Here is a 288,358-nt window from a genome sequence, read left to right as displayed (position 1 = left end):
CTCCCTTGCCCCCCTCTTTTTTCCCTTCCCCCCTCCCAAACGGAGAGCCATGCATCATTAACCGTCTAAGTGCTCAATGGGAAAGGACAAAATATTTGTCTTGTAATGAGGGTAACCTTCAGGATAACACTTAGAGCCGAATTCCATCCATCACCTCTGAAAAACGTGAAATCACGTGGCGCAAGGATCCGTTACTAAGTTTAAGGTTGGTTTTAATAACCTTATGAAGTGAGGAATCATTGTAAAATTGGTAGGATGGGGAGAGATCGAGATTCGAGAATATCCATGTGGACTTCCTGTGACTTTGGCTTCAAATCTCAGAGCCACCAATGTGGAGAGGTGGCCTGACTTCTTCAAAATCCCAGTAATTGACGAAATATTGCAGGAAAGAGAGTGGAAATGCCGACAGAATGTGGAAGGCCACGGAAATTGCTGGAGAGTCAGATGAGATCCTGGGTTAGAAGGAAACCAATCTAGTTCCTAGGTGAAAGATGGAATATTAATCCACTCTAGAGGAAAGGACATATGCCCATCAAGATGGACCCAAATCATTTCCCAGGGCTTTATGAGAGCCTGTGGGGCAAGCAGGGACCTTTAAAGGCCCAGGTGACTCTGAGGAGGGCAAGATAAGGACAGAACATAAAGGATCAACCAGAACTGTGTCCAAAAGCTCTCTGTTTTTATAAAGGTATTCAGTACAGTGACAACATTTTAGATTTGAGCCATGGAAAACTGGCATCAATACCAGTCAGTCCCTTTGGGCTCCTACAAGACTTGCTTTCCTCAGAGTAATATTATATATTACAGTCCTCTTCAAAGGAATCCTATCCTCCTACTACCTCTTTCAGGGCTGAAACAGAGTCTTATGGAAACTTTATTTCTCCTTGACATTCAGCCTAGTGCTTCATATATAATACAGAGCTTAATAAATAAATATAACAGTAGATTTGCTTAATAAATTACTATTGAAAGGCAGTTCCACAGATCTCTTATATTTGTACCAGATTTACAGTAAATTAATGAAGTAGAGTTTATCCTCTTCCTCTCTGCCTTTTCTATCTCTAATCTGTGCTCCTTCTCCACAAATACCCAGGATCCCCCACTGTTCTACTCTTCATTGACACCAAAGTCTGCTAACATATTCCTTTTCATTCATCAGTTATAGAGAGACAATTTTACCTCTCCCTTGACATTAGAAAGTATCCCATTTCCCAACAATTCATCCCTTGGGACCCCAAACATTTTCTGGGAAAGAGTTATTTGAACCATATGAGAGGAAAAGAGATCTTCCAATCAAGGGAGACCTAAACCGTTTCCCTGAGGTACCTGGAGCGTCATGGGAGGAGTAGAGATCTTAAGATTGAGATAACTCAGAGAAGGACAGAATAATGACAGGACAGAGGGGGTCACCCAGAACTATGTCCAAAAGCACTCTATCATTATTGGGTAAGTCTTCCTGGAAGCAGGATACAAGAGACCATTATACCAGAGAGACTTTCCTCTTCTCAGGGCTGGTGTTTCTCATCAGAGGCATAGTTTCTGAGAAATTGGAAACCTGACTTTAGTAGTTAGGGGCATGATGCTTTCAAGATAATGCATGCTGTTTATCTAGTCATTGATGCTCCAAGTGGCACAAGGAACCCCACGGTGCAGAACTATGTGCCTCACTGTTAGGGAGATTATATGATCCCATGTCCACATTAATAATACAATGTCAATTTTGTTTCCAAATTGGCAAGGGACTGACTCCTTAACCTATGCTGCTCTTATAAAATCTTCAACTTGGATGAAAGCAGCTGAATACAGGATCTATGAAATCTCTGATGAGTGCTGATATGCCCCACAAAAGATTGTATGCAGAAGGAAGCAGTGGCAAAATTTCTCCATTGGTCATAACCCCAAGGATTTCTTTACTGTCCAGTCCTGTTTGCTCTAGGCCCCAGGCCATTTGGCTAGACCCATGGCCACTGTCCAATAATCATGTAGACAAGGATCTTATCCACCCCATCCCTCAAAGCTCTCTTAGAAGGCTTGCCAGGATCTCTATCCCTTGTGTTATTCATCATTACCAAATTGACAAATATTGAAGTCCACTTTTACTTGCCTCTCTTTTTTTTTTAACCCTTACCTTCCATCTTAGAATCAATACTGTGTGTTGGTTCTAAGGCAAAAGAGTGGTAAGGGCTAGGCAATGGGGGTCAAGTGACTTGCCCAGGTCATCCAGCTGGGAAGTGTCTGAGGCCAGATTTGAACCTAGGACCTCCCATCTCTAGGCCTGGCTCTCAATCCACTGAGCTACCCAGCTGGCCCTTTTACTTGCCTCTCTTGCAGCAGTCAGAGGTGTTGGTTAAGTAGATGTAATAGCCATCCTCAGGAGCCAGGTCCATTCCTCATAGGCAGGAATTCATTGGAATAACAGAAGAAGGAGGGTATTAGAGTTGGAACTGGAAGCCTGAGATTCTAGCAGAGTCATAATCAATTCAAGATTGGCAGCAACCCAATTCACTGACAGTCCTCATGACACTGCCCAATCTGCTGGAGCTTGAACTGCTGCTATTGGTAGAGATACCTACTGCACTGGTGAGCAGTACTAGCTTGTTCTGAACAGCACTGGACATCATTTAATTTCTCACCATCTACTATATTCCCAAAACTTGACTGTATTTTCTTGGGAGTTAATCTCTCTTGCCTTATCCCTCATATGGACCTCTGCCTCTATGGCTATCTCTGGGCTGATCAATATTTTATCATCAATATAGCAAAGGACATCAATGTTCTCATGAAATGAAGACTCTTTGGGTATCTGCCCACTATACTGTAGCAGTTAGAGAGAGCGAGCTCATGTAGCCTTTGGGAAGGAAAGCAAAATATTCCTGACTAATCTCAATTACAGGAATAAAAGAAAAAGGTACTAGTGAAGGCAAGTACCTCATCCCACTCACTTAGAGTAGGTAGGCCACCATATTGAAGAAGTCATAGAGACAGCGTGGTGGATTAGAGAGCCAGGCCTAGAGATGGTATGTCCTGGGTTCAAATCTAGTTTCAGACACTTCCTAGCTTTGTGACCCTGGGCAAGTCACTTAAACCCAATTGCCTCACCTTTACCATTCTTCTGCCTTGGAACAGATATTTAGTTTTTATTCTAAAACAGAAGGTAAGTAATTTTTTTTTTAAGTAAAGAAAAATCTCCGTGATTAGTATAACAACTTTGTTCAACTCTCCATAGCTATCAGGTGCCATCTGCCTCCAGTCAAAGAGTTATTGTCAGGTGGATTGTTTATAACAAAGTAATCTAGTCTCTTTCATTGCCATTACTAGAGAGGAATCGACTTTCACAAAGCCTAAGTGTCAGTATTTTTTGGTATTAACTCCATAGGATGACTTGGGCAAGACCAAGGATTATCATTTGACCAACCTCACAATAACTGTCATAGATGTTGCTATAAGCACCCATACAGGTACCAAGTTCTAAAATGTCATGATGCTTTTCCCATGATTGTTTCCCTGAAACTGCCCTAAGGGAATTGGGATGTCACAAAAGACCCATTGAAAGTCTCCTGATATGATAGTGTCCTGGCTGCCAGTGTCTAGCATCTTCTTGTATCCAAGTGGGACAGAGGATTTAGGAAATTATTTAGGCTTGGATAGGGCTTAAGGGCCTTTACTGCCTTACTGGGAATGATATGATACAGTTTTATTAACACCCACATAGACCATCAATTACTTCCTTATCAATATCAAGTTTCAGCAACGATGTCCAAAGCTCCTTGTAGAAGAGGGTACCTTCTTCCCACCTAGCTTTCCACCTTCCCACCTCTTCCCACCCAACCCATGATGGATGCCATACTTCCTCTTAAAAAATTATGAGAAGGTTGGATTTGGAGAAACCTCAGAAGGCTAATATGAATGGAATGCAATGTGAAGTGACTAGAACCAGGAAAACAATTTATACAATAATAATAACATGGTAAAGACGAACTAATTTTTAAAGAATTAAGTACTCTGATCAATACAATGACCCACCATGATTCCTGAAAAACAAGAATGGAAAATGCTACCTAACTCCTGTCACAGAGATAATCAACTCAAGATGCTGAAAGAGACCTAGATTTTTACACAGCCAATGTAGGGGTTTGTTTTGCTTGACTATACCTTTATTCTATGCATTTACACTATATAGCATATTTTTATAAGGATTTTTGGTTTTCTTTTATTTTTAGGGCCAGGATGACAAAAGGAGATGAGATGAAGACAGAAAATAAATGTCTGTTCAATGAATTTAAAACTTTTATTGTAATTTTAAAATTTAATTTTTATAACTTTTAACATTTGATAATTTAATTTTTAAATTTTTAAAAAATTGCTGCTATTTTATTTATAAAAATGCTTTTGCTATTTTGCTGAAATCATAAAATTCTTACTTCATTTTGTTTTGCTTTATTTTAAGCGCAATAAAAAAAGATATCATCCTTTCTCCCTTTTCACACAGTGACCACCTTAGCTGAGGCCTTGATCATGTCTCATCTAGACTGTTGATCAGCCTCCTGATTGGTCTTCCTGCCTCAAAGCTCTTCCCATGGCTGTTCATTCTACCACTGCTGCCAAAACAATTTTCCTCAAGCGCAGGACTAAGTCAGTCCTCATTCAATTGTGGTGGATCCCTCTTGCCCCTAGAATCAAATATAAAGTTCCTCACAAGCTGGTTACAATCTATCTTTTCCCCCTCATTGGGCATTATACCACCTTCCATACTTCCTGATCCAGTCAAACTGTCTCTCACATAAAATACTCCCTATCTATCTCCACTTCTCAGCATTGACTATCCCTAGGTCTGGAATGCAGTCCACTTTATAGATTCCTCATCTTCCTTCAAGTCAGCATAGGCACCATCATCTAAATTAAGTCTTTTCCCTCTCCTGCTAATGCCTGCCCTCTCAAATTACTTTGCATTAAACTCTTTTGTATTTATTCACCTTGTATTTATCCTATATATACTTAATATATGTCCTTTTCTCTCCCATTAGAATACAATCTCCTTCTGAGTAGAAAGTGTTCCATCCATTTTATATCCTTGGGACTTGGCACTTAGTAGATACTTAATAAATACTAGTTTATTAATTGATTTATATTGGAATCACTGAAAGTAAATCTAAACTGGAGATTAAGATGATCAATTTGTTTCTTGACTTTGGGCAAGTCATCTCACCTCTGGACTTCCATTTTCTCATCTATGAGATGAGTAGAGTGAATTAGCTCATCTCTAAGATGCTTTTTAGCTCTAAATCCTACCGTTTTATGATCTTATGTCTTTGTTATTTGATAATGGAATATAAGTTGTGAATGTCTGATTTATGCTCAGAGATTTGGCTATTGTTGACAAATGTGCTTTTTGGTCTATTTCAGACTTGACTATTTCACCAAACTGTCCATAATGATTATTGGTACAAAAATACTCACAGTAAAAATAATTTTTAAAACATAGATAGAGATATTTTTATTTATTCCACTGAGGCAGACTGAAAGTCAATGGATTATATACTGTTAGGCTTAACCAATGACTGATTTTGGATCAATGAAAACTAGCTTTCCAGTTCCAAACTATTTCAATTGATTCATGGTATTTCTCATTTTAATTCAACATTATTAAGTTCCTGCTATATACAAGAATCTTGGCTAGGTACAGGGATATAACTCCTGCCACTCTAATGGTTGCTAACATTTTAATAGGATGGCTATGACATGTACATAAATAAATATGATATTAAGTGATGGGGGCAATAGAGAGGTCTAGACAAAAATACATTTGGAAAGGAAGACAGATATTGCTTTGAGCTGGGATGGAAAGAGAGGAGCAGTTGGGGAAGTGAAGATCGATCAAACAGGAATTTCTGAAGAGGTAGAATTAAGACTGATCCTTGATGCAAGAGAAGTTTTTCAGCAGGCAGAGATGAGGAGGAAGTATATTCCAGGACCAATGGATAGTGTACATGATTTCAGGGGCACAAGAGTCCAAGTTGATTTGGCTGGAATAATGTTGTTCATGTTTCATTCTGAAAAGGACCAGTGACCCCACAAAGGTGATGTCTTGACTCTTGAGAGAATTGGATTTAAATGAGGCAGAGTTGCACAAAGACATTAGCCTCACTCATTCTTCCTGGCGCTGAAGTCCAGTGGCAGACAAAAGTAAGGACAACTGGTGATGGCAAAGGATGCAATGGATGACCTCTGCATCTTCAATGTCTGACCAAACTCTAGCACTCCACAGTGCCTGCTTTAGCTGCCTTTATGGCCAATGGAGCAAGTTGTTCTCATCTGTCCATTGTATTGGGGAAAGTCTTTATATGTCTGAGGCAAACATTCCCCTAACACATCAACAGATTTGAAGCCTATTAGTTACCCTCAACTTGGTTTAGCCCATCTGCCAAGTCAGTTTTACTGGAGTGTGGCCTCTGCCATGGTACAGCTTCTTGGAGTCACAGAGGAGAGATGGGTGAAAGGTAGACACCAAAGGTTGATGAGTAGCACTGAAAATGGCTCAGCAAGCCCTCACACCAGAGGTACTGGTCCTCCCTGAACACCTCATACACATAAACAGAGAAATCCTTGGAATGGGGAGTCAAATGAGGGATTATTGCAATATCCTAGTCAAGAGAGACTGACTCCTGAATTAGGGTCATAATAGGGAGAACAGAAAAGAAAGAAGAGTTGTAAGAAATACTATAATAGGATCTGACAACTGTTTGGAAAGGATCGGGGAAAAGTTGACCTCTGAAATGATTAGGAGCGTTTAAGCCTGGGGGACAGAGTAGATAATAGTGTCATGAAAAGAGAAAGAAAGTTGTTTGGAAAGACACGTTTAATAGGGAAGACAAGTTCAATTTTTCACATCTTGAGTTTATGACTCTGGCAGAGCATTTGAGGTGAGGCATTGAAGAGGCAATTGAAGAGGCCAAAAGTGCCCATTGTTCCTGATTGATCACAGAGCATAATTTGGTTATTCCAAAAGAATGATCCTAATAGCTATCTTTAGGTATGGTGCTGAGCTGGCAAGGTACAAAAAGAGGAAGAAAAGCCTGCTGAATACTCCTCCATTATTGCCTTGAGTCAATATGGGTATTGTTGAGTGATGCCCTCTGAATCAGGAAGACCTAGTTTGGAATTCTGCCTCTGATAACCTATGAGTTGTGTGACCAATAAACAAATAATTTAACCTCTCCAAGTTTCCTTATCTGTTAAGTGGAGGTAATCATACCTATAATATCTACCTATAGCAGTGATGGCAGAATCTTTTAGAGACCAAGTACCCAAATTGCACCCTCATGTGGCATGTGAACCACCCCTTTACTCCAGATAGGGGAGGGAGAAGTACTCCCAGTGGACTGTTGGGCAGAGTAATGGGTTAGGGGAAAAATGTCTTCAAATGCAGTGGAAAGAGGGAACGGCATAGTCCCTCAGGCATGTGTGCCATAGGTTTGTGAACCAGACCTATAGTGTTGAGGCTCAAGTGATATAAGGTATATCAAGCTCTTTTTCAGCTGTTATTTTTAGGCACACACACACACGCACACACACACACACACAAAACCCCAGTATAAATATAAGTAATTATTATTGAAATGTCAGGTTCCTATGGAGAAATTAGAAATGTGAAAAAATCACCCTGTATAACTAATGCAGCCTCTTAGCCTTTTGAGGAGTGAAAATAGCTAAGAAGGAAATTCCCTGGATCTTGAATCTGAAGCAAAAAGCTACTTCTTTGCATGAAGAATAAATATCCCCTCTATGTCATGCAATTCACGCATAAAAGGAATATGTAATAGGATATGGAGAAAAGGTGTGTTCATAGCAATAGGACTAGGGGGCCTGTTAGAGGATAGTATGGAAAGATGAAAAAGAAAAGCATCCTGTGGTTGAGAAAAAGGGTAATCCATGATTTTTTTATTAAGTGCCCAGAGAATGTAATTTCTATGATAGACAAAAGTACCAGCCCTCTGGGAAAGGGCTACTGAGATTTCATGAAAGCTGATCTAGACCTAGGAGAAGCATCATCCAGAAAGAAGCTTATTATTTATTATTATTATTATTATTATTATAGCAGTATTATAGCCAAGACTGCCACCTTGGCCTGTCCATCTCTGCTATGAACTGAGATTAGCATAGCCTCTTAAGATTACAAAGCAGTCTCATTATCTCACTTTTTTTCCTAACAACCCAGTGAGTCTGACCCAAAAGGGATTATTATCCTCAATTAACTTATCAAGAAACTGAGACTCACTGAAGCTAGTGACTTGCCTAAAGGTCACATGGCTAGGGTACCAATTTCTCCATCTTCTAGCTCCAAGTTATTCCCATAACTAACCTCTTTTTTTTTTTTCCCACCAAATCCTTAGTGGCCAAAATGTGCTTTTAGCTCCAAGTTACAGATCTATTTTCTCCTGTGGAGTGGATTCTGGATAAGAAATATCATCAATGGAAAGAGCAGAAGAAAAGTAGACGAGAGACAAGGAAACGGCGTCTTCCAAATCACGCAGAAAACATTTCAATATCGAGACATGCCACGAGAAGGTTTTTCTATTGTTAACCATAAACATAGCATAACTCTCTTGTCTCTCTTCTCTCTTCTTTCCCCCTTCCCCCATCCCAAGCCCTGGATATGTTCAATACATGAGTGCCCTACCCAGAGCACGACTGAAGAACCATTCTCATTGTAATCATTGTGCACAGGAACAAAAGGACATATTGATCAAAGATTTGGGTCCTGCAGCCCAAATACTGTCACGTGACTCTGCGTCTCAATAGTTGCAACTGTTCTACTACAAGCTGGTCTGGTGCTCCAGCCCCATTCATGGGAAGCCCCCAGTTACCTAGTAACAGATGCCCGAAGTCATGTGCATTGTTTTACATTTCATGCCCACTGACATTCCTTTGGGACTTTTAGCTGTTTGCCTATCACAAGTTCTCTTCTCCACCGATGGATTCTGCAGCTTACATCTTTCTCTACCAACAGCCACTTGTTTGTTGTTGGGTTTTTTTCTTGCAAATGGTTTTTATTCTTCAAAAAGTGACCTCATCACCATCATTCATATGATGCCTATTATTAATAATGCAGAAACTTTGGTCTTTGGTCTGTTTTATGGCCACTTTTTAAATTGAAATGGGGAAGCATCTTTGAATGCTCCAAGCAGAGGTCAAAAGAGGGACAAAACTTTGGATGAGCTCACCAAAGCTCGGCAGCTGTAAGCCTGGGTCAAGAACTAAGAGGAGGTGTCCTTTGAAGTCTAAGGAAATCAGAGGATCTCAGAATTCCTGGCATTCACGTTCATCCTCTCCTCTCCTTGTTTCCAGCCCGAACCACATATAAACCATCCCAGGCAGGCGTTCTCTCCCCTGTTTAAAGGGTCTGCAGGGAAAGAGACTCCATGATTTCCTAGTCACATATGGCACTTCCTTATTAGGAAATGCTTTTCTGATATTCATCAAAACTACATCTCTGTATTCACCTATATCTCTTATACTATTTATTTATTTATTCATTCATTCAATAGCCATTTATTTATTTGTTTGTTTGTTTTTTTAAACCCTTACCTTCCATCTTGGAGTCAATGGTAAGGGCTAGGCAATGGGGGTCAAGTGGCTTGCCCAGGGTCACACAGCTGGGAAGTGTCTGAGGCCAGATTTGAACCTAGGACCTCCTGTCTTTAGGCCTGGCTCTCAATCCACTGAGCTAGCCAGATTCCCCCCCAGTAACCATTTATTGATTACCTCCTCTGTGCTAGGCACTGCTCTAGGTGGAGGGGAAAGTAAGGAGGAGAAGGCATGAAATCTAAACAACAAAAACAGTCCTTGTTCTCAAAAAGTTACAGCCTACTAAGAAGAGAAGGGAACAACATGTACATAGAAAAGCAAATCTGATATATATGCAAAGTAAGTACAATCCTCCATTAAGATAGAAGAACTTCTGATTTCCGTTCTGCTTCTTAATCTCTAAAATGTTTAACTTAAGCTACAGGAAATAAAATGAGCATTTTCATAAACAAAGAACAATAGGAAAAGATTATACACGAATGCATTTTAGGAGTACTATAAGGTTAATAGACAATTAGGTGGTGCCATGGATAGAATGCTGGGCCTGGAGTCAGTAAGACTCATCTTCCTGAGTTCAAATCTGACTTTAGATACTGGGTGGCCTTGAGCAAATCACATTACCCTATTTGCCTCAGTTTTCTCATCTGTAAAATCTGTAAAAAAATCTGTAAAATTAGAAGGAAAGAAGGAAATGGAAAACCCTTCCAGTATCTTTTCCAAGAAAACCTCAAATGGGGTCATGAGTGAAAAAGGATAATAAGACTAACGCTAAATTGTGCTCTAACTCAATTGTGTGATCTTATTCTTTTAGCGTTCTCATGTAGGTCTAGTTCTTGGTCATTGTGGCTCTCCTCTGGATCCTCTTCAAATTCTTGGACACTAATTCCTAGACCCCAAAATTTTTCATGGTAGTCTAGGTGAATTTGATCTACTGAATATAATAGATAAACTATTTAGATCCACCAGAACTGTTTACCTTTAAAATGACTCAGAGTCCTCACAGAAGTTCCCAATGACCTCCTGAAGCCTCAAGTAGTTCCTTCAGTGCATTTTTTTAGACAATCACAACATTTCAGTCTTTAGGGAAGACCTTGGCTCACCATACCTGGTGGGTCTGGAGATGACTCTCAACCTACCATACAAAAATTATGTAAATTCAACAAGTGACAGTTACAGTATTTTTCATCTTCAGGGCATGGTTCTTAAAGATTGTCCACATTGACTTCTGTCTCTTGTTCCTGGTTGTCTACATAGTTTATTCTCTACCTATCAGGAAAATAGAGACATCTCAATTTCTGGTGAGCACCACCAGAGGCCAAATGGGGTTAACTTTCCTCTTGTATTGTATTGTATTGTTGTAGGAACTGATTTGGACCCTGGTAACCTTTCAGGTTCAACACTGGAAAGGATACTCAGAAAAATATATAGCATTGATTTTAGTTGTGCATGAATTGTCCCCCACCCTATTGTCCATTCTGGAGTAGCAGTCAAGCCTGAGAGAGAACAACTTCTTTCTCCTCCTTGGCTGGCCTTTGTATGTAGGTCACCAGGAAGTTACGGGAATGACTTGAATCAATTAAATCCTAAAGACTGTCTCAATTCCTTTTAAATAAAATCTACCTACTTTTAAAGCTTTTAAATAAAACTTTAAAATAAAAACTCTACCTACAAGGCAGAATTCACTCAAGTTCATGTAAATAATAATAAGTGGCAGAGCTGGGACTAGAAGCTAGGTCTCATTGTTCTCAGTGCAGTAATTTTTCCACCACTGAAGGAAGGTATAGGGGAAGGGAAATATGGTGGGACAGGAACGATGGCCCCAAAGATAACATAAGATATGTGTTGAGTAGGCAGCTGGGTAAGCTCAGTGGATTGAGATAAGAGGTCCTGGGTTCAAATTTGATCTCTGACATTTCCCAGCTGTGTGACCCCCATCACCTAGCCCTTACCTCTCTGCTGTCTTGGAACCAACACAAGATATTGATTCCAAGGCAGAAGGTAAGGATCAAAAAAAAAAAAAAGATATGTGTTAAAAAGATCCGTATCAGTCACATAAGAACCAGAGATAGATGACAGAAGGAGGAAAGGTGGGATACTTTCAAGCAGCTAATTAGCAGTAGGAAACAATAGAGATGAGTTTGAGAACCAAGAAGTCTTAGAAAGATGGGGAGAATGCAAAAGAAGGATAGTCTATAATACAAAAACACATAGAACACAAAACTCCTTTTGTGGCTCGTATTTCCTTCCCCTCCTTGTTATGCTGGGGGGTGGGGGGAGAAAGCACACATCTATGAGAATTTCTGTACATGCATAGGTAACTTTTTAGAATCCCTGGGTTTTGTTCCATTTTCACACAAGGTTAATTTGTTACATAGCAAAGTTTCAGAAGAGAAAATCCAACAGGCAGTTCTCAGCCAAAGAAATCAAAACTATTAATAAACACATGAAAAAGTGCTCTACGTCTCTTATAATCAGAGAGATGCAAATCAAAACATCTCTGAGGTATCACCTCACACCTAGCAGATTGGCTAACATAACAGCAAAGGAAAGTAATGAATGCTGGAGGGGATGTGGCAAAGTAGGGACATTAATTCATTGCTGGTGGAGTTGTGAATTGATCCAACCATTCTGGAGGGCAATTTGGAACTATGCCCAAAGGGTGATAAAAGACTGTCTGCCCTTTGATCTAGCCATAGCACTGCTGGGTTTGTACCCCAAAGAGATAATAAGGAAAAAGACTTGTACAAGAATATTCATAGCTGCACTCTTTGTGGTGGCCAAAAATTGGAAAACGAGGGGATGCCCATCAATTGGGGAATGGCTGAACAAACTGTGGTATATGTTGGTGATGGAATACTATTGTGCTCAAAGGAATAATAAAGTGGAGGAATTCCATGGAGACTGGAACAACCTCCAGGAAGTGATGCAGAGCGAAAGGAGCAGAACCAGGAAAACATTGTACACAGAGACTAATACACTGTGGTACAATCGAAGGTAATGGACTTCTCCATTAGTGTCAATGCAATGTCCCTGAACAATCTGCAGGGATCTAAAAAATACTATCCACAAGCAGAGGATAAACTGTGGGAGTAAAAACACCGATGAAAAGCAACTGCTTGACTACAGGGGTGGAGGGGATATGACTGAGGAGAGACTCTAAATGAACACTCTAATGCAAATACCAACAACAAGGAAATGGGTTCAAGTCAAGAACACATGTGATACCCAGTGAAATTGTGTGTTGGCCAGGGGAGGGGGGGGAGGAAAAGAAAATGATCTTTGTTTCCAGTGAATAATGTTTGGAAATGACCAAATAAAATAATGTTTAAAATAAAAAAATAAAAAAAGGAGAGAAAATCCTCCCCAAGGACATGGCTTTGGCTGGAATGATAAATGTGTAAACACTAAGGAAAGTCTTGGAAACCTGGCATTGCTCATCAAAAATAGTAAGGGGAAAGGAAATGAGGAAGTTCTCTATGAAGGCCACTTACCATTTCAGTCTTGAATAAACCTGGGAAAATTAAAGCTAAAAAGTAAACTTAAATCCTTCCACTGTATGAATCTGCTTGTGTTGTGGAATTAAATCCTTGTGCTGTGGAATTAAATATATGCTCTGACTATTTTTTGGTGTTAATAAAAATTCTTGAGCTCATAATTAAATGTAGAAAGCTATAGAGGTTACACTTATGATGCTTCATTCATAAAAGCCCCTACTGACACAGGACCCAGCTTTCAAGTGATCTTCAAATACACACAATATCCTTGGGAGGTAAACCTGCAGATTTTGAAAACAGGTTATGTTGGGTTTTTTTAATCTAGTGTGGCCACCTTTCTAAGGCTTTTCCTGGCAAATTGTGATAGGCTCTCTGATTTAGCTTTAGAAAATACCAAGAATTATTAAAAATGTCCCTGAGAAATTGACTTTTTCTTTGGGAAAGAAAAATTCATCCACAATCAAATAACCCCAAAGGATATTTGAGAAAATGCCCAACAGGATGAAAGGAAGTCTTATTTTCCTAAAAAAAAAAAAAGGAAACAGAATCAGTAAGAGCCAAGTGTCAGAGATACTTCTAAGGGGTGCAGGAGTTCTTAAGGGATCAATCTGGCCAGCAACAGTCCCAAAACTCAGCAGAGGGCAATTGAGTGACTTGAGAAGTTCGAGGTATCCTCCAATGAACTGTCAGTGCACATCACCCAGGAAAGTCAAACTAACAACTAGGAAAAAGCTGTTCAAGGATTAATCAAATTCATTCATTGATGTTCTTATCCATAAGAAAGTCAGAGGAGGAGTGAATATGAGATCCCAAGGAAGACACAAGAACAAGTTAATAGGAGAACCTGATTATCCAGAGACAACTAAGCCAAGCAAGACTAAAGAAAGCAGAGTAACAAATGAGCCAGATGAGAATTCCACAGGTGGAACACTATTGAAACAGGATGACAAGCAAACAGTTTGAATGTTGCTCAGGATGTGTTTTGCCAAAGCAAATTAAACTAGCCATGGCTCCATAACCTGGGATCCTAATACCTGGTACCAACACCTAGTCAGTGCCACTACCGCCACTATCCAGAAAGCCTAACTCACCACTAATGATGGCTTCATTTTTGTTTTTTCAGTACAACTAAACCTAACTTCTGCACTCCCCAGAAGTTGTGATTAATATTCAGGCTCTCACAGCAACTACCATCTTAAACTTAAACCAGATTTTCTTGTATGATGAATTCCCAGCTTTGGAATTTTCTTTTTTTCCTTTAGTTTTTCCTTCCTTTCCCTTTTCTTCCCTTACCTTTTCCTTCTCATTTCATTTTCTTTCTCTTGCCCTTCTCTATCTTACTCTTGAAAATTTTCTTCTTGCTTTTCTTTCCTTTTCTGACAAGGAACTAAAACTTGAAGATTCAATTTCAATTTCTCCAACATTTATTGTCCTCTATGTAAAAGACACTGAGCTAAGTGCTGGGGCTACAAAGACAAAAAAAAAAAAGCCTTTGCCTTCAAGGGGGGATGCAAAATGGAAACTTCTAAGCAAAATCAAAATAATTTGATGAGAGTGAGAGCACTAACAGCTATGGGTAATCAGAGAAGGCTTTCACATTTATTCATACAAAGTAGAGATGAGAGCACTGAGGATAGAGCATAGACAAGAGACTGAATGCCATGTTTATGTAATAGTAAGTAGGCTTAATTGGTTAGAAGTTAAGAGTGCATGAAAGGGAATGGTGTGAAATAACTTTGGCAAGTCAAGTTGTGAATAATATTGAATGACAAACTCAAAAGTATATATTTTATCCTAGAGGTAATAGGGAGCCACATAAAATTATATATGTGTATGGATGTATGGATGGATGGATGGATGGATGAGTAGTTAGAGGTATCTTCTGTTTTTATGTCATCTTCATTTCCAAATATATTCCTGCCTCACTTCACCATCCCTCCCCAAGCTCCATCCCTCTGCCCCCCACCAGTCTTCTCTGAGGATAAAGATTTAAAGAGGAAAAAGGAAAAAAAAATCATTCAATAAGACCTACCAAAACATCTGACAGAATATGATATTATATACAATATTTCACACTCATAGTCATCCGCTTCTGTATTAAAAGGTACATTTTTTAACCCTTACCTGGGGTCAGGTACTGTCATTAAAATTACATAGCAGTCCATTTTATTTTGTTGTTCTATGCATGTCGTATGCATAATGTAATAGTTAATTTGTACATTGTGCTCTTGGCTCTGCTTACTTCCCTCTCCGTTAATTCATACATTTTCCTATGTTTCTCTGAGATGTTCATATTTCTCATTTTTTAAGGAATAATAATATTCTATTACATTACTGTCCCATAATTTTTGAAGTCATTTCCTAATTGATAGATACTTGTTTCCAGTTCTTTACTACCACAAAAAAGACCTAAATTTATATTTTGGTATTCATAGAACTTTTATCTGTCTTTTACCTCCTTAGGGTACTTGTACAGTAGTGGGATCTTTGGTTCAAAAGCTATGAACCATTTAGGCAATCTTTTATCAAAATTCCAAATCTAGATTCCAGAATGGTTGGACTAATTTGGAGCTTCACAACATAGTCTATTCCAATCTTTTGTTAAATTACTCAGTTTTCTTAGAGTAGGGTAAAACATCACAGTTGTTTTGATTGTGGGTTTTTTCTATTTTTTTCTTTTTAGGCAAATGGGGTTAAGTGACTTGTCCAAGGTCACACAGCTGGGCAATGTCTGAGGCTAGATTTTAATCCAGGTCCTCCCAGGTCTAGACCTAGTGCTCTATGCATTGTGCCACTTACCTGTCCCTTAATCCTTTTTTATTAGTGGAATGCCAGTCATTCCCCAGAAGAGATTTACTTTCCCCAGGGATTGGCTTCTATACTTGGGTTACAGAAGTTTTATCGATGACCACAGCTTTTAAATTTCATTTCTTTTATATTAGCAGTAATTTAAATCAACCTTTCACTTCACTTTAAAAAATTTTTAATTCTGATGAAAACTTTTTGTTCAAATCCTTGGATCATTAATCCATTAGGAAATAGCTGTTGATCATAAATATTTATGTTAATTCCTTATATAGCTTAGATATTAGATCCTTATTAATTATATTTTATCCCAATCAAGTTTTCTATTTTTCTTAGCAGTACTGTGTTCATTTAAAATTCTTGACACTTTAGACAATTGAAATCATCTATTTTGTCTTTTGTAATCCCTATGATCCCTTTTTTCAGTTTAGAATTTTCTTCTAATCACAACTGTAAAAGATACTGTTATTTATTTTTCTCCAAACAAGAGAGAAGGTGAGATGAAGCAAGGTAAAGTGAGAGAAGGGAAGAAGGGAAGGGAAGGGAAGGGAAGGGAAGGGAAGGGAAGGGAAGGGAAGGGAAGGGAAGGGAAGGGAAGGGAAGGGAAGGGAAGGGAAGGGAAAGGAAGGGAAGGGAAGGGAAGGGAAGGGAAGGGAAGGGAAGGGAAGAAATCTAATTTAATTAATGGGACTGTTAGGGAAGAGAACAGAACATCTAACAAGTACAGTACAACATATCATAACTTGAAGAAGTTCAAGGATTCTATATGAAGTACAGAAGAAGGTAATGCATACAGCAAGCCATACTCATACTGCCAGTGAAAGATGAGATCTAGGTTTGCTCTTCCACCTTGTAAAGAGGCTATGGTCCTTGTTATATCTTGGCCCCAGTTTTTGTGTGGTCCAGGCATTTCTCCATCCTTTCAATCATCTAGTTTTGAAGGCTCAAGGTCTTCCTATACTTCCAACTCTCCCTTAACCTACATATCCAATCTGATGCTATATTGTTAGTTCTGCCTTCACACTATCCTAGTGTTCATCCCTTTCTCTCTATTCACATAGTCTGAAGGGGGATGAAGGACTGTATTATCTTAACTCAGTTCCCCATCACATATTATTTGGATTATTCCAATAGTCTAATTAGGAAATTGATCTCTTACCTCAAATCTCTCCCCTCTGCCATCCATTTCTGTCTCTTAGTTTTCCAGCTTCCTTCAAGATTTAGCTCAGATCTCACCTTCTGCAGGTACTTTTCCTGGTTCCCCCACTTGCTATTATCTTCCTCTCTTATATTACCTTTCAACTACCCTGTGTATATCTTGTCTAAACCTAGCCATTTACATGTCATCTTCCCTTTAGAATATATATTCTCGAAAGTGGGGGCTATTTTGTCTTTCTCTGTCTCCTCAGATTTTAGCATAGCACTTGGTACACAGTAAATCTTTAATAGATGTTTGTTAACTGATTGAAATCAATTCATCATCTATATAACTGCCAACGTGATTTTCCTAAAGCAGAGGTCAGATCATATCACTCCCTCTATTAAATAAATTCTACTATTTTCCCATGAGCATTATGATCAGGTGCAAACTCCTTTTTTTGTCATGTAAACTTCCCTCACCTCTGCCTCTTAGAATCTCTTGTTTCCTTCAAAGCTCGTGTTACCTATTATATGGGACCTTTCCTGATATTCTCCAAATACTAGAACTTCTCCACTAATAATGATCTTGTATTTGTTTGTTTATTTGTATGTATCTTATGTATATGTGTATATGGTAAATATACATCACATATGTATATTATATATGCTGTTATCTCTAAACATCATCTCTCCCAATAGAATATAAGCTCCTTGAGGTCAGGGACCATTTCTATTTTGTTTTTGTTTGTATCTCCAGAACCTAACTGAGTACCAAGCCCTTGGTAGACATTTCAATTTTATTTTTGATCAATTTAAATTGGGTCCAGGAAATTTGGCCCTGTTCCTTGCCACTGGTCAAGCAATTCTTTTCTACCTCCCTACTGCTACTCCAATGCTACCAAATCCCCATTACTGCAGGTTCCAGATTGGCCCAGGGCTCTTTAGTGCTTTCTCCACTGCCATTTCTAGGGGCACAGAAGATCCCCATTAACCCATTTCCCTGGAAGTTCCCTCCTGGTTGCACAGGCTTCATTCTAGGAAATTGAGTCTATACAGGTCCAATCAGCTTTACCTTGTCAGACTTTCAAGCTCTGATTTTCTTGCCTCTGTTTCTTGCTCAGTTGCTTTTGGGCAACTCTTTCAAAAGACTAATCCAAGAATGGAGCCCAGGCAAATGAAATTATTTTAAATGAAATGGTCATTCTAGGGGCAGCTAGGTGGCTCAGTGGATAGAGAGCCAGCCCTGGATGGGAGGTCCTGAGTTCAAATCTAATCTCAGATACTTCCTAGCTGTGTGACTCTGGGCAAGTGATTTAGCCCCAATTATCTGGCCCTTACTATTCTTCTGCCTTGTAAACAATTCTTAGTATTGATTCTAAGACAAAAGGTAAGTTTTTTTTAAATAAAACAATCAAGGGACAATATGCAACAGGGTTAGGAAGTTACATCTTATCAAAAAGTTTATCTTGTCCTGAGAATTTCACATTTGTTTTGAGCAAATATCAGTAATATCTGACCAAAATCCTCATCAAGTGGGAAAGGGGGTAATAGGTGCAGGACCATGGCTGGGCACAACCATTGATTTACATTTAGGGGTGCTTTTAGAGTCTATGAGTAGGAAACAGTCAAATAAAACTGTTCCAAAGGTTTTTCTAATGAAGGATCATTAATTATTTCTTGAGGATAGAGACTGGATTTGTGATTTCATTGGTACAGAGAACTCCCAGGTATGGAACTCCCTTTACTGATATTGTCCCACACTCTCTATATAATCTGTAATCTTAGAGAATAACCAAGGGCACTAAAAGATTAAGTGATTTGCTGAGGGTCACATGTGGCAGATCTCAAAGTCAAATTCAAGTCTTTCTAACTCTGAAGCCTGCTCCCTGTTTATTTTTCCTTCTGGCTTTCCTTTTTTTCCCTCTTCTGTGTATTTAAAAATACCCAATTACTTCTTTCTTTATTTTTTCTTCTTTTCTTTCTCTCTTTCCTTTCCTCATTCTTTCTCTCTTTCTTTCTCCTTCTCTCTGTCTTTCTTTCTCATTCTTTCCTTCTTTCCTTCCTTGCTTCCTTCCTTTCTTTCCTTTTCTCTATCTGCCACTCTCTCTTTCACCTCCCCCACACACACACTGAACTCTTTACTGAACTACTGAGTAGCTCCACCATGTTATTATGGGGCACTAAATATGGTTCTCAACAGTTCCTATGGGAATTTTCAGTATTTGATTGTCAGACATTTTTTTCCAAAAGACTATGATGCAAAGAGAACATAGTATTCCGGTGACATCTCTGAATTTCAAGTGAGCTGGTAAAGGTTCCTTTAAATTGTGATTGAAATCTCTAAATGGGGGTCTTATTTCTCATACATTATAAGAAGAACATTGTTGATTGTTCATAACCACAGAAAAAAAATCATAATTTATACCTCTCATTAATTTTGTCATGTTAAAAATGTTGAGTTCAGGTAGCTTACTGAGGAGCCTGTACAAACAATCCCCTAGACCTGATGAATGCTCTATTTTGTCCTTGTAGGGCGTCTTTCTTCCTCAGTAAGCATGAAGTTAGCTAATCCTTCTGGATTTCTTTTCTGAAGGTACTATTCTACAAAGCTAGAGAAACTGGACCACAGAGACATTACTCCAACCTTCAAACTCTTACTGAAAAGGTCAGAGTTGTGAGGAGAAATGTAGTGTCCTCATCCCAGCCATTGATGCTAAACTGCAGTTGTTGATAGGATGTACAGTATCTGTCCTACCTAGCTCTGACCATCAATAGAGGCAGTCCCTCACCGAAGCACACCAACCTTAGAAAGGATCAGTAAATAGAACTGAGCTATTGCCTGAGCCTCTGTCACTAATAGGGTTTTTTGAGGAGCCCACAAGAAGTCACTCACTGGATCCCCATCCACCTTACACTCTTCCACTGAGCTCAAGGTCCATTGAGCTCAATGCTGAGGTTTTCAGGGTTCAAAGAGGTTCAGTGGACCTCAGGCTCCAGGGCCCACAGGAAGCTCTCTAGACTAGTCTAATTTACATTTATAACAGTGTATCTATGGGGAAACAATGTACTCCAAATTCCAAAAAATCGATTTACAACAAAACTTGGAAAGCAACCTTGTAGTAATATGGGAGCCACTTTATGAAGTGGTAGGTTGGGAATTAATTATCAGATAGGTTAGGGTTCTATCTATACTTGTCAATGCATTCTGGATCCCAAAGCAGGAAAGAACTTTAAAAATATATTTACAAAAGTTGCTTTTGAATTAATTTAATTCAGTTGAGCAAATATATGTTTAGAACAAATTACATATTTGAATAGAGGAACGGGAAAAGAATTTATATAGTACCTACTCTATGTCAATCACTTTGATAAGTACTTTTAAAAATATTATCTCATTTGTTCCTCATAACAACCCCTTTTGGGTAGAGGTCTTTATTATCTCTGTTTTGCTGTTGAGGAAACTGAGGCAACCAGATGTTAAGTGACTTGCCCTGGGTTACACAGCTAGTAAGTGTTTGAGTTCAGATTTTTTTTTAATTTTATTTAGTAAATTTAGAACATTATTCTTTGGTTACAAAAATAATATTCTTTCTCTCCCTCCCCTCCTCCCACCCCTTCCCATAGCTGACACGCAATTCCACTGGGTATTATATGTGTCCTTGATCAAAACCTATTTCCATGTTGTTGATGTTTGCATTGGGATGTTCATTTAGAGTCTACATCCCCAATCGTATCCCCCTCTACCCATATAATCAAGCAGTTGTTTTTCTTTGGTGTTTTTACTCCCACTGTGTTTCCTCTGGATGTGGATAGTGTTCTTTCTCATAGATCCCTCCGGGTTGTTCAGGATCACTGCATTGCCACTAATGGAGAAGTCCATTACATTTGATTGTGCCACGGTGTATCAGTCTCTGTGTACAATGTTTTCCTGGTTCTGCTCCTTTCGCTCTGCATCACTTCCTGGAGGTTGTTCCAGTCTCCATGGAATTCCTCTACTTTATTATTCCTTTTAGCACAATAGTATTCCATCACCAACATATACCACAATTTGTTCAGCCATTCCCCAATTGATGGGCATCCCCTCGTTTTCCAATTTTTTGCCACCACAAAGAGTGCAGCTATGAATATTCTTGTAAAAGTCTTTTTCCTTATTATCTCTTTGGGGTATAAACCCAGCAGTGCTATGGCTGGATTGAGTTCAGATTTTAAAAACCTTTTCCTTGCCTTAGAATCAATACTGAGCATCAGGTTCCAAGGCAGAAGAAGACTAAGCAACTGGAGTTAAGTGACTTGCCCAGGGTCACACTACCAGGAAGTATCTGAGGCCACATTTGAACCCAGGATCTCCCATCTCCAGGTCTGACTTTCAATCCACTGAGCCATCTAGCTGCCCTCCTGAGTTCAAATTTGAACTCATATCTTCCAGGTCCATCATTCTATTCACTGAAACCCTATCACAGGATTTCAGACTAATCTAATCAGCAAGTTGGATCAGACCTGGGAGGAAAACATCATTATACATACCTCTTAGCTTACTGGACAATATTATTTCTTTTAAAGTTTTATTAAGAGTTTTCATCCTGTGTATGTATATTGTATGCACATGTGGGTATATGCAATGGTGGAAATGGCATTGATGCATATTTAGTTATGGTATATGAATGTAATGGAATATTATCATTTACAAGAAATTGTGACTATGATGAATTTAGAGAAACATGAAAAGACTTTTACTAACTGATGCAGAGTAAAGTAAACAGAACCAGAAAGGTAATATGAACAATGATGATGATGTAAGAAAATGAATACTGTATAATTAAAATGACTAATATTGGTCCCACAAAAAGAGATGAGGAAATGCACCTTCCTCCTTTCACTGGAGAGGTGGGGAGAATATGGGATTTTGGAATATTACCTATGCTGTCATACGGAGTTAGTGTGTCATCTGGTTTTGTTTAACCATTGTATTTGGATTTTTTTTTAAAAACCTGTTCATTGGAGGATAGGAAAGGAGTATACCTGGAGATGACTATAAGCTTTAAAAATAAAAGCATTAAAAAAAAGTAGTGACTGGATGACCACTTGTCAGAGGAGTTGTGGAAGGGATTCTTGGTCAGGTGGAGTTGAATTAGATGACCCTTGAAGTGCCTTCCAATGGCAAGATTCTATGAATGCTTTTATTATCTGAGTCACAGCTTGTTGCATATACATAAAGCATTTTATAGGCCTGAAAGTGTTGTAAAACTGAGTTGTCATCATTATCCCCCACCATGAAATGACAGCAAGAGAAGTAAAGGACATAAATGATTTATCTTTGAAATGCCAAGAACAAATCTATAGCCAAATAACAGGAAGGATAAATGAATAATATTAAGCCTGAGTCATGAAAGCAGAAAATGGATGATTAGTATAACTTCAGATGTTACATATAGTACTGGAAAACAACCTGATCTTCCTATGCTAAAATCAATCAAGCTACAATTCAGAAGTCACAAATACAGTAGGAGGAATGGTAGGGCTTGGTCTGTAAAATTGTCCTTTTAAATTACAAAATAAGATCCTGGAGTAAAGGAGTTCCTGGTTCCAATCCTGCCCCCAACACATACTAGTTGTGTGATGTTTGGTAAGTCATTTAACTTCTCAATGCCTCCAAGCAACTAAACTTTTGTTACAGACAAAACCATTTTTTAAATAATCAACAGACAATAAGCACAGTTGGACCTTATATCTCTACATCTCTCAATTCATTGTTTAATAGTAAAGATGTGGAATATTACTTGTGAAAATCTACCTCCTCCTTCCTTCTAGTTTCCTTTTCTGAGATGCCCTATATCAGTGTAAAGAGGATTCTCATAAAAATTTTACATAGCTGAGGGAAATATATAAGCATATAAATCTGGTTGCTGTTTTCTTGGTTGTCTTGTTCCAATAATAATAAGGTCCAAGATTTTTCCCATGCTTTTATTAGCTTTTCCATTGAAACAGAGTCTTCAATACCCTCACAAGTGTGTTTCTTCCCCACATGACTCTTCTCTGTGTGTACCTTGTGTCTGCTATAGTGCTCTTTTTTTCTTTAGTGCCTTTCTAAATACTCCATAAGCACAACTGGGACAAAGATGTTAGACTACAACGGTTGTAAAGCTACTTACTATTTTTACTTATAAAAAGTTTGTTGTAATATTTTTGTTGGTCTTTTCCATTTTTCTTCCATTTATTGTCCTATAATTTTCCTTTTTAAATACCCCTAGGATGGCTTCATTTAGTTGGGTATCTCGTCATACTTTCTTTAAAGTAGTTTTAGCCTTCGTTGCTTTTCTCTGAATTATGAGGTGATACTAGTTACAATCTATATCATTTTTCTTTGTAAGATTTTACAAATGAACTTATATTCTAAAACAATATTGTGTTTGGCCAGCATCTCTCTGTATTTAATAAATGAATAAGTAAATGCTTGCAGCCTAAGGAATTTTTTAGACTTTTTTTGGTCTTCTTGTTATGATAATGAGTAGATTTGTATTGATTAAATATCTTTATAAACTTAGTATAATTAATGTCAATTAATTTCCTGCTGTCCTATATGTATAAAAGATAGAATTTTAAAGCTGGAGAGCTGATAGAATTCATTTAGTCCAAAATCCTCATTTTTACAGACAAGTATGATCTTGGGGACAAGTTAAACAATTTAACAAAGGCCATAGGATCATAAAATGTAGAATTATAGTTTATGTCTAGTCTAACCCCCTTATCTGATAGATGCTGAAGTTGAGGCTCAGAGAGGTTGGGTGATTTTTCCAGGTCACACAGGTATTAAGTAGCAGAGTAAAAATTCGAACTCCAAATCTGACCCTAAATCCAATGTTCACAGGGTCATATCTAGAAGTCAGATCCTTTGATTCCCATTATATTTTTCAGGATGCTACTATGCTTTCTTAGAAAATAAAAGCATTACACTAACTTACCTGAATACCTATAGGATTTATTAAACATTTGCTGTGAATCTAGATATATGTATGTATCTATATATGTGTGTGTATCAAGAAGTATGAATATAAATATGTAGTCTCTGTAGATATATCTATATAATCATGTACATATGTACATACATACAATATATGTGTGTATGTTTATATATAATGATAATATAATGATAGGACTTTTAAGTAAATAGAATCCTTCATATTTTTCCTTGAAATTTTATCCAGCAATTATTTGGTTGTGTGAGAAGTGTTTGTTGTTGGTTTTATTTGGGTTTTTTCTCTTTACTGCCATAGCAATAGTTTTAAAACACTCATGCAAGATTTGGGCAAATTGCTTCACGTTTAAAGTAGGACTCATGCAGTGCTGTGAATCAACACTTTTATAGGACATGTTGGTGAGAAGGGTTTATCCTGGAAAATACAGCCTTCTCAAAGGATGCAAATGACTCTGAGACACACACACAAATTTTAGTCAGTTCTTTAATAGGACCAAGTAAAAATGGAGAGGCTTGCAAGAAGTCACACCTATTATAACTGCTGGGATATCCAGTCTACAAATTAATCATGAATATAGAATATAAATTAAAAATGCTCCAGACCATAAAGCCATTTCTTAGTTTAGAGAAGGTAGTAAGACTGACAGTTTTGCTGCCTCCATCTTAAGCTCCTTAACTTCTAAGAGAGCTAATTCTGTACCATGACAAGAATATAAAAGCTCTGCTGCCTACACTAACAGCATAGTATGCTTACATATTTGATTGATGTTTCTGTTGCCCCCTTAGTTTTGAGGCAAGTGGCTCACTTACCTCACCCTTGTTATGCCACTGAGTTACACCTCTTAGAATTCTGGGGTACTGAGAAGCTCCTGCATTCAAACTTATTAAGAAAGAAAAAAGAGCCAATTCTGTTAGCTGATAGCTGTAAAGATATTTTGAATAATCCACTCTGGCCCGGGCCAGAAGCTGCTTTTGATGTGGTTTTAGTACAAATATGAGTTATAAAATATACATTTTGCCCCACCATCCTGCCACTTTTTATTCATATAGCCACTTGCTAACCTGTCTATCCCATCTCTCCCTCTAATCTATGCATTTCTGCATACTTATGGCATGTCCATTCCTGTACTTCCATTCTCTTTGCCCTCAATTCAAAATCTAGCTCATAGAAATGTCCCGCCCTCTCAAAGATTTTCTCCTCTTCTCGGTATCCACTTAGACCTGCTAACTTCTCCCCAAATCCAACACTGCAGGCCTACGTGTGTGTGTGTGTGTGTGTGTGTGTGTGTGTTTGTGTCCTAAAAGGTATTGTGATAGAATAGACAGGAGTCAGGAAGACCTGGCCTCAAGGTGTGTAACCACCAGCGAGCGAGTCATTTAACTTTTCACCCCCCTAGGCAACTCTCTCTATATTTCCATATCTATCCATCGAGATAAATCTCATGGAGATTATAAAGATACATTTTTCATTCTCCATTCCTCTATGGAGATATACATTTATGGAGACTATATAGAGGTTTATATATGTATATATATATTTGGTTTTGTTCTCGACACCATGTTGCTAGGGTCCCAAACCTTTACATCTTTAAATTCCCTAACAATAACTCCTTCCATCCCCTTCTCCCTCATCCCAAATTCCCCAGTCTAGAACCTGAGCTCCTCTGAGCTTATTCCCATTTTCCCGACTCATTCTTCTACAGTTGCCCAGGGGACTCCACCCTAATCGTCCCCACCCCTTCCCAACCACTCCCCTTAAGAGGCCCCCTTTTCCCCTTTGCCCCCAGCCCTAACCCCTATCCCCACTCCCATCCCCACCCCCAGCCGTATTTCGGTTCAGCCATTCCAGAAGTTGACGAAGAAATTGCACAACGAGTGCCACTTTTCCGCGCAGTAGGTTTCGGTCAACTCTTCGTTAAACTCTGGCGGTCCTCCCGGGGCTGGCCCAGAATCCATGGGTCGCTCCTCGTCCGACGGTGGGGTCTCTTTGCGCTTGCCTCCACTGCCCTTCTTCCCCAGGCCCTTCTCTTTGCCTGCGCCGCCCAGAGTCGGGATACCCGACGGCGGCGGAGCCCGTGGAAGTTTCGGTCCTTCCTCGGTTCCGGGGCCGGACTCCCGGACACGACTCTGGCCCCTGGAGCGGCTTTTGCCCTTGCCCTTGCCCTCGCCGAGGAGCGTAGTTGTAGCTGAGCTGGCTCCGGAGCTTGCGCCGTCGACTGGCCGGAGCACCAGGTGGAGCTCAGCCCCTTGTCCCTTCTTGCCGCCACAAAGCCGAGCTTTGAGTGGAGCTGGGTCGTGGCAGGGCTGTTTCTTCTTCCGTAGCTTCCCCACCACCTGCTTCCAATACTGGGGGCCACGAGCATTGTATGCGGCGCAGCGCTGTGGCTCCCCGCGGTAAGCACACTGGTACCGCGACCCGTCTGGACTCTGGCAGCTCACCGCAAGCTCGCTCCCCGTTCCGCCTCCCCCAGCACCCGCAGCGGACGAGTCTCCGGGGGCCGGCAGCAGGATCTGCCAGCTACACGCATGTTGGTCGGGATTGGAGAAGCGACCCGAGGAGCCCCCAGAGGGGCCGGAGACCGGCTCGGCCGCTCCCCGTGTGCTATCCTTGTTCTTCCTGGCTGCTGATGCCCCAAGAAGGCAGCAGCCAAGGAGCAGCAGGGGAAAAGACAGCCTGGGAAACCTCATTGCCTGGGGTCTCTGCCGCTGTGAGAGCCTCTGGTCATTCGGTGTCCTACAGCTTCAGCGAAGGAGGAGATGCGCAAAGAGCATCCCCAAGACCTGTGGGCCGAGACAGCAGGCGGCTTAACCAGGAGGATGCTAAACTTAACAGTTCTCTCTTCTCATCCCCTTCCCCGCCCCCAGTTTATTCCGTCCCATTAGGGGCCCACATCTGGGGGTACTGGGTAGCCTGAGAGCTCCGCCCCACTAATGCACCTATGACACTGGGGTAACTTAGAGGTCTAAGGTCCAGTTGAATCTCCCTCTACAGACAGCAACATCATCCCCCAAGGTCCGGCTCTCATCTCCTCAACTGATCTTCCTTACGAGAAAATTGCTGTATAACACTTTGAATCTTTTGTGTAGTGAGATTGCCAGGAGTCCCAGAAAGAGAAAAAGTACAGTACCTGGCCAATTAATTACAGCTTCCACCTCTCCCCTTCCCCTTCCCCAAAAAGCATTCGCAGAACTAGAGTTCCTCGCAAATACCCACGTTTTGTAGCACTTTGAACTTACCGAGTTCTGCTTGAGGTGAGGAGCCTTTTAGGGTAGTGTGAATGTCTGCCTGGGGGATTAGTCTGTATTAGGAGGGCTCACTGTGAATGAACGTGTTATCAATGGGACAGGAGGGGCCTCCGTAGATTATGCCCCTCCCCAGATTCTGCACACACACACACACACACACACACACACACACACACACACACACACACACACAGAGGCAGATCAGACGTTTTCTAGAAAGTGGCACTGAACTATGAAAATAAACCTTGCATTTCGCCTCCTTGTTCAAAGGGTTCAGAATAAAATGATTTAATATTTGAATACTTCGATTTTTTTTCCCTAGTAGTGTTTCCTAATTCTTGTTTTATTTCTTAAAGGCATTTGATATAAATCTACTAGGAAACAGTATAGGAAACCAATAGTACTATTTGATTAAAGCAAACCGGAAAATTACTTCATGAAGGCTCCACCACATTGGGGATAATTAGACATGATGACTTGGCAATCAATTGAAACTATGTATTTTATTAATATCACTGTTGTAATTACCTAATTTTTTTTAAAAATAATTTTAGACTTTTAAAGTATAATGATGTTTACCTCCCTGAAAATGCTAAGGATGCTAGTAATTCTAAACTTCTCCTTTTGTACAATATTTTCCATTCCACCATTCCCTTCTCTAAGTTTTTCTTTCAATAGTTCTAGTTTAGCTGTTGCCGTTTCCTTTCTTTGGGGAAGGTAGGGTATTATCATCCTCATTTATATTTTAGAGCAGGGTTCCAACCTTCAATCCCAATTAATTGTAGAAGGCTCAGTCACCATGACTGAATCACAAACTCGGCATGAATAAGTCCCTAATCATTTTGACAAGATTAAAATGTTTGGAGTCTTGGAGTCAGAAAGACCAAAGATCCCATCCCAACTGTTTGACTGGGCAAGTCAACTTAACATCTCTGCCTCAGTCCTATCTGGAAAATGAGGCTAATAATAGCACCAGTGAGGTGGTGGGGATCAAATAGTGTGTACATTGTTTTGAAAATCAAATTGCTATGCAAGTGTCAGTTATTATTATTGATCATTGGATGAAGACTAATGAAACATCTTTCTACACAAAATATCTTGTAAAAGAAAATCTCACTTCTTAGGTGTGAGCAGTGAGGCAAATATTGAAGTAGCCATAGGCAAATGACCTCCAGGGTCAGGCTCCTCAGAGGGCACTGCTCTTGGGAGAGTAGGAAAGAAGTTTTCTTTTTTACCCCCTACTCCCTCTCCATCAACCATATCATTGGAGAAACTGGACCAGTAGAAGATAGCAATATAACTGGGAGTATAGAGAGCCTGACCTAGTTTGCACTTTTTTGATTGATCTGATCAAATGGTTTAGACCTCCTATGATTAATTACAGAAGGATAGAGCCATATTTACATACACATGAGACAGATATTATTATCCTTAGTATATAGATGAGGTGAGGGCTATTTGTCAGTGGTAGAGCTGAACAGAGGACCCAGGGCTATACTTCCCTTTATCTTTCCACTACAATATACTACTAGTAGTCTAATATGTTTGCAAATGTAGTTCAATTTAAAATATTTTAAAATATAATTTAATTGAAATGCTAGCCCCTTAATTGATATCAAATTGTTTGCCTTCTCAAGGAAGGGAGAGAATTTTGGAACTCAACACTTTTTAATGAATGCTAAAGTTTTTGGTTTATTTTTTTTTATATTTAATTGGTAAATACTTAATAAGATACCATAAATTGAAAATACATTTTTAAAAAGAAAGAAATGCTAATCCTGTTAGACTACTTCTGATAGCACTTCATTCATAATGAATAGCTTGTTCTTATCTGTCTTCTTCATTTACAGGTTCTGTTTTGTAGTATAATTATCTGTCCCTAATTGTCTCTATTTTATTTTATTTTATTTTTTTAACCCTTACCTTCCATCTTGGAATCAGTACTGTGTATTGGTTCTAAGGCAGAATTGTTGTATGGTTAGGCAATGGGGGTTAAGTGACTTGCCCAAGATCACACAGGTAGGCAGTGCCTGAGATCACATTTGAACCCAGGACCTACCATCTCTGGACCTGGCTCTCAATCCACAGAGCCACCTTGCTGCTCTTTACTTGATTCAAAAATATTTTATTTATTTTTATCTCTCTCTCTCCTTATGCCTAGCCTAGTGCATTTCACATAATAGTCACTTAATACTTATTGAATGGATGAATCCCTAAGGCCCCTTCCAACCCTAGGATCCTATGATCCTATGAACTTGTGATCATATTAACTAAGGGACTCTGACTTGTTACTATGATGATTCCTATTAGTCGTTGCTGTTGTTCAGTTGCGTCTGACTCTTCATGACCCTGCAGTCTTTTCTGTCCTCCACTATCTCCAGAAGTCTGCCCAAGCTCATATTCATTGCTTTCACTATCTATCATGTCCTCTGCCATTCCCTTTGCCTTTTGCTTTACTCTTTCCCAACATCAGGGTCTTTTTTTCTGTCTTCTCATCATGTGGCCAAAGAATTTAAGCTTCTGCCTCAGTATTTGACTTTCCAGTGAATCATTTGAATTGATTTCTTTCAGTATTGACTGATATAGTCTCCTAGCTGTCTAAAGGACTCTCAAAAATCTCTAATTTGGAAGCATCAATTCTTCAGCACCAGTGCTTGGTTTTCCTTATAGTCTAACTCTCGCAGCCAGCCATACGTCGTTACTGGAAAAATTATGGCTTTGACAATATAGACCTTTATCAACAAGGTGATATTTCTGCTTTTTAGTATGCTGTCCAGATTTGCCAAAGCTTTCCTTCGAAGAAGCAAATGTGTTTTTACCAGTTATTATGGTTTTCAAAAATAAAAGAATAATTTCTCAGATCAAGTGTGACACCTTCTGGCAGACCATAATATTACAGAGAACAGGCTATATAGATTGGACTATAATAGATGATTATGTACAAATATATAGAATTTCGAGTTTAAAGGACATGAGGGTGAGGGTGTGGGAGACAAATATGTAGCTCAGTGGATTGAGAGCCAGGACTAGTGATGGGAGGTCCTGGGTTCAAATCTGTCCTCAGACACTTCCTAGCTGTGTGATCCTGGGCAAGTCACTTAAACCCCGTTGCCTAGCCTTTACTGCTCTTCTGCCTTGGAAACAAAATACAATAATGATGCTAAGATGGAAGGTAAGGGTTTTTTTTTAAGGACACTGGGAATTATCTAGTCGAGTGATCCTTGAACTTTTTGGTATTGGGACTTCTTTATCTTTTTTTTTTAATCCTTACTTTCCATCTTAGAATCATCACTGTGTATTACTTCCAACTGATTTTAATATTGAGAGTTTATTGTATGATATACTTAATTATTTCTTTTTCTTTTTTTTTAAACCCTTACCCTTCTACCTTGGAATCAATACTATGCATTGGTTCCAAGGCAGAAGAGTGGTAAAAGCTAGACGATGGGGGTTAAATGGCTTGTCCAGAATCACACATCTAGAAGTGTCTGAGGCCAGATTTGAACCCAGGACCTCTGATCTCTAGGACTGGCTCTCAATCCACTGAGCCACCTAACTGCCCCTCCTTCTTTACATTCTTTTTTTTTTTAATAATATTTTATTTGATCATTTCCAAGCATTATTCATTAAAGACAAAGATCATTTTCTTTTCCTACCCCCACCCCCCATAGCCGACGCGTGATTCCACTGGGTGTCACATGTGTTCTTGATTCGAATCCATTTCTATGTTATCAATATTTGCATTAGAGTTTCGTTTAGAGTCTCTCCTCTGTCATGTCCCCTCAACCGCTGTAGTCAGGCAGTTGCTTTTCCTCGGTGTTTCCACTCCCATAGTTTATCCTTTGCTTATGCATAGTGTTTTTTCTCCTAGATCCCTGCAGATTGTTCAGGGACATTACACCGCCACTAATGGAGAAGTCCATTACGTTCGATTATACCACAGTGTATTAGTCTCTGTGTACAATGTTCTCCTGGTTCTGCTCCTCTCGCTCTGCATCACTTCCCTTCTTTACATTCTTAAAAATTATTGAAAATAAAAAGAAACCAAAAAATTATTGAGTTTTTCCCAAAGGCTTTTTGTTAATGAGTTGTCTTTTATTGTTATTTATCCATTATAAATTAAAATGTCTTAGCATTATGTTTATGAAGTTAGTTTTGATCTCATAGACTCCCTACAAGTATCTTGATATCCCCATCCCAGACCACACTTTGATAACTATTGATCAAGTCCAATCTTCTTACTTTCTCTATTAAAAGTCATGTTTACCCTCTGAATCCTTATTATTAGAAATGGGAATAATGTGAAAGTCAAGTAATCAACAAGCATTTACTAAGCTTTAAGTATATGACAGACACTGCGCAGTGCTGGGGAAACAAATACAGTACAAACAGAAAGATAGTACTTATACTACTTACCCTTAAGGAGCTTTACATTCTAATGGAGGTAGACAACACTTAAAAGGAAGCTGAAAAGCAAATTTGAGGGGTTATAGACAGAGGAAAGGGATTCGTGTGAGCTGGAGCATGGTTGCAAAAATCTGGAAAGTTAAACATGTATGGACTATACCATTCCTCAAAATGGAGGGTCAAGAAAGAATTGATCAGTGGTGAAATAGAATAGCAGGGACAGAAAGAGAAGGCAGCAAAAATGACAACATTAAAAGAAAGAATAATCTCCCAAAATGTGTGAATCTTAAAAACTACTTTTGGGGAAATATGGGTTATTCAGGGAAGATTAGCACCTTTCATTCCCTTTTTAGGGCTGCTCATCTACCTTTGGCATCTACCTGCCAACCAACTCTCACCTGTGGCTCCAAGAAGCATACACAGCAGCCACTCTCAGGTAAAACTGTTTTGCAGGTGAGCTAAGTCAAATTGAGGGTAACCAATGAACTCAAACCTGTCGATTTCTACCCCAAGCATCTGAAGACTTCTCCTGGTGGGATGAGCAGAGGAGAACAATTTGATTCAAAGGCCATGAAGATGGTTTGGAGCACGCACCATGGAGTAATTAAAGCTTGGTCATAAAATATGTGGGTTAAAATAAGGGTTCAAACTACAAATATATATAAAAATAACAGGTTTATTAAACTAAGGGGAGAAGGGAAAGGGATTCAGGGAATAACTAACTTTAACCACAAATCATAACTTCCTATAACTATTCTAAACTAACCCCTTAAATTATTAATTAAGATTAGGGAGGGTTTGGTAGGAGCAAGAACAAGGCCAAAGTAGATCTCACACAACTGCAGTCCTTCTTCTGGTCAAGCAGAACTTTCAGTAAGAAGTCACCAGCAGCTCTGTTGAACATCTATTTCTCAGCAGCAGCAGCAGCAGCACAAGATTAAGCAGAGTCTCTAGAAAGCCCACAGGACAGGGAATCACTGGCTCTATGGGTCTACCCCAGAATAACCAGACTGAAAACCCTCTGGGCCCTCTCTTGACTATTAGGGAAAAGCAACAATCTCTCCTCCCCAAGGTTATGGAACCCTTTTTGCTCTCTAGGACTTCCTGTTTTTTTTGGCATGACTTCCTGGTTTTCAAGATTTCCAGTTCCTGGAAAAATCCCTTACAATAATACCCCCCCACCCCATGTGGAAATCACTTTAAAAGACTGATATATATATTAATTTAAGGTTGAATTCAAGGAATTCAGCTATATAATTCCTAAATGAAAACTCAAGTCAGCTGCCAACCTTTTTATGGTTTTTTAATTACAAACAGGAGGAAGAAAAGTATTGGAGAGAGAGAAAGAGGGAAAAGGGATAGAAGGAAATAGGACTTAAATACCCACTCTGCTTAGGCTGAGCCAAAGGCCCAAGGCCCTGGATAGCCGAGGCAAAGAAAAGAGATCAGTCCCTATCACTCACATGACCAAAATGGAGAAACAGTCTGTGGGCTCCTCTGACTCCAAACACCAGGCTCCAACCCCCTCTCTCCCTCCACACAGGAAGACCCGAGCACCCTGAGCTGTCCTCTACCTCACTTCCTGTCTCTCACATGTGCCAATGGTGGCTCTAGCTTGACCTAGGACTGCCCAGAGGTCTGTCCTTTTTGCACATGTCTGTTGAAGGCCATATTCTCAAATAATTAAATCTTGAGTTTTGCTGCAGCCCTTCCTAATCTTGTTACCCTGAGTAGGGTGAAGATTGTAGTTTCCAAGACCTGATTCTGTTATTCCAAGTATCTCTATTGTTATTGATCAGGAAATAGCTAAATCCCATCTTCTAAAGAATGGTCTGAATAGGGTTGAGTAGTTTTGAAATTCACACCCCTCTTTGCATGGAGCCAAAATCATGTTGAAAACACTATTTTGACATTTGTGCACTAACAACCTTATATTTCCCTTAAACTAAAATTTCTACCCAAAATAATAAATGACCTATACTCACCTATCTTATCCTATCTAATACTATCCTATTCTTGGGATTTTAATCAAGGAAAGGAAAAAGGGAAAGTATACAATGAACAAGTATAAAGTTCAAAATACAGATCAAATATATGCAAAAACAAAACAAACAAATAACATCAAAATCAAAAGATAAACACAAATTCATGCAAAACAATAAAATCATAAAATATCATTCTTAACTAATACAGAAAATTCTATTACTCTTGCAATGCATAAACAGCAGGCTTAGACAAAATTTTTTGAAAAATACAATAAACATAATATTGTGTAAGTTTTATAAAAAAAATCAAACCAAATCATCAAACTTACTTATGCAAAATACATTTAACAACAGATGAAATTAAGCATAGCCATAGTCTATGTTAAGAACTTAGCAAATATGATCTATGTACATAAGTTTCATGTGTATACACATAATATATACATGTATGTTATATATACTTCATATTTACACATGTGTTACACATATACATATACACAATGTAATACAATTGATTTTTAATCCTAACTATAATATACACTATTTACATATGTATTTACATTTTTGCATGATGTTTGATGTTATGTGTCATATGTACCATGTAATGTATGCATTATGTATGTTGCAATGTATTTTGTAGTGTAGTTCAGTATCTTACCTTATAAAAATTAAAATTAAATCTCAAATAATAAAATATTATATTATAGGAGGTTTATTAATGATCATTAGAAATCAAGGAATAAAGAGGATACAAAATAAAGACCACGTTCCCATGGCTGATTAGTTCATTTAAAATCCCTACACTTAGCTTACCATCACCACCATGCTGGCTGCAAGCCCAAGAAAGAGGCCCAAGAGGACTACCCTTTCACTAATATCCTCTGTCTACAGGAAGTATGTAATAACAGGAAGTCAGTGGACTCCCAGGAAATGTAGTTCTTTTTTGGGTAACAGATTTTCAATTATACATTATGTTATCAACCTTAAACTCTAATCTATCTAACTACAGCTCTATTTTAATAAATCTCCAAAAACTAATCTTATCGAACAATACTATTACTCTTCTAAACTAAGTAGCTAAATATTTTTGTTAGTAATTAACTACTTTAAAACTAATTATAACATTGTTAGTATCTAGCCATACATTGTTTTACTCATTCAACTAGTGAATCAATTTATCCTAACCATGCTTATGGTTTTGTGAACATGTTGTTTTATTAGTGTTAGTCCAGTGTTACTGTTGTGTTATTGTTGTGTTACTGTTACATGCAATAAATTTACCACAACTTCAGATTATTCCTTCTCTTCTCATCTTGTTTGAAGAATTCTTCCTTTTAAAAATTCATGGTAGTAAAATGTCTTGGTGAATGCTTATGAATATGTATTATGTTATGTTATATTACATTATCCAAATTCCTTAAAACCATTAGTCCATCAATCACTTGATCCTTTTCATTGAAAATTCTCTTCAAAGTCTTTATCTTCTTAATATTTATAACTCTTTCAGTATTTTACAATGTCCATCAATTTTCTGAATCCTCCTCTTCATCTGCAATGTCCTCTTCTATCAGAATGTCCTCTTTCACTGGAGTGGTCCTCTTCTTACTGATCTTTTTGACTATAGACTCTAATTGACTGATGAATCTCAGCTTTCCATGAATTCTTCTTCATTTTCTTCTCCAACAATTTGACTATTTTCATTATCAGTTCTGTAAAATTTAAATTATATTAATAACATATAATAAAATTAAAAATATTATGTTTTTGAGGTTTATTAAGACTCATTAGAAAATCAAGGAATAAAGAAGATACAAATAAAAACCACATACCCGTGGCTAATGTAAAGGTTAAATTTAGGTTGAGACTGAATGTAATAATTATTGGTTGCCAAGGATTTAATTTCTTAAATCCTAAATGAAACACTCAAGTAAGAATGGAATTTTATGGTGATTTAATTACAATAGGAGGAAGAAATTAAGAAATAGAGAGAGAGAAAGAGTTAACTCAAACTGCTCCGGCTCAGGTTGAGCCAGGCAGGAGTTCAAGGCCTTGGCCAAGGGCGACCTTGAAAGGGGAGTCAGTCTTTTCACTCATGTGATCGAATCAAGGAAGCTGTCTGAGGGAGCTCCTCCAGGCTCAAGTTCCAGGATCCAACTGGCACCTAGCCCTCTCCATAGGAAGTGATGAGAACTCCAGAGGTAGTTCTCTACATCACTTCCTGCATCTCCCATATGCCAATGGTGGCTCAAACTTGGCTTAGGACAGTCCAGGGGACAGTCAGTTGTTTCTGATTTGTCATTTGCTAGCACATGCCCATGTAGTGTGGGTGTTTACATTCCTGGGTGCTAGGCTAAGCAAGATTGAGAAAATCTAAAAATCACAATCCCCCCTGATGTCTCCCCAATTGATCACTAAATATAAGCATCCTGCACCCCCAAAATTTCTAACTGCAGATGTATACAAAATTTTACTTTCTAAGAGGAAAACTACAATATAGAGATAAGGGGGAAATAGAAGAGAGAGAGACAGCAAAACCAATGTTTTGCTGGATGCATTGATAAAAGCCAATTAGGGTGCAGTCCCCTTTGGCATAAGAGTGTACATTCAAAATAAATGTTCAATCAAACTTCAGTTCTGTCAACCACACCCCAAGGTTCATTCTGGATCTTCCTATAGTGTAAGGGTTTAGGTATCTTTCTGCAAACAGTTCATTCTCTGGATTTTAGGAGTTAGCAAGCTTCTTCCCTGAAGATCTTTCTTGAACAAAAATTTAAATCTTGGATTTTATGAAAACACAATCACCCCTGAAGAAGGTGTTGAAAAACATCCAGTTCAGCTCAGGATGCAAGGTTTAGTTATGGGGGTGTGTGAGTCAATTAAAAAAAAAAGACAAAAGACAAAAATAATGGAAGAAAAAGTAAAACCTTATATATATATATATATATATATATACATATATATATATATATATTGTTTTTAAAAGAATTCAAAATCAGTATCCAAAATATCAAAAATCTATGTATACAAAATTTTGAGTAAGCAAGAATAAATTTCTAACAAATCTTTGTATTAGGGTCCAATTAAAATAATTTCTAATCCCAGTAGTCTGTAGGACAGAATGCAGTAATATTTCACTTATCCATTTGCAGCCATGGCTACAGGAAGTTGCCATACTCTAGGAGCGAAAAAAAAAGGACCAGATTTTTATTTTTTTGATAGGGAAGTGTCATTCCCTGGTCTGATTTTACCTTCATTCTCAAGGATAGAGGGAGCCAGGATGATAGCCAAACTTTGGTACTTGTTTGTAAGTATTTTCACAAAGACTGTGGATACAAGGAAGGCCTATGTCTTAACGTATGTCAAGCATCATAACCTCGAGTCCCACACTAAGTTCAAGTTCTTTGTATTGGCTTAGACGTACATCAATCCTACCTGGATTGGTTTCTTCTTTTTTGACATGTGCTTTTTGACACTATTCAGGTTAAATCTGTGCTCCTTTTTGATCCCGTTTCCTAGAATCAGACACAAACATTAATCATAGTCCCACAACAATTATCAATAAATGGCAGGTTCTGTGGCATTTAAAAGAGTGGCTGTTCAAGCGAGGATTCAGGGGGACAGAGTCTCCCCAGAGGGAGTTCCAGCCAGAGTCAGCCTCCCTTGAAAGACCTTAGAGATTATCTCTCAAGAGCCTGTATATCTCAAGAGATTTTCTCAACAGTCTGTCCTTTTTCTTATATAGTGGGTTTTCTCCTATGTTACCTCCCCTAAGTTCTTCAATCTACCAATCACAGTAGACGTTTTCCAAAGGACAGCCCTTTCTGAATTCACACCTGAGTAGATTAATCCTTTTAGTAATCCATACCTGAGTAGGTTAAAATCTCTGTGTAAGTTTTTTCCTCTTTGTTCCTTTTAAGTTCACAAGTTGCCTGACCTTTATAGGTACTTAGCACCCCTTTGTAATTAATTCTAAAAATAGGCATGGCTTAAGTATGGGTGTAAGTATTTTTCATTGTTCAGCAAGGAGTTTTCTCCCCTAAAGCAGTCTTAAGTATGGGTGGAGTAGAGGTCTTCACATTTCTGATCTAAGTAGAGTTCTCACATTTTAGATGGGGAATGGTCCCTAATAGGGAATTGTCCCAATGGAGAATTCCCCAATGGGGAATTTTTTAACATTCACAAGTCTGAGAAATTTCAATATTCACAGTTCCCATAGTCTAAAGCTGTTTGTTATTATTATTATTTTATTATATTATATATATTATTATAGCAAGTATATATAATTAAACTTATATTATTGTAGAATGTATGTAGAATGTATTGGAGAATGTATTATATTATTGAGAATTATGGTTGAGACTGAAAAAAATCTAAATTTAAGTTGTTGCCAAGGAAAATCCCAAATAATAAAATACCCAATTCAGCTGCCAAATTTTATGGTGATTTAATTGATAGTGGAGAAGATTAAGAAGAAGGAAGAAGAAGGAGTAGGTTTTTTCTCTCCCTCTCCCCCCCACCCCCCGCCTGATTAGTATCGGGCAGGAAATCAGGAGATAAGGGAGTAAGGGTTTGGAGTATGAAGGAGGAAGGAATCAGCCTGACCTCCAATGGGGCTCAGCAAGATGCCCGAACCTGAAATCAGCTCCAGGGCAAAACTCACCACCCAATACTCCAAGATGTTGGAATGCTTAGCACGCTGCCAGCTGGAGTCATCTCTCCAGGGAAAGAGAAAAAGACAGGAAGTGACGTGCCTTATATGAACGTTTTTACATGACTTTTCTGCATCTCATCTGTACCAATGAGGACTTAGCTTGACTTAGGACAGCCCAGAGGTCTGTCCTTTTTTTGCAGATGTCTGTTGAAGGCCATCCCCTCAGATAATTAAATCTTGAGTTTGATACAGACCTTCAAAATCTTGTTAAACTGAATAGGGTGGAGAATGTGGTTTCCAAGACCTGATTCTGTTATCCAAGTATCTCCATTGTTATTGATCAGGAAATAGCTAAATCAAATCTTCTAAAGAATCATCCAATTAGGGTGGAATAGTTTTAAAATTCACAAGAATAAAAATTAATATTGATTATATGTACCTTAAATAAGAAATGAGAAAAGGGAAAAAGAAAATATTTTAATAAAAAGAAAAGAAAAGCAATAATAAAAATAAGGAAAAAGAGAAAAGAAAAAATATTCAGGAATTCAATGTGTTAGGGGAAAAAATCATCCACTTGTCAATGGATTATTATCTCCAATGCATGTGATAGGATACAGTCAATCAGTTTCAGTAGAAGATGCTCTCTTTACATGTGAGCAATGAGTCCAAGAGTCCTTCTCTCCAATTTTTATAGATGTTGGAATAGTTAACAACATTTGGAATGGCTCTTCCCAGGAAGGTTGAGTTGCTGCTCCAGTAAGCTGGAGGTTCTTTATATACACCTTGTCTCCTGGGTTCAGGTCATGAAGTAAAAAGTCTAGTGGTCCAGCTTGTACTGCAGCTCTGGATTCGTGGAGTTCATGCAGTTTGCGCTGTAATTCCTGCATATAGGAAGCAATAGTAGTATCTCCCCCTATAGTGATGTATATGCCAGGAAGAAAGGCTTAGCCTATATAGGTGGATGTCCAAAAAGCATCTCAAATGGTGAGATGTGTAGGTCTCCCCTGGACCTGCTTCTAAGATAAAATAGTGTCAGAGGGAGAATTTCAGGCCATTTTAAATGTGTCTCAGTGCATAATTTGCCAATCATACTTTTAAGTTCTTTGTTCATTCTTTCCACTTGGCCTGAGCTCTGGGGATGATATGGAACATGGAATTTGGGAGTTATTCCCAAGCAAGACTATCTCTGATTTAGGACAGAATCAGTAAAATGAATTCTTCTATCTGAATCAATACGTGCTCGCAGGCCAAAGTGAGGAATAATCTCTTTTAAAAGCACCTTAGCAACAAAAACCTCTGTGGCTCAGGTTGTAGGAAATGCTTCTGGCCATCTGATCAGTTGGTCTAATATGACTAGACAAAATTTATATTGTCCAGCCATTGGCATTGTTATAAAATCTATCTGCAGGTGCTCAAAAGGTGTGTAAGCCAGAGGATGTCCACCAAAGGCTTTGCCATGATGGGTGTGTTGATTATATGCTTGGCAGGTAGAGTAAGCTGAACACACTTTAGAGGCTATGGTAGTTATATTAGGGACTATCCATACTCTCTAAAGAGAGTCCATGATGCCCTGGGTACCAAAGTGACCATTTTTATGAACAGTTTGGCAAATTTGGTGATAGAAACTTCTAGGGAGCAGGGGTTTTCCTTCAGATGACACCCAATCTGTTTTGCTTTGAATTTTTGTTTCCATTTTCCACTTCCTTTTCATTATAGGAAGGTGATAAATTTAAATCATCAGTGGTTGTTAATGTTAAAATTAATTCAGGCCCTTCTATGGCTGCTAGCTTTGCAGCAGTATCTGCCTGGTCATTTCCTCAGGAGACAGGGTCAGTGGATCTATACGGGCAGAGCAATGGACTACAGCCAGGGCTTCAGACAGCTGGAGAGCATAAAGTACTTCATTAATAATGAAGAACTTCATTAATAATTTCTGCATTAGCTATGGATTTTCCAGCTGACGTTAAAAATGCTCTTTGGAGCCATAGCATCCCGACTAAGTGACAAATGACAAAAGCATATCTAGAATCTGTATAAATTGTTGTCTTTTTACCCTTGGCAATTATACAGGCATGTTTCAAAGCTATTAGTTCTGCCCCTTGAGCGCTAATATTAGAGGGCAGTGAAGCTGACCACTCAGTGGCAAATTCTGTGACTACAGCAGCTCCAGTATAGCATATGCCATCCTTCATAAAAGAAGAATCATCAGTAAATAAGACCAGATCTGAGGTGTTTAAGGGAGTGTCCAAGAGATTATCTCGAGGCTTTTCTGCCATGGACACTAGTGGTTTCACAACTGTGTAATGGTTCTCCTGAAGTTGGTAAATCTGGAAGCAAGGTGGCAGGGTTAAGAATTGTACAGCATTTTGGAATAATATTTTCATTGTTTAACAAGGTTATTTCATACTTTGTAATTCACTGATCAGAAAATGCCTGTGTTCTATGTCTTAGCAACAATGCTTCTACCTCATGTGGGCACATAATTGTTAATGGGCATCCTAATACTAGATCAACAGTTTTTGTCACTAGTAAAGCTGTAGGGGGCAGCTGGGTAGCTCAGTGGCTTGAGGGCCAAGCCTAGAGATGGGAGGTCCTAGGTTCAAATCTGGCCTCAGACACTTCCCAGCTGTGTGACCCTGGGCAAATCACTTGACCCCCATTGCCTAGCCCTTACCACTCTTCTGCCTTGCAGCCAATACACAGTATTGATTCCAAGATGGAAGGTAAGGGTTTAAAAAAAATCTGTAGCAGCCATACCTCTAAGACATGGTGGTGCTCCTGAAGCTACTGGATCCAGCTGGGAGGAATAATAAGCAACTGGGTGCTGAGAAGGTCCCAAAGTCTGAGTTAAAACACCTGAAGCTACCCCTACTTGCTCATGTACATTCAAAGTAAATGGCTTACTGTAATCTGGGATGCCTAGAGCAGGAACAGACAGGAGAACCTGTTTTAGATCTGATAGAGCTGATAGGTATTCTGGCTCTAATTTAAGTGGTTCAGGGACTGAATCTCTTGTTAGTGCTATCAGGGGCTTGGTAATTTCCCCATAGCAAGGGATCCATTGTCTGCAAAACCCTGTTGCTCCCAGAATTGCTCTTAACTGTTTCTTGGTGGTAGGAGCACTCAATTTTTGAATATTTGCAATTCGCTTGGGAGAAACAGAATGGGCACCAGCTGTCAGAATGAACCCCAAATATTCTACTTTGGGGAGACACCACTGAACCTTATCCTTTAAGATCTTATGCCCTTTTTGATGCAATTCCAAAAGAAGGTGTTTACTATCTTCCTGATATGCTGCTGCATCTGTTGAAGTCAAGAGTAGATCATTGATGTATTTGATTAATTTGCTGTTTTAAATTTTATATTATCTGTATCTTGGCTCAAAATTTGCTCAAATAAGCTCGGGCTGTCTATGAAACCTTGTGGCAAATAGCTCCATATATCTGAGAGCCCTCCCAGGTGAAAGCAAAGATATGCCTGGAGTTCTCATGTATGGGTATGGAAAAGAAGGCTGAGCACAAGTCCACTACTGTAAAGTATGTAGCTATGCTAGGAATAGAGGAAATAATAGTATTGATGTTAGAAACTACAGAGAGTCTCTTTATAATGTAATTGTTCAAAGCCCTGAAATCCTGTACAAATCTATAGAGGTGTTTGCCATCTGGACCCCTTTTTGGTTTTTTAACGGGTAGGATGGGCATGTTGTATTCATATTTACAGGAAATTATGATGCCCTGGTCAATTAATGAGTTTATTACTGGGGTAATGCCCTCTATTGCCTCCTTTGAGAGAGGATACTAAGGAATGGAAGGAGGTGGGCTGGATTTAGTTTTAATTTGCATAGGAATACCTGATTTAAGTAAGCCTACATCAGAAGATGTGACCCAAAGAGACTCCAGTATATCTGTAGGTATTTCAAAGGTGGGAGGCTCTTTTGCCTCCTGGCTCTCTGAGAGAAGTACAGGGAGTAAATTTAAAGATTCCTCAGGCACTTCCAAAGACATAGAGCCATCTGGGATGCACATTATTGTGGCTTGTAATTTGCATAGTAAATCCCTCCCCAGCAAGTTTGTTTAAAAGAAAAGGCATTAAGAGAAAAGAATGTTCAACAGTTAGGGTTCCCACACATATCATGCAAGGAGAAAGTTTTGGGACCTTTAACGGTGTTCCTGATATACCTACTACATTTAGAGAGCAAATAGAGTCACAGTTTGTATCTGGTTTGCTTACCAAAACTGACCTAGATGTCCCAGTGTCCAAAAGACAATCATAGTATGAATTTTCCACCTTTAAAGTGACATGAGGTTCCTTACTATGTGGGGGTGGAGTGTATAGGGATTATTGTCATTAAAATATCAGGGTCTGGAAAATCAAACGTTTCACTCTTTGATTCCAAGGCCCTCACTGCTCCCTTCACACCTTCATAAAGATGTTTGGGTGGTTTTTTGGGATCCCCCACACTGTTGGGGGTTTTCACCCGGAGTATAGTGTGGACGAGCTCCATTTTTTATATACTGTTGTTGGGCATTGTGTTGGGTATCATCATTTTCATTTGGAGCACTGTCATTATTTTGATTGGCATTACAGTTCCTATGGTTATTATTTCTAAAGTTGTTATTATTTCTTTTTTCCCATAGGCAGCTCCTACAGACCATCATTGCATGGCCTCTCTTCCCACAGAAAAGGCACGTTAATGATTTATCTGTGGATTCCTGTAAAGGGGCTATGGTCTTTCCCTTATTTTTCAGTTGTCCATTATAACCTTTCAATTTCTTTCATTAAGTCTTCCACTGACTTATTGTGTGCCTCAGGTCTTTTTGTAAGACCCTTATAAACATAGGCTGCTCCTCTCCTCAATTCTTCGAGGTTGTGAATGTTAAAAGTCTCCATCTTGGTCTAGCACCCAAAAATTGTGCACACCCACACTACATGGGCATGTGCTAGTCAATGACAAATCAGAAATAACTAACTGCCCACCTGGGCTGTCCTAAGCCAAGCTAGAGCCACCATTGGCACTTGTGAGGCACAGGAAGTGAGGTAGGGAACAGCCTCTGGAATTCACTGACTTCCTGTGGAGAGAGCTAGATGCCAGTTTGTGTGAGGAGCTTGGACAGGGAGGAGGCCCGTAGAAAGCTTCCCTTCAGATCGGTCATGTGAGTCAAGGACTGATTCCTTCCACCTTGGCCCTTTGGCCAATTAACAAATTAAGGAACAAAACACTTTTATTGATCAACAAACTAAGGAACAAAATACTGTTACTGATCAACGAATTAAGAAACAAAATGCTTTTATTGATCAACGAATTAAGGAACAAAATACTTTTATTGAACAACAAATTATGGAAAAAAATACTTTTCTTAATCAACAATTGGTGGAACAGGATGAAGTTAGGGAGGAAAAATGGGGAGAGATAAAAACTTTCCTGGATGAAATTATGGAGGAAAAATGGGGAGAGATAAAAACCTTCCTGCAAAATATTGAAAGGGAGTTAAAAACATCCCACAATAGGAGTGATTTATCTCTCCATTCCCCATCATTATCAGATTCCCTGCCCCACCCTGCCCAAAACGATTTGGCTCAAATAGCAGCCCCTTCACATCAACCAGCTCCTCCCCATCCTGACCACCCAGCCCCTCCCCCTGCCATTCTTGCCCCTCCCACCCCGATTCCTCCCTCTATTCATGCCTCTTACCCTGCCCCCTCAGCCCCGCCCCCTGTTCCTATCCCAGCCCTTCCCCCAGCCCTTCCCCCTGCCCTCCCCCCCACTCATGCTCTAATCCCCAACCCCCATGCCCCAACAGCCAATAATCCTAACCTTTCCCCTTCTCTTACCTACCCCATAGAAAATGGAGCAAGTAGCCTAGAAACAGTAACACCAGATAATTTAAACAGAAGGTTATTTCCATTGAGGAAGTACCCACCTTTAATAAAGAAGGGAACTTGGTGTCTGTAAGACACTATTCACCTTTTAAACCTGATGATTTAGAAAAATTTAAACACAATGTTCCATCATTTGAGGCAGAACCAATATTGGTTATAGAAAAAAATAGAAAATATATTCAGAAACTTTGACCCTTCTTGGTTGGATGTGGAAAATTTGTTAGATGCATTTCTGACAAAGAGAGAGAAAAATAATGTCATCTCTCTAGCTAATAAGAAAAGCGGTAGAGGAGCTCACCACTGGCCAACTGTAGGTCCACACTGAAACCCCAATATTACACAGGATCACACAAAACTAGTCCTGGCCAGAGAAGCCATGAGAGACTGCTCTGATAGCCCTGATGCATGGGAAAAATTTGAACAGCCCCAACAGGAAACTGATAAGACCCCCTCCCACTTTATGGACAGACTTATTGATGTACGAAGTACATATATGGACCTTGATTTGACCAGAGAAAAGGACATTAAACATTTACGCAGACAATTCGTTAGGAATTGTTGTTCAGCGGTAAAAGACTACTTTGAAACTAGCTGTCCCAACTGGGAGTCTATGGACCTCGAAGAACTGAGGAAAGTAGCAGCATATGCCTATAAGAATCGTACAAAGACCTTGAGACACACAATACATCAGTGGCAGACTTAAAAAAGAACTTGAAAGTATGATACAGGAACAATTGAAAAGTAAGGGAGAGACCATGGCCCCTTTGCAGGAATCCACAGATAGATCATAACAAACCCCTTAATATGCCTCTTCTGTGGGAAGAGAGGTCATGCAATGATAGTCTGTAGGAGCAGGCTACGGGAAACAAGAAATAATAACACCTTTAGGAATAATAACTATAGGAATCACAATGCCAATCAAAATGACAGTGCTCAAAATACAGAAAATGCTCAACAACAATATATAAGAAATGGAGCTCGACCAAGCTATACTCAGGGTGAACACCCCCAACAATGTGGAGGGTCCCAAAGAACTGCTCAAGCATCTTTATGAAGGTGTGAAGGGGGGGTGAGGGCCTTGGAATCAAAGAATGAAACCTTTGATTTTGCAGACCCTGATATTTTAATGCCAATAATCCCTATATATTCCCCCCCAAACAGTAAGGAACCTCATGTCACTTTAAAGGTAGGAAATTCATACTATGACTGTCTTTTAGACACTGGAGCATCAAGGTCAGTTCTAGTAAGCAAACCGGATGAGAAATGTGATTCTATTGGCTCTTTAAATGTAGTAGGTGTTTCAGGAAAACCGTTAAAGGTCCCAAAACTTTCTCCTCGCATGGTATGCATGGGACCCCTAACTGTTGAACATTCTTTTCTTTTAATGCCTGGATCCCCCACAAATTTTCTGGGGAGAGACTTACTATGCAAATTACAAGCCACAATAATGTGTGCCCCAGATGGCTCACTCTCCTTAAAAGTGCCCGAGGAAACCTTAAATTTACTCCCTGTATTTCTCTCAGAGAGCCAGGAGGCAAAGGAGCCTCCCACCTTTGAAATACCTACAGATATACCAGAGTCTCTTTGGGCCACATCTTCTACTGATGTAGGCTTACTTAAATCAGCTGCTCCTGTGCAAATAAAAACTAAATCCAGCCCACCTCCTTGCATTCCTCAGTATTCTCTCTCCAAGGAGGCAACAGAGGGCATTACCCCAATAATAAACTCTTTAATTGACCAAGGAATAATTTTCCCTTGTAAATCTGGATACAACACGCCCATCCTCCCAATTAAAAAACCAAAAAGGGGGCCCGATGGCAAACACCTCTATAGATTCGTACAGGATTTGAGGGCTGTGAACAATCATGTTATAAAGAGACACTCCGTAGTTCCCAATATCAATACTATTATTTCTTCTATTCCTAGCATAGTTACATACTTTACAGTAGTAGACTTGTGCTCAGCCTTCTTTTCCATACCCATACATGAGAACTGGAGGCATATTTTTGCTTTCACCTGGAATGGCACCCAATATTCCTGGAGTCATTTGCCCCAGGGTTATGTAGAAAGTATGACCTTATTTGCACAAATTTTGGGACAAGATACAGATAATATAAAATTTAAAAACAGCAAATTAATGAAATATGTAGATGACCTACTCTTGGCTTCTGCAGATGCAGAAGCGTGTCAGGAAGATAGTAAACACCTTCTTTTGGATTTGCACAAAAGAGGTCATAAGATCTCGAAGGATAAAGTTCAGTGGTGTCTCCCCAAAGTAGAATATTTGGGGTTCATTCTGACAGCTGGTGCCCATTCTGTTTCTCCCAAGCAAATTGCAAATATTCAAAAATTGAGTGCTCCTACCACTAAAAAACAGTTAAGAGCAATTCTGGGAGCAACAGGGTTTTGCAGACAATGGATTCCTTGCTATGGGGAAATTACTAAACCCCTTATAGCACTAACAAGGGATTCGGTCCCTGAACCACTCAAATGAGAGCCTGAACACCTGTCAGCTCTATCAGATCTAAAAAATGCTATCCTATCTGCCCCTGCTCTAGGCATCCCAGATTACAGTAAGCCATTTATTTTGTATGTACATGAGTGAAGAGGAGTAGCCTCAGGAGTTTTAACTCAGACTCTGGGGCCTTCTCAGTGTCCAGTTGCTTATTATTTAGCCCAACTGGACCCAATAGCTTCAGGAGCACCACCATGCCTTAGAGGCATGGCTGCTACTGCTTTACTAGTGACAGAAACCATTGATCTAGTATTGGGATGCCCACTAACAATTATGTGTCCACATGAGGTAGAAGCATTATTGCTAAGACAGAGAACACAGGCATTTTCTGATCAGCGAATTACAAGGTATGAAATAACCTTGCTAAATAATGAAAACATTACTTTAAAACACTGTACAACCCTTAATCCTGCCACCTTGCTTCCAGACTTACCAACTTCAGGAGAACCATTACACAGTTGTGAAACCACTAGTGTCCATGGCAGAAAAGCCTCGAGATGATCTCCTGGACACTCCCTTAAACACCTCAGATCCGGTCTTATTTACTGATGGTTCTTCTTTCATGAGGGATGGCATACGCTACACTGGAGCTGCTGTAGTCACAGAATTTGCCACTGAGTGGTCAGCTTCACTGTCCTCTAACATTAGCGCTCAAGGGGCAGAACTCATAGCTCTAAAACATGCCTGTATAATTGCCAAGGATAAAAGGGCAACAATTTATACGGATTCTAGATATGCTTTTGGCATTTGTCACTCAGTTAGGATGCTATGGCTCCAGAGAGGATTTTTAACCTCAGCTGGAAAATCCATAGCTAATGCAGAAATTATTAATGAAGTACTTTCTGCTCTTCAGCTGCCTGAAGCCCTAGCTGTAGTTCATTGCTCAGCCCATACAGGTGGCACCGACCCTGTCTCTAGGGGAAATGACCGAGCAGATGCTGCTGCAAAGCTAGCAGCCATAGAAGGGCCTGAATTACTTTTACCTTTAACAACTACTGATGACTCAAATTTATCACTTTCCTATGATGAGAAGGAAGTGGAAAAATGGAAACAAAAATTCAAAGCAAAACAGATCAATGGAGTCTGGGTATCATCTGAAGGAAAACCCCTGCTCCCTAGAAGTTTCTATCACCAAATTTGCCAATCTGTTCATAATAATGGCCACTTTGGTACCCAGGGCATCGTGGACTCTGTTAAGAGAGTATGGATAGCCCCTGGTATAACTACCATAGCCTCTAAAGTGTGTTCAGCCTGCTCTACCTGCCAGGCATATAACCAACATGCCTTTCGTGACAAAGCCTTTGGTGGGCGTCCTCTGGCTTACACACCTTTTGAGCACCTGCAGATAGATTTCATAACAATGCCAAAGGCTGGACAATATAAATTTTGTTTGGTCATAGTAGACCAACTGGTCAGATGGCCAGAAGCATTTCCTACAGCCCGAGCCACAGCAGCTTTTGTTGCTAAGGTGCTTTTAAAAGAAATTATTCCTCACTTTGGCCTGCCAGCACATATTGATTCCAATAGGGGGAGTCATTTTACTGATTCTATTCTAAACCAGATATATTCTTGCTTGGGGATAACTCCCAAATTCCATGTTCCATATCATCCCCAGAGTTTAGGCCAAGTGGAAAGAATGAACAAAGAACTTAAAACTATGATTGGCAAATTATGCACTGAGACCCATTTAAAATGGCCTGAAATTCTCCCTTTGGCCCTATTTTATCTTAGAAGCAGGCCTAGAGGAGACTTACACATCTCACCATTTGAGATGCTTTTTGGACATCCGCCTATACAGGCTAAGCCTTTCTCCCCGGCTTATACATCGCTATTAGGGGGAGATACTACTATTGCTTCCTATATACAGGAATTACAGCACAAACTGCATGAACTACATGAATCTGGAGCTGCAGTACAAGCTGGACCACTAGACTTCTCACTTCACGACCTGAACCCAGGAGACAACATGTATATAAAGAACTTCCAGCGTACGGGAGCAACCCAGCCTTCCTGGGAAGGACCATTCCAAATATTGTTAACTATTCCAACATGTATAAAGGTTGGAGAAAAGGACTCTTGGATTCACTGCTCTCATGTAAAGAGAGCATCTTCTGTTGAGACTGATTGACTGTATCCTATACATGCATTGGAGATAACTACCCCTTGACAAGTGGAACTGTTTTATTCTGCTTTTGACACATTTCCTAATTCCTAATTTAATTCCTAAATTAAATTTTTTTTCTTTTTTCCTTTTTTCTCTTTTCCTTATTTTATTATTATCCTTTTTTACAATATTTTAATTTTCCCCCTTTTTCTCATTTCTATGTACTTAAGGTATATACAATCAATATTAATTTTATTCTACAGTAATATTAGTTGAAGTATATATACTTTCTACTATTATTAATACGCACCCAAACAGCTTTAGACTATGGGAACCTGCCATTTATTGATAATTGTTGTGGGACTATGATTAATGTTTGTGTCTGATTCTAGGAGTGGGATCAAAAAGGAGCACAGAGATGACCTGGATAATGCCAAAAGAGCTCACAGGTCTAAAAATCAAAGACCAATCCAGGTAGCATTGATGCACTTCTAAGCCAATACTAAGGACTTGAACCTAGTGTGAGACTCGGGGTTGCGACACTTGACAGATGTTAAGATGTAGGCCTTCCCTGTATCCACACTCTTCGTGAAAGTACCTACAGACAAGTACCTAAGGTTGGCTACCATCCTGGCTCCCTCCATCCCCGAGTATAAAGGTAAAATCAGACGAGGAAATGACACTTCCCTAGATATAAAATAAAAATCCGGTCCTTTTTCTCTCCTATAGTATGGCAACTTCCTGTAGCCTTGGCTGCAAATGGGTAAATGAAATTTGCTGCATTCTGTCCTACAGACTTTTGGGATTAGAAATTACTTAACTGGACCCTAATATAGGGGCCTGTGAGAAAATTTTATTCTTGCTTTCTCAAATTTTTATACACATAGATTTTTTGATATTTTGATACTGATTTTGAATTCTTTTTTAATATAAATATATGTATATATAAAGGGTCTATATTTTTCCCTTAATTTTTTCCCTATTTCTTCTTTTGATTTTGTTTTTTTATTTTATTTTCATTTTGTTTTGTTTTCCTTTTGGATTAATTCGCACACCCCCACAACTAAAACTTGCATCCTCAGCTGAACTCAGTGTTTTTTCAATACTTTCTTCAGGGGGGATTGTATTTCATCAAATCCAAGATTTAAATTTTGTTCGAGATAAATCTTCAGAGAAGAAGCTTGCTAACTAACTGAATCCAGAGAATGAACTGTTTGCAGAAAGATATCTAAACCTTTTCACTACAGGAATATCCAGAATGAACCTTGGGGTGTGGTTGATTGAACATTTTTTGAATGTACACTCTTATGCCAAAGGGGACTGCACCCTAATTGGCTTTTGTCAATGAGCCCAGCAAAACATTGGTTTGCTGTCTTTCTCTCTCCTCTATTTCCCCATATCTACAACTATTATAGTTTTCCTCTTAGTGGGTAAAATTTTTGTATACACTTACAGTTAGAATTTTTGGGGGTGCAGTATGCTTATGTTTAGTGATCAATTGGGGAGACTAGTTCCCCAATCATCATCAGGGAGGATTGTGAATTTTAAAAGTCTCCATCTTGGTCTAGCACCCAAAAATTGTGCACACCCACACTACATGGGCATGTGCTAGTCAATGACAAATCAGAAATAACTAACTGCCCACCTGGGCTGTCCTAAGCCAAGCTAGAGCCACCATTGGCACTTGTGAGGCACAGGAAGTGAGGTAGGGAACAGCCTCTGGAATTCGCTGACTTCCTGTGGAGAGAGCTAGACGCTAGTTCGTGTGAGGAGCTTGGACAGGGAGGAGGCCCGCAGACAGCTTCCCTTCAGATTGGTCACGTGAGTCAAGGACTGATTCCTTCCACCTTGGCCCTTTGGGCCTAAACCCCCTCTGCCTTGGTCAGAGGTTGAGTAGCCCCTTTCCCTTTTCTTCTCTCTCCTTCTCTCCCTCTCCTTTTCCCTACTCCCATTGTGATTAAACCTCCATAAACTCCATTCTGACTTGAGTGTTTCATTTTAGGAATTTCATAGGTAAATTCCTTGGCGGCCATTGTTCAATATTATAACAATCTTAAAAGGTGAAATTTTCACCACAAAAGAGGTCCATAGAGTCCCAATCAGGACAGCTAGTTTTAAAGTAGTCTTTTACCATGGAACAACAATTCTCAATGAATTGCTTGCGTATTTCTCTAATGTCCCTTTCTCTGGTCAAATCAAGGTCCATATATGTATTTCCTACATCAATAAGTCTGTCCATAAACTGGGAGGGGGTCTCATCAATTTCTTGTCAGGTCTTTTCAAATTTTGATCATTTATCAGGTCTATCAGAGCAAGCTCTCATGGCTTTCAACAATGCTTCTCTGGCCTGGTTTAGTTTTGTGTGATCTAGTGCAACGTTGGGGTTCCAGTGTGGATTTTCAGTTGGCTAATGGTGTGCTCCTTTACCTCGCTTCTGATTAGCCAGAGAGATGACATTATTTTTCTCTCTTTGTCAGAAATTTTTCAAACAAATTTTTAACATCCATCCAAGTGGGGTCAAAAGTTCGGAATATGTTCTCCAATTTTTTTATAATTAATATTGGTTCGTCCTCAAATGATAAAAGATCTTCCTTAAATTTATCTAAATCATCAGGGTTAAAAGGTGTATGATGTCTTATAGATACCAAGTTTCCATCTTTATTAAAGGTGGGTACTTCTCTTAACAGAAATAAAATTCTATCTGAATCATCTAGTGTTCCTGTTTCTAGGCTTATTGCTCCATTTTCAATGGGGTACGTAAGAGAAGAGGAAGGGGTGGGATGGTTAAAAGGGGGGGGGTTAAGGTAGTGTGGGCAAGGCAGGTAGCATGGGTGGGTGGGATAGCCAGGGCAAGGGGGTTGGGGACAAAAGCATCATGGGCGAGGGTAGGGGCTAGGGCTGAGAGGGTGGGGCATGAGGCATGGGCATGGGGAGGGGCTAGGGCTGAGGGGTCAAGGCAGGAGGCATGGGCAGGGGGAGGAGTAGGTTGGTCAGGAGTGGGGGGGTCTAGGGCTGAGGGGTCAAGGCAGGAGGCATGGGCATGGGGAGGGACTAGGGCTGAGGGGGTGGGACAAGGGACATGGGCAGGGGGAGGAGTGGGTTGGTTAGGAGTGGGGAGGGATAGGGTCGAGGGGGCAGGGCAGGAGGAATGGGCAGGGGGAGGAGTGGGTTCGGTATGGGAAGGGGTGGTTTGAGAACTAGGAGCCAAATTGTGTAGAGCAGGGTGAGACAGGGATTCTGATAAAGATGAAGTATGGAGAGATAAATTACTCCTATTATGGGATGTCCTAAATTTTAATGCTTTGTGTAGATGTCCTAAATTTTAATGCTTTGTATAGAATCTATGATCTTCCCCAAACTTTCCTCCATAAGCTCAAACCGAGTATTTTGTTCTGCAAGTTGTTAAATAATAGAAGGAGCAATTGTTTGGTTTGGTTGGGAAACATGTTTTTCAGGAGAGACTGACATAATCCTCCTATTTGATTCTCTTTCTTATGCATGGTATTTTCCAGGGCTCTCTTAGAGAAAATTAGATACAATATTATAGCTCCAACAATTACAATCCCAAGGAGGAGAAGTGCAGCGATCAGATATAGCCATAAGTTCTCTGGGATAAGCCATTTCAGAGAGACAAGGAATAATACATTTACAAATTTGGTCATGGAGCTGATACCAATTCCTAAGTAAGTCATGAACCAGCTGTAGCCACATTTTCCTAAAGTCAATCACTAAGTTGCCTGTAACTTTTTCCCATTGTCAGTAGATGGCTCTACTGCCAAGGGTCTCATCTTGTTGTAAATTTTCCTTTTCTTTCTTTTGGTTAGGCTTTTGGGTGTGAATCTATTCAGTTCTTCAGTGTGTAAAGGAAGACAAAATGAAGCCTTTTACCTAAGGCTGAGGCTCCCTTTAAAAGTTCGGGAGAGATCACAAGTGAAAAGGCGGACAAAGCAAAGCCTTTTGCCTAAGACTGAAGCTCCTTTTAAAACTAAGTTTGGGAGAGGTCACAAGTGATCTTCCCTTAGCCCTTGGGTGTAACATTTAAAAGGTGAAGGCCATAAACTGTATAAACTGTGGCATTTAAAAGATTGGGAACCAAAAACTATAATAATTAAAATGGTTGAGGGTATAAACTGTAGTGATTAAATAGTGGAAGACTTAAATTGTAGTAGATAAAGAGTGGATGAGTAAATTGTGACTGCAAAAAATATGTTTTCACTACAGTGTCTTGTTTTAAAATAAAATATAAGGTGGTCGCCAGGTAAATATTCCCAATTATGAATATACCCAAGTCAACTGGGTTTTATAGAGATTTAATTAATAATACAATGAGGAATCAAAGAAAGAGAGAGAGAATAAGAAAGGAATAAGTATGAAGGGCCTTAAGCCAACATGGCCTAGACCTGAGTCTTAAGAGAGAGATGAGTCAGTCCTTAATCACTCAAACAAGATCTGTCCAAGCAAGAATATAGGCACTAGTTCAGCCAGCCATCCTTCTCCAGAGAGAGATTCTTCTGGCTGTCCTCAAGAGCCTCTCCCAAGAGATTCCTTAGAGACTCTTTTTCTAACAGCCTCTTTTAGAAACTGTTTTCAAGAGACTGTGTTTTGAGAGCTCCAGAGATCCTGTTTTTTCAGCTTTTCCTTTCCTTATAAAGGGAAATTTTCCTTTGTCACCTCCCCTAAATTCTTATATCTACAATCACAATAGACGTTTTTCAAAGGACAGACCATTCTTAGTCCACACCTAAGAAGGTGTGGATTTTTGAGTAATTCACACCAGGAAAGCTCTGAGTAAGTTTTTTCCTCTTTGCTCCTTGTAAGTTCACAAGTTGCCTGACCTTTATAGGTACTTAGCATCCCTTTGTATTAATTCTAAAAATAGGCATGGCTTAAGTATGGGTTTAAGTACTTTTCATTGTTCAGCAAGGAGTTTTTTCCCCTAAAGCAGGCTTAAGTATGGGTGGAGTAGAGGTCTTCACATTTCTGATCTAAGTAGAGTTCTCACTGTCCAAATGGAGAATGTTCCCAATAGGGAATTGTCCCAATGGAGAATTCCCCAATGGGGAATTTTTTTAACATTCACAAATCTGAGAAATTTCAAGATTCACATGGGCTAAAATTGTTAGAACCATGTACTATACTCTTTGAGCAAAGCCCACTTAAATTTTTAAAACTACAGAGGCTGAAAAGCAGGAAAATGGGCTCTAAGCTGGCTCACTACCTTTACTCTGGTGATCTAGTTGTTTTTGTTGCAAGAGATCAAAGCAAGGGCTCCTTTTCCCAGAGTTTCCCCACTGCTAATTAGCAAGGGTCAGCTAATTAGATTATTTCTTCCCTATTTATAAACAGGTTCCCCAGCTAAGGCCTCAGGGCCCTGCCAGTTAAGGTTAACAAGAAAAATGGCTGTTTTCAATTCAACTTAAGGAGAAAAGAGAAGGAAAAAATTGTTTTATACTCACCTGCTCTAGCAGCTGTGTTTTGAAGCCAAGTTAGCTGTTAAAAAGACTGACTAAGTGAGGAGGAAGTAGAGTAAGAGGAAAAAAAATTCAGGAAATTTTTAAGAGCACTCGTCACAATCTTCATGGATTAGCCAGACTGTAAAGGTTAAATTTAGGTTGAGACTGAATGTAATAATTATTGGTTGCCAAGGATTTAATTTCTTAATTCCTAAATGAAACACTCAAGTCAGAATGGAATTTTATGGTGATTTAGTTACAATAGGAGGAAGAAATTAAGAAAGAGAGAGAGAGAGAGAGAGAGAGAGAGAGAGAGAGAGAGAGAGAGAGAGAGAGAGAGAGAGAGAGAGAGAGAGTTAACTCAAACTGCTCCGGCTCAGACCGAGCCAGGTAGGAGTTCAAGGCCTTGGCCAAGGGCAGCCTTCCTCTGAGAGCCAAGGGAAAGGGGAGTCAGTATTTTCACTCATGTGACCAATTCAAGGAAGCTGTCTGAGGGAGCTCTTCCAGGCTCAAGTTCCAAGATCCAATTGGCACCTGGCCCTCTCCACAGGAAGTGACGAGAACTCCAGAGGTAGTTCTCTACATCACTTCCTGCATCTCACATGTGTGGTGGCTCAAGCTTGGCTTAGGACAGCCCAGGGGACAGTCAATTGTTTCTGATTTGTCATTTGCTAGCACATGCCAGTGTAGTGTGGGTGTGTAATTCCTGGGTGCTAGGCTAAGCAAGATTGAGAAAATCTAAAAATCACACTGATTAGCCCATTCAAAATCCCCACGTTTAGCTTACCACTATACTTGCTACAACATTGCAATGAAAGAGAGAAGAGCACATGGGAGGTGTTACTGCCAGTTAAATACAAATTCTGATCTCTCCTACGTGGAGACTCAAGTGAGATTACAGGGAAGTAGGAAGTCACCAGCAGCTCTGTTGAACATCCACTTCTCAGAAGCAGCAGCAGCAGAAGCAGCAGCACAAGGATAAGCAGAGTCTCCAGAAAGCCCACAGGACAGGGAATCACTGGCTCTCTGGGTCCACCCCAGAATAACCAGTCTGAAAACCCTCTGGACTCTCTCTTGACTGTTAGGGAAAATCAACAGTTTCTCCTTCCCAACGTTCTGGAATCCTTGCTCTCTAGGACTTCCTGGTTTTGTTTTGTTTTTTTTTGTATGACTTCCTGGTTTTCAGGGTTTCCCATTCCTGGTAAAATCCCTTACAAAAGTCAGACATCGAAGACACCAAGTTCATCCACTACAATTTTTTTGGCAGGCAAAAAAAAAATTTTTAATCACACAGAACTTTATACAGATATTATAATAGAGCATTCATGTCTCCACATGAACAATGAATGCACTTTGAAGCTTGACCCTACTAGTCAATCCTGGGCCATTCACAGTAGGCCTGGTTTTTGCCTTGCCTCTGGACTTTGATGTCTCTGGAAGAAAGAGGGAGACTTTGACTTTGCAAAACTCTGCCTCGATTAAATCCAATTCACAGGGAAGTCTAGACATCATCGTTGTGACATTATTAGTCCTCTGAATGCTGCTCACCAACATAGAAGGAACTGATGGAGTCTGAATGCAGATCAAAACATATCATTTTTTACTTTTGTTCCTTCAAGAGTTTTTTTCTCACATGAGTGATGTATGTCTTCTTTTACAACATGATGAATATGGAAATATGTATTGCATGATAGCACATACATAACCTAAGTCATATTATTTGCCTTTTGGGGGAAGAGAGGGAGAGAGAAAGAATTTGAGACACAAAATGTCAGAAAATAAATGTTAAAAATTGTCTCTATTTGTAATTGGGGAAAATACAATAAAACATTACTGGAGAATAAAAAATAAAGCATATGCCAAAAAATTAACTTTCTCATTCTACTTTGTCTGAATCTTTCTCTCTATCCCATGACACCTCACAATTTATTTGTGCACACATTTTATCCCATACTGTTGTCATTTTTCATCTTTGTATTCCTAATATCTAGCACAGAGTGGTAAGGGCTAGGCAATGGGGGTCAAGTGACTTGCCCAGGGTCACACAGCTGGGAAGTGTCTAAGGTCAGATTTGAACCTAGGACCTCCTGTCTCTAGGCCTGGCTCTCCATCCACTGAACCACCCAGTTGCCCCCCCCCTTTTTTTTTAACCCTTACCTTCCATCTTGGAGTCAATACTGTATATTAGCTCCAAGGCAGAAGAGTGGTAAAGGCTAGGCAAAGGGGGTCAAGTGACTTGCCCAGGGTCACACAGCTGGGAAGTGTCTGAGGTCAGATTTGAACCTAGGACCTCCCATCTCTAGGCCTGACTCTCAATCAACAGAGCCACCCAGCTGCCTAATATTCCTAATATCTAGCACAGTGGGTTGTATGGGGTGCTCAGGGAGGAGTAATATCTCTGGTATGGAGGGCTTGTCATGCCCTCCTAGGGCAGCTCTCCAGCCTCTGACCCTCACCTGACACCCAGCTCTCACTTGTGGCTCCCAGTAGCTGCTAGCATGCGGCAGCGGCCACACCCTGGGCAATGGCTTCGACAGGCCGGCCAAACCTTGTGAGGTCATCGGGTCATTGACCCCTGGTGAACCAGGGCTTTGCTCACCCAGCATGTGAAGACTGCTTCGGCTGAACAGACAAAAGAAACCAACAAGAAGGTTCAACGGCTGAGAGGGCGACGCAGCAAAGCACTGTGGAGTGCTTAGGGCATGTTGGAGCACAAAAGACAACACGGCCATCCAATGCAGCTGAGGAAGTCTCCAGGTGTAACGACTTTTCATGCCACTGGACCCAGGCTTCCAACGCCGAGAGAGTGGGACTGTCTCTGTGCATCGGCTTTTCCACTTAAATCTCCTTCACGCACAAGTGTCTTTGTGCACACTCATCTATACACCATAGATGAAAACGCACAAAGATAATCGTCATCCTCGGTGACCGAGAGACTACTATTACGACTATCTAGCACAGTACTAAGTGCTCCATTGTTGTGCAATGTTAAGTATAAGATGTGTATCTGTAGCCCTTCTGTTAAGGCCAAGTAGGCGGCACAGTGAATAGAATGCCAGTCCTGCAGTCAAGAAGACTCATCTTCCTGAATTAAAATCTGGCTTCAGCTACTCAATAGCTGCGTGACCCTGGGCAAGTCACTTAACCCTGTTTACCTTAGTTCCTCATGTGAAAAATGAGTAGGAGAAGAAAATGGCAAACCATTCTAGTAGCTTTGCCAAGAAAATCTCAAATGGAGTCACAAAGAGTTGAAAATGACTGAACAACAACAACAAAACCCTTTCTGTCAAAGACTTTCCTTTGATAAAGGACTAGAGGACACTGTAGATGGCAGCTGAACTCCCTGAGGATGTCTTATTTCTGGGTTCCAAAAAGCTCTTGAAAACTGAGCCCCTTTGTTGCCACTAAACTCCCTTACAAATTACAAATGTTAAAGGAAGGCTTCATAGACAATTTCATAACAAGATAGAAATTACAAAGGGATTCAATGAAAAAAGAAATATATATGTAAAAAATATATAAATATTCTTACATATATATATATATGTAAATCTCTGTTCACAGACTAAGATCTTGCTTCAAGCACCTGCAGTCCTACACTGAAATGGACTCTCAGTAGGCATTGCCTTTTGGGGTCAATCCTTGGAGAATTCCTCCTGTTGTTTTCCACCATTTCCAGCTGGTGACTCTGTCATCACTTTCCAACAATCCCCTTGGCCATTATTCTAGTCTGTGCTGCAAAGCTTTAGAGGCACCCTCAGCCTTCTGGCCAAACAAAAACCTTCTCAGGATATTTTTTACAGTTTGGTTAAAAACATGAATATAATTTGAAGCAGGATAATATCAAAATTGTCCTCGTGAGTTCTGTGAATTTGTGACTTAGAACTCTGCCCTCTGCCCCTGGGACTGAGCTTGATTGGCCAATGGGTGAATACTAGCTGTATCTAGACTGTGTTTAGGGTTCAGGCGCCCCAATCCTATGATCCCTATCCCATCCAGAATAGTATCTTGGGGGCCAGATCATGCCTCCCTGCCTTCCTCCGAGAATACCTCGTTCCTTTCAAAATTCAAAATTCACCACTGTCTACAAGAAGTCTTTTTTCAACTACTTGTGTCTCCCTCTCCAAATTACCTTGTATTTAAAATATATTTATAGTGCAGAAGAAAATGTGATTCATCATTTGTTTAAATAGGTATGGGATTTGGGGTTTTGGTTTTAAAAGATTATCCTATTAGAAAAATGAATAATATGGAAAGAGGTTTTGAGTGATAAAACACATATAATCTAGTGGAATAGTTTGTCAGCTCTGGGAGAGGAGAGGGAAAAGGGGAGGGAAACAACATAAATCATGTAACCATGGAAAAATTAAAAATATATATTTATAGGTACTTGAAGTACCTATGAATAATGCATATATATCATATGCATATTATATAAATATATAATGATGAGGATGATAAACTGAGAAGCCCTGCTCTGCTCATGGAAGTGGGGATATTGGGAAAGTGCTTTCAGAGTCCTTTGGGAGGCCTTTCTCCTGGATAAATTTAGGACCCTTTGCATTTGTTAGGACCCAGGAGAAAATTTCTACCAGGAGCTTTTGTTACTGGGTTTATCCTATAATTATAGAATCAATTTGGGGGTGAGGGACAGGGATTTCCTTTAGTCAGTTCTATTCTTTTGAGATAGCTTTTGCTTGCTTGAATGATTATGCATTGATAGGTATTTTATGACTATTCCCAGCATGTGTAATGCAGATAATAGAAGAATGGAATTTGCATCCTTCAACTACTAGTACCTAAATGCTTGCCTATAGCATATAATAATAGTTTGTAGAAGGTCACAGTTTTCTTTTGTCCTTTCTTTTATTTTTTTTTTAACCTTTACCTTCTGTATTGGAATCAATACTGTGTATTGGTTCTAAGACAAAAAAGTGATAAGGGCTAGGCAAGGGGGGTTCAGTGACTAGCCCAGGGCCACACATTTGAACCCAGGACCTCCTATTTCTGGACTTGGCACTCAATCCATTGAGCCACCTAGCTACCCTGTTTTTTGCCTGTTTTTTTCTTTTAACCACTCTTCAATAACTTGCCTTATTTCTGATATAATTGCAGACAGATTGTCTGAGATCATTATGCACTGCCAATGCATAGCATAAGGTTTGCCTAGTGGCCTAAAAATCTTGAATAATCTACCCTGTGCTTAATCCTTTTTTGGCAGCCCCATATATATTGGAGAGCTTTCTGAGTATACTTTAAGTTAACCAACTTGCCACAGTGAGGGATGAATTAGAAAGTCCATCTATTTTGCCTTTAGAGCGACAGGGATACATTGGGGGGAAATTTGGGGTGCTCTTTGGTATAGGGACCCAGAGGAAATATTCATGGACCTCCAAAGGGATTGCTAATGGTACAGACACCAATGGAGAAATTTTGGTGTGCAAAAGGGAAACAGAGATTTTTTCTGAACACATTGTCAGATGACTTTCATGGAAGAATATTTGGTTCCTTACCTGAAAAGTAGTAAGGGAGGGAGGAGAGCAGACTTCCTTTAAATCCTATATCCCTAATTCCTGCAAACCATTCCATATGTTCTGAGATCTCTATAGGGGCTATAGTTTCTTTTTGAAGTAGGAAGTTTTATTTTTTTTCCCCCTTAAAGCTGATTATAATTAAATTTGAGCTAGGAAGTGTAACAGTTAAAATTTAGGGGAGACTGAGGGAGGTAGAAATTAGTTTCTCTCTGCAAGGAGTATTATATTTTTTAGAGGTTTATTAAAGGTTAAAGATTAAAGAATATACAAGTACGAAACATGTGCCTAGGCCAGAGGCCTAGACAAAATAACCTCACATCATGGAAGAGACGCGTTGTAAAAAATAGACTCGAATACAGGACTACAATCCCCATGAGCCTTTGCTCCACTTCCCCAGGATGCCTTGTAATCTCACCTGGGCCGAGATCGAGAAGGCATTTAAGCTGATTCAAAGGCTTTTGAGGGGTTTTGGCTCTTTTTGGACTTCCGTTTTTGAGCAGACACGGCTCTTTCCATAATGTAGGTGAGGTCTAGGCCTCTGGCCTAGACACGTGTTTTTTCTTATCCTGTATTTTCTTTTAATCCTTAACTTTAATAAACCTCTAAAAAATATAATACTCCTTGCAGAGAGAAACTAATTTCTACCTGCCTCAGTCTCCCCATCTCCCCTAAATTTTAACTGTTACAGCGTCTGCTCCAAAACGGAAGTCCAAAAGAGAGACGAGAGAGACCCCCCAAAACCTTTTGCCACCAGCTTAAATCCTTCCTCGATCTCGGCCCACCTCAGAATTCCCGTGAGATTACAAAGCATTTTGGGGAAGTGGAGCAAAGGCTTGTGGGGATTGTAGTCCTGTATTCGAGTCTATTTTTTACAGAAGTAGGGTACAGAGTAGAGGGTCCCTCCATGGAAAATGAGGAGGAAATACCTCAGTTCTCCTTAGAACTAGTATTGGTTCTGTTATAACACTTGCTACCTAAATAAGCCCAATTAGGGGGAAGGGGAAGAGGTGGAAGGTCTCAGGGCCCTGAAGCCAATGGAACAATATTGATACAGAAGCACTAAGCTAAATGAGCTTAGTTTCTCATCTAAAGGGTGAGGGAGAGTGTCTTCTAGTCAACCCTAGGCTGCCTAATCTCTGTGTGAGAGAGACCCACATGTTCAAGGAATGCTGTAAAAGATTAACTTTACCTCTGAGAAGGAAGATTGATTTTCCTTTCTTTTTGGGTTGGGAAAGACCTTTTTGCAAGCAACAAAATAAACACAGACCTATTAGAATGTTGTAAAATGATATTTTTTAATTGTGTGGAAGTATATTTAAAGTTTTTTTGGTTCAACTGAAAGAATTAAATATTTTCTCTACTCTAAAATCCATTTTAGACTTTTCCCTTCAGGAAAGGAAATGGAAAAAACTAAGGCCTTTCTTTGGGAAATGAATTTAGCTTCCTGCTCTGCCTCTTACCATTTTGTTAGTTGAATAGATGTGGTTAGGGTAGATTAGGACAATCAGAATTATCTGAGCTTCCACATATTAGAGCTACTCCTTTTCCCCTGAATGTGATCTATCTCACTGAGCCCTAGTTACATGACCTTGACTTAATTAATACTTAGATACTTATACAGTGTTTTACCCTTTTTCCATATGTAGTGTGTGTGCTCTGACTCTTTCTCCTACAGCCAGCCTACTATGTTTTCTCATCAGGGTTCTAAAATAACCTGAAGAGTTTGGGAGTTCTCTTTTATCTACTACCATCAGCTCAAGCCCCCACTTACTGCCTCTAGCATAATATAAATGTCTATTCATAGCATAATAGCTTGAAAAAGTTCATAGTTTTCTTTTAATCAGTCCTTCTCAGTGACTTGTCTTTTCTGAGAGTCTGTTTGAGATCATTATGGACTGTCAGTTTATAGCATAAGGTTTGCCTACCAGCCTAAAAATCTTGAGTAATCTACCCTCTCCTCTCCTGTTAGGGGCGGGTGACTAGGTTCCTAGAACTATTTAGCCACTGAACATTAATTGGCTTTTACAAAGGATATTTACCTAAATGTTTTAAGAATAAATATACAAATATACAACTATTTTCTCCAATATCTCAGTTCATACTTTTCCCTAGATCACCTTGGTCTCTTGAAAAAAGAAGGCTCAACATAGCTCAGTTTTTATACGACAACATTGACCCCTCAAAGTTCATGTCCTGAAATGGTGCCACTCCTGGATGAGTCCTTGTTTTAGCTGGTAAGGGGTCCTGAAGATCACTCCTTGTTTCTTGGAGCATCAATATTTCACTAATGTCAGACATGGACTCTGGAATGCCAGAATGCCAAAGCATCCTCTGTAGTGTTCAAATTCACAGGCTCATAGGTTCTGATCTCTTCGTTGGATGCTGTGAACAAAGGCGTCCCCAAGCTCCTCGAAGAGTACTTAGGCAAAGAGGAGGTCGCTGGATCTGACAGACCCTTTTGAATGCCTCTGCCGGGGGGGTTGAAGAATCTTCTCTTCACCAAGTGATTAGCTGACTAGAATCAGGCACTTAATATCCTCACAGGCTCCAGACTCTCCAAAGCACTTCCATTTCATGTTGTAACAAATGTCCTAGAAGCAAGTTGCCTAGCATCCTTCAGGAGCTGAAGGACTTGGAAATTCTGGATCATTCAGCTTCTCTTTGTAGAGCCGAGTCATGAACTCAGTTATATTGTGGCCAATTCTTTTGTGTTGGGGGTCCAGTTTCTTGTCCAAAACTACTTTTCATCACAATTAAGTTCACTCTAGTAGTGTGGTTGTATAGAATCAAAAGTAAGCCAGATCCAAAGTAAGACTCTCTCTGCCCGCCTTCACCATCCTGACTCTTAGAAGCAATCTATATTTCCCTTCAAAACTTAGCTTAGGCATCACCTTCTTCATGAAACCTCTCATGATTCCCTAGCTACTGTCTCTTTTTTTGGTGTGTGGGGGGGGTCTACATACATATTTACATATTATTTCCTTAAATAGCACAGAAGCTCCTTGAGGGCAGGAGCTGATTCTTTTTGTCTTTGTATTCACAGTTCTTGATGTTAGGAGGTGCTTGATCAATACTTGTTCATTTATTGATCACTACATCTACCCTTTAATGTTCCTAACTTTGTCTGGGGTACCCTTCTCTTGACCACCTCTTCATTTTCTCCCTGAATCACTGTTTGTCTTCTTCATCATGCTTCTACTTTATAGGGACACTTATTTTCAGTCTTCATGTGTGAGGAGGATAGAATTGGTAAAGGGAACCTCTATTATAAACTTTAATAGCTTAAAATTTACAGCAACACATTGAGGAAATTGTGTATCATTACATCCATTCTACAGTAGATGGAACTGAGATTTCAAGAGGTTAAGTGTCGAAGGTCACACACAGAATAAGTAACTGAGCTTGGTTTCCAACCCATATCTTCTGATACTATCTCTCTAAATTTAGACAAGAGTTGTAAACATCTCCTAATTATTTTCCTTGACTGTTTTTTCCCCCTTCTCCAACCCATCCTGTATACTGCTGCCAGATTACTCTTGCTAAGACATGTAGGATGTTACCATCCTGCTTCTATGGGAGTTCTTCATTCTGGGAATCCTTCTTCATAGCATGCTTGTTGGGGCGGGAAAATAAATCCAGAGTCAGAATTACTAATGGGGCACAAAAGCCATAAATGTTTCTCTTTTCCCAACCATCTCATCACATCAGATTGCCTATTTTCTAGAAAATAGACTTGATACCACTTGCACACAACTCATCACTGTTATCCCAGAGCTGACTGGTATCCCCCATTCCTCTTTATCATATTTTTGTTCTTTGGACTTTATGATGTTTCATGCTTTGCAGTCATATTGAAGCATGAAGAAAAAAGCACAGTTGAAAAAAGAGGTGGTGTTTGGGGCCAGATAGTAATTTGAAATCATTGAAAGAACCCTACAATTTCCAAAATGAAATTCAGTCCATTCTAGTCCTTTTACCCAGTTCTGGCTCCAACATGCTCATTATCCATTTACAGTACTGGCCCAAAAAAGATGGACTGGTAGACTGACTCAATGAGCTACTCATCCAATCCTTATAATAGTGCAAAGTCCCTGATCACCTGGATTCCCCATTTTGGACTTTAAGTATTACCCTTTGTAGGACATAAGGGGTAGGTAATATAGTTGTGGTATACTTCTTTCAAACTTTTGACTGTCCATATTTTTCATTTGTAAAGGAGTGGGGCAAAAAGCCCTGGCAATATTTGCATATGAAAAGACCAAGAAAAAAGCTGGGCAAGTAGCATGGCCTTGCCATAGGTCAAGCATTGCCTTTGTGTTTTTTCTCTGTTTACTTAATTATACTGGCTAATGAGAGAGTCTGAACTGGGGAACTAAGCTTGGTTGAATAAGTCATGAAGACAGCAACTCTTTCAGAGTACAGCAAGGGGAGGGGTTTGGGAAAGGGATTTCTTTTTCCTCCTCTCTCCTCCATCAGCAATGATATGTTGGGGCAAAAAAGGACATGACTATAGGAGCTTGTACATAGCCTGGGAAAGGATATTGATTCCTGGACCACAATTTTCTGGGTAGAGAGGTTCAAAGAAAGAGAGCTTGGTACCTGAAGCAGTGATCCAGATGTTTAGGAGATGGAGCATCAAAGCCAAGACTTTCGTGGCCATAGAAATGAGAAGGCATCCTGTTAATCCTGCGTAAGCATTATCATTCTTTCTGAAAGACATACTAGCACTAGAATTTCAATTTAGCCAGAAACTAGAATGGCAGTGCCAGAAGACATCAGGAAGTGTCCAGGGTATTAATGCAACCTGTCTCAAAGAAGCCTATAGGAACCCTGAGGGAAATGTTTCTCTCTTTCTCTCTCTATCTGTCTTTCTTCCCTCCTTTCTTCCTCCACCTGTCTTTCTGTATGTATTATGACAGAGATGCCCTATAATTGTTGCAGTCTGGGAGATGGGCTATGCTTTCAAAAGTGATGTATGGTGAGTTCTTATTGACCTTTCAAAATTAACTCTGGGAATTCAGTATCAGAGATCAGTCCATACTCAGATTTTGCCAATGTTGGCCCTGTCATTGACTATTGTAGACAACTCCTAACATAACTCCATAATCTGCTAAGAAAGTGACTAAAGTGTCCATACTTTTTGATTCAGAGAGCTTTTGACTTAGAGGTATCTATACTGAGGAATTTAAAGATGGAGAGTTAGCATTTTCCCTGAAATAAGTATAACATGTTTTGGGGTTTTGTTTTTTTTGGTAGTATCAAACTCAAAACAAAATAGATGCTTATCAATTAGAGAATAGCTAAACAAAATGTGGCACATGAATGTAATGGAATATTATTCCTCTGTAAGAAATGATGAATATGGAGAATACAATGGAAGCATAGGAAGACATATAAAATTGGTCAAAGTGAAGTTAAGAAGGCCAGGAAAGTGATGTATACAATTACTGAAATAATGTAAATAAAAAGAACCATAACAGAAAAGAAACTAAATGCTGGAAAATTAGAATGATCAAGCTTGGCTCTAAAGAAGAGATAAAAAATGTGCTTCTCTGATTTTTTTTTCTGTGTGTGTGTGTGGATGTAGGGGACTATGGGTATGAAATATTGCATGTACTATAAGATTTGGTAGGTGATATTTGCTAGTTTTGGTCTTTTTTTCTTTTATTATTTTTATTGTTTGTTGTTAGGAATGGCTCTCTGGTATAAGGAATGGAAGGAAGGGACAAGGATATAGTGAGGGTGATATAATAAACAAAAGAATCAATAAACATTTTTAAAAGAATTTAAGACAAAAGAGAATAAAAACCCCAACATGTTTGTGAAGTCTTTTCTTGTACTCTGGTTCCCACAGACTTTGCTCTAATATAAGAGTTCTCCTTAATGTCAGGAGCTCCTTGCTCCTCACAATTCCTACCAAATCTATTTCCCCAAAATTATGTTGGCTCAGGGTGTTTGAAAGTATGATGTCCTCTCCTACCAACCTCAAACCCTTCCAAGCATCCCAAGAGATTCAAGAGAGTGTATTTAGTCACTCTCCATATTATCTTTCAGTTTCCCATGATTTCCACTAGGACAGCAGGTAGGATAATTAAAATCACTGCTGGATAAATACTGAGGCAATCAGATATAAATTGGGTTGTCACATAGCCCAGGGAAGAAAATATTTGTTGTCTCTCATATGTAGGGGAAATACCTTGTTGGGAAAATAAAAGGCTTTAAAGCTACATTTTTCTCCGCTTTTTTATAATCAACAAAAGCAAGTAACTTACTCCTCACAGTGCACTGAAAAAAAAGATTTATTTACTTTATAAGCTGTATAAACCTGAGTAAGTCACTGTTTGCCTCAGTTCCCTTGACTAAAAATTGGGGATAATAATACCTACTTTGAAGGACTGTTGTGAGGATCAAATGAGATATTATTTATAAGGTGCTTAGCATAATGCCTGGCAAATAGTGGATGCTATTTAAATGTTTTTGTCCCTTACCAGCTTTACTAATTCTGTGATGCTGGTTAAGTCACTTAAATGTCTTTGCCTCAGTTATCTCATCTGTAAAATTGGTATTATAATAATAGCACTGACTTTGAGGGTTGTTGTGAGGATAAAGTGAGATAACATTAAAAAAAAACATTTAGCATGGTACCTCCCACATAGCAGGTGCTATATAAATATTACTATTATTATGTTATCATTACTACCAATATAGCTTTATTATGTATTATATTTCATATATTTTTCTACTTCATATTTTTATACAGCTCTACTTTGTCTCTCTTCTATAAACATTATTGATAACTTCAATTTCTTCCTATTTAAAAAAGAAAAAAGAAAACTTCTTGCTTTCTCCCATCTAGAAAAACAAAAACAAAAATCTGTCCCACTATTTTCTCTGAATTTCAACTAGTTGCCATTGCTTTCATCTTTGTTAGAGGTGGAGAGGGAAGACCTACTTTATAAATCTCTGAAAACATCTGGCCTGTGTAAAAGGATAATATACCCTCCCCTGTTGCAACCCTCTAAGTAAAATTCAACAAAAAACTTTAATCTCTTGAGGAGAATTTTTTTCAAATTTTCAAACCTTTTTCTTCCCCAAATCATAATCCACATGGGAAATTGAGAAAATAGCTTTTAGACAGTTTACTTCCTCCCTTTGAAAAAAATCTTTATTTGGAATTCATAATTTCATCTCACTTTTTCTCTCTGAATAAATCAGAGGGGAAGCATGCTATAGCAGAAAGAACACAGAATTTGAAGTGAGAAGACCTAGATCAGCGGTTCTCAACCTCTCAATTTGTAGCAATGAGAATACATAATGCATATCAGGTATTTACATTCCAAATCATAACTGTAGCAAAATTACAGTTTTGAAGTAGCCACCAAAATAATTTTTTGGTTTGGGGTCACTGCAAAAGGTTGAGAACCACTGACCTAAATTCTAGTTTCTGCTATGTGATCTGGGCAATCACTTAACTTCGGTGAGCCTCAGTTTTCTCACTTTTAAAATTATTTTACTTCACATAATTAAGAGGCTGAAACTTTTAATATATTCTGATAGGGGCAAAACTAGGCAGAGGAATTCAGGCAAGGTGGTATGGTTTGGGTAGGGTAATTGTCAACTATAGTAGTTCTAGTATCAAGAAGTCAGGAGAGTTGGGTTATTCCAGACAATCCTAGGTCATTTTTCATAAAGCAATCATGGGGGGGGGGGGGGGGGGGGGAGGAAGGAGAAGGAAGCCTGATCAAGACAAGAGAGTAGAAACTGACAATACAGACCCACCAGGATCCAAGGCATAAAAGAGGCAAGTATATTCTAACATCTGGCAAAAGTTCAAGAAATGCAACAGAAACAAAGTAAAGGATTTGAAACAGAATTGGGTTCATACATCAGTATGTTTCCACTTGGTTTCATTCATCTCAGTTACTGTACTAAAATTCTTTTGAATCTGAGCACTTTGAGCTTTCTACCTTTGGTCTTTCTTCCGGCTGATCTTGAGTGGTGAACGGTTCCCTGCCACTGCATACATTTCCCAGCAGTTGAGTTTGTGCTAATGTGGACAATCTGGAAAGCTATTTATAACCATAAAGTGCAATACGTACATAAGCTTTTAATAAGTAGCAATTTACAAGTCAATCTAAGTAAACATTTACTGAATGCCTATCAAACTCAATGCCATCTTTAAAATAATATGCAGGGAGAACTTTTGCTTATATTTTTCATTGAAAATATTAGATTCTTTGGTAGTCAATTATATCTAAAAATGCATCTGCCCATATGCATTAAAAAAAACTATTGCATAAGTTTTCATGGAATTTAAAGTTATGGTGGTACAATGGAAATAATTCAGGACTCCATTTCTCCCTCCAGTTCCAATACAATGACAAATCACATCAAGGTTCGGTTTCCTAATGCACAAAATAGGGATAATAATTCCACTTTTACCTCACAAATTGTTGTGAAGTAAGGGCTTTATACATTGACAAGTACTATGTAAACATCAGCACCTAACTGTCATATGTTCATCAGAATTATTTATGTAGTTAGTTGGGTGGCACAATGGTTCTTTCTTAAAGCAATTTTATGAGTTAGAACAGTTTCATAAGAATAATCCAGAAACCTCACAGTGAATTATTATATTATATAATCTTAAAGGAAATTAATGAATAGTTTAATGAGTTTTGAACCTGCTTCCCATTCCTACCTTTTGCTGATCATCATGCTAACTCCCAAGCACTGTTTTTCAAACACTCTCTCGGGGAATTACAAATATTTCTAAATCATCACCCTTCATTTTGAGCCTAATTCCCTTATGCTACCTTGATAACTCCGAGAGGCTAGTGAAGTTTTTGGAAATAACTGAAGTATCTTCCCTTTACATGACTATTACTCTTTTGGGAAGAGTCTCACTGTATGATAAAATGAGTCTTTTATTAAGTGGTACAATCCAGCTATGATGGAACTGAGCTTGAAATCATTTTCCCTATGTAAAACAGACCAAGAGAACATCAGATGAAATTAACTAAAAATATATCCTTACAAAATATGAACATAAATAAGCCATGCTATAGAGATATAAATTAGTTACCATGGCCACTGGCCAGGATTTGCTATAATTGTCTCCTGGCATTGACATTTTCCTACAGGAACCCTGGTTTGTGACATATGTATTTTAGCCCTCATCTAAAATTTCAATAAAACAACATTCATGCAGTTTTCTCTTTTAAAAAATCTTTATTTGGTATTCACAGTTTGCCCTGAACATACCAATTAATTGATAACTCACCTTATATTAATGAAATATCTCTGTACATTTATATAAGTCAATTTAGAATAATGGAATTTTGGAATTAGATGAGACCTCCTAGATAGTGAACTGAAGATCAAAGGCCAAGGAGATGTTTAGCTAGTGGCAAAACTAAGTCTCTAGTCTCTTAATTTCTAGTATCATACCAAACTATTTCTCATTCTCTCAAACATCTTCCCTATAAAATGCCTGTATCTCCTTCACCAGAATCCCACACCTTGTGACCTCATCAGTTCCTATGATTTCAATTATAATTTTTATTCTCATGACTTTTAGATATACTTATCTACCTTCATCTCTCTCACCAATCCCCTAAAGTCTCAAAACTCCAACTGACTATCAGACATTTCAAATTGGATGTCCCATATATATCTTTTTTTTTTAAAAGTATTTATCTATGTATTTGTTCCAAGGGAGAAGAGTAGTGAAGTCTAGGCAATGGGAGTTAAATATCTCACCCAGGTTCACACAGATAGTAAGTGTCTGAGGCCAGAAACCAAGACCTCCCATCTCTAGGCTGGACTTTCAATCCACTGAGCCACTTAATTGTACCCCATCCCATATATATCTTAAATTCAATATGTCCAAAATTGAAATCATTATTATTACACACACATATACACACACACACACACTCACTTTGTCCTTCTTCCTGAGTTCCCTATTATTGTCACCATTCTCCAACTTACCTTTTTCTCTTTGAATAAACCAGAGGAATCATGGTAGAGTGAACCATGCTTCACAGGCTTATAATCTAGATAACATTCTTTAGTACTCCTTTTTTTTAATCTCCTATATCCAATCAATGGTACAGTTCTATCATTTTAACCTTCTTAATATCACTTGTATATGCCCTTTCTCTCCTCCAATACTGCCACCATAATTGTATAGGCTCTCATCATTTTTTTAATTTTCATACAAAACATACTTTCATATTGGTCCTTGTTGTAAGAACTCATACATAACTACAACCCCAAAATAAAACCATAAATACACTAATGTGAAAGACAACTCCAACAGTTCTTTCTCTGGAGGTGGATTGCATTTCCTGTCATAAGCCCTTCAGGATTGTGCCAGATCATTACATTATTAAGAGTAGCCAAATTTTCACAGATAATCATCATATAATATGGCTGCTATTGTGTACAATGTTCTCCTAATTCTGCTTATTTTGCTCTACATCAATTCCTGCAGATATTTCCAGCTTTTTTCCCCCAAATCATCTTGGTTATCATTTCTTACAGCAACATAGTATTCCATCACCAACATGCATCACAATTTGTTCAGCCATTCTTTGCTACTAAAAAAGAGCTACTATAAATATTTTTGTACAATTGGGTTTTTTCCCCTTTTTTATTACCTCTTTGGAATAGATACAGTAGTGGAATTACTGGATCAAAGGGTATGCAGAGTTTTATAGCCCTTTGGCATGGTTCCAAATTGCCCTCCAGAATGGTGGGATCAGTTCATAACTCTACAATGCATTAGTGTCCACATTTTACCACAACCCTTCCAACATTTACCACTTTCCTTTCCTGCTGTCAAAGTAGGAATCTAGAAGTCCCCAGTTTATTTAGTTAGGAAGTAGAAACCCCAGGTTTTGACCTTGTCACAGGAAAGTTTCCCCCATGAGGAAAGGCCCTACTTCACCAGACAATAGACATCCTGGTAGAAGATTGGAAGAAATATGCAGTTTAATATTAGCTTTAGAAATAATAACTATAGAAATGATGATAATGATCATAGAAACCAGAATTTTAGAAACTTTAGAAATTATAATAATGATTATGGAAATAACTATAATGAATATAGAAATAAGAACTTTAGAAATCAGAATTATAGAAATAGGAATTGGGAAAATAATGACAATGATCAAAATGAAGAAAATTATAATGACCAACAACAAAATATGAGAAATGGAGCTCGTCCAAAAAATATTCGAGGTGCTAATGACCCTCAGAGAGGTGCCCTTCAGGAGGGTGCCCAAGGAACTTCCCAAATATAATGAAGGTGATTCTTCTTAGATTCTATTGATTTTGTTGATATTAATTAACCTTTTTCAGTTTTGTCTCCACTCCAAATAGTGGAAAGGATGAACAAAGAACTTAATACTATGATTGGAAAATTATGCACTGAGACACATTTAAAAATGGCCTGAAATCCTGCCTCTGGCCCTATTTTATCTCAGAAGCAGGCCTAGAGGAGAACTACACATCTCACCATTTGAGATACTTTTTGGACATCTGCCTATACAGGCTAAACCTTTTTCCCCTGCATATTGTAAATCTTGAAATTTCTCAGACTTGTAAATGTTAAAAATTTCCCCATTGTTCTCAATTGGAACAATTCCCTACTGGGAACATTCTCCATTTTGACTGGGAGAACTCGCCAGGATCAGAAATGGGAGGACCTCTACTCCACCCATACTTAGGACTGCTTTAGGGGAGAAAACTCCTTGCTAAACAATGAAAGTACTTAGACCCATACTTATAATGAGGCAAGGAGTTCTTTGAGCCATGCCTGTTTTTAGAATTGATACAATGGGATGCTAAGTACCTATAAAGGTCGGGCAACTTGTAAACTTGCCAGGAGCAAAGAGGTGAAAATTTATTCAGAGGTTTTCTCTTGAGGGGATTAGTCGACCCAGCTGTGTTTTCTCTGGTTCAGACTTACTGAGGGGATTAGTCGACTTAGCTGGGAATTCAGAATGGGCTGTCCTTTAGAAAACGTCTACGGTGATTGGTAGATGGAAGAACTTAGGGGAGGTGACATAGGAGAAAACCCTCTATATAAGAAAGAGATTCTCTTGAGAAGGGAGCTCAGATGAGAATCCTTTTGGAAGAAGGCTCTTATGAGGATCTCTTGAGGAAGATCTCTTGAGAGAGGCTCTGGAAAAAGGAAGCTCTTGGAGGACAATCTCTAAGAAGGTCTTGCTGGAGCTCCTCTGAGGGGACTCTGTCCCTCTGGAGGCTCTTGAGAGAGGCCCTTTGAAACAGTCTCTGGCTGGAAGGCTCTTTGAGGACTCTGGCTGGAACTCTCTCTGGTGAAGTCAGCTGAGATGGAGCTGGCCTGGTGTCACTAGAATCCTTGCTTAGACAGACCTTGTGGTGAGTGATAAAAGACTGACTGACTGATCTCTCTCTCTTAAGACTCAGGTCTAGGCCATGTTGGCTTAAGGCCCTTCATACTTATACTTTTTTTTTCTCTCTCTTTCTTTGATTACTCATTGTATTATTAATTAAATTCTCTATAAAACCCAGTTGACTTGGGCATATTCATGATTGGGAATATATTCCCTGGCGACCACCTTATATTTGATAAAAAACCAAGATACTGTAGTGAAACATATTTCCTGCGGTCACAATTTACTCACCCACTCTTATATCTAGCATAATTTATATCTTCCACCATTTAAACTGCTTACAGTTTAAGGCATTAACTCTTTTAACAGCCACAATATACCTCACTATTTGGGGGAGATACTACTATTCATGAATCCGGAGCTGCAGTACAAGCCAGACCACTAGATTTTTCTCTGCATGACCTGAACCCAGGAGACAAAGTTTATATTAAGAATTTCAAGCGAACTGGAGCACCTCAACCTTCGTGGGAAGGACCATTCCAAATATTGTTAACTACTCCAACATCTATAAAGGTTAGAGAAAAGGAATCTTGGATTCATTGCTCACATGTGAAGAAAGCATCTTCTACTGAGACTGATTGACTGTACCCTATTATATGCATTGGAAATAATAATCCATAGACAAATGGATGCTGTTTTTTAAGAACACATTGAATTACTGATTTTTTCCTTATTTTTATTATTGCTTTTCTTTATTTTGATTAGAATATTTGACTTTTTTCTCATTTCTTGTACTAAAGGTACACATAATTAATTTTTTTCCCTGCAGTAATAGAAGTTTAATACATATATATTCTTGCTATAATGTCAATGCATACCACAAAAGCTTTAAACTATGGGAACCTGCCATTTATTGATAAAATATTATAGGACTGTGATTAATGTTTATGTATCTGATTCCAGAAAATGGGATAAAAACAAGGAGCACAGACATAACCTGAATAGTGCCAAAAAGAGCACACAAGAAATACTAATGTGAGACTTGAGGTTGCAATGCTTGACATATGTTAAGTCGTAGGACTTCCTTGTATCTACACTCTTTGCGAAATACTCATACAAGTACAAAGTTTGACTATTATGCTGGCTCCCTATGACCTTGAGAATGACAAATTCAGACATTTCCTCATCAAAATGGAATTCTAATTTTTTTTCCTTCTTATATTATGGCAACTTCCTGTAGTTTTGGCTACAAATGGCTAAATGAAATATTACTGCATTCTGTTCTACAGACTTGTGGGCTAGAAATTACTTTAAATTGGATCTATACAAAGGCCTATTTTGAATTTTTTCTTATGTTTTTGATTGTGCTTTTCTCTTCTTTTGATAATTGACTCATACACCCCCATAACTCAACATTGCATTCTGAGTTGAACTGAATGTTTTTTAACACTTACTTCAGGGGGGATTGTATTTTAATCTAAAATCCAGGAATTTTTGAATTTTTTTGTTTAAGATTTTATTGTTATAAAAATCCAAGACTTTGAATTTTGTTCGAGAAAATATTTTCAAGAAAGAAGCTTGAAATTCCTAAATCCAGAGAATGAATTGTTGCAGAAAGATACTGAAAAACTTACACTACAATAAGAAGATCAAGAATGAACTTTGGATATGGTTGATTGAACTGAACTTTGATTGAACATTTATTGTAAATGTACACATTTATGCCAAAAGGGACTGCCCCTAATTTGGCTTTCTGTCAATGCGCCCAGCAAAACATTGGTTTTGCTTTCTTTTCTCTTCTATTTCCTCCCTCACTATTCTAATTCCTCTTAGAAAATTGGATATTGTGTATATCTATAGTTAGAAGTGCATTTAGAACTACAAAATGATTATGTTAAATGATCAATGGGGAAACTAGTCTCCCAATGATAATCAGGGGGGATTGTGAATCTTGAAATTTCTCAGACTCTACCTTAGAACATTTGGTTAAGACCATTCCCCATTTTAAACAGTGAAGCTACTTAGATCTAAAATGTGAGATCTCTACTTGGATCACAAATGGGAGGACCTCTACTCCACCCGTACTTAGGACTGCTTTAGGGGAGAAAACTCCTTGCTGAACAATGGGAATTGCTTACACCCATACTTAAGCCATGTCTATTTTTAGAATTAATACAATAGGGTGGTAAGTACCTATAAAGGTCAGGCAACTTGTAAACTTGCCAGGAGCAAAGAGGTGAAAACTTATTCATAAGTTTTTTCTGGTTCAACCTTACTAAAAGGATTAGTCGACTCAGCTGTGATTTCAGAATGGGCTGTCCTTTGGAAAACGTCTACTGTGATTGGTAGATGGAAGAACTTAGGGGAGGTGACATAGGAGAAAACCCCCTATATAAGAAAAAAGGATCTCTTGAGAGACAGGCTCTAAGGAGGGTCTCTTGAGAAGAATCTCTTGAAGGACAATCTCTAAGGAGGTCTCTCAAGGGAGGCTGACTCTGGCTGGAACTCCCTCTGGGGAGACTCTGTCCCCCAGAATCCTCACTTGAACAGATCGTATGGTGAGTGATAACTGACTGACTGATCTTTTCTTTTAGGACTTAGGCCTGGGTTGGCCAGGGCTACCCTGGGCCGGTCTATCCTTTTCAAACAAAAGCTGCCCAAAACCTCTGCCAGAAAACAATTAATTGTCTAGGAAAGATCTTAAATAGAAATCTACTTCTAGTCACTTCTTACCACTTTCTACTCATACTCATTTAATACTTAGCACAGAGTCTGGCACATAATAGGTATTTAATAAATGTTTATTGATCAATTTAATACTAATGATAGTATTTATACAGTGTTTTAAGATTTACAAAACATTGTATGAATAGTACTTCATTTTATCATCACAACAACCCTGGGAGGCAGGTACTATTATTATCCCCATTCTACAAAAAAGGGAACTGAGGCCGATAAAAGTTAAATGACTTTTCTTTGGTCACATAAGTGTCTGAAACCAAATTTGGACTTAAGTCTTCCTACTTTATCCACTGTGCCTCCTAGCTACCAATTAACATCACAGATATCTCTTCTCATATCTGGTTTCAAAATCTTTTATCCCCACTGATGCCTGACGTAAGCTTTATTATTATAGGGGGCCTCCTCAACCAATATACCAAGACATCACATTTCCCTTTTTTACATGGGGATAGAGAACTTGGCAGTCTGCTTTTCCCTATCCACTTGCCACTATTCCAAGGTATCTTGATTATTTTCTTTTCTTCCATTGACTATTATGTATAGATTCATTAGGTTATCATGGCTATTTTGAGATTATACCTTCCCCAAATCCTACTCTATTACTTCAAGGAGGTATGGAGGTGACATTGGATTCTTGAAGGTAAGTCAGTGCAGATCAAGCTCAAATAGTAGGTCATACCAAGCTACAAGGGTCCTGAGAATAATCTGTAACAGATATTGTATATCCTATTTAAGTATGGAAAGTTTTATTACCTGAAGACTAACCCTAGGTGTGGGCAGTTAAGTGCCAGGTCTAGACTTAGGAAGATCTGTGTGACCCTGGGCAAATCACTTAACCCTGTTTGCTTCAGTTTCCTCATCTATAAAATGAACTGGAGAAGGAAATGGAAAACCACTGTGGTACTTTACCAAGAAAACCCCAGAAGGGGTCAAGAAGAATTTGAAATGACTGAAAATGACTCAACAACAACAAAAAAGAACCTTAGGTAATATAGGTTTTGTAATACTTATAGGGAAAATGTGTTGGGGATTGAAGAAGAGGGAATGGAGGAGTTGAAAGGAGAGAGGGAATATGGCTGCTTGGGAGGCAAAAGGAGAGAGATGCCCCCTGCCAAGAGGCTATATTTTGAAAAATGGGGTTCCCAAGAAATGGGCCAACTAAGATAGCCTGAGGGGATGTCTTCTCTATGGATTGATGTTCAAGATATCCCAGAGCAAGTAAGGAAGGACCCTCCTGAGGGACAAATCTCCTCCCAGACCAAGGTCTCCCAGCAGGGGTCAAATAAGAACTGTCTGTGGTTGAATGGCTGTCCTGAGGTTCAGCTCCCTCTATGTCCCCTGGAATGATAGTCCTCTTATCAGACTGCAGTTATTTAAATAAATATGAATTTTAATAACAAGTTTGGATTGGGGAGATATCAGGGAAGAGGGAATTGGGATTTCCCTAGATTGGGTTTTAGTCTCTCTCAGCTTTTGAGCTGAGGCCAGGCCTCACAGGCTGGTTGAGGGTTTATTTTATTCCTGTATATGCTAATCTATGCTAATTTTATTAAGTTCAAACAGTAACAGTAAACAGAAAAAGGAATAAAAGTTCTGATCTTCAGAGCTGGTTGGGCCTGTCTCTTTGGGCTAATGTCCCTAACTACCAGCCTTACAGCTCAAACTGCTTTCCCTTAAGTCCTTTTGGCTGATGACACGATCACAAGAATACAGGTAGAGCACACAGTTGGAAAATTCAGGAATAGAGGCACTTCTATCCAGAGACAGGGAGAGAGGCTCCTTCCAGTTTGAGGGCCAGGAAGAGAGAGCCTCGGGAGACCAACTGCCACTCCCAGTTGCCCCTCCCCCCACCAACTGTCATTCTTGTCAATATCTTTTCTCTAACATTCCAACTGCTGTTTGTTCCACCTGATTGGCAGAAAGTTTAAAACTTGCTTCAGTTTTCCTTTGTGAACTTTAGATTTACTCCACCCTGCTTAGTCTAACAAAACAGGAATGTCTACACTCTTACTTAAGGATTAAGTATTGAGAAGGATGGCCTATGACAGATGTGCTAGCAAATGACAAATCAGAAACAACTGACAGACCCCTGGGCTGTCCTAAGTCAAGCTTAAGCTACCATTGGTACATGTGAGATGCAGGAAAGTGATGTAAAAATGGTCTATATATTTTGCGTCACTTCCTCTATCAGCCTCTTTTCACAGAGAGGTGGCTCTGATGGCAGTGTGCTGAGCATCTTGGCATCTTGGTGTAGCGGCAGCTATTGTCCTGGCTTGGCAGTGAAAGTCCTTGATACACTACTAGGGGAAGCTTAGTAATCTAGTTCAGGTGAAGCATCTTCTCTGAGCTCTCTCAGAGTTTAGGCTGATTCTTTTCTCCTTTACCTTCCAAAACACTATCCTCTTAGTAAAGTCTCTAATCTTCTGAAAAGACCTCGTGGCAGAGGTCTTTGAACTCCCCAAGGCACAGGCCAGGCAGGAGAAATCCTATACCCTTTCCCTCTCTCTTCTCCTTAAATTCCTTCCCTCTATATTAATTAAACCACCATAAAATTTCCAAACTAACTTGGGCATTTTATTTAGGATATTCCCTGGTGACCAATTAAATTTAGATTAAGCCACAACCCTAAAATTTCCCCTTACACCTTTCCACAATTGTCCCCCTTTTTTGTTGTGACCTTCCCAAGATCACTTATTTTTAATTATATTTTCCAAGCTACTAAATCTAATTTCTAACTACTCCCCCCCAAAATAATAAACTTACCTCAATTACTCTATCACTATTCTATGATAACTTTATATACTCTAAGGAATTCTATGCAGGAAAGTTTGGGTAAAGGTAGTTTTAGGGTTTTACAATAAATTCAGTACAATTTTTTAACAAAATCATTACAAAGAAATTTTAATCTTAGTGCTAATACTACTTACTCTTGCTAAATTAAACTAATATAAACATTTTCCCTATTTTATATATCTATAATTATTTGCAAACTATTTTATATATATATTTCCATTAAACACAATTTCAGCATCAACTTTACAATAAACAATTAAAACACTATCTCCAAATGCAGCTTAAGTCTATTTCTAAGTATAATTATCTATGCTATGTTTAATTTAACTTACTCCTAATCTATTCCCTGTTTATTATAGCTAATCTCTAAATTCCTAGTCTAATCTATAACCTAATTTTATATACAACATATATACATGCTATGCTAAATATTTACCAACTCAATCACTGCTACTAACCTAATTATAGTATATACATTATTTATAGAGATTATTTACATATAATACAATAATATACATAGTTCCCTAATCTTGATGTCAGTCAAATAGAAATATCTATTGATCTTTCTATTTGCCTAAGACCTTATGGAACTAACTATATACATATTTAAATTTTGTATAAATACAATTTCAGATACTTGTTTATTTAAACAAGGTCTCCCAATATGTCAGTTTGTGATTTTGTGTCTTGTATCTAATAGTGTTGTGTTGAATTAATACTTATCAAGTTTCTTCAGATTTCCACTTCTTATGCTGACTGATGGATCTCTTCTTTCTTCCAAGTTATGTAATGTTGCATGATATTTCCCTAATATGTAAAATTAATTTTGTTTTATGATTTCAACACACTCAGTCTTACATATAAGTCTCGTTTTCCATCTGTCCTCTTCTTGTATAAACAAATTTACAAAGTTCAAAGTCTTAGCTGCCCATTTCAGCTTTTTCTCTTTGTTTCTTCTTACTACTAGCTTTTCTTGATGCTTTTCCTCTGGGGTGCTTTAAAATCTTTTCCTCAGGGATGCTTTTCCTCTGGGATGCTTTTTCCTCTGGACTAGAAAGTTGTCTTCTCACTGTGGGATGCTTGACTGCTGGGATCTCATTGTCTCAAACATTATGTGTCACTATTATTTCTTTGTGGCGTACTTTTTGATGTTAATCAAGTCTTTTTTTTCATTTCTCAGCACTATCTTTTGTCTAATTATCTTCTATGTATGTTACAGTGATGTTGAATTTTTCTAGTTTTACATGGTGTGATATGGAAATCAATTTAAAAGACTGATATATATTAATTTAAGGCTGCCAAGGAATTCAGATATGTAATTCCTAAATGAAAACTCAAGTCAGCAGTCAACCTCTTTATGGTGTTTTAATTACAAACAGGAGGAAGAAAAGTATTAGAGGGAGAGAGAGAGAGGGGGGGGGGGGAAAGGGGAGAGAAGGAAATAGGGCTTAAATACCCACTCTGCTTAGGCTGATCCAAAGGCCCAAGGCCTTGGATAGCCGAGGCAAAGAAAAGAGATCAGTCCCTATCACTCATGTGACCAAAATGGAGAAACAGTCTGTGGGCTCCTCCACTCCAAGCACCAGGCTCCCACCATCTTTTCCCCTCCACACAGGAAGTCCCCAGAACTCCTGAGCTGTCCTCTACCTCACTTCCTGTCTCTCATATGTGCCAATGGTGGCTCTAGCTTGATCTATGACCGCCTAGAGGTCTGTCCTTTTTGCATATGTCTGTTGAAGGCCATATTTTCAAATAATTAAATCTTGAGTTTTGCTGCAGCCCTTCCTAATCTTGTTATCCTAAGTAGGGTGGAGATTTTAGTTTCCAAGACCTGATTCTGTTATTCCAAGTATCTCTATTGTTATTGATCAGGAAATAGCTAAATCCCATCTTCTAAAGAATGGTCTGAATAGGGTTGAATAGTTTTGAAATTCACAATCCCCCCTGAGGCCCAAGGAAGGCTAATCTCTCCGATGGGTCTTGTAAACATACTAGCTATGAAATCACAATAGTTAGAGATAAGGGAAAAATAGGAGAGATAGCAAGAGACAGGAAAACCAATGTTTTGCTGGGCATATTGACAAAAGCCAATTAGGGGGCAGTCCCTTTGTCAGAAGAGTGTACATTCAAAATAAATTCAATCAACCTTCAGTTCAAGCAACCACAACCCATGGTTCATTCTTGATCTTGATGTAATGTAGGTTTTCTGGCATCTTTCTGCAACAGTTCATTCTCTGGATTTAGGAGTTAGCAAGCTTCTTCCTTGGCGATGTTTCTCAAACAAACAAAAAAAAAAACTTTTCAAAATCTTGGATTTTTATTAAAATACAATCCCCCCTGAAGTGGGTATGAAAAAAATCCAGTCCAGGATGCATTGTTGAGTTATGGGGGTGTATGAGTCAGTTATTAAAAGAATTCAAAAACAATATAAAAACAAAACAAATAAAAAAGAAAAATACATAAAGGGAAAAATATGGAAGAAAGTTAAACTTTTGGGAGAAAGGGAAGAAAAAAAATTTCAAAATCAGAATCAAAATAACAAAACCTATGTATAAAATGTTGAGTAAACAAGAATAACTTCATAATGGGCCCTTGTAAAGGACCAAATTAAAGTAATTTCTATCCCACAAGTCTGTAGGACAGAATGCAGTAATATTTCACTCACCCATTTGCAGCCAAGACTATAGGAAGTTGTCATATTACAAGAAAGAAAGGAACTAGAATTCTATTTTGATAAGGAAGAGTCATTCCCTGGTCTGACTTTTTTCATTCTCAAGGTTATAGGGAGCCAGCATGATAGTCAAATTTTTGTACTTGTATAAAGAGTGTAGATAAAAGGAAGTCCTATGACTTAACGTTTGTCAAGCACTGCAACCTCGAGTCCACATTAGTATTTCCTGTGTGCTCTTTTGGCACTATTCAGTTAAAGTTTGTGCTCCTTGTTTTTATCCCATTTCCTGGAACCAGACACAAACATTAATCATAGTCCCATAACATTTTATCAATAAATGGCAGGTTCCCACAGTCTAAAGCTGTTTGGGTGTGTATATTTAAACTTATATAACTACAGAGAGAGAGAGAAAAAAAATTTAATTGTATGTACCTTTTGTACAAGAAATGAGGAAAGGGGAAAAATTCAAATATTCAAAAGAAAAGCAATAATAAAAAAATAAGGGAAAGAGAAGAAAAAAAATCAGGAATTCAATGTGTTTTTGAAAAAACAGCATCCACTTGTCAATGGATTATTATCTTCAATGCATGTAATAGGATACAGTCAATCAGTTTCAGCAGAAAATGCTCTCTTTACATGTGAGCAATGAATCCTAGAGTCCTTTTCTCCAACCTTTATAGATGTTGGAATAGTTAACAATATTTGGAACGGTCCTTCCCACGAAGGCTGAGTTGCTCCAGGATGCTGGAAATTCTTAATATACATCTTGTCTCCTGGGTTCTGGTCGTGAGGTGAAAAGTCTAGTGGTCCAGCTTGAACTGCAGCTCTAGATTCATGAAGTTCACACAGTTTATGCTGTAATTCCTGTATATAGGAAGCAATAGTAGTATCTCCCCCTAATAGTGATGTATATGCCAGGGAGAAAGGCTTAGCCTGTATAGGCTGATGTCCAAAAAGCATCTCAAATGGTGATATGTGTAAGTCTCCTCTAGGCCTGCTTCTAAGATAAAATAGGGCCAGAGGGAGAATTTCAGGCCATTTTAAATGGGTCTCAGTGCATAATTTTCCAATCATAGTCTTAAGTTCTTTATTCATCCTCTCCACTTGGCCTGAGCTCTGGGGGTGATATGGAACATGAAATTTGGGAGTTATCCCCAAGAAAGAATATATTTGGTTTAAGACAGAATCGGTAAAATGACTTCCTCGATCAGAATCAATATGTGCTGGCTGGCCAAAAAGAGTAAAATCCGCTGTGACTCGGGTCGCAGGAAATGCTTCCGGCCATCTGGTCAGTTGATCTACTATGACTAGACAAAATTTATAATGTCTGGCTTTTGGCATTGTTATGAAATCTATCTGTAGGTGCTCAAAAGGTGTGTAAGCCAGAGGATGCCCACCGAAAGCTTTGCCACGAAAGGCGTGTTGGTTATATGCCTGGCAGGTAGAGCAGGCTGAACACACTTTAGAGGCTATGGTAGTTATACCAGGGGCTATCCATACTCTCTTAACAGAGTCCATGATGCCCTGGGTAGCAAAGTGACCATTTTTATGAACAAATTGGCAAATTTGGTGATAGAAACTTCTAGGGACCATGGGTTTCCCTTCAGACGATACCCACACTCCATTAATCTGTTTTGCTTTAAATTTTTGTTTCCATTTTTCCACTTCCTTTTCATTATAGGAAAGTGATAAATTTAAATCATAAGTGGTTGTTAATGTTAAAATTAATCCAGGTCCTTCTATGGCTGCTAGCTTTGCAGCGGCATCTGCTTGGTCATTTCCTCTAGAGACAAGTTCAGAGCCACCTGTATGGGCAGGGCAATGAACTACAGCTAGGGCTTCATGTAGTTTGAGAGCAGAAAGTACTTCATTAATAATTTCTGCATTAGCTATGGATTTTCCAGCTGAGGTTAAAAATCCTCCCTGGAGCCATAGCATCCCGACTGAGTGACAAATGCCAAAGCATATCTAGAATCCGTATAAACTGTTGCCTTTTTACCCTTGGCAATTATACAGGCATATTTCAGAGCTATGAGTTCTTCCCCTTGAGTGCTAATATTAGAGGGCTGTGAAGCTGACCACTCAGTGACAAATTCTGTGACCACAGTAGCTCCAGTGTAGCATATGCCATCTCTCATAAAAGAAGAACCATCAGTAAATAAGACCAGATCTGAGGTGTTTAAGGGAGTGTCCAAGAGATCATCTCGAGGCTTTTCTGTCATGGACACTAGTGTTTCACAACTATGTAATGGTTCTCATGAAGTTGGTAAATCTGGAAGCAAGGTGGCAGGGTTAAGAGTTGAACAGCACTTCAAGGTAATGTTTTCATTGTTTAACAAGGTTATTTCATACCTTGTAATTCACTGATCAGAAAATGCCTGTGTTCTATGTCTTAACAACAATGCTTGTACCTCATGTGGGCACATAATTGTTAATGGGTATCCCAATACTAGATCAACAGTTTTTGTCACAAGTAAGGCTTAGGAGCTACTCCTCTAAGACATGTCAGTGCTCCTGATGCTACTGGGTCCAGTTGGGCAGAATAATAGGCAATTGGGCGCTGAGAAGGTCCCAAAGTCTGAGTTAAAACACCTGAAGCTACCTCTTCGCTCATGTACCTACAAAGTAAATGGCTTGTAATCTGGGATGCCTAGAGAGGGGGCAGACAGGATAGCCTTTTTAAGATCTGATAGAGCTGACAGGTGTTCTGGTTCTAATTTGAGTGGTTCAGGGACCGAATCCCTTGTTAGTGCTATAAGGGGTTTAGTAATTTCCCCATAGCAAGGAATCCATTGTCTAAAAAGCCCTGTTGCTCCCAAAATTGCTCTCAATTGTTTCTTAGTGGTAGGAGCACTTAAATTTTGAATATTCTCAATTTGTTTGGGAGAAAGGGCCCCTGCAGTCAGGATGAACCCCAAATATTCTACACATGAACATGAACCATGGAACCATGAGATTTTCCCTGCAATTTTTATAGATGTTGGGGTAAGTAAGCAATACTTCATGTGGTCCAGTCCATTTTATGTCTGCAGCCAATTTTATATTGAAAAATTTTAAGTATACTTTGTCTCCTGGTTTGATATTGTGCAAATTGTAATCCAGGGGTACTCTTTGTTGTATCAAGCCCATTTTGTGCAACTCTGGTATTCTTGTTTGTAAAGATTGTATATATTTTTTTAATTGACAGTCTGGTTTGTGAGAAGTTCTAAGTCAGAGAAAGGAAGGTGTTTTTTTGTTTGCTTCTTCTGTTTGTTTTCTATCAGGTATATAATTTTGTTCTACTTCTAATTCAGTGTCGTCTCCAGGAAGTCTGCTAATGTGAATGTTATTGCATTTTCCTCACCATTGGACCATTCTGTTGTTTGCTCATGCACTTCGATTAATTCATTTGTAGTTTGTTTAGAATCTTTAGAACCCTCTAATATTTGTGTCTTGTATGGTTCTGTTTTTTGTCCTATACTTTCTCTTTCTAAAGTATATTCTTTCCTTTCTGCTAAGTTACTTTTGTCTTGTGCTGAGACATGTTGCAATTCACTATTGCTTGGATCTAATTTTTCATGTTCTTTGCTTTTTAAGTTATAATGCCATAATAAGTTTAAGGTTTGTGTATTACAGACTGTTGACAGTTCTGTTCCTTTCCCTTTCTTTGTATCTTGTTCCATTGTTCCAAAAAATTTCTCTTTAATCTCTGTTACATCATTATCTAATTGGATTTCTTCTTCTATCTGCTCTTTAGTTTTATTGTGTGCTTTTGGATCCCCAAATTCTATTTGCATGAAGTCTCCTTCCTTTCATTTTCCCCATTTCCTTTCCCATTTTTCCTTTTTGATGTAACCCCATGCACCTGGCTTCATAACTAATTTTGTTTGGTAGCACCTGAGACTACTTGTGAATATTGTGGTTTTGCTCCTTGTTGGATGTATCTCTCTTTGGTTTCTAAATTGGTGCTTGCAATGAATTCTTGCAATTACAATGACAACATTTTGTATTTGGTTGTGCATTGTTGCTGCTATACTTTATGTTGCTTTTCCAGGATCTCTGTTGTTAGCTTGGACTAATTGTGCCTTTAAATAACAGTCTTGAACCAGGTCTTTTCCATTTTTCCACATAGGAAACATCTGGGTACGTTTCTCCTTTGATTATTTTGTGTGTAATTTCTTGTGGGTTTGTATGATTGCAGAGCATCTAGATTTTTTATTTCTTCAATTTCTTTATGCTTAATTGTGCTATTTGCCTTGAGCTTGGTTTTAAGCTCTTTTATTATTTCATCCTTTTCCTCTAGGATTTCTTTATGACCTGTGAATATGTAAGTTGCAGTTTTTCTTAAATCTTCCAGACTTAGTGTTTCCCAGTCTGGGCATTGAAGTTTAAAATATGATCTAATAGGTATGTTACTGTCTTTCACAAATTGTCTCCTTATGTGTTGGAGATTTTGTTTATTTAAATTTTCAAATCCAAGCACATCCTCTGCTACTTCAATCACTCTATCAAGGAACTTTGATGGATGTTTCCAACTTTCCTGTCTCAATTTCTCAAATTGTCCCCACGTATCTGGTCTTTTTGAAAAACTTTTCATTGCCTCTAATAGATCTTCTCTGGCCCTTTTTTAGATAAAGTACATTTGTATTATTAGATTAAGTCTGTTCCTTCCTCTGGCCATGATGTTAAATTTTGATTCTTTCTAGTTTCATCAATGAATTGTTGTTTTTCCTTTTTTGAAAATAATTGAGACAAGAATTTCAGTGTCCTGGAAATCTGGATTATAAAGCCTAATTGCTCTTTTAAATTCTTTCAAACATCTCACAGGATCTGAAAACCAGGAAGGCATCCATTTTTTCAGACTTTCAAGGTCTGCTGCTGTAAATGGCTTATGTGTTTAATATTAATTTATATGAATTAATTTATATGAATTATATTAATGAATTTATATGAATTAAATGAATTTATAAATTCATTTAATATAAATTATGCCACTGTCTGGTTGTAGGCTACACCAAAAAAGAACTTTAGGTAATATAGATTTTCACTGTGTAGACCATCTGTTTCCCTCAAATTTCTCCCTCATCTCCACTGGTCCAGGTATAATAATTTTTGCTCTTCCCTTGCAGGCTACATATCTATGCTCCCATCACACGGAAGCCTTATTTGTTTTTGGGATTCACCACATCCAGATCCTCCTCAGAGTTATCTATTATCCTTCAGGCCATTTTTCCTCTGGTTTCAAATTTAGTGCTTTTCTTTCAGTCTTAACTTTCTACTACAACTCTCATACTCAGAGGACTTCATTGCATATTTCTCAGTGTCAAATATCCTGGCCACCTCATTTATCAACCTCCTTATCAACCTCCTCAACCCATTCCCCCTCCAAAAATCCTGGTATCTGTTAAGGGCATTTCTATCTTTCCTATAGGACATTTAAGGAACTCTTCTGTAAAGTTCTTACTCCACACTACTATACTCCACGAGGCATTCAATTGCCAAGTCCTATTCATCCTCTACAACAACTCTTAAATGTGTTTCCTGTTTCTCCACTTGAATGCTATTACACTAGTTCAGGTCCTCATTCCTGCTTGCCTAGACTAGTTATATAATAGTAATAATAATATTTGTATTACCAGTAATAGGTAGTTTTTATGTTACAAAGAGCTATGACTTTAAGGTTTGCAAAGTGCTTTATATACTTTATTTAATTTGATTTTGCCTCCAGTTTTCTCCCCAATCTAACATGCAAAATTAACCTTCTTAAGGCAACACCTGGCCAGCTACTTTATCAGTATCTTCCTCAAAAATCTTTCTTTTCCTATGGCCTCTAAGATAATAATGGCTAACATTTAAATCATGCTTTAAGGTCAAAATGAACTTTAGCTAGATTACCTCATTTGATCTAAAAACTTCTATAGGCTCTAACTCCAACTCCAATCTTTCTATTCTAATTTCACTCTTCATACAAGGAATATTTTCCAGCTAACTGGACTACAGTTTATTTCATTTCAGTTGCCTTACCATTTTCTATATCTACATCTTTGCACAAGTTATTACTAGAATGCACTCCCTCTCCTTATCTCTTGATTTTCAGTATCTATTTAAGTTCCTTCAGGGCACAGCTCAGCTCCCACCTCTGATTAATCAATCTATCAACATTTATTTAGCACCTGTGGGGAACTGTGCCAAGCACTTTAGAAACATCTTATTTGACCCTCACAACAACCCTGGTACTATTACTAGACCCACTTTACAGTCCAGGAAACTGAGCCAAACAGAAGTGACTTTCCAAAAGGTTACACAGCTATTAAGTGTCTGAGGCTAATTTTGAACTTAAGGTTTATAAATCCATTGATATATATCATCATATATATTCTCACAACACTGTAAATCCTGGAACTAGGGATATTATTATACCATTTTATACCTGAGGAAACTAAGAGGGTAAATGACTTGCCCTAGGTCACCAAACCTAGGTAATAGCAGAGTTGGAATTCAAACCAAATCCCTCTTAACTAGAAGTCTAAAATTTTCTATTACACAGTGCTGATTGAAAGCAGGAATTTTTATTTTTGGTCTTGGTGCTTTGCATATAATAGGCAATAAATGATTGATGTATTTTTCTTTTTTTGGGCCTCAGATTCACCTTTAAACTGAGTGAATTAGTTTGAATTACAAAGTCCTCTTTAACCCTAACAATCTGTGACTAGGGTTATTAGATTATTAGATTGTAAATTCCTCAAGGGCAAGCAAGGTCTGTCTTTTCCCTTTTTTTAGTATCCCCAGGTTAGCACAGTACTTGGCATATTGTTAGCACTTAGATAAATATTATCTATCGAATGCTCGAAATGTTAAAGAGACTTAAGCATCCACTGAAATAGAACTGAATATATAATTATCCCCTGAATACTACACACTACCTGAGGAGTTTTTTTTTATCCCTCAGAGCAGGGAAGACCACTGAGGCCATCAGCTACGACCAGAAATTCCACATGGACTTTGATGCTGTAGCGAGGACTTTGGATCCGCAGAGTTCCAGGGCTCAAAAGTAGCTCTGCCGCTTCACACGTGAAGTGTCGGAAAAAACAATTAATTACCTATTCTGGGATTTTTTTCTCCAGTCAATAAACACTCAAGCGCCTACCTACCACACTCGGCTTAAGCGTCCGGGCATACAAAAGACAGTCCCAGCTCCCTAAGGGGCGTGGCCTGCTCGAGCTCGAAGGCCATTTTCCGAGCTGAGTTTAGGATCAAAATCTATAAGAAGCCCATGACTTAAAGGTAAAATAGTTCACTTTTGAGAAACTCTAATTTGGGGGGGACGTACTTCCCCTCACCTAAAGGTTATACTTTCGCCACAAAGAAATGGAAGGAAAAAGAACTTCCTCTAACACCCTCAAACTGCGTTCTTAAGCACACACCCACGCGCGCGCGCGCGCGCACTCTCGCTGCTTTTTATACTCGAGCGTGCGTTCTGACGCTACCCGTGGCGCCCTGACGTCACCACGCCGACGGCAGCTCCTGCGTACCCTCGCACATTCGCCGGTGGCGGCGTGGTGACGCTTGCGTCAGCAAGGAGCGGGGCTGGGGGCTCCCGTTTTGAAGTCGACTGCTGGCCGGCGGCTGCTGTTTGCTTTTGCATCTGCTGCTACTGCGGCTGCCGCTGCCGCTGCCGCCGCCGCCACCGCCACCGCTACCTCCACCACCACCACCGCCGCCGCTGTCGAATCCCTTCCAACTCCCTTTCTTCCGCGAGGACTACCTCGGAGAGGCCGCTGGGCAGATGCGCGAGAGGCCGCCCCGGAGTTCACTCGGTGTTTAGGCTCCCGGCCCCGAGGCCTTGGGCCTTACTACCTGCCTCGGGGGCCCCGAACTAGTGCCTCAGCCGGCACCCCTTTTACCCCCCTTGCGTAGTGCCCCGGGAGCCCCGAACCGCCGCACCCAACGCGGCGCCGGGTCGGCCGGCCATGGCCGTCTCCAGGTAAGTATCGTGCACTCGCTAGGGGCTGGGCAGGGATTCACTGCCCCTCTCCCATCTTGCTGGGGATCAGTGCCCACTCCCCCGGGGTATTAGAGGGGACCTAGCATCACGGGCAAAAGCTTCCATTGTCATGGGATGGAAGCCCCACTGGCGCCGGGGCTTTTGCCCCACAGTCTTCAGGGGTTGGATCTCACTTGGCTTGGTTCCGGGAGCTCTTTTCCTTGTTGGGGAATCGGTTCCTGAGCATGTCAAGAGTTCCACCAGCCTCTCCTTTCTTTCCGGGTTTCCTTTCTTGGTTTTCACTGTCCTCCTGCCAAACTCTAGCGCTAACTCCCCCCCACCCCCTTACCTATCTGGATATTTAAGTATCTTTACTTATTCCCAACTCCTGCTATGTCAGACGTTTTGGGTGTATACAATAGAAGTATGAAGAGAGTTCATTCATTCAAGATGCGTTAACACCCCGGTTCCCATCACTTTCTGGAGAACTTCTTCCTTGAGGGATTTTTCTTTTCTCTTCCTCCTTTTATTAGTGTTAATTCAGTTTCCTCTTCTTTTAGCAGAAGGAAAGAGGCAATTCTTACACATAACTTACCCCAAACTCCAGGGCACTTTTCTTCGTTAGGGCTTAAAGCTGACATGACATAACTTGAATGTTTAAGAAATGTTACCAGTTCGAAAGGGTCGGGCAATAAAAAGGAAAGTAATAAAGCAATTACAGAAGTAAAAAGTAGGGATGTATCCCCTCCTCTTATCCTTTCGACTTCACTCTCCCTGGATGAGGCAGTCTTTCTCCTATTCCCTTTTCCCCCTCTTCCTCTCCTCCAAGTAGCAGTGGCTGCTATTTACGTTATTATCTTGGTGTCATACATATACATGGATTTGGATTGAAGCTTTATGAGATGATAGGATCAGAGTAATTAGTATTAAGAAACACATTTCAGAGAAGCAGTAGTTGGGAATAACCCTATTCACCAGAAACTTCTTACAACTCAGAACTTGTCTTGCTTGGATTTCCTTAAAATTAAAACCACATATTTATTGAGTGTCCATTATGTGCAATTGATAGTGCTAATAATCTGTTGGACCATCTCTATATATTTCACAGAAATCTTTGGAGACTGATATTGTGGGATATTGATCAGATACAGATAAAGCTGCCCATCATTGATAATGGTGAAAAAGATGTTGCTAGGCATCTTTTAGAGTAGTCAGTTAGTTAGAGAAGTAAGCCCTTACCTGCTTTCTTTCAGAGTAATATCTGATAAACAGTTGTCCAGAAAAATATTCTCTAGTTACAATTGGCATTTTTTTTTCAAAACAGTCCAAGTTTAGTAATTAGAACATTTAAATAACAATATTTTCAATTTTTTGCAGTTGCAGAGGACAAGTTTTAATAAACTTTCAGAACTTAGTTTAAATATTTTTCTTCTTAAGCATACTTTGACCCAACTCTTACTACTTCATTTTCTTGAATTTGTTACCTACCACATTTGTTGAAATACAAATTTAGTCTGTCATCTGTTTGGCAAGATCCATAATGTTTAAAGGGAAAAGTGCTTGAGTTGAATTAATTCCTTAGCAGAAGCTGGGAAAAGTTTCATACTATGAGATGATGTTTCTTCTAGGCAATATGGATTCGAGTAATGAATTGACCCAGTTGTACTTTTTTTTTCTTTTTAAGCCGATACCTTTTGTCTTAGAGTCACTACTGTGTATTGGTTTCAAGGCAGAAGAGCAGTAAGGGCTAGGCAATGGGGGCTAAGTGACTTGTTCAGGGTCATAGATCTAGGAAGTATTTGAGCCCAGATTTGAATCTAGGCCTGACTCTCAATTCACTGAGCCACGCAACTGCCCTTTAGTTTGTTGTCCCCAGTTACACTTTAGAAGATTTGAACGGGCTTTGTTCATTTAGTTAGCCTGGCACCTACTATGTGCCAGACACCTTAAAAGTTCTGAATCTACAAATTTAAAAATGAGCATACTTGAAAGGATATAACATTCTCACAGATAAGCAAATACAACATATTTTTTAAATGAATACATTTTTTTTTTCCCAGAGGGGCATTAACAACTGGGGGAGGGAATAGAAAGGCAGTGAACTACAGATTATAAGAGATAGAGATAGGAGAAAGAGCATTCCAGGTAAGGAGACAACCTGTAGAAAGATATATTGGCCATCCAGCAATTCTTCAGACCAATATGGCAGGAGTGTAGAGTATGGAGGGAATGTAAGGTCAGTCTGAAAAGATAGACTTGGGGTACATTATTAAGCACTATCCAATAGAGGAACTGTCATTCTGTCCCAGAGGTAATGGGGAAGCTACTGAAGCTTCATGAATAGGGCAGCCAGCACCTCTACATTTGATCCATTTCCATCTACTCCAGTAGGTTCCCCCTTCAAACATCCTTTTTCTCTTTCTAATCTTCAGACTCTTATCTATTAGTTCTTCTTTGTTCCTTTCAAACATGACTGCCTTGTCCTCTAGCTGTCATCTTTTCTCCTTTCCCTTTTTCATACAGGCTCCAAGAAAAGCAAACAATAAACTATACTTATTATCTCCATTAATTCTCTCTTTTCTTCTCCACTTATTCTCTCATTTCCCCCACTTCTATCATCATCACTCAACTGAAACTACTTTTTCCTTTAAAGAGAGGGTTTTCCTGACATTGTTCCTTCCTTGTTCTCTTACCTCTCTAACCATTCCTTCCCAGTCTTTTTTACTGGATATTCATCAAAATCTTGCCTTCTAGATGTAGAGGTACCCTTGTGTCTCTGTCCTGATCGGTCTTCCTCTCTGTTCTATTTTATTAGCTCACATGGAATTAATTATTATCTAGATGACAGAGGTATTATATATAAGGCAGCTGGCTTATATATAATATCAAGGTTAGAGTGTAGAACCTGAAGTCAGGAAGATCCGAGTTCAAATTTGGCTTTAGATACTAGCTGTGTAACCTTGGGCAAATCATGTAATCTGTCTTAGCTTCTCACTCTGTAATATAAGTATAACAATAGCACCTTCCTCCTAGGGTTGTTGTGAGGATAGAATTAAATAATATTTGTATTTTGCAAATCTTAAAGCACTTTATAAATGCTAACTATTATTCTTATATACGTCCAACTCCAGTCTCCCTACTGAACTCCAGTCCGGCATCACCAACTGCTTGGTTTTTTGTTTTTTTTTTTTTACATGTTCCATACACATCTTAAACTCATATGTCCAAAACAGAATTCCTTTATCTTTCTTCTGAATCCCACTAGTTGGATGAACTTCTCTATTTCTTTTAAGGGTATTATTATTCTTCCAGGGACATAACCTCAGTTATCTTGAACTCTTCATTTTCCTTCACCCCCACCTATCTAAGCAATTGCCAAGTATTCACTTTCCTGTACCTGTGACATCTCTCTCATGTAGCCACTGCTGATTACTCTCCTCAGTTCAGATACTCATCATCTCTTAGCTGAGTTATTCTCTGACCTAGACTATTGCTGTGACCTTCTAATTGGTCTCCCTGCCTTAAATCTCTTTCCACTCCTGGCCATTCCATTGTCTGCCAATCTGTCAGAAAGATTTTTCTTAGATGAGATCTGATCATGGGAATCCTTTTCAATAAAACTTCAGTGGTTCTGTATTGCCTTCAAGATCAAATAGAAAAATCTCTAGTTAACTTCTGAAGCCCTTCACAACATGACCTCAAACCTACTTTTCCAACCTCATTACATATTATTTCTTTTTGTACATGCTTCAGCTTGCTCAAATGAACCTTCTTGCTACTCCTCAGACATGGCACTCCATCTCTCTGTGCTTACATTCTGGTTATACCCTATGCCTTATCAAAAGAGACAATACTTGAAAAGAGTGCTTAGGGGACAGTACCTAGTACATACTAGGCACTATATAAATGGTTAATTCCTTCTTCCTTTCTCTGCTCCCTCTCCTCTAATCCTCTTCTGGAATATACTCAGGCTTCTTTCTTCTTTTATAGAATCCCTCACTTCATAAAAGATTCAATTCAAGCACCACCTTTTGCATAGTCTTCCCAGATCCTCTCACAGCCTTCCCTCTTTCCTTATCTTGTATTTCTTTTGTATATATTTATTATTCACAGACTTATATAGATGTACATTGAGTTTGCTTCCCCTATCATGCTATTTTCCTCCACCATACAGTAGGACGCAAAATAAATGCTTTTTTTATTGTTGTATGCTTTACAGCCTATCAATTTAGCAGCCATGTAGAGGATAAAATGGAAAGGATAAAGCCCTTCGTTCAGGACACCTAACAACAAGTGTTTTCTGAATGACTACCTAAAAATTTTAAGGGTTATTGTTCCTCCAACCAAGATCTTTTTTTACTTACTTTATCAACTCTCAAGATGTTTATTAAGAAAGGTTTTACAAAGAATCTTTATGTCACTTTTTAAAAAAGATACAGGCCTTTCTGGGTTCAAATGAAATACTATTCTAATGTCAAATTGTAGAATTACCCATGTGATTGGATGGAGGGAAAAGCTGGGTGTGGTGACATAAGTCTCCAAAACCTACTGCAGAGGAGACTGAGGCTGAGGCCTGAACTGGTAGATTGCTGGAATCCAGGAGTTTTGAACCAAGGTAGGATTAAAACTGATTTGGTGTCCACACCAACTTTGGCCTCAATATGGTAAGCCCCTAGAGTGGAAGATGTGGGGGGAATGAGATACTTTCAGCCCGCCTAAGCAGGGGCAAACTGTTCTAGGTTCTAGGTTGGAAAGGAAAATAAGCAGGTCCAAATTTTCTGAGCTGATTGGCAGAAGGATTTGCCCTGTGATTGGCTGCTGCAATTATGGCCCAAGTGAGATAGGCAGACTCAGTTGACTTCTCTCTTCTTCTTCCTCCTTACCACTAATAAAATAAAAAGGTTATCCATGTGTAGATGCACTTTATGAATTATCCATTGCAAAATTTTAATCCCTGACCTTTTCTCTACTACTCAGCATGTTTTCTGAGCTGCCTTCCTTCATCCTTTAGTTGGTGTTGTATGCTTAGGGAACACAGCCTAATTTTAATATTAACTTGAGCAAACTGAAGAAGGTAATACTGTTTATGAAAAGGGCAATGTAATATTTGCCATGGTCAAATAAAAATTATTTTGGTATTTAGTGTTCCTAATTGAAAGGAAACTGCATAGTATTTTTATTTATTTAAAGTAAATATTAAATTGTTTGTTTCCCAAGGATTCTTCTTGCTTTAATGACATTGATGATTTCGCCATAAATTAGACAGTGAAAAATTTTCTAGTATTTTTCTTTTATATTATATTTTATTTTTTCCCAATTACATGTGATAACAATTTTTAATATTCCTTTTCTAAAACTTTGAATTACATATTCCCTTTCTCTCCTCCCGGATTTGGTAAGCAATTTTGTATAGATTATACATACATGAGCATGTAAAACATATTTCCATATTGGTAGTATTAGGGAAGAAGATATATGTAAAACTTAAAAACAACTCAGAGGATGAAGGGAAAATATATAATGCTTTCATCTATATTTATACTCCATCAGTTCTTTCTCTGAAGGTGGATAGCATTTTTCATCACAAATTTTTTGAGATTGTCTTGGATCCTTGTATTAAGAATATCCAAGTCCTCGACAGTTGTTCATTAGATCATATTTGCTGTTATTTGTATAATTTCTCCTGGTTCTGAACACTTCATTTTTAATCAGTTCATGTAAGTCTTTTTAGGTTTTTCTGAAAGCTTTCTGCTCATTTCTTATGATGCAATAATATGCCGTTACAATCATATACTATAACTTGTTCTGCCATTCCATTGCTTTTGGGCATAGTTCCAAATTGCTCTCCAGAATGGTTGCATCAGTTCACAACTCCAACAGTGCATTTCCTACATCCTCTCCAACATTTATCATTTTCTTTTTGGGTCATATTAGCTAATCTGATAGGTGTCAGGTAGAACCTCAGAATAATTTTAATTTGCATTTTCCTAATCAGTAGTGATTTAGAGCATTTTTATCATGTGATCATATTGATTTCTTCTTCTGGAAACTGCCTCTTCATATCTTTTAACCATTTGTCAATTGGAGAATGACCTTTTTTCTTTTCTTTTCTTTTCTTTTCTTTTCTTTTCTTTTCTTTTCTTTTCTTTTCTTTTCTTTTCTTTTCTTTTCTTTTCTTTTCTTTTCTTTTCTTTTCTTTTCTTTTCTTTTCCCTTACCTTCCATCTTGGAGTCAATACTGTGTATTGGCTCCAAGGCAGAAGAGCAGTAAGGGCTAGGCAATGGGGGTCAAGTGACTTGCCCAGGGTCACACAGCTGGGAAGTATCTGAGGCCAGATTTGAACCTAGGACCTCCTGTCTCTAAGCCTGGCTCTCAATCCACTGAGCTACCCAGTTGCCCCCATGACTTGTTTTCTTACAAATTTGACTCCATTTTTTCAATTATATATTTGAGAAATGAGACTTTTATCAGAGATATTTGCTCTAAATTTTCCCTCAGCTTTCTGCTTTCCTTCTAATCTTGGTTGCACTGGTTTTGTTTGTTCAAAGACTTTTAGATTTAATGTAATCAAAACTACCCATTTTATATCTCATAATGTTCTTTATCTGGTTATAAATTCTTCCCCTCTCCATAGATCTGACAGGTAAACTGTTCTATGCTCCTTGAATTTGCTTTCACTATCTTTTATGTTTAAATCATGTACGTATGTTTACTGTATTCTTGGAATATGATGTGAGATGCTGGGTCTTCTAGTAGACTTCAGTAAAGTTTTGAGCCTGACTAGTAATTCCTTGGAAGCAAAATTTTTCACATAAAAACCAAGTAAATATTGTCATTGTCTTTGCTAAAAATTTTGCAGTATTTTAAAGTATCAAAGTAATGCAATAGACAGTTATGGACTTTATTCAGTTACATTTCATTTATCTACAGATTAATATGACACTTTGTTATCCTCCAGATCTTCTATACTAAAGCTATGTCCTGTATTTAGTGAGATAGAAGCAAACTCAGAGGCCAGTGCCAATTTAGGAAAGTGATGAGTTTACATCTAGGCATGAGTATCTTTTTGATTCTGTTCTCAAACCAAATGAGTGATTTTAGATTGTTCTATGTTACTTTTACCTGCTTTTTATATGAGAGTTGGCTATAGTTACATAGTTTTTTATATTCTGTTTAATATGTACCAATTTGTTTTCTTCTTATCAGTGTCCTAGTTTTCTCTTTCAGGTAGGGATCATGTCAGTTTTTTGCTTCTTCTAAGAAGAATCAGTCTTTGACATCTTTATTACTGTATTCATTTTTTTTTGTACCTAATTCTTCTTTGTGCAGTCACAAAGCTATAGTGGATATGTTAGAATTCTTGTAATTATAAGTTTCTTTATATCTAGATACCTACTATGTCAAATACGAATATAGTTTATAACATTTTTTTTAAATGATGAATGTGAGTTTTGTGATTTTTTTTTTTAAGTTTGCCCAAGTGGTAAAAATTCGTGTGTCCCTAAGAACATTTATAAAATATCCTGATTCAATTTATGGTAATTTGTTTGTTTTAGAAACCATTTTCTGGGCTTATGAAATAGTCATGTATTTGCTGAAATTTTGGAAGTGATGTAATTAACTAGAAGAAATTTCAGTGACAACTGAGTGCTTGGACTTTACCTCCAGGAGAGTGGTAGAAAGTTCTTATATATGCCCATGGGCTTTCTTAGGAGGACTAATTAGACTACTTTGGTGGTATTTCAGAAAATTGTTAGATTAAACTGGGAGATTTTTTCCAATAGAGATTTCCAGATGTGAAGTTTCCTAGCTGATTGTCCTGGGAAACTTAGCAAAGAAACTCATAATTTTGACTAGAAGCAAAGGTTGCTTGTGGTTACTGAATATACTTTCTAGTAGGAAGGAAAGAAAGACAGAAAGAAACAAGCATTTGCTAAGCACCTACTATATTCCAGATACTGTGCTACTTCATAAATATCTCATTTGATCCTCATAAAGATCCTGGGAAATATGTGCTTACTCCATATCTAGAGCTCTCCTCATTGTACCACTAATCTATCATAGAACCCAAAAGGAAGAGAATGAATTTTTTAAGGGTTTAAAACTGAAAAGATTTGCCTGTAGAGAGAGATAAGGAAAGGTCTCTGAGGCATTGTAGAAAAGATTCACCCATGTAAATTGAACTTTCCCTAGGTTCCTTTGTCTCTTTTGAGTTTTAATCCCAGTGGGTAGCCTCTTTGTATCTTTAGCTTTCCTGTTTCCTCATTCTGCAGTATTTTCTCTTGCAATTGAAAAAGCTTTTCACTTTAAATCACAGGCTCAAAGTTTGGCTGTGCTAGAACAAGATATAAACCCATGGAACCAGGCTTTGTGTTGGATATATTGTTATTTGTTACTCTGACAGTTTTCCAGAGAAATACATTATTCTGAGAATGTCAATTAGTTTATAAACTGTGAAATCATGTCTTACCTATTCTATTTAATATAGTCATAGGATGTTTATGGCCCACAAAGTAGAATGTGGACCTGGAGTCAGGGAGACTTGAGTGCAAATTCAGCCTTACTAGCCATGAGACCCTGGATAAGTCATTTGACTTGTCCCTGTCTCAGTTTCCTCAGTGGTAAAATGGGAGTGATAATAGCACTTATCTCTAGGGGTATTTTGAGGATCAAATGAGAGAATACTTGTAAAAGTGCTTACCACAATGCCTGGTACAGTGTAGGCACCATGTAAATGCTTATTCCCTTCCCTCATTTTTTCCTTTTGTCACTTTGTAAAATGCTTGGTGAGTTCTTGTTGCTTGCTAAATAGCAATCTAGAACATTTCTTACCTAGTTATATAAGTGGGTGAGATTTCTCTCAGTCTTATCTTTTTTTTTGAATAATCATGAATTTATACTTATGACTTAAGTGATGCCTATTTGATGTGAAGTAGACCAGATAATATTAGCACAATAGAAATTCATAACTAGTGAATATTGACAAAATACAATTGACTGTTTTCTTATTGAGTTGTACAAATCTTTCCTTCTCTAATTTTAGTACCTTTTATTTAATTTTGCATCTTTTACCTCCCCCCCCCCCCATATGTCCATCATTCCTAGAAATGGCTTTCCAGCTAGTTTTGTTAAAGAGAAGATTTAGTCAGAAGGAGCCTTCTTGATAAGTACTATGTTCCCACAATCAGCTTGCCTTCCTTTAATTTTTCCTTTATTGTCTGACCTTTCATACATCCACCAGGGTCCTTTTCTGACCACAGTCAAACTTAACACTGACTCTGTCCCATTGCCACATGTCCTTTTTCCTTCCTTTCCATTTCTCTGGAAACTCTTATGCTGGAACCTAGTCTTGCTGCTAAACCTGCTTGCCACACTGAACCTCATTGCCTGACAGTTTGTCCTTTGTGCAGCAGGTCAGAGTACTTGTTTAGCCCTAGATCTCATGTTTTTTCTATTATCTTCCATTTCTTTGGTAACCTTATCGGTTTTTTGTTTTGGAGAAAGTAATGATAGACCACCAAATAGGACTTTGAGCCAGAAGGTCTGGAAAAAGTTCCTCAAAAATGTCCTCACTTCTCTCCATTGTGACAAATAAGACCACCACATAGGTGGAACATACAGAGAAGAAAGCAGGCCTGTACTAAGAGAGCTAGTTAGTTGGTGGAGGGAGCAAGGGTAACAGAAATTTGTATTGGGATGCAAGGCTGTGTAGAGATGTGAGGCAGGGAGGGACTGTGTGGTCATGGGCCTGAATCAGAAGGAAGTCCATTGTTGGAACACAGTGTCTAAAGGAAACTGTTTAAGACAATAAAAAGGGAAGGTCAACCTAAAGGAAAGGAACATTGAAGGGATACAGTGCTTTACCCTATATAGACCAAGCAAGTTAATTCTTTTGGTGTGTGTAATACTAAAGTACTGCCACAAATTGATCAGTTTGCCTTCTGCAACACTTAGCAAAAGTTCTTTTACCTTACTGACTTCTTTTGTTCTAGCTGGTATAGATATAAGATGATTTTGTTTCTCAGAGGAAGCAGAAATTTGTTAACTATCCCATAACATGCCATTTTTTAATTCCTTATATTTGTTTTTATCATATCAGTCCCTTGATAATTGAATCCTTATCTGCAATTTAGATTACATACCATGCTTTTTACATGTCAAATGCTAATTCAGTCAGCATTGTGTATACCTTTGAGGCACTGTTCTATAGGCTGGAGGGAGATACAGAGGAGCGGAAGACTGTAATTGAGAATATATATATATATGAATACATGGAAAGGTAAATAAAAATTCAATAGGAGATGATTCTATTATTAGGAATCAGGAGAACTGTGTGGTTCAGCCTGTCCTCTGATTCCTCCCCCCAATCGAAAGGAAGGTGAGAAGTGAGCGAGTAGTTAGAAAGGTTACATTATTATTCTTAAGATTAGGGAAATTTGCTTTACATTGTTGGAGACAGAGGGGTAAGAGCCAATTTAGCTAGTCAGTTAATTAGCATTTAAGAATTTGTCATGGACCAGATTGTGCATTAAGTCCTGGGGATACAGAAAGAAGCAAAAGACAATCACTACCCTCAAAGAACTCACAATTTAATGGAAGAGACAAGAGTAGACAAATATCTACAAATGAACCACATATAGGATAAATAGGAAGTAATTAAAAGAGGGGAAGGCACTAGAATTAAGAGGTTTCCTGTAGATGGTATTTTAATTGTGACCTGAATGAAACCAAGACAAAGATGAGGAGGGAAGGTATTCCAGGTTTGAGGAATAGCCAAGGAAAACACCCAGAATTGATGGAAGGGGTTTTGAACAACCAGGAGACCAGTGCCATTGGATTGAAGAGCATTTGAAAGGAATAAGTTGTAAGAAGACTAGAAAGATGTATATGGTGGGGCTAATTTATGACGGGCTTTGAATACCAAATAGAGGATTTGTCATTTGATCCTTGGGGTGTTAGGGAATCACTGGAGTTTACTGAATAGAAGGGGTGACATGGTTAGACCTGTGATTTAGGGAAATCACTTTGTTGCTAAATGGAGATTAGAGACTTCAGTTATTCTTTTTTTTAATTCTTTTTCATCTTTATTTTATTCCAATAGTAAATTTACACATAAATTTTCCAAAGCTACACGTTTCATGTTGTTTCCTCCCCTCTTCCCTTGTTCCAGAGTTGACATGCAATTCCACTGGTTTATAAATTTATTATCACTCAAAACATTTCCATGTTATTCATTTTTGTAAGCAAATAATCTTACAAAACCAAAACCCCAAATCCTATACTCAAATAAACAAGTGATAAGTCATGTTTTCATCTGCATTTCTACTTAGGAAGAGACTTGAGATAGGCAGAATCACCAGTAGGTGATTGCATTAGTCCAGGTATCAGCAGGGTAGTGGTATCAGAAAGAAGGGGGTATTGTTCAGAGAAAAGATGTTGGAAAGTGAGTAATTGAGAATGACACTAGTTTTCAAGTCTGGAGAACTAGAAGGATGGTTTTGCTCTCAATAGGGATGTTTAGGATGGGAGGGCATTTCTTGAGACTGGTGAATTTAATTTTGGATGTATTGAGGGGAGGGAGGATAACATCTTAAAAAGTGAAAAGTAATTGATGGACTAAGGAAGGTGCAGGAATAGGTTAAATGCAGGAAGGAAGAGAAAATGAATATGGAGATGTACTAATTTAAAGATGGAGAATTTATGTTTGAAAGTCCTGATTTGAGGAAAAAAGGTTAGGTTCTTTTTTGAAGGTGGGAGTTCCGTGGGATTGGGTGTTCAAAGATTGAGAAGATTTAGACTAACCAATATGGGAACTTTTCTAACTTATTTACAGCTGTAATTGTAAATAGATTAACATCTCTTTTCGAGAGTTTTCATTTTAAAAGTAGCCTCTGATTTTTATTACCAATTATGGAAATTAGCAAGGTAAAGGAATTATGGACTGTTTTATACAAGTAAAGATAACTATAAATTTTTATAACAATCTAAAATAAAAAGTCATATCATAAATGATAAAACTTTAGAGATAGAAGGGAGCTTGGAAATTAGCTAACCTTCCAGATATTCCAGGTGGTTCATTAAGAACGTTGTACACAGAAATGTATTTTTTTCTTTATTCAAAGATACTTTATTTTCCAAATTATATGTAATAACAACTTTCAGTATACATTTTCTGAAAACATAAGATACAAATTGTCTTCCTTTCTCCTTCCTCCCCCCCCTCTTGGAGATGGTAAGAAATTTGATCTGGGTTATACATGTATTATCATGTAATACATGCTTCCATATTGGCCATTGCTATAAGGAAATACTTATGTAAAACAAAACCTCTCAAATAAAACCATAAATAAATCAATGTGGAAAATAGTATGCTTTGATCTGCACCTGACTCCAACAGTTCTTTCTCTGAGGTAGATAACATTCTTTGTCATAAGTCCTTCAGAATTGTATTGCTGAGAGTAGCAAAGTCTTTCATGGTTAATCACTGTACAGTATTGTCACTGTACAGCAGTTTCCCGGTTCTGTTTATTTTGCTCTTCATCAGTTTATATGGATCTTTCCAGCTTTTTCTGAAATCATCTTGCTCATTGTTTCTCATAGAATAATAGTATTCCATCACCAACACATACTACAAGTTATTCAGCCTTTCCCCAGTTGATGGACACTCCCTCAATTTGTAATTCTTTGCCACCATAAAAAGAGCTGCTATAAATATTTTTGAACATGCAGGTCTTTCCCCTTTTTTTATAATCTTGTTATTCAGACCTAGTAGTGGTATTATAGAATTAAAGGGTATATACATAGTTTTTGGGCTATAAAATTGCCCTCCAGAATGATCGGATCAGTTCCAATTCCTCCAGCAATGCATTACTGTTCCAATTTTGCCAAATCTCCAACATTTATCACTTTGTTTTACTGTCATATTGACCAATCTGACAGATGTGAGTTGGTACCACAGAGTTGTTTTAATTTGCATTTCCCTAATAAAGACTTATTTAGAACATTTTTATATGATTATTGATTTGATTTCGTCATCTGAAAATTGCTTCTTTGTATCCTTTGATCATTTGTCAGTTGTGCACCCAGAAATGTTGTGGGCCTAGGTCACATAGCTAGTTATGCCTGGTACCCAAGTATCTTGGCTCTTGATCCAGTGCTATTTCTAGTTTACTGTCCTGGGTTGATAATAATAACTGACACCTATAGTAGTACTTTAATGTTTGCCAAGCATTTTGCATATATTATCTTTTTTGACTAGTGGTTAAAAGGTATAATAAAATGAGTATTAATTGCCACATCAACTTGTGAAAGTTATATTTTTTAATTAAAACATTTTATTTTATGATTATTTTTTATTTTAATAATATCCATATGTTTTCTGAAGTCATATCTGCAAAGTATATTATAAAGCATACATATATTTACTATGGATACGTTCAATCCTAGACTTAAGATTTTACTTATTTATTTAGCTCTTGATACCTTTATATTCATTTATTAAGTGATGAAAGTGTGTTAACTTGGCATAAATATTTGCCCATATTTCTCCCTCTCCATTGTTCAGTACAGGAGCATTATTACAAAATGTGTCTGCTTTCATGGGCTGTAAGGAAAAACAAAGCACCTCTTTAAATAGTTCTTTATGAAATGGGCTAGCATGTTTGGTATGTGCAGAAATAAAATAACTCCAGGGTTTTGAGAGATAGGAAGCACAGAATAAAACATTATCAATATTAGTCAGCCATTTTAAGTACCTTGCTTCCATTCATTTTTAGCTTCTCTTGTGAACCAAGTGCACTCTGCCTGTGTCTGTACTGCCCTGTCTCCCCTTTCTAGCTCTGTAGAGGAGCATATGTGTTTCAAATGTATTTAAACATGATGCCTATGGCATAAAGATGGCATTATGTTTATTGATGTATTTTCAGGGACTAATTGTTTGTAAATACTGCCTTTTTCACATACTCTTCCTTTAAGAATCTTTCACTTAGAAACCTTTTATTGCACTTGAGTATGTAACACCTTACTGTAATTAGTAGTAGGTGATCAAATTTATTGGAATATATGTTTACTGTTTAACATTTTTAATTCTGCAAAAGAAACTGAAAAATTTAAGACTAACTTTTGGCCAAGGTTCAAATCTGGGAATTTGCTTACCTTCTCTTTCTTATAAAGTGTTTGAAAAGGTATATTCAACTATTCATTAAATCTTACTTAATATGGGTCAGACCCACCACTTGCCTTATGTACTTAAGCACAAATGCTTCCAACTACTCATTGCCCATACAACTTTTTTCACTCAACCAACAGTATATTACTGTGTACAAAGTGCTATCCCTGGTGCTCTGGGACAGAGGGACAAAGATAATTAAGATATGGTGCAACCTTCATGTAGTTTACTGTTGGAGGAGGAGGGAATAGGATAGGACATTTAGACATAGAAATTTACAAATACAATTATAAATATATGCCATAGATGTGTACTATAGCTGTATAATACTGTACAACAAAAACATTATAAGGTACAGAGTCAAACATAGAGGTATAATAGAGATACAAAGTACTTGGAAAGGTCACAGGAAGGAAAGATAGTTTTCATTGGGGGATTTGGAGGATTTGTAGAGGAAATAGCATTTGATTTAGGTCTTGCAGTTGGTAGGATTTCAAAAGTCAGGGTATTGTAGTGAATAGTTATTGATGTAGGAGGAATGTTCAGATGTACACTGGATTTATACAAGGGATATTGAACACACATAGTCTAATTTGGCTAAACTTGGGGTAGCATCTTAGTATTATAGTAGTGTAAAAGTAGAGATGTGCTAAATTGGAGTGGGCTGTAAATACCTGCCCAAGGAGTTTATTTGGCAGGAAAAAGACTGGATGATTTTGAGCACTGGGCTATGTATGAGGGGAAGACTAATCAGTCAGTGTGGATTCAAGCTGGAGAAACTGGAGGTAGAACTTAAAAATCCATTGTAGTCCAAGATCTAGAGCTTGTAAGCCAGGTTTCACCTGGGGCTATATCTACATAAAGGTGATGGTTGAAGTCATGGTAGTAGATGAAATTGCTAAAATAGAAAACAGCTGAGAAGTGTGAGAAAGACCAAAGACAGAACCTTGGAGAAGACTATTTTAAGAGTATCACCATCCTCTTGGCCAATCAAGATTGCAGTGTATAGGTGTCCTTCCTAACTCCAATAAATGGTCAAGTCCTATCATTTCTACCTTTATATCATCTTAAATACACTTCTTCCTTCTCTCCTCTGACACTGCCACCTCTTCTATTCAGGCCTTCATCAATTCCTGCCTAGACTATTGTAGTTGCTTCCTGGTTGGTCTCTGTACATCACATTTTTCCCCACCCTAATCCAGCATTCTTTCAGCTATCAAATTAATATTCACAAAGTGCAGGTCTGACCATGACGCTGAGTTGTTTTCAGTCACATCTGACTTTGTGACCCCACATAAGGAGATTTCTTGGCAAAGATATAGAAGTGGTTCACCTTTTCCTTCTCTAACTTATTTTACAAATGAAAAACTGAGACAAACAGGGATATATGATTTTACCCAGGGTCACACAACTATTAAGTATCTGAGGCAGATTTGAACCCACAAAAATGATTCTTCCTGATCCAGGCCCTCTAAACCAGCATTCTGCCTAGCCGCCCAGGTCTGGCCATATAAACCCTCATTTAGTCAACTCCCTATTACCTCTGGACCAAATATGAAATCCTCTGTTGAACTTTTAAAGTTTTTCATAATCTGACCCTTTTTTGCCTTTCCTCTCTTTAAAAAACTTTCCTCTCCTTAGTCTTTGGTCCAGAGACCCTGATTTTGCTCTTTCTCACAAAGAGAATTTCTTAAGTCAGTGCCATTTTCACTGGCTGGCCTCCATTGGCATAATCTCCCATCTCATCTCTGCTTCCTAGCTTCTCTGGCTTCCTTTGAGTCTCAGCTTAAGTTCCACATTCTCTAAAAACCTTTTTCCATTCCTCAGTCTTTTATTTCCTAACCTGAGATTATCTTCTATCTACTCTGTATAGATCTTGCATGTACTTACTTGTTTTCATATTGTCTCCTTTAGAATATGTGCTCCTTAATGCAAATAATTGTTTTTGCCTTTCTTCCTATTCCCAGTGCTCAGCAGAGTACTTACCACATAGCAGATACTTAATAAATGCCAGTTGACTGACTGGAGAAAAAAAAGAATCATATTATCAAAGGATTTATAAATCTTTGAGAAAGAGATCTTGGAGATATAGCTCATTAGTTGAATAGCAAAATGTAACCTCTAGATTTCATCTGTAAAATGAATGGTTTGAAGTGGACCAGAGGTATCAAAGACAGCATGATGGAATCAATAATTGGAAAATATTTTAACAAAATAAATAAAAATACATTAAAACATATACTATGAATATGTGATTTTCCAAGTCAACATGTAGCTCTTTCTATTTAACACTGGACTAGATGATCCTTAAAGTTCCTTAAAGCTCTGAGTCCTAAATTATGTGATATTAGAAGCAGTGAAGTACTATGAGGAAAACCAGGAGAGTGTGACTTTAAAATTAGAGAGAGAGGGCAACTGGGTGGCACAGTGGATTGAGAGTCAGGCCTAGGTTCAAATACAGCCTCAGGCACTTCCTAGCTATGTGACCCTGGGCAAGTCACTTAACCCCCATTGTCTAGCCCTTATTTTTGTTCTGTCTTGGAACCAATATGCAGTACTGATTCTAAGACAGAAGATAGGGGCTTAAAAAAAACTAGAGAGAAACGAGTTTCAAGGAGGATGCAATAAGCACTGTCAGGTATTAGAAACGATATGTCTGAAACAGTGGATTTGGCTTTGACCATAGGGATATCATTGGTGACTTTTTTTCCTCTTTAGTAATTTTAACTTTTTTCAATTACATGTGAGAACAAATTTGGTATTTGTTTTCTAGCATTTTGAGTTCTAAATTCCCTTCCTTCTCATTCCTCCCTGAAACTGTAAGCAGTTGATACTGGTTATGCATGTGGTGTCATGCAAAACACATTTCCATATTTGTCATGTTGTTGAAGACACTTTAAAAAAAACATGAATGCACATATTAACAACATGGCAATGGGTTAGAATCAAGAACACATGTGATATCCAGTGGAATCACGCGTCGGCTATGGGGGACGAGGGGGGGAGGAAAAGAAAATGATCTTTGTCTTTAATGAATAATGCTTGGAAATGATCAAATAAAATATTATAAAATTAAAAAAAATAAAATAAAATAAAAAAATATGAAAATAAAGTTTAAAAATCTACATTCAATCTACTTTCAGAATTCAGAAGTTCTTTCTCTGAAAGTGGATTGCATTTTTTATCATGAGTTCTTTGGGCTTGTCTTTGCTCATTCTGTTCTTCAATTGTTCACAGTATATAGTATTGCTGTGAATGTTTACAATGTTCTGGTTCTGTACATTTCACAATGCATACGTTAACTTTTCAGAAATCCTGCTCATCATTTCTTATGGTGCATTAGCATTCCATTACAATTATATACCACAGTTTGTTCATCCATTCCCACTTTGTGGGCATCCCCTCAATTTCATTGGTGACTTAAAAATAAAGATTTATGAAAAATGATGTGACTTTCATCTAGATTGCAAATGAATAAAGAAGTAAAGTTGAGGTGTCTGCAGTAGTAATTTTTTTGTTTTTGTTTTTTGAGAGAAGGATTCTTATTTTAGTCATTATTTATCTTGTTTTCCTGTTCTGCTTACTTCACTTAGTATTATTTCCTATTAATCTTGCTATGCTTTCTATAGTCTTCATATTCATTGCTTCTTAGTTCTTTGTTCTATTCCTCAATTGATGAACATTTACTTTGTATCAAGTTTATTGTTACTGGGGGGGGGGGACCCAAAGAAGTTTCTATAAATACTTTGGTTTGTCTATTAACTTCCTTGTGGATTTTTGCTTGGCAATAGGATCCCCGGTTTATAGGTTGCGGACATTTTTGGTCACTTTCTTAATTTAGTTCCATATTGCTTCCCAGAATGGTTGGACCAATGGACAGTTCTACCAACAGTATATATTTTTCCACAGACCCTGAAGCATTGGCTATTACTGACTTTTTCATCTGTGAATTTACTGGGTGTGTGTGAGGTGAAACCTCAGAGTTGTTTTGTCTTGAATTTTTCTTCTTAATGATTTGGGACTGTTTTTCATCTGGTTGTAAAGAGTTTTGAGAACTTTTCATAGCCTTTTAATCTAAGCAGTATCAAAGAGCTTGATTTTTGAAAGGAAGGAGAAATGAAACTAGTTCATTGAGGTAAAAAGGCCAAGAGATAGATTTCTGTTAGCTTTAAATCTTGAGACCTGAGTATATTTGTAGGCAGGTGAAAGGTACTAGTGAGAAAGGAAGTGTACCTGGCAGATGGGAAAAAGTGGAGTAGGCAACTTGCTGATAAAGTGTGTATTGAAGACTGGTCCTGGAGCTTGAGGTCATATTCCACCCCAGACACTGCTAGTTGTATGACTTTGGGCAAGTCACGTAACTTCTCTTTGATCAATTTCAAATTGAGTAAAGTGATCCCTCACCTATCCCTGGAGTTGCATTCTAGAGACCTCTGCGATAGGTGAAAATTCATGAATTTGAGGCATTATATTTATTATTATATGTATTTTAAGGCTTTATAAAGCTTTCCCACTCTCCTGTAAACCTTTTCCACACTCTTATTACTCTACAATCACTGAGCCAATCAGCACCCAGAATACAGAACACAGTACTGCTGTTGGTTGCCTTTCATTCCATCAGCCAATAGTGTGCTGAGATAAGTGTAACTCCAGGATACAGAATTAGATTTAAAAAAAAACAAAAAACAAGAAACCCCAAAACTGTGATACAGCGAGGCCGTGATGGTATAGCAAGGAAGGACTGTATAATAATAGCATCTATCTTCTAGGGTTGTTGTGAGGATCAAATGAGATAATATCTGTCAAACCACTTAGCACAATTCTTGGCATGTTATAGATGCTATAGAAATGTTATTTTCATTACTATTATTATTAGGGATTTGAGGCTTAAGATATGGGATCAAGGTTGGTGTGTTTGAGAAAGCATCTGCATGTATATTGAAGTAATAATATACTAGGTCCATATTATAGGAAAAGCCCTAGTGATAATTTGTTTTTAAATACATTATGTGTGGTTGGATACCTTTACTTATGTAGTATTATTAGTTTTCATGCCATTTGTTAGTGTAGACACCAGCCTTCAGTTTTTCTTATATTTTTCTCTTGTCATCATCAAAGTTAGGCATTTGAGTCCAGGGCTAGGTCTGGGCCCTCTTATTTTCCCTCTGTACACTCTTATTTCAATCCCATAGGCCTTTGTGGGTTCTGTATATTTCTGTACTCACCCCTTACCCTTCTCCTGAGATTTGTTCCCAAGTCTTCAGTTACCTTTTAATCATCTCAAACTCCCAATGCCCACAGCAGATCTTATAGCTCCTGTTTCTGTCATGGGCACCAATCATTCTTCCATTCATTCAGGTTCACCCATGGACCTAGGAGTCAGCCTCAATCTTTCAGTCTTTCTCACCTATCATAAATAATCAGTGACTAAGTCTTACTAACTGTACCTGTTGAGGCAGCTCTCTCATTTGTGCCCTCTTCTCAACAGCTTCTCATCACCACTGGTCTTATCAAAACTATTACAATAGCCTCCTACTTGTTTCCCCTACACCTAACCTTTCCCCTTACTAATACATCCTTTACAGAGCTGCCAAATTGGTAGTCCTAAAACATAGGTGTGACCAGATTACTCCATTGCTCAAGAAGTTTCAGGGAATGTCTAGATTGGCTTCTAAGATAAAATACAAACTCTTCTGTTTGTCATTTAAAGCTCTTTATAATCTGGCTCTAACCTATCTTTCTAAGCTAATTACACATCACTCTTGTTCATTAATGTTCTAGCTACACTGATAGACTGGCTGGTCCCTGAATAGAACATTCTGCCTTCCCTCTTCATGTCTTGGTGCAGACTAGTTAGTATTTAAACCTAGAATGTTCTCCCTCCTCACCTGTCCCTCTCAGAACCTCTACCTGCCTTTAAGTTTGAACTTAAAGTACCACCTGCAATAAGAGGATTTCCTTAATTGCTTTCCAGCAGTAGCCTGCTAAGCCTCACCCACTCTAGTGCATCCTCATTCAGCTGCCAAAGTGACTTTTCTGGAGCTAGGTCTGATAATTGCCAGCCTCTTCCTCCCTCATTCCTTATCACCTCTGACTCCTTCTCACCTCTAGGATCACAATCTCAGATGTTCAAAGCTCTTCATAATTTAGCCCTCACCTCCTTTTCTAGTCTTTTTATACTTTGCCCACCCCCACCCCATCCACTCTTCAGGCCAGAGAAATTGACCTTCTGGCTGCTTCTTACACAAGACACTATTTTGTCTTTCTGATAAGTTTGTGAACTCTTTGAGAGCAGGGGCTGTTTTTTGCCTTTCTTTGAATCTGCAGAGTTTAGTACAGTGTCTAGCACATAGTAGGTCCTTGATAATAAATGCTCATTGATTGACTAATTCTTAGGAACTTGTGTTCCTTTCCCCCAACCCCCATTACTTTGTATTTATTTTACATTTGCTTATTTGTGTATGCCACTCTAACAGTCTTCTACAACCTGTTCAGTAGAAGTTTCTTGAGCACAGAGTATATTCATTTTTATCTTTGTATCCTAAGGGCTTTTATATAGTAAATGTTGAATAAATACTTGTTGAATTGAATTGAATTTTCCATTTTGGTTTGAAAAAGGTCCCAAAGTGGTAAAGCTGTGGTAGAGAATAGAAGTAGTTGTATTTACTCTCTTATGTTTTCTCTTATACTTTGATTTTTCCCTTTCTTTTCCCATTATATCTATTTTTTTCTCAAACTTAAAAGGTGCCATGCCATTTCTCAAAATTAAATTAATTTTAATTCTTTTTCATAGATATGAAAGAATATGGGGAGGGGGTCAAGGCAAGAAGCATCTATTAAGCATCCATTATGTACCAGGCATTGTGGTAAGAACTGTGAATATGAAACCAAAACAAATTAAAATAAACAAGCAAACAGTCTCTGCTTTCAAGAGTAGAGAGACCAAATGCAAACAACCTTGTATAAAGAAAGATATATGCTGGATAAACTGGAGATAATCACATGGTTAAGGTACTTCTGTTGGGAACCACTTCCAATAGAAGGTAGGATTTTAGCTAGTGCTTAAAAGAAAGCAGAAATGAGGTAGGAGAAGATTCCAGACATGTGGGAGAACCAGTGAAAATCTACTTAGTCAGGAGATGGAGTGTTTTGTTGAGGAATAGCAAAGTATAAAGGAGTATAAAGAAAAGTGGGGCATAGGGTAGGAAGGGGAGTATGGCATAAGAAGACTGGAAAGGTAGAAAGGGGTTAGGTTAGGAAGGGTTTTATATTTGATCCTAGAGTTAATAGGGAGCCACTGGAGTTTATTAAGTAGAGGAGAGACATGGTCAGATATGAAGACTGCTTTGACAGCATAAGGAAGAAAAAGAACAAGAGCAGAAAAAGATTTGAACTAGTAGAGAAACCAAGCAGGCTGTTATAGTAGTCCAAATTAGAGATGACAAGGTCCTGCACCATGATGGTGGCAGTACCAGAGTAGAGAAGGGGACATATACAAGATGTATACAAGAGGAGAAGAGCCACAAAATCAGATGACAATAGTTGTAACAGAAATGCTGGGAATCTTCTCTTAATCTATCAACCCCCTTTCCCGTATTTTAAAAATTCTTTTTATCTAAAACTATACATTATTTTTTCTCAATGTACCTTTGGATCTTAGAGGAGCAAAATGACCTTTAGATTAGTTAAACCCACTCCCACCCCCCAAAAAAAACAAAACACCACATGATTTGGCTTAAATTTAGCTAAAGAAGCAGACTAGTGATCCAGGGAGTGATGGTGGCCTTTGTAACTTGAAACTGTGAAACTCATACCTTCAAACACAAAATATTTGAGAGAGAGAGAGAGAGAATGTGTGTGTGTGTGTGTGTGTGTGTGTGTGTGTGTGTGTGTGTGTGTGTGTGTGTAAATTGAGGTCAGCCAATCCAAAGAACATTAATAGGACAATTAATATACCGATTATATATTTTTAAATATTAAAGCCATCAAGTACACTCAAAATAGGAATAAAGAAGAAAATCTTGAAAATGAGAGGAAAAGTAGATAAATTGGAAACCAAAAATACAAAAGCTTTGATTAAAAACTAAAATTTGGTTCTTTGAAAAAAACTGAAAAATATTTGATAAACCTTTAGTCAATGTGATTAAAAAGGAAGAAAATAATAAATGAACAAAATGAAATGGTAACAAGAAATTTGAAAAATTATCAGAATTTAGACATAAACCAACAAAAAAAATCAGAGATTATCTACAAAAAAATTAAATACTCATAGTTCTGTTTCATTAAATAAAATTGAAGTAGTTGTAAAAGAACTATAAAAGGAAAAATACTTCTGGTTCAGTAGAATACATAAAAGTTCTGTTGCTCCTTCCCAATTGCTTATCAGATTCCTCAGGAAATCTGTTCCACACCCTTTCTCTCTTCAAGCCACTTATATCACTCTTTAACTCCTTTCTTGTTCTAGTCTCAGAAATCTGGTTAAATCCAATCCCCTCTAATTTTCTCTACTCTCCAGCCATTTTTCAGCTCTATATATCCACTCTCTCCTTTGTTGTTGCCTACAAACATGCTTACATGCCACCTGTCCTTATTATTATTATTTTAAAATCCATATCCTTTGTCTTCAAATAATACTGTGCATTTTTTCCCAAGAGATAACAGCGGTAAGGGCTAAGCAGTGGAGGTTAAGTGCTAGGAAATTTAGGTAAAATTTAAATCCAGGACCATTTCTAGGCCTAACTCTCAATCCACTGAGCTAACTAGCTGCTTCATGTCCTCTAAACTTCAAAAAAAAAAATTTAAACTTTTATTTAATACTTTCATTCCCCTCAAGCCATCAACCTAGCTATATCTTTTACCATTTCACAACAAAATTCCCAGAAAAAGCTATCTTCTTTTATTGCCCTTTCTTACCTCCCACTCATTTCTCATTTTCATTCTGGCTTCTGACTCCATTTACTACTCAACTAAAACTGCTACTACGGTTACCACCAAGTTTTTAACTGCCAAATTGAATGATCTTTTCTCAGTCCTTAACTTTCTTTTTTTTTTTTTAACCCTTACCTTCCATCTTGGAGTCAATACTGTGTATTGGCTCCAAGGCAGAAGAGTGGTAAGGGCTAGGCAATGGGGGTCAAGTGACTTGCCTAGGGTCACACAGCTGGGATGTGTCTGAGGCCAGATTTGAACCTAGGACCTCCCATCTCTAGGCCTCGCTCTCAATCCACTGAGCTACCCAGCTGCCCCTCCCCCCCGACCCCCCAGTCCTTAACTTTCATACATAACCTCACTATACCATTTGATGCTATTGACTACTTTTTCCTTCTAGATGCTCTCTCCTCTTGGGAGTTTTTGGACACTGCTCTATCCATTTTTTGACTGTTCTGTCTCTGTTCTATACCTGGTTCATCATCCTTATGCAGCTTCCTAAATGTGGATGTGTCCCGAGGCTATATTCTGGACTCTTCTCTTTTCTCCATTCTCATCTGAGGACTTCATTAGTTCCCTTGAGTCTTGCCATTTTTTATGTTAATGATTTCCAGACCTCTATATCCAGCACTAGTCTCTTTCCTGAAACTCTAGTTCCACATCACATCATCTAGTGAATATTTCAAACTAAATGTCCTGTAAGCATCTCATTCAGTATGTCCAAAACACAATTTATGTCCTTTCCCCCAGAACTAGCCATTTTTCTAACTTTCCTCTTTGTAGTAATAGTAACACCATCCTTCTAGTCATTCAGGTGTGCAGCCTAAGTATCATCTTCTACGCTTCACTCTCACTCATCTCATATATATGAATCATTGAAAGATCTTCTATTTTCACAATGTCACTCATATGTGTTCTTTTCCTTGTAGAGCTATCATCCCCATACATGCATCCATTGTTACTTAAACCCCAAGTTATTGCCTTTAAAAAAAAACAACTCTTGTCTTAGAATTGATACTAAGTATCAGTTCTAAGGCAGAAGAGAGGTAAGGGCTAGGTATTTGGGGGTTAGATGTCTTGCCCAGGGCCATTTAGCTGGGAAGTAGCTGAGATCAGATTTTAACCCAGGACCTCCTGTCTCTAGGCCTTTCTCTCAATCCACTGAGCCACCTAGCTGCCCCAGTCTTTTTTTTTTTAATGTTTTTAACTATAAAATATATGACAGAGGGCACCAGTTAAATTAAAACGCAGTTTTATATATACATATATATTTGGTCGCATGCAGTTCATAGACCCCCAGGTTAAGAACTTATGCTCTAGGATCAAATAAAAACATATTTATTATATAAAGCCTTGACAATCTGCCTATTTTCTACTTTTCCAGTGTTTTATATTCTCTTCATGTATGCTATGGTCCAGCTCCACCGGTCTTCTTTACTCATGCACAGCACTGCATTTGCAGCCTTTGTGACTTTGTGCTATCTTGGAATGTGCTTTCTTCTCATCTCCCCTCATATAATCCCTATTCCCTTCAAACTTCAGCCCAGTGGCCACTATGAAGCCTTTCTTGATCCCCATCCATCCTCTCATTTCTCCCTAGTAGTCTTGTATCCATTTTTATCCATTTTTGAATACTTATTCTGTATTAGATGTACATATTATCTCTCCTGAAAGCATGTAAGCTCCTCGAGTAACTATTTCACTTTTGTCATTTCTACATCATCTAGCTCAATTCCTAGCACTTAATAAGTATTTATTGATTGACAGTCGGCAGACAAGCATTGTTTACAGATCACTTACGAAGCTGTTAAGATATATTCTGCTACAGAATATTGTTTTCATTTATTGGTAGGGATTTCAAATACTATGTGTTAAGGTAATAATAATTGTTACTATTTTTAATCATTTTAGGCTTGATCGTCTTTTTATTTTATTGGATACTGGCACCACCCCAGTAACAAGAAAAGCAGCTGCTCAGCAACTTGGGGAAGTGGTGAAACTCCATCCACATGAACTAAATAATCTTTTATCTAAAGTAAGAATCTTTTTTCTTAACATGTTTTCAGATACTTGCTCATGTTTAGGAAAGTGAAATGAATCTTAAGTTAAATTTGATCTATCCTGTGCCATCTGCCATCATTTAGTCCAGTTCCTAACATACGGAATGTTTTTAAATGTTTCTCTGAATATTTTTATAACCAGTTCCTCTCTCTTTAAGGTTATGTTAACTCCACTGTGTATATCAACAAGACTCAAAACACCATACTCTATTGGTAGAGATATGTTGTAGGATTTAATCAGTTAGAGAGATTGGCTGTAAGATGGCTAACCCCTTCATTTGTGGCCATTAATTGGAATCTGACCCAGTTTGTTAATGAACTGAGTAGTTACTCTGGTTTTCAATAGTCTGACTGGTTGGTAGTAGTAGATAGTAATTATATCATGGTTCTCTAAAATGACTGAATACTCCTAAGCAGTGATTGAAAAATTGATTTTCTTACTAGTAAACTTTGTGAAATACATGAGGTCCTTCATTTTTGCTTTATTTCTAATATTTGGTAACTTGTGCCTTCACTCCAAGTGATCAGACCTTGTTTTTACAGAACCTTCCTGTGGGAAGAGCTTTAGATGAAGTAGAAGATAGGACTGCAATGTTGATTCCCCATTATATTTTTACTTGGGAAACAAGGAAAATTAGACAAGGAACACGGGAAAGAAAAGAATCTATAAGTTAAAAAATGTCTTCACCCAAGTGTTTCAACAAAAAGATACTCATTTAAAGATTAACCATTTACACTTTTTAAATGGAAATAACCCCTAGAAAGGAGTTAGTTCAGGTGTTAGTCTAAAGGTGGTAGATGTTATCTTGGCACCTTCTGATTCATGTGTAGTCTTTTTTCCCTCCCTTTTTCTCCCTTTCTCCCTTTCCCTCCCAATTTCTCCCTTGCCTTCCTTCTTTTGCCCTAATAAAAAGTAGTCTATCACAGGGTTGTCCCACATTTTTTGCAGTAGCATAATACATTAATTATAAGTAAATCCCACCACAAATTTAAAAAATCCAACCAGAATGTTGATATTTCTCTAGAACTAACTTTCCCCCAAGCCAATTAAATGTTGATGCTGTTGGTAATGCTTATATTTTAATCTGATAATAAGACTGAAATTTGTAGCACTTAAGGAATAAATATTTTGATTAGCAGGGAAAGTAGGATGGGAAATTTTGAAAGTGGGAATATAGGTTTAGGTGTGGTGGGAGTACACAGGTCAGTCAACTATTAAAGACCAATTAGCAGGGGGAAAAAAGCAAAAGATTAGGATAGCAAAGTCAAAGTCTCTTCATTTATTTTTCTGGTTACAACCCTATATGACCTTGTTCAATCTAAGATATAAGATAGAACTAAATTTAGAAGACTGCAGACCTCATTGATCCTCCTATCACATTTCTACAATCACCTCAGCCTCTAGTTCACCAACTGAGCTATTCTCTTCTTCACTGAGTTGAAGAAGCACAAAAAGAGAATAAAGTGAAGCAAATGTTTTCTTGCTCTCCCTTTATTATCGGTCTAATTCAGTATTTAAGAGATAGGCTTCCAGGTATTTTGTGCCAAGAACTATGTTATGTGCTAGAGATACAAAAATTGAGATAATATCTGCTTCCAGGGAGTTGGTATGCTAGTTGGGGGAGATAAAACCTATAGGCACCTTCATCTGGGGGTAGAGCATCAACATCTCCCAGCATTAGGAAAAGTCTGCAGCTAAGAATTTTAAGAGGCAAGGTAAGAAGGGAAACCATTTCTAATGACCTGGACAAAGAAAGGTATAGTGTTGGAAATGGAATTTCACATACAGAAAATAACAAATGGACCAGTTTGCAATATGCTTGGAGAAGGAATAAGAGGAAATCAGTCTGCAGAAATAAGTATTAAAGGATAAAAGAATGGTGTTAGGGATGACAGCTAATGCCGTATACACTAATTTGGAGACATCAACATAACATTTAGGTCTTATAAGGAACAAAAAGGGAGAGATTGTATTTCTTGCTTATTTATTACACATCTCCAGAATCTGCTTATTGTGGAAAGAAGCAATCATCAAAAAAGAGCTAAATAAAAAAATGGAATCAAGTTAAATTTCTTTGTATTTTCTGACTAAATGTTGTATTTTAGACTTCGGGACTATTGTTTAATCTCCAACCATCCTGTGGCAATCATTGGATATATATAGAGTATCTACTCTTTTCCTCTCATTCTTCTCCTTACCAACATTTTGTAAAAAAAGTCAAGATTTCCTTTGTCCTCTCTGTTACCCCACAAAACAAAGCAAAAGAAAATCCTTTTCTCTTTCATTTTGCTTTGAAATAGCCATTGCTGCCAGCAGAGGCTTTTCCTAATGGAAAGGTACTTTTCCCCTCCCCCCAAGAGCAAAGCAGTAGTGAAAAGTACAGTTGCTGCTGGCATGTGGTATAAAACTGGCTATGTACTTTTATTACTTGGCTTTAAAGAAAAACCTTACATCTATAATTTAATTACCTTTGCCACTAATTTGTGGTAACTTAGATAATTAGATTTGGAATAATCAGGACAATATTCTATGTACTAATGTTTTCCTTGATTGTCTATGCAGGGAAAAACTGAACTTTATTAATGATTGGAATCCCACTTTTTATGATCACTTTAACTATGAGGTCGAATAGATATGTACTTTTTTTTTTTTAATGATAGTGCCCACTTGTTCCATTGGAAGAGAATAGTGATGTGGAGCATGAGAGATTAACCTTGTAGTTAAGTGACCTTAATGTTTTGCTAGTATTACTTGTGCTGCCAAATTATGGTAGCAAATCTAAACAAATGTAAATTCTTCCATGTTCTATCAAAAAAAGGTTATATTTGCTATAACTACTTTATTTTATACTTTTTTAAAGGTACTGATATATTTAAGGAGTACAAATTGGGATACCCGAATTGCAGCTGGACAAGCTGTGGAAGCCATAGTGAAAAATGTACCTGAATGGAATCCAGTGCCAAGATTGAAGCAAGGTGCTTTTAAAGGAACTAGTTGGAATTTGCGTTTGTAGTTTTTGAATTCCTTCTTTGAAAACTTAATTGTAGATTTTATACAATTATAGATTTAGAAATGGAAGCCTAGTGAGCTCCTCCATTTTTTAGAAGAAGAAATTAGGATCCAAAGAGAAGAAATGATTTTAGAGCCCAGGATTTGAACCCAGGCCATCAAACTCTAAATATGAGTTTTTTTAATCACATTCTTCCCCAAGAAGAGGTATACAACTTGGGGCATTTAAAAAAATAATTTCAAATTAGAAAGCTTACATACCTTTTTAAATATGCAAACATATTAGGAAGTGACTAATGGCTGCTAAGTAAACCCTGTTTGGGATATGTATTTTATTTAAATTATGAAGTAGATGTTTATATGCAGTTTATGCAGAAAATTCCAGCCAACTTGGTCAACAAGCACTTTTAAGTTACCTGCTGTGTGACATGACAGAATACGGTGACATGCTTGTTTTGAGGGTGTGTTGTCCTTTTAAAAAAGATAGGTCTATTGTCAGTCTAAATCTGTAAAGAGACACACACTTGCCCAGATTTCTTTTTGTTTTATTTGCTTAGGCAGTGGCAGTAATCTTATGAGTAGATTTAATTATATGAATGTGTGGTGAGGAAAATCTTGATTCTTATTAGTATTCTTATGAAAGTGGATTGAAAATGCATTTTTATGTTCTGACGGGTTGAATTATTTCAAAAAAATTTTATTGATAGTTTTGTCTTTATTTTACCTTCATTTGATCTATTGGCATGTCTGGAGTCAGGAAGACCCAAGTTCAAATTGGCTTAGACACTGTGTGACCCTAGGCAAATCGTTGAACCTTTGTTTGCCTCAGTTTCCTCATCTATAAAAAAGGGATAGTAATAGCATCTGCCTTCCATGGTTTTGTGAGGATTAAATGAGATAATAATTGTAAAGTGCTTAGCATAGTGCCTGGCACAAAGTAAGCAGCATATAAAATTTAGTTGACTATTATTGTCAACATTATTATCATTATATCATATATCAATCATTATATCATCATCATAGTTTTCAAAGCCATAAGCTTTTGTAAGCCTGAAAAGTATACATTTTGTTACATGTGAATTTTTTTTGCATTTTTCCAGTCAAGCCCTAATACATAGTATAGTACAACTGCTATAGTTCTATTTTCACTGTTATCTAGATAATGGCTATTTGATTAGTCTTGGCTTGCCTGAGATTTTTACTTTTGCTTCCTGGCACATATTGTATTGAATAATGATATTAATTTGTTTTGTGTCATAGAGTTAAAATTTGTCATTTTTTTAAAGCTTATGTAACTTGTTGCAAGGAGATTTTTTTCCCATGCAGTCATTTCTATTTGCCATTGTAGGAAACAGCTAAAATGTAATCTACTTTTTTTAGGGGATGGGGGGGGGATTCATTTTATTGATGCATTTTGTCCTAGGATCAGTTATTTCTCATTTATCTTGCCCTAGGTTGAAAACTTCCTTGTTAAACAATTAAAAAATATTCAGAATACCAGATATAAAAATTTGGCTACCAGTATATATCTAGTAATCTCTCCTAGGATCCTCCCCACCTTTGCCGTGAAGGAAGTTTATTTCATTATTTTGTCCCCCAGACCTTCATTAGTTTTTTCTATATCTAGAATTCAACTTCCTTTTAATAATTTTTTTCAATTTTGTAACTTAGTCTACTACTTGTAGTTATTTTTGCTAGTGCAAAGATAGATTTGCTCTCTCATGATCGGTTAAGTTAAGTTAGGTATACTTGTTAAGCCCTCCCATAATTAAGTAGTTTTAAGATAGTATTTTTAAATTTGGGTATAAACAGATGTATTACAACTAAAGAAATTGATGGGGCCTCTCCTAATTTACCCTTTTAATGGTATATTTTTAGGTAGCATATTACTACAGTCCAAAATATTTTAGTCTTAGCCCTTCAAAGTTCAACCTTCACATAAAAACGAAGATGAAATGGAGAGTCCATAGTAAAGAAGGTTAACTAACTGTGTGAAGGACCCAAAATTTATTTGCATTTGTAGTCTGAAGCCTTTTGTGGATCAAGGCAAATGCTAGAGGTCTGAAGCATCCAAAGATGGTTGACTTTCTGGGACTTCCTATTGGTTTTTTAATTACATCTTTTTTAATTTTTGTAATTTTGTAATTTTTAATTACATTTAGGTTAGGTAAGAGGTAGGTAAAAGGTATCAAGGGGTCCTTGGTTTGAACTTAGTTATTAGCATCTTCATCTTGCCAAGATGCAGTAGGAAGAGGAATTACAATGTGTTTTAACTATTGCAGAAAATTGATAGCTTACTTGTCATTTCCTATATCAAGAAGAGATGTGGGCTGTTTGTGCTGGTTTCTCTCATTTTACTTCTAGATAATTTAACTTAAAATGATTTAGCAAATTCAGTATGAATTTACTTTTTCGGCCCTTCTCCATCCGTTAGATACTTTCTGAAGTCAATTCTCTCATTTTTTTTATAATTGTTTAGAGATAATATAAGTGTAGTATTCTCCAATAATATCAAGAAAGGATAAATATAATCCCGGAGTAGTTGTATAATACTAAAGTGTAAAGCCAAAGGAAGCACAATCAATTCTTTGTAATCTCTGTTAGCAGGGAGAAGAAAAGCCATGAATAATTTTCTGCCCAGTTTAAATGTTTATTCTTTAAAAAAGTATTTCTTAAAGTTATGCTGTGAATCAGAAGTGAATTTAATACCCTTCTGTCTTGGCCCTTTTGTAGGTAGAAAGTTTGTTTGAGAGTATAGTGATCTTAACCTTAAAACAAATAATCAGTGCACAAATAGCTGAAAATTGACTGTAAAGTAAATCCAGGTAGTAGTTCTTCTTAACCCATCTCTTAATTATCATTCCTCATGAAATAGGGTACTCTTATCTCACCATTCCTCATACTTTGGTTTTCCATACAGTCAAATAAAATATGTTTAAACTTCATTTAGAACCTACTTCAGAAAGTTCTATGGAAGATTCATCTGCCTCAGATCGATTGAGTTTTGACAGATTTGACATCTGCAGATTGCTACAACATGGAGCATCACTTCTTGGGTCTGCTGGTGCAGAATTTGAAGTCCAAGATGACAAATCAGGTGGGTATTGGTATAATAGGAGAATATGTCATTTCTGTCTTTTTGATAATTTGTTACTATATGTATTTCATGTGTCACGAATGATCTAATGTTTCTTATTTATGTTGTCAGAAGTTTATCAAAAAGTAGCCAGAAATGTTTGATGTAAAGCAACTTTTGCATTTTTTTTCTTGATTATATCAATGTGTTCTACATAGCTCTAGAGGACAACTGTTGCTATTTCAGCATTGCTTTGTTTTTTGACTGGCATAAATTCAGTAACAGTCATCTGGAAATTCTCTTGTCATTAGTTTCTTACTTTTAAAATATAAATTTTTGTTTTCTTTGATACCCAGTTTTACAACCATGTTACTTCACAGCCCATATTACCAAGTATTTGTAATTTCATAGTTTTTAAAAGGCAATATTGTGATTTATCATAAAATTTCATAGATGAAAGGTGCTTTAGAGAAGTCATTTTGGCTAACTTGTAATATCTGTGAAATAGTTAGAAACTGTGGGCTAGTTAATTTTCTGTCACAGGTGTCCTAGATATCATTGAATATTTATGTTGATTACCAAAGCAAAAAAAAACTGCATGGGTAGGTAATTTTCCCATTATCTTTAAACTTACAGAATCCATCTGGATATAAAATAAATGTTTTGGCCATTCAAGATTGATGCCTTGAGTGGAAAAAACCTTGATGTTTTTTAATGGATTCCTGTAAGTAAAATAAAATGCCCTTTACATGAAAATTAGTGTTTTGTTTGGTTGCTAAGTTTATGTCTAAATTAACCTTTAAGTATAATGTCATGATTTTATAAATTTGATTAATACTTAGTTGAGAAGTTAATCTTCAGTTATCCAACTAAATGGAATTTTTAAATACATCTCCCTATTTTGAAATCAGTTGAATACCAGGAAATATACTTGAATGTAGGAACGACATTAATTTGTAATTATGCCAAAATATCAAATTATGGAAATTAGGAGGAGGAAGTTTTATTTTTTAAAATGTCAAATTTTTGTAAAAAACTTAAAGATTTTCCCAAGAATTGACCAACTTTTAAAAATGATCTCTTAAGCTTTAATGAGTTTTCTAAACTCAGCTACCTTCTTATTGATGAACCATGCACAAGAGAATCTGATTTTCCTTTGCCAAGCATGATTAACGTGATATTACTGCTATTATCTCTTTTCCTGGAAATTGATTCTTTGGGGTTAGAGAAATCACTTAATGGTGTTTGGCATTTATTTAGAACCCATAACATTTGAAAATTTAGAAAATAATTTTTAGAACAATAAAATGACTAAGGATTTTTTCATCTTTATTACATGGATTTAAAAATAAAACTAACATTTCCCCACTTCTAAGACTAGCACTTTAAATAATTTATCAGATATTGTTGCTGTTCTGTAAGTTTGAAACTTGAATTAGAATGTATAACTGTCAGTTTGTGTTGGATCATGCTGTTCTTTGGGAATGGTTCCTCAATTCCAAGGTCTAGCATTAAAAGTTAGTTCTACTGAGTGGACCAAAGGATGCAAGAATAATCAGTGTTCTTCTGATTCCTAAGATAAGAATTGATAAACTGAAATGCTAGTTTCTAAATTTGTAGTTGGGGCTATATTTGTCCATATTTCACACAAAGTATAGCAGGCCAATACCCTGCTTCTAAGTCAGAAATTTTCGTAGGCAATAGAATTAGTATTAGAAGATGTATTTGACTATGGGATCAGAGAAGAGCAATTGAGGTGATCTACAATATTTGTCCAGATTATAGTGTATACTTGAGGGATAGCTCTTTTATTCTATGGCATTGGTGTCACGTTCAAATAGAAACATCCATGTGGTAGCATGCTTCAAATTAACATTGTTCTATGCTGTATTCTCTTTTTTTATTTATCAGAAGTTTGATACCTCTGCTCTCTACAGGAACCATACTGATCATACAGAAGAGATTCAGGGCTAAGACATAAATTACGTTGTTTTTCTCTTTTCTTCTATTAGGTTGGCCTTTGGATTCTGACTCTTTTATGACATCCTTTTCTTTCCTTTTTTCATTTTCCTATGTCTTCTAATTTATATGATATCTAAGTAATATTTTAAATATTAAGTTCAGTAATTGTAGACATTCAGAATTTTCAACTTCTTTTGCTTACATTGTCACTTGGAGAGTACATTTAAGTACAATAAAAGTCTTTGTTTTACCACTGCCTTTCCCTAACTAAGGCAGAATGAGGATAGAAGGGACTAGATGGCTTAGAGAGAGGTGAAGATGACTTATATTTTTTCTGTTTCCCAGATAACCAATTTCTTTACTCACACTCTCTCTCAATGTCCGGAGAGGTAACAGTACTAGTACCATTCAATTAGGCTATGGCTCACAATGCTAGGTCATTATAGTTTGACAGTAATAGTTGTATGACCCACTGTATTGCTGCCAGGAGGCAATGTGAACTAAAGTTCATACATTCCTTCTGCTTTTTTCTATTTCTAAACAGAGCAGTACTAGTAGGAACAGATGCCATAATTGCCAAGTTCTCTGTATAAGCATTTTACTGTTAGAGGAAGTAACAACTGCCCACCACATAGCTAGCGTGTCTTGATAACACTTCAAAGTTGTATGATTCATCATTTGGGAAGTAGTAGACTGAAGTTTCTCTTAATATCCCTTCTACTTCCTCTAGTCTATATAACCAGTAAAGCTCTTGTTTGTGCCTTTTTATTTGCTTTGAATGAGACTCTTTTGTCCAAAAGTAACAAGGGACAAAATAAGTAGTACTTGGAAACCAATTGATCTCATTTATAAATATTTAAAATGGAGGAATAATAATTAAAGAAGCTTGCTCCTTGTCTTTATAGGGTTATATAAAATTAGTGTGAGGAGGGACTTTAGAGTTAGTCTAGTCTAGCCTCTTTTTTTTTTTTTAAACGGGAGGAAGTAGACTGAAAGAGACTACAAAGGTAAATCACATACCAGTTTTAAACCCAGTTGCTCTGGGTTTGCTCAAATCTATTATTTGCAGAATCAAAAACTTGGGTGAGTGTATAGAGGCCTATTTATAGTCCAACCCACATCTGTCAAGTAGTCATCTAGCCTTTGTCTGAAAATTTCAAGTAAAGGGAAATCCATTGCCCCCCTAAGATATCCCACTCTACCTTTTGGTATTAGGAAATTTTCCTTATGTCAAGCTTCATTTTGCCTCTTTGCAGTTTCCATTCATTGCTCCATGTTTTGCTCTCTGGGGTCATGCAAAATATGTTTAATCCCTCTTTCAACTCTTTTATAGCCTTTGGAATACCTTATGGTAATTATATCATTCCTGAATCTTCTTTTCTTCAGATTCAGCATTTCCACTTCCTTCAGTCCTCATATAGCAGCAATAGTGAACCTATGGCATTATGTGCCAAAGATGGCATGCAAAAGCACTCTCTGTAGGCACAGTTGTTTCTTTCCCCCTCCACAGGTCCCCTCTTTCCCCATTTCTAGAAAGGCAGAGGGACTCCGGTGGAGCTGCTCCCCTCCCCTTCTCCATTGTGCCTGAGGACATTTTTTGACTTCTCCTGCCCGTCTGCTCAGCAGCCCAAATGGGAGTGCTTTCTCCCTCCCCTGTGTGGATTGGGGGAGGTGGGCACAGCATGCAGTCTCTAGAAGGTCCACCATCAGTCACATAGCATGAATTTGAGGCCCTTCACTGTCCTGATTTCTGTCCTCTGGACCCTCTTAAACTTATCAAAGTTCTTATTAATATATAGTTTCCAGAACAGAACACACTACTCCAGATACAATCTGATCTAATAGCATATAACAAGACTATCACCTCCCTAGTCCTGAACATTGTATCTCTCTCCTTTTTTTTTTTAACCCTTTCCTTCTATCTTAGAATGAACACTTTGTATTGGTCCCAAGGCAGAAAAGCAGTAAGGGCTAAGCAGTGGAGGTTAAGTGACTTGCCTAAGAAAGTTTGCTAGGAAACTTGCCAAGAAGGGTCTGTGTCTGGGGTCAAATTAGAACCCAGGACCTACTGCCTTTAGGTCTGGTTCTCAATCCACCAAGCCACCTAGCTGCCCCCCCAACATCATTTCCCTTAAGCCTAACATAGTTTCTTTGACTATTGTTTGATTGTGTTGTCACATTGAACTTAAATGAAAGCCCCCAGAACTTTGTAAACAAATTATTGTCTAGCCATACCTGGCCTTCCCCTTTCTCCTCCAGATATTGATTAAGCTGTGTCCCTGTCTGTCTTCCTCAAAAGACCAAGTTCTGAAAGTTTAGATTATAGGATGGCTATTAGAACCCAGAGATTTCCTAAAATAAAGGAATATGGCAAATGAGGATAGGAAGATGACCAGAAGTACCTCTGGATAGACTGGAGAGAGGAGGTAGCACAGTTTAAGGGTTCTCTTAAATTAGCTTAGACCCCCCCTGCACCTCATTGTCCTGGATTCTTCTCATCACACAGATAAACTCAGTTTTGTCACCAGCCTAGTTACGGATACTAGACAGATGACTAGCAGGGTTCCTGTGACTCCCTAAAAGTAAAGGCCAGTTAACTGGTGCTTTATCTCTAACCTACATTCACCCACTGTAGCAATTACCCCATTGCTTTAGATCTTCAGAGATCTCCTGGGTTTGAATTAGAAAGGAGGAAGATCAGATTACCTAGTCCTATTCAGGTCCTTAAAAGAAACCAAAGAAGAGTGGTAGATCCTGGTTATCTTTATTTTGCCTGACTCCAGAGGAGAAACCTCATAAGCTTTTTATAGATTTAAAAAAAAACAGACTTGGGTTCTTTGTATGATTTCAGGCCTTCTACTGCCAACATGCTTTAGAGCTAAAACTGAATTTCTTTATTAAATGTGAATTACTGTAAAAGAGCTCCTTGGACCAGCCAATGTGTATTTATAAAAGTTTATTTCAGAGTAACAATATGGTAAATTTTCATTTTATTTTAAAAAATCCTATTTTTTGTGCTATTTGGAAAAAGGTACTCAAGGGTAACTCAGAAATATTTTTTTAATGAATCAGTCAATAAGCCCTTCTTATGTGGGTTTAAGAAAACAAAAATGAAACAGACCCTACCCACAAGAATCTTTCATTCTTTTGAGAGAAACAACATGTTTATATATAAGTAGATAACAAAAAAGAAAGTAATTTCAAGGCTATATCAGAGGTGATGAAAGCACAACTAGAGCTATCAGGAAGGATTTCATGTAGACAGTGGCACTTGACGTAAGCTTTGAAAGAAGCTAGCAATTCTAAGAGGCCTAAGACAGAAATAAAAGAATTTGGGAGGGAGGGTGGAAAGGGAAAGATCAAAGATTTATGCTGCCTTCATCATTAAGGATGCTGATCAGAACATTTCCTATAAACTACAAAGCACTAACTTATATAAGCCATAAAATAAAACTCAAATATATTTGTAACACAAATATATATATTTAAAATAAAAATGTACTAATTTCTCTTACCCAGCACAGTTCTTTACCCATAGTAGATGCTAATTAGATATTTGTTGTGATGACTTCCTTAAATCTCTTATCATGATCAGTTAAGAGGGAAGACATGAATGAATGAGAGAAGAAAAAAAAATCAGAGGAAAGATGGATAACCTTTGTATAGTATTTTAAGATTCACATAGCACTTTACATTTATTCCATTTGATCCTCAGAATTAGAAGAGGTAGAAATTGTTCCCCAAATTAAAATTTTTCCTGTGTTCCTGATTATGTAGCTCATTACTACCTTTTGCCCTTCTTGTGATCATCTCTTGAGTTCATGCCTTCCTATTCATCTGAATGTCAATTGTTCCAAGGAGTTCTGATTCTCCTTTTCATAAGGTAGGATAAAATGGTTTTTCTAAGCACCAAGTCTTTACAGAATATCCTCATTTTAAGGTCTACATCTCTTATTAGAGAATATTTTTCTTTTTCCCATGGTAGTATTCTTCAGTGAGTTCCCCTTTCACTAGTGAAAAGAGATTTCCTCCCCCCCCCCCTTTTTAATTCCTTCTAAATTCCTTTTATTAACTTTTGACTTGTTTAGCATAGGTCACATTCCCCATTACCATCTTCCTCCCTTTTTATGTGTTGTTTTCCCATTATTCAATTTAGTCTCACAAAAAATTGATAAATGTTTGATGGGGTATTAGTTCTGTTCCTTCATCATTTCTATTTGTTTGACTTCAATTTTCATCCATGTTGCTTTATGTACTTTTAGAAAGAAATCTCTTAATGGGCTCTTTGTAGTTTTTGTTATTAGCTTCATAGATTTCTTTTCCTTTTTGTTCTAGGGTAGCTTATTTCATTATCTATGCCTTCCTTGGTTGCTATATTTGTTTTCCTTTCTTGTATTTCTTTTGTTTGGGGTGTTTTAAACAAATACTTTGTTCAGTTCTCATTTTCTTTGTAGGACTACTTCAAACTATTCTTTATTTAATGTCCCTTTTTTCATGAGTAATTAGACTTTAGTTTACAGGTTATATCACCTTGGATTGCATCTTAATAATTCTTATAAGGGCTTAAAGGGGTTATTTTTTTTTTTGAAGGGTTGGATTGGATTATTTAAGAATAATTAATTCCAAAGAGATTTATTTACAAATTATAGAAAGAGTGAAGTAAGAAATCAGAGAGAGAATATGGTAAGATATCTATCCTAAACACGAAGTAATTTATCTCTGGCCTATTGGCTCAACCCAGGCAGAGGAATTTAGACCTTAGCCTTTGTAGCCCAGGCCCTGGAGAAGTCTCTTCAGAAAAATCCAGCAGTTATGAGTTAGCTTTTCACTCACCACCTGTCAGTCCAGTCAGCAGATCCTTCTGCCCCTCTTCACCAGCCTCAACTTGAAAGCATGAAGAATTTCATTCCTTCAGGAAGTTGTTACTCCCCTTTAAAGACATTTCCTCTTGTGTCACTTCCTGTGTCTTCCCCTAATTTTATGTCTACAAATCACAGTTGGCACTACTCTAGGACTGCCCAGAAGGCAGTCAGGTAATTCTGATTTGTCACCCACTATCTCTCAAGTGGGTCACAGACCTTCCTCTCAATGATTAAGTGGGATGTTTACACTTTTGGTGATTAGATCTAAAAATGGGCAAATCTCCAAACTCAACTTTAAGAAGGGTATTCTAAAAATAGCCAGGGGTTACAATTTAATCTTCACATTCTTCACTTTCTGTCATTGGAGTATATCATCTACATCTCTGAGATTTGTTGATATTTCTCCTGGAAACCTTGATTCCAACTTTTGATTCAAATAGCTTGGCATTTTGCATGATGTATACTGCATATAAGTTAAATAAATAAGGTGACAATATACAGCCTTATTGTACTCCTTTTCCAGTCTTAAACCAATCAGTTGTTCCATGTTTGGTTTTAACTGTTGCTTCTTGTTCGGTATATAAGTTCCTCAGGAGACAAGTAAGGTGATCCAGTAATTCCATTTCTTTGACTACTTGCCATATTTTGTTGTGATCTACACAATTACAGGCTTTAGTGTAGTAAACAAGGCAGAAGTAAATGGTCTGGATTTCCTTTGCTTTCTCCATAACCCAGAGAATGTTAGTCTCTAGTTTTTCTGCTTCTTTGAAAACGAGTCTGCTCTTCTGGTAATTAATTCTCAGTTCACATATTGCTGGAGCCTTGCATGCAGAATCTTAAGCTTACCCTTGTTTGTGTGTGAAATGAGTACAATTTGGTAATTTGAACATTCATTGGCATTGCCTTTCTTTAGAATTGGGATGTAAGCTGATATTTTCCAATCCAGTGGCCACTGTCGTTTTCTGTCATATTGCGCAGCACATTAGTAACATCTTTTAGGATTTTAAACAGCTCAGCTGGAATTCTGTCACTTCCACCAGTGTTATTCTTAGCAATGCTTCCTAAAGCCCACTTGACTTCTTCACTCTTCAGGATATCTGGCTCTAGATAAGTAAGCACACTATCCTGGTTATTAGTGATGTTAAGTTCTTTCTTATATATTTTTTCCCTTTTACCATGTTAATTTTTGCATGGAATGTTCCCTTGAGATCTCTAATTTATTGTTTTCTTCTATTTCTTTGCATTATTCATTTCAGAGAACCTTTTTTTCTTGCTATTCTCTGGAATTCTTTATTTAATTTATTCAATCTTTTCCTTTACCTTTCACTTTCTTTCCACAGCTACTTGTAAAAACTTCATCTGACAGTCATTTTGCTTTCTTGCTATTTTTCTTTGGGATGTTTTTGGTGTTGTCTCCTAATCAATATTGTAAACCTCTATCCATAGTTCTTCAGGCACTCTATTTGCTATATCTAATACCTTACATCTATTCATCACTTCTACTTTGTATACATAAGGGATATTATTTGGGTTATACCCATACAATCTGATGATTTTTCCTACTTTCTTCAATTTAAGTTTGAATTTGGCAATAAGAAGCTCATGATCTGAGCCATAGTCAACTCTTGTTTTAACTGACTGTATAAAACTTTCTCACCTTTGGCTGAAAAGTATAGAATCAATCTGGTTTTTAGATTGACCATCTGGTGATGATTTGTTGAAAAAGTATTCACTCTGACCAGCAAGTTTTCTTCGCCAAAAAATATGTCTCTGCTTTGCTTCAATTGTTCTTCAAAGCCAAATTTGCTTATTATTCCAATTATCTTATAATTTTCCTACTTTACCATTCTAATCTCCTATGATGAATGCAACATCCTTTTTTTTGGTATTGTTTCTAGAAGATGTTGTAGGTCTTCATAGAACTAGTCAACAGTTAAACAAATTTGATTCAAACAAATATCATTCTGTAATTTTTGAGATTATGCCCTAGAACTGCTTTTCTGTCCTTTTTTTCCCTTTACTATGAAGACTTACTTCATTTCTTCTATAAGATACTGGCCCACAGCAGTATATGTAACACCAGATTTAAATTCATCCTTTTATGTTCATCTTAAGTTCACTGTATAGAAATTATTTTTCTTTTGTTATTGCTTTTTGTTTCTTTTCCTACAGATTGTTCTTCTGTATATTTGAATTCTCAATCTCTTTTGTTCTTTGATGACTTTTGCCAACAGAGATTAAAGTTTTGCTGAATTATTCTATTGACTATTTCTGCCTTGTAGGCCATCAGTTCTGCATTAGCAATTCTTATTTCTCTTTTAAACCATTCAGGAACATCCCACTGAGATTCATGCTGTTTTAAGAATTAACTGGGTCCTCTGCTTCATCAACTATTGATTTATTTTCTTTTGTCTCATAGTATTCATAGATACATTGACTCATTCACTTGATCTGGAGGGCCATATTTCCTTCTTTTGTCAATATTTTCTCTCTTGGTTTAATCTGCTTGTGTTCAAGGTCTTCTGGTGAGTTTTATTCCTCTTGAAACCTTTAGCAATTTTAATCTTTTCCTGTTATATTCCCCTGTTTCTCACTTTCTGACTCCTACTTTGATGACATGACCCCCTGGTGTTGGTCCTCGAAGCTGTCCTCACCTTTTTCCATGGCGGGCAGTTCATAGTTCTCTGACCCAGGAGACTTTTGAGAGAATAATTTTGACTACAGCTGTTTACTAGTTCCCTTTATTTCAGGTCTGGTGGAACCAAACACAATCTTGTGCCCTGCCTTAGTTCTCTGGCTAAATACTGTTCTGGCACAAAGTGCTACCACCATGCTGTTATTCTGTCCAGAACACATTTCTAGCTTTTGATTTTCCACTCATGGTGGGGTAATGTTGGAGGGAGTAGGTTGGAAATGAGAGTTAAGTTCTGTTGGAAGCTTGTGTATCTGTTTGTGTTCCCCTACCCAATCATGATAGCCTTTGGGGGAAGGGATGCTGAGTAAGCAAGTTAGGGAATAATCTTTCTTCTCAGCTATTAGTTTATTTTTATTTTTAAATTTTTATTTTAAAATATTTTTCCATGTTTACATGATTCATTTTCTTTCCCTCCTTATAGGTATTGGTTTATTGCATTTTTACCTTGTTAATTTTCTTGATGTCTTAAATCAGAGAAGCAGCTGATACTCCATTATTAGGAGGTATTGTTACAGTCAGTAGAGCACTGAGCCTAGAATGAGGATGACCTAAATTCAAATCTGGTCTCAGACGAATACTTTACTAGTTTTGTTATCAGTTAAATCACAACCTCTGTTTGCCTCAGCATTATTTTATTTATGTATTCATTCCCAATTAAATGTAATAACAATTTTTAACATTCATTTTCTAAAGTTTTGAGATCTAAAGTCTTATTCCCACCGTCCTCAAATGGTAAACAGTTTAATATAGGTTATACAGGTGTGATCATCAAGACAAATCTATATTAGTCATATTGTAGTTTCCTCAACTTTAAAATGGGTATAGTAGCACCTACCAACCAAACAAGGGTTGTTGTAAAGATCAAATGAGGTAATTTTTTTTTTTTGAAAAGCTTTTAGTATAGTACTTTGCACATTTATTGTTTTTCAGTCACATCTGACTCTTTGGGCTCCCATTTGGGGCTTTCTTGGCAAAAGTAATAGAGTGGTTTGTCATTTTCTTCTCCAGCTCATCTTACAGCTGAGGATATGGAGGCAAACAGGTTAAAATGACTTGGGCAGGGTCACAGAACAAGCAATCATTTGAGGCCGGATTTGAACTCATGAAGATGTCTTCCATGACATCAAGCCTGGCACACTATCTACTGCACCTCCTAACTGATAACATTTTTTAAAAGCTCTAATGCATGGTACATAATAGGTGTTATATCAATTCTTATCTAAGGGTTATATCAACCTGAATGTGAAAAAAAAATACTTTATTTTCATTGACTTTGGTGAAATTTAACATTTTTTCCCCATTATGAATATAGGCAAAAAATGTGGTATTATTAGGTTTCATCAGATTTCCAAAAGAGAGGATCCATAATGAAATAAAATAGAAGAAAGTTAACACTAGAAAACCAGAATTATGATATCTCAAATGAAAAACTTTGTTAGTTAAGTAAATTTTATTTATAAGGCAAAGGAAATAGAAAAAGAAGGATGATTTTTTTATTTTAAAGAAAATTGTAAAATTGTAATATTTTTGTGTAAATTGAGATGCCTTATTTCCTTAGTGTTAGTCCCTTTGCTAGAAATCTGTACCCTGCAGCGATGTGTAGCAGTTTTTACTATTTCTTTACATAACTCACATTGATCATTAAGTCTCGGCTCCTTTCAGGATAACCTATTTATAATTTCTGGTCAGTATGATCTTTGGTCTGGAATGGTATCATAAATCTATCTGTTTCCACACAAACAAATTTAGATGGCTCAGGAATTTGTCTAACAAATTGTTGGCTGAATTCATGTTGATGTCACCCACAGAGGGCCATTTGATTCCATTCTTAGACAGTTATTTCATAGGCTCCAGAGATGTACCACATTTAGATTCATTTTTAAAAAAATCCAATGGCATATCTATTATCAGCTTTTACTGTTGCTTGGTAAAGTGGTTTTATTCATTCCAAAAATATTTCTGTAGGGTTGTTTTTTGTTTTTCAATTCATTTATCATATCTATATCAATCCTTTTCCTCTTTTTTTTTTGTGAAGCATTCAACTTTCTTTAGCTTTTTTTGAGTAATTGGCTCTGTGTTTCTTTGATTTTAGATAGATTTTTGTGAGAATAGTTTCCAATTCTAATATCCATTTTAAAATTCCAAAAGTATAATTTATGATAATGCATAGGATTTTAAAAATTATTTTTTAAAGTTAGTCTTGTTTTTATCTTTTTCAATGAGAAAAAACTTTTCTTAAGAGTATTTTCATCAGAAAAATATGGAAATACTTTAGTAGCAAATAGTTCAGAGTATTAAGCTTAATAATATTATTCAATCACTGTGACAGAATTTATTTTATAAAAAGATGTTCACTATAACAGTATTTGTTGTTATAACTTGTATAAATTCAGCACTTTTATTAGAATACTTTTTAACCAATTGAAACAAATTATTTTGCCATTTAAAGGGGAAGTGGACCCTAAAGAGAGAATAGCTCGCCAGCGCAAACTGTTACAGAAGAAACTTGGCCTTGATATGGGAGCAGCAATTGGAATGAATACTGAAGAACTCTTCAATGATGAAGATCTGGACTACAGCCCTGCTTCAGCCTCCCTTGTAAACAAACAACCTGTAGGTAAAACCTCGGGCTGTTTGATTACAAGGAATATTACAGTGGGTTTGCTTCATTTGTGATTCTGCCATTGAAAATCATAGTATTTTGTTATAATACTGTACTCAATTCATAATTGTTGCCATCATAATTTGTCTTCATAAATTAGATTTTACCAAACTCCTAGGCTTGTTGACCTGGGCTAGTTATTTTTTTCCCCCTATTGATGGTGCTTAATGGGAACCTGTTTGTGATAGGAGGCTTTATTCTCTATCCTTTGCTATCCTGTTAAAATATATTTTCCAGGTAGGTGGAAGACAAAGTTTCTCGATAGGGAGATGTGAGGAATCAGGATAGTTCTTCATGTTTAATGATGCTTTGTTTTAGCAATAAATTTGGAATCCATACACCTAGGTTTGAATCTAGAGTTTTGTCACTGACTAGCTGTGTGACCTTCAGCACATTTCTCCTCTTTTGGCTTATTTATTTATCAGTAAAATAAGAGAGGGTAAACTAATTAATTTCAAAGGTCTTTTCCAGTTCTAACATTCTGTGAATTTATGACAGTATTTATAAACTTTGGAATCATTGCAAATTCTAAATTATATATTACTTTTGGCTTGAAAAAAGAGAAATTTCAGTAGATTTGGATCAAGGCTTCTTTCAACTTGGGGTATCTCAGAAAAAAAGGAATAATGAGACTGAATAAGTAGAGAAAATTATAGGATGAGAAAAAGTAAAAACAAAAACCAAAAAGCAAGAATATTAGGGAAAGAAAAAGAAACAGAAAATTAAAAGATCAGTGGTAAGGAGGTAAAAAAGGTATCAGAAAGTAGAAAATAATTCAAGGATAAAGAGTACCAAGATAAAGAAGGATATGAAAGAAAGAAATAAAGAGAGAGAAGAAATATAAGAAATTATGAAAACAGAAGCTTTGTAATATGATTGTAGTGTTGATAAATGAGAGGAAAAAGTGACCAACCTGAGGGAAATTAATAAGGAGCCACACTGGAAAAGTTTGATATGTGACAGAGATTGCCTTATGGGAGCAGAGGGGAGCCTATGCATAGAATACAACTCCTCTTTTCCAGAATAGACAATCTCTCTGAATCTGATTCATTGGAACTTGTCTTTTGCAATTGGATGCTCCTGACATCAGCCTTCTTGGGTAAACCTAATGAGAGTTTCAGACTATTTCTAAAATTATTTGTGGAGATAGCATTTTCTTTCTGAGGAGAACTTCCTTTCTGAAATATTAACACATAGCATGGCTAGAGAACATCAGGCTCAGTAGAATGCTGTTGGGAAGCTAGTAGAAATATAATACTTTCCTAAAACCATACCTTGGAGCTTTTCTGACTTTGAGAACTTATGGAGGGAAAAATATGTAAGTGACTCACTTAGATTCATAGAACTTAACAAATCCTTTATTCTAAATTCACTTTATAAGTCAGGGAACTAAAAGTTCAGAGATGCTAAGTGACTTTCCAGATAGTAACAAGTAACAGAGTTGGGGTTAGATTTTTTTTTATTATACATTGAAAACATTGGCTATATTAACAGTGGGAAGAGGGAGAGCTAAGAAGCCAGTGGAGGCCAATACCTAGACAATTAATTGCTAAAATAATTCTATTATATTTCTAGTGATATTTCTCCTGATTGCATCATGATGGATTAGGAAAAATAGTTAGCTCCTTGTCATCATCATTGCTTATTCACTTCATTATTATTATATCTATTTTGTTTTTCAAAAGTTAAGCCATTTATTTTCATAGTATAAATTTTGGGGGATGATATGTCTTATTTTGAAGGCTCACTTCCCAGAAACTTTCCAAACAGCTGTACTTTATGAAATATGCCAGACCTGTTCCAAAAGAAGGAATTCTCTGATTCTGAGAAGCTGAGAATTTCTGTTAATTACACAAGAAATTGACACTCAACAATTTTTAAATCTTTCAGGCTCTTCAAGCTGCTGAGTTGATTGACTCAGAATTTCGGGCCGGGATGAGCAACAGGCAAAAGAATAAAGCTAAAAGAATGGCAAAATTATTTGCAAAGCAGAGGTCCAAAGATGCAGTGGAAAGCAATGAAAAGAGGTAACAATCTGTTTATTCATTTATAATTACAGAGGTAGCTTGTTAAAATGTGGGCCAGTATGTTTTACAATAAGTATAATTGATAAAACACTTTTAATTATGCTAAGTGCTTTATATACATCCTCATTTGATCCTCATCACTTTGGGATGAGGTTGGTATTGTAGGATTAGGGTGATTTTACAGATCAGGACACTGAAACTTTAGAGTTTAGAGAACTGGATTTTTTTCTCCCAGTAGAAGGTAAGGTGTAGGCTTTTGGTCTACTCTGGGCCTGGCACACAATAAATGCTGATTGACTAATTGTCCATTGTCACATAGGCAACAAATGTAAGGACATAGGAGTTGAACCCAGTCTTCGTGATGCCATCTCAATGTTTCTTCCTCTGACCTACATTGCACTGTTGTGAAAACTTGCCATTAGCTGTGAAAGAAGTCAATGGGTTCCATTAAGAAAAGGAAATTTCTCTGACTTCTACCACCAAGGGTTTATAGAAGAAAGCAAATATTTAATTAATTCCATTATGCTCATTATGGCAAATAGTACTTCATAAAATTTCATAGGCAAGCAATTTAAATTTTTGATCCCCAGGATCCTAATGGCAGCAAACTTTATTTTAGTAATTTCTTTCTACTTTTTGAATAAAATTGACTAAATATTTCATTTTTTAAACTAAAAAGGTTGCATGCCAAAGACTAGTAATCTGGCCAAGGAGAATTTTACTTTGGGTTTCTGTAAGGTTTTTTGTTTCAAGCAGTGAGAGTATAATATTATGCATATTTTCTAGGGTTATCAGATATCTTTTGGAGACCTCTGCAATAGTTTTTTCCCCAAAATGGGAGTTAGAAGTATATTATTAACATTACCATCATCTTCTGGGTATTGTGGTGCTGCATACTTTTAATTCTTGCCATTGGGGGAGACTGAGTATATTACTTGAATTTAGGAGTTCTGAGCTGCAGGAGGGCTAAAGCCGGTGAGTTGTCCAGATGGAGTCTGGCACTACAAATACATGAACTCCTGGTAGCAGAGCTTCCAGCCTCCTTAATGAGGGGAGAATTGGCCAACATCAGAACATTGGAGCATTAGGTTTGAACCTGTTATTGGCTGATGTCAGCATAGATGGACCCCATCTCAAACAAATAAGCAAATAACTCTACCTTCCTCATGTACCTCTCTCCTCAAAGCTTTACCATCATCTGTTTTAAGATTTTTCATTTTAAAAAAGGGGGTCTTATCCACCCCATCCCTCCCTTAGTCATTTCCAGATATCAGAACCTGTTCTACCACACACACACACTTTTTGAAACTTCCATTATAACAGAAGAGCAGTTAAACAAAAACAGCTGATACTGTGACCCCCACCCTTCTGCTAGTAAGCTGATAGAGAGATACATTTTATTTATGTTCTTTTGACTAAGTTGACTCATTCAGTTACTTAGTTTGGCTTCCTTTATATGTTCTTTTCATTTATAATATTATAGTTATTGTGTATATTATTGCCCTGCCTCTTATTTTATTCTACATTAATTCGTTACAAGTTTTCAATGTTTTTCTGAATTTTCTTATTTATAATTTCTTACTAAACAGTCATATCCTTTACAGTTGTTAGCATTTATTTAATGCCCCACCCCATATAGGAGGAAATACCTCCCCTTGTTTTAGTTTCTTTGTGTAACACCTCTTCAGCCTTTTTTTAACTTTAGGACAAAAAGAGTGCCAGTTTTGAAATGGATATTAGGACGTGTGTAACTGGATTGTCTTTAGCATTCAGCCTTGATTGATTTCACACACTAACTTGAGGCTAGTGTCATTAGTTCAACAATTCCATTTCAGTTAACCCTTTGCCTCCTCCAGTCCAGTGGGACCATGTATGAAATGCTTTTGATACACTTACTTATCTGGTGTTCATATTTCTGGGACACTACTAGAGCAAGGATCATCATCCCCACTTGATTGGAAAACTGAATTGTAAAGAAGTTAAATAACCCACCATAGGTCACATAATGAAAGAGTGCCAAAACCTGAACCTGCCTTCATGGTTTCTCACTAAAATCCAGGAATTACCTCCCTCCTTAAACAGAGTTGCATCATCATCAGCTTTAACATCTGAGTGCTGTCTTCATATGTCAAGAGCTGGGCTGGGCACCATCTAGTATTTGAAATCTAGAAATTGAAATTTGAAATCCTAACTTAAACTCTGTTTCTTCTTGTGTGGGAAAAATGATAGGCAAAAGTTAGTCCCACTTTGCTTTCCTTATCTGAATGAGAATGATGGTAATTTTATGTGTGATTTATTAAAATTGAACATTGTTTAAACATTTATGGGAAAATCAACAGGGATCTAAGGTAGGTTTTTTAAAGGTGCCATAGGATCACTCCTTTGCATTATTTTATTATTAGCCTAGTTTTGTTTGTAGTACATATTTAAGAGCAGTAATGGAAGATTTTCTTAAAATAATTTTATCTTTAAAGTCATATATTAAAAATAAGTATCTTTATTCTGAATTGAGTTTTTATTTTATATTTTATATTCTTATTAGCAGCTACAGTTAAATATGCATTTGGGTGCTATATTCAAAACTCTTTAAATCTTGTCTTGCTCATTAGGATTTGACAGCCCAAAATAATGAGTTATATATTGACCTAGACCAGTGATGACAAACCTTTTAGAGACTGAGTGCCCCAACTGCAAGCCTCATGCCACATGAGCTGCCCCCTTAGTCCAGATGGGAGGGAGTGAAGGAGGGAGTGGGCTGCTGGGCAGAGGGGTAGGTCATGTGAGAAATACCCTCAGGTGTGCATGGAGAGCAGGAATAGAATGTCCGGCCCTGTGTCCCTTTGGCTTTCTTGTAATTAACGCTGTGCTACGGTGACATTGCATGTACCCACAGAGAGGCCTCTGAGTGCTCCCTCTGGCACGTGTCATTGGTTTGCCAGCTCAAAGCTACGTTATCAGATTAGTTATTAAAGGGAATTGAGAATTTCAAAAATCCTCTCTCTTTTAAGGAAATATCTTGTCCCTATTTTAGTTACTATAATCTTTTTAGGAAAATAAAAACTTACAACATGGTCTCAATCCAGAAGAGTTCTTAGGAATAAGAGACATTTTTAGTTATCCATTATATGATAATTTATTAAATTTTTGTGAAATGAAATTTTGCTCTTAGCAGTATTTAAATTGCAAGACATTGAGTATAATATTTTTTGGAAGGTTTGATCAAATCATGACTTTTTATCTATCCTTATATTTCATCATTTTTAAATGGTGAATTTTATTTTTAGCAATGATAGCACAGATGGGGAACCAGAAGAAAAAAGACGGAAGATAGCCAATGTTATTATTAACCAACCTTCAACTGAGTCCAAGGTCTTGATTGATAATGTACCGGACAGTTCTTTCTTATTTGAAGAGGTATGATTTTCCATGCCTTAAGCAACTATTTTCTAAGTTGTTTCTTACCTCAAATATTGTAACGTTTCTAGTAATATGCCAAAATCTAGAGAAGTGGTAGTTATCAAATCCTTTAAATTTGCGTTTTAAAAATCCCCGGTAATCATTTTTTCTAAAACACATATTATTATTGTCCTATTCCATGCTTTCTTCTCTAGCAGACGGTCCCCTCTGTTATCCCTAGTCTCTCAGATAACTTGTCTTTCCCTGTGTTCTGGTTCCTGTTGACTACAAAAATGCCTATGTTTCCTTCATGCTCAGAAAAACCTTAATTGATGTTTCCATAACTGTTAATTGTAGTCTCATTTTTTTTTGCCCTTTGTGGCTAAACTCCTTGAGAAAGGTCATATAAAATAAGTACCTCCATGTTTTTCTCTTCTTAACTCTTAAAATCTGGTTTCCAACCATATCATTCCTCTAAAACTTTCACCAAACTTACCTGTGGTCTCTTAATGCCAAATGGACTTTTCTCAGTCTTTATTCTTATTGTCCTCTCTGCAGCCTTTAACACTATTGAGCACCCTTTTTAGTATGCTACTCTCCTGGTTGTTTTCTTCCTATTAGATTGTTTCTTCTCAGTCTTCTTTTCTGGGTCCTCATTCAAGCCATGCCTATTAACTATGAGTGTCCTCAAGATTCTGTCGGGGGCTCTTTTCTCCCTCTCTACTATTTCACTTGTTGATCTCACTTGCTCTCATTGATCTAATAATTTCCATGACGATGATCCTCAAATCTGCCTACCAAACTTTAATGTCTCTGTTGACCCCCAATGTCACACCTCCAGTTGCCTTGCAGACATCTCCAACTGGATATTTAATAGTTATCTCAAACTCAACATGTTCAAAACTGAATTCATCATCTTTCCTCCTAAAGTTTCCTCCTTTCTTCCTTCCTCGTTACTAATTGTCAAGGGTATCACCATTTTCCCACTCCCCAGGCTCACAAATTATATGAGAATTAGTATGTCATCCTTACCTCCTCATTTTCTCTCTCCCTGCACCTCTATCCACTCTGTTACCAAGGCCTGTGGATTTCATTGTTGCAACATCTCTCTAATCTCTCTCCCACCCTTCTCTGACACTAACATCTCTTTAGTATAGGTCCTCATCACTTAAGATCTGGACTATTGAAGTAACCTGCTGGTGGGTCTGCCTGCCTCAAATTTCTCTTTATTCCAATCCTTCTGGCTTTCAGCCACCAAAATGTTTTTCCTAAAGCACAGGTCTGACTATGTCACCCTTCATTCTCCCCACCATCACCAATAAATTCCAATGACCTCTGTTACCTCTAGAATCAATTACAGAATACCCTGTTTGGCATTCAAAGCCTTTCATAAAATAGGACTGTCCTTAACTTTCCAATTTTCTTGCAGCCTCCCTCCCCCTATCTCCCAAACTCTTGAATCCATTGACATTAACTTCCTTGCCTTTTCTTGAATGAGCCAATCCATCTCTTGATTCTGGGCATTTTCAGTGGCTGTCTCATGTCTGGAATGCTCTATACCTCTTGGCTTCCTTCAAGTCACAGCTAAAATCTTAACCTTTTACAGGAAGCCTTTCTCAATCCCCTTTAATGCTAATACTTTCCCTTTATTGATTATTTCTAATTTATTGTATAGTTTATACATAGTTATTTGTATATTATCTTCCCAATCAGACTGTTAGTTCTTTGAGGACAGGGACTGTCTTTTGTCTCATTTTCATATCTCCATTCCTTAGGATGGCCCTGGCATATAATATGCATTTAATAAACGTTTATTGTACATATGAAAAAAAATTTTAAATAATTTTATTCAAGGATACTTTATTTCCTCAGTTACCTGTAATAATAATTTTCTATATATATTCCCCAAAATTATAAGATCCAAATTGTTTTCCTCCTCTTCCTCCCCACTCTCGGATATGGTAAGCAATTTGAACTGTATTATCATGCAAAGCATGCTTCCATTTTGGTCATTTTAAGAGAATACTCATAAAACGAAGCCCCCCGAATAAAATCATAAATAAACAAATGTGAAAGATAGTATACTTTGTTCTGTAATTTGACTCCAACTGTTCTTTCTGTGGAGGTGGATAGCATTCTTTGTCATAAGCTCTTCAGAATTATCCCAGATCATTGTATTGCTGAAAGTAGCTAAGTCTTTCACAGTTGATCATAATATGATATTACTGTTACTATGTACAATGTTCTCCTGGTTCTGCTTATTTTGTTCTGCATCAATTCATGTAGATCTTTCTAACTTTTTCTGAAATCATCTGCTTATCATTTCTTCTAGTGCTGTAGTATTCTGTCACTACCATATACCATAAACCACAGTTTGTTCAGCTATTCTCTAATTGATGGACATCCTCTCAATTTCCAATTCTTTGCTACCACAAAAAGAGCTGCTATAAATATTTTTGTACAAGTAGGTCCTTTCCCCATACGAAAAAATTTTAAAGGTACATTTGTATTATTGGCATAAAAGACTTGTTCTGGAATATTTATTTTGTTATTTATTTATTTTTTGTTTTTCTCTACCCTTATTTAGACAAATGAATGGCCTTTGGAAAGCTTTTGTGAAGAATTGTGTAATGATCTTTTTAATCCGTCCTGGGAGGTAAGATTTCTTCTTAGCACTATCACAATATTCTGCTAATGATGCAGTGATATAAACCAAAGCATCAGCTACTTGTTTTCTCCTTGTGGGAAAAAATTCCCCATCCTCAGTAGTCGATTGTTTACAGTACTATCCTTGAGTTCCTTTTCAACTTTTTGTTGTTCTTTGTTCTCCTGGTTTAATCCATTGCCATAAGCTTCACTTCCCTCATGTGCTCTTTCTTTTTTTTGAGCAGATTTTTTAAAAAATGGGTTTATTGTGAACTTTCAGCTAAAAAAAAAAAGACTTTTAACATGCAAAGATCAAAGGGAAAGAGGATTCTATAAAAATATGAACTTGCATTACATGTAGTTTTAAGTAACAGGGTAACAACAAAATTAACCTCTTTTGTGTTTCACGTACACTTTTGTGAACTAAAAAAAATGTTTTATTGATGCTTTTTTCATTTTTGTTACTACTACTAACCACTCTTCTCTTCCTTACCACCCAAGTAGAATGTCCTCCCTTAAAATAAGTTGCAGAGAAAAAAACAAAAAACACAACAATGACCATTTCTGATCATATGTATCTCATTCTGTACTTCTAATCCATCCCATCTCTGTGATGAGTTAGGTAGCATGTTTCATAATTAATCTTTTAAAATCATGATTGTTATTTCTTTGGTCAGTGCTATGGTCTTTTAGAGTGTTTAATTTTGGGTTTTTTTGGTGGGGGGGTGATAAATTTTTATTGAAAAAAAAATATTTTTTTTTGCATCATCTACATTTCCCACCAAAACTTCTCTCCCACATACCTTTTAGAGAGCTATGGAAACTAAAAAAGGAGAAAAAAGAATTCAGCAAAAATAATACAATGAAAAAAATCTGAAATTAAAAGTAGTCTCCCACATTCATAGTTCCAGACCTCTGCAAAGAAGGTGGAGATTTGGAGCCAAGTTTGGTCACTAGAACTTTGATGTATTCAGTTCCAATTGTTCTTTCCACTTAAGTTATCATCATTGTGTATGTTGTTTTCTTTGTTCTGCTAACTCCAATTTGCATCAGTTTGTGTAAGTCTACCTATACTTCTCTGTATTTGTCATATTCATTTTTGTTTCTACCAGTATATGAATGTTTTCTTATGGTCATTTCCCACAGCTTATTTTATTTACCATTCCCCAATTAATATCTATCCATTTCTGTTCCTTCAACAACAATCTTCTGAGTTCTGGTCATTTCTCTCCTAAACTATAACATCTTCATTTCTTTTCCATTAGAGAGTCATTTTTGGCTTCTGTTCTAGAAACACACTGATCTAGGCTGCAGCTATCTCACTGCTTTGTTAAGGATTTCTATTTAAAGATGTTCCGATCTTAAATTTATAAGGTATGCTAATAAGTGGGTGATAGGTCAATATCCTATTTATCATTCCTATGATAACTTCATGATTTAAAGCAGCTATCCAGGGCCCAAGTATGGTTAGTATCCTTTTTCCATAAAGCCTTTAATATGGCAGTTTATCCTGAAGCTTCAGTGAAGCAGTGACAATAAGACTTTGAGGATAGTTTGCTCTGGCACCTTTTAACTGACTAAATTTTGGGATCTTCTTTGGTTGCCTGCAATTTAAAAATTATTGGGCATTATAGAAATATTGTTACCTTTTTCTTCAACAGCTCTCTTCCTTGCCCTTCTTCCGCTAGCAATGAGCTACTTCTTTTTCTTCTTCTTCTTCTTTTTTTTAAAGGAGGAATGGACAAGTGGAATTTATCTCAGAAGTATTACAGATTTGAGAGATGGAAAGACCTTTAGGGTTTATCAAGTCCAAGTCCCTTATTTTATAGGTGAGGAAACTGAGGCCCAGAAGAATGGCATAATTTTTCCAAGGTCACATTAACAGCAAGGTTTTAAGCTGTAATCCAGATGCATGTAACTTGGAGTTCAGCATTGTTTCCTCTGTAACATGTTGTCAAGACATGTTATCTAGAATTTTATCCCAAAAAGGCACATTATTTTTAAAATGTCATGGCAAACTTTAAGTTTCTTGGATAGAAAAATAATTTTTATTATTGAAAAAAAGTTAAACAAAACAACTTAAATATTAAAACTAACAGCATCTAACATTAATACTTTTAGGTTCGACATGGTGCAGGTACTGGACTTAGGGAAATTCTCAAAGCTCATGGGAAAAATGGTGGTAAAATAGGAGATAGCACTTTAGAGGAGGTAAGTATATTAGAATGATAATATTTAACAAATCTTCATTAATCAACCTGTCCTACTAAGGAAGATAAATGCCTAAAATGAGAACCAAAGGGAAAGGAATGAGAGAGAAGAGTGAAATATGCAGGAAGGAAGGGACAGCATGAAAAGCAAAAATAAGAAGGGTAAAGTGTGATGACAGACAAAGGGAAAGAAGACCAATAAATGAGACATTAAATGCTCATGAGACATGCTGTGAATATTAGTAGGCTGAGGAGTGACTTGAAAAGATGGTGACTAGGAGAACGATGATTGGTGGGGAGAGAGTTTGTAAATAGAACAGAATATGGATTGGTGACATATAATTAATCCTCAAACTGACCTTATGAAGCTAATTTCTTAGTGTGTGCAAATGATTTAATTGGATTTCATGTCCTATTGGAGCTTTGGTACAGTTTTATTTGACTCAAACTAATCTACAAATAGGCTATGATTTATGATGGCAAAGAGATTTAATTCATGTCATTATTTTTGGCTAATGTTTATATAGTTAAAATGACCTCTTTTGTCTGGATTTTTCTCTTTTATTTGTGTGACATTTGGTTGTTAATTTTAGTTAATTTTTCCCCCATAAAAAGAATACTTAAAATGGTATTTGTTGGTGATATTTAATAGTGATTTTTTTTCCAGATGATCCAACAGCATCAAGATTGGCTGGAAGATTTGGCTATTAGACTCCTTTGTGTTTTTGCACTAGATAGATTTGGTGACTTTGTTTCAGATGAAGTAAGTTTCTTACTTAAGGGAGCATTTGTTAAATTAAATTCTAATTTTTTTGCATAATGTATCTGGTGCCAATCTTGAACTTTTTTTCCTTTCTACTTCTAGGTTGTAGCACCAGTTCGTGAAACTTGCGCTCAAACTTTAGGTGTTGTTTTAAAACACATGAATGAAACAGGAGTTCATAAGACTGTGGATGTACTCCTTAAATTGCTTACACAAGAACAGTGGGAAGTGAGACATGGTGGCCTATTAGGAATAAAATATGTTTTAGCAGTTCGTCAGGTAAACACTTCAGAATCTGTATCTTGCGTATTAATGAAGATATTTCTCTATTTCAAATATTTTAGTATACCTTTGAATTAATAGGTTATAGGCAAACTGATCAGTCAGTCCAGAATTGGGTAAATATAATAATCAGAATTTGGAGGACTCGTATTTGACACCCTGAGCAGAGGTTGCAAATACACACTTAAGATAAGGATTTCAGCCAGATATCAAAAGGAACTATTTTTTTCTAAAGTATACATTTTAATTATGTTTTAAAATCACCTTTATTTCCCAATGTTTTCTCTTCTACTCCTTGTCACTGCTAGTCTTTATAATAAAAAAGAGAAAAAACCCAGCTCAGCAAAACTAATCAATGTCACAAATCTGACATAAGCAGTATGTTCCACAAAGTCTCCAGCCTTTGCAAGCAGTTTTTATATATCCTTTTATAATATAATAATTTCCAGATATGTTATACAATCCTCACAAATCTGTGATATCATTGGGGCATATAGTATTATTTGCATTTTATAGATGGTGAAACTGAGGTTTAAAAAGTTGAAGTACCCATAGTCACAAAACAATTTAGTATCAGAGTTTAGAATTAGAAATATGGTCTTTTGACTCCTTTTTGTTTATTCAAACTTGTTTAAAGATGATGATTATATTGATGATGTTGGCATTAACTTCAAATCATGTGAATTGATAAATTTATGAACTATTCACTTATAGACATTTCTCAACTTACAAATGAATGGGTTATGCTATGAAATCAGAACACATTTTTGCATTGGAAAATAGCCATCATAGGTTCCCAGACCAACTTCAAAGAGTTCATTTAAGTCATAATGTAGTTGAAATGCAACACTAATAGTCAAAATGGGTACTCCTCATGCTCTGTAACGTGGGTCAGTTCCCATCTTGGAAGGGAGAAGACAGTGAAGAGTGAGAACTAAAAATTAGACAATGGAATTAGAATTGGCATTAAGGCCTAGATGAACAAGGAGGAACGGGGGAAAGAACAAGGTTGATTTGTGATTTAGTACATGACCCTGCTATATTAGTGAGGAACATTGTTACCATTGATTTGCGTATCATTACTCCTTCCTTCCTTTTTCCCTACTCCCCTCACTGCTTGAAATAGAATTATGTTAAAGCATTAAAGAAATATGGCCCTTTGATGCTACCAAATGTTGCGACTCAAATATAGCTTGATAAATTTAGTCTCATGTTACTCTGATTGTAGGTAGTTATGACTAAGGAGAATTTTAAACAAACAAATACTGCTCCGTGTGTGGGTGTGTGTGGATGTGTGTGTGTGTGTGGGTGGGTGTGTGTGTATTTGTGAATGATTTACTCAAATATAATTCTGGGAAGTAAGGTAAATGATGAAAGCATAAGCTTATATCTTGTGGAACCTAATGTTAAGAGTCATTAAAACAAATTTTGGTTTTGGTTAAATCATATTTTATGCCACTACTTTCCATCTAATCAGTATATGAATTAAATGGCCCAGAAACTTATTTATGGATATTTCAGTGAATAAAGACTGATTGTTTTTGAGCCCCTATTGGGTTCTCAATATTAATTAGTATTTTAAGTTACATTATAATACTATGTAATTCTCAGTTTTTACATTCATCTTTCAATTTGAATCAGCTAATTATATTCTTGTTTTAGAAACTTAACAATTTTTCTTCTTGGCTACCTTTATGTATTCTCGTCTTATGTATTTATTTTAATGTAAATAGCACAACTCCAAAGAATGGAGAAAGTGATGCAAAAGAAATCAAGTATAATAAAGTATAGTAGGAGCCTAATTATTCTCAGACATAATGTAAATACTCTCTCCTTGGAACTCCTACTACACTTTCATGTTTCTCATGTTTGTTCAATCTGTATTATACTTAACCACATAGCCCTCCAGTCATGGACTACACCTACACCCTGAAATGAGATCTCTTTCCAGGGGAAAAAAAAATAGACATTGAAAGATAATTACACAAGATTTGGCTCTTATACATATGTGCATGTATATATTCATATGTGTGTATATATCCATATAGACACATAAATTTATATTTCTTTCAGTATAGTTGCTTTATTAATTTTTATCACAATTGTTCAACTTTTTCACATGCATTGCCAATCTTTGCCTGCAACTTAATAAAGTTTTTCATTTTTAAAAAATACTGTTTCAAAAAGCATTCAAAGATCTTACATAATCCCCTTCCTGGATACAATTTCCTTGAGGGCTGGATCCTTGTATTATTAATCTTGATGTATCTCTTAGTGTTTTACATAGCAGATATTCAATAAATGTTACTGAATAAATTACTTCAAGAATAAAATGCTCCCTTTTGTTACAAATTTTGCAGGATGTAATTAAAACTTTATTGCCTAAAGTTTTAACTAAAATAATTGAAGGGCTCCAAGACCTAGATGATGATGTCAGGGCTGTTGCCGCAGCATCATTAGTACCCGTGGTGGATAGTCTTGTCCATCTTCAATCGCAAAAGGTAAATTATAGTATTTCTGCATTTTCTCTCTGAAGAGTTTAATTTAGAGCAATGATAGCAAACCTTTTAGAGATAGTGCCAAGTCCCATCCCCATCTCACCCCTCCAAATCAAGTGCTGTGCCACTCTTCCCCCTCCCCCCCATTCCCATTGAATGTCAGGTGCACCCTATGTCTCCCCCCCGCTTACCTCACACAGAGGAGGAAGGAAGTACTTTCAGTAGGCTGCTGGGCAGAGGGGCGGGTGAAGTGTGGAATGTCCTCAGTGAGTGTAGAGAGGGGGAAGGGAGCAACTCTGTCAGAATCCCTCTGCCTTTCTAGTAATGAATTTGAGGGTTGGGGGGATACATATTTGACACCCATGCCATAGGTTCACCATCACTGATTTAGATTATCAATTATTAATCAATGCTGATTTCTACCCTTTTTTCAAACTCTATTCAGCTCATCTAAGTTCTATATTTTTAGTTAAGGTATTCCATACTCAGTGTCTCTAAGTCAAATTTTATTCAATTAAACAAGGAGAAAACCTGTATATTTATTCATACCATTTAGGAATATTATATATGAAATTCCTAAGAAACTTTTTCTGAGAAAGATTTAAATATCATATGCATTAGCTTTTAATTATGAGGACAAGGATATTTGGTATCTACCATGATTTTAGGGTTAGATGATAGAAACAGGGCAAGACCTAGATAATAGTGCAGACATGGAAATTATTCAGAAATTGCCCCAGGGAGGGCAGTAGCACTAATGAGTTTGAACTGTTCTTGGTGTATTACTGGTTTTAATGACCTTTGGGAAAAGAGGTTAGTTAAAGATCTACCTTCTAGGGATTTTGTTGCATGAATACATTTACCTTGCCATCCAAAAGTACCTTTGCCTTTATTCCAATGTTCACCATTGACAACCTTTCAGAGAGAATTTTTATAGGGCATTTTAACAAAGGTAGCTATATGGATAAAAGTACAAAGTGTCACTTATTCTTTCTTGTCCTGTTTTCCTCATCAGTAAAATAGGCACAACAGTACCACTTAGCAAGAATATGAGAATTAAATGTAATAAAATATAAAGCATTTTGTAAACCTGAAAATTCTGTATCGGTTACTGTCATCATCATTATTATCACCATGATCAGATTAGAACATATCTTGAGAAGAGCTGCACATTAGCAAGGGTTAATTTAGCTGATTACTTTATTACCACCTAGTAAAAAATAAAGGAAGGCCACAAAGAATGAGGCATGAAAATGAATGAATGCATTTGATAGGAGGAAAATAAAAAAACTTGCCATCCAAGCTGTAGGATACTATGCAGAATTAGGGGTGCCTCCTATGAGGAATGAGAACAAAAAGAGATTTCTAAAGTAGGAATGAAGAATTGATAAATAAAAATACCTCCTATTTTGCAATTTTGTCTACTCAGTGCCATTAATGGATTGTGGCGAGGGATTTACAGAACCTATAGCAATTTTACATTATATAATAAGTGCATAGAATTATCACGAAGTCCTTTGTGATATCCAAGGAGGATGGAGAAGGCCTCTTAAAGCAAATGGCATTTGAATATATACTTGCTGGTTGGTTGATTGATTGAATTAGTTGTAAAAAGACAAGATTTTCCTAAATGAAGAAAAAGAGGGAAGTTTTGAGGCATAGTAAACAGCAGAGCTATTGATTTTGTCTGGAGTAGGGAATGATGTAGGGAAACAAAGGTAGAAGAGAGTGGTGCCTGAGTCATTGTGAGGCCCGTGTCAAAGGCTGGGTTCCTCCCAGAAATCCTAAGTTTAGCAGACACTGAGCTGCAGATTTGGATCCTGGATTGGAAGGCAGAAGGGACCAATTCATCCGACTCCTTCATTTTGCAGTCTAGATGACATGCCCAAAGTTCACACAGGTCCACTGATTGATTCTAAATTCTAGCATTATACTGAAGAATTGCTAGTTATCTGTTTGCTGGGCTTCTTTCCTAGAGGTGTAAGTTAGCAGGGGCAAAAAGTGTTGGACTGCTATACTTAATATGTATAAAATATGCAAAACATGACTGGCAAGCATTTCTTTTTAATTCATTTTATAGGTACCTTTTATTATAAATACATTATGGGATGCTCTTCTAGAACTAGATGATCTCACCGCTTCAACAAATAGTATCATGACCCTTCTTTCATCCCTTCTGACTTATTCTCAGGTTCAACAATGCAGGTAATTGTTCTTGATAGATGCATTCTAAGATTTTAACTGCATTTTCAATGAGCTTTTCAGTTATTTTAACCTTCTAAGAATTAAGGAAATATTTTGTAGCCAGAATAGAATCTTGTTTTCTTAAGAGGCAGTGCCAACAAATACAATGCAGCCATTAGAGTGATTGGGGTGGGAGTGTCAAGGAGAAGAGTACTCACCCTTTTAGGGATGTTTTAGTTGTATAATTCCCTATTTGTCTATACTGTTATATTCTTCTTCAGTGCAGTTATTTTGGTTTATTCATTAATGTAACTGATGTATAATCAATGTATAATTATATATTAATGCAGTTTTAGAAATAATTTATCATTGAATAGCAATGATTTGGCAATTTGTATCATCAATTAGCTTTTCCTTGGTATCACCAGTTTCAATTGCCTTTTCATCTTTTATTTCAGTGACCAGTTCTTGTTAGAATAGTAGAAATATTTATTTTACTTTCATGTTCCAAGTCCTCCAAATTGTACTAAAGCCAGAAGCATGCCAGAATTGTAAAGCTTCACTGGTATGCTGCATTTGAACATGAAAATAAGGCCCCATTGGGCAGCTGTTTACTATCTTTTAACCTAGTTTCCTACATATCAGCTGAAAGCTTAATCTACTCTGTTAATAGGACCAAGTAATGGGGGGAGGGAGGGAAGAGAAGAAAAAATGAGAGATTTTTTTGACTATAGTATTTTGCTTAGAGGTCATAAAATGCCCTTTTGTTGGCTACCAACCAATCCATAATTATTTTTGAGGTACTCCAAATAATACTAAACTATTTTAATAGAAAATTAGAAATCTATAAAAAATAGTCAAATGGTATAGGAATTTCGGTCAATTAGCAATGTCCTACAAATAAGTCCATAATATTGGCATCAAATGAGAAGGACAGTATAACTGTTGCTATCACAAAGTAAGTGCTATAGAAGCACTCAAGAAAAGGGAAGTTACAGTGTATGTGCAGGTTCTTAATCATCAGGTATTAAAGTCAGACACTACACATATTTTGTTCTGGCCTTACTACTAATTAATTGTGTGTCCTCAGAGAAGCTCCTCAAGCTTTGTGGATCTCAGTTTCTTCATATAAAAAGAGAAAGTTGTACTAGATGACCCATAAGTACCCTTCCATCAATGGCATTCTATATATCCCTTAAGAACCTAAAGTAAGGGATTTTATCCTTATTATCAGACAACTACATTACAAAAAAGACAGGTTAGGTAATGTGAGGAAATGGATCTAATGAATGAAAATTTTGTTAAGTTAAAAAACTTGCTAGCTTTTCATTTTTTCAAGTTAATATTTTATTAACATATATTCTCTTTCTATAAAGTGAAATGTTTTAGTTGGTAGATAACTATGAACCTACATAAGGAGAAATACCGCATGCTTTAAAAATTGTATCCAGCATGACCAGTTGCACCGTTAACAAAAACTGCTGTTTTTGTGTTCTTAGTATGTTTTGTGTCTGCATGTTTATTTGTATGTGTTTGAATTAAATTTTGTATATAAATTATACTGACGTGTAAAAAGCATAGGAAACACTGATTTTGCAAAAAAAGATGGGCCAGCCAGTAAAAAATAGCAATCAAAGTTGAACCCACTAAATCAGAGAACCAAAAAGGATGAAGTTGGTATTAGTTTGCCCCCATTTACTTAAAACTCTGTAAAAAGGGTATACACTTCATATAGTAAATTCATGGACCCAGTGATTTACTGAAATTGATTATTAAATTTTCAACAAGATCATTTATGCCTCAGAAATTGGCATATGCTCTTGATTTTTTTATTGTCTAGACTTAAGAAAGAAAATGTTAATAATGTAGATTAAAATTAAAACTATGCCATGTATATTAGTTTTTCCTTCTACTTTTTCCCTTGGGTAGACATTCGTTAAAGAATTACCTTGTGTGGATTTCCTAAATCCAGTCAACTTTAAATCACTCTGAGGTGTAAAAGACTTTTCTTTCTGTATACTTGTCACAGACTGATTTAGGAGAACCCATGATTCCAGGTAGCCTTGGCTTTATTTCCCTATTTAACCAGTGATTGACAAGGAGGAGACATTATTTAAGATTCCCTAATTCAAGAACTCTTACCCTGGTGATATAGTGAAGAAGTACAGCATTTCACATATACCCTCTGCCTTTCTGATGATAGAGTAATGCCTCATCCAGAGAGAATATACAACACCCAAATATGTTGGAGTTGCCCACAGGAATAGCAGGTGGGGAATGGATAATTGCCAACTGATGCTGTTGATTAATCCCATTATTGTTAAATGCCTAGTTTTTCAGAATGGGAAAAGAATATAATGAGAAAGGAACTTTAAAAAATCATCTTACTAGCATCAGTGCCACAGAAGAGCTGAATGCTATTTGAACCCATCTCTATGACCTCATTTTTTAAAAATGCTTATTATGATACTGCAGCGGAATAGTATTGAGTGAGTTGTGAATATGAAAACTTGATCTTTTAAAAAATGATTCAGGTTTATGAGAAAAAAATGTTATTATGAAGTCCATATATAAATGAAACTTAAATGGATTCTTATTTATCAAAAATGAGTAAGATTAATTTACATCTTCTTTATCAGTATCCAACAGTCACTTACAGTTTTAGTACCACGTGTATGGCCATTTTTGCATCACACTATATCATCAGTTCGAAGAGCAGCATTGGAAACGCTATTTACATTATTGTCAACACAGGACCAGGTAAGAACTAATCATTGTATAAAACAGCTTTGATAGTTTAAAAGAATCCTGACTCGACTTACCTGGCTATCAGCTGCTCACTTTTGCTACATGCTCCTATAGTAAGTAGAATGCAAATGTCTGACGGCAGTAGGATGGATTTTATAGACAGGTTTTGTTAAATAACTCTTGGCTATCATACCCATTGTTTGGTTTGTCCTCTTTAAGGAGCTAACTCTAGTTGGAGGGATTGGAAGGGTGTCAGAGTGGGAAATAGAACTTATCCTGTCTGAGACCACAACATAAGTTCTGAATGATATAGAAGAGGTGATGAGGTTTCCAGAAGCTGATCTGTTATTAAAGCTTATGAATTCATAAAAAAGAAGGGAAGTATTTTCAAGACCAGCATTCATTAGGAATATAATTTTTTGGGTTTTTTCTCCTAAGGGCTAAAATTTGGAAGAACTTCAACTAGTTTAGAGGCTATATATTTGTACAGTTAAGAGGCTATATGTGTGTGCTATTACTTGGATTCATCTTCTTTAAAAAATTAGTAAACATTGTAACCAAAAGACTTGGCATATAGAAGAAACTCCATTTTGTTTCCTGACCATACATTGCATTGCTAATTAAGGAATGTTTAACTACAATTTGAACAACACTTTTTATTGTATTCATTTCCATGAATAGGCATCTGACTGATGCAAATTCTATTTCTCATCATCCTTGTGCTACTATTTCCATAAGTCTTAGAGGTTTTCTGTCTCTTTCTTCTTCCACCGTCACTTTTCATTGTTCTCAATGCTGCTCTTAAATTGATTTTCTTGGATTATGCCCAATTGCCATAAGCTTTGTGACAACTGTGTGCTTCAGTACACAGGAACCCTTTTCATTCTTAGGTTTCTAATAATAGTTCAGGTAGGGCCTAGCACATAGTAAGCATTTGATAGTTGGGTTTTCAGTAGTTTGATAAGTAAGGTGTGATTATATGTAGTCGAGTATAAATTCATTGGCTTTATAAGCATCTAGTTCTTTAATATACATTGATAAAAATCCTTTGACTTTGGGACTGTGGCCTTGTCTTCTCAAATCACGTTAAAAATTAGAACTTTATTTTTTGTTGTAGTTGATTCCCTAGCATTCAGAAACTCATATCGCTATGCTATGCTTTCAAATTTCCAACTTCTTAATTTTCCCAGGTAAAAGAAATACCATGATTTATATTTGGACAAACTTAGTTTGTTGTTTAGTGAATTAGATCTATTTGGGATGTATCTTCATCATTTCTCTTTATACTTCTGGTTATCTCAGTCTTTTTACTTTTGGCTTTTTAAATGAGGGATCTTTATTTTACAAGAGATATAGGTCCTATGGGGGGAGGTGTTTGCACATATGTGCATGCATAAAGCACTCACTGTTTTTTATAATGTACCAAAAGAGGAACAAAAAATTAATAAGGTATAATTTCTTTATTTTAATAGGATGTTACTTTTATGAATCTGTTGGTAGTTGGCTTCCTGGTGATTATAGAATTTAAATGCTTGTTAAATCTAAAATGGCCTCTAATCAAAGTAGAATTTCTACTTTGTAAAAGTAAAATTAGCTACCACTTATGACTCTTTGCGAAGCATTTCAAATATTTTCTCATATAAAATAAAATACCTGTTATATTATTGGTTCTTCTCTTATCTGTCTGACTGTTCTTCTCATTTTACTTTGCTGTATCTTCATATACGTCATGCCCACTAATCATGGTTGTCCCTGAAGAATTTGTCCTAGGCCCTTTTCTTCCTCTCTGCTCTCCTGGTTGATGATCTCATCAATTTCCATGGGTTTAATTATCATCTCTTTGCAGATAATTCGAGCCCATGTCTTTCTACTGAGCCATAGTCACACATCTCCACCAGTTTTGGGGCATCTCAAACTGAATGTCCTTTTGGAAAATGAAACTCAGCATGCCACAAACAGATCTCATTATATACCCTACCCTACCCCCCTGTCTTCCAAACTTGCCTTTCACTATAGAGGCTACCACCATCCACCCAGTTGCCCAGATTCTCAACCTCAGTGTCATCTTCAACTTTTCACTTTTCCACTTTCCTATCCAGTCAGTTGCCACATCATTTTCTCCACTGGCACAGCTACCATCCTAGTTCATTTCTTCATTAGCATCCCTACCTCAAGTCTCCCAATTCCAATCACTCTTCCACATAACAATCAAAGTGATTTTCTAAAAGCATCATATCATGTTCATGATGTCTTTTTCACCACCACCACCTACCTTGCATCAGTAATCTCCTATGGTTTCTCTGTTGACTCTGTAGTCCAATATAAATTCCTCTATTTGGTATTTAAATTTCTTTATCATGTGCCCCCTTCCCATCTTTCTAGTCTTGTTCCATATTCTTCATACACAAAAGACCATCCCTTTTGGCTCTATGTCTTTGCCCTGACTTGCCCCCATTCTTCAGTTTTCCTTAAGACTCAGTTCAAGACCTTCTACTGGTAGTCTTTTCCTTTAAGATTACCTTTCATCTAGACTATATATATATTGGGTATATATGCCCATTGGAGAAAAATGGCAAACCATTACAGTATCCTTGCCAAGAAAACCCCATGGAGACCTCTGGTTCATGATGTCATGAAGAGTTGGGCACAACTGAAGAATAAGAAAATATACCTGTGTGTGTGTGTGTGTGTGTGTGTGTGTGTGTGTGTGTGTGTGTGTGTGTATTTACTGTCTCCCCATTAGAATGAGGGCAGGGACCAGTTTTTTTTTCTTTGTAGTCTTGGTGTTCTTATAGTGCCTTATAATTAGTAAGCACTCGGCATTGTCTGTTGATAGACTCAAGACCTAGCCTTATATTCTAAATCCTTTATGAAGCCTTCCCTGGTTTTCCACCACTGTCTTTCCACCCCTCCTAGGTATAATCTCTCAAACCTGCAATTAATCTTTTCTTTGCCCTTATTTTCAAATCTGAATTATAGTCTTGAATGTGTCATTTAGAATGTGAGATCCTTGAAATCATACTATTATTTTTCATCTTTGTCTTCTCAGCATCTAACATATAATAAATAATAAACATTTGATAAATGAATGAATGAATGATCAGTGTTGATAATAACCAAGTATTCTGAAAAGACCCTGAAACTTGGATCCAAAAAGAAGTTGCTTTGAACATTGGTTTGCCATTGCTATCATCCTCAGATTTAACTGGCCAGATTTTCCATGTCATTTGTTACATAGTCACTTAGCTTTTTTCATGATAGGAACATTGAAATTTCCTTTAAAAGCATGTTCAGTTTTCATCAGCATGCAAACATACCTGGTGTCCCGTGGGAATGCATGGCATGCTTAATATATGGTGTAAAAGAATTAACATGCATGTTTAACTACACTGATTACGTGTAGTGAGTTTAATTAAGATTTTTCTTTTGGCCACAAAAGGAAATACTTTCCTGAATACCATGTCAAAAAAATCATACTGAATATGCATCATATTTGTCTATTTAAACCCCTTCAGTTCTCTCCGTAGTATATATGGAATGAGTGGAGGGGATAGAAAGTGAAGTTTTAGGTATTTGTTAATAAATATAGAATCAGAGCAATAAATTGTGTAGTCATGAAAAGTGGGTGCTTCCTATATTCAAGAATGAGATGGAATAGATGCCCTATTTGATCACTTACCCATGAGTATTTTGAAATGTTAGTCTAAAGTATCCATTGATCTTACAGAAGGGAGTAAAGCCTTTGGCCTCGCAGTATTTAAACTGTCCATAGACTAGATGAAGGGAACATGGTGAGAAGCTGTTGGCTTTTGCTTCTTTTATTAGCCCAGTGCATTTCAGGCAGGGTATGGAGTCTTGGCTAGAAATCTTTACATTTAGAATGCTGGCATATTATTTAGTAGTTAATTACAAGCCAGAGGCCTTTAAGGAGACAGAGATTAGGAAAGGTTGGTTTTTGAAGGAAGAAAGGTGAGGGGGTAGTGCATTAAAAGTATGGGGACAGCCAGGATAAAGGTTCTGAGACAAAATGAAGTGTTGTTTGTAAAGAACAGAGAGAAGGCCATTTTGACTGAATCATAGAGCAAGGGAAGGGATGTAATGTATGGGGTTGGTGGAAAGATAGGTTGGGGTCACGTTGTAAAGGATTTTAAAAGCCAGAAAGCTGAGTTTATGTTGAATCCTGAACCAAATATAATCACTAGAGAATCCCTGGAATTTATTAAGTAGGGAGAGTGACATGGTCAGATCCATACTTAAACAGAATTACTTTTGCAGCTATGGATCATATATTGGAGTGTAGTCCAGGGGAGAGGTGATAAGGATATGAATTAAGGTGGTAGAATTATGTGAAGAGAGAGGGGTCATATATGTGACGTGTTCTACAGGAAGATATCGCAAGATTTGTCAACTGATTGGATATGTGGCATGAGAAAAAGTGAAGATTCAAGAATAATACCAACTTTCTAGATCCAGAGACTAGAAGAATTAGAATCTCACAGTTTACCAGAGAAGCATCTCTGCTGTTGAGAACTTGAAAACTATTTAGAATTAGATTATTTTCCAACTAAAATGTGGTATCCAGAATAGAACACAATGCTGTGAATATGACCTGAGCAATAAAGAATACATTATTACTTCCTCCTTTATATACTCTATATTATATGTAGCCTTAAGAAGTACAAATTTATAGCAAATTGATTATAATATGAAAACCTTTCTTTTTAGTAATGAGCTTAATAGTGTCTGTTACGGAAGAGAAATAGGGCTGAACATGAGATTGTAAGCCTATTATTAAATTACAATCAATAAGTATATTTAAGTTATTTGCCTACATGTTTCTTTTGTTAAAATCTTTTCAGTTCTGTTTTGCTCACTAGTGGGGAAAAAAGAAAACTTTTCCTCCATCTTATATGTTGGATTGATGTACAATTCTAAGTCATTGTTCTCAGTAATCTTTTCTCCAATAATTGTCAGTTATGTGGGTTTTCCTTGGCCATTATGGATTCATTCATCCTTTATTACTGCCTGACCAGAATTAATATAACTCGTGCCTTGTTGTGAAATGATATATATCTTCATGTCAAATTCATTTTGTACTTAATGAAGCCTGTTAAAATAAAGCTGTTTAACCTTGCATAGTAAGCTAATTCTTTCAAGTGACAGGTACAGTTCCAAACCTTTCATACTCATCTGTGTGCACATGTTGCACGTATGCACTCACATACACACACATACACTTTACCACTAACATTTCATCTTTCAAGAAGTTTGCCACACTAGAAAAATTTAAAATACAAATATTTATGCCAAAACTTTAATTTTTCATTTTCAGAGCTCTTCATCCTGGTTAACACCTATTCTTCAGGATATGCTGCGACACATTTTTCAGTTTTGTATTTTAGAAAGCAGCCAAGAAATTCTGGACCTTATTCACAAGGTATTTAATAAATCTGTTTCTTTTCTCAGTATTTTTCAAACAAAAGTTTTTATAATTGTTATACTGATATAGATGTTTTATAAAACATAGAAACCACTAGAATGTATTCAGGCACCTCACAGCCAGAACAATTAATGAGCTTCATAGATCTGCAAGCCAAGATGGTCAAAAAAGCTTCAATATCTCCATCACCATGAAGATTATCTCCATGTCATTGTCATCATCCTCTTTATATTTGAAGAGACCTTTCTCCAGGCACTTTCACACTTAATGACTTACCTGATTTGATAATCCAGGAAGTGAATGTTATGCAATACTAATAATCACTTCACAATTCCACTTGACAATCATAGAAATTAGGTTTCCCAGAGGTTGTAACTTACTGAAGGCCCCAGAGTGGTGGAGCTTGAGCCAGAACCCTGGTCTTCTAATTCTATGTCTGGTGATTCAATCTGTACTTTGCATACTACAATATGAACTAATAAAGGAGCATTTTTTTTTTGAGTATAGCAAATAAAATGAACTGCTGTGGACTGAAAAAGCAAGGTCTTCCAATGTGTTTCTGTTGGTGCTTGAAAGCATTTGCTTAATCCCCTTCTGATCTTCCCCACTACCCCATTCTACATCCATTCATAAATTAATATAATATTGCATATACATGTATTCATATGCTGTATATCTAATACTCTACATCTACAGAATTGATGACTTTTCCTTTTGCATTGTAAAAAACCCATTATTTAGTGGATAATTTATTTTCCATTCTGCTGCAATGAATTGACTCTTAAAGTTTAGTTCTCATTCTTATTAAAAACCTAAAAAAGTTGTTTTGGTGTGGTGAGAATCTAACTTATAGTTTCTGGACAGTGAATGAAAAAAGTAGTGTCCCATTCTGACAAAGTAAACAGAACAATTATTGCTGCCTTCAGAATTGTTGGTGAAATGACACTTTCCCCTTAGCAAGGATAGTACATTATATACACTTGAACTTGGTTTCACCTGCATTTAACAAGAGAATAGAATATACATTTCATTACTGGTTGATTCTGATGAGAGGGAGAGATGGCTAACTTTGGTCCCCTTGATGCTAAATTTTTGTCTTCAAATGGGTACAGCTCTAGAATTTTTTTTAAGAGTTGGAAGAGACTTTAATTCTAGAATTTGTTCTTGCCACATGATGCATTCCTGTATAGCGACAATATGATCTAATTTTCAGTCTCTGTCCTTTTTAAATATTCTTTTTGGAGAGGTTACTAGTTTCATTACCCAATCTTAAGTCTCTGCTTTGGATTTTTTTTTTTTTGATGTTTTAATTGGTGGGTGTCTTGATTCTGCACTTTTGATTTTCACTTTAGAATTTTTTTTTCATCTTATGATTGGCCTTGGCATTGCTTGTGGGATAATCTCTTTACATAGAACTTAGGCCTACATAAATTACCTTATTTTTATTAATTCCCATTTTTTTCTACTTCACATTCATTTCTGGTTTACATTTCTGCCATCCCATATAGCAAAGATTTAAAAAATGAAAGAAAAGAGATGATTTAGCAAAACTAACCAACCCATTGATCATATCTGATAGTATATGAATCTATGAAATATCATAGGCATATTTTTATCATATATATATGATACACACATACACACACACACATACGCGCCCCTTTTTAAATTAAGGGTGGGGAATAGAAAATATGTTCCATGAATGGGTTTTGTTTTCCCAGTTGCACTTTTCCAGAGCTTTCCTAGATTGTAGAATAGGGTAGAATGTTCATACATATGTATGTTTGTAGGGATTTTCAAAGGTGAACTATTCTTTCTCATAGAAATAACATTTGCTCCATTCAAATATTGCCATTATGTGGATGGCCTCAAAATCTGTCCCTCTAACCTGAGCCCCTGTAAGACAGTTTAACTCAGCCAATCCAAAAGCATTTCTGAAAAGCCTCTCTGCCAGGTTCTTTGCTAGGTAATGTATGATGCCACCTCAAAATCAGTTTAAACTGGGTTTATTATTGTTCTCCCAAAACTTCCTCTTCCTTCTAATATATTCTATCAGGCTAATTGTCCTTATGTAGAATTCTGATCATATCACTTCTCTGCTCAAAACTTTGCAGTGGTTTAATAAAGTTGAATTAGTTCTCTACTTTTCCATTTCTAAGCCTTCTCTGATCTCATACTGTTCTTCTCAACATACTTTGGACACTAGCTGAATTTGCTTATATTTTCTCTCTAACCCCTTATTGCCCAATTTAAATTTTCTACCTCCAAGGACTTAGAATGTCCACCATTTCTCTCTCTCTCTCTCTCTCTCACTCTCTCTCTCTGTCTCTCATGCACGCACGCACGCACACAGACAAATGCATATTTTGAATTCTTATTCTTCCTTCAAAGCCCAACTCAGATCATCTATTTTTCCACAAAACCTTTCTGAATCCCACTTCATTAGTGCTGATCTTTCTTAGTCTTTTCTTAATGTTTTATTTGTCCTCTCATGCATTTATCACATATCATTTTCATTAGTTATTTCTTTTGCCATGAATGAAGACTAGAGCTAAATATTATTGAAACCTTGCATTAAAGCTAACAGTATGTTCTGTATATTTTGGAGACTAAACAGTTAGATTTCCTTGCTCATAAATACATTCATTCCATTCTGACAATTAGGGTCTGAACTTCTTTTTAAGCACCTTATGTCACATATTATTTTTCAAAGGAAGAACAAAGTAAATTATTAAGTAGTATTTACAAGCAATATACTGGTCACAATTCCAGAATCTGTTTTATGGATATAACATTCTGGAGTAAGATTAACACTGTTGTTTTTCTTATGCAAGTTTGAATCGAGAAATGTCTTATGGACTTCATAACTTTAGGCTTCAACATAATGCTGAGTGCATGAGATAAGTTAAAGATTTATACTTTAGCCATTTATAATAGAATATTACAGCATCAAAATGTAACAGAAAACAATTGACTAGAGTGTCTTTAATATAAAATTGTAGCACCAAATTTTATTTTATAAGCAAAGTTTTTTCAGAACTAAATGTTTAAAATTTTTGTACTTAAATTACTTAGTTATGTTTTTTTCCCCCGAATATTTACATGAAGCCATTCTGGAAAGACCCATCATAAGATCATAAATTTAGAAGTTTATAAACTCATAATTTTATAGATGAGGAAATAGAGCCAAAAGGTGAAGTGATTTGCTGGGTTTAAATTAGCACTCTCTTATTCTAAGTCCAAGACTCTTATTCACTCTGTTTAAGTTCTTTGTTCTTTTCATCTTTATTTGATGTTTTCACTAGGCAAATACTTTTGCATTTTGAAAATTAGGATTTTAAGTTTATATCCTCTGTGGAGTTTTAAAATTCATATATCATTATCGGTAGGAGATGAGCATTAAAACTTTTAGCCCTAAGTGTTGCATTTGACTTGTAAAATTTTCCCCTCGTTTCACTCTTTAGGTGTGGATGGAATTGTTAAGCAAGGCTTCAGTGCAATATGTAGTGGCAGCAGCTTGCCCATGGATGGGTGCCTGGCTTTGCCTAATGATGCAGCCATCTCACTTACCTATTGATTTAAATATGCTGCTGGAGGTAAAATCCAGATCTAAGGTAAGAATGAGATGATCTAAAAATATGTGTTTAATCTTATATTTAAGTTTTCCTAATTATGTGAAAGCAATAAATATCTTATTAGAAGTGATTTCTGTTATTTAGTTTTAAGGAGAAATTACTATTTTACTCTTATTTTTTAGAATATGCAAGAAAATAGGTGGGAAGGAGTAGAAATGGAACATTGTTGACCAGAAGATACTGAACAGTTTGTTATTTTTTAAATTGGTTGAATGGTCTGACTCAATGAGTAGTCACTTAATGATTCAATGTTACATTGAAAGGAAGTCTCCAGTGGATTGCCCCAGGGATTTGTGTTTGGTTTCATTCTATTTAATATTTTTATTTTTGACTTGTATAAATGCATAAATGATATCTTTATTAAATTTGCAGATGGCACAAAGCTAAAGAGAATGGTTAAGAAACTGAATGAGAACATTAAGATTTTTAAAAGATCTTGACAGACTAGAACATTGGTCCATAGCTAATAAGATATTTTATTAGGAATAAATCTAAAATATTATCCTTGGGTTCAAAATATACAAGATATTGGAGATGTGATAAGATAGTATTTTGTCTGAAAAGGTTCAGGTTTTTTTAGCAGCCTGAAAACCCATAGGAATCAGCAGTGTGACTACCAAAAAATCTGTTGTCTTCTTAGTCAGCATTTCCACTGTTCTTTGGTCTAGTTTTGATAATATCAAGAATGCTGTGTTTATTCTGAGGATCACACTGGAGAAAGGACTTGAGGAGCCTGGGGAGTGTCCATAGGAGGCAGCTAGGATGGTGAAAGACACTGAGCCCCTGCTAAAGGAAAACCTGGAAAAGAAAAGATTCAGAATAGAGATCATAGCTGTCTTCAAGTATTTTAAGAGCTAATACTTCGAAGGGGCAAATTAAATGTGCGAAGGACACTTATTTTATTTATTACCAAGGGGGAAGAAGTAAGAGCAGTAGGTAGAAGTTTGCAATGAGAGAAATCCAAGCTTGGTGTAAAGAAACTTTTAGCATTCAGAGCTATCCCAAAGTCTATGAGACTATCTTGAAAGGCAGTGTGGCTCCTCCCTCCTTCCCAGTTAAGGGGAGTTTTAAGCAAAGGCTACATGACCACTGCTCAGAGAGGAGATTCTTTCTCAGGTATGAGTTGGACAAGGTGGCTTCTGAGGACTCCACAATTCTTTGACTTTGTGAAAGCTGCCTATTCCTATAATTTATTGTTTGTATTTTCTATTTCCTTAGGAAAAAACAGGTGGTAAGATGCGACAGGGTCAAAACCAAAGTAAAGAAGTATTGCAGGAATATATTGCAGGTGCAGACAGCATTATGGAAGACCCTGCAATGAGAGATTTTGTTGTTATGCGGGCCAGAGTGATGGCAGCCAAGTAAGTGTATAGTGAGGAACAAGCTATATTTTTTAAGTGACATTAAGGTTTAAAATGGGTTAGTATTGTAAATCTTTAAATTTCTCAGACTTGTGAATGTTAAAAATTTTCCCCAATGTGGAATTCTCAATTGGAACAATTCCCTACTGGGAACATTCCCCATTTTAACTGTGAGAACTCACCAGGATCAGAAATGGGAGGACCTCTACCACACCCGTACTTAAGATTGCTTTAGGGGAGAAAACTCCTTGCTAAACAGTGAAAGTACTTGGACCCATGCTTATGATGAGGCAGGGAGTTCTTTGAGCCATGCCTGTTTTTAGAATTGATACAATGGAATGCTAGGTACCTATAAAGGTTGGGCAACTTGTAAACTTGCCAGGAGCAAAGAGGTGAAAACTTACTTAGAGGTTTTCTCTTGAGGGGATTTTCTCTGTTTTCTCTGGTTCAGACTTCCTGAGGGGATTAGTCGACACAGCAGTGTTTTTAGAATGGGTTGTCCTTTGGAAAATGTCTACTGTGATTGGTAGATGTAAGGACTTAGGGGAGGTGAGGCACAATTTAAGTCTTCCACTATTTTACTCACTACAGTATCTTTTTAGGAATTAATACCACCTTATTTTTCTGTAGCACTTCTAATATTTCTAAGAGCTCATTTGAGGAAACTTATAGACATCTTATACCAACACACAGAGAACAATTACTAGATTTGTATCTTCTGACTCCTACTCTGGTATTCTATCACATTAGCCTTTAGGGAGAGACTAGCTTCACTAAGGGAAGTTTATTTTCTGAGTAAAAATTAGGTTAATTTTTTTTTCTTCCCCAAGGTTATTAGGAGCACTCTGTTGCAATATTTGTGATCCAAGTGTAAACATAGCTTCTCAAGACATTAAACCTGCAGAATCTCTCGGCCAGTTGCTACTTTTCCACCTGAACTCAAAATCTGCTTTGCAAAGAATTAGTGTTTCTTTAGTAATCTGTGAATGGGCTGCTTTACAGAAGGTAAGATGTTACTTTGTCTTTGAGTTGAAGTAACAAGTTTCTACTGAATTTACATTGCCTTTACAATTAAAAAATAATTTATGTATGGTTCTATGACCCTTTATCTATGGAATCTACAAAAATGCATAGTAAATTAAACTTTGTTTTCCCCTAAATGGTTGCCTCATTCCTAAACTTTCTACAGGACCCTCAGTCTTGTAATTGAGTAATCAGTTCATATTCATATTTATATTTAACTTCATCCTTCAGATTATCATAAAATGATCCCTTTAAAATCTCATTTAACTCCATTGATGTTGATAATTCTTTCTCTCATGTCCATCTCAGGTATAATTAAAAGCTAGAAAATGTTTATGTATGGTAACCCATTTGTTTGGTCATGAGGAGAAATAAAATTTCTCCTTTTGATCCCAGGTATTCATATTTTCAAGCATTCTCTTTTCCAGTCATTTCAGGTATAGCTTCAGTACATCAGAAGTGTTATTTTATTACATTTATATTTTAAAATTGATATCTATTAGTTTAGTTTATTCCTTTAGCTATATTTGAGAAATTAAACGTTTAAGCACTTGCTATGTGAGTCACATACTATTCCTTTACTTGGTTGTCAGGGCTGAGTATAAACAAAACCATCCTGCTCCTCAAAGGCCCAGGTTCTAGTTCAGCCTCTGGAAGAATCTAGGCTCCTTCCTCCTTTTTTATTTAGGACATAGAGAAGTGTACCTGTTTGTTGATCCTTCTCACACTGAGCAGCAAGTATGAGTTTGGGCTTCTAGACCCTAGCATAAGGGTACCTATATTGCACTTAATTTCATGATCACCATGGAGACCATCTTGACTCTGTGACTGAGAGAGGTAGAGAGAAGGAAGGTACAATTAAAATTTGGAAACCAATTTTTTTCAATAGTTAACTAGTTTTACATATATATATATATATTCCTCATAGAAATGAGCTTAAGCCATATTTTTCCTATTTTTAAAATGGGTGGTCACTTAAGAAAATTGCTCTTTAAAGTAATTTACATAACTTCCATTCCAGAATCTTTTCAGATGCCAATTAAACAGTCTTTTATCTGAACTATTCTCTAATAGGGTCCTTAGGGGTGGGGGACGAAGCTCATAATATCTATTACTAGATCTAATGCAGTACTGATCTTTGAATCCTCTTATGTAAAATTTTATTTTAGGAATGTAAAGCTGTTGCCTTAGCTGTACAGCCACGTTTACTTGGTATCCTGTCAGAACATCTGTATTATGATGAGATTGCTGTTCCATTTACACGAATGCAGAATGAATGTAAACAACTTATTACGTCATTAGCTGATGCACATGTTGAAGTTAATAGCAGAATAAATTACAGTGTGTTTACTATAGATCAAGCTAATGACCTGGTGAGTTAATAGAATTTTTCTATTCTTTAATTTTAGAGATGACATGAAATAAAGAATATTAGAAACAATTCAAGACATTTATTTTATTATTATTTTTTAAATCCATATCTTCCGTCTTGGAGTCTGACCAGGGTCACATAGCTGGGAAGTGTCTGAGGTCAGATTTGAACCTAGGACCTCCCGTCTCTAGGCCTGGCTCTCAATCCACTGAGCCACTCAGCTGCCCCCTCAAGACATTTATTTTTAAAAAGCAAATTAATTTGTTTCAATACTTGTTTTAGGGGCAGACCATATTTTATGACAAGGCCACTTTTAGTCAGATAGTATCCTCCTTTAAAAATTAGTAAATTGCTTTTTTATTTTCCTTTAAACCCTTACCTTCTAAGCTTAAATTTGATACAAATATAAATTCTAAAGCAGAAGAGTGGCAAGGGCTAGGCAACCAGTAAGTGACTTGCTCAGAGTCACCTAGCTAGGAAGTATCTCAAGGCTAGATTTGAACCCAATTCTTTCTGATGCCAGACCTGGGACTATCCACTGTATTGTTTATTCTTAAAATCAGAACTACAGCTTAAGAAGGAATGTTCCTTTCCATTTTTATCAAAATTATTGGTGGGGAAAGTCATGGCTACTCAGTGTCCTCTTTTCCTGGTATTATATTTTCCTTTCCTATAATTTTTTTTCCAAATTCTGAAGAATAGATTTAGATATATGCTATATCTGTTTCACTTAATATTTGTCTATTCTACTTAATCTAATCTCATCAAACCAAAAGAGGGGGTGGGGGATTAATTCCTCCTCCTCTATACTATTTTCCTTTTCACATTTCTAAGACTTGGGAGATATAATTACTTTATATCCTTGGGTTCTGAAATTAGGAATGAAGCAAGCAACATTCTTCTCAGTGATGTTAGGGATATTTGTGCTTTGCTTACCTAGCTTAAGCAGAGTCTAGTGGATGGAAATACTGACATATATAACTGTGAGAAGTACTGTTACAGCTATTGTCCTTCCAGGCTTCCTTTCCTGTCTTTTAGATTTGATCGTTTGGATTAGAGAATTTCTCTAAATTTGTCAAAGACTATTTGAATTAAAACTTGATTTTTTTTCTGCTCATGAAAGTAATTCACCAAAAATGACGATTTCATTTTTTATTTTGCTACACAATAAATTTTAGTTTTTGCATTCAATTTATCTCTTTTAATTCTCTACTAGATTTCTCTCTTAGGTGCTCTAACCTTTAAGAGGCATTTTTGATTGCTCTCAAAAAAACTGAGCTAAAAATGTGCCCACTTACATATATTGACTCAATGCAGAAAGACCATTAGACTGCACATTTCTGTCTAAATCAATGAATAGACACATTGGTTAAAAAAAAATTAGTCATTAATGACTGTGGTGTAATGAGAAAAGTTTTCTTTTTATGCCAGACTTGGTTGCATATCCTGACTCTTCCACTTATTGCTACTTTGAGATTTGGGCAAATTATTTAACCCATGCCTTATTTTCATTTATAAAATGGAGAAGAAGGAGAAAGAGACATATGCTAGATAATTTCTTCAGCTTTTTCAACTTTAAATCCAGTGAACCCATTGAAATTAGGCAGCTGTTTAGGAGCTGTTGAATTCTTTAAATGTTTCTTTCTTCTCCACTGGCTGCCCCTTATCCATTTTCTTGCTCTTTAGATACTATGGTTGATACCAGAGAAGGAGACATTCTTTAACTACTCTCTCTCTCTCTCTCTCTCTCTCTCTCTCTCTCTCTCTCTCTCTCTCTCTCTCTCTCTCTCTGTATGTTTTTAATAGGTAACTACTGTTTTTAATGAAGTTACGTCATCTTTCAATTTAAATCCAAAAGTATTACAGCATTTAGATAGTAAGCGGCAACAAGTTCAGATGACTGTTACAGAAACAAATCAGGAATGGCAAGTGCTACAACTGAGAGTCCATACGTTTGCTGCTTGTGCAGTTGTGAGTTTACAACAGCTTCCAGAGAAATTAAACCCTGTCATAAAACCATTAATGGAGACTATTAAGAAAGAAGAGAATACACTGGTACAAAATTATGCTGCTGTGTGCATAGCGAAATTACTTCAACAGTGTACATCAAGAACTCCTTGTCCTAATTCAAAGATTATTAAAAACCTCTGTAGTTCACTCTGTGTGGATCCACATCTTACGCCTTGTGTCACGTGTCCAGCACCACCCCAAAGCAGCCATGAAAATTCCAAAGGTATCTGTTTGGAAACTTCCATTGGGGTGGGAGGGAAAATTAACTCTTAAAGTATGTTCATTCATTTGTTTCTAAGTAGAATATAAATGAATATCTATAACTTATTACAGGATTTTTTCTAAACACAATAAAATACTGTTATAACTAAGATACTTTGATTGCTTAGATTTGTGGTCGATCAAATAATATCCTCCCAGTAATTGTACATGTTTGGAAGAAGTCGGATATAAGAAAGCTCTTAAGAAATTAGCTTTCTGTGCTAACATTAGCATTATGAAATAATTATGCAACAATTGGTAGGACAAGTTTGGAAAGAGTGAGAAAAGAGGATTAAATTTTTTCAAATGTGATTTAACAAAATTACTTTTTTTTCTTTTAAACCCTTACATTCTGTCTTAGAATTGATACTAAATCTTGATTTCAAGGCAGAAGAATGTAATGGGCTAGACTTAAGTGACTTGCCCAGGGTCACAAAGCTAGGAAGTGTTGGAAGCCTAATTTGAACTCAGGACCTCTCATCTCCAGGTCTGGCTCTCTATGAACTGAGACATTTAGTTGCCCCTAACAATAACTTAGACTGATAATTATCTCATTTCCTGAAATAAGTAAACCATACCAATATCTGAAAAACCAGATATTTTGGCTTTTCTGTAACTGAATAGTCTTTAGGCTTAAATGTGAAAATGAGAACTGCTTCATGCAGTTTAGTCCCTTAGGTACACAGTCAACATATAGAAGCATATAATACAATTTCTTTTATGATCTTAAAGGATATATTAACGGTTCTGTTCATAAGATTTTGGGAAAGCAAATTGTCACAAACATATACTAATATCTTAACAAAAAAAAAAAACCCAAGCCATATGAAATATATCTAACAAGAACACTGCACACCTCAATAGAATGATTCAGTAAGTTCTGGTCATTTTCCTCTCCCTACACTCCCTCTTTGTTATCTGCTAAAAATAATATTTTAGAAAGGGTATTTTTCTGAAGTTTATGTTGACTATAGACTTTCACCAGACTTGACAACTCTTAATTTTTTTCTCTCCATTATGCAGAAGGGATGTTGAAAAGTTTTTTTTGTTGTTCTTGTGATATATGCTTTTACATTTTGTTTCTGTTAACATAACCATATATTTGAAGAAAGGGTAATCAATCCTTCAGTTTTTTAATGAGCTTTTATACTTTTAAATGAATCTGGTTCTTTAGACATGAAGATATCAAAGAAGCCAAGACTATATAAATAAATAAAACCCTTACCTTCCATCTTGGAGTCAGTACTGTGCATTGGCTCCACGGCATGAGTGGTAAAGGCTAGGCAATGTGGGGTTAAGTGACTTGCTCAGGATCACACAGCAAGGAAGTGTCCAGGATCAGATTTGAACCCAGGACCTGCCATCTCTAGGCCTGACTCTTAATCTTCTGAGCCACCCAGCTGCCCCCCAAAATATTTTTAACTTGAAAAAACAACAGATCAAAATGTCATCACTCAAATGCCAAAACAAAGTATACTTGGTGGAATAAAGTTTATAGATCACAACATGAAGACTATTTTAGACACTGAATAACTTCATCATTATTGGCTTTCTTTTTGTATTGAGAAATATTTTGTCACTGTTAATTAATTTTTTACAATATGACTTTTTTTCTTAATAGGACAAAACACAGATAAAGATGGAATGCACCACACTGTCACCAAGCACAGGGGTATAATCACACTCTACAGGCACCAAAAAGCTGCTTTTGCCATCACAAGCAGGCGAGGTCCTACTCCTAAAGCAGCAAAAGCCCAACTTGCAGATTTCCCCACAGGAAGCAGTGGAAACATACCTGCTGAATTTGATGAGGTAAATATTTTCAGTCTTGAATTCTTTTGGTTTTTACATATAAGCAAACCATACAAAGTAGGTCAGAGTTGAATTTTATCACCATTTCTTTGTTTCAAAATAAAAGGCCTTCAATTGTCACGAAATAAATCTACCATTTAGTGTTTGTAGCAGTCTAGCTACTAGGGTAAGAAAATCTTATGGGTTTACTCAAATTTTTTTCTGTCATACTGGAATTTTTATCAGTTATCCTGCATAATTTTTTTTTAATGCTTATCTTCTGTCTGATTGATATTAAGTATCGGTTCCAAGCCAGAAGAGCAATAACGGTTAGGCAGTTGAGGTAAAGTGCCCAGGGTCACACAGGTAGGAAGTATCGGAGGCCTCATAAATTTTCTCAGAGAAGTAAATTTTAGTTGTACTCTGTAAAATAGTTAACACACACAGCTCCCCTCTCTCTCTCTCTCTCTCTCTCTCTCTCTCTCTCTCTCTCTCTCTCTCTCTCTCTCTCTCTCTCTCTCTCTCTCTCTCGCTCTCACACACACACACACACACACACACACACACACACACACACACACACACACACACACACCTTGGAAGTTATTTTATCCAAAAAGTTGTCGTGGGTCCATCATCATACAGCTAATCAGTGGTAGAGTTAGGACTAGATCTGGGTCTCCCAGATATGACAAATAGGTTCATTAATCCTTTTTATCAGAAATAACATTTTTTGAACAATCTTTGGTCACTTTTTATAAATCCATTGTTTGTAATAATTGAATGTTTTGATAGCAGCCTACTTCTCAAGAAAAATCTTTAATTTTTGCTAATCAGTTAATGCTTAATTGTAGGCACAGAAACCATACTTAGTGCAACGGAGAGGAGCTGAATTTGCCTTGTCAACTATAGTGAAGCATTTCGGTCATGAAATGGCTGCAAAGCTACCACATCTCTGGGATGCTATGGTTGGCCCCCTGAGGAATACAATTAACATAAAAAGTTTTGGTATGTATAAATCTTTGTGGATTTTGGTTTTTAAAGGTCTCACCCTTGGGGTGATAAACACACAATTAGAAGATTCTCATTCATTTACACCAGATTAGGTTGGTAAGTTATTAATAAAATGGTGGACTAGGATATAGTTTCATTTTAACTTGCCTCCACTCCATCCTGTATGTGATTGTGATGGTCCTGATAGTTATTTCCAAAAGAATATTATCAACAGATCATTGTGTTCTGCATCATTGATTATGTGCTGGGCACAGTGCTGGGTTTTGCTTTAAAGCAAAATAAACTCCATGCTAGCTGTGGGGTTGCTGAAATTTTATGTCGGCTATTAGACTGAAAAATTAATTGCAAGGGTGAAATTGACCTAAAACAGAATATATTTTAATAGATGGAAAATCCCTACTGGAAAGGGGAGATGGCCCTGCCCAAGAATTGGTGAATTCTCTGCAAGTTTTTGAAACAGCAGCAGCTGCAATGGATACTGAGCTTCATCCTTTGGTAATTAATTAATTCAAGTGTAGTTTTTTTTTTTAATAGAACAGATAATAGTATTACATTCCTCTATAAAGAATAAATCCTATATTCCTCTGTTATTAGGGCTCAAAAAGTGAAGTTTTAGTGTCCCTAGAAATTGCATTTTTCTGCTACATAATTTAGCTAAGCACTTACACTCTTGATAGTACAATTCCTGTGGAGCAGAATGAATTACAACAATTAGAGCCCTTTTAACAATTTCAGGGCAACATTGGCACGTGATACAAGAGATACTTATGAAGGGAAGATCCCCAGTGCACAACTGAAGAGAACATATAGTTCCTCTAGAGAATATACACTTGGAGTAGTTTTTCCAGTAGTGCCAATTAGTTTATTTGGCTCTAGCTTCATTCTCTTGTCTGATCCTGTTAGAATGAATTGTTCATATTTAACTCTGCATATCTTACGTATTCTGAACTTTAGATTATGTCATATGTGACCTCATGCATTTTCACAATAGTTCTCAGAAAATGGTGTGTGTGTGTGCATGCATGCGTGTGCGTGTATGCGCCAATGTATTACTAAAATATTACACCTAATTTTCAAGGTGAGGGATAAAGGTAGAATTTACTTGCCCAATACGTATGTATGTATGTATGTATGTATGTATGTATGTATGTATGTATGTATGTGTATATATGCACAAGACTCAATTCCTTTGTGGGGGGGGGGGGGAGTTCTGCGAGGTCTGTGTTAGGTTTGCATCATGCAGCTTATTGGCTTAAAATGTACTCTCCTTCGGTGTGGTCTATTTGGGAGCCTATCTGGGAAAAGGGGAACCAATAGTACAAATGTTTTGATACTGAAAATGGACAATGCCTTTTGAAATAAAGAACCATTCTCTCTACCCTTAAAAAAAAATTTAGACCTTGGATCTTCTGACATGAGAGACACTAGACATATTATCTGGAGATACAAATTCCAAGACCAACTCTTCTACTGTCTAGTAACCAGGCAAATCACTACCACTCTGGGATTCAGGTTGCTTATATTTAAGGTGGACTGTATTATCTCCATAGTACCCTTGAGTTGGGGTGTTAGAAAAAAGAAATACTTCACAAATTTTCTTCTAGTGATAGATTGTCTGGTAGTCTTGGTAGAACTTTGGTTTATAGTTGTTGTTGTTTTTTTTAACCCTTACCTTCCGTCTTGGAGTCAATACTGTGTATTGGCTCCAAGGCAGAAGAGTGGTAAGGGCTAGGCAATGGGGGTCAAGTGACTTGCCCAGGGTCACACAGCTGGGATGTGTCTGAGGCCAGATTTGAACCTAGGACCTCCCGTCTCTAGGCCTGGCTCTCAATCCAGTGAGCTACCCAGCTGCCCCCTGGTTTATAGTTTTAAAGATTCTAAAAAGCACAAAAGCAATATCACTCTTTTTAAAAGTTTTTAAAGACTTTCTATATTGGGCTACTATAGTGTAGTATCATGTAATGTAGTATAGTATAGTTAGATATGAAAGGACAGATTATTTTTAAAGTTATCTATCAGAAAGATGCTCCCATTAAATGATATTAAAACAATTTGGACTATATATTGAGTGAATATAATTACTAGATTCTCAGATTAGTTCCAGGATTACATCAGAGGTAAATTTCTTCCCCCCCCCCCCCCCAAAAAAAAAAAGAGTCCTATTCATGTCTAGGAACAAAGATGGGATTGTCATAAACCTTCAGAAGCAAGAATTTATATTACAATGGAGGTTTCTAACCACAAAAAACCCCAAAACAGTTCTCTTCCTCAATTTTTTGTAAGCAAAGTAGAACAATCCAGGAGAGAATGGAAAGGAGAAGTTTATTTTCTTTACTTAAAACAATGTATTTTTGTAACATGTGAGGGTGATTTTGCCAATTTACCCCATGTAAAATAGGTACTTTTTATTTTTATTATAAAGATGATAAATTTGCACAGGTTTATTAATACATTCACCCTCAGGGACAACAGCACCTATTTGGCTGAGACTGGGAGCAAAGTCTATGACCGTGGAATTGAGTGAAGTTAACTAGATCAAACTTGGATGAAACCTGTAATAAAGTCATGTTATTATTAGCCCAACATGAACACTTTATATTTTTGGCTAAAGCTTCAAGTTATTTTAAGAGACAGTATGGTATGGTATATAGAGAGCCAGTCTTGAAATAAAAGAATATGTAGGCTCAGTTTCTATTTCTGAAACATACTGGTTGTATGACCCTTAGCAAGTCACTCTTTTTCTTTATGCTCTAAGTACAGGTCTGTAAGTTACAGAGAAGGTTCTAACTTTATTGGGAGAAGTTTCCTCATTTGGGAGTTCCTTACTCTCCTTATACTAGAGGTTCAGTTTCTATCCCTGTTTCTGGTTATATTCCTTACACTAGTTACAGGTTTGGTTTCTGTCTCTACTTCTGTTGCTTGGATCACACGACACATTATACATTGCTGGTGCAGACTGGAGAAATCAATATAGTCATTATTTTCTGAAACATTCAAAAAATATCAGCCTGAGTGATAAAAGGTGTAATGAAGCCCTCACTGCCCTATAGCCTCCTGAGAAAATTTTCCTTCCCGGGCACAGAAATGAGGTTCTTAAATCTTTTTCTTGACTAAAGATTCAGGAATAAGCAAACCTTTCCCCTGCATCCTTACCCCCCAACTTTCCCTATTTTCTTTTCTTTTTATTCTGAACTTAAACACAAAATAAAATGTGTATTTACATATTTATTGTGGTGCAGAAGGAAAGGATTATTCACAAAACTGAATATCTTAGGTGAATTCTCTTTTCTTTATTAGTATATAATTTAATATGTAACTTCCAAAGTTGTTCTGATTGTCTTTGGTTCCTTTTATTCTCATCTCATTTTGGAACAAGGGATATAACCATATCCCTAATCTCCCCCTACTTCTCATGTACTTTCCCCCTGAAATTAAACAAAAACAAAAACCTTGTAACAAATAAGCACAATCAAGCAAAACTCTGATTCTGAACCTTGAGTTTTGGGGGGGAATTTTTATTTATATTCCCCCACACACACCCCAATTTTATTTTGTAATTGGAAGATATTAAAGAGAATTAGAGGATTCTGGGCGTAGTGGAGAAAGGAGATATTGAATGCCCAAGAGAGGTGGTTGCAGAACTAGTGACTGTTTTCTCTTTAAGAATAGAACTATTCTTTCATTGTTTGTGATAGATTGTTATTCAACACATTGTGCTTAAAATTGAAGTTTAGAGGTTTCAAAGAATGGTGACCAGTGGGCTAGCATTAGAGCCAAGATCAGGGTTCATGTCCTTTCTGTGTCTCACACAACTGCTGGGTGATCATGGACAAGTCACCTAACCTGTTGGTGCTTGTTCTCACGTGGCCTCTTTAGACTCTAAACTGCCACTCTGTGTTGTTGGAAGAATTTGCCCCCTTAGGAGCTCCTCATACTCAGTGTCTGTACCAACAAATACTCTGAGCAAAATTTCTCTTGAGAATTTCATGATATCTGTAATATCCTTGGGGTTTCCTGGGGAAGAGGTGATAATTAAACCAGTGTTCAGAATTAATTTATATTATTAACCACCCACTTGAATATGGGACTATCTGAGGTACATTTGTTATATAACTCATGTTCTAATTGAATTTTTCTTTCCAGTTGGTACAGCATTTGCCCCATCTATACATGTGCCTTCAGTACCCCAACACTGCAGTGAGGCACATGGCTGCTCGTTGTGTAGGAGTCATGAGCAAAATAGCTACCATGGAAACAATGAATATTTTTTTAGAGAAGGTTCTTCCATGGATAGGAGCAATTGATGATAGTACCAAACAAGAAGGTGCAATTGAAGCACTTGCCTGTATCCTTTAAAAAAAAAAAGCCTTTGAGAAGCTGTTAAAACTCTACTGATTTTGAGTTAATCAGAATTTTGAATTATAAGATCTTGAGAGCAAAAATGATTTATGTACATATGTTCGTGATTAAAAAACCTGTTTTGTAGATGTGATGTTTAGGATTCTCTGTCAGTGTTTCACAACATGGAGTTTTCTATATTCATGATGTAACAAGTCTGGACCCTTTTCCCAAATCTCCTGATAATGAAGCCATCAGACATTCCTCAAGACTACAAAAATTTTGATTGAAAAATTCATTCTAATCACAATTCAATAGCATTTGTTAGAAACTTGCCAAATAAGGCTCTGCTTAGGTGCTAAGAAATTTATAAAGTGTTTAGATCTTAGACCTCATTTTATCATAGAGATAATTTTATAGATGGTGATTAGGTTCTTAGATCAAAGAACAAAAGCACATTTATCCTATAATGTTACCACAATTTAATATTAATAGTATTATTTCAACTACTTTCCATCTTATTCAAGGCAGAGATTTTTGAGGTAAGACTGATCTCTATACAATAAATAAATTGCTAATTCTTCACAATTCCACCTTTGAATGACAGTAGATATTTTTCTTGACCTATAACTCCTGATATTCTGAATTGAAAAAAGAAGTTGAACACATCCAAGGGGACCAAAGGCATAGCCTCTGTATTTGAGATTTCCCCATACCCATTTCTAAACACGTGAATAACTAAATTGGGCATTTATTTACAAACCTTGATTTTAACCTAGAGTTTTAAAGCTATTCCATTTTAACCACTATTAAAAGGAAGCAGACAAATCTTGAGAGTTTATTTTTGCCTCTTAAAAAACCATTTGAGTTTAGGTTATATATTTTAAATTTCTACAGAGGAAAATATTCCAGCAATGTCAGATACTATCACAAAATTGTTTCTGTTCTATATGAATTAAAAAAAAATTTTTTAACTGATAATATTAATGTTATTTGATTTTTATGTGAGGGTATGATGTGAAAAGAAACATGTATATATAAGTAGAATTTTATGTCTCAGTTCACTAGTTTAAAAATATATCCTGTAATGAAAATTATTTTTAGGTTCATACAGAAGTATTAATTGTAAAATTCAATTGTGAAAATAATGACTTCAGTGTTTCTAATTATAATGCCTCACGTGAGAAGACTCAACTGACAATTTCCTTAATCACTTATTCAAGCTGTAATGGAACAACTAGATGTTGGTATCGTTCCATATATTGTTCTTTTAGTTGTACCTGTATTGGGAAGAATGAGTGATCAGACAGATAGTGTACGGTTCATGGCTACACAGTGCTTTGCAACATTAATTAGATTAATGCCACTTGAGGTAAGTTGAAAAGGGGGTATCTTTTGTATATTTTATTGTATCAGATATCTTATAATTCTCCCCGTGTTGCTTGAAAAATAATTTTTAAAAGAATTTCTGTTTTTAAGTAACTTTTGCAGCTATGGCTAGGGTGAGAATTCTTAACAACAACAAAAAAGGATGGAGACCATCTCCAAATGTAAAATCTTTTCCCTTATGAAATTAAAAAAAAAAAACACTTGTATAAAGTCATTGCAACTAGGATAAAAAGGAAAGTTATCAGTTGGGTTAAAAAAAGTCTTTGTATCAAATATCTGAGACTAAAATCTGCTATCCCAAGATTGAAATTGACATGCTTGGATTAAAAAAATTCAGACCTGGAGGTATTAGACTTACCTTACCTAGCAGCACTGCTTCTTCTCCCCACCCCTTCAACCCCCCCATAAGCCATGCTCCCTCTGATCTGCTTTCTCACATTACTTTCTCTCCACCTGGAACAACTTGCTCTTTTCTCGCTATCTGCCAGAATTCTAACTATTTCACAATTTATCTCAAATCCTATTTCTTTCCATTAGTTTTCTTTTAAAATGACAATATTTCTTGACACCTTTTTTATGTGCTCTTGGCACTGTCCAAACAATATATCAGAACTAAAATGTCTATACCTTTTGAACTAGAGACCCCATTACTAGACATATGTCCCAAGAAAGTCAAAGACTAAATATTGAATCCAGGTGGGGGGTAAATGTTAACATTTTAAAGATGTTTTGGGATGTGCTTACATATATTTCTAGCTCACTTCTGAAGTAGTACTTTGTACTTAAAAATGTTATTCTAATTTTGACATATGTTATCTTTGAATGACTTTATGGATGCCCTAGATTCTACTTGTGCCTTTTTTTTCCCAGATCATCAAAATTGTAGTGAAAATTTCAATTTAGCTTAATGTGGTATAGATATGATGATACAACTTGTGATTAATAAGTTTTGATTGACAGTTTTATAGATATGAGTTATGACTTAATTATAAATAAACTTTTATCTATAGTTTTCATTTCAAAAACTAAAAAATCGTTTTAGGCAGGCATTCCTGATCCTCCAAATATGTCAGAAGAATTAATCCAGTTGAAAGCTAAAGAAAGGCACTTCTTGGAACAGTTACTGGATGGGAAAAAATTAGAAAATTATAAAATTCCAGTTCCAATTAAAGCTGAACTCAGAAAATATCAGCAGGTAATCTTCTAAAAAGGATTTCTTCTATGTTGCCAAAAGGGACTCTATTTTTTAAGATAAAAATTCTAATCTGTTCATTAATTTTCTCTCCCTTCCATTTTCCACAAACCTTATAGGATGGTGTGAATTGGTTGGCATTTCTTAATAAATACAAGCTTCATGGAATTCTGTGTGATGATATGGGTTTAGGAAAAACATTACAGTCTATTTGCATTCTTGCAGGAGACCACTGTTTCAGGTAATTCAAAGATTCATTTTGCAAGACTTGAAGATTCTGATAAAAATTTTTTTAATTGTAATTTTGGTATGTTTTGATGTTGTAAAGAGCCCAGGAATACGCAAGATCTAAATTAGCAGAATGCATGCCGCTTCCATCGTTGGTGGTTTGTCCTCCCACTCTTACAGGTCACTGGGTTGATGAAGTAGGTAAATTTTGCTCCAAAGAGTATCTCAATCCTTTGCACTACACTGGACCTCCAACTGAAAGAATAAGGTAAGAACTTTGAAACAAATTTTTCAACAATTATTTAATTGAAATACTTTTTTTATTACTGAAATGTATAATAAATTTGATGCTTTACAAACTTATACTTATCCTGTCTTTTTTCTTTATTTGTTTATAAAGGTTACAGCACCAAGTCAAAAAACATAATCTGATAGTGGCTTCTTATGACGTTGTACGGAATGACATAGACTTTTTTAAGTAAGAATTAAAAATTTTTTATTTAAAAAATTCTAAGAATATTTCATTTTGGGGTTCTGATAAAGATTAAACTGTAAATGGATTATTTTCTAAAAGTTCCTTTAAGAGAAACTTTTTTTTAAACTCTTGCCTTCCATCATAGAATCAATACTGTATATTGGTTCCAAGGTTTAAGGGCTAGGTTGTGGGCATTAAGTGGCTTGCCCAGGGTCACCTAGCCTGGAAGTATCTGAAGTCACATTTGAACCCAGGACCTCTTGTCCCTAAGCCTGGCTCTCAAAAGAGAAATTTTAAAATTACTACCCAGACTTATCATAACAAGATCATGAGATTTTAGAACTAAAATTGAATGTATAGATTATAAAACCAGATCCCTCCATTTTATATCAGAAAACTGAGACTTACTTTGAGGGAATGAAATATCAAAAATTAAATGTGAGTTAGCAGATTCAAACTTAGGTCATTTAACTCTGATTCCAGTTTTCTTTCCCGCTATACTGTACTTTTTTCTTAAGTTCCATAGCCAACACATAAAAGTATTTAACCCCTAGAGAATTTTTTCAGTTCCATATTTTCTCCAGCCCCTCTCACTCATTGTGAAAGCAAGAAGTAGTAAACGCCAAAACTATAAAGGCCTTGGCCAAAACTGTAAGCAATAATTTTAGTGTTTTGACTTAAAATCTAAATAAGTGGTCGCCATGGGAAATTTCCAAATATGAAAATACCCAAGTCAGCTAGGGATTTATGGAGATTTTATTTAATAAAGAAATAAGGAATTAAGGGAGGGAGAGGGGGAGGGGAGAAGGGGAGAAGGAGAGAATTAATCTAAACTGCTCTGGCTCAGGCTGAGCCAAGCAGTAGGAAAAGGCCTAAGGGAGAGCAAGTCAGTCTTTATCACTCACCACAAGACTGTCTCTGAGCTGGGTTCTTCCACTCCAAACTGAAATTCCTCTCCAAACTGAATTCAATTGTCCTTGAACTGTTCCTTCGCCTCCTTTTAAAGAGATTTTTCTCTTATGTCACCTCCCCTAAATTTTCACATCTACCAATCACAGTAGACACTTTTTTCCAGGACTGCCCATTCTTAGTTTTCACCTTCTCTGGTTAGATTAAATCTTCTGAGTACTTCACACCTCTTTGTTAAACTTGCCTTTTGCAAGTTACTTGACCTTTTTGTGATTAGTTTAACCTTTACAGGTACTTAACAGCCTTTTGTATTAGATCTAAAAATAGACCTAGCTTAAGGTTCTTCTAGTTTTGCTATAAGGTATGGGACTTTCATTGTTCAATCAGGAGTTTACAACTTTATCTTCCCCTAAGGCACTGTCTGAGTAGGGTAGAATAACTTTAACTTTAAAAGTTCCCAATGCATTCTTGATTCTTGTTAGACCAAGTATCTCCATTGTTACAATAAGAAAATATCTAGATCAAATCTTCTAAAGTAGAGTCTGAGTAGTTTTAAGATTTACAATGTACAATACTCCTTATACATTTTGAAGTTATACAAAACATTTCCACAATAGCCATGCTGCAAAAGAGAGAGAAAAAAAATTTTTAATGGGGGAAACATTTGCTTCAATCTGCATTCAGAATGTATCAGTTCTCTCTGTGGTGGATAGTGTTTTTTTGTTTGTATGTTTTGTTTTGTTTTATCAGGGGTCTTTTGGAATTGTCTTGGATCATTATCTTGATAAGAGAGGCTAAATCTTTCACAGTTTTGATCATTGTTATAATATTACTGTTTCTGCATACAGTGCTCTCCTGACTGCTCCCTTCACTTTGCATTAGTTCATATAAGTCTTTACAAGTTTTTCTGAAATAATTCCCTTCCTCATTTCTTATGGCATAATAATATTCCATCACAATCACATATCACAGCTACTCCTAATAAATTTAAAGAAAGAAAGTTGGCCTTAGTTTCAAGAAGACCTGCCATAATAACAAATAAAAAGAAAGAAAGATAGATAGATTACAAATTTTTTAAAATTACAGAAAGAAGACCTTCAGTTCCTGCCTCTCAGACATACTAAATCTGCTTCCTGAAACAAGTCATTTAACCTTACAGTGCCTCTAGTCTGCTCTCTGTTACAGCCAAGTTACTGATCTATAAGGGTAGAGGAAGTTTATATACCACCAATAAAATCACAAGTGTGACCCAAACACTTTTAATGTCTGTGGTATATAGTATTCTAGTAACTCCTGTTCATTAAAATGACTATTTCCCCATAGAACAGAGTTCTCATTTGGAATGCTAGGAGCAAATCTCCTTATGCTGTGACCTTTGAAATGGAAGTAGAAACTTCCCCAGGTGCTACCATCCTGTTGGATGGCACTTACCATTGCCTGGGGCAAAGCCTAGTGGGGGGTGGGTGAGGAATAGAGTTGAGAGATAAGTAGAATTTGATCTAGGTAAAAAGAATCTAAAGGGATGAGGACAGATGGTGTGGAATAGGGTGCCAGAGCTAGGAAGATGAGATAGTGGGTGAGGGACAATCAATAATAAGGTATAAAGAGCTAGTTCTTCCATTCTTCCTTTTCCCTTTGTTGAAATAGATAATGGAGCTGGAAAGGCAGAGGAATTGTTGAAGTTGCCTTCATCTTTTTACCCTGTAGTACAGTTAGTAGTTTGTGTTGGAAAAGGAGAGGAACAGAGGCAGGCAACTTTAATTTCTTTTTGTACAGAAGTTTAGCATGTCTGTTGTAGATTGTATTCATTCATGATTGCTTAATACAGTGTTATATGCACTCTAAGTGATCAATAAAAGTTGACTGATATAGAAATTTTCTGTTTACTCCTCCAGAAATATCAAATTTAACTACTGTATTCTTGATGAAGGCCATGTCATCAAAAATGGAAAAACAAAATTATCAAAAGCTGTAAAACAGTTGACTGCCAATTATAGGATAATTCTTTCTGGAACACCAATCCAGGTAATTATTTGCTCTTATATAGTTTTTAAAGTATGTGACATATTGCAGTGGTATAAATTTTATTATTTTTAATCATTTCATTTCAAAAATTTCATAATTTTATTTTTAAAAATATCAGTAAACTTTTGATTTAACATAATGAACTACTAATTTATTAACTGAACAGATTTTGTTGCTGTTTATACAAGTATATCTTATATACCTTTATAAATCAGGTTTTTTAATTGATGTTATAAAACAAATTTAAATAACTTGAAGTTTCTTATAATCTATATTCAATTTTGTATTCAACTATATTAAAGAACTTCTTGGTTAATTTATCAAGAGAGTTTCCTCTAAAACCTTCCTGCCTCTGAACCTGATGATGTACCCAGCAATTATGTGGGGCAGGAGAGAGGGTTTGAAGGCTATTACAGTAGTACTTCTTTACTAGCAAAGGCAGCATTGACCCTGAAAAGTTAATAGCAATGGGCAGGTGTAGAAGAGTGGTCAAGATTGTTAAATTGTAAGGAACAGATGCTGATGGATTCTATGAAGAGTTTTCAAGAAGTTGCCTTCATATCTAATGCTATACTATGTATAAAGTTTGCCTGACTTTACCTTAGATAATAGGATGTATGAATTTGGTAATTTGGAGAAGCAATGTCATTCATTCATCATACTAGAGTCCTTATCATCTTTTCCCTTCCCACTCCTTCCATTTTCTGGTTTTCACTGAGACCTGTCTCCTTTCTGATCTCAGTCTTCCTGACTGCCCTTTCTGCCCCCTGGCTGTATTTTTATTCTTTTCTTCATCTTTATTACCCATCCCCAATCACTGGTTTAGGTAGGCAAGTTGGAATAATCCTTGTTCTCTACCTACTGTAATTATTTAATATCCTCTTCTCATCTACTCAATCCCATATCTATTATCCAGTCACAATTCAAAGTCTCTCTCTCTCTTTTTTTTTTTAAACCCTTACCTTCTGTCTTGGAGTCAATACTGTGTATTGGTTCCAAGGCAGAAGAATGGTAAGGGCTAGGCAATGGGGGCTAAGTGACTTGCCCAGGGTCACATAGCTGGGAAGTGTCTGAGGCCAGATTTGAACCTAGGACCTCCCATCTCTAGGTCTGACTCAATCCACTGAACCACCCAGCTGCCCCCTCGGAGTCTCTTTAGTGAGTTCAGTACCTAGCTCACAAAGTTTGGATAAAATTGAATTCTTGACTCAGTCTCAGAGGATGATACTTAAAAATAACTAGAGTACATTTATTTGCATTATTTTATGTCATAGAGTTTTAAAAAAAATTGCTCTGTGAGATCTGAGGTATGGGTTTTTTAATTAATAATCAATAACTAAATATTTTATAAAGTTTTATTAATAATAACTAAAGCAAAAGAACTGCCTGACTTCAGCCTAGTCGCAGGTCCAAAAAAAGGTGAGAGGGAGGAGGTACAGCCACTTAAATATGATCACACAAAATATGAGGTCGCAGGAAAATGGAATTTTGGGAAATTCAAAGGACTTCTACGGGATGAAGTCCAAAGGCTCAAAATCTCCATTTATACATACCCTCCTATGATCCTATTGGGAAACCAGTTTCCCTAAAAGGATCATGGAAACATAATCAGCTTAAAGATTTCAATAATTTGTGGATAAAAGGAAAAGAGAACAAAACCAGTGATTACTAGATTGACAAAAAACCAATTTGGGGGCAGTACCCTTTGGCATAAGAGTATATATTCAAAACAAAAGCATTTCAACCCCCCATAATTCACATCCCAAAGTTCACTCTGGATTTTCTGGTGAAGCATGTGGTCTCTGCAAGCATCTTTCTTCATGGCACATTCTGGATTCTGGGAAGTAGCAAGTTTATTTTCCTAAAATTGCTCAAATTTAAGTCAAAGTTCACAACAATAACTTGGCCTCCCTGAAGTGAATAATAACAAATACAGGATCACTCAGGGATGCATGACTGTGTTATGAGGTATATGAATCGATTTGCAAAAGAAAATAAAAAACATGAAAAATCCAAATAAAAGAGAAAAATAACTTGTGGATATAATACAAAATGTAAAAGTTTTATGTCTAAAAAAATCTAATTAAAGGAAAAACAAACCTATAACAGATCCTTGAATCTGAGCCTAATTAAAATGATTTAAGAAATTATGCACTACCCAGTCGTCCAGCCAGAACTACAGAAAGTTTGCCATACCATGAAAGACAGAAAAGGGGCTAGATTATAGGAGCCAGGTAGGAGCCAAATTTGAGATACTTGGTAGAATGTGGGACAAGAAAGACCTGCCTTTAACACATGTTAAACAGCCGCAACCTCGAACCCCAAACAAGTTCAAGTTCTCTTGTCTTGGCTCAAAATTTTCATCCATCCCATTGGGATTGGTTGGTCTCTTTGACTTTGTGCTCAATTGGCACTATGTAGTTTAGCTGTGTGCTTCTTTGGCACTGTGCAATGGTTCTTTTTGTATTCTCTTGTCCTGGAATCAGACAATCATTAAGCAAACTCCCATAAATTTTTTTTTAAACAATCAATGGCATTTTTATAGTCTAAAGCTTTTTGGGCATGCATTAATATTAGAAGAAATGTATTTAAAACTTATATTACTGCAAAATAAAAAAAAAATAAAGGAAAATCTCAATATATGTTGCCATGTGCTTCAAATACAAAGAGGAGGAAAAAAAAGGAAAAACAATAATAAAAAGTTTCAAAAAACAAAAATATATAGCTTGAAATCAGTGGCACACTGTCTCATTCATGTGAGTACAAAATGATTTACAGAATAAAAGAGTAACACAATAGACAATGCACATTTAAAGAAGTACCAAAGTCCCCAAAATTCACACTAGCCATGTTAATTACAATAGCAAACAAACCCACTATCATATTTCAAATAAGTTGCTGTATGACATCAAAAAACCTATGAACTGATGGATATTTGTCACAATTTTTACAGATGTAGCAAATCTTTCAACCTTGGTAAATATAATTTTAAACAAAGTAAAACTTATCTGGGTCTAGAACATCATCAAGAAATCTAGATTGTTCTGCTGGAAGTAAATTAAAATGAAGAGTTTTGCAGGAGCTCTTTTTTTCTGGCTTCCTGATACATAAACACCTTGGAAGGAACATTTCTTTGTTTCTCTACCTTTAATACAACATTCTTTATTTTATATATATATAAATAAAATATCATCTATTCAGAAACTACTAGTTATGTAAAATTAGTTCTGAAGACCCCTTAAAATTACAATTAAATTCTTAGCTTATTAAATTCTCTCAAGGTTGTATGTAATGTAACCAGTTTTGTTGAAATCCATCCATCATCATCCATGTCAGCGGTTCTCAACCTCTCAATTTGTAGCAATGAGAATACATAATGCATATCAGGTGTTTACATTCTGAATCATAACTGTAGCAAAATTACAGTTTTGAAGTAGCCACCAAAATAATTTTTTGGTTTGGAGTCACTGCAACATGAGGAATTGTATTGCAGGGCCACGGCATTAGAAGGGTTGAGAACCATTGATCTATGTGAAAATTAACAAAGGCAATGTGATTTTCAATGGATCTAGTAATAAGGGTTTTAAGCAGGATGTTCATGGGCTTATATAGTGTTATTTTGTTCTTCAACAGAGGTAAAGGTACAAATTAAAGATCAATATAGTCAAAACATAGTAGCTTAAAATGATTCAGTATTATAGAAAGGTATTGATTAGATTAAAACAGATAAACTTAAAAAAATTTAAACCTTAAAGCAATCAGTAAATACAATAATATAAACCAGCGAGAAGGTACAGACAGTGCAGTGAAAATCCTTTTCACCAATCCCAATAGACTTATTCACTATTATAGAAGAATAAACTCAAAATAGCAAGAAACTTCCAGATCCCTTTTAAAGTTTCCTTCCCTTCCGCCAGTATTTATTATCCATTTAGATTTCATTTGTCAGAGGTCTGAATTTCCTCATAGAAGCACAAGGCAGAACCTCCACTCTGCATGTTGAGAGCAGTTAGGACCTTTAGAACTTTGTCAAAATATTTCAGGTTGGTTTGTAGCATAAGCAGGCTAGCTTGTGGCATATTCTTGAGGAGAGGGGAATAAAGTGGGAAATCTCCAATGAAAAAAAAAAGTCCAAGGATAAGAATTAAGCAAATCCAAACTGCACTTTTTTAAAGCTCTACCAACTCAGTTGTTTCAGGGTTTCAAGCATGCTTTGCAATAGCATTTTTCCAGAAAGAGGCTGAATGGGGTTTATTTAAAGAGTAAACATAAAGAAGCAAAACTTTGAGGGAAAACAATGGCTTATTTGCATATGAGAGAAAAAATACTTCTCCCTGGTGTTTTGGGCAAAGAGAAAGAGGGGAAAAAATCAGGCTTATTCCCCAAAACTGATTTTAAATCTACAGATTTGGAATTAACTGCCCTCCCTGTGAAAAATCTTTAGTAATAGCCTTCTAGTCCAGGATCAGCTTTAAAAAAAATCTTCTTGAAAATTAGAAGGTGTGGGGTTCTTTTTTCCACGCTGAAAAATGGCTATGGCAGGTTAGAAACACACATGTGGAGTGTGGAAAGGGATTGGGGTGGAAGGATTTTTATACCTCACCCTCTGGAAAAAAGAATGGCTAGGCTCTTGTAGTGGGTCTGGTCTCAGCAAGAGGAGGCTCCAACCTGGGTGAAGATTGGTGAGGAATGCTGGCTGAGCAAGCAACCACAGGCGGCAGGGTGGGGCAGGAGTACAGGCCACACCCTGCCATCAGCCACAGCCGCCACTGCTTCATGTGGTGGGCAGCAACTGAACAAACTTACTATCTTTACTATAGGGCTGTCTGCTAAAAAATTATTGAGAATTTGTAATTGCTTCATAGTAAGTCAAAATGTGGGTTTTAAAATTAATAATCAATAACTAAATATTATATTTTATAAAGTTTTATTATTAATAACTAAAGCAAAAGAACTGCCTGACTTCAGCCTGGTCAGGTCCAAAAAAAAGGAGAGAGGGAGGAGGTACAGCCACTTAAATACAATCACACAAAACGTGGGGATGCAGGAAAATGGAATTTAGGAACTACAAAGGACTTCTGGGGGATGAAGTCCAAAGGCTCAAAATCTCCATTTATACAGAGGAGAGGGGGTCATGACTAATGGATTGGGTTAGGCAAAGTTTCATGTTGGAGATAGCATTTGAGTCTTTTTCTTAAAGGATAGTTAGGGACTTGGTAATCAAAGATGAGATCTAGGGACAAGGAAAGAGAGTGAGCAAAGAGAAGGCATGAAAAAGCTTAACATGTATTCAGTTTGGCTTATGCATTCTCAGAGAAGAAAATAATGAGAAGTTTAAAAAAATTGGATAGAATGGGATGATGCATCACAGATTTTTTTTTTTTAAAGAAAAAATATTTCTAATATAAGATTTAACTGGTATTTTTCCCTTCTCCCCCCCCCCCTTTTTTCCCCCCCTTAATTTAGAACAACGTGTTGGAGCTTTGGTCACTTTTTGATTTCCTCATGCCAGGATTTTTGGGTACTGAACGTCAGTTTGCAGCTCGTTACGGTAAACCTATATTAGCAAGTAGGGATGCTCGAAGCTCCAGTCGAGAACAAGAAGCAGGTAAAAAAGAATTTTTCCTTCAACTCAGTTAATCAAATTTGCCTGTAGATAAATGAATCATTTCCTATGAATTGTTTCACTTTTTCACCCCTACAAATAATAGGCGTTCTTGCAATGGAAGCACTACATCGCCAGGTCCTGCCATTTCTCTTGAGAAGAATGAAAGAGGATGTTTTGCAGGATCTTCCACCCAAAATTATTCAAGATTATTATTGCACTCTAAGCCCTCTACAGGTAAGAGTAGGAACAAGTATTCAAAAAGCTGTAATCCTTCATGGAAACCATATATTCACTTGAATATATGCCTTTTTAAAAGAAGTGAATCAATAAATCAGCAGGCATTGATTAGCTGTTAGTTAGGCATTTTGCTAGGAGCTAGGAATACAAAACCCAGAAATGAAGCAGTCTCTGGCCCCAGAGAGTTTACCTTCTTTCTAGTGAAACAACATGTAGGGAAGGCTTCTGGAGCTTAATTTTGAAGGATACAAGGGATTCTAAGAACCACATGTGAGGAAGAAGTGTGTTCTGGGCATGGGGGTAGGGGCACAGACACCGAAAGCAATGTGCCAGGTATAAGAAACATCAAGAGCACCTATTTGACTAGACTGTACAGGTTGGGAAGGGGTTGCTGACTGTGTTCAGAGAGCTTACTGCCCACTCTTACTGAGGCAGGACCTCTCTCAGTACCAGTTTCCTGCCCAGTTCCCTCCAGCTGCACTGCTTTTGGATTTCTCTGAACTCTTTGTCCATCATCTCTCCACTCCTCTATTTCTCTCCCGCCCCCCACCTCCTCATTAGATTGTAAGTTCTCTGAGGCTTGCAGGGACTCTTTATTATTATTTATATCCTTAGTGCTTAGCACAGTGCCTGGCACTTGTTCTTATTGAGTCATTCAGTTGTGTCTGACTCTTTGTTCCCCCATGGCTATATGCTTTCTTGCGTTTTTTTTGGCCAGTTCCTTCTCCAGTGAATTAGACAAACAGAAGTTAAGTGACTTGTCTGAAATCACACAGGTAGTCGGTATCTGAGATCAGATTTGAACTTGGGTCTTTTTGACTCCAGGTTCAGTGCTTTATCCACTGAGCCACCTAATTGCTCCACATATGTGCTTGGCACATAGTAGGCACCTAATAAATGTTTAGTAACTAAGGCTTAAAGATCTTAAATGACTCAGCCATGGTCAGTCACCTAGTATAAGGAGGATCAGAGCACGTACAGACTGTTTTGTTTTTGTGTGGCCATGGTACTTCCCCAACCCCTTCTTCAGTGCTTTTTAACATAACAAACATGGTAAATGCTTGTTGATTTGAATTCAGCTCTATATCCGGAATCTAGAATTAATTTAAGTAAAATATAACATAGTTACTGAATAATCGAAGTAATCTTAAAATAATTTTACATTAATATTCTTAATGTGAAAGTAATCTTAAATTATGAACTTATTGATCTTTGGTAATTATATGATTTGAGGAACTTGTAACATTTAGTACTTTTGATTTCTACAGGTTCAGCTGTATGAAGATTTTGCTAAGTCCCGTGCCAAATGTGATGTTGATGAAACTGTTTCTACAGCTGCACTTGCTGAAGAAACTGAAAAGCCAAAGCTAAAGGCTACTGGCCATGTGTTCCAGGTACCAATTTTTCTTTTCCACTACAGTTAACATTAAATGCAATTGCCAGTATGCATGCATTAGAATCCTTGTATTAGGTGAATTTTACATTAACATTGATTTCAGATCCTTAATTAAATCCTTTATTAAACATCATATATATGCCCTTGTTAGAGGTTAAGGATACATGAAGGAAAATAGGAATCATAAACCTTAATCTCAAGGTGGTTAGGGACCATTTAAAAAACAAGTTAGCCTGCAGGTAGCATATAGCACAATAATGTTAATAAAGTTGTCATTTGACTCTAGATTTGAGCCAATGGTTTCTTTTTATCAGAAATACGTTTTTACAGAAGAGATGTTTTATTTCACATTTCCTCTTTTCCCTTCTTTAAGTATTCTATCATCTCTGACAGAAAACTTGAACGAATTCTCAAGCCACATACTGAAACACACCATTTATAAAGATTCTAGCACATGGATCTGGGGAGGAAAGGGTTTGTACATCGATCTCTCTTTCTCCTGTTGAATAGAGCAAAGCCCTTTTAATATTTCCTGAATGCTCTAGGCAGGCCTGAATTATAGACAGGAGAGATGAAGGATGGAAATGAAAAGGTCCTGTGGAGGGAAGTTGGAGCTCAGCAATCTGGGATAGATAAAATATAAGGCATAATTAATATAAATGGAAACAGTGGACTTAGAGTCAGGACCTTGGTTCGAACCCCAGCTCCATGACTTCCTACTACTACTTCTATAATTCCAGGCAGGCCATTTAACTTCTCAGACCTTGATTACCACTAAGGTCCCTTCCAATATGATCCTTGTTGCCTTTTCCTTTATTGTTCTCACTAGAGTCTTCTTCAGGATATAATAACTAATTAATCAGCCCTGGGCCCACATGCATTTCTTCCCTTTTTTTAGGATAGGATGTTTAGGGAGAGGAAGATTATGGGAAAAGGGAAGACAAAAAAGAGCTGGAAAGAGGAGACTGGGGGTTAAGAGGAGCCTGCCTTTGACAACAGGCAAAGGGATTGGCTGAGACTTAAAGAACTCAGTGGTTCCACAAAATTCAGCCTATACCTTGTCCCCTTCCTATTCCTTTCTCTCCCTACCAGAGAAGACCTGGGATTATCTTTTTTTTCCATCACCATTTTTTTTAATTTCGTCAATTTAGAACATTATTCCTTGGTTACAAGAATCATATTCTTTCCCTCCCTCCCCTCTCCCCACCCTTCCTGTAGCCAATGTGGAATTTCATTGGGTATTACATGTGTCCTTGATCAAAAACTATTTCCATGTTGTTGATGTTTGCACTAGGATGTTCATTTAGAGTCTACATCCCCGATCATATCCCCCTCCACCCATGTAATCAAGCAGTTGTTTTTCTTCTGTGTTTCTACTCCCACAGTGTTTCCTATGAATGTGGATAGTGTTCTTTCTCATAGATACCTTCAGGTTGTTCAGGATCACTGCATTGCCACTAATGGAGAAGTCTATTACATTCGATTGTACCACAGTGTATCAGTCTCTGTACAGTGTTCTCCTGGTTCTGCTCCTTTTTGCTCTGAATCAATTCCTGGAGGTTGTTCCAGCCCCCATGGAATTCCTCCACTCTATTATTCCTTTGAGCACAATAGTATTCCATAACCAACATATACCACAATTTGTTCAGCCATTCCCCATTGAAGGGCATCCCCTCATTTTCCAATTTTTGGCCACCACAAAGAGCTCAGCTATGAATATTCTTGTACATGTCTTTTTCCTTATTATCTCTTTGGGGTATAAACCCAGCAGTGCTTTGGCTGGATCAAAGGGCAGACAGTCTTTTAGCACCCTTTGGGCATGGTTCCAAATTGCCCTCCAGAATGGTTGGATTAATTTACCACTCCATGAACAATTCATTAATGTCCCAACTCTGCCACATCCCCTCTAGCATTCATTACTTTCCGTTGCTGTCATGTTAGCCAATCTGCTAGGTGTGAGGTGATATCTCAAAGTTGTTTTGATTTGCATTTCTCTGATTATAAGAGATTTAGAACACTTTTTCATGTGCTTATTAATGGTTTGGTTTCTTTAACTTAAAATTACCTATTCATGTCCCTTGCCCATTTATCAATTGGAGAATGGCTTGATTTTTTTTGTACAATTGATTTAGTTCTTTATAAATTTGAGTAATTAGACTTTGTCAGAGGTTTTTGTTATCAAGATTGTTTTCCAATTTGTTACTTCCCTTCTCATTTTGTTTGCATTGGTTTTGTTTGTACAAAATCTTTTTAATTTGATGTAATCAAAATTATTGATTTTATATTTTGTGATTTTTTTCTAACTCTTGCTTGGTTTTAAAATCTTTCCTTTCCCAAAGATCTGACATGTATACTATTCTGTGTTTACCTAATTTACCTTCTTTATATTCAAGTCATTCACCCATTCTGAGTTTATCTTGATGTAGCGTGTGAGATGTTGATCCAAACCTAATCTCTCCTATACTGTCTTCCAATTTTCCCAGCAGTTTTTATCAAATAGTGGATTTTGGTCCCCAAAACTGGAATCTTTGGGCTTATCATAGACTATCTGGCTGAGGTCACTTACCACAGGTCTATTCTACTTATCCTCCTTTCTGTCTCTTAGCCAGTACCATATTGTTTTGATGACCACTGCTTTATAGAATAGTTTGAGATCTGGGACTGCAAGGCTCCCTTCCTTTGCTTTTTTTTTCTCATTATTTCCCTGGACATCCTTGATCTTTTGTTCTTCCAAATGAACTTTGTTATGGTTTTTTCTAATTCAGTAAAAAAGTTTTTTGGTAGTTCAATGGGTATGGCACTAAATAAGTAAATTAATTTGGGTAGGATTGTCATTTTTATTATGTTAGCTCATCCCAATCAATGTTTTTTCAATTGTTTAGATCTAGTTTTAATTGTGTGGAGAGCATTTTGTAGTTGTGTTCATATAGTTTCTGTGTTTGTCTTGGCAGATAGATTCCTAAGTATTTTATATTCTCTAGGGTAATTTTAAAGGGAATTTCTCTTTCTAATTCTTGCTGATGAAATGTGTTGGAGATATATAGAAATGCTGATGATTTATGTGGGTTTATTTTGTATACTGCAACTTTGCTAAAATTGTTAATTATATCAACTAGCTTTTTGGTTGATTCTCTAGGATTCTTTAAGTAAACCATCATATCATCTGCATAGAGTGATAGCTTGGTCTCCTCATTGCCCATTCAATTTCTTTTTCTTCTCTAATTGCTACTGCTAGTGTTTTTGGTACAAAGTTAATAGAGGTGATAATGGGCATCCTTGTTTCACTCCTAATCTGATTGGGAATGCTTCTAATTTATCCCCATTGCAGATGATATTGGCTGATGGTTTTAGATATATACGGTTTATTATTTTTAGGAAAGGCCCTTCTATTCCTACACTTTCTTGTGTTTTCGATAGGAATGAGTGTTATATTTTGTCAAAGGCTTTTTCTTCATCTATTGAGATAATCATGTCATTTTTGTCTGTTTGCTTGTTAATATGGTCAGTTATGTGGATGGTTTTCCTAATATTAAACCATCCTTGCTTTCCTGATATAAATCCTACCTGGTCATAATGAATAACTCTCATGATCACTTGCTGGAGTCTTTTTGCTAGTATCCTATGTAAGATTTTTGCATCTATGATCATTAAGGAGATTGGTCTGTAGTTTTCTTTCTCTGTTTTTGACCTGCCTGGCTTTGGAACCAGTACCATGTTTGTGTTGTAAAAGGAATTTGGTAGAACTCCTTCTTTGCTTATTCTTTCAAATAGTTTGTATAATACTGAGAATAGTTGTTCTTTGAATGTTTGATAGAATTCATTTGTGAATCCATTTGGTTCTGGGGGTTTTTTCTTAGGGAGTTCTTTGATAACTTGTTCAATTTCTTTTTCTGATATGGGGTTGTTTAGGTAATCTATCGCTTCCTCTTTTAGTCTAGGCAATTTATATTTTTGTAAGTATTCACCCATACCACCTAGATTGCCATATTTATTGCCATATAATTGGGCATAATAATTTTTAATGATTGCCTTAATTTCCTCTTCATTAGAGGTGAGGTCTCCCTTTTCATCTTGGATACTGTCAGTTTGGTTTTCTTCTTTCCTTTTTTAAATTAGATTGACCGGTACTTTGATTTTTTTTTTAAGTACCAGCTTCTAGTCTTGTTTATTAAGTCAATACTTTTCACTTTCATTTTTATTAATTTCCCCTTTGATTTTTAGAATCTCTAATTTAGTCTTCATCTGAGGATTTTTAATTTGTTCACTTTTCTAATTTTTTTAATTTGCATGCCCAATTCATTGACCTCTGCCCTTCTTAATTTGTTAACATATAAACTCAAGGATATAAATTTCCCCCTGAGTACTGTTTTGACTGCATCCCATAGATTTTGAAAGGATGTCTCATCATTGTAATTTTCTTCAATGAAGTTATTAACTGTTTCTATGATTTGTTCTTTAACCGATTTTCGAGAGTCATATTGTTTAATTTCCAATTAATTTTTGATTCATGCTAATCTTCTCTGTATCATTCCAATTTTAGTGTATGTGCTGCTGAAGCAAGCACCTGGGATTATCTTTTAAGATTTCTTCCCTTTCAAGACTTGGGGTTTATGCATTTAGAGCTAAAGGGTAATAGAGGCCTTGATATGGAAGGTCCTCCCTCAAGTACTGCTTGGTGCCATCTGTCCTGGCTATAGATTTCAGTTGTGTTAGAGATTCTTGTTTTCTCCACATCATCCCCCACCCTTTTAAATTTGTGGGTGATTTCCAGCAGCATAATTAAAATGACCAAATCTCCCATAATTTATAGTTTGTGTATTCTTTAGAGCCACTATTTTAGCATCAGCTGTTTTTTTTCCCCTTTTTTGTTGTTTTTGTTATAAAGGCATTACAGTATTTACGTAAACTATGCAACCATCCAGCATTAGTCTTAACAACCCAGCACCCTGAATTTAAGAATACTACTGAACAACTGGCAGCTCAGAACTCTTCTCTTCGAGATATTCAACATGCTCCTAAACTCTCTGCTTTGAAACAAGTAAGTAATTAGATGGGTGAAAAGGATAGGACTTGACCTGTGATATGTTTATATGTATATGTGAGTTTTCTTCTCCAAAAATGTTATCTTTGGTTTTTTCAACATATTTTTCTTGCCTAGAAATATCTCTTTTCTATTTTTATTCATTGCATTTTAATATTAATTTTAAATGGAATATATTTGTATTAACTGCTGAGACTTATGTAGATTAAGTAGAGGGAAAACATCGTTTTGAGTTCAAAAGATTGCTGACTAATAAATTTTCTAATTTATCCTATAGGTTGACAGAAAAGTAGTAGTTTATGGCTATACAATTGTTATCATTTCTTTCTGTCTGTTGTGTGGCCTCTTAATTTATACTTTATTCATTGTCATTTGTTAAAGTTCAGAGAATCTTTTCATTTAATTTCACTAGGAATATAATATCTATTGAACTTAAAATTTTTTATTATAGGAAATATTGTAAAATAAATCTTTTTATTATATGTAGAGAATTTGACTATCAATTACTGATGGCATTGTACATAAAAGAAATGGTTATGTGATCTTCTTTAAGAAGATCTAGATTTTTTTATCTTTAAGAAGAACTATAGATATTTCTCAAATGCACCTAGGTTTCTATGAGTCAACTCTTTTCATAATTCATTAATAGGTATTAGAATTAGATTAAAGAGGGAATCAGGGAGACAATGACTATAGTAATATAAATTTTTTAAAACTCCAAAAGTCAAACATAAATAATGCTAATGACTAACCTTTATCCTGAAAAACAAATAATAAAATATATATTTCCTTCTCAGTAGAGAAGTGGGGGACTAAGAGCATGGAATGTTCAGATATGTATTGTTTTGCTTAATTGTTTTGTAGGGGAGTTTTGTATGTGGAATGAGGGGAAATTGTCTCTTATAAAATATCTGGAATTGACTTGTAAAAAAAAATAAATCAAAACCTTTTTGTTTATGAATCAAATCTAAATACAACGGAATTGATAGTTGAAGCTTATAAACTCAGTTTCTACTTAACAGATACATCATGTATGTGATATTGGGGTAGATTTTAAGCCAAATCAAGAAGTCAAGTATAATCACTTTTACTTTAAAAACCAGCCCAAAGGTGGAAGAGAAAATAAGGAGGGGGCATTTTATTTTCAAAATTATCTAGAGGAAAATTTGCTTCACTACAACATTTAAAAAAAACATACTGACAAGTGAAATAAAGTTATTTCAAAATACCAGAAATTTTAAAGATTTTTAAGTGTTGAACTTTTAATTATCTTTTTTTTACTATTAACACACTATTAAAGAATTATTTATAATTTTTAAAGTTTCTTTTTATATAAAAATTATTCCTTTTTCCAAAGGTAATTTACCCATGCTGGATTATCATTTTAGGGGGCTCTTTCCTACCCTGGAGTATCTGGAATTCTGAAGTTTAGAACTGTTCAGCTTAGAAAGATCAAGAACACTCCCAGTCATTCTCTCTGGAGGGTTTCCCAATAATTACTTTAAACACCCTCTCCTCCCCCTCCTCCCCTTCCTCAGTTCCTTTCAGCTGTTAAGAGTGAAACTTCTGGCCCAAGACAGAAATAGCACCTTTCTTAAATCTTTTTTTTCTAGTCTTTTTTTTTCCCCCAGAAAATGGGGTTAAAGATTAGGATGAGAATCTTTGATAATATTTTTCCTGAGGTCAGTTAGTGGATGTGATTTGGAGTAAGACATAGAAGGCATTTCTGTCCAATTTAATGGTAATACAAGCTTAGAGGATTAGCAAATACATCAGGTAACAGAATCAGGATGTAAAGTAACTGAAATAAACCTGGACAATACACCCAAAACACTAAAATGAAATTTCAAATCCAAATAAAAGAGTTATTAGGAACTGCTATGTGTAGAGCATTTTGCTGGTCATAGGGAGAAGTGCCAGGTGTAGGTAAGACAGATACCCAATGGTCTTTAATCTAGGGCTGTGGTGTGATACACATAGTGTTACAGAACAAGTGCTTTAGAGAGTCACAAAACAAAGTTTGGTTTAGGGGGAAAAAAAAGCTAGCATTTATATAGTACCTTAAGGTTTGCACATTGACTACTTTTATTATCTCTTGATTTTTACAACCCTGGGAGGAAAAAAGAGAAGCTCTTATTACCTCCATTTTATAATAAAGATTTTTAAAAAGAGAAGATCCAGAGAGGCTACATGATTTATCACATAGGACAGGATTTGAACCAAAGTCTTCCTGACTTCAGGTGCAGCACTATCCAGTATATCATGTTCATGCTTCATTGAGGAGGATGGGGAGTGATTTCCTGGAGGACTTGCATCCATTTTGGGCAGGAGTTCATTAGGCAAAGGTAGCAGAACATTCTAAGCATAGAAAATAATGTAAGCAAAAACAAAGGAGGTGTAATGTTAAAATAAGGGGAACTGAGGCACAAATTCTGAGCAAGGTCAGTTTATTAATAAGTTGAGAATTTACCCAATAAATGGGATCTCAGCTTTCTCAGCAAAGCTAAGTAAGACTCAAATGAGGAGGACAGCTCTTCCTTATAGTTTTGGGAGTACAGAACAAAGAACAGGACTTCATAGGAACAACACAAATTCTGATTGGTTAAAAGAGCTTGACATAATTAATAGAGATGCCATGTAATCAGTTATAGAACTGAGGCATGGGGGAATAATATGATTGGTTAGAAATTAAGAATGAAGGTCTAGCTGCAACCCCCTCCTTCCCTCTTGTGACTAAGAAAGATTGTTTGTTTGAGTCTACCTGCAAGGTCCCAGATAGTGAATCAGACTTCTTTGAAGAGCAAATGATACTCTTGATTGAGGTCCACCCACATACCTCAAGGATAATGGATTTCCCCGAGGCAGGAACAGAACAGTCAATGGCAGGATTTCTGAACTTAACTTATTATATAGGCCAACCGAATTCTGAACTAAGTTCAGAGACAGAGCACCATGACTTAGTTATAGGACAAAATCAATTGACTAGTAATAGGATCAATTTTTTAAAAAAGAAGAATTGGTGATCTTTCGGGCATGTGAGCACAAAATGACATATTCATTAGGGAGGAAACTAAAATCTTGCCCTTACAGTCAAAAACTGTTGTAGAATTCCAGGATAGAGGTAATTGTTAACATGGAATCTAGAGGTCCCTGCACTTGCAGCTTGGAGGAATTTGGTGATCCCCAGTTTATTTAGTTTGGAGGTAGAAACCCCAGTTTTGACCTTATCATGTGAGAGTTCCTCCCTGAGGTAAAGTCCTACTTCAGCGGTCTCAGGCTAACAATAGATCCTCCAAACTGCAGGCGAGGGGACCTCTAGATTCCATGCTGACATGATCAAATTAAAAATAGATCACAGGAAGAGCACTTAGCTAGAATTGACTGAAAATTCATTATCAACCAATATTCTAATGTGACTGACAAAAAAATGAATGCCATCTGAAAGTGTTGATATAAGTTTAGTGTCCAAAACAAGCAAAGTGTTACTAGTTCCATGGTATTTTAAAGTTTGATATATTCAGAGAAGCATTGACAAAGAATCTCATCCAGAAGAGCAGAAAGAGCACTTTCATGGGTCTGGAAATTGTTATAGAAGGAATGGGGATTTTTTAACACATAAAATAGGGAAGTGTGATAACTTTTGTTCAAATATATGAAGGAGGAGGGATCAGACTTATTTGATGCAGCTCTTGAGGGCAGAACTAGGACCACTGGATGGATTGAAGTTACTTGGTATCCAATTTCATCTTAATGTAAGGAAGGACTTGTCAACTGAACTTGTCCAAAGGCCTTGTGAGATAGTGATCATTCTAGATGGTCACTTGTCAGAGATACTCAAAAGGAGATCGATGCATTTTTTGAGATATTAGACCAGATAACGTTGGATATTTCTTCCAGCTGCTAATATTCTCTGCATTTCATCTCTGTAAATAAGGAAAGCACCATTTTACTTTTTAAGTTTTGTTTTGGAGATGGAAAGCAGATATTTATTGGATCTTGTGATATGATGAATAAGCTGGAGAGAGTAGAGCTATTTACAAGAAGGAAAAAGCACTGGAATCTAGAGACCTTGTCTTAATCTCAGTTTAACTCACTAAGTGATATAAGTCATTTCCCTTTTTTGTATTTAAATATTGTCCCCTTTCTGTGAGCCTGTTTTTTTTTTCCTTCAGCTCCAAAGTAAGTGGGTTGGCCTAGATATGCCCTCTACAGTCCTTTCTGGTTTTAACAACCAGTTCACACTGGAATTGAAGAAAAACACTATCTAAAATACAAGCATCAGTACAAATCATGCACTAAAATAATTGTGAAGATTTACAGTAAATGAGTCATAGTCCAGTGATTTCAGGATGCCAGTGAGACAGCATAGGAATCTTGCCAGGCAGTGGTGCTCTGTGGGTGTTGGTAATCAACTTTGGAGAAATGGAGGTTACTTCCCAATAACCTGATATCTCCAGAGGTTCATCATCCACACTTGATTATCACCAGGGAAGCCCTCATTCCTGTGTTTTAGGGAAAGTGGTATAAGGGAAAGGGAACCAAACTGTTATGAGAGAGGCTAACTTGTATTACTCTTTACTTTCCTACTTTTATGCAGTTATTAATCCTTTCTATATTTAGCTGCTTCATGATTTTTTTCTTATGCCCTCTATAACTTGATGCTCCTTCATGGACTTTTGGGCCCAGAGCATCATCATCATCATCACTACCACCATCACCACCAACAACAGACATTTATTGAGCACCTATATGTTCCCTCTAGTGAGCCTCAAGGAACTGAGGAAAGGGAAGAAAGAAAGGCCTGTTAGGTACCCTCCTGAAGAGGGGACCAGAACATTCTATGGGCTGATAAACCTGAGCAGCTCTTAGTTCCAGATTCTCCAGGGTGACATTGCAGCCCACAGAGATAATCTGGTATGGATATACTTTAAGAGAATCTGAGGAGCAGGTGAGTCACTTCTGTTTTCATTGTAGAGATAAACATTTATTACAGAATGAGCTTGGTGAACAATATCGAGCTGCCCATGGACCCATTTTTTTCCCCACATTTCTTTTAAGCTGCTGCTGGACTGTGGTTTGGGAAACACCAGTACTTCAGAGAGTGGCACAGAAGCTGTTGTGGCCCAGCACAGGATACTTATCTTCTGCCAGCTCAAAAGCATGCTGGACATAGTAGAGCATGATCTTCTCAAACCTCACCTGCCCTCTGTCACATACCTGCGGCTAGATGGAAGCATACCTGCTGGTCAAAGACATTCCATTGTCTCACGGTAAATGTTCTTCAAACTTGAAGACCACAGAGTTGGCCATAGTGAAGACATAAATATTTAGAAATGAAGTTTGTTTCATCAGATCTCTTTGGGATAAGGAAGTATTTATGAACATGACCTAAGTAGATGAATTTTGATTGCATAATTTAACAGAAATGTATATTCAGTAGGTCTCTGAGATAATATAACATCTTTGAAAAAACTTGATTGCATTGCTAAATCAAAGAAAGTGTGACATAGTAGCAAAAGATACTCCTTGATTATCATATACACTTATTAATTTGAAAAAAACAAGTGGGGGAAATGGTTCTAAATTAGGCAGGTTTGTGTGAACTTTTCTATTAAAGAAAAATGGGGAAATTGTTAAATCAAAAAAAAATTTAATCAGTATAAATTTTATACTATATTCTAAATAAGTTAACATTGTTAATAAGGTTTTATTCAGTGGTATGTTAATTTTCTAGAAAGGATAGGTAAATAAATGACCACTGAATACCATTCTTCTTGTATCTTGGCCATTGCTGTCTTAGTTGTCCCTTGGATACTATACTATGCATCTTATCAATATCTTTCCTAAAATGTGACACATTCAAAGTTGAATTTGGTAAAACATGCAGTTTGACTACAACCAAGTGTGGATAGTTCATGCCTCCTCAATCCTGGGTGAGATGCCAGGCCTCTGAATGTAGCCCAAGATCACATAAGCTTTCTTAGTTACCATATCATTTAAAAAAAATTTTTTTCCCCTAGGATATGTAAACAATTTTTTTAGCATTCATTGTTTGATTTTCAAGTTCCAAATTCTCTCCTTTTTTCTGTCCCTCATTCATTTCTTGCCTTCCCCCCTCCTTGAGACAGTAAATAATCTGATATCGTACTGTTGACTCATTTTGAGCTTGTCGTCTACTGAAACCCTTAGGTCTTTTTCAGATGAACATCCCTAACCATTCCTCCCTCATCTTATATTTATAAAATTAATTTTTTTTAACCAAAGTGTAATAGTTAATTAAGATTAATCCCTATTAAATGTTTATCATCTGGCCTTTTAAACGATGTTCTAGATTTTGGGGTCTCAATTCCATTATCCCAAGTATTAGATATTCCTCATTTTTATATCATTTATGTAATTTTATATCATCATTGATTGCTTGATTTGCAAATCTGATCAGCACAACATTTGTTATTGATGGAATTGTGAAGCAAGAGGGAGCCATGCACAGATCCCTGAGGCCCTTCACTAGGAACCCTCTTTCAAGTAAATGCTGAACCACTAATGACCACTTTCTGGGTCCAACCATTCAACCCATTTCACATCTGCCTAATTTTACTGTCATTTCCACCTATTTCTTGCCATTTTTTCCCACAAGAGACTTCATCAGATACTTTGCTTAAATGTAGATAAATGGTCTCTATACCATACCCTTGGACTCAGCCAGGCTAGAAAACTGTCAAAAAAGTAAGCAAGGCTAATTTTAAATGGCTAGTCTTTGGTGCAGTCAGTGCTTTTTTTTTTGTCACCATCACTTGTTTTTAGATATTCCCTACCCATCCCTTTAATTGTACATTTTAAAATTTATTCAGGAATTAAAGTCAAATTCATATGGCTAATAATTTGCAAGTTTTGTTGACTTTTTTCCCCTTTCTTTTTGAAACCAGCTATGATTTTCTTATTTCTAGTCCCACATTACCATGCCTGTTCTCCATAATAATAGTTCTTCTGCACCCTGGTGACATCAAAGGCAATTAGGCCTCCCTAACATTCTTTTGTCATTTACTACATTTGTGTTGCATTCTGTTTTTTTTAACAGGAAGTTTGTGTTTTAAGGCTTTCATCAAAAGATCTTATACTTTATTGGAGAAATTTCAAGAATTAGCAAGGAAATGAGGAGATACTAATTTGGTCATATCAGATACTAGTGGAATTGTTGAGCAATATGGTATGGTAGCTGGAACACTGAAATAGGAATTAGAATACACAGTTCTTGTATTAGCTCTACATTGTTTTAAAATTAGATAATCTGATGGAACTATTTCTAGTTGCAGCAAAGGTATATTCTGGCTGACTAGAAAGAACTAGGGAAAACTGAGGATGCCTAGTTATAATGGAGATAGGTACAAAGGATTATGGGGTTCAGTCAGACTTCAAGGTGCCAATTGTATTAGAAAATGATAATCTGTTGAGAATATTTCTGGTTGTTGTAAATGGATACACTCTGGCTTGTGACTAGAGTGGTACTAAGGAAGCCTCAGGGTACCTAGTTATAATGGAGATAGGTAACTTCTGAGAGATGTAGAGATGCTACTAGAGAGAGATATTCTGGGGTGACTAGAGAGTTGCTATTAGAGGGGATACTCTGGGGTGCCTGTTGATCACTATTTATGGCTAATAGATCAAGATATTTCCTACCCTTCTCTGCCCTTCTCCCAGTTTTCACCTATGCCCTTCTGCCTCCCTTTCCCCTCCCCCGGTCTTAGTCACCTTCTAAGTAACTCAGGGGAACTATGAGATTTCAGAGAAATATTCTTTACTCTTCTTTTCTCAAGTAAGGGGATGGAGAACTGAGGTAGAATGAGGTGAGAGGGATGAGGTTTTCCCTAATCTATACAGAGGATTAGGAGGATTTGGGGAATGTCAGTTTTGTCACAACTGTGACTCGGGGACAGTCAGAGAGTGTGGAGGACAAGTATTTTTCTTCTTCTTTAAACCAGTCAGATAATCTTTGTTGAGTAATTCAAGTCCAGATTTTGTCTGAAACCACAAAGGTCTCTCTCTCTGCCTAGGTCAGAAAAAGCCAATCTCTCCCTTGATCAGAAACCCCAGAGAAGAAGTCTCTCAGTTCATCTCCTCTGGCCAGACTCCAACTGACTTTCCTGGGAACATTCTGTTTGGAATCTTCACCTTGATTGGCAGATCATGTCCCCAGCTTTCTATCTTGCATGCATGAAAATTCTCTCTTCATGCCTCTTCCACAACAATTAATTGCCTGTGTAACCTTCAGGAAGTGATTTAACCTTATCTGGAAATAATACCTGCTCTGCCTTACTTGTCAGACTTATAGTGACTATTATAAGCTATTAACACTTAAAGAGAACCTAAAAATCATCTAGTCCAATTCCCTAATTTTGCAAGTAGTGAATTTTGAGTTTCAAAAGGTGAAGCAATTGTCTGAGTACATGCAACAGAGGAAAGATTTGAAGCTTGAATCTAGGTTTCCAGATTCCAGATCCCTTGTGGAGACCTAGAGATCTCATGAGATAATAAATTACCATAAATAATATGTCAGCATATAAATGTAAGATGGCATTACTATTTTTTTAACTTTTGTACTATTCTGTTATGCAGTCTTAAAAAGTTCATCTTTATATCTCATACATTTTACCATTAATAATGAAATTTATGACAAAGAATGTATTTTTCACTATATTCCCGTGTGTGAATGAAAATGTAGTCTATAATTCCAGAAAGAGGCAGCTGAATGGGCATTTAAAGATCAACTGATAGACAGTTGTAATCAGCAGCTGTCCCCTCTTACACCGAAGTCAAATCACCAGGCATTTATTAAGCATCTGTGTGTCAGGCTACAAGAAAAGCATCAAAATAGTCCCTGTTTTTAAGGAGCTTCTCATCTAATGGGGGAGAGAGTGTACAAACAAGATATTTAAAGGATAAATTGGAGATAATTGTAGGGTGAAGACATTAGTATTAAGGAGGAATTGGGAAATGCTTCTTGCAGAAGGGGGGTGGCACTTAGCTAGGAATTAAGAAAACCAGACAGGAAGGAGATGTCAATAAAAAGAGAGAGTATCCCAGCCATGGGGGAACAGCAAGTAAAAATGCCCCGTGTGAAGAGGCCAGAGGGCATCAAGTGGGAAGGGCATAAAATGTAAGAAGATTGGAAAGGTGGGGGTGGGGGGAGATTGGGCTGATGGAATAGGTAGAGAAGATCTCTGAATGCCAACCAGGTGTTCTTATATTTTATCCTGGAGATGATGGGGAACTACCAGAGGTGACTGAGATGGGGGTGACATAATCAGACCTGTGCTTTAGAGTAAGATCAGTTTGATAGCTAAGAAGAGGACAGAGTGGAATGGAGAGAGCCTGGCATCAAAGACGACCCCTTCCTCTCTCCCTCGTCCCCAGTGTGAGGGGATAAAGGCTCATGCCTGGGCAGTGGCTGTGTCAGAGGAGAGAAGATGGCTTATTTCAGAAATGGTATAAAGGTAGAAAATAGGACTTGGCATATGATTGGATATGGAGATAAGAAGTTGAGGACAAAACTTAGGTTAAGCTATGGGGACTAGGAGGGTTGGACATGTTGAGTTTAAAAAGGCTGTAGGACATCCCATTGGAGATGACTAATAGACAACAGAATAAGAAAACCAAACAAAATAGTACCTGAGGAGAAGAGGGCACAGGGCAGAGGCTTGGGGAAGGGGAACAGCCTGAATGAAGAGCCAGCAAAGGGGCCTGAGGGGAGGTCCCCAGGCTGGATGAGAACCACTAGAGAGATGAGAGTGCTCTGGAGAAAAAGGTGATTAATAGTGTCAGAAGTTGTAGAGAGATCTAGAGAGAAAACCTGGAAACTGAGGGTTGAGAAAAGAACCGTTTAATGTTGACAATCAGGATACTGCTGGTCACTTTGGAAAGAGTGATTTCAACTGCACGAGGAGGTCTGAAAGCAGACTAGAGTTAAGAAGGAGAGGTCACAGATGGAGGCAGGAGGTGGCTTGGTAGATTGAGAGCCAGGCCTAGGATGGGAGGGCCTAGGTTCAAATCTAGCCTCAGGCACTTCCTAGGTAGGTGACCCTGGGCAAGGCACATAACCCAGATTGCCTGGCCCTTACTGCTCTTCTATGTTGGATCCAATACACAGTATTAATTCCAAGGTGGAAGGTAAAGGATTTTTTGTTTTGTTTTTTAAAGAAGCTTTCATAAATTCTCTTGGAAAAAAAAAACACAATCAACTTCTAGCTGCTTACAGCAAAAATTTAGCTAGATGCATATGATTTGAAAATATTTGCTTAGTATCAATAAAATTCTTATTTCTTCAGTTTTAATTAAACAGTTTGCATTCTACTGTGTAGGAGATTTAAAAGAAATATTTTAATTTTTCTCTTTCCCTTTTGCCCTCCTCTTTCAATTTGTGTATTTAGATTCAACAATGACCCATCCATAGATGTTCTTTTACTGACTACGCATGTTGGTGGATTGGGTCTTAACCTAACAGGAGCTGATACTGTTGTATTTGTTGAGCATGACTGGAATCCTATGAGGGATTTACAAGCAATGGATCGCGCACATCGTATTGGCCAGGTAAACTGCCCATTGCAATCTTGCCATACCTATTGTGATGTGATTTCTTGTTCCTGACATTATTGTAAATCCACTTTAAAATCTTTGCTTTAAAAATTGGGGGCAAGAGAATAGAGCATCCCTGAACTAGGAGCCAGGAAACTTGAGTTCTAGTCCCAGCTCTTTCATTAATTTTCTGTGGGGCCTAAGCTCTTTGAACCCGAGTCTCCTCATCTTTTAAGTAAGGTAAAAGAACCAATTAATCTCTTGAGATCCTTTCTACCCCTTAATGTCATCCTTTAAACACATGGGCTGATCATTTTCAGGCCCTTTGAAACTAGACTGGGTAAGAGAATGCCCTTCCTCTTTTGAGCTTTTATCAGTAATTGATCTAGTGATACTTGAAGGAAATTCAGTCCCTAGTCTCTACTCCCTACCTCCAACATAAGCACCAGCTCATTTGTAGTCCCTCTTAACTGCCATGACTGAATCTCAGGAATATGACTTGTCCCTCTGGAGCTAGAGGTAAGGCATTAGGGAAAAGTAGACTCTCTGTGGTAAAATAGAGAGAAATAAGGGTATCCTTACATATGCCAAAATGGCTCCCTAAAAGATTAATCACAATTTTCAAAAAATTGTCGGTCATTTCTCAAAAGATCTCTCATGATTCATCTAGTAAACTGTTAATTTACAGCTATTAACCATAGTTTTTTCCTCCCCAAGAAACGAGTTGTTAATGTATATCGATTAATAACAAGAGGAACGCTGGAAGAGAAAATAATGGGTTTGCAGAAATTCAAAATGAATATTGCAAATACAGTTATTAGCCAAGAGAATTCTAGTCTGCAAAGCATGGGGACCGATCAACTTCTTGACTTGTTTACACTTGATAAGGTAAAAAAAATTACTGTTCACATTGTCATGAATCATAAAATATATCATGCATTTCATCACGTATGTTGAAACCTGGTCCACATAACTGGTTCACTGTCTGAGAAAGCATTACAACAGCATAGGGAAAGTTCTTTTTTTTTTTCCCAGTTGTTGACTGAGGTACCGCATATGAACAGTGTTGATAAATGTATAGTGATTATGATATCATTGTTGAGGAAACCTTGAGGTATGTCAGATTTTGACAGGTTTCCTGTTGGATATTTGTAAGTCTACTTAGCAATGTTTTGTTATTGTTTCTTATTGGCTCTTAAATGGGCTCCTGATAATCAAGATACTCAAAATAGATAAATATCTCTAAGGTTAGTAGCAGGACCTCAATGACTGATATTCTCAAGATATTTGCAAGCTCTAAATATTCACTAATTAGTGTCTTAGGCTCCCCACCTACAAAGTTCTTTCCATCTTCCTAGAAAATACTTATTAATGTACATTACTTTAAGTGCAGATTTTTACATAAAAAAATTAATTCTGTTATGAAATATTTCTTAGGAACCTGTGCTAGTGCCCAACAATTTAGCCATTCCTCCTCATTCCCTTTCTCATTTTACATAATCTGCCTCCCTATACCATTAAAGTCATCTATCAAAATATCCCAGAACTCCCCAGGCCTGCTGGGCCTGGTATAAACCTCCCTGTGGCTCAATTTTCCCATGTGTGTTGTATTCCCCCACTATAGTTCTTTCAGATCAGAGAGTGCTTTCTTTTTTTCTGTTTATACCCCAGCACTTAGCACAGTGCTTTGTACATAGAAAGCACTTTATAAATTCTTTTTCTTTCATTCATAATTTAGAGAAAGAAAAATGGTGTCATGTGTGACAGTGCTGTTCAACCATTTTTTCTGCAGTTTTGATGGGGGGGGGGAATAAATGGCCCACCAAATTTATAGATTTCATAAACCTAGAAGAGATAGCTTACATATTGCACAACAATTAGGGTGCAAAAAGATGTCAGTAGTCTAGAACAGCATACTGTTTCTAAAGCCCTACTCAGGTTCAGAAAACCACTTGCACAAGTACAAAATGAAGATGGTATTTCCATGCAGTAGCTCATATGAACAGAAGGTTGTGGCCAGTTGTGGACTACAAGTTCAAGTGGATCAGCAGTGCAATCTAGAGGTCAAAAAAGTGAGCTTTGATCTTAGGCTGCCTTGAGTGAGATATGGTACCCACGGGGGGGGGGGGCACATGTGGTGATCTCCCCATCCTTAGCTCTGCTCAGGCCTGTGTGGTGTTGCAGTAAGTATAAGTTTTAGGAAATAGATTAAGAAATAGATGGAGCATAACTGGAAACCATGCCATAAGAGGCCTGAATGAAAGAATTTCGGAATGTTTAGTCTAGAGAAGAGAAAACATTATGGATGTGATAAATGTCTTCCAGTATTTAAAAGTTGTCATTTAGAAGATTGATTTCACATATTCTGTGTGACATTTCTTTATAAATGTCTATTGAAATGCTTCTTTTTGCTTCCCAGTTCATTGAAGGATTATAGGATTTGCATAGGGAGAGGCATTCCAGATGATAAAACTAGGACCCCAGAATGAAAGTTATGGGGAGGCTGATTTCGGCTCAGTATAAGGAAAACTTTTCAAAAAGATAGAAAAAGCTGATTTGTAAGAAGTTTCTCCACCACTGAAAATATTTGAGGTACCCGAGGCTACCTATTAGAGAAGTTACTGGGGTGATTTCTTTATCTCGTTGGGGCATTGGACTAAAAATTGCCTCTTAAACTAATTTCCAGCTTTAAAATTCTACCCCAAAAGTCAGCAAACACAATTGAAACATTTCTAACTTTGAGTCACTAGAATTGTGATTTGTAGTATTCTGCAGCAGCAATTCTCTACCTGCCTGAAGTTAATATGAAATGTTGCCAGTACTGTCATCTAACACCGAGTTAAAGCATGTTCAAATAACAAACTAAAAAGAGGAAGCAATGAAGAAATGAAGCGTTAAAGAATAGTTTAATATAGTTGAAATATTGTCTTAGTTTCTAAAGTGATTTTCATTCTCTCTTTCAAGGATGGAAAAGTAGAAAAAGCAAATACCTCGACAACTTCTGGAAAAGCAAGTATGAAATCAGTCCTGGAGAACCTCAGTGATCTTTGGGATCAGGATCAATACGACACCGAGTACAGTCTCGACAATTTCATGCATTCTCTCAAATAACTGACAGTACTTGTTAAGGCAATTGCTGCTAGATTAATTACATTTCTGCTGATATTCAGCACATTTCAAAGCTTATGCTCATTGTGTAAATAGATTGGAAAAAGAATCAGCGTGATTCTGGAACTTGTTCCACAGGGGAGGGGGGGACAAGTGATTCTGTCTTAAAACTTTGCACTGTATTAAACTTAAATGTTAATGTGAAGTGGTTTGAATTTTATATACCGAGGAGACCCAGAGAGAGGGGGAGCCACACAGGGTTTACACACGCTACCAAATGGTGTTCTCATTGGGAATGAGCCCGCATGTCGTGGTGTACACCGTCACTTTGTACAGGAACATTTCCATGAGTACTTTAGGTTGTTCATGTACATTTTTTCCTTTTAAACGGAACTTGTTTTTATGATTTAAAAACGATAGAATTTTTCACTATCAGAAATTCAGATGAGCCATAATTTTAAGATAGTCATCATAATATCAGTCAATCTTAGAAGCCAGAACGAATGTTAGGAATTGAACTAGGTATCGGTATGCAAACCTTTGTATATTTAATGCAAATCTTTTTGACATCATTTTGTCGATTTTTTAAAGATATATTATGGGTTATTCTAAATACAGGTAATGGGCTTTTTAAGGCCACTTTTACATCCTGTTAAGAGGGTGTACTTTTTTAATTTATCTAAAGGCTAGAATATAGCCTGATTCAAAGAACATATGTACTCAATAGGTTTCAATCGTATATAAATATATATATATATAATATATTTTTTGTAACTAAAAGCTGTATACAAAAGTATACAAATAGGAGTTTTTCCAGAATTAGATTTTACACTGTTTAGAATTCCAAAAACCTATGCTGAAAAGACTGTTTACTGTACTAGTGCATGACTTGAGGAAAAAGTTTCCTTTTATATACATAGATATACATGAAGAGACATATCTATATACATAGAAATACCTATACTACACCCAGGGGTAGAATACAGGTGCTGAAATCATGGAGCTGTTGGGCAGTAATAACTGTTGGGAATGAGGAGGACGGACTGGCTGACCACCAGAGTTCCAAGATAGCCCAGTGGGGAGGGTGGAGTATATGTCTGTAGATATAGATGTGCATGTATATACATGTACACAGAGAGAGAAAGGGCGAGAGAGAGAGGGAGAAAGGTGTGCATGTCTGCGTAATACATATATGGAATAAGCGTGTATATATGTATAGAATTCCAGTTTGTCTGAGGTCCGTGGCTTGTCCTGCACTTGGCACCAACTTAAAGACCACCAGAGCCTCTGCTGTGTAAAATCACACGTGTTTTGTTTAATAACATAAAACGTTAGCCTGTTTGACAGCATTTAGATGGGGACATTTGTCACATTTCAGTAGCCGTTATGGCTACATTGTAACATTAAATTTAGCATTCCATAAGAGAATAATAAAAATAAAATTGGAAATACAAAATAAATATGTGTGCAGTTGTGTATTCATCAAAAGGTTAGAGCTGAAGTTTTGCTTTGAACCATGTTTTTATGTTATTAATTCAAGTACATTGTTTATAAAAATTCATTTTCTTGTGGCTTGGGAATCTTCTATTTCCTGAGAAGCGCATTGTGGTATAGCAGAAAGAGCCATGTGCTTGGAGTCCACGCACTGGGGTTCAAGCTTTGCCTCACACATATACTGCTGGTGTATCTCGGCAAGTTACACAAACTTTCCGGGTTTTCTTATCTGTAATAATGTAGATAATAATACTTGTGCTATCTACCTCATGGGGTCATTTTGGGAGAAAGCTTCCATTACGAGTCTCGGTCTCACATAAATAGGAATTATTTATCATCTTTTGGTCACTCGTACATGCCACAGATTAAAGGAGGAACTAAAAGATCAAATGTGTGAATTTGCATACTGGAAATGCGCTTAGTTGCCCGTGAGTATGCTCGAGAATATCAGGTCTTATTTATGAAATTTTGAGTTTTTTGTTCGTCTAGTTTTTGAACTTTGAGTTTATCACATAGTAGCATGCATCCTTTGCAATTACTGAAGCATAAAAAAGCTTCATTTTATTTTCAGGCAAAAGGAAGACGACCCAACATTTTTCAAACATAAGATGGAATAGAGCATTTGTTTTTTCCTTATATAAAACCTCTGTTTCTGACAAAACCGGGAAAACAGTGTATCTAAAGCATGCCTTAAGTTGTAAATCATGGAAAACAACTCGGAGCAACAATGTGCTTTGTCTGGTACGGGCCTCAGTTTCTTCCACCTGTAAAGACAAAGAGGTTGAATTTAATGACATCTAATGCCTCCCTCATTTCTAAAACTTAGGATCATACTCTAAAGAAGGAGAGACTAAAGGCTATCCATACCTGATTAGGAATCCCTTCCATGTCCCTAATCAATACTCATTGAGCCTGCCCTTTGAGGTGCCTGGTGAGGGGAAAACCTCCTCAAATGAGGACAAAGTTTTCCTCCTCATATAGGACCTGGCTGCAACTTTCATCTGTTGCTCATAGTTCTGCGGGGTCCAGAACTTGTCCCATCCCTTCTCCACCAAGTAGCCCTGCAAGTAAAATTGGAAGATTGTCGAGATCAAAAGCCCAAACCCCACCCCACCCCTTTTCTTTAAGCAGATGAGAAAACTGAGGCCAAGAGAGGTGATGTGGCTTGTCCATAGCCATTTGGGCAGTAAGTAGCAGAGCTGGGATTTAAACCCAGCTCCAAATTCAGTATATTCTAGCAAAGGGCCAAACACCTGGTAAGGGCGTAACAAAATGTTGACTAACTACAGGAAGGAGGGAATGTAGTAAGAAGGAAAAAATACTAAACCAGAGTCAGAAAAGAGTGTAGATGTTTGATGTTTATCAGCTATTTAACACCAGGCACAGAACCACCTCATCTCCGACCCTTAATCTTCCTCAGATAATATTTTATCATCTCTCTCACAGAGTTCCTGTGAAGTGCAAACGAGATGTATTTGAGGCTCTTTGTGAACCACAAAACAATATAATTGAGAAAAAATGATCTATTATCATACCCTACTGTTTCTTCATAACCAGAACCAAATCCTACGTGCGGGAATTTTGTCATAATAAGGCCCCAAAATAGCGATGGGCTATAAAATGTGCCACCACCTTTGTCCAGAGGAACACGTATTTATATCCCCAGATGCCCCATGGCTATTTGGGTCCTGCAGCACAGTAAGAGACAAATCAATTGTTTCCTTTCCAAGAGGGACCCTTTCCAAGGTGCATATCAATACTCTCAGGTTACAGGGTCCAGGTAAAATTTGGCTAACAAATCCAGTAAAAGTATGTTATAATTGCTGCCTTTCTGCATCTATTTATGAATGTTTGTGGCAGATGTTCAGTTTTTGTAAATGTACCATTATCCTAAGAAACAAATACATCAATATTCCCATGCAATACTTGAAAGAATAGTCTCTTAAAATTACTGTCTCACATTTCTCTACATTTGAGTAAATTTTTCGTTTTAAATAGTTACTATGCCATTTGCTGTACATTATTTACTACTGATATTGTGTTATCTATGGTGCCTTTAATCATAATGTAGCTTCCCTATTTGTCACTCTTCACAGTATCATTTTTGCTATTGTCTTATCTGAAATCATGATTGCAACTCCTTTGGATTCAGATGAAGTATGATAATAAATATTGTTTCAGCCCCTCACCTTAAATCTGTTTCCCTGTTTTTTAAGTGTGTTTCTTGTATGTAAAAAATTGTTGGGTTCTGTTTTCTCTAATCCGTTCTGTAATTTTTTCCACAGTGGGGGTGCTAATTCCATTAACATTCAGTTTTATAATGTTTATTTTTCCTTCCATCAAATACTCTTATATTGCCTTAATTTTAAAAAAATCATTCAAGTACTATATAGCTCATTCTGCTTAAAACAATCCACCCCCAGTTTCTGCTCTTACCCACACCATCTCCTTTTTCCCCCTACTCTGATCCTCCCCTCCTCCTCTGACTCAAATCTCTAGATTCTTTTTTTGCTATTGTAATTTTTTACCATCTTTCCCTTGTTTAGCACAGATAAAAGTATAGTTTAGGAGATTTAAACATTCACACACACACACACACACACCCATTGGATCTTTGCATTTCCAGATTCTAAGCTCCTCGCTCTCCCCCAGCATTCCCCCCATCCATAGAATTAGTTGCTCATATTTTTAATCTTTGTTCCCTCAATAAGGTGGAAGTTCTATTTTTTTTAATAGTACATGAACATTGATAGCACTCATTTAGTGATTTATATTTGCTTTTTGTAAGTATTTTGTATTTTCTTTTATATGTATCATATCTTTCTAGTAGAATGTATGTTCTTTGGCATTAAAGATTTTGTTTTTGCCTTTATATCCCCAGCATATAGAACATCCATAGTAATTATTTAATAAATATTTATTGAATTGGCTTATTACCATTTGGACTTGTTTACCTTGTTCAGTTTCTCTTGGTCAATGAGTATGTTAAAATATCTATGCAACTGTATTTCTCAGGAGGAATCACTCAAAGTCTATGTTCCTGCTAAAAAAGTATTTTGTCTCCCCAAGGAATGTGCTAGGTTTCATATGGTATTATTTTGTAGGGCAACCCAGTTTCCTTTGCTTTTTGCTAAGTCAGATTCCAGCCTTTTATTTCTTATCATAGATTAATAATCCAGAGAATTTTAAGTTGGTGCTTCTTAAAATGTTAAATGATGTTTGGATGCTTGTGTTGTTTGTTTTGGTTCTTGGAAACTTCCTTTCTGAGTGAATTAAAGTAGGATTCTTTTTTGCCTGTGTAGGTTAGATCCAGTTTGCCCAGCAGTTTTGCCTCAAAGTTTTTCTTTGTATCAAACCTCAGTTTATTAGCTTCATAAAAAATTCCACCTATTATTCCTGCTTATACCCTTTGGGACCAAGCAGGGCAAGTCTAGTATTTTTTTCAATTTTATAGCCCTTCAAATATTTGGAGATAGTTAACATATTGCTTCAGTCTAAACATCCCAGATTCCTCTACGTGATCTTTCATATAACATTATCTAGAGGTTTTCCACCATGTTGGTTGATGACTTAACCAAAATATTCACTTAAAGTACCAAACTCCAGATATGCCTTTAGTACTCTAGTACTCATTTCCCTAGACCAAGACTAAGACCATTAACTAACATACTAGCAAGCCCTTCCAACTTCATACATTTTCAAATTTGACAAAAATAACATTTGATGTGTTTTCATCCAAGTCACTGATAAAATGTCCATGGGCACTCCATCCCCTCATATGATTATCCATGATCCTGGTAAAAAACCACTTTCATATCCACTTGATTTTGGCCTCCTCCAGCTCACACTTCTCAATCTGTGTAATATAAGACATTTTACTCAATGATTTCAGATCTAGGTATCTTGCATTTTTCCTCTGTCTACTAGTCAACTATCAAAATTGAAAGTTAATTTAGCCAGGCATAATTTCTTATTAATAAAGCCATTTTGCCTCTTAGTTTTCCCAGTTTACTTTTCCAAATCTTTACAAATCATCCCTTTAAAAATTAATATTTCTGGGGGCAGCTGGGTAGTTCAATGGATTGAGAGCCAGGCCTAGAGATGGGAGGTCCTAGGTTCAAATCTGACCTCAGACACTTCCCAGCTGGGTGACCCTGGGCAAGTCACTTGACCCCCATTGCCTAGCCCTTACCACTCTTCTGCCTTGGAGCCAATACACAGTATTGACTCCAAGACAGAAGGTAAGGGTTTATTATAAAAAAAAAATTAATATTTCTGTCAGCACTCAAAACCAAGTTCCCCTCGTTCATCAAATGCAAAGGTGGCCACTTTTTGAAAACTAGGACAATTCCTCCATTCCTATACCATTTGACTTGTACTCTTGAGTCTTCGATTCCCAAGGCAGCTCCACCATTACACCTGTCTTTGGGGAGATGGGGGGAGGGTGGGGAACAGAGGTGTTTCTATTTATGACCCTGGAATGTGGTGTATACAAGCGTGAGAACTTGAAGTTGTTTGTGACAACTAACCTTACTTATCTTTAGTCCCCATTCCCCGTTAACCACTTTTGTCCCATTCTTTGAAGATCTTCTCCCTTGCTGGAGAAAATACAAAATAAGAGTTTAATTCTACTTTTTCTTCTATCATCCCATCTACCCATGCCAATATTCTGTTCCTTTTCTGATCTTCCTCTTACCCCCCACATTTTTTACATTTTTTCTATGTCTTTTATTTTACACTTAACATTTGTCACCATCTTAAACCTCTTGTGAGCTTTAGCATATTGGACACCATGTATTTAAAGTCAAAATTTGGACTAGAAGAGCCTTGGGCATCCATTCGTTACGACTTCTTTAGATGGGCTCCATTTGCTCCCACACTGGAATTGTTTCTCTTTGCTTCCTCTAATTTCTTTCCATCCTGATGATCCGGACTTGTGATTTCATTGGTGGTGGGAATTCCCAAAGCAGAAACGACTTTTGCAGATCAGCAGCTGTTTTGCAATGTACGATGTCAGAGACTTTGGAGACAAATGCGCACCAAGAATCACAACCGGTGTGTGTCAGGGAGTGCATCGACTTCAGCTTCTTCCCCTTTCAAGACCAGCTCTTGAACCACCTTGCAAATGTCCTATCCCTTTGCAGTCAGGGGATCTTACCTATTTGATTTTTTAACTTTTTTTTTGGTCTCTGATCTCACTTTGAGACTTGTTCTCCCAAATCTATGCTGAATGTCAGTCTCTGCCATTTTCTCTCTCCTTTTTGGCATGAAGGCAAGCCAAGGTTTTATAAGCCACACTGGTCTTGTTCTATTTTTGAATTTTGCCAAGTGGCAATCACGGAACAGAAGTACAAACATTTTCCCCAAAACCTAGGGCTACGGGTTCCTGGGGAGAGCAGGCTCTGATTTAATGAAGTTTATCTGTAACATTGCTCTGTACAGGTTCATATACGAATGGGACCTTGAAAGAGTCCACATCTCAGCTACTCATGAGCTGGCTCTCAAAGGTCATTCCTTGGATCTGTGCCTTTGGGGCAGAGACGGGGCAGAGACTTGGCAGATAAGCCTGAGAAATGTTCCTGTCACAATGACCCTTCCCAAATCTCCTACCTGTTTCCTCTTCCTGTTCTAGAGGTCTAGAGTATAATTCCACAAAAATACCAGGTGATCTACACTATGATTTATCCCTTTAGTCCCTAGATTTTCTCTTATAAACAAATCTTTTTGATATCCATCATTACCTACCCCCTCTTTAAATCTATTCTTTTCCTTTTTAACAAAGACATCATCGACAGTTCATTGTTCAGTCAACAAACATTCGTGAAATATCCATGTGTCTGTCCAGTTGCTTATGAATGCCAATTCAAAAAGTGAAATCTTGATTTCCAAGAAGCTGTCCATTATTAGGGAGCCAGCATGTTCTTATTTACATATACATAGAATCAACACAGAATAAACAAGGATTTCAATCAATGAGTCCAAAATAAATATAAGTAAGATAGGTTAAGAGAGTTCTAGCAGTTGGGACCAGAAGATGCTTCTTGTAGAAAAGATGGTCCCCAAGTTGTGTTTTGAAGGGACTAAGGAATTCAGGAGTAAGAAGGGGGGAAAGGTAGGAGGTGGTCGAGAGATAGAGAGAAGAACAATTTGGTGCTCCTCCATAATGGGCAGATAAACAGTAATAATAATTGCTAACATTTATAAAATGCTCATCACGGACCAAACATTGCGTTAAGCACTTTACAATTAAGAACCTCATTTGATCCCTCACAATAACCTTAGAAGGCATGTGCTACTGTTCCCATTTTACAGTTGGAGACACCAAGGTAGGCAGAGGTTAAGTGACTTGCCCAGAGTCCCACTGCTAGTAAGTATCTGAGGCCAAATTTGAACTCAAGTCTTCTAGACTCCTGATTCAGCTGGAATCCACTGGGTCACTGTTTTTTTTTGTTTTTGTTTGTTTTTTTTTTAATGTAACTGAATTTCAATATAATTGATTTACTTTGTAACTCTAGGTATTTTATTTTATATATTTAAAAACATTATTCTGATAGAGGGTCCAGGGGCTTTACTAGACTTCTCAGGGGGTCCATCACACAAAAGTTAGGACGGGGCACAGCATGCTTAACAGAATTATGTGAAAATGCCCTCTCTGACAGAAAGGTATTTATAGCCAGAGAGACATCTGGCTGTGGCTTTAAAACTTTGCTCATGCTCTAGGAAAGCCAGATAGAAAACAAAAGGGAGAAAATCAGCCAGGTTTCTCAAGTCAGTTGAAAACTGTTGACAGGAAATAGGTTCCAGTCTTCTATCTTAAATGATCAAAACTCCATTTCTGTTGGGTAAATATTAATCTTTTTTTTTTTTGAGACTACTTTAGGAACTATTTTTTTTGAAAACTTTTATTTAATTAATTTAGAATTTTTTATGCTTACAAGATTTATGTTCTTTCTAAATATTAATCTTAATCAGGCTCACACTTCAGGACAAGAATTTCATCTAGAATTGGGTTAGAGAAAATCACCATTTTACGTTTAAGAAAAAATGGTAGGTGAGGAGAAAGATATCATTAGAGAAACGTGTGACTGGGGAAAAAATTGGCAAGAGAAGGGGGCACGGAGAGCCCATGTACACCAATAGTATTGATGCAAGGTTAATAGAACTAGAGAAAGGCTATCCTGTGGACCCTCTGTGGAGGATATATGGGAGATTGTGGACAGAGGAGTGCTGTGGGGTGGTCCTGCCTCCCATAGGGGATGGGGTCTTGGAGGTGGGACGATGTCAGCGGAATGATGAATGGGACACAGTTTTGTATTCAGCCCATAGCACAGGTTTCACAGGAAAAACTGCTCCACTTTGACTGAGGCTTGTGTTTATTTTATACCCTCATGGTCACATATCTACTTGGCACACAATTTCATTCTCAACATACATGTTTCCATAGTTCCTAACAATAGAGACGAAGCCTAAGGAGATAGTCAACAAAACATTGTTGCTAAGTGCGGGATCAGAGGGTAGAATCAACATGGCCCAGATTTAGGTTGGGGAATTCTAAGCACAGATTTGCCAGAAGTTTTTATGTCTAGAAAAGAGGGTTCTATCTAAGTGGGCACATAAGAATCCTTAGGTTTAACTTTGTAGGTGGGATCTCCTGGTGATAATCTGGGGGGAACAGAGAGGGACATCTGTATTAATCCTGCAAGCATGTTGCTCTCATCTATTTTTCCTGGGGAATAATCATAGAAATTCCCATAATAAGGGGACGTTAATAAGGAAAGTCACTGGGGGGGGGGGGTTCAGTGGCTGATTCCATTCTTCCTAGCAGCCACTTTGTGACCTCCTGGTTTCCACAAGTGACTGTGTCAAAACATCTTGACTTGATGGCTCCCAGCAGAGGAGAGATTGCAAACTGGAGGGAAAAACCAGACCATCCAGAGCATAGTTCCATTGGTGTTCTGAGAAGCATTTTAATAGTCTTACTTTTTCATCATTTGTAATTTTAAAGAATGGGAGTTCACACACTTCCAGATCTCCATCAGGGGCTTTCCAACCACTCCTGACCTGGGAGAATGAAGGACCTCTTGGGAGGCTTCAAAAAATCATCATCACCATCTAGTGGTGAAATAACCAATTATATCAACTCTGAAGAAGTCTGGTTTCTACTCGTACCATTAAAAAAAAAAAGCACTTGCACATAAATTATCTCATAACAACCTTGGGGTAGATAGAGAACTCTACTATCCTTATCTCCATGTTATAGATAAGGAAAGAGAAACTAGATGTCTCACCCACAGTCACACAACCAATATATGGCGAAACCTGATCCTTGAACCCAAGTCTCCTTACTTTCAGGTCCCATAATCATGACATCCCACTCTTTTGCTTCCCTTACTTGTCCAAGGGTAGCTCTTTCTTTGCACATATTCAAAATTCTGCAAGATCAAGATTTCACACCTCCTAAATATGTTCTGAGATTCTAATTCCCATCCCAGCTTCTCTATTGGAATAAAAATAAGAGAAACTTCCTGGATGGTCTCAAATGCAAGCAGAGCTACCTCACCAGTTATAGTATTGTTCCAAAAATGGGTCCTAAACTGAATTCAGATTATTAGGACAATGTGTAGTAGAAAAGTTCAAGGATGATGCTCTTCCCATTCTGACACATCCTACAGTTAGCATGATTTGTGCTAGAGTGGTGTATAGCTGGCTCATGGTGTTGCGTCTGAAAAATTGGAATCCTGGGAAAGAAGGTTTGTTTTGTCTTGAACAGTATCATAAAAGGAGAAACTGAGTGGAGATCCTACAACAGAGGGGACCTCCCGGTTTTGCCCATCCTCTGTATCCCACCTTCCTGTCTTTGCACAGGCTGATCCTCAGGTCTGAAATCCACTCCTTCCTCACTTCTTAAAATCCTTAAAGGCTCCTTTAAAGAGTCAACTTGGGTGCCATTTTTCCTGATGCCCTTCTTTGGCAATCCCTTCTGTGCCAATCAGGTATCCATCAATTGAGTTATGGTTTAACAAATTATGACATAGCGATGTAATGGAATATAATAGAGCCAACATTTATATGGCACTTTGGAGTTTGTCAAGAACTTCACCTGTGTTATCTCATGTCGGTCCTGTAAGGCAGATGTTATTGTGAGTCTAAATCAGGATTTGAATTCGGTTCTTCCTTTCTCTGAGCCCAGAGCCCTGTCTACACCACCTAGCCACCTATAGTAATGGTAAGAAATTACAAAAGTTTCTGAGAAGCTTGAAATGATTTACATGAAAGTATAATAGCTAGCATTTATGTAGAACTTTAAGATTTGCAGAGACATTCATGAATATCTCATTTCATCCTCACAACAGGCCTGGGAATTGGATACTAATATTATCTCCGTTTTATAGATGAGCCCAGGGTCTCACAGCCATCTGAAATGGAATTTGAACTCGGGTATTCCTGACTCCCAAGTCCAGCACTCTGACCCAACCCTTATCCCACCTAAAATAAAACACCTTTGAAAAAGTTGAACTTTCTGATTAATAATCTGACTAACTGTGATGCCTGAAGACTGATGAGAAAACAGTCTAGTAAGTAAGCTCTTGACATAGAAATGATGGACTCAAGCTACAGAATAAGACAAATATTTTCTAAAACAGCCAAGGTGGGAATTTTCTTTTCTTGATTATACAGATGCATGTTAGTTTTTAGGTATATATTGATATTACAGCAAGAATATATATATATTAACTTCTATTACTGCAGAAAATAATATTAATTATATGTACCTTTAGTATAAAAAATGAGAAAAAATCAAATATTCTAATCAAAAGAAAAGCAATAATAAAATTAAAGAAAAATTAGTAATTCAATGTGTTCTCAAAAAACAGCATCCATTTGTCTATGGATTATTATCTCCAATGCATGCGATAGGTTACAGTCAATCAGTCTCAGTAGAAGATGCTTTCTTCACATGTGAGCAATGAATCCAAGAGTCCCTTTCTCCAACCTTTATAGATGTTGGAGTAGTTAACAATATTTGGAATGGTCCTTCCCATGAAGGTTGAGTTGCTCCAGTTCGCTTGAAATTCTTAATATAAACTTTATCTCCTTGATTCAGGTCATGCAGAGAAAAGTCTAATGGTCCGGCTTGAACTGCAGCTCCGGATTCATGAAGTTCACGTAGTTTGTGCTGTAACTCCTGTATATAGGAAGCAATAGTAGTATCTCCCCCTAATAGCGATGTATAAGCCGGGGAGAAAGGCTTAGCCTGTATAGGCGGATGTCCAAAAAGCATCTCAAATGGTGATATGTGTAAGTCTCCTCTAGGCTTGCTTCTAAGATAAAATAGGGCCAGAGGGAGAATTTCAGGCCATTTTAAATGGGTGTCAGTGCATAATTTTCCAATCATAGTTTTAAGTTCTTTGTTCATCCTTTCCTACTATTTGGAGTGGAGACAAAACTGAAAAAGGTTAATTAATATCAACAAAATCAATACAATCTAAGAAGAATCACCTTCATTATATTTGGGAAGTTCCTTGGGCACCCTCCTGAAGGGCACCTCTCTGAGGGTCATTAGCACCTCGAGTATTTTTTGGATGAGCACCATTTCTCATATATTCTTGTTGGTCATTATAATTTTCTTCATTTTGAGCATTGTCATTATTTTCCCAATTCCTATTTCTATAATTTTGGTTTCTAAAGTTCTTATTTCTATATTCATTATAGTTATTTCCATAGTCATTATTATAATTTCTAGAATTTCTAAAATTCTGGTTTCTATGACCATTATCATCATTTCTATAGTTGTTATTTCTAAAATTGTTATTAAACTGTGTATTCCTTCCAATCATCTTAAGAAAGGTTCTACATTCCATCATTTTGTGGCCCTTCTTCTCACAGAAGTGGCAAGTTACTGATTTATTTGTGAATTCCCACAAAGGGGCTATAGTCTCTCCTTTATTTTTCAATTGTCTCTTTAACATTTCAATTTCTTTCTTTAGATTTTTCACTGATGTATCGTCTTCCTCGGGTCTTTTTACACCACCTTTATAAACATAGGTTGCTACTCTCCTCAATTCTTCAAGGTCCATAGAGTCCCAATTAGGACAGCTAGTTTTAAAGTAATCTTTTACCACTGAACAACAATTCTTAACAAATTGCCTACGTATTTGTCTAATGTCTCTTTCTCTGGATAAATCAAGGTCTATATATGTATTTCCTACGTCAATAAGTCTGTCCATAAACTGGGAGGGTGTTTCATCAATATCTTGTCGGGTTCTTTCAAATTTTGACCATTTTTCAGGTCTATCAGAGCAAGTTCTCATGGCTGTCAATAATGCTTCTCTGGCCTGGTTTAGTTTTGTGTGATCTAGTTCAACATTGGGATCTTCAGTTGGCCAATAACTTCCTTTTTTACCCCGCTTTTTATTAGCCAGAGAGACGAGATTATTTTTCTCTCTCTTTGTTAATAATCCTTCTAATAAATTTTCAACATCCAACCAAGTGGGGTCAAAAGTTCTGAATATGTTCTCTAATATTTTTAAAATTAATATTGGTTCGTCCTCAAATGATGGCTTTCTTCCTTCAACTTTTTTAAATCCTCAGGGCTAAAAGGTGTTTGATGTCTTACAGATACCAAGTTTCCATTTTTATTAAAAGTGGGTACTTCCCTTAAAGGAAATAAACTTTCTAAATTATTTGGTACTCCTGTTTCTAGGCTTCTTGCTCCATTCTCAGTTGGGTAAGGAGGAGAAATAGAAGAGTTGGGCACACTTAGGGAGAGGGTTTGTTGTTGTCCCATAGTGCCAGAAAAATCAGAGGTAGGGTGTGAATTTAGGTTGGAATGTGAACTTAAAGTGGATTGTGTAAGGTGAGAAGGAGGAGCCAAGGAAGAAGTGTGAAAGGATACAGAGGTGTTAGAATTAGAGGAATCAGTAAGGTGTGAAGTGGAGGTATTAGGGTCAGAAGTGTGGGTGGGGTGTGTACTTAGAGTTGAGGGTGAGAGGTTGGAAGCATGGGTGGGGTGTGTACTTAGAGTTGAGGGTGTGAGTTCGGAAGCATTGGCAGGTTGTGAACTTAGAGTTGAGGTTGTAGGATTTTCTGAGGCCAAGGGGGCAGGGGAAGGGGTGTTTTGATTAAGTGCAGGGGGTTCTAAGGCCAAGTTGGCAGGAGGAGCTGTGTTCAGAGTTTCTGATAATGTTCTTAACTCTCTTTTAATACTTCTCATAAAAGTTATGATCTCCCCATGACGTTCCTCCATAAGCTCTTCTATAAGCTCCTGCCAAGTATTTAGTTCTACAATTTGTTGGATATTAGAGGGAGCAATTTGTTGGTTTGACTGAGAAATGAGTTCTTCAAGGAAATACAATATTATAATCACAATAATCAAAAACTCAAGGGAAAGTAGTATGTTGATTAAATTTTGCCATAAGTTCCATGGGATGAGCCCTTTCAGAGAGACAAGGAATTCTGTATTTATAAGATTGGTCATGGAGCTGATGAGCCAGCTGTTAAGTAAGTTGTAGACCAAGGCTTGTACTAAGAAAAGAACAAAGTATTTACTGAAACGCCAGTTGTTAACTAAGTTCTGAACTGTCTGTAACTCCATATTTCTAAAGTAAACACGTGGGAAGCAGGACAAGGTCAAAAGCTTTCCCAGGTTTTTCTCATCCTAATTTAGGCAGTTGCTAGCCAGGACCTTAGGGCCCTGTTGCTAAGATCTAAAACAGCTTAATTTAAGGAGAATCAAAAAGGTTTTTTACTCACCCGTTCTTGCAGCTGTATTTTTGAAGCCAAGTTAAAAAAGAAACCAAAACTGACTGATAGAGCAAGTAATAAAGAGAGAAAGGAAAGAGTTTTCACAAAAGATTTTTGAGGGTTTTCTCACCAATTTTGTGGTCAGCCATAAACTGTGGCATTTAAAAGAGTGGATGCCATAAACTGTAAGAGTTAAAGTGGTTGAAGATATAAATTGTGATAAATATAAGAGTGGGTGAGTAAATTGTGACTGCAGAAAATATGTTTTCACTACAGTGTCTTGTTTTAAATCAAATATAAGGTAGTCACCAGGGAAATATTCCCAATTATGAATATACCCAAGTCAACTGGGTTTTATAGAGAATTTAATTAATAATACAATGAGGAATTAAAGAAAGAGAGAAAGAGTAAGAAAGGAATAAGTATAAAGGGCCTTAAGCCAACATGGCCTAGACCTGAGTCTTAAGAGAGAGAGATCAATCAGTCTTTTATCACTCACCATAAGATCTGTTCAAGCGAAGATTCAGGGGACAGAGTCTCCCCAGAGGGAGTTCCAGCCAGAGTCAGCCTCCCTTGAGAGACCTCCTTAGAGATTGTCCTTCTCTCAACAACCTCCTTAGAGGCTGTCTCTCAAGAGACTGTGTATCTCTTTCAACAGCCTGTCCTTTTCTTATACAGGGGGTTTTCTCCTATGTCACCTCCCCTAAGTTCTTCCATCTACCAATCACAGTAGATGTTTTCCAAAGGACAGCCCATTCTGAAATCACACCTGAGTAGACTAATCCTTTTAGTAATCCACACCTGAGTAGGCTAGAATCTCTAAGTTTTTTACTCTTTGCTCCTTGTAAGTTCACAAGTTGCCTGACCTTTATAGGTACTTAGCACCCCTTTGTATTAATTCTAAAAATAGGCATGGCTTAAGTATGGGTTTAAGTATTTTTCATTGTTTAGCAAGGAGTTTTCTCCCCTAAAGCAGTCTTAAGTATGGGTGGAATAGAGGTCTTCACATTTCTGATCTAAGTAGAGTTCTCACATTTTAGATCTAAGTAGCTTCACTGTTTAAAATAGGGAATAGTCCCAATAGGGAATTGCTCCAATGAAAAATTCCCCAATGGGGAATTTTTTTTAACATTCACAAGTCTGAGAAATTTCAAGATTCACAGTGGCAAATTTGAGTTTAGGTCTTCTTGACTTAGCCCAGTGCTTTATCCACTACCTGCCCCATCCAAATATAGAAAAGTTCTAATTGTTAGAAGTTTTCCCTTAGATCAAACTGAAATGTCTCTTTGCCTATTTAATCTACTTGATGAAAGAAAAAAATAATACCTAGCTCTTTGGTATTGATCAAATTATAAAATATTAAATGCTCTATAAACCTTCCAGTGCTCTATAAATGCTAGCTTTTCTTATGAAAAGCAATACTCTGAAAAATATTATAGAAATTTGCTATTTGTACTTATTCCAATTGTATGCCTCATTTAGGACATGGAATTCTCTTGACTGAAATATTTCTTAAAATATCCTAAATATCTAGAATGCATTTATTTTATCCAAAGGATCATAATTTTCCTGAGGAATGTATAATATGGTCTTTTGAATAGGCATAATGGGATAATTAGTCAGGATATCTGGGTTCTAGTTCTATCTCTATCACACTACCTCTCTCTTTTAAAAAAATCATTCATAGCTTTTGTTTTTATCTGATCTTTATCTCCTATTATAGCTTTCTCTTCTCCATCTAGAGATCCATCTCTTATAATAGAAGTTCTCAAAGAGTTAGAAAAGGAACTTCTTATGAAAGAAGTTCTCAATGTTCTCCCTGGTACACCAGCAAGTCATGTTTGGGTCAGGGTGCTGCTGGGAAATCTTGGATGCTATTGACATCTCAGATAAAAGAACATTTATAAAGAATTTTTGTCTAATATACATTTATTACTCAACAAATGTATCAGTGGACTTTTTGATAGAGAAATAAAAAATGAATACAATACACACACACAATCTCAAAACACATCAGACCTTGAACTCATAAAGAATTGATGAAAAAGGCTGTTTTTATTGAAGGGAAACAGTATAGGAGCAAATCTCCCCAGTCTTAATTGAGGTGTAATGCTCAGTGTGCCATGATTCCTCAGTCAGAAATACTCTGTGCTATGACCCAAAAGAGTTTGAGGATAACTGGGTCACAAAGAATAAAAAAGAGGAGGGAAGAAGGAGCCAAGCAAAATTAAATAATACATCAGCGGATATCATTTATTTTCTTTCTTGCCTTTTTTTCAAGATAGACTTTTATTCATGACTTTCGTTTTTTCACATCGATTACACTTCCTATGTCATCCTGCCTGGTACTACCTCCTCCTCCCAGAGAGCCATCCCTTATAAATAAAATGTAAAATTGTGGATTTTTTTTAGAGTAACTTGTCCAAGCCTCCCATTTCTTTTTTTTTTCCCATTTGAATTAATTTATTTAGTCAATTTAGAACACTATCCCTTGTTACAATTGTTACTATCCCTTGGTTACAATAATCACATTATTTCCCTCCCTCTCCTCCACCCACTCTTCCCACAACCAAGGTGCAATTTTACTGGGAATTATTTGTGTCCTTGATCAGAACCTATTTCCATGTTGTTGTTTACACTAAGATGTTCATTTCCAGTCTACATCCCCAACCATATCCCTTTGATCCATCATTCAAGCAGTTGTTTTTCTTCGGTGTTTTTACTCCCACTGTGTTTCATCTGGATATGGATAATGGTTTTCCTCGTAGGTTCCTCCAAGTTGTTCAGGGTCACTGCATTGCCACTAATGGAGAAGTTCATTACATTCAATTGTACCACAGTGTATCAGTCTCTGTGTACAATGTTCTCCTGGTTCTGCTCCTCTCACTGTCCATCAATTCCTGGAGGTTGTTCCAGTCCCCATGGAATTCCTCCACTTTATTATTCTTTTGAGCACAATAGTATTCCTTCACCAACATATACCACAATTTGTTCAGCCATTCCCCAATTGAAGGGCATCCCCTCATTTTCCAATTTTTTGCCACCACAAAGAGCGCAGCTATGAATATTTTTGTACATGTCTTTTTCCTTATCTCTTTGGGATATAAACCCAGCAGTGCTTTGGCTGGATCAAAGGGCAGACAGTCTTTTAGCACTCTTTGGGCATAGTTCCAAATTGCCCTCCAGAATGGTTGGATTAATTCACCACTCCACCAACAATGCATTAATGTCCCAACTTTGCCACATCCCCTCCAGCATTCATTACTTTCCTTTGCTGTCATGTTAGCCAATTTTCTAGGTGTGAGGTGCTACCTCAGAGGTGTTTTGATTTGCATTTCTCTGATTATAAGAGATTTAGAACACTTTTTCATGTGCTTATTAATAGTTTTGATTTCTTTAACCAAAAATTGCCTATTCATGTCCTTTGCCCATTTATCAATTGGAGAATGGCTTGATTTTTAGTACAACTGGTTTAGTTCTTTATAAATTTGAGTAATTAGACCTTTGTCAGAGGTTTTTGTAATGAAGATTGTTTCCCAATTTGTTGCTTCCCTTCTACTTTTGGATGCATTCGTTTTGTTTGTACAAAATCTTTTTAATTTGATGTAATCAAAATTATTGATTTTACATTTTGTGATTTTTTCTAGCTCTTGCTTGATTTTAAAGTCTTTCCTTTCCCAAAGATCTGACAAGTATACTATTCTGTGTTTTCCTAATTTGCTTATAGTTTCCTTCTTTATATTCAGGTCATTGACCCATTCTGAATTTATCTTGGTGTAGGGTGTGAGATGTTGATCCAAACCTAATCTCTCCCATACTGTCTTCCAATTTTCCCAGCAGTTTTTATCAAATAGAGGGTTTTGGTCCCCAAAACTGGGATCTTTGGGTTTATCATAGACTGTCTTGCTGAAGCCATTTATCCCAAGTCTATTCCACTGATCGTCCTTTCTTATTCTTAGCCAATATTAAATTGTTTTGATAACCACGGCTTTATAGTATAGTTTGAGATCTGGGACTGCAAGTCCTCCTTCCTTTGCATTTCCCCCCCATAATTTCCCTGGATATCCTTGATCCTTTATTCTTCCAAATGAACTTTGTTATCGTTTTCTCTAATTCAGTAAAATAGTTTTTTGGTAGTTCAATGGGTATGGCACTAAATAAGTAAATTAATTTGGGTAGGATTGTCCTTTTTATTAAGTTAGCTTGTCCCACCCACGAGCAATCAATGTTTTTTCAATTGTTTAGATCTAGTTTTGTGTGGAGAGTGTTTTGTAGTTGTGTTCATATAGTTTCTGTGTTTGTCTCAGCAGATAGATTCCTAAGTATTTTATATTGTCTAGGGTGATTTTAAATGGAATTTCTCTTTCTAATTCTTGCTGATGAGATGTGTTGGAGATATATAGAAATGCTGATGACTTATGCAGGTTTATTTTGTATCCTGCAACTTTGCTAAAATTGTTGATTGTTTCAACTAGCTTTTTGGTTGATTCTCTAGGATTCTTTAAGTAAACCATCATATCATCCACAAAGAGTGATAGCTTGGTCTCCTCATTGCCAAATTTAATACCTTCAATTTCTTTTTCTTCTCTAATTGCTACTGTTAGTGTTTCTAGTACAATGTTAAATAATAGAGGTGATAATGGGCATCCTTGTTTTACTCCTGATCTTATTGGGAAGGATTCTAGTTTATCCCCATTGCAGATGGTGTTTGCTTATGGTTTTAGATAGATATTGTTTATTATTTTTAGGAAAGGCCCTTCTATTCCTATATTTTCTAGTGTTTTCAATAGGAATGGGTGTTGTATTTTATCAAAGGCTTTTTCTGCATCTATTGAGATGATCATGTGATTTTTGTCAGTCTGCTTGTTAATATGGTCAATTATGTGGATGGTTTTCCTAATATTGAACCATCCTTGCATTCCTGGTATGAATCCTGCCTGGTCATAGTGAATAACCCTTGTGGTGACTTGCTGGAGTCTTTTTGCCAGTATCCTATTTAAGATTTTTGCATCTATATTCATTAAGGAGATTGGTCTATAGTTTTCTTTCTCTCTTTTTGACCTGCCTGGCTTTGGGATCAGTACCATGTTTGTGTTGTAAAATGAATTTGGTAGAACTTCTTTGCCTATTCTTTCAAATAGTTTGTATAATACTGGGATTAGTTGTTCTTTGAATGTTTGATGGAATTCATTTGTGAATCCATCTGGTTCTGGGGATTTTTTCTTAGAGAGTTCTTTGATGGCTTGTTCAATTTCTTTTTCTGATATGGGGTTGTTTAGGTTATTTATTTCTTCCTCTTTTAGTCTAGGCAATTTATATTTTTTGTAAGTATTCATCCATATCACCTAGATTGCCATATTTGTTGCCATATAATTGGGCATAGTAGTTTTTAATGATTGCCTTAATTTTCTCTTTATTAGAGGTGAGGTCTCCCTTTTCATCTTGGATACTGTCAGTTTGGTTTTTTTCTTTCCTTTTTTAAATTAGACTGACTAGTACTTTGTCTATTTTATTTGTCTTTTTCAAAGTACCAGTTTCTAGAATTATTTGTTAAATCAATAGTTGACTTTCAATTTTATTAATTTCTCCTTTGATTTTTAGGATCTCTAATTTAGTCTTCATCTGAGGATTTTTAATTTGTTCGCTTTCTAGTTTTTTAATTTCCATGCCCAATTCATTGACCTCTGCCCTTCTTAATTTGTTAATATATGAACTCAAGGATATAAATTTACCCCCCCCCCCAGTACTGCTTTGGCTGCATCCCATAGGTTTTGAAAGGATGTCTCATCATTGTCATTTTCTTCAATGAAGTTATTGTTTCTATGATTTGTTCTTTAACTGGTTTTGGAGAATCGTATTGTTTAATTTCCAATTAATTTTTGATTTACCTCTCCATGTACCCTTACTAATTATTATTTTCATTGCATTATGATCTGGGAAGGTTGCATTTATTATTTCTACTCTTTTGCACTTGTTTGCAATGTTTTTATGCCCTAATACATGGTCAATTTTTGTGAATGTACCATGTGCTGCTGAAAAGAAGGTATATTCCTTTTTGTCCCTATTTATTTTTCTCCACATGTCTATTAACTCTAATTTTTCTAAGATTTCATTCACTTCTCTTACCTCTTTCTTATTTTTTGGTTTGATTTATCTAGTTCGGATAGAGGAAGGTTCAGTTCTCCCACTAGTATAGTTTTTCTATTTACTTCATCCTTGAGCTCCACTAGTTTCTCCTTTAGAAATCTGTATGCTATGCCATTTGGTGCATACATGTTGAGTACAGATATTTCCTCATTGTCTATACTACTTTTTATCAGGATGTAATTACCTTCCCTATCTCTTTTGACTAGATTTATGTTTACTTTGGCTTTGTCAGATATCATGATTGTGACTCCTGCCTTCTTTTTATCAGTTGATGCCCAATAGATTTGGCTCCATCTTCTTACTTTCACCCTATGCATTTCTACCTTCCTCATGTGTGTTTCTTATAGACAGCATATGGTAGGGTTTTGGATTCTAATCTGCTCTGCTATTTGCTTGCATTTTATGCATGAGTTAATTCCATTCACATTCAGAGTTATGATTACTAGCTGTGCATTTCCCAGCATTTTGATTTCTACTCCTGGTCCTGCCTTTTCTTCTTTCACTATTTCCTGCTACACCAATGTGTGTTTTTAATCAGTCCCCCTAGTTCCACCCTTATTTTACTTCCCTTTATACCCCCTCCCTTCTTATTCCCCCCCTTATTTTCCCTGTAGTCTTTCTAAAATTACCCCCACCTCTCCTTCCTTTGTATTGCTTCCCTCCCAACCAGTCCATTTTTTTACCCTTCTACTCCCCTAAAGGGTGCAAATCTATTCTCTGCCCCAATGGATTGGATTGGATTGTTCTTCCCTCTTTGGGTCAATTTCAAAGCACATAAGAGTTGAGTATTTCCTATCTCTAACCTCTTTACCCTTCCAGTGTATTGATGTTCTCCCCCTTCCCACTATGAGCTTCTTTGTGACATATAAATTTACCCCCATTTGTTTTTTTCCCATTTCTTTTAGTATTAACCCTTTTTTAGCTCTAGTTGTGTGTGTATATATATATATATACACACACACACATACACGTATATGTATTTATGCATGCATATATCTATATACCTATTTATGTCTTGTCCTTTCATCCTATACAGTTTGTTACTATTCCCTCTAAGTGTAATTCTTCTAGCTGCCCAGGTGACAATAACAGTTTTTAAGAGTTACAAATGACCTCTTTTCTTATAGGGATACATAACATTTTAACTTATTGAGTCTCTTTAAAAAAAGGGTTGTTTTGTTTTTCTTTTTTCCCTTTTAAAAAAATTACCTTTTGTTGATTCTCTTGAATTCTGTGCTTGGGCATTGACTTTTCTGTTCAGATCTGGTCTTTTCTTTTCAAATTCTTGGAATTCTTCTATTTTGTTGAATGCCCATACTTTCCCCTGTAAGAATATAGTCAGTTTTGCTGGGCAGTTGATTCTTGGTTGTAGACCTAGTTCCCTTGCTTTCTGCAATATCATATTCCATGCCTTTCGGTCCTTCAGTGTGGATGCAGCCAGATCCTGCGTTATCCTCACTGTGGTTCTGTGGTATCTGAATGACTTCTTCTTGGCAGCTTGTAATATCTTTTCTTTGGTCTGATATTTCTTGAATTTGGCTATAACATTCCTGGGTGTTATTAGTTGGGGATCAAGTACAGGAGGTGATCTGTGGATTCTTTCAATCTCCACTTTTCCCTCTTGTTCTAGAATGTCGGGGCAGTTTTCTTGAATAATTTCCTTTAGTATTGTGTCCAGGCTTTTTCTTTTGTCATGGTCCTCTGTTAGACCAATGATTCTTAAATTGTCTCTCCTTGAACGATTTTCTAAATCCTCTGTTTTGTGAATGAGACGCTTCATATTTTCCTCAATTTTTTCATTCTTTTGGTTTTGTTTTATAGTGTCCTGCTGCCTTGTGAGGTCACTTGATTCTAGTTGTTGTATTCTGGTTTAAAGACTGGATTTCATCGTTAGTTTTTTGGTCATCCTTTTCCTTTTGGTCTGATTTTCTTTGGAGGTCATCTTTCATCTTCTTCACCTCATCTTTCATCTGCTTGGCCTCATTTTTCATCTCCTTTGCCTCATTTTCCAGTTGGTTGATTTTGGCTTTCAAGATGCTATTTTCAGGCTTTTGGGGCAGCGTACCTTTTGAATTGAGTCCAGCAGGAGGGTTCCTTGGCTCTGTCTTGTTGTTCAGTTTGATTTTCAGTCCCCTAGGAGCATTCAGTTTGTGATCGGTAAGGAAGTTTATTCAGAGGTCTGAACTTCTGCTCCTTCTAGGCCACCATCTTGACTCCGCCTCATGAAAGTCCCAACCCTCCCATTTCACAAATGAGGAAAGTGAATGTGAAAGAGAAAGGGAGGTTTGAGCTGGAAAACACACTATGTGGTTTTCCACATTCAGAGTCCCCCCATCTCTGCAAAGAAGGGAGGTAAGAACACTGTCATCTCTCATCTTCAGCCCCAAGATTGGCCTTTATTCTTATTACATAACATTTAGTGGGGATTGGGTGGCACAGTGGAAAAAGTATTAGAAGTGGAGTCAGATGATCTTAGTTCACATCCTGCCTTAGAACCATACTTTGTTGTGTGATTCTGGGCAAGTCATTTGACTTCTCTCAGTTTCTTCATCTGTAAAACTGGGATAATAATAGCATCTACCTGATAAGGTTGTTCTAAAGATCAAATAAGTCACATTTAAAACATATTGCAAACTTTAAAGCATTGTATAAATGGTAGCTATTATTTGATTTTGATTTCAGGGGGTTATTTTCACCTATTCTATGTAACCATTGTGGATAAAATGTTTCTAGTTTTGCTTCATTTTGTATCAGTTCATATAAATCATATACATATGGGTTTCTTTGTACTCTCTACATTCCTTCAGTGAAATAATATTCCATTATAGCCATGCACAATTTTTTTAACCATCTCCCCATCAATGGGCATCTCTTTTATCTTCCATTCCTTGCTACAACAGAAAGTGCTAGTATAAACACTTGGCATGTAATGTTGGGCTTTTCTTTCCACCTTTGTCTTCCTTGCTGTATATGCCTACCAGACCTATTCCCATATAAGTGTTTTATTTTCATATTTCCATCCCCAGGACCTAGCATTGTGTTTTGCCTTGACTAAGTACTTAATTAAATGAATATTTGTTGAATTGAATGGAAACTTTTGAAACACAACCTTATTGTAAGTTCGGAACTATCTGGTCATGTTTCTTTCAATAAAGTTGTTGCATTTACCCATCTCTCCCAAAAGAAAAAGAAATAATGACCTAGCATCATAAATGTTGGATGGGTTGCAGTAGAACAGGCACATTGGTTCTGTTAGTTGAGAGGTGAATTGGTCCATCCATTCTGGAAAACAGTGTGGAACTATGCCTCAAAGTTTCCAAACTGTGTGTGTCCTGTGATCTAGCTAAGCCACTCTAAGTCCTATAACCCTAAAGAGATCAAAGAAAGAAGAAAAGGTTCCACATGAATAAAAATACTGATAGGGCTTTTTTGGTAGAAGTCCCACAATGAAAACTGAGGGAGAGCCCACCTTTGGGGAAATGGTTTATCAAATTGTGATGTGTGCATGTAACAGAATATTATTGTGCCCCCCAAATGAGGAAAGGGACAGTTTCAGAGGAAACTGGGACAATCTCTATGACCTGATGTATAGTGAAGTAAGCAAATTATGCAATAAAAGAAGGAAGGAAACAAACATTTTTTAAGTGAATGCTCTGTTCTAGGCACTGTGCTAAGACCTATACAAATATTAGCTATCACATTCGATCCTCATAACAGTCCTGTGAGGTGGGTGCTATTGATTATCCTCATTTTACAATTGAGGAAATTGAGGCATAAAGGTTAGGAGACTTGCTCAGGGACACAGAACTCAGAGATATAAGATCAGATTTGAACTTGGGTCTTAATGACTCCAGGTCCACATGACAACATGATTAAAGAGAAGAATAAATTTGAAAGACTTTAGAATTATGATTAATATAATAGTAAACCATGAAACATTAGTCTGAGAATTGCCAATAGGCTTCACCAGACTGCCAAAATGGTCTATGACACAAAACCCCTTGCCAAAGAAAGAGTGATGGAGGAGAGAATTGAATTGTTTTAGGAAAATGTTTTAGGCAGCTAAGTGGTGTGATGGATAGAATGCCATTGCTAAAGTCAGGAAAACTCATCTTCTTGAATTCAAATCTGTCCTCAAATACTTAGCAACTGTGTGACAAAGGGCTGTACAAGTATGAAGGAAATTAAGCATTTATTAAGCCCCTAATATGTGCCACTACTGTGTTAAATGCTTTGCAAGTATCTCATTTGATAGTATTAGTAAAAACATGAGTTTTTAGTATTCTAGTGTCATAGAGTGTGAAAGCTGTAAGGAACTTACAAGATCAGCCAATCCAATTTCTTCATTCCCACAGACTCAGAAAAGAAATTATTTGCTCAAAGTCATACAGCCTTGTGGCAGAGTGGAATTGTTTTCCAATGGACTAGAACCCAGAGAATCATGGATTTTGAGCTGAATGAGACTCCAGAGAGTCTCTTCTTGTCAAATTCCCTCCTTTTCCAAATGAGGATATTAAGGGAACGTGATTAGCCTAAGAAACAAGCAGAGGGAAGAACCAACTCCAGATCCAGTGCTCCTTCCACTATGCCATCCATGTTGATTCATGAGCCCCAGATTCCAATCTAACTCTGCTACTGGCTGAGTGGCTTGGAGCGAATCATTTTCCCTCTGGGCCTCAATTTTCTCCTGTGTGAGTGAAGAGATTGGATAAACTGATCTTGTAGATTCTTAAAACTTTCTCACTCTAGGACTCTAGAATACTAAAAGCTCATGTTTTCATTAAAATTAGAAAATGAGCTATTTGCAATGCACTTAGCACAGTGACTGGCACATAGTAGGTGCTTAATAAATATTTATCCCCATCCCTTTGTTTCCTTCATACTTGTATAGCCTTTTGTAGTTTCCCAAGTTCTTTTCTCCCAACAACTTTGTGAGGGGAAAGTGTCAGTATCCTTATATTTATCTTTATAGATGAAGAAACAAAGTGAATGGCCCATGATTAGGTAGTAGAAAAGCTAGAACTTGGGGTATAGAACTTTTATTTATTTTTTGACCCATTTTTCTTTCCATTGTGCCATCCATTAGACAACTCCAGGTCAGATCCTGAGCTCAGAGGACAGTCGAGCCCAATAAAGAATATTATCAGTTGCATAACTCCCATCCCCAGGTCAGAAACCCTAATAGAAGGAAAACCTTTCCAAGTCCTAGGGAAGAAGCCACTCTCTCAGGCAGTATTCCAGGATGTTCCAAGAACTCAGATAATTCCTTTAGAGATAGAAGAATATTGAACTTATATGCATGTTTTGGCTAAAGACAAAACACTGAATAAGACTCACCATGAGAAAGTATGATCAGCAAATCAATTACGATTTTGCTGATACTTCTGTTATCAAGACTAATTACATTAAGTAAGGTTTTTTACTTGGATGGTCAATGAAAGTGTTTCTGAAAACCTGGCTCCCTGATGAGTGGGAAATTCGAAATCTATAGAAGTGCAAATAGAATTTCTTTATTAATGACCATCATTAAGTCCAAACTTCTTTAAACAGAGTTTCTTTGGGGTATAAAACAAAGAAGAGAAACTGTACTTATATGTTTACTTATTGCTTTTTCCTACTTTGGACATTAGCTAATTCAAGGTTTGGAGTTGAATTATAAAATTCAATTATAAATTCAAAATTATAAAATTTGAATTACAAAAATTATATCCTCCTTGAGGCAGGGACCCTATTCATGGTCTTAGAGACAACCCAGACTTTTCCTGCCCTCAAGCTAACCAGGTATGATTAGTCTTCCCAGGTAGGATTGGTCCTCAGCCTCCATTTTTAAATCCCAAGGCTGGCTAACTTTCTTATACTGAAGATGAATGCATCATGTTCCTTTCCCCTTAAGAACTCCAGGACCAGAGTATGTTATCTTCTATATGTGTTCATTATTTTTGTTTTTACCCAGTGAAGAAAGCTAAAATTTGGAAGTTTGTTTGATGGGGTTTGGTTCTTGTTCCACCCACTCCCACTCTATAGTTCACCTATGCAGACCTGAATTCATAGGATATGAAATAAGAGCTAGAACCCATGTTGCTAAACATGGAATTGTGTGAAGGGAATCTCTTGGGGTCTTACCTGTGTCCCTGGACTGCTAGCTTGATGTCACGTGTGAACACTCCAAACATACGTTACAGGTGAAGTGACCTGGAACTAAAGGTTATGGGTCTGGGGGAAAGGAGTGGATAAAAAGAGGGGGTTTGGAGGAAGTACACTCTATTCCCTAGAACAGCAGTGTTGCAGGATGCTAGCTGAGAGCCAGGAGGTGAAGCGCCACTTGGCTAGATTAGCTGGCGAGATTAGAATAGGGCTAATGTTCCTCTGTCTCTAAGCTCTCTATTTCAAGTAAATATTAATAAACTCTGTGGAAACTAAGAAACAGAGAGTGTTAATTTAATTTAGTTTTGACCGGATGTTCAATAAGGGTACCAAGAGAATCTGACTAGACATAGAAAATGAGTGTATGTTGGAGGAATGGGTTAAGAGCATGTAAGAGGGGTCTATCATTACCTAAAGCCTGATCTTTATTTTCATGGAATGTTAGAGATGGGACCAACCAACCCTATCCTTTGACAGAGCAGATCTAGAAAGGAGCATTATTGGCTCAAAGTGACATAGCCAAGATTAGACTCCTGGTTCCCAGCCCAGTTGTTGTTCTCAATAACACTAGCTTGTCTTAGAAGCTTTGCACCTCCATCTTGAAAAGGTGAGTGCTTTAAGGATCTCTCTTTAGGTACAAAATAATGGAGCACATTTCTGCCTTTTCCCGCCATCTTGATTTGAGAAGAGTTTCCTGAGATTCCTACTGCTGAATTCATTCAGAGGAACTATAATTCTGTTTTTGGGTAATTCCCCAAACTACTCTCTCAACTCCATGTTAATAGTTTGATTGCTAAAAATTATATCTACATGTAATTAGTAAAAATATAATTTTAAAAATTAAATAAAAAAAAAGAGAAAAGCCAAGATCTCTGCACCATAACCAGGGGCTAATTGAGGGATCCAGGGTTAAGGAAGGAAAAGAGACTTAATTGTTGAATCAATATGGAGTGGGCATTTGCTAAACTCATGGGATTTAGAGTCACAGTCATTCCTGCCCCTATTTTTCAGAGGAGGAAAACAGGTCTAGAAAAGCAAAGTAACTTACCCAATAAGGCAATGAGGACTCAAATTCACATCTTGGGATTCCAAACCCATGCATGGCCTTTTCCACTAACCCTTTCTCATTTCTATGAATGTATCCCTAATTTCGGGATTTCTTTCTTCAAACCTTACAGCAGATTTGGAATGGGCAGTTTGGAGGCCAGAAATGACTGAAGAGAGGTCTCTATTCTACTGTCTATACACTACTGAAGACCTTGTGCTTAGGGGGAAGGGAGGAAGAAGGGAGGGGAAGAGAGGACAAGTAGTTAACATTGCCATATTGGCTTTTTAGGGGCAATAAAAATATTCTACCACTTTCAAATCCTCTTTGAATGGAACAGCAGCACCCTGTTTTCCATTTTTCTGTGTCTGGAGTGTTCAACAAACTCTCTTTGGAGTCTCCTTCTTTTCCAGTCATGAATGATGCTATCAACTTCCATGGTTGGGAAACAAGAGCATCTGGGTCTCATGTGATCAGAAGAGTTCCTTTCCAATTTTTCCATTCCACGTTTTGAGTTTTCCAACATACTTCAGCTATGAAGGTGATACAACTATTTGAGGGGCTGCTGACAGCCTAAGGGCTTTCTACTCTAGTACCACCTCTCCCTCCTCCTTGAACTTCCACAAGGTCTTTGAGCCTCTAACTCTCATAAAGGCTTCATGAACTCATTTCTAAAGGACTCAAACTCTTGTTTAGCAGGTAGCAAGATAAATTTAAAAAGTTTTTAAAATCTCAAAAATAGGTCTCATGATAAGTCAAAGTACACTGAACTCTGCATACTTACAGTTCCAAGGCATGGCTTAGTTTTTTTGATTATTCCATATGGTTAAGTGCTGCTATAAGAAACTAATTCCATCTCCAAAGGTCCATTTAGTACACACACGCACAGAATGGCCATGTCAGCACAGTGAACTTCTATAGGGAGGGTGGATTTTCAGAAGGCACACATGCTCAAATTAACTTTTGATTTTAAAGAGGAAAGGCAGATAAAATGAGACTGGGGCAGGGGAAGGAGAAGGAAAGTTTAAATGGTTAGTCTCAAGTTTATGCGAGCTAGATGAAATAGATTCTCTTCTAGCCCATTCACTGAAAAGGGTTTGGGGTCCCCCTCCCCACCCCCCCAAAATCAATCACCTTCAAAAGGAACTAGAACAGACACCTTTGGGAAATGAGAGCAAAATTTAGGGGTGGGGAGAGTGGCAAAGGATGACAAGTTATCGGTACTTCATACAACTAGATTTAATAAGTTGTTGTTACAGAAAAAATGAAGTCCAAACTACAAAGGTTAAGCAGCTGTAAGCATTAGCAGACTTGAGCTCCATGTTTCAGTCACAGTACTGCAGTTCCATACAAGCATTAGTCCAAGCCCAAAAGGCAAAAAGCTTAGTAAGGGTTACTAGCAAAAAACAATCTAAGAGAACAGGTAATAAAAGATACAATACATTGAAAATTAGTTGTTAGTTGGAAAACAAGTACAGAGATCTTAGCCGAGAACACTCCAAAAGTTAATGTGCATTGTTTTGACAGCAAAAGTACAAACACCTAATACTTTATACCCCAAAGAACCACGTCCAGGAAAAGAAAACTAGGCAGTGCGAACCCCTTCTTAGCACCCAAGCTTTCTACTTGGTGGCCAAGCATCCTCTTTGGATAAATTTCAACGTCCCAAGAATTACACATCCATCCACTTCCCAACCAAACGTTTACCCATTTGGGGTATAGAGTATGTCATCAGCAGCGATCATAAAATACTCTGTGGTAAGATGGAACACTAGAGTGGCTGAGATAGAGAAGAAGGTTTGGTTTAAAAGAAATAAGGAAAGAAGGGTTATAGGCAGACATATCATACAGACTAGTGTAAGAAGCAACAGTTGTACAGAGAAACCAGTTCTAACAGAAATGACATTTGTACTAGTCTGTGACTAATCTTTCACTCAGACCTTGCAAGTAGAGATGTCACAATACTCAAAGGATTAACATAGGAGCTTTTCCCATTTAAAAGCCGTGTTGTTGCTAATCTAATAGATAAAAAGGAAATTAGCAAAGTGATTTGCTAATTGCATAAATGTACTACATCTTGCTTTAGCCCATGCCTCATTAACAAGCTAAAAAAACACAAGATATAGGCGGAAATCTAAGCATATTCTTTGTAACCACTAAGCGAGAACTTCCCAATTTCCCTTCTTCTGTCCCTAACCACCACTTATTGGTAAATTCATGTAAAATTCCAACCTGGATTACCTAATTGGAGTCAAAATTTTACATTACAACTTGATCTAATCTAGATATTATTTACAAAACTGAATACATAGAGCACACACAATAGCCCACTCTGGACATGCATTTCTCCGAGTTACTGATTACTGCTTGACTCCGTTACTAGTGCGTTATTTAGGAGGCCATCAATGACAGGTAGAAATAACTCGCCTAGATAGAGCAAGTCATTGCATGTTTTGTTTACTCAACACCAGTTTTCTAGTTTAAATAGTTCTTTTTTTTCTGTCAAAATTTTAGATTCCAGGGCTAAGGGCTCCTGCTTTTAGCAGTAGGGTTTAAAAGGAAAGAGGGTCCATATTGGGGGGGGGGGGGGGAAGAGAGAGAGAGAGAGAGAGAGAGAGAGAGAGAGAGAGAGAGAGAGAGAGAGAGAGAGAGAGAGAGAGAGAGAGAGAGAGAGAGAGAGAGAGAGAGAGAGAGAGAGAGAGAGAGAGAGAGAGAGAGAGAGAGAGAGAGAGAGAGAGAGAGAGAGAGAGAGAGAGAGAGAGAGAGAGAGAGAAAGGAAAAAGAGGATCTCAGAAGAAGTGAAGAGGATAAACCATCACGCATGGACACCTGGGACAAATTACATGGAGAAGGGCTGAGATGGTTCAGAGACAGTGGTGCCATGGTCAGGTCATCAATGGGAGGAAGAGAGGTTTGGCCAGGCAATCTGAATTACACAGAATATCAGTGTGAATTCAGCCACTTCCACCTATGAACTGTCCGGGCAGTCGCCACTGGAAGGAAGCTTATGTACAAGATTTGTCTTTGGGGAAAGTGTCCATCCAGCTGGTGGTAAAGAATTGTGGAGTCAGGTGGGACAGGTGAAAGCTCTGGCCCTGGGGGAGGTTGTGTGTGTGTGTGTGTGTGTGTGTGTGTGTGTGTGTGTGTGTGTTTTGGGAGGAATTGGGGAAAGAGGGGTGCTGCCATATATTTCATTTCTTGATTCAAGCCACAGGATTGAGCTGGACCGGTGTTGAATAAATCAACTGTGACCTCCTTGTGAACTGTACTGTGACATCCCTAGTCTCACCCTAAACCATTTTAATAAAGGAAAAGGCTTTTCAAAATATCACACGTTCTGCTCCATTCTGTCTTTTTTATTGCCCGATTATTCATTACATTTCCAATCACTTTACATAACCAGCCATTTATTCATTGTCACCTACTGTAAACCACTTCAGCAAGTTAATACAGAAAGCTTTGCATTTCAAAAAACTAGACACTTTAGTAACAATATTACAAAGGTTTTAGCTTCAAAAATAACCGAAAATGAAAAAAATAAACTTTTAAGGAATTAGCATCATAAAATTAATTTATTCCAAGTAAAAATACAAAATAATATTATGACATTGACCAGATATGAAAGTCCCTCCCAGAAACAACTCTATTAATGATTGAGAAAGCACTCTTTAAAGAAAATACGAAATAAAATGAAAAATATGTAAATATGTTTAATTTTTTTCTTAGCAAAAAATCTTTCTAAAAATAACAATGAAAATTTTTGTCTCAGTACAAAGGCTACATTACTATTGAAAAAATACCAGCATGAAGAAAAGGTACATATTTGACAGTAGAAAAATGATTTCAGTGAATCACAATGTCTAAAGTTTGCAATGAAAATAAATCTGCAATAAAGATTTATGCCTTTTTTCTTTTCTTTTTTTTCTATTTTTTATACAAACAGTACAAACAGTATTGCACATAACAACAAATAGTCGAGGTTAGGTTATAGCCTTCAAAAAAACAAGTTCAAGTCTCACACCAAGGAATGGCCAAGGCAGGCCTGTAGGACCCCAGGCGCTTCTCAGGCAAGTTACAGTTCAGAACACCTTTTGTGGATTTTTTTAAAAAATAATTTTTTTTGAAGGACCCTCTCTTTTAATATAACATTAACAACTCGGGGGGGGGGCACACTTATTTACAAACAAAAGGGAACATGTTATAATTTAATAAACTAAAAAAGTTCTTTTTAAAAAAATACAAACAGAAGAACTCTTTCACAATTCTGGTCAGTCGTGCATAATCAACGCTTGATTAGAAATATACAAATTAAGGGAAAATATTTTTCATCGTCTATTCACAGCTCTCAGCACCAAATGGAGTTTATTTTCAACCTATTCTCCACAACAATGTTGAACTCAACTCTATGCTGTACGTCTTCCAGCTTTCTCTCTGGCGGGGTGATTTTAGTATGAGAAAGAGGGGTGTATCTTCAAAAAGTTTTGCTCCTTCCACACAACTAGGTAGGTTTCTGTAGGTTAGATAGGATCTTTAATATTATAGTTATAAAGCTCTAACTTCTTCATTTTCAAAAAAAAATCGCAAATAAGCATGAAAAAATAAAGTTACCCATCTGTTAAATCATTTTTTCTTGCAGAATTAAATTAATATATATTTTTTCTGAATAAACTTACTTAGAAAATATCATTTTCTTTCCTATATTTCAAAATTGAGGTATTGCAAAGGATCATGTCAGCCAGAAAGCATGCCTTTTTCCTTAAAAAGAAAAAAAATCACCAGCCAACTGTTGGAAACTGTCTAGATACCAAAGGTAGTAAGTAGTGCATAACAAAAAATCTCACAGATGAAAACCAAAACAAAACAAAACCAAAAGATGACACAGAAACACAGACATGTACACACACACACACACACACACACACACACACAACCTCTGGGGTCACAAAGAGCAATACTGCCCACAAACCCAGAAATTACGCCCAAAAAGGAGAATTATAAGAAGCATTTGAAATTCATCAAATCAAACCAAAACAAAACCAAAACAAAAAAACACAAACAAAAACTTTTTTTTAAAACTTTTTAAAAAAACAATCCACGGCATGTAAACCAATAATCAGAACTGAACATTGGAGGAACAAAAAGCCGCAGAAACTCAAGACAGAAAAGGACATCACAGCGGCACGTGCAACGACACAGTGACGGAAAGTCTATTCTGCAGTGTCATAGCCAGTCAGATTGTCCCCAGAATCGCAACAGAGAGAAGGAAGAAGAGAAAAGAATGTTGACAGATTTTTCGCAATCGTCAGTACACTATGTGTGTCTAGAGATGACTGTCGGCAGCCCTGCAGTGCATGCTAAAAAAATGTCCACCGCCGTGTGAGCAGGTCTGAATCGGATTCAAGCTTCGCAGGATTTCCGTTTCGGGGAATTCTAAGAAGTGAATTTCACAGCCGGAAGCCCGTCTCCTCGGGGCCACCGTCCCGTGGGCAGACATTTCTTTAGCATCACCTTCTCCCCCGCTTTCTGAAAATGGACCGAGTTTGTCGATCTGACAAGTTTAGCTCTATAGACTGTATAGGTTATATATAGATTCCTAGTGTATGTAAGCTAATATGAGCTCTTTGGTTTTCCGGACAAGATCTTAAGCTATGTAAAATGGTACAAGCATTAGGAGATTGTAACTAAGAGCTCACATGTTCATTAATATACCAGTTACGGACTGTCCAATTTGTTAATGTCTGACACAGAGGCTTTAAACAGTTAAGTTTGATCACAGTTAGACATAATCACTTTACTATATAAAATAAATTGCACAATATATAGATTTATATATATATGTATATATATAACAGAGCACCGCAAAGTACTTCATCTACCATCCACAAATTTGCTTGAAGAATATCCTACATCTAGGTTTAATAGTAGTTGTGATATAGGTCATTCTGTTAGGGGCTGTTCTTAATTTCGTTAAGTATTCCTTTACCGAGGCATGCTTTCCTCCAGTCGACAACCAATTCTTTGGAGAAAAAAAAAAACAGAAGAAAAAAAACACACCCCAAACCGTGGTGGTTGTGTTTTGTCTCTTTAAAGGAGTATTTTGTAGCCTACGTAGATTCTTAATTTGTGCACCGTGGGCAAGTTTTATACTAGACGTTAGATATAAAATTTATTGCATGCAGCAACCTGATTAAGTAAACATGCAGTCAAAAGTATTGACCCTCCTCGGAAGCTTCCTGTCGGTGTGTGCGGATCTCTCCTTCCATCAGCGGTCGCTATCTCTAACTCACAGGACAGACGTGTGGGGTGGGGTGGTTTCATTCGATCGCTACCCTAGCTTGAATAGAGTATTATGGTACGAACAATACCATTTTCATAGCAGCCAAAGCTATTGCAGCATCATTTAGATAACACTAAAAGATCTAACCGAAATCCTCAGCAGAACAAAAGTCCCCAAAAGGGGGAGGGGGGAGAACAAAATCAAAGATACAGCTTATGAGGTAACATCCTTATAAGTCGAAATGGAGAGCAACTAAAGGCTTTTTTTTTTTCTTGAAGGGTTAGTTTTACTCTAAATGACCCAAACTAAGGATTGCTGAACATCAGTGAGGTTGTTGCTACATCTGCCACCTACTTTTGTGAGGATTACCTTTGGTAAGTCATCTTCTAGGGGGCAACGCTAAAGTTTCTGAAAATAAGTGCATGCTCTGGTTTCAAAAATAAGAACAATCAGAATTCTACAAAAGAAAATTGTCATCACAAACACCGGCCCGAGGGAGGCCGATGAGAATGGCAGTCTACAAATTGTCACTAGTGACAAGTCTTGGGTGAGAATTAAGGTACCAAGCAGACAATGGGGGAGTCAAAGTGCGAGCCAGGACAGTTACACTCTGCAGGTTTGCATTATACCGGACACTGAGTTCAGTAATATGACTGTAAATAATAATAATAAAAAAGACCCATTTCTTCTTTAAAGTCGAGAACGAATGCACAGATTTCCAGAACACTCTAAGCCCAGAGGCAGCCGCTCTTTTCCCTCCAAGTTATCTACTCCAGTACTTGTGGCTGAGCTAGGCGCTGGACTCAGCTCCAGCGGAAGGGGACGTGGCGGGGGCGGTCTCCCCCCTCCTTCACCAGTGGCTTGTGGAACTCCCGCCCAGCCCGGGAGTGGATGCTGGCCCAGCAGTATTCACAGTAATACTGCAGACAGGTGACGTTGGCACAGAAAAAGGGAGCGAACTTGCCACCGCAGCGGGTGCCCTGGCATTCATCGCACATCTGATCATCCAGCACGTATGGCTTCACTTCCACCTGGGGCAGAGAAGGAAAGGAGGGGTCAGTTTGCACCAATGGTCTCGCTTCCGAGACACCAGTAACAGAGGGATGCTCTCTCTTTTCTTTCTTTTTTAAAATTAAACCCTTACCTTCTGCCTTAGAAGCAAAACCAAGGGTCGATTCCAAAGCAGAAGAGGGGCAAAGGAGGTGAAGGGACTTGGCGAGGGTCCCAGGCCACACATGAAGCCAGGACGGCCCCTCTCCAGCCCTGGCTCCATCCACAGAGTCACCTCTTTCCCCAGTGGGATGTTCTTTCAAGCGATGCAGGCTAACACTGGAAAAAAGGTGCCTCCACATCAGAGGTGGAGGACAATTCTATTTCATTCCACAAATGCATCTAGTGCCTATTCCAGGTGAAAGTCACAGTGCTGAGAACACCAGGACAAAAGTGAAATCTACTGGTCAGTGGAGGACAGGCACACAAACAGAACTTCAATGCAAAGGAAAGAGAATTCAAAGGACAGATCCAAAGTATTAGGGAGCAGTTAGGAGGGGGGTGATGACTTTTGGCCCATTAGGAGGCAAAGGCTGGGGGGGACTTCACAGAGTGTGTGGAATATGAGGAAGGAACAGAGAGGAGGAGGTGGGAGTCCATTCGAGATGTAGGGGACACAAGCCAAAGGCACGGAAATAGAAAATAGCTAGATGGGGGCAGGATTGAAAATTGTATAATTTGGCTGGAATGTAAATGGCAGAATATGTAAAAGGGTTGTGGTATGAGAGGAGGTTGGACAAATAGGATCCTGAATGTGAGACTCAGTTCATAATTTATACCCACACCCACACCCCAGAGAATAGACAGGAGTCCAACACAGTGCCCCCCTCCACTGCTTCAAACATAAGAATTTGGCCCAATTCCATTATAGATGCATGCTACATTCAAGGCTCTACTTTACAAAACACTTTCTTCACAAGGGTCCTGTCTCAGAAGTAATTACAGTATCACTTTCATTTTGTAGATGAGGAAACATTTAGGGAGAGATTGTCATTTCCTCAAGAACCAGGACTAGACCCTCAAAACTCCTACTTTCACTCTAGGACTCCTTTCATCATATTGTGCTCTGTTCTGTGAACATGGGATTGGTCCCGTTGGGTCAGAGCCACAGCCCACCTAGTCTAGTATTCTTTCTGAGAAGAAAAAGGGCACCAAAGAAGGGAAAAGGGAACTCTTTAAAGTTATCCCCAGTCATTTCCTGAAGAGCCCATTTAAAAATATATAAATGTGCAGAAATTATCCCCCCAACTAGGCTATGAGTTCTTTGAGAACAGATGGTTTTCGTCCTTTTTTGCCAATGTTTAGCTTAGTACCTGGCACATAGTAGGTGCTTAAATACTTGTTAATAGCTAATATTTCTATAGCTCCTGCTATGTGCCCAGCACAATGCTAAGCACTTGACAATTATTATATCATTTGATCCTCACAACAACCCTGTGAGGTAGGTGCTATTGTTTCTCCCATTTTATAGATGTGGGGAATGAGGCAGAGATTGGTTAGCTAAATTCCAAGTCTAGAGGCTGCTCTAGCCATTGCACTACCTAGTTGTCTCTGCTACACAGGTGACTACACTGACTAACTGAAATATCTCTTGAACGTAGCAAAACAACCCACTGAACCATTATTGATTGATCAAGCGATTGAAATATTTCTAAAATACAGTAAAATAACCCATTCTATTGTTGGGATAACAAGTCCTATAAGTTTCTCCAGCTTTGTAAACTTATACTTCTAATTTTAGTAAAGTAGGATCTAGTAAACTAGTCTGTGTTCACCACATCGACACTCTTCTTTGGTTTTAATGGCTTATGTCATAACTGCTTTGAATTTTGTTGTTATTGTTCAGTGTTTCAGTCATACTTTGTGACCGCATGTGAGGTTCTCTTGGCAAAAATACTGGAGTGGTTTGCCATTTCCTTCTTTGGCTCATTTTACAGACAAGCAAACTGAGGCAAACAGAGTTAAGTGACTCGCCTGGTGTCTGAGGCCAGATTTTAAATCAGGAACATAAGTCTTTCTGAATTCATGTCCAGCACTCTATTCACTGCATCACCTAGCTGCTTTTATATTTATTTATTTATTCCATATTGAAAATCCTTGGGTTCTAGCTCTAGTTCAGCTATATCCTGGCTGTGACTATGGGCAAGTCCATTCGCCTCATGAGCTTCTATTTCTTCAACTGTAAAATGGGGGTGTCTGAGTCGGGAAGAGACCTCAGTGTTATCAAATTTCTATGGGACCAAGAATCTCTTCTATATCATCTCCAGCAAGTACTCACAGAGCTTTCGCTTTTCTGACTTTTCTCCACCATATCCCAGGAATTACTGGGAAAACATCATCCTGCAAGCTCGCATTAGCACCTCATCCATGACCCTGGTGTCTCTCTGATTGGAGGATGGTGCAGTTAAGCCTCCATTTAAGGAGAAAATTCCAGTCAGACATTCCTCATTTCTCACCAGGCTGCATTATTTGGGGCTTCTCTGAGGAACTTCTCTACCCTGCCCCCAAGAAGTTCATTATTGGGATACTCCAGCATCCTATAAAGATTCCATCCTTGGCATTTCCCTGACTGGAGGCTGGAATCATGAACTTCAAAGTCAGGATTAGAACACTTCCTATTTCTTACCTGGTTGTACTACTTCAGGGCTTCTCTAACTTTCCCTCCATGTCTCCACTCAGGTACCTTCCCCTCCCCACTCTCCTCCTCAACCCTACAACCCTGTTTTATGGCTCCTCTTGTGTTTTGTCCTTCTCCATTAGATTGTAAATTTCTGGAGAGCAGGGGCTATCCTTTTTTAAAAAACCTTTACATTCTATTCTTGTATCAATTCTAAGACAGAAGAGTGGCAAGGGCTAGGCAATTGGGGTTAAGTGACTTGTATGAGGTCAGATTTGAACCCAGGTCCTCTTGTTGCCAAGGTCAGGGCTCTGCCTAGGTCCCTAGGGCTATGTTTTCTGTGTATTTGTATCCCAAGTGTTTGGCAGAGTGCCTAAAACACAGAAGGTGCTTGATACATTTTTACTAACCAATTGACTTCCATTTAAAGTTTCCTCAAGTGAGAAGGAACCCAGTATCTCCCAATACAATCCATTCCTCTTCTCGAAAGCTTTAAACAACAAACACCCAAACCCCTTCTCTGTGACAGATGCCCTTGTGAGTTTGGAACCAGGGGAAATCTTCTCCACCTCAGATGTACCACTTTCATGAAGTTTCTTTCCTTTCTCAGAATCTCAAAGCACCTGGTACCTTTCAAACTAGTCTAAACTATGAGATTATTCCTATATATATGACACTGTGTTATATATTCGTATTTTGTTCCTATTTCTCTTGCTAAACTGTCACCTCCATGACGGTAGGGACCAGGTTTTCATTGGCCTTTAAATCCCCTTAGGACCATTATAGCACTCTGCACACTGTAGAGACATAATAAATGGCTACTGAATGAAGGAGTGATTAGCCGTCTCCTTGGCTGATGGCACTGTCAGTTCAGTCACTGCGGTTTAGCCTCTACCTTTCTGAGAGTTCTCTGACCCTGCCTTTCTGTCTCGTCTCTCTAAGAATGTGCATCATGTTGTCTTGTTTTGCATTCCCTTGGATTCTCGCCTCAGGAGAAGATCAGTTTAGGCTTTTTATTTCCCCTAAAGTCTAAAATGCTGAATGAAGAACTGGAAAGTACCAAAAACTGATTTCCCCCCCTATTTTCCACATGCTTTCCATATGTGCCACCATGAACTGTGTGAACTCATTCTTTGAGAGCATCATGTGTTGGAGCAATGTCACTTTTTTTCCTGTGCAGATTTCTTACAGAACTTGGCATACATGGTAGGAAACTGCTTATTTAACCATTAAAAAGTTTTGTTATAGTATTTTATTATTATATCACATTTATTTCCTGAAAATCAGCCTCCTCCTTCCTATTTTATTAGTTTATTTTGTAAATTGTACTCTTTAAGGGGCAAAGCTCTTTGAGGTTCTGATAGTTAACTATGACTGCCCCTTGATTCATAGATGATCTGATCCTATAAGATTTTAGCTATCTTTCCTCCCATTGAAATCAAATTACCACAGGCAACACTCTTCTAGAAATGTCCAAGAAACAATCTGAAGGACTTTATGACAAAGAATGCTATCCACCTCCAGAGAACAAACTGTTGACGTTAGATGCAGATCAAAGTGGATTATCTTCCATATTAGTTTATTTATAGTTTTATTTTGGGGTTTTGCTTTTATATGAGTATTCTCTTATAACAATGACTAATATGGAAGTATGTTATGTTGAATCTAGATTAAATTACTTGCCATCTACAAGAAGGGGGAGGAAAGGAAAGGAGGGAGACAATTTGGATCTTATAATTTTGGAAAATGTTAAAAATTGTTATTGGGAAAAGAAAATATCTTTGAATTAAAAAAATAGAAATCTCCAAGAAGGAACCATGGGAAGGCAGAGATGCAGTTAAATCACAAAACTAGGGAATGTTCATCAAAAATGATGACACTAAGGTTCTAGTCAAATCCAGCTGCTCACAGAAACACCTCCAGCAAAGAGCAAAAAATGAAACAATGACTCCCACAAAACTAGGGGAGAACCAACAAACTCTGCCATCTAACTGAAGATTTCACAGACCCACCAGAAACTGCAGGTGCTCTGGACTGTAGGGCTCAGAAGCCAACAAGATCTCCATTAAATGAGATCTAAAAATAGGTAGATTCTAACCTTAGCCTATCAGAGCTGCGGGATGAGACAGAGCCTGGTAGATACTTATTGGCGGATAATGATTACTCAGAGACACAGAGATGGTGCAAAGGTGTCTAGTTAGTCCAAATCATGACTTGTTATTGTCATCTCTGACTGTCCTTCCAGAGGCTGTCAAGCAAAACCAATCCCTGGCTAGTGACAAAGATGGAGAAACCGACCTCCTAATACATTTGAATTTGAATGGCAAGAACTAGTTTCTTAAATTCCTGTTTGGAAAATTGATAAACTTTTTTTACATACTAGCTTTAAAAAAATCATACTGCCCAGCACTAGTTGAGTGATGAATCACCATCGCGCTTAACTGCAAGTTTGCCGCAACTCATCGTCTATAGCTAACACATTCATATCATATAGTCTGCTCTATGCCAGGCTTGTATAGCTAAGCCATATTAGCTAGTTCCTCCCTGCTGCCTCCCATTTGACAAATCCCTGGTGGCAAAGTCAATCCCAAATTAACTCTTTTCTCCCTGATATTTCTGTCTAGTTTACTTTTGTAAAAACATGAGGGAAGAAGATTCTCCTGCATCATTTTGACATTATAAAGGGAGAAAGGAAGGCAACATGCATTTATTAAACTGCTACTATTTGTCAGGCACTGTGGTACATGACAATTGTTACCTCATTTTATTCTTGCCACAATTTTATTCTTGCACAATTTATTCTTTTTCTCATCTTATAGTTGAGGAAATTGAGGCAGAGGTGAAGTGACTTGTCCAGGGTAACATAGCAGTAAGTGTCTAGGGCTGCACTTTAACTCAGGTCTCCCTGATTCCAGAACTAGTACTCTATCTACTGTGTGCCCTAGCTGTGGATAATGTGAACGTCAAATATAAATGAAGTAGGACCACCCCCCCCCCATCTGGGAAATGATGATAAAGATGATACCTAGTTTAGTTCCTTCAGGAATAGGAAATTTCTTCTAAATTAGGAGGTCAAAATGCAAAAAATATTAGGGAGTTAACTACATGGCTTAATCTGATTCTCCAAAGTTTTGATTATTTAGAAATGGTTCCTTGCAATCATCCTTGTTTTCTACTTATAACTCTCCGACCCAATACAGTGTTGACAAGCCACCGTAGTTGGGCAAGTCTAACTCGGTTCTGCCCTCTGAACTGTGGACTCATATAATAGAGATGGACAGAACCAACTAGCTATTAGAACTAGGTAGCATGACAGTTAACTATATAGTTGCTAAGTAATGACATCCGGGGCATCCTTATAGGATTTGACCTTGTTGAGAGAAAAAGGCTTGCCATAATGGGAACAAGTATGTTTTCTGAACAACAACAAAAAAAATTTTAAGCCTTTACCTTCCATCTTAGAATCAATACTGTGTATTGGCTCCAAGGCAGAAGAGTGGTAAAGGCTAGGCAATGGGGGTTAAGTGACTTGCCCAGGGTCACACAGCTGGGAGATGTCTGAAGCCAAGACTTGAACCTAGGACTTCCCATCTCTAATTTCCTATTCCTGAAGGCTACCCAGCTGCTCCCCTGAGCAAAAATTTAAAAGGTGCTTTGGCAATCACTAACACTAGAAATTTTTGCCCTAAAAGTTCTAAAAAGACAATTTCAAAATGACCAAAAGTAATAACCTATATTTATTTGGAACAGAACCAAGAATCCTGATATTCAGGAAACACATAAGATATTTGGAAATTTAAAGAAAACCTGAGAAAATAGCTTTTGCTTAGTAATGTAGGCAGGGCTTTCCAGACCTGGTAAGGTCAACACAATACTATTTTCAATGCCACCAATCCACATGACTCTCCTGCATCCCTACACCATAATGTTTTTTGACACACCATTTAGGGCAATTCAAAAAAGTCATTAGGAGTGGTGATTTTTGTTTTTTTTTCTAAACCATTTTTCTTGTTTGGATATAGCAAACAATGTAACTAAGGGACGCAGGACTTAGAGTTCTAGGCTTGGAATCACAGAGAACTGAGCTCTAATTATGCCATGGTAGGTATGTGGCAAAACCTCACCCAGCCTCACTTTCCTTGGCTGGTCTCCTGATTTCACATCTAATGTTCTTTTCATAGGCTATGCTATCTCTCAGATGAAACCTGAATCTGTCCTGGACAAGCAGCTTTCCCTCTCCTGTGACACTTTCACTCGAATGCTGCCACCTTAGAATTTCTCTTAAGTCTGCATTAGTCATTAAAGTGACTAATAATACCTGTTTCTTCTTGATCTTCAGAATTCCAAATTTAAAAGATCAAGGTAAAATCTTTTATCAAGAAATATTGGTAGGGGGAAGCTGGGTAGCTCAGTGGATAGAGAGCCAGGCCTAGAGATGAGAGATCCTAGGTTCAAGTCTTGGCTTCAGATACTTCCCAGCTGTGTGACCCTGGTCAAGTCACTTGACCCTCATTGCCTGACCCTTACCACTCTTCTGCCTTGGAGCCAATACATAGTATTGATTCCAAGATGGAAGGTAAGGGTTTAAAAAAAAAAAAGAAACATTGGTAGTATTATGGCTGGAATATATCAAAATACATTTAATTAATTAACCTAATTGATGCCAGTATAAGACATGTTTTCAACGTAGAAAAGAAGGTTCCATACATCAGATTAACAGAAGCACTTTTTGTGGTAGCAAAAGGCCTAGAACCAATGTGGATTCCCCTTAATTAGGGAATGGCTGAACACACTGAGATAACACAATGAGAAAAAAAAATGGAATATTGCTGTGCCATAAGAAAGTTAATGTGAAAAATTCAGAAAAAACATGGGAAGACTCATATGACAATGTAGATTGAAGTGGGTAGAACCAAGAAAATAACATAAACAGTGATATATCAAACAAATAAATGAAAATAGTCAAACTCAGATAAATTGGGACTAGTTCATCTTGGTCTGGAAGAACAGATGATTGGAGAACAATTTGGAACAATGTCCATACCCTTAGATCCAGCAATACCACTAGTAGGTCTGTATCCCTAAGAGATCAAAGGAAAAGGAAAAGGACTTATATGTACACAAACTTTTACAGTAGCTCTTTTTGTGGTTACAAAAGAATTGGAAATTGAAGAGATACCCATCGATTGAGGAATGGCTGAACAAGTACTGATATATAAATGTGATGAAATGCTATGGTCCTATAAGAAATGATAAGACTTCAGGAAAATCTAGAGAGACCTATATGAACTAATCATGCAGAGTGAAGTGAGCAGAACCAGAACAGTAACAGCAAGAGTGTAACAATGATCCTCTGTGAAAGCCTTAACTATTCTAATCGATAGAATGATCCAATATAGTTCCAAGGGACTCACAAAGAAAAAATGCTATCTACACTCAGAGGGAGAACTTAGGAGCTCTGAGCACAGATTGAAGTATATTTCCCACTTACTTAAATTTTCTTATTTTTTTTTGCAACATGGCTAGTATGGAAATATGTTTTGCATTACTTCACATGCATAACTGATATATGTCATATTGCATGCCTTCTCAATGGGTAGGGTAGGGGTTAGAGAGAGGAAGAGAATTGGGAACTCAAAAAATTTTTAAATAAAATAAATAAATCATTAAAAAAATTACAAAACACACTTCCCTCCCCTTAGTGAAGTGGGAGATGCTGGATGCAGAATATTGCAAATCCTCTTAGATCATTTTTTTAAACTGATTTTCTTAGTTAGAGAGGAAGGCCCAAAGGGCCATGAAGTATCATTGAATGAATGTGATTTTTAAGAATAAGAGGCAATAAGAAGATTGAAATTTGAAAACATAATGAATCTAGATCCTTCTCTCAGCTGTTAGCTGGCCTGACCTTGCATGGCTCAACCAGAATGGCGTGAGGGTACATCAGGGACTGGCTGGTTTCCTTGTTAGACTCCTGGCTACAGAAGAATCCTATCATGTCACTAAAGTGACAGCTAAGCAGAGAAGCAGCAACAACTTTTTGCTTATCTCATTGACCTCTTATGAGAACAACTATGAGAACAAAAGTTCTAAATTTGCCTCTGGGTGTTCTCATAATAAAAACATTTGGAAGCCTAGGGGAATGGGGCACAGCAGTTCAGAAATAGTAGAGAGGGAACAACAAGGAAATAAGACAAGGTTGGAAGGAGTTGCTCAAATTAGATTTTTGAAGAAGAGAACTCGTCCAGCCTCTCTGATTAAATTGCTCTGGAAAAAATAAATGTGTGGTACAAACCACACACCCATTAGCTTATTCCAGATTTTCTCTGCTCACACCAAGCCCAAATCTGCTTCCTTGTAACTTCTACCAAGGAGTGGGTGCTCCTTCTGCTCTAGAAAGAGATTCTGCCCTTCTCGTTATTCTCCTGGTGTCCTCTCCTTACTAATCTTACCCTGGAACCTAGAGCAACCGAGCACCAAAACAATCAGACTGATACTCTAGGATTAACTCAACGCCATCCAATTCAATAAGCACTTAGTCACTTCTTGGGGACAAATACAGGGTGGGACAATGAAGTCAGAGAACAAAGTCTGAATTCTAATTCAGACACTTAGTAGCTATATGAATCCCAGTTTCTCCTCATATTAGAGGGCATCTCTAAGGTCCTTTTCCTCTCTAAATCTATGATCCTATGACCCTAAGGCACTGTAGGTACCTTGATGCTGGGAATACAAAAATAAAGATAGTGCCAGAGAACTTACATTCTATTAGCAGGAAACAACATGTACAGAGGTAAGAAAACACAAGATATGCAGAAAACATATTTGGGGGATAAGGCATGGAGTTGATACTAACAAATGGAGGAAAATTAAAAAAGGTCTCATGTAGGAGTCAACTCTTGAACAATGCTAGAGATTCTAAGAAGTGGAGGTGAGGAAAAAGAATGTTCTAGGCATGGGGACAGCCTGTACAAAGGCAGTTAGGCTAAACACACAATTTCCTCAGTGGGAAAAAGCCAGCACAACAATTTGTTTAAAATATGAAGTGTATAAAGAGGAACAATGAGTAATTCATCTTAGAAATACAGAATGGAGTCAGGGTGTCAAAAAACTGAAAGCCAGAGGAGCTGGTATTCTACCCTAGAGACACTAGGGAGCCAGTGAGCCTACTTGAGCAAGGGAATGACATGGTCAGACTGGTGCATCAGACAGCTGGATGGAACACGGATTGGAGCAAACTGGGGATGAAAGTAAGGAGATTAATGGAAATTTTGTTGAGTAGTCTAGGTAATGATAAGAGTTTAAACCAAGGGGATGGCTGTGAGGAGAGGGAAGGAGAGGGAGAGGGAGAAGGAAAAGGAGAGGGAGAGGGGGAGAGAGAGAGAGAGAGAGAGAGAGAGAGAGAGAGAGAGAGAGAGAGAGAGAGAGAGAGAGAGAGAGAGAGAGAGAGAGAGAGAGAGAGAGAGAGAGAGAGAGAGAGAGAGAGAGAGAGAGAGAGGGAGGGAGGGAGGGAGAGAGAGAGGGAGGGAGGGAGAGAGAGAGAGAGAGAGAGAGAGAGAGAGAGAGAGAGAGAGGGAGGGAGAGAGAGAGAGGGAGGGAGAGAGAGAGAGGGAGGGAGGGAGGGAGGGAGGGAGGGAGAGAGAGAGAAGAGAGGGAGAGGGAGGTAGGGAGGGAGGGAGAAAACAAATGTGAGAAGTCACACATGCAGAAACTACACTTGGAAACTTATGAACTATGAAAAGTGATCATCAGAAGCATGAAGAGTCAATGATGACCCCCAGGAAGCAATCCTGGGGCACTCTGAGAATTCACAGAATCATAGATTTAGCCCTGGCAAGGGATCTCATAAGCAATTGAGTCCAATTTCCTCATTTTACAGATGAAGAGATGAGGTGGAGTGAAGTGATGTGCTTTTCCCAGTCACAGTAACAGGCAGGGGCAAGGGCAGGATTAAAACTTTGGTCTTCTGACTCTAGAGCCAGTGAGAGCAGGAGGAAAATGGATGATGGCAACTCCTTGCTAACTTTTCACAGCATCAGTGGGGCCCTCAACAGCAACAGTCAGTTCAGGAAGAGGATGGGTTGAGATATGGTGAGTCTGAGATACCTATGGCACACATCCACATAGAACTGTCCACTGGGCATTTGTCATTACCAAATGGTCATGTAGAGTGGAGTCATCTGCACAGTGGAAGTTGTTGCCCTCATGCTGAGAGTATAAAAAGAAGAGAAACGGGGGTTCAGGATAGATCCATATGGTAGAAGGAACCAGAACAAAAGACTAAGAAGGCTCAGACACACAGGTGTAGAACCAGGAGAACAGAATGTCACTGTTCACTACAAATATATTTAGCTATCCTCAGATAGGAGGATAAACAAATGTTTACTGGGCATGTTGAGAATGAAAAATGGTCATGTTCGAGGTTTCTCCATTTAGATGATCTCATCTACTGCATTAGAAAAATCTTTCTCTCAATTTATCAGAAGGGAAAACATTTATTTGGGGTCACAAAGAACACCACACATAAGAGCTTTAACATCTTCTACATTCTCTTGGCATCATGGTTAAAAATACCATTAGAACAGTTAGGAAAATTATGGATGCCCCCTTGGCCTGGATGACGTCTGATATTACTTGGAATCCATTTGGGAGGCTAACTTTTGTGACAAATGGGCATAAGTCAACTTGATACTAAAATTTGCATTTAATTTGCAGACAGAATTATTATTTTCTTGTGAAAGAAAATCTGTCAGCACAAATAACATTTTCTAAACATAATGGAAAAACCCTTTATGTAGAGAATAATAACTCTTCTCTGTAATACAAATTATGAAAAGCTACTTTCTATTTTGGCAATACCAAAAAAAAAAAAAGAAAGCAGCTTTCATTTTTGTGGTGCTTAAAGGTTTAAAAAATAACTTCCTCACAGCAATGTCATGAGATTTAAAAAACTTGCAAGCATTATCATAATCATTTTAAACAGGAGGAAACTGAGGCTCAGTGGTAAAGTGGCTAGCTTGTCAGTTGCAGTTAGTTGAACTATTGTTGGTTTTCTGAGTGTAGGATTAGTGACCCCATCAGGAGAGCAGGGAGCATGTGAAATAGGGGTGTTAAAAAACAATCACCCCATCTAGAAATTAGCTCTTGGAAAAGAAGTGGTCAAGCTCATGAAAACCCATTTTTATGTCCTCAGAGTCTTGATAGAAGGCAGAAGCAGCTGTTAAAACAGTCTGGTTGAAAAAATACAATAATAAAACTGCCAGAACAGCACTTTTAACTTTCCGAAGTACTTTTGCATCATTTATTACATTTTTACCTTGACAGCTCTGTGACTGATGGAGGATTTATTTTTATCACTATTAGAAGAGAAAACAGAAGGTAAGCACTTTGTTCAAGGTCTTATAGCTTTTCCATAGCAGAGCTGGGATGGGAACCCAGTTGTTCTAGGACTTTCTCAATCAGGTGTCCATTCTACTTAATTCTATTTTTTTGAAGCAGTGGAAATATAGTTGCAAGAGACCAACCTGCTAAACATTAAGTGCAAAATATATATAACAGAGCCCCGCTATTATTGGTGGATGCCGTTTTTAAAAAGTGAAATCATAGATATTGTTTATATCATTTGCTATTAATTCTCTGTAACAAGGGCATCAGCTCGTGACCCCTTAAGAACATAAAAGCCCTTTCCCCTCACCTTGGCAAATATTATTGATCCATTAAACTTCTGCCACGGTAAACTAAAAATGGCTTTGTAAAGGGCTGAATTATATGAGTAGAAATTAAAAGTAAGTGTGAGAGACAATGAAAATTTTAGCTAAAGATTTATTAATTGGAAGGTCTTTTTTTCCTGTAAAGCATTAGAAACAAAATGGAAATCTAATAATACTAACAGCTAGCATTTATATAGCACTTTTGAAGTTTGCAAAACATGTTACAAAAATTGTTTCCTTTCAGCCTCGCAACAACCCTGGGGTGTAGGTGCTATTGTTAACCCCATTTTATAGAAAACTGAGGCAGTCAGAGGTTAAGTGACTTGCCCAGGGTCACACTGCAAATAAGTGTTAGACCTAATTTGAAATCAATTCTTCCTGACTATAAGTCCAATGCTTTTTCTGCTATGCCTTGCTCCATATAATTCATGTGCTTGTGAAAGACAATGTATGAACTGATGTTTTGTGAACCAAATTTTAAGTGTAATATACTTAGGGATCCCTCATTATTAAAGGATGAATTGTTTTGAAAAATGAACAACCCATTTCATTAATTTTCTCATATATGTGGGTGAATATATGTTTACATAGAGTATAATAAATATTAGATTATGTGTAACATATAATATGTATAGGTCTTAATATACCATGTCTTATGAACTTAACAGGAGCTCAAAAATTCAATCCAGATTCAAACTCAATAAGTGTTTACCAAAGGTTCTTGGGACACAGCTCTGTGCTTGCTGGTTTCTTTTTTCTATTCAATTTCCCCAGTGCCTTTTCTTTTACATCACTCACATCCCTACACACCCAACTCACTCACTCTTTCCCCCAGAAGGAGGAAAAACATTTTAGTGAAACTGACTGTAAAAATGACTTTTGACACCATGTGTGACATTTTGTACCCCTCTTTCATCTCTTGACTCAAAAGAGAGACGTAGGTTTCTTTGGTTAGTGTTTTATAAAGACGACAAAATAAAGTCCCCAAGGAGCTTAGAATCTAAATGACATACACATATTGTATCCACACATGTGTATATAGAGTATATACACAAGGGAACTACATAATAATTTGGTGGCATAGAATCCTATGCCAGTTTGAGCAGAAAAGGCAGGATTAGAGAAGGTATCCTCAGGGAAAGAAAATAGCAAAAGCTAAGGCCCAGAATCAAGAATTGGTAAGGCATATGGGCAGGGCAAGGGAGCAATCAGGCAAGCTGTTGAACAGGATTTTATTTATATTGGTGAGTGAGTAGTAGGAAGGATAACTGAGATGGTAAATTGAGTGTCTAGATGGCAAAGTGGATAGAATGCTGAACTGGTGATCAGGAAGACCTGAATTCAAACCTCACAACTGACACTTATTAGTTTGTGACTCTGGACATGTCCTTAATCCTCTCTCTTTTATTTTAAACCCTTACTATCTGTTGTAGAATCAATACTAAGTATCAGTTCCAAGGCAAAAGAGTTGTAAGTGTTCTTATATTTACATTAATACAATATTTTGTCAAATATTTACATTATCCAACATTTTAGGCAGTGAAGTGAAGTAAGACCATGTTTCTTACAAGGCATCAAGCCTTGTACTAGTGTAGACCATGATGGAATACGTAAGAATGCCATTACACCATTTTGAATACAAAATCATTAAGAAGTCAGGAATCTTTTCAAATCATGCCTTTTAGGTGAGTCTGGCAACAAAGTTGTCTGATCCAAGTCACTTAGTCCCACTGGGGTTTATCCACAGTGGGAAGGGCTAGCAACTGGGGTTTAAGTGATTAGTCCAGTGATGTACAACTAGGAAGTGTCTGAGACCACATTTGAACCCAAGCCCTCCCATGTCCTGGCTTTCTATCAAATGAGTAACCTAGCTGCTCCTCAATCCTCTCGACTTCAATTTCCTCATCTGTAAGTTGGGAATTATAATAGCTAGAACTCATAAATTTTTTGTGAAGAACAAATGAGATCACTTCTGTAAAGAGTTTTGCAAACCTTAAATCCCTTTATAAGTAAATAGTTATGGTTGTTATTCTTATCTTGAAATAAGGTGAGGTTACATTCTCATTGTCTTTCAAGATGGCTAGACCTCATGGGGAGCTTGTGACTTTTTTTGAGCATAGCCTTTTAGGAAAAACATTGTTCAGCAGAAGCATCTCCAGAAATTGACAGCTAAAGTAATGAGGAGCCTGACGACTATGGCACACAAGAATTTGTTGCTGAAGTCAGTGACCTTCTCAACCCTGAGAAGAAAATACGTGGAGAAGTCAGGGGAGCTGTCTTCGGCTAACCAAAAAGACTGACATAGAAAAGCAATATTTAGACTTTGCTTCTTGGCTCCAAGGGACAAACAAAAGGTAAAATGTTAGGAAAACTAGTAATTAGTTAACTAATTCAGTTAACTAACTTTAAATAATTCTGGTGAGAAACCAGAAGTGGATTACCTCAGAAAGCAATGAGGAATGGATGATCCCTTGGTAATGACATTTCATAGGCGATTACTACTGAGACACAAGGTGGAATGGGTTATATTTCTAATTCCAAGCTTGTGATTTTGTGAAAAATTTAGCTTGAACCTCAAAGCAATCAGAGGAGCCATCAAGGGTTTCTGATTAGAAGAGTGGCAAATGAAGGATGGCTAACTGTAAAGTACTGGGCAGTGTATAAAGAAGTATAAAGAGACTTCAGTCATTGAGGAATGAGATCAATAAATGTGTGGTTAAAAATGGTTCTGTGGATCCCTAACTTGGTCCATGGTCACACAAGAGTGAGCCATAAAGCTGGGATTCAAATCCAGATCTTTGGACTCTCAAGTTAGTACTCTCTACTACTCCATATGCATAAACAAGGTTGACTCCAGTGGGAACTGAAATAAAGAGACAGCTATGAGCCAATTCTCAAGGAAAGAATCTACAAAACTCAGTGACTGGTTGGGTTTTAAGGAGCAAAAGGAAATGAGGTGGAAACAATTCCATTATTGAGATCTTAGGAGAACAAGATCATGCTGACTGAAATGGTAAACTGGGAAGAGGAGCAACCTAGAGGAAAAGAATATGAAGGAAAAGGAGGCTTCTAATAAGTTTGAGGGGACAGAGGGACTTTTAATTCAAGCTGTGAACAACCTATATATATGCAACACGCTGCGCTAGGCACTAGGAAAATAAAGATTAAGGGAAAATGACACCAACCTCAAGAAACATATCCTATGGCCCAAATGCATAAATAGGAAAATACAAAGTTAATAAGAAGTAGAACCAAAAAATTTCTAGAAAGAGAATGCTCTAAAAATGGTGGTGGGAGAAGGGGAATCAAGAAAGGGCTCTCGTCAATTTGGAACTATGCCTAAAGGGCTATAAAAAACTATACACACCCCTTAATCCAGTAATACCACTACTAGATATCTTTGTACAGAAACATTTATAGCAGGCCTTTTTGTGGTGGCAAAGATCTGGAACTGAGGGGACGTTCATCATTGGGGAATGACTAAACAAATTGTGGTGTATGATGGTGATTGAATATTATTGTGCTATAAGAAAATAATGAGCTGGATGATTTCAGAAAGAGCTGGAAAGACCTATATGAACTGATGCAGAGTGAAATAAGCAGAACCAGAAGGAAGGAAGGAAGGAAGGAAGAGAACCTTAACACCCTGTGCTATGCTTCGAAGGAATCTAGGGAACTTGATGATGAGGTGGAAGTTAGGAAGGAGCATATTCTATCCCAGGTGGTACAAAGGTAAGGAGGTTCAAGATACGTTATTCAGGAAACAGTTGGCAAGTCAGATTGAAACATGGTGGCTATGAAGGAGAACAACATGAACTGAGACTAGAGATGTATGTAGGTGGGAAACAGACTATGGAAGGCTTTCTGCCCAAGATGAGTCTATATTTTATCATAGACTGAAAAGAGAACTTTTGAAGATTTGTGGAATGAGAGAAATACAAGGTCAAATTTGTGTTCTAGGAATATATATATATATATATATATATATATATGAGTCCAGCTGAGAGAATGGCAGTTAGGGGAACAAAAAGGAAAAGACAAATACTGGAAATAAGATAGATGGAGAGAGGATCTATAATAAGACTTGGCAAAAGATAAGGTATAGGAATTATGGAAGATAAGTCTTTGGCATACCCAGATAGAGATGTCCAGCAGGCAATGGATAATAGATAGGAGATTAAAGCCAGATAGATACATTTGGAAGTCATCACCAAAGAGATGCTAAAAATGAACCCATGCAAGCTCATGAGATCACCAGGGAAATAATGTGGATAAGAGGAGACAAGAAAAATAGGAGGGGATGATTAAGGGGGAAACTACCAGAGGAGAGAGAGGAATTGATCAAAGGCATATGTACAGTTGTTAGATGGGCGGGGGTGAAGTCAACTTCTAGTCATCAGAGAAAAAAGGAGGCAAGAAGGGATGAGATGGTATGTGGAAGGACAGAAAACTCTTAGTAACCTACTTTCTAAGTAGGAAGAAAGATTTTCTGCTGGGAGAGAGAAGGTAGAGAAAAGGACTAAGGAGAAGGGAAATGCCACTTAGAGAATGAGATAGAAAGTTAATCACAAAGGAAAAAAAGAATGCTGTCCAGAAAGGAGGGCCCAGTAAGTGTCAGATAAGATAAATTTGCAGGGAACCAAGACAGCATAGTATGATTTTCTTCAGGAATATTGACCAGCAGGTGATTAGAAACGGCAAAGATAATTGGTAGAGGTTATCCAGAGTAGAAGTTTGATAAAACATTGGGGACACAGGGGAAAGGGATGTAAGGTAATATATAGGAGTATGGTTGAAGAAGTCTGCCACAAGATCAAGAATCTGAAGGCAGGGAAGGGAGGATAGCCTGGGAGAACAGGAAAGAATGGAGGGACTACAGGTAATTGTGACAACAAAGAAAAAGATTAGGAGGGATAAAGCAAGAGGAGAGACTGAAGGACAATAGACTATAATCAGAGGAATTTCAGAATTCTGGGGTACCAAAGTGGAAGAGTTATTGGTAATACAGCAAGAATATCATCATCCCTATATGTGACTGAGGTAGAGTGAAAAGGTAGATCACAAGACATCAAAGGGGAATTATTAGACCAAAAGCCTTCAAAGTGGGGTGTGCACATGCCAGGGGGTATGCGAGATAATCCATGAGGAGGATATTGGAAGAAAATGTTTAAACCTCCATTTGTATTTATTTTTATTTGAAAACAATACATGAAATTTCACTAGTTTAATAAATGGGGACTGGTGACTGGTTCCTCCTCTGTCCAAATGCCAGGTGTCTACATGTCCCATATGGTACTATCCTGAGGAAAGAGAGTTCCAAAACGTGGAGGGGTTGGTGATGGTGTCCTAACTCATGTGTTTGTTTTTAGCTTCCTGTGACACACTGAAGTTTGCATGTGCCTAGTTAAGTGGTCTTATGGATCACATAATCTAGTTTTAACTAAACTAACTGTCAAAAAAATTGACAAATGGCTTAAAAAGATGTCTTGAAGACCATGCTAATAACAGTGAGCACAAGAGAATTAGAAAACGAGAGCTGACACTTTTGTTCCCAAGATCTAATAAAGAGGCCCATGGCTTCAACTCAGTTTAATAAGCCTTTCTTAGGTGTCTACTATGTGTCTGACACAATGCTGGATGTTGGGGATACCAGGACAATACTGAAACAATTTTTCCTTTCAAGGATTAGACAATGCAGGGCAGGCGGTGAAGGAGGAATATCTTGTACAAGTGAAAACAATAAATATATACAAAGTAATTTGATGTGCAAGGTTGGGAAAAACTGATAGAATCAGGATCATGTTGGAAGCATTACTTGAGTTGAGCAGAGGTAGAATTGGAACTCAAATCCTCTGATTCCAGAACAATGTTCTTTACACTATATTCTACTTTGAGGCTTTTATCTATTCATTTCTCCTCTCTTCATCCTGGAGCTTATACTCATCCCTTTAAAGTCCAACTCAAATATCTCCTTATCCATAAAATGCTTTGCTATGATTCCTCCTCCCTTCCCTATCTCATCCCTTTTATAATATCTTTCTCCTTGGACCTTACACACCATTTTGCTTTGCTTTTCCTACTACACTTGGGATATTCTTGTTAATGATATTGGAAGGAGATCCAGACTTCAATTTGGGAAGCCCTTGGGACATGTTTTGTTTCTGAACTCCAAAGAAGTCAGAGGTCAAAGGGGGGGAAGAGAAAGCTACTTGTCAATATGTCATAACCTACTTAACTAAAAAATCCAAGACTGCAGGGACTGAGTCATTCTATCTCTGTAGCACAATATTCTGAACATGGAAGATGCTTAATACATGCTTTAATTGAAAACAGTTTATTAAACATGATTACACATGAAACACTGTTCTCTACACTAAAATCTAATTAGTTGAGTGTCATAACTGTGAAAAAAAGTCCATCGTTCATTTTCAGAACACTAGACAGAGCTAGACATATTGCTGCATAAAGAATTTTTAAAAGCTATTTGTGTGTTGCAAAAATTCAACCTGTTTTAGCAAAAACACAAACAAAACTGGGTGGAAAAGTATGAGCCTGAGCCAGCCCTTTTTCACTTGACCCTGAAATATACTGGTGGTAGATATCAAAGTCATTCCTGGCGCAGTTAAATATTACTTTTACCTTTTTTACCTTTTACCTTTAACTCAAAAATGATTTTGAGTCTACAAATAATTTACACTTTAGCTATGAATTCTGTAGCATTTCTTGTTTTACAAAGTAAGCCAAAGCATTAAAAACTTTTAGCATGTTATGGCTGGAAGGGACCTTAGTTAATTAACCTAGTCTAATCTGTTCATTTTACTGAGGGGAAAATATGGTCTAAAAGGCATTGGCTTTCATCTCAACAACTCTTCTAAAGAAGGCACATTTTTAATAAGAAGCAGTCATAGTGGGCTATAGCCCTATAGCCTTAACAACAATTCTATAAGGTGGGGACCATTTTTCTCTCCATTTTACAGATAAGGAAACTAAGGCAATTGAGTGACTTTCCCACGGTAACACAGGTAGTAAGAATCTCAGGCCAGATTTGGACTGACCTTTTCTTATCTAAAAAATGGAGATATTATCACTTGCTCTTTCTACCTGGGGGGGGGGGCATGAGGACAAAATAATGAAAGATATAAGGTATTTTTTAAAAATAGTAACTCACAAAAATGTAACTTATTATAACACATTTATAGATGTTATACCACCAGGAGGCATCAGAGTAGGACTCTAAAGTTAACCAGTACATTACATGTGAAAGGTACTCGATTCTTCTTTCTTAGGGCAGGTTTATTTTACCTTATACATTCTCAGCACATGGTGTCTATGCATCACCATAAGTTGCTTTTCTCTCCAGTTTTGCTATGTTGTTTAATGTTATTTCTGCAACCCATCCACCCCCCAAAACTGCTTACCCGTTTGTCAATGTCGTTGTGTTGAAGCTGCACGAATCGTGCACTGATAGCAGCAATATAACTTTGCTGATTGGAGAAAGCCACTCTGCCGGCACCTTTTGGGTACTTCAGTTCTGGGTCTGTATCAATACCAGCATAGCAGACGCCCCCATAAAGACGGTCCATAATCATTGCCAATTCAACTGCAAGAAAAGAAGTATGAATGTATAACAGATATCTTCAAGGCTTATTTGGTCAGGAGGGAAAGGAATTTGGGAGTCATATGACAAAAATGAAGGAAAATTAAGGGGATGAAAAATGTTCAAGTCTTCTAGTAAATAGGAAGCAATAAAAGCACCATCATTTGGGATTTTTACTAGTGAAACAAAGAAAAAAAAAACCCAAAGTGGAAAGACTTACCAAAAGGAACTTATTAGGTGAAATATCAACTATATGGCCCAGGAGCATGCTTCCATCTCTAGTTTCTAATTGCTTAGTCTACAAAATAACACCACTTAAACACGATGTTTCAAGGTCTTTAGCCATGTCTGAAGAAGGGATGAACCATCCACTGATAAGACAGCAAGCCATTGTTACCATTCACACTGTCTATTTTACTCCCCTAAGAATGTACCATAGAAAGAGTTAAGTACTCAAAAAATTTTTTGTCTTAGAATAAAATTCTGTCCCAACTTGGAGATAGGAGATTCAGCTTCGGTGTAGAAAAAGTGAGTAGCAAATATGTGAGGTGATAATAAAATTAGGTTTACATAGGGATTGCAGATATATTAATTCTGAACTACACTGTAAATACATGGGTACGATCTGGACTATGTGTCAAAATTCTTCTAAACATAATTAGTTTGGTATAATGCTCCACTTCCTTATCTGTTCTGAAAAGCACCTGCAGAAGAGGCACTTATCAATTAGTTTAATCAAAAGGACTTGCTTTCTAAATATGTTCTTAAAGTACTCTACTTATGGGGGGAAATGGAATCAACTTACTGGTAACTTGAATTCTCTGAAGGAAAAACACCTTGGGAATGGATCCCCATGTATGGATACTATGGAGAAGCCCTCCCTCAAGATCCTAGCCTCTGACACAGACTTAAACCTAATCCTAGAGTAATGATTTTTCTCAATCACCTACATCCTGAAGAGCAAAGAAAAAAGTAAGAAAGGATGAAGAGGAGGGCCAAAGTGACTTTCCTGACAATGAAAGCACTTTATATGCAGGGTGCCATTAGTCTTATGGAGAAAAAATTTGGAAAGGATTATGCAGATCTGGAGATGGGCAATGTGATACAGGTGGGGTAAGGGCAGGGTGGATGGGGAACATTGTGATACTCCCTTGTATCTCTTAACAAAGAAGAATGGGACTTCAAGTTCAGAGAACACAATCGGGAAAAGTATCTCTAGTTCAGAGAACACAATGTTCTTGAGTTTGTACAGATGACGAGGAAAATTGTGCAGACCTGTCATGGTGGATACTCCCTCAGAAATCTAATAAGTAGCCTCTATTATTTAAAAAAACCTTCTACACCAGATTATATGAAACAGATAATCATTTATGTATCCATTTGAATAAGAAAAAATGTGAGAGATATGACAAAAGGGGAATTTTTCAAAAAACAAACAAAAAAAATGCCAGCAACTAATTAGGACCAAGATCAAATACCACAAGAGGGTGACAGGAAAATATCACACTCAACAATCTTTCTATGGTCACAAGTCCTGGACCATTGCCAGCCAGGGAACAACTGCTATCATACACCAAGAGATGATCATGGTGCCAATGTGGTGTCAGGATCCAGGAAATAATGTTAAATTTTTTAAAAAATGTAACAGCATCATCAAGAACCTTAAAAATATCCCAAATGGTATGGAAATATTGACATTTGCTGTCTATTGATTATTCATACTAATGTTAATCCAAATATGAGCTAATTCTATTCAAAAATATCAATTAGCTAAAGGTTGTTTCTAGCCCTAGAATTAGGAGATTGTACTACTCTAGTACTCTCCCCTTTGGTAGTATCTCTTACCCTTGCACTAATGGTCAAAGGTCTGATAGTGCAATTAAATATTATTCACACTTGTTAAAGAATAACTTCCTTTGGTGAAGTGGACTCCAATAAATAATTTCTGGGACTCAGAAATTAGTTAGCAGACTACTTACTGGAGGCTTGGCTTTAAAGAGTACCCAGTTATGGAGTAAGTGGAACATGAATTCAGAGATAGGCAAGTGGCTTGAGAAAGATTTATGGGTAAGAGAGTGAGGAGGAATTATATTCTGACTGGGAAAGAATCTAAAGAGACAGTTAAAGTGCCAACTTATAATTCAGAGAAAGGTATAATAATCATTAAGACGACGTTAGTTCAATTCAGAATGAAGTCACTATAACCAGAAGATCTGCATTATAAATTTCATTTCTCAAGTATGAGAGGGTTCAAAGGAAGCATTAGCCAGTGAGCTAATAATCATAGATGTCCCTATGGGACCAGAAAAAATACCTTTAGAGGGTGATAAATCTACATAAAATGCCTTGATAAATCTAGCCACTCAAAAGGGATCAATTATTTCCTTGCTGTCTCCATACTATAAAAAATAAAAGCTGAGAGCAGTGTGAAGGGAAAACCTTAACTGATGAAGCTGCATTTCAGGTATTTCATTTTTGAAAAAGGAATGTATGCCACATGGGCATTTCTTGAAATAGCATTAAAAAATAATTGTTACCAAAGTGCTTTGGGCTGTCTTTCTGGGACACCAAAAATCTTCAGGCACTTAAGCCACTGGAAGCTATTTACTTATGTGAGGGTTTGTGTCAAAACTGCTGTTTCAGTGAAAAAGTGTCTGATCTCCAAAGGAAGAAAGGAGAATAGAATGAAGCTTCCTAGTCTCTGCAGTCTAATTAGTCTAAACGCCATATTTCCCAATGAGCAAAATCTACCATTATCTTAAAAAAATTCACTTAATCCCCTAAACTGGGGTGGGAGGAGGTGTTTGTCCTTTACTCTGATTGATAACTACTTTACTGAGCATTTGTTCTATAAACACAATACCAATAAGAATATTAAATGAAGAGATAAAGCATCTTTTGCCACTTACACACTAAACAGATGTGATTAGCTTTTCCAACTAGCAGAAGACACAAATTTTTGAGACGTATTGCTGGGAAGGTTGTCAGCAGAAGATTCAGCCAGTGTTCTACTACATAGAAGACTAAAAAAATGGCCAAAGGGCTGCTATTTAATTGTATTCTAAAAGCAGGTTGAGTTCCTCCTGATTCTCTGCATAAAAAATACCTACCAGTTTGAAAGAGGCCTACCTTTGGGTTTGTTGTCTAAGGCTCACTAAGTACTGGGTCTGGGACTACCTTTGGCTCACATTTCTTAAAGAACTCCTCAGATAGTCATTCTTAAAGATGCGAAACACTCAAGTAAGTAAGCCTCCTATTTCACATTGGGAAGGAACCACCCCTGTGTCTACTATATTGGGGGGGGGGGGAATGAAGGGGCAAAAGATGGAAAAGAAAACTATTTGAAAAGACAAATCAAATTTTGTTTTTGTCCACACCTCCTGGACATTAGCCATGATATGGACATCGTAAAACAATAATCATTGTAATATCTCAGTCTAAAGTTTTTGAGAGAAGAATGCAAATTCTGAAGATATGGGAAACTGCCTACAATCTTCAGATGAAATAAAAGGGCAAATGGTCCCAAAGAAACTATACTTCCCATGCAACCTATTTGTTGAGAAGCCTCTTTAAGACCTAATTTTGAAACGATCAAGACTATAGGCCACAGTGTCAGAAGCAATCATGAGGGAGGAAATACTCTAAGCATTAGTGTAGATGTAGGGAATGTCGCCACCATTTCTACACGATTTTCCTAGACATTATCCTCAGATGGTCTATTTGGTTTCTGGGAGAACCCTTTGGACCAGATATCCTGAGTTTATAAGAAGCACATGAACAAGGATATGTATGATAAATAAAGTGTAAGTTGTCTAGCTTTATCATGCAGATCTTATCATCACCTTGATCCTGGCACAGATTATCTCATGTCAAGAGCAGCTGAACCAAATACAGAATACAGGACTTGTCTAAAGCCTAGCTGATGATGCTAACGATTCCTGCATGATATTGGGTAAACTAATCTGAACTCCAGTCATTTAAAACTGGTTTCTGGCTCTTGGGTAGGTTGTATTTCTAACTAAACAATGACAAAGGGAGGAATAGAACTCATTTGTGTGATTATAAATCTTTTCCTGGAAATTCTGAGTATTTTATTAAAATAAGTTCCAACAACAGAATGAAGGCAATGCATAGAACTACATATTCTCCAAAGCTGATATGTTCCATGAATGGAAGAGTGGGGTTGGAGAAGGCACAGAGAATGAAAGGGTTACTGAAAAAAAAATGGAGCTTTTTCACAACACATAAGGATGACTCATAATTGAACTGTCCACCTTCTGGTGGATAACAAACTAAGGATAACAGACTTAAGAATGGTTAATCTTTCACTTTCAACTAATGAGAAGACCTGACCTTATGAGAAATATATTTTAAATAGTAGTGGTGTCATATTTCTCAGCTATGGACTTTTCTAGACATATTTCTCCAAATGTCACAAAGGTGTTCATGTAGACTGAGTCTGAACACCTGAATAGTGAGAGTTGCAAATCTTAAAATTTTAATTCTACTTCAGATCTATTTTCAAGTTAGATGATGTCAAGGATATGAAAGCAATAAACCTATACAGCATTAGGGACATTTAACTCAATTTGATAAGATTGCTGTCAGCTTGACTACTCGTCATGAGTATGAAAATATCCGAACTCTCAATAGTTACTGAGATTTGATCCTGCTTAATTCTTATTGATGAGGCACTGATGAATGTTAATTTGTCCTGGTTTCTTCTCTGTATATTAGCCTTAGTCCTAATTTGGCTTTGGCTTAATTTGGTAACTGTTACTCTTTCTGGTACAGTTGTTGTACACTTTAGCATCAGCTGTTAGCAAAAATCTTTGCTGGCTAAGCAAGGATATATCATGAAATTGGAAAATCCTTGGACTCAAAGGGTAAACCAGCACCAGATCTCATTTAGGATAATGGTTTTAATGGTCAACTTGAGAGGCGGGGAGAGAAAAGCTACAGCTAACAAAAACAAACAAGGAAGGAGGTTTAAAGTGGTGACAAAAGTTAAAGGACATGGGTGTGACACACATAGTTTCATATTTCATGCTAAAACAAGAGACAGTCTTATAATTAAGTGAAAAGAGATGAATTCATAGAACCATTCACAAAACATTAGGGGAAAAGAGGGAAAAGTTCTAGGGAGGAGGAGATTCCCAGAAAGAAATTTCAGTATTTGTCTCTGAATATAAAATTAAAACATACGATGAAAAAAGAGATGGAGAGAGAGAAAGAGAGAGAGAGAAAAAGAGACAGAGAGAGAGAGAGAGAGGAGAAATGCAATACTATAGTCTTTACTATACTCAGAAAGCAACATAACCAATGATACCACAATAAATCTATTCCCCAGTGCCTTAAACTGAAAGTGAAAAACAAAGGAAATAATTGAGTTAAAAGCTATTCAGATGCCCTTAGGCATCTGAATCCCTTATGAGGATCTGACCTCTAGCCTTATGAGGCCATCATAATGGTAGCTATGTTCAAAATGCTTGTATGGTGAATCTTCAAGTTTATCGTGACTTGAAGAGGCAGGACATGCACATGGTATGATTCTTTTCCAATTTCCCTATTCAGAGAGAATCTTGTCATCAACATAAAAGCTGATTCTTCTATTTTCTTCCTTAGTCTGACTCTTTCTCAGTCCAAATAAGGTCAATGAATAGATTTCTCCTAGGCTTACCAACTCTATGCATTCCCATACTCTGAGGCTTTGAAGGGAAGGAGGTAGAGTTAGGTCTGATTTACAGGGCTCTTGAATTCTCTACTCCTGTGTGGTTGTTTAGGGGCAGCATAGAGCATCTCTTTCCTCTAGAATTCAGATTTTTGTCTGAAAGAAATGGGCTGGTAGAAATATATGTTATGCAGAATCTATCCTTCATTTGCTTGGAAGACAATGTAATTGGTCTAGAAAGAAACCTTGAGACATTCCAGGAGATGCCTGGGAAACTGACTTGCTACTAGCTGATGGAGGTTAGTCTGGGGAGTTCATAAACCAAAGAAAATATTAAGGCTAAGGAAAGATATTAGTTAAGTATATACAGGTTTCTACATGTTAAATAACAGTGACAGGGGCATTTTAAATTATGCCAATTGATCTAATTTTTGTCTAGCAAATATTTATTACTATTCTTTTTCATGAATATTTCCAGTATATCCCACATTATTAGGTTTTTCACTACTATTTCCCATACTCCTATTACTTCCTATAACTGCCTAGGTCTTCATTCAACCAGAACAACTTGAAAACAGGAAAGTCTTTCAAAGGAAAAACTGGTTAGGTCAACTCCTAACTCACATGCTATTTCTTAAGAAGTGTCAACTGTTTTTTTGTTTTTGTTTTTAGCAGTTCATTCCTGCTTAAATCAATGGGACTGTATCAACAGTTCAATTAGTGTTAACTCTGAGATTGACAACTTGTTTTTTGGAACTCCTTTGGTGTTGATTTCACTTCCTCCCTCATACCTCTAATGTCTTCGCACATATTCAGGAATGGCCAAATCTAAGTGGATGATCTTACTTCTTTTTGTGTTCTTTCCCCCATGAATAATTATGATGCTCTTATTGAGTGATTGCAACTAATTGCTAAGGGAGTAAGGGGTACCTATATTTTTGTAGTGATATTGTAAGACACCAAAGTGTATATAAGACCCAAATGAAAAAATCTAAAAAAAAGACCCAAACTTCAGGTTCCTGGCTGTAAGAGGTGGGAAATCTTATTCTCAGTGTCACTTAAAATCATAACCACTCTTAAAAAAAAAAAAAAAACCTTACCTAAGCCCAAGGTCTCCAGATAAGAGAATAAAATCTGGAGTGTTTTGATCATTTCAGGACTTCACAAGATTCTTATCATGAGAAATTCCCCAAGGCCTAGGAGTAACTGGCACAATCTCTGTATTGAGTTCCCAATGAACTTGCCTATTGTTTTTAAGTGTTGAATTTGAGATGAATTAATAAAATCATGATTAATTCCTTTAAGAAACTTAGTCCTTTCTCAAATCTCAATCGATTGCTCCGTGACATAAGGCTCTCAGATCCTTCCTTACAGAGCAGTTCTAGATTCAAGTAGTCAGCAATGTTTCACTCCCTGGTTACTGGGGGTTTCCATGTGGAATTCCAAAGTATAAAAATTAGCCTTCCATTTAAATTAAGCTTAACACCCATGTAATATAAACCATTTTTCAAACCTAGAGGACTAATTAAAGAATGAATATGAAAATTCTACAGTGGTAAGACCCTAAATTAAATTACATAGTTTGTTTAAAAATACAAACTATATATTTTGAACCACTAATTTTAAGATAAACTTTTTTTTTTAAGCCATAAAAGTTAGACACTTTTGCCCCCAGAGGTGCAAGGGTTTTTGCCTTGGGTTGTCAGGGAAGGACTACTAAGCTCTGTCAGGATTTGTAAAATTAAGGTAATGACCTAGTACCATTCCTATTCCTCCTTCTCCCAAGTCATGAAAGTGGGCAAGCTAAAAAAGCAGTAAGGAAATAACTAGCTTGTAAAACCTATTATGCCTAGGACTCAAGTAAAAATATCCTTGATAGAGTAAAATCAATTCCACAATTTAATACACTGGATTTCCCTTTTAAGACAATTTCTTAGTGCTCCATCAATCAATTAGCTGTTTCATTTAGGAGCAAGAATACTTAATACTTATGCCTACAGCAGAAAAAATGCAAGATCATTTATTATTGTCTCTGGTGGCAATCCCTTAAAAGCCCACAAGGTGTAGACTTTCTCATGAAAGATTTTCTGTGCTACCCTAATCCTCTCATCTGCCTTTCCAGATCAGTACATTCAATTTTTAAGTTGAAAATGAGAAAGAGACATATAACAAATATATATACTTGAACAATTTTTGGCCATTGTTTCAATAGTCTTTGCCACCTGGAAAGCGGAAGATCTGTAAATAAGTTTAATTTGTGCCTAGTAATCTAAGGTTGACTCAGAAATGACAGGGAAATAATAGGTTCCATTTCTCTTCATCCTGTAACACAATTTTCTTTGACTCAAATATTACTTAACTCAGTTTTGGTTTGCTTTCAACTAGCCTACAACAGGGGATAAGGAAGAGGTTTCTGTTTTGCCTTCTTGAGATTTCTCAGTTTTCTATGGGAACAGTTTGATCTAAGACATGTTGACATGGTGTGAAATTACATACTTCTTGGTCACATGCTACACATATAAAGTTTATTCTTCAAATGGACTTCTGAAACTTTTTTTTCCTTTTCCATAGAGATTTGGAATAAGCTACTTTCGGGCAGGACACAGGAAGATGGGGTCTTTAAGCAAACTATCAAAATAGCACTTAATTAAAGTTAAGGTGCCTTTTGAGATGCATTAATTTTATTTTTTTTAATTTAGTTACTATGTGATTTTTCTCTAAATTTTAATGTTTTCTAATCTAATGATCTGGATATAAAAAGTATATTTATATATTTCATTTATGTCTTTATATATATATATAATACACATACACAATGGGGGCAGATATTTTGTATTTCTTACAACTGCAGGTATATCATCAATGTGATATTCCCCTCCCATAATTTTTCTGTGCCCAAAGGACATTATAAGTGCTCTAGGAAAAAAATACATTTTAAGGAACTAAATTAAGTGTAATTATTTTTCATAAAATAATGTTGATTAGGGTTATATTAATTCTGCTTTAAGGATTTACATTTTAAACTCATCATTTCAGCACCACTTCACTGGCCCTATCTATGATTGCAGTTAAATACAGGAAAACAATTTTATCATTGAAAAATGAGGGGAAAAAACAAGGTTAAAAATGGAAATTGAAATCAAAATTAAAATACTCAGAAATAAAAATTTTTTTAAGCTTCCTCAAGTCCCAGAAATAAGAACCAAATTTACTTGGTAAGAGTTTCAAATTTGATTTCCTAAGATAGAATTGTTTATAAATAGAAAGGCTTACTAATATTGATGATCATGTGCTTATAGAGTACTCAATATTATTCTATAGCTCAAATTACTTACATCCTCTGTCATATAGGATAATGCAGCTGACCCATCATCTCGACAAGTTGTGTAGACTGTAACTTCCTTAAGAAGTATGTGGCTTTATAAGGAAGCAGCAAACAGAATTCACACTTTTAAAACAGCAATACACTAAAAAACTAAAGATGATTTCATGAAATTCGTTCTTGTGCCAAAGAAAATGGTAGATACGGGCATCACACTCAGAATCTTGAGGCAGGCAGCCAGGCCAAAATGGCGCACTTTAGAAAGCAGACAAACTCACAGCCTTCTTTTTTTAAGATGCTGCATACAGCAGATGGGGAAACCTGGAAAATATTTAAGACTAAATGTTTTTACTATTTCCACTCACCAGCTCGAAGGGGTCGTGGAACTCCCCCAACAAAGATAGTTTTTCTGGGGTCCAAAGGCTGAGAGCCATCCATTACAAAGTCACTGTCACTTAGGTTCCATGGTCGAATTTGCACCTGAAAAAAAGTTGTTTACTTGGTCCTTACTTCATTTCCAGCAACCCCAATGAGAATAAGATGACTCTAATGACAAACCCACTAAATTTGTGAATTTTATAGTATATTCAACCCAGTATGAATCCAGAAAAAAAGAGTTCACTTCAACTATATATTGTATCTTCTACTAGGTAGACCTCTGGGGGTTCCACACATAGACACTAAACCCAAAGGAAACTCTCAAACACACCATGGATTCCTCTTTAGGGAACTGCCTGTAGGTCAGGAAAATGGATCTTTTCCTGACAGATTTTTCCAAGTACAGGCAGTGGAATCATGGTCTCAGGTTTGCAATCAAAATCTATAGTGTTTCCAGTCAATTTCTCATTAGGCACGCTGATGGAGGAGAACAAATTGCTTCTGGATTATTCATGTAGCTGGGTTTGTAATTCACATACCTCTAAAAATAACGAAGCCATACTGCAAGAAGATTATTGTGTAAGACTCATTAACATTTAACAAGTTAACACATGGGGCACACAAACATAGATACTGAAGAACTGAGGAGATACTGTTAATGGCCTTTTGTTTCATCAGCATGTCCTAGGCCTGTCTCCTACAGTTCAAAAACTACATCCTACTGAATAGGACTGAAAAGGGGTATGTATGTATGCCATTTTGCCAGCACTGGTAGCTATGAGAATCTTCAAAATGTTACTAAGCCCCGCCTAAAATCAGATCTATGATTTCCTCCTCTATTTTACTTAAATTCCTATATCTGTGTAGATGAATATCTGGTAATTTGGTTAGATATTAACATATGTAAAGTATTTCATAAGCCTTAAACTGCTATATAAATGCTATTATTATTATTATTATCATAGATGTGCTCATTGGATATGCTGTATGCCAAGCACACCCTAATTTCTCCAAAAACCAATTTGTATTTTGTAGTTCCTTTAAGTTTAGCTTTTTCATGGATTTAAAATAAAAGTTAAGTTTCATTTCACTTTCTTTAGTTTGTTTAGTAAATAAAGCAAAAGCTCTTTATGATTGAATAGTCAAATGTTCACCTTAAAAAATTAAATTTCCGGGTTGCAAAATATACTTGTGTGCATGTCTATTATTTACATCTATTTGTTATAAAATTCCAGACTATAACTTAGAAGTTACATTATAACTTTCCCACACTTATCACTCTTCTCACCGCCTGAATTTTCATACTTTTCCATATGCTAGGACTTGATGTCTAAAGAAGTTTCAAAAGAGTTCCTTCAACACACCTCAAGAGTAGAGCATCTTCATCTTTAAGTGAATGTTTCCCATTCTCTACTAGTGGAAATTTGCTTAACTAGGTCCGTGATGCTTTCATCTAAAAGTCATTTTAAACTGTTTTCAACCATGTGTTTCCAAACCCTACTTGGTAATATGATTTTAATTGAAGAGCCCAAAGACTCAGAGATCTAAAACTAGAAGAGAACTCAGAGGCTCCATAAAGTGAACTAATTACATTATTTAAAAAAATTTTTAATTACCAGTATTTCACCATTAGTTTATCTTGGTCTACTAATCATCTTAATTTGTTAGAGAATTATTAAATAATATCTATTCTTTTCCTAGAGACCCTTTAAGTCTATATTTTAAGTGCTATCAGTAAAAACAGACTAAACACTATATTGGTATAGTGATTGAACTACTTTTTAAAAAAAGGATTAAAGATGGGCTTTGCTCTACAAAAGCTTCCAAATTAATCTCTGATGATTTTAATGGAAAGATGAAACTAATAAGGCTGAATGTACCATTCCCTTAAATCATTAGTGTCTCTCAACTTTCTCCAGGATGCATATAAAAATCAAGTCTGTGCACCTATTGCAGAGAGTCATATAGAATTGAAGCAATTATCTTTCTTTGTTGGGCTTTATCTGGGAACACTTTTGAAAGATATGTTTGTCCGAGACAACCCAGTGCTATTAACATTGTCATGGTGAATTACTAAAACTATAAAACTCACTCTCATTTTAATTTTCTATACCAAATAATTTGTTGCTAATAAAATGGATTATCCAGATAGGAGTATGCTTTGAAAAATCTATTTCCTTATCTGAGGCAAGGAAAAATGTTATTGGTCTTTGTTTACAGTTATTATTTTATATTGGCTGAGATATTCTCATGTAGCTCCATCCAGATTATTCACACTAAGTCCTTGAAGAGTCTTCTTGCTGGATTTCAACTGTCTCAACAAGTTGTTTTTGCCACTTCTTTTAGTACTATAGTTTCATGTATTATATAAACCCATCCATTTAATATTTCTTCTGGATGTCAAGTTTGTTGTTAATTATGAAAACCATGCACCTATATTTTCCAGATAGTTTAAGAATCTAAGTGAGTTTAATGTTAACAATGAAGAAAAAAATTCACTTATATAGCACTTAAAGGTGCTTTCTCCCAGCTTTGCCCATTAGGTGCGATATAATTCCATTTTCAGACATGAGGAGCCTCAGAGAGATTAACTGCAAACTAGTTAAGTAGTAGAGTATGACTTGAATCTAGGTTTTCTGGCTCCATGAAGAGTGTTCTTTCTGCTAGCATGAAGCCTGTCTTTCTCATTCTTATGGGACATCTCTATGTACACAGACTGCAGGTTTCCACATGTGTCTTCTCTCACACAGAGACCTTCTGCTGGCCACATGAATCCTATTACAAGCAGTCTCAGGACCTGGTAAGGATGTTTAAATAATTTTTGGGTAACAGAGTTGGAAGTGACGCAAAAGGCATTTGTTCTTTTAAAATTCACAATTCAAGTAGTCTCCCTCAGAAACAGAAAACCTCAATCAAGGAAACTGTAGCCATTTCCCACTGCTGCAGCTCCCAATTCCCTTCTCCCACTCAAAACATCTAATTCACTATCGCATTTTCATCCAAGGATGCCCTATGACGTCACTGTCAGCACAAACATGGAAAGAGGCGAGAATACAAAGGGTTCATATCTGATTCTCACATTGTAGGTCTGAAAAGCTGGGAGGACAGTAGGTCAAGCAGAGCAAGGAGCCAAGTGTTGGCTGATGAGCCCTATTCATATAGGCACAGTTCAGGACTGCTTCCAGAGAGCAGCTGTGATGAGTGCCGGAGTTCCTTTATTTGTGGCTTCCTTCTAGAGAAATAATGACACCCACTACCCAGTGCAGCAGCTCAAGAGAACATTTCCAAACTTCCCAATAATATTGTCAAGTTCAGCCAACCGTTGCCTCTCTCTGAGGAACAGACCTACAGGAATAGGTGGCTATTCAGCCTTTTATCTTTGCCCAAATCAGTCCCACACAGGGGTGCTCACTATTGCATGAGGTGGTCTCTCTCCTTTACCATTTTTCCTATTGTGTTGGTGGTTCTTTTCCAGAGAGGTGGCACTTACCATTTTGTTACACAGGATCTTAGCTACCAGGGTTGAGATGTGACTACTGTTTTGCCACCATAAAATAAATACGCTTTCCATTTTAATATCAACTTGAATATTAATGTTTCTTTACATTTTATAGCTTTTACTTTATATTTCTGATATTTGCTGCCACAACTCAATCATCCCATACTGTGCATGTTGTGGTTAAAATGCCCTTAGTTCATTTAGGTAAGCAACTCAATGTAGCTTTGGAAACATTATACAAAACCAGAGCAATGATACTGTAACACTTTAAGGTTTTAAGGATAACTGGGGTCAACTGAGAAAAAATTACACACAGGAAGAGAGACTTCTGGATACTAGAAGTCTTATTTTTTTCTTTTTAATTTATTTATATATTTTGTTCTGACTTGACACTCCAAATTAATGCCTAAATAACTCCTGTTACAAAATATATTCTCAGAAAAATTAAGCAAAACCATTTAACAGCAATGTCATAGGTCATTTAGGGATCTCCTGTGAATCATATGTTGATGTCCTTAAAAATGTGATTTCTCATGTAACCTTAGGCCAGGGCTGGGCTGCTAAGTGTTTAAATAACCAGTTCTCTGAGTGGGGGCTGGGGGTGAGGGAAATGTACACAGGACACATATTTAACTTTAATTTGCTAACATTTCCTCCATCACTTTTGTAGAAAGGAAAACTGAATCAAGCTCTGAACTTTCTGCCACTGAGGTGGAACAAACAGCTGTTGGAAGGTTAGAGTGAAATTGATGGATAGCAATGACAGTTGGTGGGGAGAGGGGCGTCTGGGAGAGTGACAGTTGCTCTCAAAGGTGCAACTCTTTCCTAGCCCTCAGACTGGAAGGCACACTCTCTCCCTGCCTCAGGACAGAAGTACCTCTATTCCTGATTTTCCCAACTGTGTGCTCCAGCATATGTGGGAATGAATGAAATCAAGCGATTTACACTAATCTTAAGCCACTGAAAAGTTTCATAGATGTTAAGCAGAAAATAAATATAATCTTGAATCATGACAAAAAATAAGTTGTAAACCATATAAAAGAAATGTCCAATCAAGGCTAGATAACCCATGGCAAGTAATAATTTCCACCACTTTCTAAATCTATACAATCAACAAAACAATAAATCAAGCTCTGACTTCTGGTGTTTGCTGATGTCCAAAGTGTAAATGCTTAAAAGAAAAATTTAACAATCAGAAAAGGCTTCCAGAACATCCCTGTCCAACAGGGACTCAAGCACTAATCAAGCATTAACCACATGGAATGGTCTACAAGGATTGCTATATGTGGTAGCATCTTTCCTGGAGCTATGATTTCTTCATCAATATGGGTGCTGTCACTACGAAGGGATATCACAATGCTTCACCTTCTCATCTCGTGCTATCCATGAATTAATTTCCTTACAATTTCCAATGAAAATCCACTTAAGTTGGAGACATAGCTGTTAAACAAACATTCATGAGGCACTTGAGCTGTCTTATCTTTTATTCTATTTCTCTCTTACACACACACACACACACACACACACACACAGGCTTATCTCCTTTTTTGTCCTCAATGATGTCTTATAACAGGAGTGTCAAACTCAAAATAGAAACAGCTCCCTGTTGGCTACATACTGACTTAGAAAACCACAAGTTAACATTATCTATGTTGCACTGAATTGTATTTACCTTGTTAAACATTTCCCAATGACATTATACTCATGTTTATAGGCAGCTTGCTACCTGTGTGTCTGACACCTCTGCCTTATACCATATCTATTGTACAAGTTATCACTTGTAACATGCAATAGTCTACATGCTCTCCATGCAGCCTCCCAATGCCTTTTGTGTAACTTGTAATTTTAATTTTTGTGAAAGCACATGTCTGATGATTCCTAGCCACATAGCAATCTATGGGAAAATTGGCATTATAGTTTGTTTTTTTGCAGTATTGATCACTTCCAGATAAACGGAAGCACTAAGCAATCTCTCCAATATGATACGACCTGATACTCTCCTCTTACTCAGTTCTAGGACCAGATCAACATCCATCTGCAGTACTTAGTCAAGATAGGTATATACTGATCAACCAAGTCCACTGGCTGGCTGTTCAACAGCATGCCACTGTCTGAGTAATGAGTGATTTTATCCATATTTTTTTCTGTAGATAGTTATACCAACCACTTGCAAAGTAGTGAGAGTTTCAAGAATACAACTCCATGTAATTCAAACAAAGCCACCTAAGATCAGGAGCATCTGTAGAACTTCTACTTCAATAGAGTCCTTTTGTTTGAACTCTCTACAGGTATCCATTCCTGTTCACACAATGCCATGTCTACCAGTGTCATGCCTCCTTGCTTGCAACTTCTCTTGAGGTTATTAATCTGTGAACAAATTCATTTTCATGGTTGCATATTGACAGTCTTGTATGATCTCAGTGCACACATGGGAAACAATTTATTTGAAGGCACCTTCAAGACTGCAATTTGTCTATACTTAAATGCTTTCCCTCCCCCTAGATTTCCCCAACTGAGGGTAAAGAACTCCTTTACTCATTGCATGTGTTAAATGGGAAGGGTCTAAGGCCACCCTTCTCTGCCCTCTTCTTAGACCATACAGCCTTTTCCATTCCAATTACACAGAACAGATCTCTCACATGGGCATGGGTAGCCGGTGGGTGGGGGTGGGGGGGCCAGTCACGCAAGCCAAATAGTATGACTGGCCCTGCAGTGAAGCCATGGGCTTTGGACTTGAACCTGATGGGACTAAGGCTATGAAGGAATTGAGCTATGCTCTGAGTCTAATCTACCTTCCCTTCCTACAGTGAATCATGAGGCAAAGGAGGGTCTTATGCCGTCAGGATAATGGGTGAAAAATTTTGTACCTTTATTCTTTCATTAGCTTTGAAGCAAATATCCCTTTGTAAAAGCTTAAAAAATCAATTTAGTAAAAGTCAGAATAGGGTTTTTATATTTTCCACACTCAGTCAGTTATATGACCATAAAGAGGTAGTCTCTATAAAGCAAACAAAAAAAAACCCTGATAAAAAATCTGCCTGCTTTCTCCCATTTTCTTCATAGATAACCTTGGTAGTAGGGAAGGATCAAATATTCTTATAGATGTGAAAAAGAATGAATATGGGATGGTAGTTGCTGATGTCTCCTTGGTCACTTATTTTTTTAACAGAAGCACAAGCTGTGAATCTGTCATTTTTAAGTCTTTCAAAATGTTGAAATTTGATTTTTTCGAAGAGTATTAAAATTGTGATAACTCCAACATGGATTTGGTCAGATTCAGCCAAACCTCACCATCTTAAATACCAATGCTACTTCCTTACATAGTGCTTTGGGTACTTGACTGGTTGTATCCAAATGTAAGCATTGCATTATCATCACCAATTAAGTATTCATTGGAAATAAATAAAAAATGTGTACTTAAAATGTGTTTTATTTTAGTTTGCCTTCTGAATAGTGTCAGTCCATGAAATCTACCATTGTTTGTATTATTTAAGTACTAGTCTACTGTCTTATTTAATTGTTCTTAAATCACTTTATTTGTGATTTTCAAGGACCAAGCTTGATATCACAGAAACCCACCAATCTCCTTTAGATGTTAACTCCCTGCCCCCAACAGTAACATTTTAAAAACAGAAATTATTACTGTTGACAAATGGCAAGTAAAGCAACTTGGATTACATAAACTTTTAGAGTCCTTTATTCTCTATGGGAATCAAGGTTGGGGAACCAAGGAGTAACAACCACCTGAATAATTAATTACTCAAGCTTTACTACCAAATGGGACATTTTCTCATTTAGTTCACATTAATCTAAGGGAATAACTTGCATTGAAATATACTTGTAAGAACTAACAGTACACAAAGTAAATGTAGATGTTAGATGCTTCTCATTAGTAACTATAAGTTGCTATATTGCATTTAGAATAGTTCTGGGAACCCTGGAAATAAATACTAAAACGTTGCTTCTAATTGGGAAAAATGATACTGCTACCTGCAAATTTCAATTAAATAAACTGCGTTGGCTCTCAAAGTCATAAACAATGAGATAAGTAATGGAAAAATCTAAAACTTAATAGGAATTGAATATGTTTTAAGTAAGTCAAGACCAAAGTCCCCTCTTGGCTGACAAGGCAAATCTCTGATGTATTCAGAAATATTAAGGATTCACAATGGTCTCTAAACAAAGGTATTTAACAGAAAGTGTCATTGGAGGTATATTAAGAATCACTAATTTTAGGGGGCAGCTGGGTAGCTCAGTGGATTGAGAGCCAGGCCTAGATATGGGAGGTCCTGGGTTCAAATCTGACCTCAGACACTTCCCAGCTGTGTGACCCTGGGGCAAGTCACTTGACCCTCATTGCCTAGCCCTTACCACTCTTCTGCCTAGGAGCCAATACACAGTATTGACTCCAAGATGGAAGGTAAGGTTTAAAAAAATATCTCTAATTTTAATCAAAGCAATTTAAAAATACATACCTTAAATCTTCTAAAATGTTTCATTTTTCCTCTTATAAAATTAACCAATGGGCTTGCATACATTCTGGAATCCCTTTTCTGTAGTACTGAATTGTTTACAGCTTAGTTAATTCTATCTAAGGCAATATTTCTCCAGCACATTCTCTTTAACCCCTTTCTATTCTTCCACCTCTCTCTAATTCTTGCTTGGCTACCTCAGGAAAATCTCTGTCTCCCTTCATTCTGCTATTAAGAAAAATGAACTTAATAATTACTGTTAGTTTTAATAGTCAGATAGGGTGATATATTTGAAAATGAAAAAGAAAGCTGTAAATTCTTAAGAAAAATTAGACAGTCATGTGGACCATCAACCTCTAAAACCCTTCAAAGTACTTAGGAATTCTCCATTCAACAACTTTAATATATTTCTACTTGTTCCTCGTACTCTAATTAAACATCAATTCCAGAATTCCGGAAAAATAAGTTAACAATTTAGTTTGTTTAAATTAACAATACAGCAGAACCTTTTATTTATTTTTAACTGCATATGTATAGTATTTCAGTTATGAAGGCAAAGAGGTTTTTGACCATTAATTGACCATTAGCCCCATTTTCTACATGTTTTTCCTATTCCTCCAATTGTTAGCACCTTCTCCTCTTCCCTCCTTTGTATTTATTCTGGACATGCATACACACACACACACACACACACATCCATCATAAGTCTCCCTTAACATGACAGAAGCTCCTTGAGACCTAGGATTGTCGTGTTTTACTTTTGTATTTCCAGGGCCTAATGGATTTGACACATCACAGATGTTTAAAAAATGCTTGATTGTTGAGATATTTCTAAGGGAAAATATTTTCATGGTTCTTAGACACTAATTTACAAATCAATGTTAGAAGAGACCTGAGGTAGAAATCTGCTTACAAGGTTAAATCTACCATTTCCAATGTGACAGAAATCTCTGAGGAAGGGAATTATGGGAACTGTTTGCCATAATTTTCCTACTATAAGATGTTAATCTGATGGTAGATGGTACAGGTCATGGCAGCTCTAATTTAAGATACATTTAGATAATTAAGATAAATTAAGATAATTTATTGGGGTATTCTTACCATGCTACTAAGATGATCTCCAAGCATTCTGAAAGCTTGGGGTAAAGGGCAGGGGGAGAGGTGTGATGGTGGCTAAAATAGAATTGGTAGCCTGAATGAGTCAGCAAGACTCAGGTTTTCTGTAATATCACTGGACAGCTGAGTCAGAGGGCTGGAGGACCTGGCCCTATCCCAGCCCTTAGCAACTCTATTTTAAGCAGCATGGACCTCTTGGAATGGGGGTAGGGGGTGGGAGGAGGTGAAGATAAGAACAACAGCTTTCTCAGGACACACACAGCAGTGTGTGAATTTGGGAGGCACATTACAACACACTCCTCCAGTGTCCAGGAGTCTAATGATCCTGATGGATGATGCATGTAAAATGAGTTTAAGCTTTTTAAAGCATGTTCACACATCATTATGTCATTGGATCCTGGGTTTCCTCTCACTATCAGAGAACTCCCTGCCACCCACCCATTTAAGTGGCCACTCAGCTGTTAGGGACTTATTTTTAGAGCCTGATAATGACCTATTATTCCCATTTGTATTTTCAATCCAGTTTTTAAAAAATTACAAAGCAACTTTCAACATTTGTTTCTAGAATGAGATCTTTTTTTTGAGGAAGAGGGGAAGCATTTCAGCACCCAGGAGACAGATGAGGTGGGGATGGAGGGAGAAAGAAAAACATAACAAGGGCAGCTAATAGCTAGGGTTTGCCCATTAATTAGTGCAACCAGGATACATGGCACACTCAGAGCTGATACTTTAAAGATCTCCAGCTCCTTTTAGGTTTCCAAGGTCAAACCTAATCTGACCAAGAAATAAAGGGCCTCCCACAGAATCCTCTGACACATAATCTTTCCCCTTTCTTTCTCTTTTCTCTAACATCAAGCAGATTAGAATTTCAGAAAGAAACTGGAATTAGTTAATTTATTACAGAAGCTACTCAGATTGGCAAAAGTCCTCCTAAAATAGCTACTGACCATAAGAATTCCCTTCAGTTTGTCTTTGTATGGACTTAAGGCTTAAAAACTAATAGAAGCATCTAAGGTTACAAGTGGCTCCTGTGGCTCAATGGCATTTATGCCAGGACTGCTGAGGGCTGCTGGATGGTCTGTCATATTCCATTACTGCCAGCACTGTAAAGAAGAACAGCAGCAGGCCATGGTAACACTTCTGGGATCCTTCCAGCTACTGATTAATAATTCAAATGTGGCATTCTGGATACTGTTCCACAACGTTTCCAAACCTAGGACTGGGCATATGCTTAAAAACCTGTATTACAAAAAGTACCATAGATAATTTGGTTGTTAATGTTTTGGTTTATAAAGAATCATCTAAGTTGTTTTACAATCGAGGATAATTTCGGTTGGCCAGAAGATATTAATACCACAAAAGGTGGTTCACCAATACTGCCCGTCTGCCAGTACCCTCACCCTAGGGTTCAATGGCTCAGGAGATATTGTTCCTACAGAGATGGATGTTCATGGTGGCCCCTCTTGTACCAGAAGGATTAAAGTTAAGCCCCAATGAGTGTGTATTTAGAAGCCTAATGTTTGTGACATTCTTACTAGAACTGCTCAGTTCTGTTCGCAGTTTGAACTATGATGAAGAGCTTCTGTGGAGTAGCCTATCTCAAGTATCCTGAGTGAGAAGACTACTAGTCCTGGTCTTACTAGTCATGGAACCATAAAGCAAGTCAGAAAACCTCTTTGTGTCTCATATTCTGCACCTATAAAATGGGGATATCATTGCTTACCTTTAGGTACTGCTTACCTCCTTCCCCATAGTTATTGCTGTGAGCAAAGTGATTTACCTAAGCAAGTACTATTCTTTAAAAATTATAACCTATTTTTTCCAAGAGATGATTAGGCATCTGCAATGGTGACTTCAATTTCTATACGGGTTTGAAGCTGATAGAATTTATCTGTTTAACAGTTTCAGAAGGGCTGAGCAAACTGATAAGGCATTTGTGGATTCTCATCTGGAATGGTTCCCACATCTCTGAACCAAGAAGATTTTCTAACTGATTCAGAGGTGTCTTACTTAGTGGACGTGTGTAGGTCCCTTCACTTTCAAAGTTCTTTTCTTCTGGCTCTTCTCATTAGGTCTGCACATACTTTCTCAAGAGATTTCAAACTGAGGTTTGTGAGAGTGATTTGGACTAACTATGAACATCTGCTTCGGTTTCCACAGGTGTCCTGCCAGTATCTTTGAGTGCCAGAGCTATATAGTGTGACTTATTCCTTGATGAGAGTGAACGGCAGTGAATCAGGAAGAGAACAGGCAAGAAGTACCAGCTCCATGTGGCTATGGTAATGATATCTCCCCCCAAAGAGTCTAAACTAGTTAATAAAGAGCAGTTATCTTTGAGACTGGTTATAAATTGTGAAACTGGATTCTTAAAAAGAAGATGAGGTGTTTTATGGTCCAGAAAATGCAAATGGATTTCATATGCTAGTTAACCATTTGCCACATTCCAGTTCTGCATTCACTCTCATCATTTCCATGTTTCCTTAATGTATCAACGCAATTATTTCTGTAGCTTTTAGATCAAGCAACATCACTTAGGTAGCTATAGAAAGTGTCTAAAATAGAGGTAGCTAGGCGGTTCACTAGATAGTCAGAACTAGAGATAGGAGGTCATGGGTTCAAATTTGACCTTGGGCACTTCCTAGTTGTGTGATTCTGGCCAAGTCACTTAATCCCAATTATCTAACCTTACTGCTCTTCTTCCATGAAACCAATACTTAGTATAGATTCTAAGACAGAAGGTAGAGGCTTAAAAAAAATGTCAAGGATAGCAATCTGGGGTACAGGAATAGTATTTTAATTAAGTCACTGAGCTTCAAGTTTCTATCTTCATGCAATTCTGACCCAAAGCAGTTAATTCAATTGACTAAGATATTCCAATATGTGGTACATATCTGTAATTTCAGGACCATCTGATAATGGACCAAGGTTTGTGAGGACCTGGCTTGCTGATCAGAATTTCATCAATTGCCCATGAATCTAATACTTGCAAGATGTCAGCCCTAGGATAAGTCAAACTCTTCCAGGGTCTGAAGGACAGCCACACATTTGGGATCATCCTTAGCGCTTTCAGTCCACTAAACATGGATCGAAAGGGCAGTTTCTTCCACCGCTCAAGAGCAGACTGAAATTAATGACATCTGTGAAAGTTCCTGATTGACTAAGTCATCCTCTTACCTTTCCTACAAAGCACAGCTCATGGCTCATATTTCCTTTGCTAGAGGCTTTATGTATTCAGCCCTGCTCCCTCACTTATTAGGACTCTCTCTCTCTCCCTCTTATAATTACACTGCATTACTTAGCACATATGTGGTTCTTACTTGGGTACATGCTGTACTCTCCCTTCTCTCTCCAGTGGAAGGTAAGCTCCTTAAGGGGAGGGGCTATTTTATCTTTGTCTTCATATCTCCCAGAACAGAAGAAAGGTACCTTGCACATAATAGGTGCTTAATGTTTGTGGAATGAATTGGAGAGAAGCCTGGTCAAATATTAAGATAGCCAGGACTCATTGGAGCTGTGTTACATAAATGCTTTATCATATAAAAAGCATTTTATTCACAGCAAACCTCTGAGTTTCACAGTGCAAATATCATCCTAATTTTACAGATTTTACCACTTGAGATTCAGTGAATTAACCTAAATAGAAGAGTTGGCATTTGAACTCGAACCATCTGACCCCAAGCCCATCATGCTTTCCAGAATATTATAAAAAGAAAGGCTTTTAGGCCAAATGAGGAAACTGGCTTTATTGTTGAATTCATGGAAAGAAGAGGACAAGAGAAGTGGAGTTATAATACAGAAAAACAGTTTTTTCAAGTTAGAAAGCTTATTAAAGATCTAGTCTGACCCTCTCATTTTACAGATGGGAAAAACATTTTTTGTTGTTTAGTCATTTTTCAGTCATGTTAAACTCTTCCTAATTCTTTTTTGGGATTTCTTGGCAAAGATTCTAGAGTGTTTTGCCATTTACTTCTCCTGCTCATTTTACGGATGAAGAACTGAGACTAACAGGGTTAAATGACTTGCCCAGAGTCACACGGCTAGTAAATGTCTGAGGCTAGATTTGAACCTGGGTCTTCCTTACTCCAGGTCTCACACTTTATCTACCTAGCTGACCCAGGAAAAAAACATTTAGATTCACAGAAATTAAGGGACTCACCTGAGGTCACATATATAGTTTGGGATAGTTAGAACTTAGGTCTGCAACTTTCCATCTGGAGACAGGTTCACAAGATATGCCTAATAAATGGTTTGCTGAGTGACTGATGCTCCTTCTATTATATACCATGTTGTCACCCACACAACATTTAAGGATATTGGAGGAGGAACTTGGGGTAGGAAAATAATTGCAAAGTAATGTCTTTCTGTATTTGATTAACATGAGGAATGTGAGAGCATGCGTGCCCTACTTTTCTATGGCATAAGAAGCATATTCAATTTGGCTTTAAATGCCCCATGTGGTATTTTCAGCCTTCACTGATTGTCGCTACAGAGCATTTGCTATCTATTTCTTCTTACTTAACCAAAAAGGCTTAGGATTTCTGCACAGGTATAGGGTACAGAAGATAGGGCATGGCGTGTCTACTTTTCCAGGTGAATAGACTTAGGTGTTAAAGACTTGGCTTCATTATTTACTATACCTATAACTCTGGGGAAGCCAACCTACCAATCAACTTCCATTTTTTCCTCCATAAAATAAGGATAACCCAACCTGGCCCGTCCAACTCATGTAGTGATTCATGAGGATTAGACAAGAAGGATGTGGTAGTATTTTGGAAAAATATGTAGTATTAATAGCTGCATTTACAGAGCTATGCATGTATATGCGTGTGTATGTGTGTGTGTGTATATAAAACACAAAGACACTCTCAAATTAACCTTTTGAGACAAGTTCCAGTATTGAAAGACAGAGGGGAGAGGAGAGGAAGAAAAGAGATCTCAGACTCCCCCAAGGGGAAGAGCTGACAAACTGAAGGCACTTCAAGGCCACTTCTGGGAAGGAAAAGACGAGGCTGGGCCATGGAGGCGCTCACTAGAGTGGGCCAAGGGGGTTTAGGGGAGGAAACATGTCATCAGGTAGCTTCTATTTTAATGATTTATTCTTGCTATTTGGAGATACGGCTCTGTTGTCTCTACCCAGTAAAGGAATAAAAGTGCTAGCAGTGCCCTCTAAATTGTGTTGCCCTGGGACAAAGATGTTTCAGTCTGCCTTAAGGCTTTAATATTTAGGTATGTATATGATGCCACAGAAAGGTCAGGAAGTCTCAATCTTGAATGGAGGTGACAATGTCTAGGCTACAGAGTTTAGGCCATTAAAACAGTCAACAACCCTTTGAGCTTGAAACTATGGATATTATTAGCCCCATTTAACAGAAAAAGAAAGTAAAGGTAAGAAGGTCATGACTTGCTCATGGTTTACAGAGCCAGGGAATGGTAGAGGTGGTCACTGAACCCTTTGAAGGTCTTCCTGACTCTGGGTCCAGTAGTCTATCAATTATACTAGTGGAGTCAAGCTCAAATTGAAATCATAAATAAGGATCCTTGCCAGCCACATATTTACGTAGAAAACCTCATACTAACATTAACTATGCCAGTTGTAATTTTCTTTATTGTATTAATCATTAACCAGTTACATTTTAATCGAGTATGCATGCTTGACAGTTTTATACTATGCTATCTCTCAAACAAACTTTCTATTATACTCAAAATGTAGCCTTTCTGATCCCTAGAGCTTAGATCAGCGCCCTTCACAAAGCAGGCATTTAATAAATATAGGTAATAAATACACCATGGGAAATGTCTAAATGGACTCAAGAGAGGAAACAACAACCACGAGAGTTTCTAGGAAGCAACAAATGGAGAACTGGCTTTTCTATTCCCAGGGCATTCATGCCTTTCCATGTACATATATAGATTTATAAGTTTGGGGCAGATAACAATCCTATGTGAGCAGCCAACTAACATACCTAGGAATATATGGATTAAGTCTGGTGTTGTAGCCAAACAAAATTTATGGTGACTCTGCATGATGATATAGCTAATAATTGTGCAATTAGTAATAAAATTGGAATTAGTAATAAAAAAGAATAATAACACAAATAAGATTTGCAAAGAGCTTTAGAAATATTATTTCATATGATTCCACAACAACCTGGAGAGGAGATACTATCCTCATTTTACAGATGAAGAAAATGAAGCACATAGAGGTTAAATGACTTGCCCAGGGTCACACAGGCTAATTAGTATCTAAGGTGAGATTTTAACTCAGGCCTCCCTGACTCAAGGTCTAGCACTATATCTGCTGTACCACCTAGCTGCCTTTACAAAATATTTTATAGAAATTAATAATATAATTTATTACTGGAAGAATATAGATACCACCTAGTATAATCTCTTCATTTTATACATAAGGAAAATAAGTTACAAAGGTAGCAAGTAGCAAAGCTAGGCTCAAACCCATCTCTTCCAAATACCATCTGCCTCTTTAAGTTATTTAAACACTGCCAAAGCAAATATTTATGGGGAAAGTTGCAGGGAGGGAAATGGGAGTCAGTTCTAATGCCCTTCTGAAGACCCAAGATATCTACTCCAGAAGGGCTTGCAAACCAGAATGTGCTAATCCCAGAAGAAGGCTACTCTGCCTTGTGCTTAGCCTGGTCCTAGAATTCTACCATCCATCCCCTCTCTAGCCCTCAGCACCTTAGCACACGGTATAGCTGTCAGCTATTTACATCTGGACAGAGTTAAAAAATATACCCAATGATTACCACACCTTAAATAAAGACGACACTAAAAGACCACAAAATGTTTGGTCAAAGACAATAGGTGCTGGTATCAAATGATTACTGTTAAAACACACATCCGAACCCAGATTTTCTCTCTCAGTACAGCGAGCTCTTGTCTTTTCCGTTAACAATAAATAAATGTAAAAGTAGAGAGTGATATGTACTATCAGTTATAATCATTCTTCTCAGAAGATTTGCTTATTATTGGGAATGTACTTTGTGGTAGATTTGAGGATTGGGGGGGTCTTTTGAAACAATAATCATGCAGGGAGATATGTGATCTCTCCCTCCAATAATAGAGATCACAGCCTTCCATGCCTGCTCATTCTTAGGCAACTCTTGTATAATCTCGTGTGTGTGTGTGTATGTGTGTGTGTGTGCGCACACACTGTGTAAAGGAAAGAATGTTAGAGTTGGGGTCAGGAAGACTTGGGTTTAAATCTCTTCTCTGACTAATTGTGTGACCATGGGTAGGTCAATTTCTTCATCTGTTTATAGGAATCTTACCTCTGATACTTAACTCACAGGCTTGATGTAAGGATCAAATGAAAATGTATGTAAAGGATTCACTATTATTATTATTATTTCTTCCCATAAATCCTCCAAAGGAAGTCCATCAATGTAATAAAGGTCTTTTCGAAATTCTTTGTAATCACTTTTATAAAACTGTTGACTGTCTTTTAAAAGAAATTCCTGGGTTGGAGACAGTGCATGCTGGGAACAGGGAAAACTACCAGTGCTGGAATCTTCAGTGGGGCTTGAGAGCAGGAAACTTGTAAGAAGAGAAGGTAAGCTACCAACCATTCAGATATTAGTGCTAGATGAAAGAAAAACAATCTGATGGAACTAATTCACAGAAAAAGAATGAGAATCCTTATAAGAGGAGGGCATAGATTAATAGAATCAAAGATTTTATGTATTCTGGAAAGAATCTCTCTCTCTTTTTAAATCAGAAAGCTGAAGACCATATGATTTAAGTGATATACCCAAGGTGTACAGGTGAGCAATAGAACCAGGACATAAAACTAGGGCCACTGGCTCTAACCCTAAACCTCTTTCTGCTGCTCCCCAGGAAAGTATTAGTGTTTTGATGGATGTGGGGAAGGAAAGAACTAATTAACTGAACTCAAGTGACTTACACATAGGTATTTAATAAATACTTGTTGAATTGGAAAATATTTTTGGAATTTGGATCATGATCCACTTTGAAGGACAGAGAGGAGGTGTGAAAATTGAGAAGGGGTATTAAGGAATTGCGGGCCCTTGAGTTCTGGGAATTGTAAGGAAGGAGATCTATGAAATAAAAAAGAAGGGGCAGAGAACGGAGGTATGGCTCCAAAATTTTTGTTGGCACCAGTCTTGTACCTCATTCTCTTTCTTCTGGTATGTTTATAAAGTAGATGGAAGGTCTAGAACTGAATGAACATGGTTCATGGAGAAGGTCAGAAATCTGGGTCTCCAGGACAACACACAACAAATCAAAAGTGTATTAGGAGGAATGGCTTAGGTTTGGAAGAAAATAGAAGCAGAGGAGGCTCAAAGCAGATGTGGAACCAGAGTTAAAAGTAATAAGGAAATTAGGTGTGGGGCCATTGTGGTTGGAATACAAAATGGGATCAAATGAAGATTTAAAATCTGGTGAGTCAGGTTTTGATTTGAGAACAATCATGCTGTCCATAAAAAATTTCATTAAGCTAATTTATGTGGTAAGTTCTGGTTGTGAATGCTGTGCATAACCAATACTAGTGATTCACAGCGACATGGGACTTCAGTGTAAAGACTTCATTAATGCTCCCCAAACTAAACTATAATATATATATATACATACATTTGTAGATACAAAGAAACTAAAACTTGGTTTTCTAGGAATATTTCTATAACAAAAAAACTACTCCAATCATAGGGCCATGGATCTAGAGCTAGATGGGAAACCAGTGTAGCATTCCAAGCACATCTATGAAATATAAATGACTGTATGGTTACTTTGTCTCCAAGCATAAGGTTATACCAATGAGGCTTGTGAATGTAACCTTGAACTGGCCATGCGGCCCTTGGCTAAGACAAACTCATTAACATGCTCGGACTCAATTCCCCGGGAAAGCACGGTTTGCAATCTACACGCCCAAAGGTGTTCCCTCTACCTTGCCACCCAATCTTAATTGTCTATACTTTGTGATGTGGTTACTACGTGCTTGGGAGTACCGCCCAAGCAGGACAGGAATAAATTCAGAGGCAAACCCATGAACTTCCTCTTGGCTTTCTCTCCCCTTTCATGGAGCTCCACTGGGCTCCTCAATGACTATGTCTCTCTCTTCTTGACCTTCTCCTTCCCCGAGGCTGTAACCATCTCAGCCTGCATTCCCTATCTTAATCTCCTCATCTACCTCATGTTCCTTTGTACTCATACTTTCCTATCAAGGGGAGTATCATAGGGGTTGCCTGCCCTATCCAACCACTGACTTGTCCTTGTCTTTCATTCTCCACCCTGGTTCTCGGTTCCTATCTCTCCTCGGGTCCCATCACAAAGGTGAGCCCCTTCCCTTGTGGGACCCTGCTAATCAGGGAGGTCCATTAAGGAAAACCCCACAACCAGAGGCCAACTAGTTCAACCATCTCATTTTTTATCAAAGGGGAACTGGGGCCCAAGGAAGTTACATGATGCTCACAGTCATAGAGATAAAAAGTAGCAGGGTGGCATTTGAACCCAGGTCCTCTGACTCCAGAGTGAACATATTTTCCTAAATGCCATGCTGTCACATCATTTTCAAGAATCCTTAATTCCAAGAGTATTGGGTCCATTTACAATAAAAACAATCTATACTAATTATGTGCCTACCTAAAATATTGGCTTCTGACACTCCACATTTGTGTTCACTTACTCCAACTGAACATTAGCTTCCCTGTCACAAACCTAGAGGAAGTCTAAATGAGTTTTCTGCCATTTCAGTATTTTGCTGAAAACCTCAGGTTCTTCCAAACACTTGCCTGAAGTCTTTAGTATTCTGTTAAGACCAGAGATAGAAAATATAAGCTCCTTCCTGTGTCTCTTCTTCAGGACCCTAGACAGACTCTTTCCTTGGTTCCAGAACTTAAAACTCTAATCAACCTCAAATTGCATTCCTGACCCCTGGCATCCCCACCTCCATTCCACATACAATTTTATCAAGCCTTATTCCACTCCTTTAGTCCTTGAATGCCAACGTTTTACCTAATTCCCCATAGCTTTTAAGCAAAGTACACCATCTTTAAGGGCCTCAACACTTTGCTTCTTCCAGATCCTTCAGTTTAGACCATAAGCTTCTTGTCTCCTAATGCTACTATCACCAGTTGCATATCTTCCTCTCCAAGCCCTCCTCCCAGCCTAATTA

At 37.2% G+C, this 288,358-nt stretch overlaps 3 protein-coding genes and 1 pseudogene across 23 annotated transcripts in view; 1 reads left to right on the top strand and 3 right to left on the bottom strand.

Moving 5' to 3' along the window:
• Positions 1-24,467: 24,467 nt before the first annotated feature.
• FGFBP3 (fibroblast growth factor binding protein 3) lies at positions 24,468-27,364 on the bottom strand. Its single transcript, XM_007478818.3, has 2 exons — positions 27,235-27,364; positions 24,468-26,778 (listed from the first exon to the last, which is right to left on the bottom strand). Exon 2 carries the CDS (start codon positions 26,683-26,685, stop codon positions 25,834-25,836), a length of 852 nt encoding a protein of 283 aa, XP_007478880.1. The 5' UTR covers positions 26,686-26,778; positions 27,235-27,364; the 3' UTR covers positions 24,468-25,833.
• Positions 27,365-87,861: 60,497 nt separating this feature from the next.
• BTAF1 (B-TFIID TATA-box binding protein associated factor 1) lies at positions 87,862-206,385 on the top strand. 4 transcript variants are annotated; one of them, XM_007478817.3, is made up of 38 exons: positions 87,862-88,327; positions 113,334-113,457; positions 116,344-116,458; positions 119,443-119,589; positions 131,537-131,700; positions 133,640-133,776; positions 137,061-137,190; positions 139,760-139,828; positions 141,940-142,029; positions 142,696-142,791; positions 142,894-143,070; positions 145,434-145,574; positions 147,652-147,776; positions 150,395-150,515; positions 155,836-155,940; positions 159,408-159,557; positions 160,797-160,939; positions 161,770-161,944; positions 163,132-163,335; positions 165,141-165,567; positions 167,227-167,417; positions 168,251-168,404; positions 168,796-168,905; positions 172,554-172,755; positions 173,972-174,120; positions 175,180-175,332; positions 175,449-175,570; positions 175,658-175,825; positions 175,958-176,035; positions 178,837-178,966; positions 184,433-184,574; positions 184,678-184,808; positions 186,080-186,205; positions 191,093-191,245; positions 196,307-196,518; positions 201,673-201,832; positions 202,535-202,705; positions 204,782-206,385. In XM_007478817.3, the coding sequence occupies exons 1-38, from the start codon at positions 88,314-88,316 to the stop codon at positions 204,926-204,928; spliced, it is 5,553 nt and encodes a 1,850-aa protein (XP_007478879.1). In that variant the 5' UTR covers positions 87,862-88,313; the 3' UTR covers positions 204,929-206,385. The 4 variants fall into 4 exon arrangements, with proteins under 4 accessions (XP_007478879.1, XP_056658561.1, XP_007478878.1 ...); XM_007478816.3 differs by having other exon boundaries at positions 87,876-88,327; positions 131,537-131,742; XM_056802583.1 differs by lacking the exons at positions 196,307-196,518; positions 201,673-201,832; positions 202,535-202,705; positions 204,782-206,385 and adding an exon at positions 196,011-196,275 and having other exon boundaries at positions 87,875-88,327; positions 131,537-131,742.
• Positions 190,714-190,771, bottom strand: LOC130456704 (U6 spliceosomal RNA; annotated as a pseudogene).
• A 29,455-nt stretch (positions 206,386-235,840) lies between the features above and the next one.
• CPEB3 (cytoplasmic polyadenylation element binding protein 3) overlaps positions 235,841-288,358 on the bottom strand; it is a 226,383-nt gene continuing 173,865 nt past the window's right edge. For all 18 annotated transcript variants that reach the window (XM_007478808.3, XM_016422704.2, XM_016422730.2 and 15 more), the window contains 3 exons: positions 269,109-269,223; positions 259,572-259,753; positions 235,841-239,807 (listed from right to left, as the gene is read on the bottom strand). In XM_007478808.3, coding sequence (XP_007478870.1) covers positions 239,580-239,807; positions 259,572-259,753; positions 269,109-269,223 — 525 coding nt within the window. In that variant the 3' untranslated portion in view covers positions 235,841-239,579. The remainder of the gene's footprint in view (positions 239,808-259,571; positions 259,754-269,108; positions 269,224-288,358) is intronic.

Source organism: Monodelphis domestica, chromosome 1, assembly GCF_027887165.1.
Source record: "Monodelphis domestica isolate mMonDom1 chromosome 1, mMonDom1.pri, whole genome shotgun sequence".
In the NCBI taxonomy this organism is placed as follows: domain Eukaryota; kingdom Metazoa; phylum Chordata; class Mammalia; order Didelphimorphia; family Didelphidae; genus Monodelphis; species Monodelphis domestica.
This window is presented reverse-complemented; position numbering and strand designations above follow the sequence as displayed.

Bases quoted from the DNA above. Each gene is read 5' to 3' on its own strand.
- FGFBP3 (XM_007478818.3), bottom strand. From the start codon at position 26,685: ATGAGGTTTCCCAGGCTGTCTTTTCCCCTGCTGCTCCTTGGCTGCTGC.
- BTAF1 (XM_007478816.3), top strand. The intron at 142,792-142,893 runs GTAAGTTTCTTA...TTCTACTTCTAG, and splicing joins GTGACTTTGTTTCAGATGAA to GTTGTAGCACCAGTTCGTGA. The intron at 163,336-165,140 runs GTGAGTTAATAG...TGTTTTTAATAG, and splicing joins TAGATCAAGCTAATGACCTG to GTAACTACTGTTTTTAATGA.